The sequence below is a fragment of the Eschrichtius robustus genome, chromosome 3 (assembly GCF_028021215.1).
Source record: "Eschrichtius robustus isolate mEscRob2 chromosome 3, mEscRob2.pri, whole genome shotgun sequence".
Classification (NCBI taxonomy): domain Eukaryota; kingdom Metazoa; phylum Chordata; class Mammalia; order Artiodactyla; family Eschrichtiidae; genus Eschrichtius; species Eschrichtius robustus.
Window position 1 is genome coordinate 90,921,329 of NC_090826.1, and position 288,358 is coordinate 91,209,686.

General features: G+C 33.9%; 2 protein-coding genes and 1 pseudogene across 3 annotated transcripts; 1 reads left to right on the plus strand and 2 right to left on the minus strand.

The window, feature by feature from the left end:
* Positions 1-26,003: 26,003 nt before the first annotated feature.
* Positions 26,004-234,659, minus strand: COL11A1 (collagen type XI alpha 1 chain). 2 transcript variants are annotated; one of them, XM_068540413.1, is made up of 67 exons: positions 234,218-234,659; positions 213,393-213,560; positions 207,890-208,103; positions 204,626-204,788; positions 160,377-160,505; positions 154,598-154,714; positions 153,901-153,990; positions 151,697-151,951; positions 150,904-150,966; positions 149,495-149,536; positions 148,471-148,533; positions 147,746-147,820; positions 144,799-144,882; positions 142,668-142,724; positions 139,256-139,309; positions 136,724-136,777; positions 136,552-136,605; positions 136,317-136,370; positions 135,048-135,101; positions 134,886-134,930; positions 133,653-133,706; positions 133,169-133,213; positions 132,863-132,916; positions 132,357-132,401; positions 127,999-128,052; positions 126,867-126,911; positions 124,722-124,775; positions 124,597-124,641; positions 120,518-120,571; positions 118,780-118,887; positions 115,656-115,709; positions 110,831-110,884; positions 110,653-110,697; positions 110,465-110,518; positions 110,305-110,349; positions 106,730-106,783; positions 100,660-100,713; positions 96,117-96,170; positions 93,321-93,428; positions 92,838-92,927; positions 92,527-92,580; positions 80,208-80,315; positions 76,207-76,314; positions 75,218-75,271; positions 74,056-74,109; positions 73,450-73,557; positions 68,607-68,660; positions 67,073-67,126; positions 65,771-65,824; positions 60,475-60,528; positions 59,765-59,872; positions 59,418-59,471; positions 58,727-58,780; positions 57,645-57,698; positions 46,575-46,628; positions 46,331-46,438; positions 45,803-45,856; positions 39,243-39,296; positions 38,240-38,347; positions 37,694-37,747; positions 37,554-37,589; positions 37,406-37,459; positions 35,643-35,892; positions 32,857-32,969; positions 31,338-31,406; positions 28,954-29,187; positions 26,004-27,703 (listed from the first exon to the last, which is right to left on the minus strand). In XM_068540413.1, exons 1-67 carry the CDS (start codon positions 234,321-234,323, stop codon positions 27,557-27,559), a joined length of 5,418 nt encoding a protein of 1,805 aa, XP_068396514.1. In that variant the 5' UTR covers positions 234,324-234,659; the 3' UTR covers positions 26,004-27,556. The 2 variants fall into 2 exon arrangements, with proteins under 2 accessions (XP_068396514.1, XP_068396515.1); XM_068540414.1 differs by lacking the exon at positions 234,218-234,659 and adding an exon at positions 232,971-233,060.
* LOC137761715 (superoxide dismutase [Mn], mitochondrial pseudogene) lies at positions 226,394-226,993 on the minus strand (annotated as a pseudogene).
* A 26,226-nt stretch (positions 234,660-260,885) lies between the features above and the next one.
* On the plus strand, positions 260,886-261,314 carry LOC137760609 (putative CENPB DNA-binding domain-containing protein 1). Its single transcript, XM_068537555.1, has one exon. It carries the CDS (start codon positions 260,886-260,888, stop codon positions 261,312-261,314), a length of 429 nt encoding a protein of 142 aa, XP_068393656.1.
* The last annotated feature ends 27,044 nt before the right edge of the window (positions 261,315-288,358 follow it).

Genomic DNA, 288,358 nt, shown 5'->3' on the forward strand with positions numbered 1-288,358 from the left:
AGCTCCCAAGCTCCGGACCCTTCTGAACCTCACCCTATGTATTTTTTCATCTGGCTGTTCATCAGTATCCTTTATTATATCTCTTATAATAAGCCAGTGACTGTAAGTGTTTCCTTGAGTTCTGTGAGCCGTTCTAGAATATTATTGAATCCAAGGAGGGGATTGAACATTTAAGTTCTACTCTCTTAGCAAATTTCAGTTATACAGTAGTGTATTGTTGATTTTGGTTTGCTAATATATTGTTGAGGTTTTTTGCATCTATGTTCATCAGAGATATTGGCCTGTAATTTCCTTTTCTTGTCATGTCCTTGTCTGATTTGGTATCAGGGTAAGACCAAATGCTGTTCTTGTAAAATGAATTCGGAAATGTTCCTTTTCTTCTAATTTGTGGAAGAGTTTGAGAAAGATTGGCATTAATTCTTTTCTAAATGTTTAGTAGAATTTACCAGTGAAATCATCTGTTCCTGAACTTTTGTTTGTTGGGAGGCTTTTGATTACTGATTCAATCTCTTTACTAGTAATTGGTCTGTTCAGACTTTCTATTTCTTTATGACTCAGTTCTGGTAGGTTGTATGTGTCTTGGAATTTATCCATTTCTTCTAGTTTGTCCAATTTGAGGCATATAATTTTTCATAGTAGTCTTTTATAATCATTTGTATTTGTGTGGTATCAGTTGTAATGTCTTCTCTTTCACTTCTAATTTTTTTTACCCTTCTCTCCTTTTCTGCTAGTCAGTCTAGCTAAAGTTTTGTCTATTTTGGTTGGCTTTTCAAAAAACCAGCTCTTAGTTTTATTGATCTTTTCTATTGGCTTTCTAGTCTCTATTTCATTTATTTCTACTCTGATTTTGGTTATTTCCTTTCTTCTACTAACTTTGGGCTTAATTTCTTCTTTTTCTATTTCCTTGAAGTGTAAAATTAGGTTGTTTATTTGAGAGCTTTCTATTTTCTTAGGGTCCACGTTTATCACTATAAATTTCCCTTTTGAAACCGCTTTTGCTGCATCTCATAAGTTTTGTCACATTATATTTCCATTTTAATTTGTCTCAAGATATTTTTTGATTTGGACTGAGAACATTCTAGAGATAAAGTGAATTACTTGAAAATGACAAAAATTTAAACTCACAAGGGCAATAATAATTTTATATTTGTTAGAATCCTTTATAATTTGCATTATTTCTTTCATAAAGTGAATCCATATATGTAAATATAGACATCTGCTTGTTAAATAGGAGTGAATTCAGAAAAAGTGGTAGGTGACAAGCTAGTAGAGTTGAAATTTTGGAGTATATTGGGGAGCAGTTGAAATCTCCATGTTATGCAGGAAAAATACTAAAGATCAGGAGTAAGGAGCACATTTTGTTTTGCATTTCCATAAGAGTCACCTTTACATCTTAGACTTCTTCACTTAAAGGGCATTTCCAGTCATGTCTACACCTGGAACCTAAGAGGCACTGGCAAGCTAAAAGTTCCATATATAATTGTTCACATACTTTAGAAACTGAGAAGAGAGGTCAAAGGAAGAAACCCTGCTCTACAATAGTCCAATAGTGGGTATAGTGTTACTCTTCCCAACATTAAAAGGGATATCAAATTATAAACTATCATAAATTGCATACTAACACTAGTTTTCCATACATATGCTTAAATCTTTTAGCTTATGATTTCAAGGAAGAGTCTAACACCTGCATTACTCTTTTTGTAGCTAATTTTAACATAATAATTAGAGTTAATGTGTAACTACACCAGATCTCAGCTGCTTCTGCAGGGTACACTTGTGTACCCTGTAATTATAAATTATACTAAACACACCAAATGAGCACATGAAAAACTTAGTGTGTACTTGATTATACAAATGCCATTTAATGTTTTTTTAAAAAAACTAAGTAATTTCTGTTTCTAAAAAAAATCAGGGAAATAAAAATATCAAATGATATACTTGCAACAAGTGGAATCTCTACTTGTGACTGCTTAATAATTAGTAAAGTGATATACAGTAATTGTTTTCTGTATCCTCTCACATTCTGGATGTCCTCGAAAGCCCTTAACTATATTTATACTATTTTCATTGCATTGTAAATATTGGTTGCCTAATTATCATGTCAATAAACTATGCTGTACTCTGTTAGGTAGGGATCAAATTTAGCTCATAATTGGACACCCCCCGCCCCACTGACTTGTTAAGTGCTGACAGAAATTAAGTATTAAATAAGAGTATTGCACAAATGGGGAATTAAGGAAACAAGAGGAGGTAGTGAATCATGTCTTGAAAGACTAGAAACTCTTCTAGGCAGTGAAGTGGACCAAGGGCATTGGAGACAGAGAAATTTGTCAGAGAAATCAAAAAACTGATTTTTGTTTTTTTTTTCTTTTTTCTTTTTTGGATGTGTTGATCATATGGAACATGTTAAATTGGCTGTATTGGGCATAAGTATGTTGAAGGCATTCCTTATCTTTCTTACTGTTGTTTAATTTGCTTGCTTCTAGCATTTTAATTTTTTTCTCTCTTGTATACTTTATTTCTCTGCTAAAATTACCCATATGATCTTGCATGATGTCCACCTTTTCCATTAGAGACTTTATTATATTAATTACACTGATTTTAACATTCTACTCAGAGATTTCTGACATGTGTGTCAACTCTATTGATTATTTTTGTCTCTTGGAGTTCACTGTTTATTTCTGGCCTTTTTATAAACCATTTAATGTTTTGTTGAAAGAAATCAGACATCCTAAAGAAGACAGTAGTTACTGAGGTAAATAACTTTTTTTTTGGTCTGGAAATTGGCATGCTTTTTCTTCTGCTAGATCTTTACTGTGTGAGTTTGAGGCTATCCAAACAGGAGTGGCCTAGGTTTGGGTTGTTTTCTTGCTATTGTCACCCTCAGGACACCTTGGTCTCTTAATTCCTTTGGTAATAATTTGTGTTTAGTTTGGGGGCTAATATTTTAAATGGCATTATCGTTTCTGCTTCAACCTCAGTTTTAGGGCTTCTTTTTACAATGTGCCCCAGAGATTATTCCTCTCCAGTCTTGTATTATTTTGAACCTCTGTCAGAATTGTTCACCTGTCACTCTTTATTTTTTAGTCTGGTGGTAAAATATAATTACCCCTACTCCAGCTGTAACCCTGGACAAGCATGTATTCTGATCCTGCCCCTAGAGTTTCTTTCAGCGGTCTTTTCTAATGCCCTAAAGGCTATGGTGTTTATTGCTTTTCTACCACAGTAAGTTTTGTAGGGCAGGTAGGGAAGAAATATCATTTAGATATCTCCCATTCAGGGACCTTATGCTCCTCTTGCAGCCATTGCCATTTCCCTCCCCCAACCCTGCACTGTGAAGGAGCTTTCCTCTGAACTTTCACTGATCTTTTTGTGACTATCTTATGAGGTCCATGTTTAAAAACCTACAAGTGGGTGTGAACTCCTCCCGAATACATGCACCACCTGAGGTCTCAAAACTCTCACACCAACACATAATCAGCTGCCAATTTGTTAGCAACTATAGCTGCATTCTTCTTGTCAGTGCCTGGCTCCATCATCCCAGGTGAAGAAGTGCTCATGTCCCCCACTTTCTTTTTTTTCCTCAAGGCTCTAGTCTCTTCTTAGGTTTTGGATTAGTTGGTTGGGCCACACGCTCAGTTCTTTGGTTCAAGAAAAGTCATGAATTTGTAATTTGATGCTTTTTTTGGTTTGTTTTTGAGGGTGACAGTGGCACTCTTTCCATCTCTCTTTATCCCAAGAAGAAACTGAAAGCCCAAAGCCATAATTTTTAAATTGATGTTTGAAAAGTGAATCAGAGTTCACTAAGTGAAATGGAGTATGCCAGAAGAGAATTCCCAGGTAAAGGCAACATCATGGCAGTGTTATGAGGAAGCAAGATATTTTCAAACAAATAAAAATGGAGCAATGGAAACAGTATGGCTGAGCATTGATAATGAATATAAAGGTGAAACTGGGAAAGACTGGAGAGATAGGGCAGATCACATCATGCCTACACCTTGTTTAGTTCTTATCCTATGAGTGATAATAATTCCTTGATGTATTGCAAGCTATTTTCAGAATTTTGTTTTGAAATATTTACCTTGGATACACTCTGGAAAACTAATTTAAAATCATGTGGGTAGACCTATTGGAAACTACTGAAGAAGTCCAGGTAGAACAGGATGAATTCTTGAACTAGGGAAAGAGGAGTGGATGTGGAAAGAAGATTCTTTTTTTGAAGAGTCTGACACAGGTAGAGAGAACAGTGGGAAGTTCCGGGTGTCAATTGCACAGGTTGATGATAGGAGTTTTAGGAGATTAGGCTGGAAATGAGTTAGAATGAGATTATGAAAGACCATGCAGTCCGTTCTAAGAAGCCTGTATTGATTTCTTCTATATGTAATGAGATCATAGTAGATTGCAAGCTGAGCTGTGACAGAATCATATTATATTTGGGAAACTGTGACTTAAATCACTAAATCATAATCTATGTGAATGGGATACTGTTGCATTCTGAAGAGTAAATGCAACGTTGTTAAGCCTATGTTAGTAATAATGTATGTTAATATTGTAAAACTAGATAAGAATTGCGTTTACAAATAAATGAAAGAACTACTAAGACAAAGAAAATTTAGCTTTCTTGCCACCCCCATGTGAACAAAATAGTCTGTCAGGAAAATATATTAGTTGGAATCATAGTCCATATAAAACCTTATTTTAAGGTGATGAAGATGAACAAGTTGATAGATCAAAAGTGGTTATTTTGACAATATATCATTTCCTTTATGGTTCAAATAAAGCATAAATGAAAAATACATTATATTTGATACCATAGCAAATTTATAAATGCTGCTTTACAAGTGAGCATTCATTACATGTCAATTTTCTAGTTTTCAAATGTTAATTTCTTGATAGATTGAACAGTCTAGCCATTTGTTTATTCAAGTTATCAATGAGCATATAATGGGCACAGAACAAGTGCTAGTTATTGTGAATGCAGGGCTTCAAAAAAAATAGATGGCATATATTATGCCCAAAAAAGAAACAAAGACTTTGCATTGCAGCAGAGTTTCAAACTAAAGAGTGCAAAGTAAGGGTGGAAGTACCAATGTGAGGCAGGATGGAGACTGTATAATTAAGTAAGCAAGACTTCTTAAAATAATTTGTAATGCATTTATTTCTGAAATAATATATTAATAATATATAGCTTAGCATAGGTAAACCATATGCACAAATATGCATCTCTCTCTTCTCTTCCTATTTTATCATTCCCATTTGGATTTTTTGGTTTGGGCCATTTCCGCCTTCAGGCTTGTCATTGGAACTATTGATACATCGCCACCAGCCTGCCACTTACTAACAGGCAGCAAACCTTACCTAATCTGCCTTACTTGAAGATGTGAATGACTGGATGGAATACCCCAGTAGGACTGCTTCATGGATCCCAAGTGTACACACCACTGCTTCTGGTCCCATCTGGATATTGTCTCCTTTAGTGCTGCTGAAGCCTTGCTCTTTGGATTTGCTGCGGACTCGTGTTTTTTGTTTGTTTGTTTGTTTTAAGATTTTTTTGATGTGGACCATTTTCTTTTTTTTTTTAACATCTTTATTGGAGTATAATTGCTTTACAATGGTGTGTTAGTTTCTGCTTTATAACAAAGTGAATCAGTTATACATATACATACGTTCCCATATCTCTTCCCTCTTGCATCTCCCTCCCTCCCACCCTGCCTATCCCACCCCTCTAGGTGGTCACAAAGCACAAAGTCCCCATTGAATTTGTTACAATACTGCCTCGGTTTTATGTTTTGTTTTTTTTGGCCCCGGAGGCATGTGGGATCTTATCTCCCTGACCAGGGATCAAACCCGCACCTACACACACACACATTGGAAGGCAAAGCTCCAACCACTGGACCGCCAGGGAAGCCCCTAGACTCATGTTTTGGGCCACAGTGGTTACTCTTGCTATTTTCAAATCCTTCCCCTCTCTATCCTGCTGCCCATCCTTTTCCATTACCCCCTACGATACTGAATTCAACCTACTGTTTTTCAAACTCAAGTGGAAGAATTTTCCTTCTCTAATTATGTCATCTCAGTAGGGACAAAGGCAACTTTTAACTTTTTTTAAGCCATGAATTAATGATAAATCTAAGTAATCGCCTTGGTTATTAGGCCCCATTTTATTCGGCTTTCATATGAACATTTACAAACCACAGTTTAGTCGGTACTTTTAACGTTCCCAGGTGGCTATATACTGTCAAATCAAAGAGCATTTTTGAATTTTGTTCTTCAAGATTTTGAAAACTACTATTCCCCTTTCCTCTTTTTTAAAACTATCCCACCCGTCCTTCAATTGGCTTTAGAGTCTGAAGAACAAGAAGATGCCCTAATCACTTGAAAGTGAAAGAAAGAGAAGCTCTACCTTTCCTACCATCAAAATTGTTCTTCCCTACTAACCAGAGAATCCAGTGTCACAGAGCCCCCAAATACTTAGTAAACTCTTAAATTTTATTTAAACTTCTCCTCTGCCTTCCTCCATTTGAACTGCACTCATTTAATGTATTCCTATTTTCCGCATTACATTCTTTGTTATCCTTAACTAGGACCATTGTTTACTGCTTTGTCACTAGCAATTTTATTGTTAGCTATAATATTCTTGTGTGTGTGTGTGTGTGTGTGTGTGTGTGTGTGTGTATATATATATATATATATAACTTAAGGTTTTCCCAAGCTAATTCCTCCTAGTCTATCAAAAGTATCAGAAAGCAGAAAAAAATAATATTCAGAACCATCAAAAATATCATGTACTATGACTTTAAGTTCACTCAGAATGTTTATATATAAAACAACCTCTATGTGACTTACACTACATATGGCCCTGCTCCTTAAGAACAGACAGGTATATTATAAAAACCCTATCAAATTTAGCACATATATGTTACAATTCTGTAAGCACTTAACTTTCAGATATTCTCCTCATATTTTTAGCAGGTCTTAGAGATTTCTCACTTAGGTTCCTGGACCCAATTCCAAAGTGTGAGGGGAGGGGGACAGAGGGAGGTTCTGCACCCCTCCAACAAGCAATGCTTTGACACCAGCCGGGTGTCTTTTAATTTAACTCAATTTTGACACTATTTACGTGGAAATAGCATCAGATTCCACAGGGTGAGGGCTCAGTCCCACAAGACAGATCCCACCTCCCACCCCCACACACACCCAGGCTATTACCTGTGTTCTGACAGCCCGGCTACAAATTGGAGATTCCAACAACCCGCTTCAACTCAAGATGCCAATAGTAAGTCCAGGTTTTTACCGGTTGTTTCTGACCAAATGGCTGTAAATCAGAGATTCCTACCACTGCCGCCTTGAGTTCAATTAATTTTCCAGAATGGCTCACAGAACTCAGGAAAATCTGTTTACTCACTAGATTACAGGTTTATTAGAAAAGGATGTAGCTCAGGAACAGTCCGATGGAAGAGATGCATATGGCAAGGTACAGGAAAGAGTGCAGAGCTTCCATGCCTTTTCCAGGCCTGCTACTCTTCCAGCACCTGCTTGCCTTCACCAACCTGGAAGCTCTCTGAACCCAGTCCTGGGTTTTTACAGAGACTTTAGTACATAGGCATGGCTGATTAAATCATTGGTCATTGGCAATTTTTCAACCTCCAGCCCCTCTTCCCTCCCTGGAAGTCAGAGGTGGGACTGAAAGTTCCAATCCTCTAATCACCTGGTAGGTTGCACTGGCAAGGTTGGTTCCCCATCCTTAGGTGATTTCCAAAAGTCACCTCATTAACATAAAAAGAGATACCTTTACACTCTCAACACTTAGGAAATTCTAAGTGTTGGGGGAACTGTGAGTCAGGACAAAGATCAAATATTTGGACAAATTTCAAATATATATGAAAAACATATTTTGGTCATGTGAATAACCAAATATATATTTTTCTTGTAAATCAAATTTTCACATTTTCACATAAAACAAACACAGAAAATTCATAAAATTATAGCCAAAGCAGGATTTAGTGTAAATTGTTAAATATTCAAATAAAGTAAAATATGGCGGGCTCCTTCAATTTTGCATTGGTAGTAATGGAATGATCGCCATATAGATAAAAACCTATATTTACTCAAGAGATTAGAGTTATCAGAAAACAACCTAGTTCACTAAAATTGTTTTTCTCCACTCATTTTGCAGCATTTTATATCCTATTATTTTCTCAGTTATGTGATATATCTCCATCATCTTTTCCTAGAACATTGAAATATATATATGATTTCTCAAACAGAAAATATAGCCAATTTCAATTGTAACTCTGCAAAAATACCCTCTGTTAGAAAAAATGGAAGGCAGTATGTCAAGACCTATCATGCGGTATCATGATAAAAATTCTAATGAAAAAATTTGAAAACTTTTAGCACTGGGAAAGAGCTACTTGATAATTATTTTTCAGATTATATTGATGTGTGAATACAGGGTCCTACTCCATTCTCACAAATCTCCACAGTCTATAGAAAAAACATCTCTCACTAATCAATTTTATGCCAAAAAAAGAAAACAATGCTTAAAACAGCCCATTTTAAAATAATACTTTAATTCAATTTTATCTAGACTGATACCATTCTGAATTCTCAGAAATTATGGCTCATCCTAGAAATAGTGATGCACAACTAACAGATACAAACTTAACAGGTTAAAACAACACACATTTATTATCTCACAATTTCAGTGGTTCAAGTCCAGGCACAGCTCAACTGGGTCTTCTGCTCTGGGTCTCACATGCTGCAATCAAGGTGGCAAGTAGACTGCATTATCATCTGGAGACCTGCCTGGAGAAGAATCCACTTCCAAACTCATTCAGTTGTTGGAAGACTCTATTTCTATGTGACTCTATGACTGATGGCCCCGGCTTTTTACTGGCTGCCGGCAGGGGTCCAGCCTCAGGTCCTAGAGGCCACTGCAGTTTACTGCCATGTGGCCCTATTCATAGGCAGTTCACAAATGGCTGTCTGCATCTTAAGCTCAGCAGGAGAATTTCTTGTTCACCAATCTGCTAAGATGGATTTTCATATAACATGATGTAATCATGATAAGACATCACCTTTGCCATATAAAGTAACCTAGTCAAGGGTGTGATATCCCATCACTTTTGCCTGTATTCTACCTTCTACAAGCAAAAGAGAAATCCTGTCCACACTCAAGGGGATGAGATTATACAGGCTAGGCAGCAGGAGGTAGAGCTCATGAAGTCTCCTCAGAATTCCCTCTACCATACTTTTCTAATATTCCATCAATTCCTCTTGGATAGGTCATATCAAGGATGAATTAAAAATATATATTTGCTTATAATTGTACCAGTAGAAAGGTTGTATTCCAACTTAAGTAAACTCTGAAATTTCTAAATACAAATTTTGACCCATTTGATCAGGCTGTATTTTCACAAGCAATGAAGCCCAAAGGCTTTGCCTGCAAAGAAATTGATCTAGCAAGGGTATTTTAGAAGAGTTTTCACTTTTAAAATTTAACTTAGGGCCAGTCTTTCCCCTTGGCCAATTTTTCATGGGCGTACAGTGAAGGCCAAACTTTTGCAATGGCGTCCCCTCTTACATTGGAAATGTTTGTTATTTATCTACTTCACCTTGGTTTGGAAGCCCTAGAGATCTAATCTTTTCCAGTGATTTCTTCTATCTTGGAAGGTAGAACTGCTAGTAGAAGTGCCATTTTGTTTTCCTAATTTCCCTTCCATCCCCTTAGTCTGTCTAACCACAATGAATTTCTCAACTGAGGACTGTAAGCAGGACCCAGGTCATGTGCTAGATATTTTTACTTTAAGGCTTGTACATTCCTTGCTAATGTATGTCTCATCATTTTCTGATATCCAAATTGTGGAATTGGTTGTGGTAATATAAGGGATCTGCCCCCAATTTGTATAACCCCCATAAGATTCACAGTCCCTTTGTCTGTTAATGACAGAGCAAGATGAGGCCTCATTTCTTCCTGTCTTCATAGAGTTCCTCGTGGACTTATCGAACATTTCACTCTAACTATATTAGCTGCTTCACTTTCATTCTCACTGCCAGAATTGCCTGCGCAAAGATGCCTCAGCGATGGATGGCTAAAGTGGTGCTCTTTGTTCTATTCTAATTATTACAATATTTTGACCATAAACTTGGTAAAATGCTGTCTAAAAACTTTGTCAGGCATCAAGCTCCCGTTCTTTAAACAAAATCTTGCAGAAGGACCCTCTGTCCTGATACCCCAGTTTGTGAGCTATTTCCTCTTTCCTAGAGATAAGTATTTTCTGTACGTCTAATGAAAACCCTTACATTAAAGTTTCTTCAGGAAAAGAAAAGTTTCTCCCTCCGATATCAGTGAGCTCTGTAGGAATTTAAAAGTACACAGACATTTTGAATCAGAAAATGAGAAGGAGAGAGAGAGAGAGAGAGGTTGAGAAACAGCTGATATGAGAAGGGGAGTGCTTAGAGCAAACCGAGTTGCCAAAAGATATACTAGTATATTGTATGGTAAATTTATGTAGATATTTATAATACTTAAAGCAATACTACACATGTTTCTGTGGGTCCAGTGTTGGAGGGGATGGATTGTAGAGGGAGTGAATGAACTTTGGAGGAATTAGATGTGTTTCCTATCTTGATTGCGTTGGTGGTTACTTAGGCTTACTTGCTCATCCAACTTCATATTTAAAAACAGTGTATTTTACTGTGTGTATGTTATACTTCCTCAAAGTTGATCACATGAATAATATTATATATAGCATGTAGTTACCTTTATTTATAGATAAATGTATCCTTACAAGTATGGGAAACATATTACCAACTTAGGAAGGGTTAAGAATGGGAGGAGGGGACATGCCCTTTGCAGTTATCCATAGCTTTTTATTTCTCTATTTTATGAAGGGACCACATGTATTTAATCTGAAGTGGGTATATAAGTATCCTATTTTCTATATTATTCTATTTTATAGGACATATTTCAAATTTGGATTTAACTGCTTATTCTGATATAATTGTAAATTCACATGCCATTGTAAGAAACAATACAGTGAAACCCTTTACATCGTTTTCGTCAATAGTAATGTGTGAAAATATACTACAATATCACAACCAGGATATTGACATTAAAACAAACTAGAACCAGAACATTTCCATCACTACAAGGACCCCTCAGGTTGTCCTTTTATAGTCACATCCACTTTCCTCCCATACATACCCACTCCCTCCTTGACTCCTGGCAATGACTAATTTGTTCTCCTTTTCTGTAATTTTGTCATTTCAAGGCCATTATATAAATACAACCATACAGTATGTGACTTTTGGATTAGCTTTTCTTCACTCAGCATAATGTGCTGAAGATTCATCCAGAGTATTGTGTATATCAATAGTTTGTTTTATAGCTAAATAGTATTTCATGGTGTGGATGGATTAAAGTTTGTTTGAACCTTCACCCACTGGAAATCTGGGTTGTTTCCAGTTTTTGCCTATTATGGAAAAAGCTGCTATAAACATTTATTTACAGGTTTTTTGTGAGCATAAGTCTTAATTTCTCTGGTATAAATGCCTAAGGGTGCAATTGCTGGGTTCTATGGTACTCCAATGCTTATTTTTGTTTTTAAGAAACTCTCAAACTGTTTTCCAGAATGTAACATTTTGCATTAACATCAGCAATATATGAATCATCCAGTTTATCTGAATCCTTGACAGCATTTGATGTTGTCACTTTTTTTTGTTTCCGCCATTCTAATAGGTGTGTAGGCCTATCTCATATGGTTTTAATTTGCATTTCACCAACGGCTATTGATGTTTGAACATATATTCAAGTGCATATTTTCAGCTGTATATCCTCTCTGGTGAGTTGTCTCTTCCTTTCTTTTGCCCACTTTCTAATTGGATTGTTCATTTTATCTAATTGGACTGTTTATTTTTGTTGAGATTTCAGAGTACTTTATATATTCTAAATACTAGTCCTTTGTCAAACATACGACTTGAAATTTTTTGTCTCCCACTCAGTGACTTGTCTTTTCATCCCCTAACAATACCTTTCACAGAACAAATGTATGTAATTTTTATGAAGTTAAATAGTTCAATTTTTCCTCTTTTATGGATCGTGCTTCTTTTGGTGTCATGTCTAAGAACTCATTAGCCTTGAGTCTCAAAGATTTCCTCCTACCTTTTTTCCTAAAAGATTTTTATTTTATATTTTAGTCCATGATCCATGGTGAGTTATTTTTGTGTAAGGTGTGACATTCATTTTTTTTGCCTATGAATGTCCAATTGCTTTGTCATTATGTGTTGAAAAGGCTATCTTTCCTCCATTGAATTACTTTTGCACTTTTGTCAAGATTAGTTGGACATATTTGTGTCTATTTCTGGGCTCTCTATTCTTTTCCATTGATCTATTTGTCTATTCTTCTACCTGTACCATAAAGTGTTGATTACTGTAGCTACATAATAAGCCTTACAACCAGGTAGATCAATTCTCCCACTTTATTCTTCTTTTTCAAAATTGTTTTAACTATTCTAGTTGCCTTGATTTTCAGTATGAATTTTAGAATTATCTTGTGCATAACTGCAACATGTCTTGCTTGCATTATTATAGGAATTGAATTAAACCTATATATCAACTTGGAGAAGTTTGGCAACTTCACTGTATTGCTGCTTCAATCCATAAACACGGTATGTCTCTCCATTTGTTTAGATTTTATTTGATTTCTTTCATCAGTGTTGTATAGTTTGGGCTTACAAATCCTGTACGTTTTGTTAGAATTACACACTTAAGTATTTCATTTTTTAAATCATGTTAAGTGGTATTGTATTTTTAATTCCAGTGTCCATGTGTTCCTTGCTAGTATACAGGAATCTGTGTCCTTCAACTTCACTGAACTCATTTATTAGTTCTGATTTTGTAGATTCTTTTGGAATTTCTATATAGACAGTAATCTTATCTGTCAAGAAGGACAGTTGTACTTCTTCCTTTCTAATCCGTGTCTCCCTGTAACCATGTGTGTTCTCCTCTTCTTATAGGACACCAGTCATATTGGATTAAAGTCCACCTTAATCCAGTATGAACTCATCTTAACTTGATTACATCTACAAAGACCCTGTTAACCAAACAAGGGCATATTCCGAGGTTCTGCATTGAACTGGATTTATATGGGATACTATTCAACCCAGTACACCTGTGTTTTCTTTTAGCCTCATGTATACCAGACTTGAAGCTAAAGTTGGAATTCAACAGACATAGACTTAAACCCCCCTGACTGCTCTACCAAAAAAACTATGAAAGGGGAAGTCCAGTAAGTTAGAAAACTTTGTGTTAGTAACTGCTTTTCTCCAACCCAAACCTTGTGGTACCGTATCCATTGATACCAGGAAAATTCAAGTAAGGAACATAATCTTTTACCCTTATTAGGCTATAACAAGGCTCCCCAGTATTCCTACTGGAGTGGTGTCTGAGAAGGCATGTAGGAAGCTGAAGCTTTTGTCTCTACTTGTTGGTAATGAACCCTTCCCTTCACCAACCCCTTGCTTCCTCTATGTTGTCAGTGGAAACCCATGGGAAGCCTAAATTTCCATTTCCAATTGACAATAAAGAGTCACCCATCTCTCTCCACTGAGGTGGTGTCAGAGGCAGCCTAGCTGAAAGTGAAGCCTTTCACCATTGCCCAGCAGTAATGAGACCACTGCTTTGTGGTATCAGTGTTGATTCAGGGGAAGGGACCCTAAACTCTCTGTAACAAACTGTGACCCCCCTAGATGATCTGCTGTCTTTTTTTGACCTTTCAGAGTCTCCTTATATTTGTTTTATATAAAATGTACAGGGTTTTTCAGTTGTACTTAGTGGGAGGAGTAGAAGAAAGTAAATCTACTCCATCTTCCCAGCCGCACAAATCACTCCACATTTTAAGAGGAGTTTTAGATAATTTTGCTGTTTAACTTCCTCAGTAAATTTTAATGAAAGTCATAGAAAAAAGTAAAATAAAAAAAATATATAGACAGACCCTAAGCACAGGTGTTCATGTAGAGCACAGTTCCAATCTAGGTGCGTAGTGTTCAGTGCCAGTCAATGGAGCTTGCTTTCTCAGATTACAGGGAAGTTCAGTTTATATACCAGACTGTTGTCTGTGCTCTTTTCTTCTTAAGCTGTCCAGCCCTCCAGGATGGAGAGAGTAGTCCAAGCAGTTGTATCTGTATTGCTCCAAATTCTTACACAGGAACCCATAAGTGTATCTCTCTGCTTTATTTCAGTCCAGAGTTTCAGATTTCTAAGGTTGCTTTATAAAGAGCAGGGATTTTTTTAAAAAATGTATACTGACTTTATCTGAATCTGAAGGAGTAACAACCACTTAGCAATATCTGAAGTACAGAGACTCAGGCTACCACTTATGCACTAAGTAATATTTTCTCCTTCATATGTTGTTCTTTGTCTCTGGTATAAACTCTTCCCAAAGTCTTTCTTAAACATTTAATGTAGAGCTAACTAAACCAGGGATGGCCAGTCTCAATTTACCAGTCACTTCATTTGCAAGATGTGTTTTTGTGATGGTTAATATCGTGTCTATCTTGATCAGATTACAGGTATGCAGATATATGGTTAAGCATTATTTCTCTGGGTGTGTCTGTGAGGATGTTTCTGGAAGAGATTAGTATTTGAACTGGTGGTAGACTGAGTAAAGCAGATTGTCCACCCCAACATGGGTGGACATCATTTAATCTGTTGAGGTCCTGAGTAGAACACAAAAGCAGAGGAAAAGAAATTCTCTCTTTTTTTTTTTTTTTGCCTGACTTTTGCTTTGCATGAGCTGAAGCATCAATCTTCTCCTGGCCTAGGACTAGGACCTTCACCATCTAAGTTCCTGCTTCTCAAACTTTTGGACTTAGACAAGAACTTACACCATTGGTTCTCCTGGTTATTTCCTATTGGTTCTATTTTTCTAGAGAACCCTGACTACTTCAGTTTTCCTTATGATGCCATTTTCGTGGGGTCAAGCAGGACAGGGTAGCTTTGTACAGGGTAGCTTTAATGGAGACTGTCATGGACGGAATGTTCCCCTGCTCTAAATTCATACGTTGACATCTTAACCCCCAATGTGCATTTGGAGATGGGGCCTTTTGGAGGTAAATAACAAGAGTTGATGTTATGTTAGTGGGGCCCTCGTGATGGGACTAGTGTCCTTATAAGAAGACACACCAGAGAGTTTGCTCTCTTTCTCCACCATGTGAGGACACAGTAAGAAGGTAGCAAGGCAGAAAGAGGTACCTCACAAGAAACCAACCCTGGTGGCATCCTGCCTCCAGAACTGTGAGAAAATAAATTTCAGTTGTTCAAGCCACAAAGTCTATGGTATTTTGTTTTGGCAGCCAGAGCAAACTAATACAGAGACTTTTACTTTGATCAAATCTTTCTGGGTTCTTGGCTACCTTCACTATTCTGATTGAAAGAATGTAAACCATCTCATAATATAGCCTGTTTTATTTCCTTGCTTTGTCTATTACCTCTCATGAAATCTGAATTCATTTCCCTGATATGTGGGTGATCTTCCCAATTACCTCTGAATTTATTAATATAACTCTTTTAGGCCTTTGTTTTTTTTCTAGACAATGAATTCCCTGTCTGATCAATATTTCCTAATCTCCATCCTCCTTTGCCTCCTTAGGACTTAAATGCCTAGAAGGACCAACCCACATGAAAAAAAAAAATGAAGCAAATGAGATAAAAGCAAAACAATGGGGAGTGCTGGGGGGTACAGCAAATTAGAGAACACATACTCCCTCAAAAATGTGCAAAGGGTACATATTCACATTGTGTTAGATCCCCCAAATTTTCAAGAGAAGCCAGAAATTCTAATTTTTAAAGGTTAGCAACTAATTTAAAAGATTCAAAAAGAATGTATGCAAGCCAGTATTATTCAGACCAAAAAACATAGGTATGAGGGCCAGATGTGGCTCTTTGGTCCCCAGTTTAGGATCTCTACTATAATCTCTTTAATGATTTCTCCCAGGAGCGCTAGGAGTTATTATTCAAGCAGTTCTGCAGGTGGCTCTTATTGATATCCCCTAGATGGCTTTGGAGATCAGGCCAATTTAAAGCCTGCGTATGGTAGAATCATGTCTCATGTCTTTTTTCAGCTCTGTCTGGCAAACAGCTCCCCCCGGCTCAAAGAATCATTGCCCAGCTGACTGCTAGCAGCAGAGGAGGACTCCCACAAAGAACAGAACACAGGATAATTGCTGAAATCACTCTGTCCTGGGGATGAGTCTGCCTAAATTGAATAGTTTATGATGCCACAAGCTGGTATATAGCTCTGCAGCCACCTCTGCAGTGGCGGCTGAGACCATCTGTCACGCAGAATCTGCAGACATCAATACTATTGTTATCTTAGGCACTAGGATTTTATTCTCCTCAATACTTTATTTACGTCATTGAACAATATTGAATTTTCTTCTGCCTGACTTGGGCTGTGCGATGGAATCATCAGCAGGTGTTTTAAATCGTTCTCTTGATGATTGCTTGTGTCTATTTCTGGTATCGTTTTATCTCTGAAGTACTGCTTTGGGTTTTCCATTTTGCTGGTCAGACCTGGGTTGCTCTTCACTGCGGAAATTTAAGCGAGTCTCTGAGGCATGTCTTGCTATTTTATTCCTTGTTTCTAATGTGTCAGGCCAGGTTAGGCAGCAGCCTGCGGGGGCTACAGCTTGTTTCACGGAAAGTTTCAGAACTACGCAAGAGAACGGGTTGATGTAGTCAAAGAAAGAAGAAAAGTAAAAAACCTTTTCAACCATCCTCTAAGAGAAAGAGAATAATACCCAGTGTTTTTGTCTTCCAAGATTTTTTTTGGCCCAGATTCATCAAACAATCATTATCTTTCCTTTACTTAACATACTTTGTCTCTTTCACTGTTGTTGAGGAAGAAAATTTCTAAACATGCTTTGGGTCTCATACTAAAGGTCATTCACTCACAGATACCTAACTGGGTTCCTCGTTAAGATTAGAACCCCTGTCATAGATTACTTCAGCTTCCTATATTTTACCTGATGTAAAATTACTTACTTATTATTATTGTTATTATCAATTATTCACTTTTTTAATATATCTACCTTTAAAGTCTCAAAGGTGAGGAGGCTATGTCTGTCTTTTTTTTTTTTTTTTTTTTTTGGTCTGGCTTCTTTTTTTTTTTTTTTTTTTAAAACATCTTTATTGGAGTATAATTGCTTTACAATGGTGTGTTAGTTTCTGCTTTATAACAAAGTAAATCAGTTATACATATACATATGTTCCCATATCTCTTCCCTCTTCCCTCTTGCATCTCCCTCCCTCCCACCCTCCCCAGGCTATGTCTGTCTTATTCACCATTGGATCCCCAGGAGAACAAATAAGTAATGTATGTCTCAGCTGAGCTGATTACACTTTTATACACCACTCTTCAAATTTGATTTGTAATTTCATACAGTTCATTAACATTTAGCCCCTGTTTGCCAACCACTGCTTTATAGCTGCACAGAGCAAAACAGCCCATTTTACTCCCTATGTGCAGTACTTGTTGGTCATCTTTTCTGTTTCCATCCACATATGTTTCTTCCTCTCATATCTAAAATATAAGGTAGAGAATTTAATTATTCTACTGGTCAATAGTTTAATATTGGTAAACACTAAAAGCTTGTTTTATATATTATGAATGTATTATCCAGAAGTTTTAAGTTTCTAGCAATTCAGCCAAAATTTCTCTCGTCTAAGAACATAGGATTATTAATTTATACTCATGAGTCTTTCATCTATTCAATTAATCAAACAAAAAAAATATTTATTTAATACTTAATATTAGTTTGCTAAGGCTATTCTAACAGAGTTCTACAAACTGAGTGGTTGAAATAACAGAAACTTCTTATCTCACAATTCTGGAGGAGAGAAGTCCAAAGTCGAGGTAGTGGTTCCTTTTGATAGCTCTGAGGAAAAGATCTGTTCCAGGCCTCTCTCCTTGGCTTGTAGATGGCTGTCTTTTCCCTATGTCTCCTCACATTGTCTTCCTTCTATATTTGCTTGTCTCTGTGTTCAAATTTCTCTTTTTTATAAGGACATCAGTATATTAGATTAAGGTCCACCTTAACAGCTTCATATTAACTTGATTACCTCTGTAACGATATTATCTCCAAATAAGATCATATTGTGATGGACTGGGGTTAGGAGTCCAACATATGAATTTTTAGAGGACACATTTTAAGCCATAACATACATATTATATCATTAGAATGATATAATATGTATGTTATTGATATAATGATATAATATATATATTGATATAATATGTATGATATAATATATATGTTATATACATATTATGTCATTAGAACGAATGTTTAGACTCTAGGGAATTCATATTTTACACTCTCGTTGGGTAGACCAAACTAACACTCATTGAAGAGAAGTATATGATACAAAGAGCTATACATCCAAGAGCTGAAATTGTGTAGAACATATGTTTATACTAGAGGAGATCAGAAATTAAAAATAAAAATAGCTGTGTGCACTGGAGTAATCAGGAAGCATCTGAGACTCTAATAAAAATAAAAGCTTAGTAAAAATAAAGCTGGATTTTAATAGAGTTTAGTTAAGTATAAAAGATGGAAAAAGGCATATAATGTAGGAGATATGGGTGAGAGCATAGAGGTATGAATGATTAAAAACGTAAGACATATTCATGTCAGAGTGAGTAGATGATCTGGCTCAGGTAGAGGAAGTATGTTGAGGAAAAATAGGAAAGGAGGTTAAATTAGATAAAAAATGAAGGTTAGGCTAGATGGAAGCCATTTTGGGATTTGAAATCTTGGGAGCAGAGTTTACATTTTATGAGAATATGAAATAGGTAGTTCTTGAAAGTTTTTGAGCAGGAGATTGACAGTGAGTGTGGTAGAATGCAGAAATCTTCACAATTTTTACTTCTCCCCACATCCATATACTTTGTAATGTGACCGTGCAGCCCCCTCCCCCCATTAGGTGTGGAGACTATTTTCTTTTTCACTGGACTCTGGTAGTCCAGTGACTTACTTTGGCCAATAGGATGTGGCCTAATTAACACCACAGCAGTTTTGACCCTGGCCTAAAATTAATGGTTATGTATACTTTCTCTCCCTCTGTCTCTCTCTGCCTCTCTGTCTCTATCTATGTCTCTCTCTCTCTTGCGTTTTATCACCATTTGAAGAAGCCCGGTATAACTTGCAAGAGGATGAGGAACCACGTGAAAGAAATCCACCACAGGCAGGGTCATTCTTGATGACTAGTCCCCAGCAGGCTATTCATTTCCCCATCAGACACATGAGTGAGCCCAAGCAAGATCAGCCTAGTCAGATGCAGGCTAGAAAGGCCTCCCATCTACGCACAGAATCATGAGCAATTACAAAAACTTAATATTTAAAACATTAAGTTTTGCAGTTGTTCATTAGGCAGTATTATTGTAATAGAAAACTCAAATGGTGACATTTGAGTAATTAAAGAAGGATGAATCAGGCAGCAAATATAGTATGGATTGGAGTGTTTGTGTGCATAGGTAAGAAGTAGAGGTGGACAATTACAGTAAAGAGTAATAGTTAAGAAACTGACCTAAGAAGGAGCTCCAACTAGGACACTAGTAATTGAGGTACATAGTAAGGCAGTCATGACAAGCATTTTGAGAAGACTGACAAAGCTTGTGAATTAAAAAAAAAAAAAAATGGTAGGAAAGAATTAAGGAATTTTATTTTTCTTTTTGCCAAGTATTATAAACTTTTGCTATTTCCTTTAGAGATATTTCTAAAGTGATTTTTTAATGGCTCAAATGAGAACTTTCCTTAAGCCGTTTCTCTCATCAGTTTGTCAAAATATACCTAGTGGTTTGGGGGTTCCAAGGATAAAAATTAAACCACATTCGACAAAATATGTGGCCACAGTAAAATATTTTACAAAAATAAAGTCTTTGCTTGGGATGATTGGTTTAAAATATACACACCAAAGGTACTCCACTGTCAGGGGAAGCAGGTGGATTTTTGTTACCGTAAAAGCTAAGAGGTTACATAAGAAAACTTTGGTCTTTCAGTTAATAGAATTTCCACACGCTCCAGTTCCAGATTATGTCAAGGATAAAGCAAGATTAAACCATTTTCTGTCCAGCTGCTTGGCTTTCTGCCAAAATCATAGTGCTTCCTCATATCTGTCTTCTAACCTAAGCTAAATCCTTCCTACAACTGTTTTAAAGTATGTGCTATCCTAAGAGGGAAAGATCTTATAAAACAAGCATAGGAAGCACAGCCACATACATAACAACAATGAAAACATGTATTGTTTTTTTTTCTTTAATGGTCAAGGGTAACAAGAAGTAGAGATAAAATTTTGAATATTTGGATAGTTTAATGTTCATGAACATACGTGTCAAGGATAAAAGGGCAATCTTTTATAAAACGTTATTTTAAAACATATCTCATCAGGTAATTAGGTAATTTTACATTATTTAGGTCTATGTTAATATATATAATGTAACTTTCTTTCACCAAATCTTAGAAAAATTATGTCTTGTTCATAAAAACTCCTCTCAGGCAAAGCATCCATTAAAACAGAGAACAAACAAGTGGTTGCCAGAGGGTAGAGGGTGAGGTGACAAGTGAAATAGGTGAGGGAGATTAGGAGGTACAAACTCCCAGTTGCAAAATAAATGTCATGGGGATAAAACGTATAGCATGGGGAATATAGTCAATAATTTGTAACGTCTTTGAATGGTGACAGATGATAACTAAAAAATGTATCAAGGTGATCCTTTTTTACTGTATAGAAATGTTGAATCACTATGTTGTGCACCAGGAGCTATCATAGTGTTGCAGGTCAATTAAACTTAAAAAACAAACAAACAAAGAAACTCATAGAACAGGAGATCAGATTTGTGAAGTGGTAATGGGGAGAAGGGGAATTGGATGAAGGTGGTCAAAAGGTATAGACTTCTACTTATAAGATGAATAACTGCTAGGGATGTAATGTACAATACAGTAAATATCATTAACACTGCACTAGCTTATATATGAAAGTTGTAGGAGAGTAAATCCTAAGAGTTCTTATTGCAAGGACAAATATCTTTTTCTTTTCCTTTCATTTCGTATCTATATGAGATGATGGATATTCACTAAACTGATTGTGGTCATCATCTCATGATGTATGTAAGTCAAATCATCATGCTGTACATCTTAAACTTATGCAGTACTGTATGTCAATTGTATTTCAATAAAACTGGAAGAAAAAATAAAAATAAAACAAAAATCATTAAATTTAGGTAAAAATTAACGAGTGAAGAGGAACAGATAAAGTAGAAATGATGTCATCTTTGCCTCCCTTTGGTTCTTTAGTTCTTGTGACTCTCCAAAGATCTGCATCTATACATCAGCTTTTATTTTGTTCAACAGATGTGTTGTTTAAAGATGACAATGTGGAGACATCAGGAGTCCTAATGAGTCAGATGATAATGCATATAACTTTCACACAGATCTGCATCACTGTGAAGGATTCTTGCTGAGAAACCTTACATAACTAATAGCTGATACCAGTATACAAAACTAACCTATCACTGGGTCTGCCTTTGTATGCTTTATTTGAATTAAGTTACTAGAATTAGCTTGAAGATCTTCTGTTTTTGACTTGTGGTGTTTATTTTATGATCCACCATTTCTTTTTTGTTACAGATGAGAACTTTATATGGAAATGACTAATTGCCATGACTTTTGCTGATGAAAGGACTGATATATTTGTAAAGCTTGTTCCCAATAATATGTGATGATTAACACACACACACACACACACAGATCATATTTTTTCATATTAGTAATATAGAATTATTTCCAAGACCTCCCATCTATTTACTTATTATTTATGTTCCAATTTTTACTTATGAAAGTTTCAGTATCAACAGACAAAGCTATAATAATTAAGTTTTAGCAGTTAATTTTTCTTTCTATAAATGTATGTCTTCTGTGATTGATAATGTACATGAACTTTTATTTATATAGGAGATAGGCACTTGCTTATAATGTTGTAAGCATGTATTGTTTAAGCAATCACAAATTATTTTCATATGTAATCTTTACAATAATATATGAGATACAATGGGAGCCACAAAGCCAATTGATACGGTTGTGCCAGATGTCATTTTTTTTTTACTGAGACCTGTTGGCTTTTCAGATTTTTAGTAGATTCAAGGTTTCTTTTCTACTATTTTATGATATATGTTCTTAAAGGCTAGGCAACTATAACTTATTTGTGGATATATCCAGTGAAAGCCTCTGGAATATTTTAAATATTGTTAAGATATAGTCATTTCTTCTTTCAAATTGTTTTATACGTGTCCCTTCCTCTTAAATCATGGAGGTGTAATTACTGTAATCGAAATCTGTATTATCACTCACTTAAATTTCCACAACAGTTTCATGATACTTGGTCCCCATTATCTGACTCATCTTACAGATCCATCCAGCATAGAATGCCTACTAGGTCCGTTCTGTAAAAACTGCCAAAAATAGTCATTCTAAACACAACTTTCATTGTGACTGTCTTACTCAAGAACCAACATTCATTTAAAATTATTTACTGCATGATATCCATGCTCTTTAGCATGATTTTCAAGCTATTACAACCCAACCCTAAACACAGGCCTTGGCCTCACACCAGGCCACGCCCTCTCATGACTGGGGCTTTATCAGACTCCTCCTCTTCTTCAGGTACCACACCCACCTGTACCACTGGAATTCTTTCCTGGGTTTCCTCCTTAAAGTGGTCTTCCTTCTCACCTCCATACACACCCGTCCAAACTCTACAGATATTTGAAGAAGACGTGCCATCTTCTTCACGAAACACACTCACAAACCAGTATTAATTGCTCTTTCAGTTCTCCAAACATCTGTATAGTCAGAACCTTGATAATAAATTGTTTTTATTTTATTTTTTTAATAGATTTTATTTATTTATTTATTAAAATTAATTGATTTATTTATTTTTGGCTGCATTGGGCCTTTGTTGCTGCACGCGGGCTTTCTCTAGTTGCAGCAAGAGGGAGCTACTCGTCACTGCGGTGCACAGGCTTCTCATTGCGGTGGCTTCTCTTGTTGCGGAGCACGGGCTCTAGGCGTGCGGGCTTCAGTAATTGTGGCATGCAGGCTCCAGAGCCCAGGCTCAGCAGTTGTGGTGCACGGACTTCGTTGCTCTGCGGCATGTGGGATCTTCCAGGACCAGGGCTTGAACCTGTGTCCCCTGCACTGGCAGGCGGATTCTTAACTACTGTGCCACCTGGGAAGTCCAAACTGTTCATGTAGGTGTGATGGTTTTATCTCTTCTATTAATCTGTGATTAAGGATATAGCAAAGACACTTTCTGACCTAATTATTTTGCAAAGTTGAGTTTTTAATAGTGATAGTGCTAAATCATATCCTCGGTCATTGATTAACTGATAAGTGAGCATCAAATTTTCTGGCATTGATGTTCTGTGATTCAGTGATTCAAAACCACTTGCCTCCATCTTTAGAAAATATTAACTTCAAAATTCTGCAGCTGCACCCCTTCCGCTCTTTCACTGCAGGGGGCCCGGGGTTCAATCCCTGGTCGGGGAACTAAGATTCCCCCAAACTGCGCAGCACGGCGAAAAGAAAAAAAGAAAAAAAAGAAAAGAAATGAGGATACTGCAGGGGTTGCCTATGTACTGATAACTGAACTTGGAATGTTTTAGCAGGATATATTCTGAAAGATTTTAAATTGTGAATAGTTCTGCAGTCTCTGGATCTCTGGGCTGCAGCTGCATTGAGGAATCATTAGTTGTATGACCACTACAGAGATATGAGACCAGCAAAATATAAAATTTGAGAGACCCTAAAACCAGCTAAACTCATCCTTCTCGAGAGCAAAATACAACCTGGGGACTTGAGAAGCTCTGTCTGATGAATTCTGGATTCTTGGATATGGTATATGCTACTGCTTTTTTTTTGTACCCTTTGTGAATCTCTGCAAGGCTTGTATTTTATGTGAGTCTGTTTGCTGATTTGGACATCTGTGATGCAATTTGTACAGTGTTTTACTTTTTGAAAATTAAATCTTTATAAAAGTCTTGTGGGGTAGGTAGCACATATCATTAGCCACGTTTTATAAAGGAACTTATGCTAAGGTGATGATAGTAGAGGTAGGAAATGTAGAGCAGTAGCAACTATTTATTTAGCTCTTAGTATATATCAGTGTGCTAGGCCCTTAATTAACTCATTTATTTTGCAGTTATCCAGCATGCAGAGGACTATGTATTTGAAACTAATAAAGCTTAAGCTTCATAATCCTCTTTCACAGGCACCATCTAAGACCTTAGAGAGCTCCTAGAAATATGTTCATGTGGTCATATGATTGGTAAAATTTGCCAAAGATTCTTTAACCATGATCAGCTAAGAACATAGCCTTTCCACTCTAACTTCTCCTTGGCATTCTTTCTTGTATTGGGTGGTGTGGAAGGAACCTGTAAGGAGGAAATTTAATTAGGGATTCTTTTATTTGGGGGTTGTGGAATACGCTTACATGCTGGAATATAATTATGTGGCTTTCAGTTATTATTTACTTATAATTAATGCCAGTATTCCCAGTATAGAAATGGCTTTCTGGAATAACCCTATCACCCACTGTGTTATGATAATGAAACAGAATTTATACCGTAGTACGCATGTGTCTTATGGTGCCCAGAATCTGAAATCTAGTGATAGTGGAGGAGAAACAAGGTAAAAAATGTACAGAATCAGAGGCTATTCTGTGGAAAAGTCTCACAGATTTAGAGTGTGAAGTATAGTATGAAGGAAATATAATAGAGCTTTTCCTGAATTTAAAATAATCTAAAATTAAAAAATACTCACCAATAACAGAATGTGACACTGAAACATCTCTAAGCTATTGATAATAAAAAATTTTAACCTAACATGTTAGAGAAACTTATTATTCCTATAAGAAATTTAAATTATAAAATTCTCATTTGAAGAGGCACTCAGAGATTGTAGCCAAAAAATATAAATAAATAAGTAAACAAAGAAACACATGGATAAAGGTGTTACAGACATACTTCAGAGAATTAATTAATAAAAATATTTTCCTGGATGTTCTGATATTTTTGGTATAGGTCCATTTTTTAATTTAATGATTTGTTATAATATCTTTACTTCTTCTAAATAGTAACTTTTGTATTTTTTATGTGTAATTTTGTATTATTTTTTTAAACAGAATTGTACAAAACTTTACGTGTATCAGGCCCAGGACTTACCCATGCCTGCAAGGTCAATAATATTATCCATAATTTACACATGAATAACTTATACATGCTGGGCCAAGACTAGAATGTTGTATAATATGCTTTTTCCTTTCCACTTAGCTTCCTTTTGTCCAGATTAAATCAATTGTAAGAGAGAGAAAAAAATTTGATACTATGCAGAAGATCATATCCATACAGGAAAGGCATAGAAAAGGATAGGTGATTTAGTTATTTATGCATTAATTCTACTGAGTGCCAAATTTGAAGCCATTTTTTTAAATGGACAAATGCAGCTTCCCCAATGCAGGTCTATATGCAAAATGTTCTCTCATTGTTATGCATTCGTTAAAGTAAATACTCTGTTGTATGGGACTCCTCTTGATAGACAATATTATTTTATGTATGATTTAGAGACTATATTTCAAATAAAAGTTCTGGAAATTCTTTTAATGCTGAAATTATGAACATATGTTTGAGACTTTGTAAAACATTTAATTATGAAAAACATTCCTTTGAAATTTTAAATATACCCTATCTTTATTTTGTTAATAGAGTATTAACATGTGGTGTTTTTATTTTAGAAATGTGGAGAATTTAAACAACTAATCTCTGAAGGATAATATTCTTTTCCAAAAGTGTAAAACTATTCTAACCTGGATGGTCAAGAAACAAAACTGAAAGCCTTTTCTGCAATAGAGAGTAATTTAAAACCTGTTTAAGAAAGAGAATGACCAATCCAGGTAGACAAGACTTGAGTTTATTTATACGATTCATATCTCCCTTCTTGAAAGGACATTTACAAACTTGATTTCAAAAATAAAAGAACTTCTGAATGACAAATGTTCACGTTTTAATTTCAATATTACAGGTATGTTCTTTTGTGATAAATTATCAGTTGAAAACGTTCCAGTGAAATCTGCTATCAATTAACACTTCATATAAGAAATAATAAAACATTTATTTTCAAGTCTTACATATATTACTTAAAATAGATACAAAGTTCAGAGTGTAATTTTTAAATTTTACTGCTATTTCAAGCTACCTGAAAGAAAATGCCTTAGTGGAAAAAAATGTTTTGATTGTTTTTACTAAGCATGACTTTTAAAACAAGCACTGTTAGTCCACCCATATGTTATTTAGCGATTAGGTAGGTCAAATAATGTATGATATTATCTTGAAAGAAAAGAAATAATAGTTGTTGGGCAGGTGCAGGTAAAATAATATTTGGAGACTATTATAATATGCAACTTAGAATCAAATTCAAGAAATTGATTAAAAATATAACATTGAACAAATTCATAAATAATTGTTTAGTTTCCATCTTTTAATATTAACCTCAGTGGTTGAAGCACACTGAAAACAATAAGATAAGGTAGTAAAAAAAACTGTACATCTGATTGACTGCTTGATGGAGGCATCAATTTGTTAAAACAGCTTCTCATACATATTTTCCTGTCCAAAAATATAAACTTGCTTATTTTCCTCGTATACAAGTATCCTGTGAAATCCTGGATTCTGAAAAGAAAAAGATTGAGGTATAGCGTTGAATAAAGCATTAAAATGCATGATGTTTTTGGCTGAAATTCAGCAAAATTACGATCAGTAGAGAAGCGTTGATCGGAGTGTGCTTCCAAAAGTCTTCCAGGTTTTGCCCTCTGAGAAATTTGTTGGCGACATCAAATAATTGAACTCTTCAACATCAATATATACAAAGGCATTTTATTATTCATCAAAGGAAGGGAATTAGAGTCATCAGAAATTGCAACTTTATTTTTTCTTGATACATGTATTTATTGCCATCATAGTTCTGCAGTTGTCATAAAATTAGAGTCAGATGGAATTCAGAGACACATGCAAGTTTTGGAAATGGACACATAGATAACAGTATAGAACTGTACATAAAATAATTACAATTTATTAAACACACTGTTTTAGCACATCCTTGATGGATGGGAATGAGCACCATGTCTTTTATGAATATATATTTTTCTCTCTTTTTTTTCTACAGCACCAAATAAATCCAAATAGGAAAAGAAGAGATGAAAATTGGGAATCAAGAATAAGGCCTGTTTCCATCTTAGCCACACTGTCTTATATTTTTATGATTTTCAAAGCTTTTGTCATGTGATTCTGCTCCCACAAGAGCACCGATATTTCCTAATTGGTACATATATATGTAGCAAGTTATTTTCTACACCATTCTTATTCAAAACTTGCATGTGGCATAAAATGCGTTGGTGGCACCAAGGTATATTTTCTGTTGATTTCATATGTTCTTTGTCCTAATCTTAGCCAAGAAAACAAACAGGACCAACTTCAAATCCAAACTTCTGATTCTGATCACCAAAGTCATTGATCATTACATCAACGATAGGTACTTGGTCAATTTTCGGTGTATTGATTTCAATCACAGTCTTTTCATAGCCTTTTCTGGACTGTAAAGTTAAGCAGAAATAAAAAGTTATACAATCATTTTATATTTTTAAGATACGTTATTTTTTCTTAAGCTTCTGAGTGGACGTAAGAAGGTAAGAAAGAAGAGAGTGGAGAACAAATTTGCCATTATCTTTGTAGTAATTAACTCTTCTTGTTATCACTGATGTCATATGTAGTTTTAAATTTCGAAAGTTGACCATATTTAATACTTAGCCATAATTACTCAAGATAATGCTCTAATATACTGCACAGTTGGAGAGAATCTTACTGAACTGAAAAATACATTTTAACATGAAAACTGATATTGGTACCGGGTCATACCCTTACATAAATAATATATCCTTACCATTATTATAATAATTCTTATATGTATATATACACACACATAAATATATATGTATATACACACACACATAGACAAATTTGCTAAGAAAAATTTGAACGCAGTATAGGAATTATAATGCAAGAAGTCTAAAGTTGAAGCATTTCTATTGCTATGTATTAATTTTATGAATAATTATCAATACATTATATTGGGAAATCCTAAACCCTTTCTCCTTTTACATGCATCATGGTCTCTTCTTTGATCTATGTGTAACCTAGTCACTTTGTTTATTTGTAATTGTGACTTCTCTTCACTCATCAGCTAAGACAACAAGCTTTTTAGGATGCTCTATTGGTCATTTGCTCTTACGAAATTACCATATGTGTGAGAAAGACAGTTCCAGAGGATAAAAATAACAAAATGATAATAACTGTCTAAATTCTTGTAACATAGTACCAATAAGCATGCCCCTATAAGCAAAATACAGGGGTAAGAATTATCCATGGTATAAACAGTATAATGATGATTCCTTTATCTGTCATTTTAGAGTGATGAATTAAGGAGGCAAATGAAATAAGGCTCTTGATTTTTTTCTTTTTTCATTTCAGGAGTATCTAGCTGTAATAGTATTCAAATATCAGGAATAATTCCATACAAATAACATATGATCCAAGACTACCTTCTGTTATGACTTTAAAAATGTGTCTATACGTATGTTTCAGAGTTTCTGTGTCTCTGTGTGTGTTTGTGTGTGAATATTAGTGGTCTCTAATATACTGTACTTTAATATGTCAGTGTTAAGCATCAAACCTTAATAACAATTGACATCCACTTCATGAGAGAAATCTGACTTAGGGCCAAAGTGGAATGGTTACACACTGCTTCTCACCTCTGTGAAAGAAGGCAAGCAGAGATTATACTCACCGCACAGCCATCATATAAGGCTTTGATGTAAGGGTTGTTGTCATAGGACATCTCCTCATCATTCGATCCCAGGAACCGAAGTGCTTTGTCATAGCTTCCTGATGACACATCGTACCAGGCTGCTGACTGATGACAGCTGTAGGTGAAATTTTGCCGAGCAGAAGCAGTCAGCAGTTTCAGGAATGTCATTTGCACCATATTAATGGAATTGCCTTCCACATCTAAATATGAAAGCTGGGAATAAGAGAATAAAGAGACACATAAAGACTCTTTTCCTCTTTTCTGTTATAAAAGAATAAAATCACTGTCAACAGTGAACTGTGATCCCAGAAGCATGTGGATGCATCAACAGACCCATTTTCACTTAATGAAAGAAAGTATGCATTGAGAGTCAGAAGACCCAGATAGAGGACTTTATGAAATCAGGATGTATTCCCACCTTAGGTACTGTCAGCAATACTTATTTTGGAAAAAAAAATCACTTTACTTCTATATATACTTCATTTTCCTAATCAGTCAGTAAGTATTACAAAAAATGCCTTTGTTTCCAAGAAATCTTTCATTATATTTGTGTATCTTTTTAAATAATAGAGTGGTAATATAGTAAAAATGAAAACTGAGGAATCTCAGTGCAATGCGAAGGTTAACTATTTTTATGTTGTTTGATTTCACCTATTTTCCTAATGTATCTGCTTGACAAATTTTTCAACATGTTCCTGAATTTTTCATTTTGGCGGCACAGTCTTCAAAGAGGTTTTTGGTCTTCTAATTTTCAGCACAGACCTGCTTGTTTGTCTGTTCGTAGATGATGTACTTAAATTCATCATCGTATCACCAGCACCAAGCATATTGCCCAAGACACACAAGTGAATATTTGTTGTCAGGAAATACTAATTTTGTATTTAGAGCAGGAAAACAGTCTTAACTGCAAATTATTAAGAACTCATTTGTCAAGCTCATAATTTGTTTTATTGGATATAAATAAAGTATCCGGGATCAGCTGAAACATAAACCTATATTTTAAAAAAAATTAAGAAATTCACCCAGATTATAGATTCACTCAATATAAAGGCAGTTATCTGTGACTTTTCTCCTTTTTGTTGATTTTACTTAATTCTTACTGATAAACAGTTCAGATGATAAGGATCCTTGAGAGGTTGGAGAAAAAAAAAAAACAACTGGGAAATCCACTCTAAGGAAAACAAAACAAAACAGCAAAAAATAAAACCACACACAGAGTTCTATCTGTGCATGTATCTTTATCTCATACAAAGATATAAATGTAACATGGATATTTAATATGTGACTGGAAGACTGAACTAGACAGTTATGTCAAGTGGAGAACTTCACTAATATGTGTATGTTCTTACAGGATAATAACTGTGTAAATAGTCATCAATGGAAAATAATACCTTTTTTAAAGAACGTTAAACTATTGAATAATTATCTGAATAACTGAAAAACGTTCGTTTAAATACATTATAATTAACATTTTAAACACAAATATATTTTTAAACAGCTTTTAAATGCAAATTTAGTTTTGGCATCCAATCTTAAAATCTCTATAAAATGATTGATCACGAACTGGTAATTGTATGGAAATATTTAAGTAAACTTGTGCTACAATACATAAAAGGTCAGGTCAGTCAGTTAACTTTATTTCCAGATGTAACTATTGGAAAAAACATTTAACATTCCAAAAGTTCTTACTGAAATTGCAAACAAAGAAAAAATTAGTTTTCAAGTATAGCAGAAATGAAATAGGGTCCGAGATACTAAATAGACATTACATTTTCTCTATCTGATATTTCTAACATAATCCATTTTTATGGTCTCTATCTCAGGTACTTAGGGAAATGCATACTTTATTTGATCTCAATATTTTAGTAAATTTAATATATTTCCATTTATTTTGATACAAAAATTTTAGACTTCTCTCTAAAATACCAAAGTGGTCTAAGAGGGAGGTGGGAGGAATTGGGAGATTGGGAATGACATATATACACTACTGATACTATGTATACAATAGATAACTATGAGAACCTACTGTATAGCACAGGGAACTCTACTCAATGCTCTGTGGTGACCTAAATGGGAAGGAAATCCAAAAAAGAGGGGATATATGTACACGTATAGCTGATCCACTTTGCTGTGCAGTAGAAACTGACACAACATTGTAAAGCAGCTATACTCCAATAAAAATTAAAAAAAACAAGAAAAACACAAAGTGGTCTAAGATTTAGATAGAGCAAACTAGGGAATACATGGAATCCTTCTTTGTATAACTTAGACTTTCACAGTAAGGGTCTAGAGATTATATAATTTGAACTTGTATTATGTACGAGGTTCAAAATAAACCACTTCATGCTGAGGTAATAACATACCAGTTTTCCTCTCTTAAATTCACTAAACCAGCTTCTTGGTTTCTCCTTTGGCCATGATGAAATTCTTACCTGTTGCAAAGGAACAGGAAAATTAGAAAGTAGGTTAAAATTATGAACAGTATTGTTTATGTATATATCAGTAATTTTCAGTAAGACTAGGATGCTAAAGAGTTTTTAAAATGGTCTACCTTGGATTATACAAAATGAGATAAAGAGCAAAATTTGAGATAGAGCTTGTGAATTCCAATTTAGTGAAGACTGAGTCATTTTTTTTTCCTGTTTTCTTTAATTGCTCAAGAAGAAGGGGGTGGGAAATAACTTGGTAAAGGCATACTAAGGGTTGGTTGTAGGGGACATGGGTGGAACTCTTAGGTAACCCCTTGCAAAGGAAACCCTCACAATGCCAGCTGGCATCTTCCATCAAGGCAGATACCGTGAGTATTTCATAGCCAAGGGAGGCATCCTGAAGCATCCAGCTAGTAACTCAGGGCGGGATGCCATGGAAAAGTCACTGGCAGGAGGCAAGCCCATTATTCCCTGCTGGGGAAAATGTTTAGAATCTTTTATAGATCTGAATTTATTGTTTTGCTTTACAAAGATCAGCAAAAATAAAGATATATAAGCTTCACTATGTATATAGGCCTCACTATAGGGAATTTGAGTAATCCTGTAAGGGGAGGCATTTCCATTTTCCCACATTTCTTTGTGGGCTAGAGGAGCTTTATTCTACTTCCCCAAATGCAAAGTGTGGTTGGGAAACAGAAGTTGCTTTGTCTCCTGCCCCTACTACCCATCCTTCACTTACAAACTAAATGTCTCTCCTAAAGAGATCAGTCACGCTTAAAGCTACTTGTTTCGTCTTAAGGAGTTTCCGTGCCTCTGCATGCCTACTCCACTTCCTAAGAAGAATGTGATTTACTAAAACAATACAAATAAAGTCAAAATTTCCCACCTATAAAATGTTTGGAGAATGTAATTATGCTAGTGAAAAATCTTTCCTTACATTAATAATTTGCCTGTAGCTTTAAAGATAGAACTCACCTGTATTAATACTGCTGGGTGAAGATCAAGGAACGTGTTTGAAGACACTAAACATTTAAAACGTACAAAGTGCAGAGAATACTCTTATTTTATGTGAAAGAATCATTCTTTATAAAATTGTGTATTTTGAGCATAATATACAGCTGTGAGTTCTACCACGTGGTAATTGGAAAGAATACTACACATGCACTAAAATCTGAGAATCAGCTGTGCTGTGTCATGGAAAGCCATAGAATTTTAGAGAGCAAACAGGTGCATAAAGAATACATCTGGGTAAAAAATAAGAAAAGAAGTATTTGTCAACTCTGTGTGTCACTTTGGTGTCTTATTCATATTTATGCAAATGAAATGCTCTAATTACCCTGTAAGAAAAGCAGATAAATGAAAATATGACAGTATAATTTTCCTGTTTAGTTCAATATTGCAAAAACATGGCAGGAACGGTCAACAGTCACCACCAAAACAGATTGGTACTTACGCCCTCTGACTTTCTGTCTGGATAAATGCAAGTCTCACCACCAGACGTGAAATTACAGTAAACTTTGAAGGAATCTCCTGAGCAACCTTGGTTAGGATCAATCCAATATTCACCTGGAAGTAGGAAAAAATACGTCATACACAAATACATTTATACCAAAAACTGAATATATTATATACCAAATTTTATTAGAGAAATAAAGAAAAATGAATATTCATTCATCTTTTTCCACATGAATCACTTTTATGTTTTTGGTCATATTGAGGTACATGTTTGAATACTTAAAGAGCAACGCTTTGTCTTTGCCAAATGCTCCCATATGCTCTGCCTGGAACATCCTTTTTTTTAAATCTTAGCATGCCTATTACTTTTAGGTTTCGGCTTTAATGCCACCTCCTCAAATATTAACATTCTCTTATCCATGTGTAATAAATTGCAAGTACATTGGGATGAGATATACCTGACTCTAAATACCATATGTATTATTTACTACTTAGGTAATCTGAGTATAATAATCAATATATTTTTCCTTGATTTATTTATCTGTAATGATGGAGGTGAGAGTATCCACTTAGCCTCAAGTATCATACTTTTGCATTACTTTACAGGAAAAACTTCATGCAGTAAGTGTACTCCCCCTTTGAATGGGCTCCTAAGAAGAAAGTCTATTTTATATATTTAAATGCAGTTTGCTATTAATTCTATCATCTAAATGGTACAGAACAAATTTTATCATGACGATTAATTTGGTGTTAGGTGAGTAAAGATGGTAAGTAGTGGGGTTGATAAAAAGTTATCCCTTAAGTAATAGACAATGGGGCTTTTATTAAGCAAGAATTATTGGGAGACAGACTTGATATACATGTGATGATTACTTTGCTTTCTTCCTACCATTTTTCATGCTGCTACTTCATTTCAAATATTAATTTGAATTATGTCAATCCACTGATTGTGAACTATGAACAACTTAAAAGCTCCAACTGCTTAGCTTAGTACTGGAACTCCTGAAAATCCAATGCCAGTTTGCTTTTTGAAATAAATTCTTTAACAAAAAAATTTACACTTTTTCTGATCACGCCACTAATAAATTCACATCTGGAACAAATTGAAATTCACAGGAAAAATTTATAAAAGAAAATAAAAATCATCAAAGATTTTACCAACTGGAATAGCCACTCTTAATCTTTGATATTTCTTAGGGTTTTAAAGAATATATAATTTTGAATTATATGGTAAGCATTATTTTTATCTTGCCTTATTCAGTCAACATTGTTACTAAATATTCTTACAAATAACATATACTTAATTACTCATATACCTTTATGGCTTCATGCCATTTCAGCTTGCAAAAGATTTCATAGGAACCCTCTAATTTTGGATAGCAGAGGAAATCTGTATCTGTCATAATTTGCTATTATAAATACTTATGGTTTACCTATCTCCATCATTACACAATAGTAGCCCGAGGGCATTATTCTTTCTATTTATCTGTGAATCTCTGCATGAATAACAGTGCCTGGCACCAATAAGTTAATAAATAAATATTTCATTGTAATTAATTAAAATTTAAGTAATTAAAGAATTAATAAAGCTAGTTAATGTATGGAAATCATAGGGAACTATAGTCCATAGTGAGCTTTCCATCCCCAAAATTTACAAAATTTTTTTCTTGACTGCTCAGGTTCTAATTAATCACACGTTGTTTTATGTTGTCAGTACACGCTGTCATCTTTTACATTTGATTTTCAGTCGCATATGTATGATTATATTAGCTAGATCAGAAGTTTGGGTCATTCTCCTTATAAATCACTGAATTAACATGAAACTAAATGTATCTTTTTCAAATAAATATATTATAAATTTGAATACATTTGATAGCAGTTTGTAAAGCACCCTTATAATTACCTGTGTTTTCCTTTTAACAGGCTGTGCTTGATTAAGATAGGAGATTTTAAGACATTCTTTGTCATAAAAAATGTCTCTTCCTGAATTGCGTGAAACTTTTCTATCTATACTGAGTTATTTAGATCTCAGTTACAACATTCATTATATGATCGATAGTGGGAAATAATGTAGTCCCACAAGTAAACAGAGTGGCAAAGTATTTCCACATAAAGTGGGAGACTTAAAATCAGATATAGATCTGCCCCTTGTTAGTTTAGTATTGTGTGAGTTAGTCACTTAACTTAGGATACTTGGAACTGTTTCCTTCTCAGAATGGTATGTAAAAGTTTTGTCAAATAATAGGTATAAAAAATTATCCTGATTATTATTACAAATAAATTGTTCACAGTTGTTCTGGTTATTCATGGATCAGTGAAATAAATTTTTGCCTCAAACTATCCTCATTTGTAAATATTCTGTTCATCAAATCATTGCTAAACTGATAGGTCACATATGATTCAGTTATGCTATTTAATCAGTAATGAAAAGTAAGTTAGGATATAGGATATAAATATAGTAACATGCACATATGTGTACACACATCAAACCCATTCTGTGATGGTTATTACAAGGCAAATTACATTCGTGTTATCTATAATCATCCAAAATGAACTTGTCATAATTTAATGAAACCTTGCTTAACAAGACAAAGATTTTCCAGAGCAGACCTTGTTTTACAGTGTAAATGACTTTTTCTGTCTACAAGATTGGAATTAATAATCGTTCACTTTCGTTTTATTTAGAGACTATATTAAACATTTAACTAGAATTAATGAGCTGACAATGCACCTTGGTAACTTAGAGGCTCAGTACATTTGCTTGGTCGTGTATTATTAACATACCATCTGGGAAGTCAGGATGGCTGAGTTGCAGATCTTTGCAAGTTCGGGCTGGGTTGGTCTGTGTACCCACTGGAAACTTCATATGCTCAATGTCTTGTTTCAAGGAATTGAGGGAACCAAATATTTCCTCCATTCCATCAGTGTAATCCAGAATATTATCACCTGCATCTGATTGCATGCTTTCTGTATGCCTTCTTATTTTTTTGGGTGACAAGATTGGTAAAGGCTGTATGACTTCACCCGGTGGACCCTGTAAAAGAGATGGATGTGCATGTAACTGTTTCCTAAGGTAAAATATTCTGCAGATATTTGTTATTACTGTTTATGTTATTGTTATAAGAACTTATAGTTTGTTTAACTTTTCACTGTTTTCCCTATTTTCAATGTTTTCTCTAATTGCTAAAATACATGTATTATGTACATATATCTCTCTATATATAAACTTTGTGAATTCTTTTAAAAAGAATCTAGTGGAGATATTGAGGTAGGCACAAAATTCAGATGATTTCTGGACCTTTTTATATACATGTAACATAGCACAGATTTGTGTGTACATATGTTATATCCATTACTTTCTTATTTATTAATTAGTCCTCATTTACATGTCCTATCTCTGCAACTAGATTTTAATCTCTGAGGCTTAAAACAACAATTTAAAGTTCATGTGCTATATAATGAGTTGTCTATTGTGCTTGAAAATAATTCATATCAAGTTTAAAAATACACATTAGCTGGTTCCAAACATCTATAACTTTATAAATAAACAAAATTAAAAGAAGTGCAATCAGACTTGAATTTACATATGTGTAAGAGTATAACTACACCAAATAGTTAATCCGTATTGTTATGGATTGAACTGTGCCCCCACAAAAATTCATACATGGAAGTCCTAAGCCGCAGTAACTCAGAGGAAGACCTTATTTAGAAATGAGGTGGCTGTAGATATAATTAATACAGTGAAATGAGGGCATAAGGGTGGGTCCTCCTCCAATACGACCGGTATCCTTCTAAAATAAAAGAATCTGGGCACAGAGATACACATAGACAGAAGACCATGTGAGGAGACACAAGGAGAAGAGAGCCATCTACAAGCCAAGGAGAGAGGTCTAAAACAGATGTTTACCCCACACCCCTCAGAAGAGACCAATGCAGCTGACACTTTGATCTAAGACTTCTGGCTTCTAGAACTATTAGATAATACATTTCTATTATTTGAGCCATGTAGTTTGTGGTACTTTGTTATTGCCATCCTAGCAAACTAATACACATATAACTTGGAAACAAGTTCAAGAAGGAAGCCTCAAATTTTTTCACATGGATCTAACAGGCTTGTGTGAAGCCTGGAAAATGTCAGTGCTAAAAAGTGGTAGCTATTATCATTGCTTTTATTATTATCATTATATGCAGTAGGAAAAAAATGTCAAGCATCTGAACTTTTGTTTTTATTCCTAGTCAGGTATTAATGTATCTTTGTGGCATACAACCAGTTGCTTTCATGAAAATGTGACATGATTTTCTTGAAAAACTAATAAAAGCAAGATTATTATAATAGTTAAGGTATCTTTACATTCAAAGAGCAAAGCCAATTAAAAGACAAGTGTTGGCATGTAGACCTGAGTACTTAATTAAAGTAGTTGCTATTTCCTAGAAAATCAGCACTTTGACAGAATATGCTTTTTCATCCTTCTTATAAATTCAGAGAAATCAGTGGCAGTCTCAGGGTGCTTACTGTCAGAATATCACGCTTTTTACCATGCACTTACCGGAGGCCCAGGAGGCCCTGGAAGACCACTGTCACCCTTCTGGCCAGCAGGTCCCTGTTAGAAAGAATAAGGAACAACATAAATAGAGAACAAGGCATTTGAGTAGGTGTCACTGAAAAATTTAGATGCCAAAGAGAAAGGTACTTACAGTAGAGCCTTTGGTACCCTTTGGACCTTGAGGACCCTGGAAAATGCAAAGGCAAAAGTACACATAAAAATCTGAAGCATGTGCATCTCTTTGGTATTTTTATAAGTTTACTTTATAAAATTCTTTTGTTTTGTACTTACTGGTAAGCCTGGAGGACCAGGTGGACCTATGGGACCAGCAGGGCCTGGAATACCCTACAGAGAGAATCATCCAAATTAAAGAGTTTTTCTCAGCGATTCCATTTTCATATGTTGCATAACAACACACATTGCAAAACTTAGACAATGCAAAAGTACATAAGAATGGCCTAAAATTTTCCATTGTGAACCTGAGAAATAACTTTTGCAAGATGAGCTGTATTTTTGTCCATTTTGCTGCAATGTCTCCCTCTCTACACATATGTCTTTACATTCCTGCAGCCTTCAGAATAATGATTTGTATGTGTTGGGGATTCAATAAATGTTTGTGTAATTAAATATTGAACTATAATTTTTATGGTTTCTAACTTAAGTCATATTTTTATTTATTTACTCTAAGGTTAAATAAATTTCTTTTTGAAAACACCATTGACTTAAGGAGATTAAGATGCTCTAAATCACTTCCTAGGTCATGTTTAAAGGAATGTCTGCAGGTGTGTGAGTGTATGATTGGAAAGGAGTAGGAAAATAATTTATATCTTTACTCACTCCATCCCCTTTTGCTCCTGTAGAGCCTTGAGTTCCAGGGAGTCCTCTGTCACCCTTTTCACCTTGTTCTCCTGGAGGACCAATCAGGCCAATTAAACCAGGATGTCCCTTTGACAGGTAAAGAAATTTTAACAATATATAAATTACAAACATATATTAAATTATAGTCATAAAATAATTGCATATTAAATTTATGAAACATAAGAGTAAAAAATTAGATAAAAACTTTAACCCTTTCTGAATGAAATATAGGATTAAGAACCTCTTTCCCCTCACCTAACAGGATCATTTAGTGATTACATTAAGTGAGACCTTTATTAAGGGTTGGGGATATTATTGAGAAAATTTTTTCTAAAAATATCCCCTTCAGTGTTACATTTACTTAAAGGGAATTCCTTCAACTAAAAGACTAATAATGACTACATATAATATTGGTGAAACAAACAACTGAAAATTCATTATTTTAAAAAGCATCTTATTTTATATAAAATGATTTCTATCCTTCACAAATTTTGCAGCATCTAAGAAATATTTAGAGATTTAAAAGTAGTTTTAAAAATATTAATGCCATTCCAAAAATGTCTTATTTTCTTTAATTATTTGATGCAACAGAGCATACATATCTTTCAAATCACCATCTGAAAGATAGTCGAGTTTAAATTTTTTATTTTCATGTTTAAAAACATAAAAAGTGACCATTTTGTTATTCTATCTATTTATTTTCTGAATAGTTATTTTAGTGTAACCATATGCTTTCTCCATATGGTTCCTACAAAGGAACATTGAGAATTTTAACACTGAATTCTGGTACATTTTTCCCTATTACTTTGTATATTTTCTCTTTTCTGAATTCATCTTGGAAGCTAAGGACTGATAACTTTTTCCTTGGTTAGGATGACAAAGGTATTCCTTGAAATTTCCTTTTGAGTGATATTAGTCTGCAACATTATTGTCTCTGCTATTAAAAAATCAACATTGTAATAACACATTCTTTTACTCTCACCTTCTCACCCTTGGAGCCAGGGTCACCTTTGAGACCAGGTAAGCCAGGAGGTCCCTAAATAATAAACATACATAGAGTAGTTACAAATTAGAGAATCATATTACTATCCACTGGGCAAGTTGGTTTTGATAATATGATAGTGTTCAAAATAACTAATAATGACCACTGTTTATTTTTCAGGATTCTAAATAATTTTATGTGTCTATAACTCCACAGTTTGACAGTTAACCATAATAATAGAACATAATATTGATAAGTTTGATTAAATAAATATGAAGTTAGAAATAGGGTATGATTTATATGGTTTTTCAGTTGAAAGAAAAGATGCATTTTTAATTACACTATTTTAGAAGAAGAAGTTTCCAAGTTATACATTAATTTAATCGAATATTTCTCTGTTAAACTCACATTCAACGGTTACAATATTTCCAGTAAAATTTAAACAAAAAACCTCAATAAACTTTTGACAGTCAACTGACCATTGTTAATCGTTTTTCCTAAATAAACTCCCAAGATACTATTTTTAGCTGTAATTTCCGAATTGAATCTCTTAATTAAATGATTTGTAAATGTAATGATAAGATAATTTACTTTTCTCATATTATCGGACCTGTATTTTAATTATTTAACCCTTTTTATAATCCAAGGATAAGGCCTTTATCCATTTAGGCTGAATTATATTTTAATGAAAATTATGGCAAGATTTTAGCAACTAACTCTTAGTCTTGGTCCCTACTCATGAAAATATTCATAATGATGACTTTTAAACAGACTTTTAAATATAAAAACTAGTGTACTCCAAATTGAAGGCAACACAAAATAAGATCCTTATTCTGAAATTACAACAAGTTGCTATGCAGGCAACAGATTCTGTCAGAAAAAATGTAACTGACAGTTGGTTTGTAAGTATGTGACTGATGAAACCAGGGCCCAGATAACACCACCACATGAGTCACTACTGCTTACAACAAGTACCGCATCAAGAAACAAAGACAAAATATGAGTTTTCTCTATGAGTTTGAATTACATAGACTGAATTGAACTATTTGAATTATAATTTTAATAATGATTTTAACATGGCACTTAGTAATCAAATTGTTTTAATTTTTACCAAGCTATATAATTGGTCTTTACTATAGTATGTTCCGCAAGGCTACCACAATTAATTTTTTCCCCTCTACCTAGACACTTTTGAGTCTTCAGTGTGAAAGAGCACATTGAGTCTCAGTCCATCATTTTTGTGAATTTAATATATTAAAAGCCATGGATCTAATCCAAGAAGCATGATGCAATTTAAAAAGTATGGGTTCAGAATACAATAGACTTGGGGTAGAAGCCAGCTTCTCTTTCAGCAATTTAAATTAGCTAACCAAAGAGAACTTCAGTTCTCTCATCTGTAAACCAAGGATTATAATTCCTGTCTCAAGGGGCTACTGTGAGATTGCGTAGATGAGTGCTTTCCATTCCTTAGTTTCTCAAGTCTACTCCTCAAACTGAAGTCCTTAATTATCAGAGGAAGGTAAGAATAATGTTAGTATAAGTTAGTCCTGTGTATCAATAGTATTTTGGACTGTTATCAGAAATATTTATATTTGTTTTAATTCATGAATGAATTTGAAATTCTATAAGTATTGATATAAAAGTGAACAATTTCCCTACATCATTCTATTGACAATAGATAAATTATTTTTGTAGAAATTACGTGCAATTTAAATGTAAATGTGCCTAATAATATTCTAGTAAGAAGAAAATGATTAATCCTCAGATGTAACTTTATATCAATTCAGTTTAGATTCTCTTTTGTATAAATATAAACAATCATGTCACTTTGTTAAATTTCTTGTAGACAAAAAGGAGACTACAAAGAAATTACCAAATTTACTTTCAGGAATATTCTAAGGCTAGGTTTTAACACTGGACTTTCATCTCATTTGCTAACACTATATCAGAGTGGATGATCTCAAAGTGTGACCCTCAGACCAGCAGACTTAGCATCATTTGTGAACATATTGGCAAAGCAAATTCACAGGCATCATCCAGACTAACTGAATCTGAAATTCTAGAGTTAGAGACCAGAAATCTGTTTCACAGGTTTGTTACTCATTAAGGTCTGAGAAACATGGCTCTGTGGCATTAAGTCCCAAATCTGTTAAATCAATATGAAAATCAGAACAGCATAAAGGATGTCATTTATTTTAAAATAAAAACATTACCTATTTAGTATTACTAGTTTAATAATTTTAAAATTAAGTAAGTATATTTTGCATCTACTTTTTTCTCATCTCATCAGAAAGGTTTGGTGAATTATTGGTTAGGAAAATAATGTTGCCTGATAGCACAATTTTAAAGGAATAATATAAATGAGTAATAGAAATAATAAAATCATTCCTTGAGGTCATGTGACCATCAGGATAGATGCCAAACGTTCTATATGTTAGAACAAGGGGGCATAAAAAAGCATGAAAAAATTGTTCTAATAAATATGTAATTGCATGAAAGAATCATATACCTGTATCAGTAGCAGAAACCATTTAAAAATATTGGTTAAAATTGACATATGTCAGTTAAAAGTAAATACATTCTTTAGATTGAAAACACAAAACTATTAAAAAGGCCAGATTTTTTTTCTTTCTTTACTTCTTATTTTACATACAAACTCTTTCTGGTATGCGATACACTTTACAGAAATTTTGCTGTTAAGTGGGAGAACTAATAGGAATGTCGTTTGCTGGGCATCAATATTCCAAACACTGCTTCATTCAGCGTCTCAGGTCTACCACTCATTAGCTGGGTAATCTTAGGTCTGTTCCTTTTTATCTCAGAGCTTTATTTATAAAAGTGTTCTAATAATAACTGTGTCAGAGAATCGTGATAATGAAAGAAAAACCAGGCTTACAAAAGTACTGCATATAGTGAAGTGTAATGTAAATGATTGTTATTTGTTTCTGATATGCCACAGATAGTTATCAATCAGCTTTCTCATCACATTCTAATAGTAAAAGCTAAAATGGCAAAAAGGAAGAAATACTGCAGATTGTTATTGCTCCGGGGTAATGGGAAACATACTAGACATTTTTTGTGTTTGTAATGCATTTAAAATCATTTCTATACATATTATTCAGGAAGGAGTTAAAGGAAAATAGTGTTAATTCCTCTAAGCTAATAATCTTATGAAATTGTGAACTATATCTAAGGAGGCATTAGCCAAGTGAAATCAGTTTATTATCATTTTCATCAGTTAGAAATAGAAATTGGTAAAGCTATGATGTTGATAGCAGTTATAAATAACCCTCTGAACCTGGACCATATCAAAAATATCAACTCTGCATATAAAAATATTATTTCAGGTATACATATTTTCTATTTCCTCTTAGGATATTGTAAACTGAAAAACCCTAGGGAAATACATAATTCATAAGTAATAAAGTGAAAAGGAAAACAGGGATGATACAATCTCAAGTGTCTAGAATACACAATCAAATATGTTCCCCTGCTGTATTATGCTGTACAGAATATTTGCTTTGAAATGCGTCTCAAAATTCTAATGTGTTGAAGTTTAAAGGAAATGCAGATCCTACTGTTTATTTAGAATGTAGTATTGTAAAATAACATTTAATTTGGTGAAAGACAAATGCTTTCTAGTTTAAACCTGCTTAATCATTATGGAATGCTACACATCTCAAACCTGTTTACAGATAAGTTAAATGTAGCATTTAAAAAATCGAAATATAATTCAGTAACCCATCCTCCCATTTATTCGCACACTTATGGTTTAACAAATAATGTTATCAGATATTTTACTTATCAGTATGTGAAAAGAATTAATGTATGATAATAGTAAGGTAAACTTGTCTGAAGATAAATACTGAACAATTTTTCAGCTACATTGGAACAAATAGGTTCTTAAAATGAAAGATTATGAAACAAAACAAAATGAAAGCTTAAAACTAAAATAGATGCTATTTGTGCCTTCAAAAAATAAAACAAAAATTAATTTAAAATGATTAAATCATGCTTATTTTGACTATGCAGCAGAGGAGAGAATGTAGCAACCATTACTGTTCTCTTTAAAACACTCAATTTTATTCCCATCTGCTTTTTGCTATTTCCTAAGAAAAAAACACCCCAGCAGTTCAACTTTAAAAATCCTCAAATAAAATTCTTTATACAATCTCATCATTGTCCTTAGCTTTCTTTTAGATTTCATACATACTGTTTTATTCTCAGTTCCATATGATGATTCTGAATATTTATCTGTATATAAAATTCATGCATATGTAGAAGTTTAATTTTTGCCATGAGAAATATTGAAGTAAAAAGTAAATATTGTACCATATCTAAACTCTAGTAGAGCTGATCATATAGAGTGGTCAGACACCAAATATCATCTTAAGAGTTTTAACCGGTGTTTGTTTCACTCTAGCCCAAAGAATTTCTAATCCAAAGGTTAATATAAAGTTGTTAAACCGTTACTTATATAGAAAATGGTCTAAGTTGTTTTTTTGTTTGTTTGTTTTGTTTTTTAGAAATAGCTCATCTAATTAACATAAGAACCCCGTGGGGTAAAAGATATTAATATCCCCATTTAATTCATTTTAACTTCATAATATCCCATAAGATCTATGCTATTCAAATTCTCATTTTACAGATGAGAAACCTAAGGCTTAAAAAAAATTGAATAACTTACTTAAAACTTATTCAGCAAGCAGGTGGTAGTGCTCATTTTTGAAACCAGGGCTCTTGGGTTGAGAGGTGATGACCTTAACCAGTAATCATGATATGCTACTTCTCACCCTAATACAAAATTGCCTACTAAAATAAGTACCAGTATTTCTTAGCTGAGCTGAAAAGTTCATTAAATTGCCATAAAATGCATCCTGAAGATGATTTCTCCACCAATCCTTATCTCCTGTAGACCAAGTAGCATTTTCATTAAAATTAGACAGCACAATCAAACTATTCGATGGTATGGAAAAGCTACAATAGATTTGCATTCTAAGTACTCTCTGATAAAACAAGCAGCCAGAGACAGAAATGGCACCCATGTTGCTCAATTCTGATGCTTTTCTTTTCACTGCGGAAAAGGATGTGAGTTGTTTATTTAGCTCCTTGCTCTGTAAACCCACGTTTACCTAAGATTCAGAAATATAAACATTTGCAAGCCAGAATCAGGTGGTATGTCTGATGGTTTTATTTTTAATATTAGCTGAAGGAAGTCTCCAGCTTGATGCTTTTTATTTCATCTGGAGAAAGGTCAGAATACTTATTGGAAAAATCTGAAATAACAAGAAAAAAAAATCTTTGGCAAATTTTAGGGTGATATTAAGGTGAAGTATTTTTTTTTTTCCTAGGCTATGACTTTGTGCAGTTAGGAATTTAACATATCTAAGAAGAATATTCCCTAAATAGTGATGCAGACATGGAACCGATGATCCTACTTTTGTCAAGTCCCTGTTCTAATGTCAATGGGGTAATGTGCAGATTTGATAATCTCCTCAAAATTTGATAACTTTTAACCATTTATTAAACTAAGTGATCTTTAACTTTTCAGTGCAAGTTAAAAAAATAATCTCTGTAACACTTATGAAATATCTGGAATGTTAGAGGAAATTTTTGTGACATTTTTCCTAACAGAAATGGCCAAGTTCTCCTGAATAATTAAGATTGCAAATCCTAGTTTCGATGGCTTCTGAGCACATACATACCTCTGAGGTAGTTGATATACTCATGAAAAGAGGCAGTTTTGTAAAATTTAAATTTCTGTATGGACAAATCTGACTATTTAAACTGATATATATTACACTTGAATAGTGCTATATGTATTGCTTCCTGTTTTAATTAATCCCTTTACATATTACTATTTGGAAAAAGAAGTTCAAATATCTCCACCATGAAATAGAATCTGTTACCTAGTAAGCAATAATTTTAAAGGCAAGCCTTGGATTCTCACTTTCTGCCCAAATTTTGTAGCAAGAATAGCCTTGGCTCCTATAATAAACTCTATCTATGAACCATATGCTGGTCAACTAAATGCTTTATTGCATTGCTCAAGTGTGTTGTTTGCATACACAGTTTATGAGAGTAACCAGGCTTTGGTGTTGTAACAATTATACCTCTCTTCACTCATGGGGGTAAATGCTTTATCTTTCAGCCCATATGACTCATGAAGAGAACAATTTATTTGGTGAAAGAATCACTGTATGCCTGTGCCAATGTTATTCTTTTAAATGAAGTGCCAGGAAACAAAGTGTAATTGCATGCATTTGGGGGAACTGTCCACATTTGGAAAAGAACTGTCTGGGCCATTAGTGGCATTTTATTCAGAATGGAAATTTTTTTTCATCCATTGGACATAAGAAAGGAAAGATCTTCTGATCAAGGGCATATTTTCCAAATAACTTATCAGTTAGGATTACTTTTCTCTTTTTAGGTCTGAGTAATACATTTCCTTGAATACTGTACAGAATATAAACCAATTTATATGACAAAATTTCAGGAATTCTAGCTTATAAATAATTTCATTTCTGGAATTCTAAACAACAGAAAAAGGTGCTACTCACCATAGGACCAGGTGGCCCATCTTGGCCTGCAGCTCCAGGGAGACCTTGTTCTCCCTGTGGAAGAAGAAACATGATTGATTTTTTTAATTAACAAAAGCAGACATATTTTTTTCTTTATTTTAATTTTGGTAATACGAAAAAGAAAGAAAGCAAACATCACCTATGAATTCCAGCACGTGGAAGACATCTACAAATATCATAAGCAATTTTTGAGTCTTTTTACTTTCTGTGTATGTGTCTACATGCACATACATACACACGCACAGATGGATGGATGCGTGTATAAAAATTATACGCCTTTGAGATCTCAGGGTTTAGTTTTCTATTCTACCTTTAGAAGTTAGAATTTCACCATGAACTTATTAAATAAATGACATACTTAAATATTCTAAGGGTCTCTGACTTTATTACATAATATTTACTGCACACAATTTATAAAATAATGCTGACATAAATATTTTCATTCATAATTTTTCTTAGAAATAAGACATTATTTTCAAAATGACATCTTTCAGCACAGATGCTCACCACAGGGCCAGGGATGCCCCGAAGACCCTCTGGACCAGGCTTTCCGGCAGGTCCCTGAGGACCAACTGGGCCAGTTTTTCCTGGAGGACCTTCAGCTCCTGCTTCTCCCTGTTAGAAAATAAAATATGTGAATGCATTAATAATGAAAAAAGACATTTTATTATTTTATTAAAAGTACTGAAATAGATGTTGTCCAGCGTACACGTGAGTTTTTCAAACATAATACCTGTAATGTATATTTTACCTTAGCACCTTTTTCACCTTGTCTTCCCTCTGCACCTGCAGCTCCAGGAGGACCCTATAAACATAAAATTGCATTTAAAATATATATACCATATAAAAGTAATGCAACTGAAGACTTATTTACAAATACCCCAGTTTAATTTGCTAAAGAGTCTAATAAATTGTGACTTTCTATAGCAATTTAGTTTAAAACACTGAGAAAACTCAAAACCCTTTTTATTTACAAATTTTAGTTAGAATTTTTTTTTTTAAAGATTTATTTACTGATTGATTAATTGATTGATTGATTGCTATGTTGGGTCTTCGTTTCTGTGCTAGGGCTTTCTCTAGTTGCGGCAAGCGGGGGCCACTCTTCATCGCGATGCGCGGGCCTCTCACTATCGTGGCCTCTCTTGTTGCGGAGCACAGGCTCCAGACGCGCAGGCTCAGTAGTTGCGGCTCACGGGCCTAGCCGCTCCGCAGCATGTGGGATCTTCCCAGACCAGGGCTCGAACCCGCGTCCCCTGCATTAGCAGGCAGATTCTCAACCACTGCGCCACCAGGGAAGCCCAAGTTAGAATATTAAAAACAAATGAAGGACAGATTGAGTAGAATACAGATAATCACATCATATCAATGTAAGGAACCAAAGATAAAAATTTTAAAGAAATGCTGATGACTTAGTCACCCTTAGTGTGTTAAATACTCAGATATCATTTATTTTGTTGTATAATTAGGAAGTAATTGAAGGTTTCAGATTTCACTTCCATCTTATATGTGTTTTTAAGATTGGCTCCTTACTTAACCTTAGAGGATCCATACATTGTACATTTTCATAAGATCATGTTCAAACTGGAAAAGTACAAAATTTAAAATCTTGTTGGTCAACAGATATTATATTTTCATTCTCTGGAACTATGTAATTCACATAATTAAGTGGCATAAAAAATAGTATGACTTTTTAAAACCTAGTATTAGAGAAAAAGCAGGAAAAAAATCTTCATACTCCATATGTCATTCAAAAACTTAAGAAGATATTCTGGTATTTGCATAACTTTTGTATATCTGCATGGATTGTTATGGAAAAATGCTAATTATTATATGTAAATTATATATAATTTATATATATTTAAAGCTTTTCATAATACTGCTTCTTGTGTATATATATATATATATATTTTTTTTTTTCCCCTATCTTTGTGAGGTATCTGTCTCCCTATTTCTCTTTAGTTTTAGCTAAATAAATAATGATTAATTTAGCTAAATAAATAATTTAGCTAAATAATTAATGATTAATTTAGCTAAATAATAATGATTAATTTAGCTAAATAAATAATTAATGATTAATAAATAATTAATCAATTATTAGTATTTTTGAACTTCAGTTCTTTCATCCATAAAATGTTATTAATACGATTTCTCTTGCTATAGAATTGTTGTTAAATTTAAATGATGTAACATATGAAAAAATATTTTGTGAACTTCCAGTAGAGCAGTATCAAATACAGGAATGGAATCTGAAGCTTAAGAGCCTAAAGCCAGGATTCAGACTTCCTGGATTCAAATCCTGGCTCTGCCATCAACAAGCTTTGTGATCTTTGGCAAGTTACACACCCTGTGAGTGATTCAGTTTACTTCTCTGCAAAATGTGGATTATAACAGTAGCTATCTCCCAGCATCATCATGAGAATTCAATGAGTTGGTAAATGTAAATGGTGTATAAAAGTACCTGAGACATAAAGAACACTACAAATATTAGTTATTTTATTATTATTACTAAAATTATTAGATATTGTTATTCTATATAAATTATATTATTTTACTAATACTTTTCACCATGTTGGCAACCTAAGAGTCAGGTCAAACAAAACTGACTTTCAAAATACATTTAGAGACACCATGTCAACAACTTACTTTTTTCCATACATCCTGTTTATAACACCTGAAAAATATGAACTCCATGTATGAAACTACTTGTTTTAACTAGAAAATTGAAAGTCAGCTAAACGATCCTGTAATATATAGTCAGGTCTTGAAATCAAATTTCCTTCTTACATTCTCTTAGCCATTTGTGAAATATAAAACTTGACATTTCTAATCTTTGTAATAAACATGTGGAAAGGAATCAGTTACATTACATAACATATAATATTCAAGGTATCAAAGAAAACAACTATTTTTCAAGCTAGAAATATGTTATAATTCCCACGGTGTCTAAATTTTGTTCCTACTCATTATACTAGGTCATTGGTATTTTCACTTATGGCGTCTCAAATCAACACAAGCAGGGCACTTGGTTTGATAGTCCAATACAATAAGAGTGCTTTTGGCCTCTTACTGTGGTGGGCTACACAATATATATACTCATAATAAATTCATTCTAAGACATAAAAAATTTATAATTGTATTATAAAATATTTATTTCATTCCACTACTTAATTGATTGTTATTATTACTTAACAAACATTAAGATTCAATCTGAATCTTAACTGTGCTGAAAATTTCTACACAAGTTCAGACATAAGGATAGAAAGTTTAAAAAAGAAACTTAATGATCTCTAGGAAATTGTATTTCATTTTTCCCCAGACTCTCTTGTTTTCCGTTTGTTTACTTCAATTTTTGTTATGAATTGTGCTCAAAATCATCAACTGAGATTGAGGTTGGAATTTGGGGAGAGTAGCAGAAACAGTGTTAATTGGTGAAAATAAGGTGAGGCAGGATGACTTTCTCTCTTTCAGATGCTATATTAATATTCTAATGGTGGATACACGTTAGTCTTTCATATGGTCTTTTAAATCCACATTTAAAATGGGTATCAGGCACTTCATCAAACTCAGAGTTCTGTGAACTCATTTATCTCTGAGAGAGTCAATGAATATATCATTAGTAATTATCTTCTCAATATCATCACTATAACTTCATATATTATTAGGCATTCATTGCGCCTCGACCCAAAGATAAGAAGTGCATACATAAATCCTGTAAGCAGTCTCTTGAGGCAGCAACAATTTGTTAACAATAATACAGGCATTAAAACTTAAGTGTATTTTTGAATTTCATACTATTTATGCAAGAGGATTTCTGTAGAGAAGCATAAGCTTCAAATATTTCTTAGTGTTAAAGAGTTGAGTCATTTTGGTGTGCAGATGGTAACTATACTTATTGTGGTGATTATTTTGTAATGTATAAAAAATACATTTTTGGTGTGATGGTTAAAGTATTCCTATTCAAATTGGGTAAAACAGCCATAATGACTATAATTTGGGGAATAGAAATTATGAGATTCAACTGAATAATGGGCTTTTCTTTATTCTATGAAGATTTTTCCGTAAACTAATGACATAAAGGTATGGGGTATTAACTTCAAGATTGCAATTACACATATGAACTTTATAATATAGAAGATTTATAAATATCTAGCTTTAGGAAAAGCAAGTCATCAACTGTCTAAAATGTAACAAAAGTATTGCTTTTACTGCAAGGTAGAAAAGAAAATCTGAGTTTGAAAAGCCTAGAGAATTAAACACAAGTAAACTACAACATGGCCACAAAATTGTGATTCAATAAAACATTTCTTCATCCCAAAAGGATTTCTTTCCTCTTTGAATGAATGCCTGATGTTTATCATTGGAAATCCACATTAAATGGTTTTACTCTGTTCTTTATCTCATTTTTCCCATTTTCATTTATTCCTTATATTTTTTCCAGATGGCACAGATTTTTTTAAGAAAAACTAGGATGAAAACAGATAACACACTTTTTTTAAAGAGAATAGGAAGTTCCCTTTAAAAAAAACTAAACAATGCCTATGGACAAATTCTTGTTTTAGTCATTTCTTTCTCATGTATCTGCATAAGCAGAGAGGCAAGGACTTAATATAGTGAATTACTTCCTGTATTATCACGAAGTAATGAGTGTTCTGATTGGAAAATGCCTTGTAAAACATGAAAATAAAATAAGCTTTGGTTAATTTTCCACCAGTAATCACCGTTACATGAGATTTTCCTTGCTATGAGAAATATACTTTATATAAAATACACAGTATAATCCTCTCTCCACTATTCACATTTTATAATATTATTCTACAATTTGCCCATTCTTCCATACATGTTGCAAATAGTTGTCTTCCTTATATGTCAGAAATGTGCTGTGCTTGGAGAATAAAAAAACCAAAAACAAAAAAGTGAAACCCTAAGGAGTTCACAAAGTTTAGTTATGAAGACAGACGACAAAATTAACAAATACAGTACATTGTAAAACACACAAAGATGAAGTAGGTGTACAAAATAGGTACACTGATCTAGTTAGGCAGTAGGTAAAGCTTTCCTAAGAACCTAATATCTGATCTTAATCTTAGTGTGGGTAGATATGAGAGGGATGTTTCCTTCTAATCTGACCATCCACATTCATGCATAAAGGCATAGGGATGGAAAGAATACATATATGGTATATATGGGCATATATAGTAGGTTAAAGCTTCCTTTGTATTTCGATTAATTAATAATATCAGTTATTGTTTTAATTTTTTATTGTAAATTTTCTTTTGGCAAATGAGATAGGACTCCTTAAAATTCCATTTAATATATGCATTTTCAGGTTAGGTTTAAATATTTTTAGTCATCTCTAGATTTTTTTTCAGTAAAAGGGCTTTGAACTAGTTCTTGGTTTCAAACCACTATGATAACCTGAGTATTAAAATTCCATGGCTTACTGATATAAACTGTACAATCTTCTAGTGCCTCAAGGAAATATACATTTATTCTCAAGTATTAAAATGCATGACAGAATGTACATGTACTACAAATGTCAACTTAATTTCCCTACTTGTTCAATAACTGTTAGAATGTTGTTTCTCAGTATCACTGCCACTCGCAACATTCTGACCAATATTCTATTGGGATGGTTTATTATCATTTATATGTAAGAGTCACTCAAGGAAAAAAGTGATAATACTTTTCAATACATTTCTATTCATTGCTACTTCTGCTACGAGATGCTATAGAAAAATTGTTATTGGTCCTTTTCTGTTGTTCCAATGTAGCAAAACAAAGGATAAGAGAAATGTTAATTTCCACAAAATACATACAAAGCTTACTTAAAATTATGCTTTCTAGATGAACTAAAGGGAAATAAATGGTAAGGCAATTCTGTATTCAGTTAAGTCGTAAGTGTGTAGATCAGATATTATAATTATTGTATAGGAATGTTTTTTGCTGTTTCCACAAGGGTGATATTAAATTGATTCCTGCATCAAAGACATTGCTGCCTGTTGGCTGAATGCAAAGGTTGGTGAAGACAGAATTCTCCTCATCAGCTACAATTCACAAAATTCACTCTGCACCATATCCCTTTAGGCTCAGGAGCTTTGTGTTCCCCCAGTGCATAAACAAAGTGACCTCACCGACATACAATACAGTTCCCAAGTACTTCCTTCGAACTCATTTTAATCACATTATTATCTCTCAAACTAGTTCTAAATCCCTGTTGCCTGGCAAATCCATTTTATTAAAATTATATGCAGTCATCATGAATTTAATGCTCTGTTTTTTTGGCAATAGTTCTCATAGGAAATTCCTTTACAGTTTACGCTACATGATTTTACATCACCTTACACCAAATAAATAAATAATACAAATTGGTATCCATCTCAACAGAATCACAGTATTCTATACTTCAAAAATGCAATTAATTATGAAGTTACTATGAATTTATTGCTAATAAACTTTCATCTCAATTTATATAACTCAGAAATTAGAAGAAAATGTCTTTATCTTCTCTGTATATTTTATTTAATATGTTTGTTTTGTTTGTAAATGATGGCATAATTCAAAACCTCTATTTAACTCCTTAAGAAGAGCATCCACTCTTTGAACTCTTGATAAATCCAGATAATAGATGTAGTGGTTTAAATATACATTTTTATTAATTTAGTCTTCACTCCAGCATGGAATATTAGTTATTTTGCCTACTCTATAAATGAGAAAACTGAGACTCAAAGAAATTAACTTATTCTAAGTTGTATTTATAAGTAGCAAAGCAAGAATTTGAAACCAGGTCTATTTGATTCTAATGCAACAGCATTCGGGACTAGTTTGTGCTGATAGTTAGCTATGAAGAGTGTCAGTTTACAGGCTGAGAAAGACCTAAGTAAATAATTTGTATTTCTATTTTTTCACCTAAGCCATCTTTTTTTTTTTTTTTTTTTTTTTTTTAGGTTAAGGTAGAGCTCTTGACTAGTTTGGTTGTTTGTAATTCAAAAGAATGCAAGCATTAATTGCTACTGTTAACTCAGAGCAAATTATAGCTTTAGTAATAAGATTGTTGACACTAATCTTTACACCATTAAAATATATTTTACTCTTCTAAAGAAAAAAGATTATTGTGTAAAACAGAGAAAGCCAATTAAACCTGCCAATCTAGCCAATCCTAATACAGAACACAATTTAACACATTACGTTAAATATCGTTCAGGTTAGATTTAATGATGCCACATTTTAAAAGAAGAAAACTTGCATAATACTGCTCAGTTGGGCTGACCTAAGGTTGATTCTTCTGCTAAATCAAAATAGATGTAAATAGCTTTGTAAGCAATGCATAGTCATCACAATTCTCATATCATTAAAAATTCATAGATACAAAGTCTTCTAATTTTGTTTACAAAATGACTAGAGTGGAATAAAAATAGCTTATTATATTCATAAAAGTTGTTTTTTAAAATGGGAGGCTAGAACATCTCTAAAATTTTTGAAGAGATTATTTTTAAATAATCTCATCAAAAATCAGAAAGGCAGCACTCCACTATAGAATTTGCTAATAATGAAAAGGATGGTCCAGGGAATGAATCAGTTAATTACTTTAATATCTAAGAGTCTCAGCATACAAACGTATAACTTCCTACATGTCACTTGCAACTACTGTAACCCTCTTTCTCCCAGAGAAATAACTACCATTCTGAATTTAATGAATCATTGCCTTCATTTATTTAATCACTTTTACCACTTATGTTTGAATGCTAAACAACATGTTTTTATTTTTTTGCATATTATATAAATGAAATTATATATCTTCTCCAGGTCAACACTACATATATTTTCTTCTTAACATCAGGTGTTTGAGATTCATCTTTGTTGATTCACACATCTGCAATACAATATTTTCATTGCCATACAAAATTTCAGTTTATGCCTATCTCAGTACACTTATTTTTTCTACATGTGTATCTTGGTAAAGATGTATAAGATATCATCCAGAGCATGTACCTAGGAATGGAATTACAAGATAGTAGGGAAAGTTCATTGTTAAATTCTGCTAGGTAATAATGAACAATTCCTAAAGCAGTTGTACCAGTTAGCTCACAATAGCTGTTTATGATAATCCCCATTATTTTCTTTTTGAAAAACATCGTTTCCAACATTTGGTTTGTCAGACTTAAATTTTCATCAATTTATAGATGTAAGTGGTATCTCTACGTCATTTTTAACACACGTTTCCCTAACTTCTACACATCTTTTTACGTGTTTGTGGAACATTTGTGTAAAATACCTTTCCATGCCTTTTGCTAATTTTTGTCTACTGTTTGATGCTTTTCTTCTTACTTTGTCAGATACACTTAGATACTCTGGAAAATTTTTCGTTGCAAGCTTTCTGTATGTTAAAAGTATTTTATCCTGATTCGATCTTTTCTTTTCAGTATTTTTAGATAATCAGAAACTTTTCACTGTAATTTATTTTATACACCAACTTTTCCATTCTGATCATACCTATGTGACCAGAATTTATAACCAGAGGTCACAAATTTATTCTCCACTAATCTTTGCTAAAATATTCCAAAGTTTCCTTTTCATATTTAAGATTGTAATTCAACTAGAATTATTTTTTGTGAATGGAGAAATGTAAAGTCCAACTTTATTTTTTTCATATAGATATTCAACTGCCCCAGCAAAATATATTCAGTAATCTATCTTTTATCCATTGATCTGCAGTGTCTAATTTGACACAAATGAAGTTACTGTATATTTTTAAGCCTTTTCTAGGCTCTCTCTTCACTGAGACCATTTGTCTATATATCTATAGAGAAGTTCAATTATAAATTTACTAACACATTATCTTAATTTCTTATTTTATATCCATCTCATTGATGCATATAAACATATTTTGATTTTTTCAAGATATTTTATTCCTTTTAATCAAGAGAGTTTATCAAGAGAGTCTGTCTGGTTAGAAATACTGACAGGAAAGAGTAATGTGATTTTTCTACTCTCTAATTTTCTATTTAAATTTAAAGAATAAATTTACCAATTAAACTTGCAATTTACTAATACCATATAATCTTAAATTTGATTGAAAAAAATCATTGGTTATTATTTATGTTCTTAAAGCAACAAACTACTAAAATTTGTTGATCGTATACTTATGTTCTTGTTAATATACTATTAATATGTTATATATTATACAGTGTACTAGATAGTATATTATAATTATTTCTAATCTATGAAAAATATAACCTTATTCTATTGTAAAGAGAAAAGAATTAAAAATCAGGGATTAACATTTTTACATTATACCACATTTGAGCAGCAAGTGCAGAAGTCCAATTAAGGTGTGAATGGATAGAAATGCAAATACACGGACTTTCTGCTACCCAACACTGTCTCATTGTTACAGAACAGAATATAATCTAAATATCTATATATCTGTGCTGACGGTCCTATGACATTTTTTCAATTCTAGAATCGAGTGGAGGTCTTTCTAGAAGCTTGTTTCAGTTATTCATTAGAAGTATAATTGTTGATAATTACACATTCTAAAGTATTCAGCACAAATATTTTAGAAACTCTCTGCTATTATAAAGATGAAAAGTGTGTTACATTATATTAGCAAGGTTTAAAAATTAGTAAATGTGGATGGAAATATTTTGAAAGTTCGTAATAGTGTCAACAGGGTCAACATTAACTATTGTGCTGAAATACTTTCATATATAGCTTAATAGATTTAAGATTTTTTTAATAGTTTTGTTATACATTTGTATGTAAATTTGGAGTCACATATTAATCTAAAGGAGGTATCTGATATACTGGTTCACACCTAAGTGCCCCCCCTTTTCTTGCATGTTTCTATTCATACTCCCTAGTAAATTGTTTATATTTATTTACTTTTTTTTAAATTTCAAAATCATTCAGTTTTCAAAATGAGTAAGCCACATGATCCACCACTGTCTCGCTAAAGAAATTAATTCATTCCCTAACTCTGTCACATATTAAAAGAATACATCCCAAATAGCAAATGGTACTTAGTTGAACTTATCAAAGATTGTAAGTGAACAATCTGTTTTGACATATTTTAAAATAAAACTGAACTATATAGCACTTGCTGAGAATTTGCTTTGGATAATGGAATGAGCTGAGAAGCTGCCAGTAGATGTTAATAAAATATTCAAAATATATTTTTATATAGTTCCTCCTTTTCCAGTAGTTACAATTTGAAAGAAGGTTTAATTCCCTCTGCATCAAAAGCATAATAACTTATACCTATATAAGATGATAATTTTGTGCTTATAATAACTATTCAATAACTATTTCATAACTAAAAACTAACACTCTAACATTATTATGTGAATACATATTATTTTTGTTTTATATGAGTTATCTTATAAATCCTAGGTATAGTAGGCCCTCCCTGAGAAGCAATATAAGTAATTTGCCTAAGGAAATACAGGTAATAAATGGTAGAGCTGGGTTAAAAGTCAGGTAGTATGACTTCACTGACTTATTAACCACTGCATTAAATAGCCTTCCATCATTTGACTGGGAGAAAGACAAAAATGATTTCATGTTTTCTCAGGAAAGATTTCCACCAATTTTCAAAGACATTTTATATAAGTATTCTTCTGAAAGGTCTGAAATAATAGAACAGATATTCATCCATTTGGAAAGTTTTAAGAACATTCAGACTGTAGGCAAAATTTGTAATTTGTAATTACTTTCTAAGTAATACTTTCTAAGAATAACAGCCCAATGGTTGTTTTGGGATATGTTTCTTTTTCTATAAAGATTATGCTTTTGGGCTGCTGACAAAAAGAAAACAAACAAACAAAATAATAATATTAATAATAATAATGAGAAAGAGGAAGAGGAGGAGAAAAGTAAAAAAGGCACTTGGGTCAGTGAGAAGAAAATTGTACTCAGAGAAAATATTTACTATAAACTAAATTCATTTCCAGCAAAGAGAAGTGTTTGCTTGTAAATGTTGACTCAATTTATGTCCTGAGAGACAGAATTAAAACCTGTCACACTCTGTGTATAGGAAGATGTGTAGTGTGAAAATTCTCCTAAGATAAAGCTACCATTAGAAAACCAGAGTGGCCCCAATTGCTCTGTGTCTTTGGATTACTGAAGGGGAAATGAGCCTAAGAAATATATTTCAATGTTGACCAAATATTTTGTTCATGGATAGGTTGGAAAATAGACTAAAGGAGGTTCAGGAGAACACTGTGTATTAATAGAAGTGCTGCAAGAGGCAGGTCAACAGGATTGTTTTATTATAAAAACAGTATAATAGTGGGAAAAAGGCAGTAAAGCAAATCTCCTAGGGTCCACTGTAGCCAATATTTTGAACAAGACCTTTATATTTTACTATAGCTTTTTCTTAAAATCCTATCAGAGTAGTTTGACAGTGTAAAGCAATCTAACATTATATGCTGATTCCTGAGCTCATTCTACTGATACTGCATTCAGGTTTCTATAACATTTTCAACAAGCACTGGAGTTTGGACAATTCATCTCCTTGTAGGATACCATGAGCTGAAATTCAGGGTATCAGCAGAGTCTTTTATAAGAGCCTATGGCATTTGTACAGCGGAGACCTAAGCACAGAGAAGTGGGAAACTATTTTTCGTTGTGACAGATTAAACCTGTCAATTAAATTGTGTTCTACTTTAATAAGTATTTTGACAAATTTAAGAAATCACTCTCTAGGACATACGTTTTTCAGCACCATTATAATGCGCTGCCTACAGCTTACAAATATGATATAAATTTATACACACAATGGATAATGAGTAGATGTTTCAAATAAAGAATTTAAAAAACTTACTCTCTTTCCAGGAGGACCTGGTGGGCCAGCCTCACCAGATGGGCCAGGAGGACCCTAAAAAATGTGAAAAATACCTTTTAAGCAATTGGGTATTATTTTATGGCTCCCAGCACTGTTCAAAATCTGGACTGAAGCCAACCTGTTTCTTCATTTCTCCACATCTATCTTTCCTGGAAAATCTTAGCCCTATTTCAGATACCTAAACTTCTTCCAGATATCTATAATTCGAGCTGGTAAATTCATATGGAAAACTTCTTCACAGCTGGAAAAAAGTGAGTCGAATACCTTCTATTTAAAACTGTTTTTTTAAAGTGCTAGTTTATATCTGACAAGCATCCAATAGATGTACTAATTAATAGAATTATATGGTTAATAATTCTACGCATGTCACATACATCTGTGAACCATAAATCTATTACCTCTAATTTCATCTTGTGCAACACTAGCATTTTATTCCAAGGAGTACGCAACATGCTGGGATATGACCCACAAGTCTTATCTACACAGAATAAGTCTATATCTCTTTGACTGCAAGTATCCAGTGGGTATGGCTCTAGAGACAAAGTTATGTTAAGAGTGCAGTTTGTCTTTGACTCCTACTTAAGTCAGTGCCCTCCTTTACTTCCTCCCTAAATAAACTTATGTGGTCAAAGCCCCCTACTGCATTTCCCAAACTAAAAATAAAAAAGAGTCCAAAAATGCTGAGTTCATTCCGGTTAGTAATTGAAGTAATTCATGCTAATAATAGGCTGATAACCTAGTTTTCTTCATTTAATTCTTACTTGTGTTTTTAAAATGACTTTCCACTTAACACAGTTGGAGAGATAGTTCAATGTAATATAATATGACAAAATCACTAGTATGATATGACTACAGTTTTTATTATGAAGGCTTTGATGATATTTCTTAAATCACATCAAGTAAGAAATGTTCCATGTAACACTGACTTTAAACTGGAATTCAAATATACCTGAATATGTACACACATAGCTATGCTTTTGGAAGTGTAATTATTTCTGATTATTTCTTTAAAATATCTTGAGACTATGCAAAGATTGAATAAAAATAGTGTGCTTACTTACCGGTTGTCCAGGATCTCCATCTTCACCCTTGTCACCACCAACACCATCCTGACCCTATAATGCGCAATAGAAAATGAACCCAGATATTTCTCACTATTAATTAACTTTTATCAGAAAAAAATGATATGATGTACCATCTTAGTCCTTAAGAAAAATTATTACCAGATAAACAAAAGTATTATTGTATTCTTTCAGTTGGTTTTTTTAAGGATTATGGTATCTCTCTTTCCATAAAATGTATGAAATTGCTATGATATCAAATTTAAAATATAGTATGCTCTTAACATAAGGAAAGGGGAGGATGTAATTAGTATAGAAAGACAGTGCATCCTTTAACCATGAACAAATATGGTGCAGTTTGAGACAGAATTTGCATTTTAGAATGGACTGAGGTAAAAGCAAAAATCTTGTAACTTTGAAATGATAGTAATGCGGCTACTCAGATAATTAGTATGTACAACTCAACAAAGTCTGGAAAACTAACCCAATGAAGAGATAATAATAATCATGCAGCACAAGTCTGATAGTCTCCAAATATATGAATTTTTATTCTGGTAGTTGTGATTACAGTTTACATCTTCCTTTTATTCCTATTTTTGGGGATCCACTGAAGTAATTAAGACTTTTCTTTAATTATTATCTGGGAACAATCCCCAGCAAAATAATTCCTTTGTTTTTCTATGATACTTACTGCAGGGCCAGGTTCCCCGGGGGGACCAGGATCTCCAGGAAAACCAACAGGACCCTAAAATAATGTTTTTAAAGGAAAGGAAATCAATGAAAAATGTTTATAACGTCATGATATTCTGAAATTTAAGAGGTAAAAGTCATGGTAAAACCACATGAGAATATCTCTCTTCTCCTGCTAGAAAATTTTTTAAAAATGAAATGAACTGAGAATGCTTATGAATACATCAAACGATGAAAAGTCAGCTTCACCAGCTATGGGCCAAAGTCTCATGATTTCTAGTCTTTCTATGAAAAGCTTCAAGTGGCTTTGACATAGATGCCACTTTAAAGAGGGCCAAGGTCACTTACCGGGTTACCCTTAGGGCCATCGTCACCTGATGGTCCTTTAGCACCAGGAGGTCCAGCAGCACCCGGTGGACCAGCTTCTCCTTTCTCTCCTCTTTCTCCTTTGGGACCCTACACAACGTAAGAAAAAGAATGATTATCTTACAAGCTTTAAATCAGTTTCTTAACCTTAGCATACGAGGTCAGACAATACTCTGCTGTGGGAGCTTGTCTCATGCGTTGCAAGATGTTTAACAGCATTCAGGTCTCTTTTACTTGGATGCCAGCAGCTACCATTCCTCCAAGTGTGATAACCAAAAATGTCTCCAGACATTGCCAAATGTTTCCTGAGAGTGAAATTCACTCTCAGTTTAAACCAATCTAAATTAGAATAATATAATGCTAATACAGTTCATAAATGTTTACTCGATGTAGCAGGGTTTGCTGGTTTCTTTTGTGGACAGTCCACCAAAGATATATGCAATAAACAGCTTATAGTTCTAATGTTCTAACTTATGCTAATGTAATTTTTTTTTCAGTTTCTTTGTGAATCAAAATATGCAGAGGATAGGCAAAATTATTGAACAAAAAGGCTCTGCATTGGTGATGATTCTTAACGGGTTGGAAAGTGAAAGGAACTGAATCACAGCTAGGAGTTAAGTTACATGTTTAAAATACTCTGAAAGAAATATCTGATCCATAACACACTACATTGAAAATAAGCCAGCACTTACGCCTGTGCCTGCTTCCCCAGGAGGCCCTGGGTTCCCTGCTTCTCCAGGCTCACCCTATAAAGAAGAGATCAAAAGAGTATCATAGCACAGAAACAATGTTTCACATTTGTAAAACTTCCTTCAGTGATGACCATGACACTTTAAACTAGCCCTTAACTCATTATATTATTTAAAAGGCAGCGGACAACTTAGGCAGCGGACAACTTTGATAAAAAGAATAAACTTTTCCTATTACTGACCTTAATACTTTTATTTCTCAAGTGGGGAGATAGAACTGGATAAGCTGGATGCTACAATTCTCATCAGTTAGTTAGTACCCAGAGCATTAACCCAAGTTACCACCAAACCACACAAAACAGACATTTGCATGTTTCCTAAAAATCGTGTATTTGTGTTGCATCAATATTCATATTATAATTAAGTTTATGGATTAAACAATTTAAAATGTTTTGTACTAAAATATGACTTTACTTTAATAATCAAATAATTTCATAGTATTTTGATAATCCTATAAAATTTAGTTAGTAGAGGTCTAAAGAGGTCTAAAGTAGAGCTATAAATAAATACAAAAACACTATTTATAAGATACACATAGATACTTAGATACTAATTAAAACTGCTCCGTTTGAGGATATATATTGGTAGTCTTTATGATCTCCATGTATAAATGTGGATGGCTATTTTATGGCTCAGTGCAATAATAAATAAACCTCCTAGCCTAGTAGGCTTCCCTTATGAAAGTCTGTTACTAACTCTTCGCACTTAGAAATGCATACAAACATAATATTCGGTTCAAGTAATCATCCAAGTGAAGTAATACGATACATTCATGTACCATGTTTCTATACAAAATCAGTAGTACTAGAAACTCTGAAGTGAAAATTGTTCTAAATTTTTTAAAAATGTGAGGCCTGAATTTTCTTTAATTTTTAGCTCAGCTATTTCCAATATTCATGGCACAGACCCACTGCTCATAAATTTGTTTGAAGTGTATTATATTAAATATAAACATAATTCTAGGAGAGAGACTATCTTGTGTACATAATTTCTTATTATTTGGGAATATGCACATATTTTAACTTCTTGAATTATCTGCATAATGAGGGAAGGTATCAAGTACTTTCTAAGCATTCATTAGTATTATTATGTGTAAATTATTTTCTCTCTCAAGTAAGTAGCAAATATTTCCAATTATCTTGAATAAACTTTACAAGTAAAGTATTGCATTTTCATTATTTTCAAAGCAATGAATCATTCATCTATCCCAGTATGATGGAAAAATATGCAAGTGGTATTTTTATGAGTCATTATTCACATCTTTGAAAAAAACTTAAGCAGTTTGCCATTCAAATCAACTGTAAAATGTCCATATTAAATTCTTTATATATGGAATATATATAGTATACTGCATAACCTCAGTTAGATGTGAAATTTAAAATAGCCAAACTCACACAAGCAGAGAGTAGAATGGTGGTCACCAGGGGTTGGAGAGTGGGGGCCATGGGGAAATGTTGGTTAAAGTGTACAAAATTTCAGATACTCAAGATGAATAAGTTCTGGAGATCTAATATATAGCAATATGACTATAATTAACAATATTGTATTGTGTGCTTGAAATTTGCTAACAGGGTAGATCTTAAGTTTTCTCATCACACAACCAAAAAATGGTAACTCTGTGAGTTGATGAATATGTTAATTAGCTTGAGTGTGGGCATTATTTCACAATGTGACATGTATCAAAATATCAATTATATGCCTTAAAAGTACACAATTTTTATTTGTCAACTATACCTCAATAAAGCTAGGGAAAAAGGAAGTACAGGAAATCTATGGACTCTTGTACAAAATGTTTTCCTATGTACCACATTAACTCATAGTGCTATCATAAGAGTTAGAACTAGAAGGGAAATAACTGCATATTTTGTGTTTTTTATTAATCTGTGTATTTTGTTGTTCCCCTTTAATCCCTGTCCACTATAAAGTTAAACTAGATTCTGAAATGATACCATTTGTTTATTTTTTTTTTTATGAGGGAAATAATAGGTGGTGAAGAGACAGGATTAAATAATTGTCAAAAAATAGTACAGATTAACCTATTTGCAAAGCAGTAATAGAGACACAGACATGGAGAACAAATGTATGGACACCAAGGGGGGAAGGGGGGGTGGTGGGATAAATTGGGAGATTGGGATTGACATATATAAACTACTATGTATAAAACAAATAACTAATGAGAACCTACTGTATAGCACGGGGGGAAAAAAAGAAGGTACAATCTATTTGTAGGATATATATTAAATTAATCTTAAAAATGCATTCCAATATACAGTAGGTGCAGACAAATGCTGTCTGACTCCACTTATACGAGGTACCTAGAATAGTCAAATTCATAGAATCAGAAAGTACATTGGTAGATGCCAAGGGTCAGGGGGTAAGGGGAGTAGGGCGGGAGAATGGGGAGTCAGTGTTTAAAGGGGACAGAGTTTCAGTTTAGGAAGGTGAAAAATTCGGGAGATGGATGATGGTGAGAGCTGCACAACAATGTGAACGCACTTAGTGCCACTGAACTGTACAGTTAAATATGGTTAAAATAGTATGTTTTATATTATGTGACTTTTACCACAATAAAAAACATTAAAAAAAATTTAAAGAAAAATTTTTACTACAAAGTCTCTTCATTTTGAGAGCAATGCATTAATATTAATTTCTCTAATATATATATGAAAATTACCTTTTTTGAGTATTAGAGATAAGTGTGCACAATATAAATAGCAACTACTTAAGATGAAATTAATATTAAATCTATAAAGGTCTCATTTAAAATCTTTGGAAAGGGGATGGGACAAAATCACAAGGAAAGAAATAAAACACTGTAACAAGACTACATTATACAAATTAAATATCTCTAGTATCAATGAGGCTATACCATGTTTATTCTAAGTAATAATAATTGATTTAAATACAATAATATAAATTCTATGAAGAGTATTGGCATATAAAGGAGGTGCTAGTTTATACATTTATTATTACTTATCATGTAACTATTTTATCCCAGTCTATAGTGCACTTGTTAAGATTAAAGCCCCCTTCAGAAGGGACAGCAAATTACTCCGTATGCCTAAAGTCATAACAGATGTACTCATTCTTAAGGTAATATCCTGATCTGTCTCCTTGTTTTGAAGAAAACACTAAAGTACAAAATCTATCAATAGCAAATATATATTACATGGAAAACAAGTTAAACTTATTTAAGCAAAGTGCAGCATGACTAAAGTATCTTAGTTTCTCTTTTCTTTTTTTCATTGAATTAGTGACTGGGAATAAATTTTCCAAAATAGAAACGGGGAAGAATTCAAACCAAATCAGAGTTGATGTCAAAAATCTGTAATCCGCATCAAAGTATATTACCCTAGATTCTGAAGAAAACAATAAAATTAGGGTTTCATTTCTATCCTGCTGTCACATAGAAACTTTTTTAAACAGAGAAAAAATAAAACTCTGTTTTTTTAGTATAACAAATTTAGATTCAGGTATGTTTTAACTGTAAGAAGTCGAACGCCATCCTGATTGACTGAATCATTCTGTGAAGATTCAAAATTGGCCAAGTATTACCAGATAGGCTTTAAACAAATGGAAACAGTATGGAAAAGAAGTTCCCCAAAACTCCAAACATCTGGCATCCATGTTTATCTTCAAGGGTAGCACAGAGGATAAAACCATAAAAGAAGCAACTAAAGCACTTAAAACTTTTCCCACTGCACACAAAAGCTGTAGGAAACAAGTATAATAAGCTGAAAAGACTATTAAATGGTTTTAGAATTTGCTATATCGGCAAAAAACTAAAATTAGAGGCTAGTTCTCACAACTATCTGGTCAGTATTAGAGCTGAAAGAGGATGACACAAAGGGAAGAAAGAGGAAAGGTGTGGGCCATCTTCATCAGTCTACTACTATGATACCATTAGACACCAGTCCTGTCTTCTGCTATTCTTTCTATGACAACTGAATTCAACAAAAAAGTTCTTTCAATTACACTCTCAACTTATCTGCATTTTTCAACACAAAACTTTAAATTTAAGAACATAAACCAAGAGTTGGTCAATCAAAAAAACTAGACCGTTTATGCAGTAAGAATTAGATAATAACTTTCAAATATTTCTAATTTAGTAATTGAGAAACTATATAATAGTTGATCATATAAAATTAATTATAATCAAAATACTAGAATGTGGGTATTGAGAAGAAATAAACACCAAAATATTAGGTTCTCAACCTATTACATTTCTTTTTCTGAGGGCCAAATACTTTGATTAAGATAAATGAATGAGTATAAGATATGATATGTCAAAATTTTTGAGACTAAACAACAGAATCATTTTTATGATTAGGATAAGTCTATACTTTTGATACTTATTAACAAAACTGAAGCAAACTCAGGAAATTTCTAAGTTTTTTTTCACTGCATAATATTTTATCGTATGACATTTAATTTTCATCCCTCAAAACTGGTAAATTATTTTTTAAATAAAGCAAATAACAATGTTAATTTTCTTGAAAATTCTTTTAAGAAATGAGAATGAATGCATAAATAACAAATCAGAGGATCATTTTGACACTTTCATAAAAAGGAAGAGCAGATATTTTTAAATAAAATCATGTTCATGAAAAAAAGAAGCTATTCTGAGCCCAGATATTATGGCACATGCCAACTATTTTGAAAAGTGCCAAAGACAGGTCATAGTATTAGTAATGAAAATATAACTCCAAATATGACAAACTGAATGATTAATTCTTTTGTAATATGAAGGATTCTTTTTTTGCTTTTAAGTCAGTTACATCTTTTTTCGCTTTTAAGTCAGTTACCAATCTCTTCTATTTTCAATAATGAATGGTTACTAGAAACACAGTCTAGTGAAACTTACGTGAGTTAGAGTGGATCCTGATTTAGTCCCTTTCTAATAACAAAACCTTAATGGAATTACTGAAATTCTCTACGATTCAGCTCACTCAGCCTAAAAATGTGGGTAATAATAATAATGCCATCATCATGGAGTGGCTGTGTTGATTAAAGTAAATAATCCACTGCTCAGCACAATACCTGTCAATCAAAAATGTGATATCTCTAAATCACTTTTTCTTTAATTATTTAACTGTTAGAGTAGATGAGCTGTAGTTCATATAACTATGTGTAAAATACTTAGAAAGACAGAACTATTAAAAGCACGTCTAATACTAGCTAATATTGTCAAATTCCTCAATTCTCGGTGTTTCAAACTGTCTATCACTGCATTCCTTACCTTTTCTCCAACACCACCAACTGAACCAATGGATCCTGGGGGTCCTTGTGGTCCCTGTAGTATAGGAAAAGAATTACAGTTATCCTTGCTCTTATAATAAAATACATAATCATAAATATATGTCCAGTTGTTCTCAAAGGGAGAGAAATATTATGCAAGAATATTCCAAGTCATTTGGAAGATGAGACAAAATGATGAATTTGACTGAGCTGTCAAATTTACTGGATAGCAAATAATTTAATTATACTAAATTGATTTTCAAATTCACCAGAATTTTGAAGATAAGGTAGGAGACTTTCCAACTCTAGTCATGTCAGTTGATACTTGGAACATAATTTCAATCTCTCTGCCTATTGAAGAGATCAGATTTAGAGGATGATTTTGTAGATTTTTTTTAGTGGATCAAAATATGACTCTGGTTACGAATTATGTAATCCATGCAAAAAACAATATAAATCATCTCTTAACCTTTAAATTACATAGGGAGAATTAAAACCTAAAAGCATTTCTAGTACATCTGTGTCTAATCTATTTTACCCAGTTCTGGTCTGCCAAAATTAAAAGCAGGAATAATAGAAGAGCAGTAAAGACAAGAATAAATGACTTGTTCTTTGTGAAAAGGGAAAGTCAAATGGAAACAGAACATCAAAGCCTATAAATTTGTTAATGGTAACAGTAAGATAAATACGGCATTACATTCCTGTAATATTGGAACAGTCAGTCAGCAATTAAGCTTGGGGGAGGAAAGCTTTATACAGTTGAGAGGAAACATTTTTTACATGGTAAGAGGTGCACATATTATCATGCACATATTACTCTGACATATTTTATAGAAAGAAAATACAAAATACAAAACTTTTAGATAGTAGATGCATAAATAAAGGCTGTTTGGAGTACAGACCTAGGCTAGTACAATCAAGCCAATTACAGCCATCTCCTCAAGCAATTGTAAAAGATAAAGGTTAAATTGGAAACAACTCAGCAACGTTGTACAGTTATTATGTGCAAGACAGTGTGCTGAACTGAACAATGCAGTTCTTAGAGCTAGTATTTCTCACTCACCAATAAATATTAATATATATTGACTGTAAATTTTGTACCTATATTATATTTGTGAGGCTTAGCTCCCTACAAAACCTTTCTTTTCCTGTAAAATAAAATGGAGTGAGTAAATGATCCTTGAGCTCTTGTTCACTTAAACATTTAACAGGAGTGTAATTGTCTCCATTATATCTTGACACTACCTGCTATTAAATAATATCTATATAACTTCAAAATAATTAACATATTTCACAGTCTTACATCAGCTCCATTGGGACCTTGAGGACCTCTGGGGCCTGGAGGACCAGGTGGACCCTGTAAGAGATGAATATTAAGGTCTATGAAGACTAAACTCAAATGCATTTCTGATATTTCATTTTGTGATTAAGAAAACTAAAAGAAGTTTCAGCCTGCAAAATCATAGTCAGTGAAGCATATCAGGGTTATAAGTCATTTGTGATGGATACAACATCGTGTTAGCAAATGATTATTTACACGTAGCTATGGGGAAATTAGAACTGCAGGAAGAACAATTTAATTAAAAATTAGAAAAGTCTGTTGTTACTATCTGGTACAATGAAGTCATACAGCTAGAAATATTTTAGGCTAGAATATGTTAGAATGCTAGAGTATAAAAGGAACATAAACTTTGAAGAGGAAATGGTGCTTGAGTAGATTTAGAATTCATTAATCCCATATTTTTATTTGTATATTTTTGTTTTGTTTTTTATGTCAGCTCTCATGTTACATATGCTAGAATTGGAATAAGATTAACTATTTAGTTGTCTTCCTCAAACAAAGGGTCTCTCTCTTGGTTGTGCTTTAAGATTACCTTGGGGCACTTTTTATAAAATACTGGTAGCCAGAACCCCTTACTTCAAGAATGTATCAATGATTCAGGGAACCATAGCAAGCATATTTAGAGAGGAGTGTGCTATGTAAGTGATGCTGTTTGAGGTATTAATTAGTTATTTGAATCAGCAATATTTATGTTCTCAGTTTTTAAGTTTATTGTAATAAGAATAATTTCTTATTTGAAGAAAATGAAATCTAACATGCAAATATAAAAATATCAAAATATGTATTCTGAAGGAAGCAAAAATTGGGGGCAATGTTTATTGAAGGGAAAGAGCAATTAGGAAATGTATTCATTACATTTCATTATAGATTTCAATGACCTTGGCTAATTGTTTCCTTACCCAAGGTAGTGCTCAATCAACAAATATATGTATTTCAAGTTCTTAGTTGAATTATTAGACTTAAACTTAGAGGAGAAAGCCAGAATCAATAAATGCAAATTTTTATGGTATAGCATTCTGATTAAGACAGAATTCCTTATTAAATTAAGAATTTGTTTCAAAGTACAATTAATTTTTAATACTGTGTTAACATTTGCTAATTATCTAAATCCTGTGTAACTATTATCTATTATTTACCTGTTTCACATCAAAGTCCAGAGCTAAAGACTAATAAATAACTGAAGCGTGGCAGTTTATATACACTTCAACAATAAATACACATTGAAATAAAAAATATATAACAATACATCAACCAAAGAATACCATATATGTATAAAACACTACTCCAAAGTGAGAAAGAGAAAAAGAGAATTAGTCAAGACTGGGGGGGGAGACTTCAATAGCGGCAGATGCTAGTTTGGGTGAGAATCAGGGAGGCATCAATCTGAAAAGTCATAGTCTTTAGGGCTACTTTGTTCATACTAATAAACCTTAAGAAAGATGTTAGTAATGTGGAAATTCACAGCATACATCAATTCTAAAACATAAAAACTTACCATGGGACCAACATCCCCATTTTCACCTTTTTCACCAGGTGGGCCTGGCAGACCCTAAGAAAATATAGTAGAAAACAATAAAAGTCATTCATGTATTTTAAAAACATATATTTGGCTAATTTCTAATATAGAATTAAAAATTAAATATAAGTTAAATAAGAACATGGAAATTGAGTCAAACTATCATTTGTCAAAATACTTATAATGCAAATATTGACTGCATATGATGGAATCTTATATCTACATTCACTAATAAAATTTATGCTTTGCATAATATACTGTTTGATTTCAGTTACAAGAACTAAGCACATTATTTGGTCTGGGAATTTATGAATACTAAATCATTTTCTCCATCTTTTATGAGTAGTATATGGAACTACCATTGTAAAAATTTTTTGGAAAAATCTTGTCCCAAATTATTTTAAAACACCTTATCCAGAAAGGATTTTATAGCTAGGTATAGTCAAAACTCTTTCAAAAATAAATATTCCATCCAATATATATCCAGGGTTACAAATATCTTCTGAACTTTTTTTTTTTTTTAATTAATAGACTTTACTTTTTTTTTTTTTTAAAGTATTTGTTTATTTATTTATTTATAGCTGTGTTGGGTCTTCGTTTCTGTGCGAGGGCTTTCTCTAATTGTGGCCAGCGGGGGCCACTCTTCATCGCGGTGCGCGGGCCTCTCACTATCGCGGCCTCTCTTGCTGCAGAGCACAGGCTCCAGACGCTCAGGCTCAGTAGTTGTGGCTCACGGGCCTAGTTGCTCTGTGGCCTGTGGGATCTTCCCAGACCAGGGCTCGAACCCGTGTCCCCTGCATTGGCAGGCAGATTCTCAACCACTGCGCCACCAGGGAAGCCCTCTTCTGAACTTTTGATCTGTTAATTCCACTTCTGAATTTTAAAAACTCATAGGCCATGAGATCTGATATATTACACTTCCTTTATTCTCTCAATCCATTTCCTTTACATTCATTTGCAGTGTAAGTGCTTTAGGAGAGGTTTTGTGGTACTGAATAAACTCAGAGCAGCTGCACACAAATTTCACCTGGCCCCGTCTTTATGGAAAAATTATTTTACTTCCTCTTGCTCTTCCTGACTAGTTCCCCCATGCAGAGCTGTTTATATTTCCTCTTTCATATCACAATGATACTTTGTACATATTCAAATGTACACTTAAAAACACAATTATACCAGTTGTTTACATACTTATCCTCACTGGGCAGTGCTATTTCAGGTGTCAATTATTTATCTCTAACAATAAGCCGAGGACCAGGGAAAAACTGAGATTTTAATAAAATGTTGAATTTGTGATGAATGAATGAATTCTAAGAAAATAAATCAACAGGAAATGCTACATGCAATAAGATGTTTCTTGTAACACTAGCTATGATAGCTAAAATTCTCAATTATTCCAGATGTTAAATCATAAGAAAACATAGTTAGATAAATTTGGTTATATAAACTAATGGAATATTATAAGACTATAATTATGATACTAATATTCTAAATATGAATAATGTTTATGATAAGTATTAAATACAAATATAAATGAATGTATACTATAAATTTAACTGTGAAATATGTATTAAAATAGGTATGATGACTATTGGACAGAAATAGTAAAAGTGGTAATAGGTTTTAATATGGTAGAATTATGGATTGTTTTAATTTTTAAAATGTTTTTGGGGTTACCATTACGTATATAAATCATACATTTTATACATATTTAAACGTTTTTACAATAGTGTGTCAGATATAATCTATTTAAGAAATAAAAAATACACACTACATAAGCTCTACATTTCTACTGATATTTTAGTAAAGTCATTGATTTGGTCCTACAAACAGTGGCTACAAAGTATTTGACTAAAACCCACAGTAATAAATATATTTTACTTATTACCTAGTAAACATACACATGTAAAATAGCTGAAACACGGGTTTCAAAAAGTAATACTTACCTTGAATGGATAGATGATGATCTTTGATATTTTTATTCTATTTTACCTTATCCTGTTATATTTCATTTTTTAATGCTGGTAATAACCCACTAAATTGTTTTTGTGACCTACTAATTCCATATGACTCTCAGTTTGGAGAGAGGGTACTTTACCGAGTATATTTGTAAACTTTTTTTAATGTTCCATATATTCATTTTTATGAGGAAATCTTAATTACTGATTTATAATGAACAACATATACCAGAATGTCATTTATTTTTTCTCATGTATCAGTCAGATGTCTAGGAAAATAGCCTATCATATGTACTTCCCAAATAGTTATCGTCATCTGATGCTAGCTTCTAGAATTACTAGAGAAGTTCCTAGTAAGTTTCCTGGGAGGAAAGAGCCAGGTAGTGTTTCTGATTTTAGCCTGCTTAAAAATTATTTGAAAGAGATCCCTAAAATTTTAGTTTCCAAGATCCACAACCTAAGAGATTCTAATTCATTGATGGAACACATGAACTCAAATTCTTAACAGACAAGTAGATTTTTAACACAGATGAAATAAACATTTCAGTTTGTCCATTTCCTTAAGTAGTAAGCATTACAGCTTAAACATAATTAAGTTCTTATAAACACTGTATAAGTTAACAATCACATTTCTTATCTTCTGTACAGGTTTCCACCACTTTTAGTACAGAGTGCATCTGATTTAGTACAGAGTGCATCCCCAAATTGAATGATATATAAATATTCGCTCATAGTTGTCTTTTATTTCTATAACAAGCCCAGTCTACATTTCCATCTTTTATTTGCGCATATGATTATTCCTAATATTAGTTCAATAGAAACTTTCCAATAGAAAAATATTTAAATATTTATTTTTTTATGAAGTTTGATTATAGTTCGAGTTAAGACAGAATGTTCTTATTATTAAAATTAATAGAAACATAATGAGTCAAATTCTCTTGTTGCAGGAACTAAACGTGCAAAATTGCACTCCAGTGTTAATCAGTTTTCACATGTCCTACCTCTTTCCTAGGGAGTAATTTATGCATGGAGAGACTCTTGTAAGGTCTGTCAATTTAAAATCATTTACTACATAAGTGATGAAATAAAAAAATGAATTCAGGCCAAGAACTCTCATTCTATATGTCTCCTTCATATGCAGACAAATAGTAAACATAGAAATGAAAAATCAAGTCATTTAAACAGAATATTAGATTATTATTATTTTTGTCTATTATAATTGCTAATATCTATTCTGCCATGAAGACTCAATTAAAGGATGCAGATGTGATTGTGAACATGTTAATTACATTAGCATCTTTTCAGATTCCTGATTTAAAGAGGTAGCTGTGGGAAAAATATAATCAATTTTTCAGGGAACTGATTTACTGAGTCATCCTCATCAAAGAGGACATTTCTCACTCTGTGGAAATGAAGACTTTTTTAATATAATATCTTGTAAATATAAGCTACAAGGCATCTTTTTTAATCATGATAACTAAATTTCTAAATTACAACCTTATAGAATTCAGAATAATCAGTTAACTGAAAAAGCAGAAAATGAGTGGTAATATATCCATTGGCAATCTAATTTTTAATACCTTGTTGTTTTCAAATATGTGTACTTCTCATACATACTGATATATACTACTCAGGACTGCTTATTTATTATTGTCTAACAAGTATAAAAGGGCTAAACACAAATATGAAATGAAGTTTTTACATTTTCCAAGTTGAAAAATAATTATTTTGGCATTAAAAAAAGTAGAAAATTGTAACATCCTGTTCACTGGTAGACATCCATTGAGTGTTATAACAATAATTGTTATGATAATATAAGTATATTTTTACAGTATAATTTGTATATATACAATAAGCTAGTTAATATTAAAAACCAATATTCTATGACTTTACTTATGAAAATAGAGATAAAAATTAAATTTATACAAATTCAACTTTTACTTACTTTTCCACAACTTCGCAAAATTTTGAGTACAATGAGCTAGATGATTTAATTTAATCATTTCTAAAATTGCTAATGTGGCATAACTAATATTCACATGGCACCCAAATAGCATTTAAAACAAAATTTTATAATCTTTTAGAGGATCACTAGGTAGGTATTGAATAAGCAAGTGGGAGAAGAAAGCCAGACGTTTCCAAAGTTTGTAGGAAGCAGTTAACATCACATGGAAGAGTGGAAAAACAACTCAGAACAGATGTCTACTATGCAATGTTTTGCCTAAGAACCCAGTTGTAAGCCATATTTGAATGAAAATTTTTTAGCCTACAATGTTTTACAATTTAATATTTCCTCCCCTGAAAGTGTTTCATAAAATACAAATTATAATTCTAAATTTAAGAAGTTATTTTAAATGACCAATTTACTGTTAATTTGTTTATTTTACCTATTATTGTTTAACATTTCTTGTTGGCAGTTTCTGTTAATAGTTGCGATGGACAGTTTGCTATTTCTCAAAAGGCTTTTAGTTTTTGCTAGCCATCTGGAGTACTAATTTTCTTGCTATGAGATGTGTGAAAGAACGCTTCTAACATCTTGCTTCTAACTGTCACACTTAAAGAAGGTTGTCATTCATTTTCCAAATACAATGAGGATGAAGAAAAGGGGTGTTATACCTATAGTGGGGCTAAATAAACTCCAGAAACAGAAACCAGGGCAGATGCAGCTTCAGAAAAATTAATAATAATTGATTAAAAGCAGTTAAAGTTCAGATACACATTTAAGTAAAACAGTCATTATACTTAAACTTTGTACCCTAGTACCCAGATAGAAAGAAGGAAAGCTGTTTTGTTTTACAACTTCCAGAAAACCTGGTGTGAAAATTAAGTGGGAATGACAAGGGTGTGCAACTCAGAGAACATCTTACCTGAAGACCTATGGGACCCGGAGGTCCTGGGAAACCTCTGGCACCTTCATCACCTTTTTGTCCAAACATCCCCTGCTGACCTCTGGGACCTGGCTCACCATCACCTCCCTAGAAAAGACCGATAAAAATGATCACAGACTGGAAGAATCAGGATTCTGCTACAAGTCATCATAAAAATATAGCCATTTCTAATTTAATCAGTCTATTTATAAGTAACCAAGTAAAAAGTAAGTTACATTTCCATTATCTGCTGCAAATATACCATTGTTTGTTTTGCTTACATTATTTGATTCTGGAATATGACTGATTTTGATTTTCTCACGTATATCAAGTGAAGTAAAAGCTATTTACAAAGGGAAAATCATGTTCAGAATTGTCTACGAAGTAAGTACTTCTCAACTGGTTATTATCTATCTTCAAATGAAGTCACAGTGTTTTTTGTTTATAAAGATCAGCTTGGTTAGCTACATTAGATAATTTAAACTTGATTTAATGTTAAGCATACAAACTTATTACCACATGAAATCGACTGGTTATGTGACAGTTCATAAATCTGATCAGAGAACGGTAAGGATTTAGATTTGCTGAACAAAGAGGAATACTTACAGCAATTCCAGGGGCACCAACTGGACCCTGAAGACCTGGGGGACCAGGAGGACCCTGCGGTGAGATAAAAATCTGTAATTTTGAAACTGAAGCCAGAGGAGCCTGAGCTATGATGTGCAGAACATTTGGTTGATCAAAATCTATTAAGCATCTCTACATTTCTTGGGGAAAAAAAATAAAAGGTTTTTGCATTCAGTGCAGTCAACCATTATTTATTTTACTCCTTGAGACTCAGACTTGCCTACTTGCAATCAATTTTAAATTGGCAGTTATTGAAAGCATTCTCAACTATAATGTTGTGGATATTTAAAAATGGATTTCTATGCTAATATAAATCATGTTGAAGTTTCACACTTGAAAATTTTCAAAATACCAGATTTCTTTAATGAGATATGTATGTGTCAGAAAGAGCACATGAAAAAAGCATCCATATGCTATCTTCTAAATGAAAAATAGGATGTGGGGAATTCTATATGACAGAAAGTAGTGATATATGAAACCTCAGAATTTTCTTTATATGTAAACACATGCAAACTCAGTATTATATATTAAGTATACTGGAACTCCTTATTTTGAGCAGTAGATTTCAATAGCTTTATGAGTCTTACATACATAAATATTACTTCTTAACTGTCCTTTTTTTCAACATAAATAACTGATCAGGCACTATAAAAGATCCAGACACTAAAGAGTCATTGGATTGGATTGTTCTTTTTCTTAAAACTGCCACACAGTGGGAAGAGTGCTTAAAGCATAGGTTCTGGAGGTGTGGTTCAGGGACCACTGGGGTACCTGAGGCCCTGTCAGGTTTCCACTAGGTCAAAAATCCTTTTCATAACAACTTTAAGATATTATTTGTCTTCAAACCATATGGTATTTGAACTAACGATGCAAAAACAATGGAGGGTAAAATTGCTGATGCTTTAGTCTCATTCTGTGGCTCTTAGGGTTGGAATTATTGCATTTCTTAACACATAATTTGAAAAGAGGTTTTATTAAAATTGACTGAATCTCAAACTGAATAGTTCCCACAGAGGTAATATAGTAGTGATATTATAATCTTCGGAGAGGTAAGGGAATAGTAATATGAAAAAATGTCCATGGTTAACACCAAAAGGAGTTAAATGAATAATGCCCCCTCAATAGGAAGTAGGAAACTTACATTTTCTCCTTTGTCACCCTTGCTGCCTTTTTGTCCTGGTTCACCGATTTCACCCTGTATTTGAAGGATTTGAGTTAAAGTTTATCTCTAATATGCCATACCTGCCATTGCATTGTCATTACTATCATTGTATGATTAAATTTTACTTTAACGTAATTATGTGCTAACATTTAATGTCACAGTTTAAATTGGAAAAGCCTGCTTCTCACTTTCTAGTATTGACTACTATTGATTTCTAATATTGATTAGTATATAGACAAACAAAAGTCAACTGAACTTTGAGGAATACTGCAGCTGGATTTTTAATTCACAAAATCAATTTTGTCTGAAATATTACGAGTATAAACTAATAATGAAAATACATTAATTTATATAGAAATATAATTACACATTAATCAAAAATCGGTTATTTTTTCTCCTAGTTTTCCAACTGCTAAAATGTTGCACATTATCAGAGCACTGGTTAACAAATTTTGTTATATAATTTCGTAATAATATTAGAAAATATATTCAGTTCAAACACAACAACACAGCTACACATTCAAAATCAAGAGCTTAGAATCTTTACTTACACGTTAGTAAAAAATAGGGAAGTATAGGATTATCAAATATGTATGCAGCTCATTCTTAAATTTTAAGTCTGCAATATCCAAGACACCACAGCTAAATGTATGCAAGTAATTAATTAAATTAACTTCACGTTTATTTCAGAAACATATATATTTAAAAATAGATAAGCAACTTTGGCATCTGTTATTTTTTCTCACTCCCATTGTTCTTGTCTTGTTTATATCCTACATACTATTTCATGGGATAACGATAATTCCCAACCTCTAAAATAAAACTTTTGAGCACAAGGAAGCTGTATTGAAACTTTGGAAAAGATATCTTTAGATTTGACATCTAATCTTAAAAGAGATTATATCCAGGATTCTTAAGAAAAAATTTATTTTTCACAGGATGCACTAATATGAATAAAGAGCACTCACCTTGTCTCCATCTTCTCCAGGGGAGCCAGCAGGCCCAGCAGGCCCTGGGAGACCCACAGGGCCTTGTACTCCATCTCTGCCTGCAGGGCCTTGGGGACCTTTTTCTCCCTGCATTGAAAATCCAGCAGGTCATTACTTTGCTGTAAGAAACCTATAAATTAGCTATTGTTACAATTTTTAAGTACAGCTACAACAGTCATACTCTGGCTTCCATATTTGACAAGGAAATTGCTTTGATTTTCCCCCAAAATATATTTTCCCAATATATTGCTATTTCCTAGTAGCAAATGATAACACAAAAGATCTCTACATTCTTTCGTGACTAAGAATACTAACACTGTTAACAATTTATGAATCTCAAGTTATGGGTCACAAAAACAATTAAGACTCAACTTGGAATTTTTCTTTCAATCACACATTTTCAAATCAAGCATTATATATTGATAAATCAGATGCTCGATGTTTGTGAAAACTCACTGACCCTTTACTCTTTTTCTGTGCTGCTACTGAAATAGCTGGGCAGTGCCTATCAGGCCTCAAAAACCATAAAATGCATTTGCTCGTATACCCAACTTTATAATATGCTTTCTGTGTAGACTTTTTCTATTTTTTAACAATGTTTCATGAATTTTTCTAGATTTTGATATTTTGCTTCAGTGCTGCTTTTACTGATTCAAAATGACAAGGCTGTTAGCTTTTAAAAATTTTTTGTTTACTTTTTGACAATGACATTATTTTCCTCTTTTAAAATTTAACTATACTGCGTAGTTTAAAAAGTATAGGCTTGATAATAAAGATGGCAAAAAATCCTTTCAGAGCTTAAATAAATGATTTCCTAAAAGTCAAGACTTCATCAGTTCTGCACAAAGTTATTCCTGATTGCAGTTGGTGGTTCTATCTTTTCTCTCATTACACAAGCTGGGAATCCATGTCATCAGTTCCTGCATTTACATTATCCTGCTCCCCACCCCTCTGTCCCTCACCACCTCGTGTCCCTTTACGATGACTAAGTTTTATCTGTTGAATATATTTACTTCTCTTTATCTCCACCATTAACATCTTACCCCAAAATACTAGTAGACTTCCTCTCAACTATTGAAATATTTCCTTCTTATCTCACATCTATTCTTACTTCCAAACTATCCCCTGTGCTGCAATCAGAGAGACAATCATCTTACCAACATTCTCTGTAGTCAACTTACTTGTTTACCATTCCTAAGGTAAAGACCAAGCTGCTAGTGTGGTCTACCATTACCGGGCTCCTACTACCTATGGACCAGCATCTAGCCTCCCTTGCCCTTGCGCTCTATATTTCAACCCCTCTAGATCTTTTTTAGTCAAACTTGATGCCATACCCTTCCTGTCCCTTGGCCTGAGCACATGTTGTTCACTTAGCCTGGAATGCCCCTAGGAGGACCCTCCACTTAGTTAATTTCTCCTCATCTTTTACGTTCCATCATCAATGTCCTACCCAAGGAAAGGCTCTGATTCCAGCTTAGGTCCCTCTGTTATAAGCTGACATACACCAGTACATTTCCTTATATCATTAGCCAGAGTTTGTAATTATGCAGGTACTTAGTGATTCTTTGCTTATGATCTAATGCCCCATCAGACAATAAATTGTGTGAGGGCAGAAGCTGTCTGATTTTGTTTTCCATTGTACCTCGCTGGCCTGTGGCCCAGAGTAGCCATTTAAGGCTAGTTAGTTAATTGCTTAATGACAACAAACATAACAAAATGTCTATAAAACAAAGTTAACAAGTTTATTACTTTATTGGGTTCCATACGATCTTATTGTATTTTTCAAAACTATGCCATAATTATCATTTAACACATACCTCTGATGTCACACTGGAGACCTTTTATTTCCTTCAAATTAAATATTGCAATGTCTCAAACCTATCTCCACTCATAAAATGTGCTGTGCTATTCACAGTGTCACTATTTTGAACATATGAGCTGATTCAGATATTTCTCCTTAATTTGGATTTCCTTGAGAGACTGAACTCCAAAAATCAATCCTTTTATATGAGAGTATCTGTAAATAAGACAGATTAATTCTTCTGTGCCTTCATTACAGTACACATAATCTCTAGCCAGGAATCACCTGCTGTTTATTTCTTCTGATCCTGGTCTGTGTGGAATCTATACCACTATATCAGATTTATATTTGGGTTTAGGAAGAGGTAAAAGACTTTGCTTAACATCTTAGCCAACGTCTCCATCAGTTTTTACTAAACCTCTGCATGGAGGACTATGGGTATTTTCACCCAACACTTCCATAACCATTTGATGCTACCATCCCTAGATAGATAACTTCTTCAAAAGTACCACCTAATAATGTGTCCAGCACTTAGTTGCTCTCAATAACTATTTGTTGAATAAAAGAACAGTGGAACGAACACCTTGGAGTTTTTGTTGGTGGTGGGAATAACAGAGAGAACAGGTGGGCAGAACATTCTCCTTTCCCTCCCTCTTCATAATACCACCAATCACCAACAAAACTCGGGCCAAATCTTATCTCTGAAAATCTTATCTCTGTCAATAATTTCTCCTCTATATCATCAAAGTAATTTATTATCATTTTCAATACTTTTCCATATTCTTGTCTTTGTTTCAATATTTTACTTTTTCTTCATAAAGTCAAGGTATTTAAAACCCAGCCTTCAACTTATTATCTTCAGAGGATTCTTGGCTTCTCTAATAAGTATATTCTCAATTGGTATACAAAGCAATGCATATCTGTTTTCTCTGTATACATTCTTCATTGTGTTGTGCCAATATACGGGTGCCCTGGATTTTTGAATGAACTTGTATGAAAGGGCCCTCCCAGTGCACAGTACACTATAAAAGTTTTATGGACAAATCTTTAGTGTCTGAGATTGGTTGGAAATTATAGAAATTGTAAGAAGGAGCCAAAGAACAATTTTTTATAGTTGTCTTTTAACATCTCAGAAAATAATGTCTAAATTTTCAACAAATTTACTAAGCTGGAAATATATTGCTTTAAAAACTTCTCAGCAATTAAAAATGCTTTCTTTTTTTTCACCAAAAAATTCTAACCACAGGTGATATGGTCCTATTCTAATATTCTAAATGTGTCTAAAAGGTAGTAGATTACAGAAAAACAGTCACTTTAATTTGGAAATACTTAAGATCACAAACAGTAATGTCAATGGACAATGACAGCAACTTGCTAAATCTGACTCAACTTGCTAAAACTAAGGCCTTAGTGATTAAAAGGTATTTTGAAGATTATAGGCTTAAACTGGATAATATATGTCAAAACTTACATACACACAAAAGTATTGAACTTGTATTTTTTGCATACAATGGTCAGCAATTTTTATATAGATTTACTGAACAAGTTTGTGTTTTAACCTTGGAGGATGAGAGAATGCTTTAGTTGTTTTAGAAAATTAATATAATTAAGTCAAAAACAGGAACAAAATTAGGGGAGAAATCTTGATGATGAAACTTAAACCTAATGAACAGAATATATCCATAATTATTAAATAAATATAAGATAAAATAATTGACCAGATGTCTTCCACCTCTTTCACTGTAGATCAAAACTCAGATCACATGAGAAGTGCAGCCTCTTTCTATGCGTTTCACTTACAGACCATGAAAGTGATTGGAAATTAAGTTGTACTACAAGAGGAGTGAAAAGTGAACCCTTTTCTAATATAAAGCAGCAAAGTATGGTTTTAATCAAAAGTCCAATTTTATCTTTTAAAAGGAACAAAATCAGAAGCCTTTCACATTAATAATATCCAACTCCCTCACAGATATTAGGGTTTCATAAAATGTGGAAATATGTCATCTCATTTAATGAATTTGAAATTTTCTGTATTACAAATACAAAAAGAAGTGTGTTTATATGCCAGGCACATATGCAGAAAGAATGCAGTGGACTATGAAGAGCTAATATCCTTGAATACAAAGTAATAACTTGGGCAGGATGACAGTATAATATATTCCTCCGTGAAATGACTTACAGGAGCACCTTTCTCTCCAGCTGGACCAGGAGGACCCTGCGGTCCTGGTCGCCCTGGCAAACCAATTGGGCCAGCTGTTCCTGCTGAGCCACGTTCTCCTGGTGAGCCCTAGCACAGGGGAGAAAAGGTATTTTGTTATTAATGATGGAAAAAGTTACACTTAAGAATCACTTATTTAGCTGTGAAATCTTACAGTTTACATAACATAAAAGTCACTTTTAGACAATTTTAAGATCTCAGACGGGAACAGTACTCACAATTTAAAAGATTAAATTCTAGCCCCAATATTAAGCACAGATACTAAAGTTAAGACATCCTGATAAGAAGAAAAATATTTCAAAATTATATATCTTTAATATTTTACAGATGTTTTCTTTTTTCATTGAAGTGTTCACAATTGTTCACAATGCTTTATAAGACATAAACCCAACAGTACCTTCCTATACAATTTTCTCCCTGTATTATTCTGGATTGGCAGGATACACTGTCTAGACTAGCATTTTTCAAAGTCATTTCTGGATTTTACCTCAAACTTGCCGAATCACAATTTCAAAGTCCTAAAAATGAGTTCAGAAATTGTCATTGCCTTGAGGTTCAAATATAATTTTTTACATAATAAAGTTCAATAATCACTATCCCAGAGCTTGGACTTTTTCCTGAAAATAAGTCCTTAAATTTATCTTAGAATCCTGTAGGGACCATTGGGTTTTATTATGAACACTAACCAGATAATTCACATTTGACTAGGTATGTCCAATTGAGTTTCAAAATAGAGGCTATATATTTTCAATTAGTTTGCTTTAAAAATACCTAATATGTAAAATTTTAAAAAGTGTAGATACTGCCTTCATATTAATTACCTCTATCAACAATTTAAGAAAACATTATTTAAAGCAAGAATAAAAGAAATGCAAATGTAGATTTCTAAGTCATGTAAAGGTCAAAGATAACCTATTTACCATTTCCAATTTTATTTATTGAAAGATAACAAGAATATTGTCTTTGCATTAGATTCCTAGATGGGTGGCTAAGTTATAATTTATCATTTTCTTTCAGGATTGAACTAATGTGAAATATTAGAAAATATGATTATTAGCATCTTTCCTAAATAATAACATCATCATTTAAAACTCAAAGAAATGATTTATAAAAGCTGGAAAATACAGTACTGTCACATTTATTTTCTAATATTACCCTCCCTATGTAATTAGAAGTCATTTTATTATACAAATATGAATTATTGACTTTGTTCTAATTTCTATTTTTATTAGCTAGAGAACTAACTACATATGAACATAAGAACGATGATAATGACAACAATTTGTATTGATGTAGTGCTTTACAATTTAAAAATCAATTTCACATTCATTTTGTCATTTTATTCTCACAAAGATTCCGTTGCGTTTTTGGTGCAGCTGTAGCATGACAGTCTTAAAGATGAGGAACCTGTGGCTCAAAGAAGTTAACTATCTTTCCCATAATCAGGGAACTAGTCAAGAGCAACCCTGACCTTGGACTCCTCCCTGTGTTTTCTCCACAAAGCCAACCATTGCTTCTCTCTAATGAAGACATCAATGACTCCCAGGGGCTACTGAGTTGGAATTTCTTTAAATGTAGTACCTATTCAATTTTATTGAACTATTCCTTGATTACAAAGGATTACAAGAATATTTACTATGTAATTTCTTGACATTATATTTCTGGCTAAATTCACAAGCTACATAGAGTACTTTTTTATTTTGTGAGGTGTCTGAATATTAATTAAAATGAATGCATAGGCTATAGATTTGAGATTATTGTGAACAACTTAAGAGTAACATTAGAAAAGTGATTTTGTTTCTCATTTTCTTTGTTTTAGGACTAATTGAACCACGGTTATGGTTGTTTTAATTATAGGGTATCTTAAACTTAGGAGATAGGAGATGGAAATAATCTGAAGAAACTTTACCAAAAATATGGTTAAAGAAATGACGACACTTGAACTTGATATAAACATAAAGTGGTGTTTTTGAGCTATAATGAGTATATATTTTAAAAACAAACTCAGGAATTGTTCAGATGGATAATAATTAATTAAGAGTTTTGTGAAAAATAAATTTTTACCAATCATAATTCAAATACTAAAGAAGAAGAGATTACAAAGGAAAAACTTCAGTTAGTATTTTTTAAATAATAAACATCTGTCCTCTGTCAAAATGTTATTTTTAATTTAATAATATTAAAATATTTTATGCAAAAGAGTCAACCACAAGTGGTGTGACTGTTAACCAGATGGCAGACTTTGGATAATGATTCCAGAGGCCAATGCAGAAATTAAAAATGAGAATAGAGCCCTCTGAGTGCATTCAAGAAATGCAGCCCTAAAAGTTGAAGGAATGCAAAGATTTGTCTCTACTTATCAGAGACAGCAAAGAAACAAAGGAAGCCTGGAGGCTGAGGAGGAGGGCAGGGGAGGGACGAAGATGGACAATGTGAGAGAGAAAGAGAGAGAGAGAACGGAGGAGGAAGACAAGGATTAAAAGGAGGAGAAGAAGGAGAGCAAAGACCCTGAAATTGAGAGGAATGCAAAGAATTCTGAATTACAGAAAAGAGAGAAAGAAAAAGTTCAGTAGTGAAAGCACTCTTTTTTGTTATAAGTATAAACAGAAAACAATATACAGTGTGACTAGGGTGATTCTGTTTTATTCAGGTAAACTCTATCATCCCTAAAGATAAACCTCTACTTATCTGAAAATCTGATTTCTTGAGGATCAGTGTGCATACAAGGGTGGATGTATTACATTTTCATTTTAACATTTTACTTGTAAAATCTCACAAAGCATTACTACCCATTAGTGTTATCAAATCTAAACTAAGCGTCCAATTTAAGTGTTGAAATATTTTATTTGTAATTGATGATACAAAAAGAGATGCAATTTTGATATGTCAGGCCATGAAACCTTTCTCTTTGAACCTGTTTTAAAGTTAAACCCCAACTTTTCAAAGACTACCTGAGGAAGATATCACTTTAGACTGTGTTGAGCTTGACAGCTGTGAGACCAGAATGATAAAAGAGGATATTCACTAGAAAGCAGATGTGTATATTAAGAACATTTATTATTTTCCAACTATTGAGACTACTAAACAACTATTGTGCTAAGTACTTTACAAATGCAATATAATTTAATTCCTGTACGACTTATTTACTTTTCCGGTAAAGGCGGCCATAAGGCCCAGTGTCTAGCTCATGTGCCCTGATTCATACAAAGTTTCTTCCTGCAATACAGAGTACCTCATAAACGGTGAAGAAAAAATTCCCTGATTGTTTGTACCACTATAATTCACACATATTATGCTAAATTTTAATAAGTAGAAGAAATAGAAGCCATTTAAGACCACTTCTACCAGAACAAGCTCATATTGGTTGAACACTTTCTAAAATGAGAAAACTTAAAAGAATTAATGGCAATGCTTATCTCCTTTGTCCAAACAGTCGTTCTCTGACATTCAAACAGTCTAAATATTTTTGATAGCAGCATGTTCTGCAGTGATTTTATTTTATACATCTATAAATGAAAAGTGAAAATCTCTGATGATACCTACTGATTAAGCACATGCTGTTATCAACATGCAGATCTTATTTAAATATTCCCAGGTCAACTTTCAAGAGTAAGCCTTATGAATCCTTTAATCCCAATTGAATCACTGAAGAAATTCCATTAAAAATGAAAATTTAAACCCGATATTAAAAAGAGAACCCATTTACACATTTAACAAAAATATAGTGAGACTCTACTCTCTTGCGACCTTGACTGGGAATACAAAATGTATTATGGCAGGTGTCAGCCCTTAAGAAGCTCACACTGCAAATGCATTTTTTCCATAAAGGCTAGGCAGTTATAGTTATAGAATTTATTGCATTGTCCTATAACTGGCTATAGTGAAGAACAGAGGGCTTTATATTTGTCAGATAAGTGAACAATTACATCTAAGATGAACATGTTTGGGTTTAAACATAGGTTAAATGGATAATAATAGGCTCACAAAGGTAAAATTTTTGCTTGCTTTTTAAATTGATCTTCAGCCCTCCGAGTACTTACTGGCACATAGCAAGCCCTACGTAAATGTGTCAACTGTATGTGTGATCTTTTCCTTCTCAGCACTGAAACCACTAGCTTTCCCATCTTGAACACACTGATTAACTTCTGTTTGGCTCTATTTTCTCTCCAACAATATAGGGACAGAAATAATTTGCCCTCTGTTTTTTTCTGATATTAATGTGTTGATACATCTAAAGTCTGTCCTAAAGTATGAATGCAACAGATGTTGGAGTACTGTACATGAACAGCTACGTACTTTAAAAGTAGATATGCAATGTCAAATGATTGCAGAAGTGAAAATTTATAGGAGAGAAAATTAAGATCTAGAATGTGTATGGTATATCTAAGGCCATACTGTTAAGAGTAGAGCTTTTCCCACAAAACAGTATTTTTAATCCTAATTTAAACTGTTTACATACTCATCTCTATAGCAATGATAAATATTTTACCATCAAAAGTGCTTAACTGGAAAGAACTCAGAGAAAAAGAGGCTAAAACCTATAAAAATATTTCCCCAATTTGTGATTTAAATAGCAATGGACACATGGTAAATTAAAAGTTTTCTAAAGGTATGTATGGAATTACAGGAATTATAACAACCATAATATCATGAAGTATTCTGTTATTTTAATACTAAACAGCAACCACTATAGGTCACTTATTTTCAACTGAAGGTTGGACATTTACTTATTTTTAAAAGAGAGGAATTTACATTTTTATAATTAGTGACCTCTCTTTAAGTTTATGTTAGCTTTATCCTCTTCTGCAGCCCTTTTCCCTAAACCTTGCAATGGTAATAAAACACAAGTCAATAGCATCAGTTTATTTCCTTGAAGCAATGAGAATAGTGGTTATTTCTCTAACTCTTCACACACAGGAGAACTCCAGATAAATATTTTCTGTTATGTTCACTGGGTGTTTCATATTCTGAGAAGCATTTGTAAAGTAAAGGAAAGGGGTAAACAGAGAAATCATCTCATCAGCTTTCAATTAGAAGGCAGACCACTAGAGAGAGGAAAAGAAACATAAACACAAGTTCTTATGAACAGAGCTATACAAGTAGAAAGCAAAAAAAGAAAAAAGTCTGCCCCTCTCTTTGTAAAGCCAAGTTGACCTTCGTGCCGAAACTAGTTTGAGGTAATTCTCACTCTGCAGATTACATGTATTTGAGATCAGGTAAGCTGAAAATTCAGATAAAATATCAAGCATGACCAGAGTTTAAAACATAAATTCTGAATGAGTAAGTTAAAATCCTACAATATCTCAGTCTTTGGTCACTGATCCCACCACCATCTCTCTACATGATTCATCCTGATTGGATGTCATAATAGCCCCCTGAGGTCTAACCGGATTCCAATAGAGAAAGTGTGCTTTAACTTTAAAAAGAATAGCATATGACCCAGTTAGTAAGTGTAATCCTTCTAAAAACTTGTCCAGTTCCTTGTTTGAGAAATAAGTAAAAAGCCAGTGAAAAGAAGGTTCTCTGGAATGGGAAGTGGAAAAAAAATTAGAAGAAATAGGAATTATGATAAGAAGGGCATATAAAATCCTAAAGGAGAGACAACAACAGGAAGAATAATAGCACATAAAGAGGAAAAGAGAGAATCATCAGGGGACAATCATGATATAGGAGTCATAGGAAAGGAATAAAGACTGATACGTTGCACAGCTGTGAAATCTTGGACTTTTACCTTTTAGCAGCTATGTGTCTGCCCACTCCCCATATACGTTCTCCATATTAACTCCCACTCCTGGGGAGGGGGAAGAAATGTGGTTGTAGGGATAGAGGGCCTTTACCAGCACACTATTTTATTTTTTTAAATCTCCTCATTTTTAGAGAAATAACTGTTGGCAATGAGGGGATTTTTAAAAATTATTATTATTATTATTTTATCTTTTGGCCACACCGCGCGGCATGTGGGATCTTAGTGCCCCGACCAGGGATCGAATCCATGCCCCCTGCATTGGCAGCGCAGAGTCTTAACCACTGGACTGCCAGGGAAGTCCCCGAGGGGACTTTTTTTTTTTTTATCAGAAAAAGCATACGAGGGAGAGATTACTTAGGGAATACATTTTCCTTGATTTTGTTTTATGAAAATATAGGTGGTAAATGCAATCTGAGAACTCGTTTGCATAATATATTTGTATATACTGTGTGTTAACATAAATATAAAATGTTTACTCAGTTTGTGTTCAACATATGAGAAAAACGCTGCACTGCCTTCCTCTCTTGCTGTTCAGCCCCTTGCTTCTTCCTGCCTTGCATGCGTGCATCAAGACACCCACTTAGCAAGTAAACCCCCTGAGATGAGAAAACATGCCCTGCTTTGATGGGCATCTATTACCAGCTTTTGTGTACATCATCACGCATACAGAGAGCGCTTGGTTTCTGCCAGATTTTAGAAGCCCAAAGTCACAGGATCCTGTTGGGATAACTTTGTTTGTCTTCAGCAGGAGCACTAAAAACTGTTTCTCAATATACATTCACTCCGAGTAGCTCGACCTTCAGAGAACTATGACATTGAGATACCAATGCTTTGCTAAGAGGACTTAAACATTGATGAACACTTCAAGACTAAGTCTAGCCCATAAAAAACTTGCTTTTCATAGATCAAATTGATTTTTACTTATATCTTTAACTCCAACATAATTCCTTTAGGGAAAAAACATTGTTTTCACTTCGACTTCTTTGTTCTATCTTTTAATATATTACTCATTATTTACTATGTTATTTTATCTATTCCACATCCATCATGCTCAGTAAACCATAAGCTCTATGCAGGAAATGTCCATTTAATGAATCTATAGAACTCCAGCTTAACAGATTGTCTGGCGTATTCAGATATTTATTTAATTATAGTTTTCCATAAGAAAAGACTTACAGCAGCTTACAGGGAAGACATAAATACAAGATAATATAAATAAGAAATGTTAGGTAAGAAATATAAATAAGCAAGTAACTTTTTTATTGGCAAAAAATAGGACTAACAATATTAGTAATCTAAAAATGCATACTAGAGACCAAGGCTTTTCCCAAATGCAGGTCATGATCCATTGATGGTTTATGAAGTCAATGCAATGGGTCTTGTACAGCATTTTTAAAAAGTAACTCTAATAAAATAAAGCAGATAATATTAAAGTACATTATATGTACTTTTTGTATAGATTTGAACGCAAAAAGTTACAAAAACAGTCATAAAGCAAGGAGTTATCTTCTCTACTGTGTCCCAAATTTGACTCCATTATTTCCGTAAGCCAAAATAAAAAGAAAAATTTAATTTTCATAACAGTTAAAAGAAAAAAGAAACCCAGCTGACTGCTCAAGAAACTACAAACATTTCTAATGCTATTATTAGTAAGAGATTTCTTCTGAGGATACTCATAATAGGAGCCTTGCATACAAATCTCCTATATCCTCAAATAGATACTTTTGGTTGATACAACTCTGCACATTATAGTTTTTCTAAATACAAGCCAATGGCATCATAGCTAGACTTATCAGAGTTCAATAAACCCACTTCTGTAGGCTGTCATAACAACGTGATACAAACAGTCTGGCCTATGTTTCCAACTGAATAGATTATGAATAAAAAGAATAGATGTTAAATATATTTATAAATGAATACATGCACACAGGTATAGATGGATGACTATTAAATATATTTTGCTTTGCATGGGCCAGAATATATTGAAAGGGTATAGTGTTTGACGTGCGTAACTGTGACATGTACACACTTTACAAATCTCACTGTGAGCAAGAACTGTTGATAAAAACCCTGCTTTTAGTTTTAGTTCATTGACGTCCTATGCAATGAGGGAATTTATTATTTCTCTCATATTCCAGAAAGACAGCACAACTACTCTCCTTAAGAATTGTATTCTAAGGAAAAAAGTTAAGGATTCAATAGTATACTGGAAAATATTTATGGTCATTAAGGATTCAACTTGTACATCCGTTTAAGCAGTTTAATCTTTGATTCATTCAAGTTAAGAATGATTATAAAGAGCACATATAGGAATATTAAAGCCTAGTTAGCTGTAATATTAGCTCCTCTAACTCTTTTCCTTTTGACAAATTTTTCACCAAAATAGAGAAGGATGAAGAGGACTTGGACAACTGCAACTGAGAGAGACAGAGAGAGAGGGAGAGAGAAAGAATGTTAGGCCAATGTTTACGGAGTAAGAGATACACATATCTGGAAATGGGTCTATGTAATGTGCTGTGGCGTTTCGCTTTCAAAGGACTATGAACTTGGGCAAGTTGTTTACCTTCTCTAAGTCTCAGATCCCTTGCCTTTAAAAATGGAAAGATAATATCTACTGGGCCAGGTTGCAGGAATCAAATAAGATAACAATTATAAAGTTCTTAGCATGAGTTGAAAGAATAAATACTCAATAATTTCCTTTCCCTTTTCTACTTCCTTTACCATCCACATCTCTCTTTACATTTTTTCCTTAGAGAACTCATCACTTTAATATTTTTTCCTGAGTATGCATAAGTGCTGAATCTCTATCCCTCTCTGTTCCTGTAAATTTTAGTCCTGCACTTATCAATACTTGGTCAATATCCCTAAGGTAAAGTTAATATGAGATTGATACAAACTCAGGAGTTCTACAGGATACTCTTACACCTTTATCCCTATGCATTACAATTTCATTATCTCTTATCAACTGACCAGATATTTTCCTCTGATATTTCGATGTCACGTCTTTGATCAACATTGCAAAATAGAACATGTTATCTTTCTTGCCAAAGAAGTCAGCACTCCTTATTCTTTGTTTTTACTATCAATTGCAAGATAATCCCCCTAAGTCTTTAACCTCAAAAAATGAGAATTAACGTGAACAAATTTTCTGAATAAATTAAAGTTTACATCTAGAAAATCAACAACTTTTGTTTTAATCTTGGTAATTTGGAATTAAAAAGTTTCAAAATCAAGTTTCACATGCATGTAATTGCTTTAACTGGAGTAAACTGAGGCTTGTTTAGCACTTGTTATGGAGTAGGAGTCATCATCATGAACCTCTTTATTATATTTTACAGCAATTACAGTAATAGCATAAAGAACTAATAAATGTGGATGATGTCTTTCCTTTTAGTGGTTCCTTTTCCAACAACTTTGAGGAAGAATTTTAATTGGTTGATGCCTACTGAATTGGGTATGTTAATTTATTGTAAGAATAGATTCTAATTCCAAATAAATAAACTCACGGTCAGCATCTGTGGAGCATTTCTATTAGCAAAGTATAAAAGCCTTTTAAAATCTTTTGTGACTACTAAGAGGCTTTGAGCTTTCGTGTGAGAGTGTTTTGTGTTTGTCGTTGTTCCTGACCAGGTAAAACTGACCAGGCATCACTAAATTGTCATTCCCCCAAGGATACAAGCTTGAAGTCATCATTCAGTTTTCATCTTTCCTCACTGCCCATATCCAATCTTAGTAATAAATCCTACTACCCTGCCTTCCTAGTGTTTGCTCCATCTGCACTGGCCTTTGACTTCCCACTGCACTATCATTGGCTCACTCATATTATGACATTGATCACTGAACTTTTATGCTCAGTGAGTCTCTCCCATCTCTGCTATATATTACACACTAATGATAACTTTTTCCCTAAAACTTTATTAAATTTGTTTGTTCCAAAAACTTTAATTTTTTTTTACTCCATTTACGCCAAAAACTTCAAATCTGCAAATTACTTCAACTTGGCATTTTAGAGCTTCAATAATCATATGGCATATTATATTTTTTTCCTGCTTTAGCATTATATTATGTAAATACATAGCAGAGTACCTGGATCCTAGCAAGAATTCATCACACTTTAGTCCCTCTCTCAAGGTGCCACACTTTGGTAAGACCAGATGTTCCCTAAACACCTTATCTCTTTCCTAGTATCATTCTCTAGATCTTAATGATTTTGTAATCCTCTATACTCTTTGAAGCCAAGTTCAAGGGCCACCTCCTGCATGACCCTTTTACTGATTTCTCTTCTCTTCCCCTGCCCTTGAATAATTAATATTTGTTGTTTGTATATCATTAGGCATTTAATCACTGACTGTCTTATAGTGCTATTTCGTCTTTGGCGTGTTTCTTTTCAAAATTGTTTCCCTTATTTTAAGTCTTTTAAAGGTATATCTTCTGTGGAGCTTAATTGTATACAGGGAAGTAAGTAGTAATTGCCAAATAAACGGTTCTTGATGCTAAATGAATAAATATTAGATCTTTCTGATCATATTTACTACGTTCTTTCACATGTAACCGGAAAATTGTTGACTAATATTCTATTAAAGTATATCTCTATCTCCTGGGCATATTATTCACCCTACAAATATATTGATTTCAACTGTCCAAAGACCTCAGATAACATTGTTTGCTTGGGTCCTGAAAAATAACTTTAAACAATTTAAATATTGTGCTCATGATTCAGGTTTCACAGATGCAATAACCATTGATCTTAAAAAATGCATCCATATTCCAAAATAAAATTCACTTTAGAACCTGAAGTTCTGGATAAATAGATTGTATTGCACTGAAAATTTTGAAGATTCTATCTATGCTCAAATAAGCACTTCTGTCTTATTCAACTATTTTTCCTACTCGTGGTACCACCACTAACTTATCTGGATATCTTAAAATGTTCTATATAATTTTATGAATATCAAATATAGTTATTGAAAAGTCTTATTTTTCTTTTTAAAAAATCCTTATCAGATATCCATACCCACCATAATCATTGTAATGACATTTGTAAGATCTACAGATTAAATATAATGTTAATCAATCTGCCAAAGGTTATATTGCTATGTTCTCAGTATTATTTATGCTATATACACTTTACTCCAATATCAGGATGTATGATAAATTTAAATAAGTAGATATGGAATGATTATATTGACAGCACTGTGCTGTGAATGTAACCAAAGTAACATAAGGAACTCACAGTCTAATAAAAGAGACAACCAAATATATTCCAATGCAATTTCTAAAATGCAAATCATAACAAAGAGCACAGAGAGTGGAGAATTTCATTAATATATGAAATGGAAGCAAATTGTCCAAAGATGACCTTATAGAGATTTTTTAACATTTAAGCTTGATCTCTATGGATGAGTAGGATTTTTTTCAAATAGAGAAAGGAAAAATGGGGTTTCCTGGAAGAAGAAGAAAAGTATAAAGTATATTCTCTGCAAAGTATAAAGATTGTGGTAGTATGATAAACAAGAAATTCAGTGCATTAAATTGGGTAGAATTAGAATGTAGGCCTTAAGAAAAATAAAATAGACTATAGTGATTGGGATCAAATTTTTAAGAAACTTATAAGGAGTTTGGTTTCCAAAGACAGCATGGAACCATGAGATATGTATAAGCAGAGGAATGGAAGAGTTAAGGTTGTGTATTAAGCTATAATTCTACAATCAGTGGGCAAAACTAACAGAAGACGGTAAGAAAGAGAGTCAAGGAGATAAGACACTATTAAGCAAAGAGAGAAAGGAAAAAGTCTGAACAAATGTGGTGGTAGTGGAAATGAAGAAAAGGGGACAAATTAAAGAAATATTTTGGAGGTGGAACTAGTATGACTTCAATATGTTATATAAAGAAGTTGAGATGCAAGTTAAGGCAACTTTCAGCTTTTTAGATTGGTGAAATAAAATGGAGAATGAGAAGAAACTGCTAAAATTGGTAGTTTGGCTCTTATTGGTAACCTCATACAGTACAGCTAAGAATGAAGGTAAATTAATGGAAAAAAATGAAGGCTGTATTCTAATGCTTTCTGGGGGGTTATATGTATCACAAGAAAATAAAAATCTGATATTTACTCATTCACCGATTATTTCATAAGGTTACATTGACTAAATAAAGCAATCTAGATAATATACAAAATGGATATATGCCTTTCACACTTAAAGGGATTTTTTTAATGAGCATTGATAAAATTCAAGTCTCATCAAGTACTCAGAATCAGACAAATTATGATTTACTTCCTCAGGTATTGTAAGAAGCAAGATAGCTCCTTTTACCTCCTGACAGCAGTGGTAAAATAAATATTTTCAATCATCTAAACTCTTTTGTTTCTGCACTCATTAGAGCATGCAACTGGTAGAAACCAGGCATTGACTGATTTGATTGACATGAGTTTATTTTCTCTTCCACACACTGTGGGATCACAGCATGAGAGTAATGAAAGAAGAGCTGTAATTTGCAAACATGGATAGCATGGCTATTTATTATAATCACACTTACAACTGGACCTGGTGGGCCCTGGGGACCTTCTCCTCCTTTCAGTCCAGGTGCACCCTGGGAAAAGTGAAAAGCAAAGAAAATGAATTGATGTGAATTGAATATAAACAGGAGGAGATGTATGACTGATAAAATGAGAATATTAGGAAGTGTTTCCAGACACTAATGTATATTGCTATACGTATTATGACAACCAATGCATATGCTTACATATTTCCCTTTAATTACTCAAGAATCTTTATTTAGTTGAGACCTAAAACAATGCTTCTAATACGCAATTTTATTCACATACTTTATTAATATGTTAATTATACCTGAGCTCCAGAAAGTCCTCTTTCACCTGGGAAACCACGTAGTCCTGCTGGTCCGTCTTTCCCTGAGACACCTTGAGGACCTGGGTCACCCTAAAGAATATAATATACATCCATCATAGAGAGTAAACTCTACATGTTTCCAGAAACAAAATTGTAATTACCTCTAAACTACTGTGAGTAGAGCCTGAATACCATTTAATGATGAGAGTATTGAGTGGAATGTCCTATACATTAAAATGAACTACTATCCACAGTTGAGTGTATATAAATGGATGGTTTTATGGTCAATAGAACTAACTGTTCTTATATATTGCTCAGTCATGCCTTGAGATACAATAAACTGAATATTTTACTGACATATCTTTCTGACATTCATTTAAATACTACACCAACATTTAGAGAATCTATGGACAAGTAATGAGAAGCTACAGTAAAAAGTAAATGGATATTTTCAGCCAAGAAAATTCCTTGAGCATGGTGTACCTTGGCACCTTCTTTTCCTGCAGCACCGGGAAGACCTTGCTCCCCAGGAGGGCCAGGAGGACCAGGATGTCCACGTTCACCTATGGGACCAGTCTCACCAGTTGGTCCCTAAATTGGATAAACAATCTTCATTAGATTGCTCTTTTATTTTTGGCAAAGATAACACAAACCCAAAACAAATATCACTCCGTTTCACAAAGGTATATCATTTTCAATTATTTTCATGATGTCCTACAAAACTGCATATAAAGCACTGAAAGTAAACTACCTGGTAGAAGTCTGAAAGATTATGTGTAATCTTTATTAAAATCTGAGTGTATAAGGGAAATATATAGAGAAATTCAAAGAGCTGTTTTCTTTATTTAATACCAGATTGTTTCAGAGTGAGGCCAAGTATTGTTAAAAACTGTTTTTTCACTATAATTTCATACCCTCCCCTCTTTTTATATTAGGTGTCAAATGAGTTTAGGAGTAAAAGAGGCACTGGTACCACATTGGTAACTACTCAATGAATCACTGCTTGATAATAAGCTCATGTCCCCTGGAACCCAAACAACCAAAGTAGTTCTCCTTGGAGTTTCCATGATTGCAGACCTTCCAATTGTTAATCTACGTTCATTTGACAAAGTCTAGACAATGTGGCAGGGGGACCCTGAAGATCATGAGTTTGGGTTGGCAGTTCCTTTCTGCCAAAGACTATAACAAATAGCCCACTGCCTTAAACTGCTGCAAATGCCAAAGTGAAAAATGTCAGGTCACTTATGTGTCCCTTGAGTGGTGCTGGTTTGTGGTGCTATGTCAAGTGTAAATAGAGAATGGTGACCAGATGCTCTCTATCACCACTTAGAAAAAAGCAAAATGAAGGATTTAAGTTAAAGATATATAAAGGGAAAGTTTCCAAATGCTAAGATTGTTAAACAGTGGAATGTGTTACTGAAGTTGCTTATGGAATATCATTCTCTGTTACTTTTCTAAAAATGCAACAGATTCTTACTTTTTTGGTCTTGGATAAAAAAAAACATCTATCCCGAATTTGAGTGTACATTTCTAAGTTTAAATTCCTTTAACTATGTATTGCTGAAGGTCCCCAACTTATCATTAATGCATAAACATTTCTCCCCAAAGGAATTTTTCCTTAAACATCTGATCAGAATTTCAATAGTAAGGAATGTAGAACTGATCCTAATTTAATGGCTATCACCACTGAGACAAAAATGAGTGGTGATTCACATGACCTCACAAAAAAAAGAGTATCAAGCATTGCAATCAATATTGCTCCTATTAAATCACTTCCTTTGTCCTAACATGAAAATATGGTTACATTTGAAATAGGCTATAGAATTTTCTTTCTTAAAAGGACCAATAAAGAAAAATAATCCAATGAAGATGCATATTCAATAACACACCTGTTATTTTTATGCCTTAAAGTAGGGAGACAAAAAAGAACACGGGGCTCAGAAACCAGATGTCTGCATTAGGCAGAGATGAATTTTCAAAATCGTGAGAACCTGAAATGTTCAGTTAAGCCCCAATATGTTTACATTCTAGTTGGGGCCTTAATTCTATTTCTGTTCATAGATGAATAACATAATAGGAATCATTCTTTCAGTTAGATTTTTCCACAGAAAATTGTTGTGAAGTTGTTTGGAATAAAGAAGAAAACAATTATTTAGAGGGTTTTTAAAAAATTAAAACTGATAAGCAGTCAAAAGGAAGGCTCAGCACACACACAGAGGTCTGCAAAAAGAGCATCATGCACACTGTTTTCTTCTTTATAAAGTAGCAAACAGAAATTCCCTTGGCTTCAAAGTGATCTCTGAAATAAAAGGGATCAACCAATCCAAGAATTCTTCGTTTTTGCTTCTATCACACGTATTCCTAGAAAGAAGACGCAGTTTTTGTTTCTCTGTGTGTGTGTGATGTGTGTTTGAGTTACAAAGTATTAAGAACTAATTGTAGGCTGAGAAAAGACTACTTAAAGCAATTAAATAATTAAAACACTCAATCAACTGCTCTTTTGCTATAATTTGTTATTAGCAGGGGTAAAATTCCAGCTGAGTAAACTAGATGTGTCTTGTCCATTCAATACGCTACACCAGAATAAAAACATTGTTTTCTATCCCCGTGAATTATTTTCTATAAGTAGTTAATACTATAATTCAGGATACTGCATCCATTTTTGAGATTCTTTCTGCCACCTCCCTTGAAAAAGCTACTTGTCTTTGCCATTATTTCTATATACTCAAAGATTACACACTAATATTTTATCACTGATGGAAATCATTGTTATGAAGACAAAAATTTTAAGAAACATGTAATATAATGCAAATATTAACATTTTAGAAGAATTGTGTTAGAAGCTTTATATTTCTAATATATTATACCTCTAAATCTAATTTTTACTCAGAAAACTAAAGTCATTTTATAATTTGAAATCCCTGAAAAAGATGATGGCCAATCTATTTAAAAATTATGTGGTGTTTTTAGCAGATGATGCCAGGACCAGGCTTTCATGTCACCTTCATTGTGAACTTTCTGACTTATTGTCATTTATTTTATTTTTTTCTTTTATTCATTCAGGCAATTGAAAAATCGCTTTAGCTAACTGATGGTTTGCTGAAGTTCATTTGATGTAGGCAAATTATATATTTAAATGCCATCCAAAGTATAAAAATACATAAATTTCAATTAAAAACTTTTCACAATAAAATGAGCAAATTTTACACAACTTAGCAAAGGTGAAAATATAAACAAGAAAATAAATCTTGTTAGGAAAATAAAGTAAATGGAACGTACCTGTGGTCCAACAACACCCCCTGGCCCAGGAGGGCCGGTCTTGCCTTGAAACCCCTAAGGTAAAAAAAAAAAAAATCTATAAAAGCTATCCAGGACACGAAGCATAAATTAAAATTCTCTGAGATAGTTGAATAATTCACATTAAAAGAAAGTCATCTTTTGGCTAAAAATACTTATTTTTAAATGCCTATGAATTATTACATTCCAGTTCTTTTTATATTTAAAATTTAACATCTTTACTATTGTACACTGTAGTCCTATGATTACTTTCAATAAGCTTAAAAAAGAAAACAAGAAAATGGAATGAAGCTGGAGCAAAAATGTGTTCTTAGCCCTCTTTCACTGTGTCAGACAACATAGAAATTTTAATCGAGAAACGTTTATGGATGAAATAAATGAGGATTTAGACATTCTTTGAAACAGTCCACTGGTTCTTTATACAGAGATAAATCTACAGTCTGTGATATTAATACATTTCTTTTTCCTGCATTCCAACAATCTCATAAAATTAAAAAGATATAAAAATAAATTTATAAAAAGAAAGCTTTACATGCTTTGTCATTATTTCAACATTTTATCAGTGTTCCTTCTTAAAACCCAAAAGAATATACTTACAAATGTACCTTGCATATAATGCAGTCATTAGAATAAAATCCAGTAGGTGTGAGCACATGCACTCACTAAACAAAGCCTTTGGGCTTATATTCTGGTATCTATATTTCTCTAGACTCCTGGGTTATTCATTCTGCATGACTGTATTATGATTAGCAAATTTCCTTCTCATGTGAGTTAATTGACACTTAACAGTTGGATAAAGATTCAAAACACTGACAGAAAAACCTGCCAAAGAACTGAATTAAAGCAAATAGTATTTGCAAAAGTTTTATTCATTATAACATCTGATTGGAAATAAGAAAGTTAGAAAGCAAAGAGCAGAAACTAGCCCCACACTTGTATCATGAACTTCCAGATAATTGTGATTACATTTTTTATAAAAACAAAACTTAAAAGCAGGAAAAAGGAAAATAATCTGTATTTGTAATTATTTTAATTGATGCCATGGGGAAAGAAAACAAATTTCTCCTATTTTTAAAATACATTAATTCTTTTTTTTTTTTTTTGGACTTGAGGACATGGGGTGAGAGGGGGAAGCTGGGGCGAAGTGAGAGTAGCATCGACATGTGGGAAGCAGCAGCATAGCACAGGGAGATCAGCTCAGTGCTTTGTGATGACCTAGAGGGGTGGGATAGGGAGGGTGGGAGGGAGGCTCAAGAGGGAGGAGATATGGGGACATATGTACGCATATGGGTGATTCACTTTGGTGTACAACAGAAATTAACACAGTATTGTGAAGCAATTATACTCCAATAAAGATCTATTAAAAAAATACATTAATTCTTAAGACCATCAGGTTTCCACTTGAGTTATCAACAGCAACAGCAAAGTGAATCAATTCAAGGGAAATATATTATAGCATTTACTTAGCTTGACTGCTTAATTTTAACTTTTCAGGAACTCAGTAGTGTGGAAATTTGTACCCACATATGTAATCATATATATACATAATATTTTGTTTTTCTTTTTCACTGAGAGCTAACAGCTCTTAGTGCTGTTACTCTTATCATTTGTTTACAGCATTTAGTCCCACATGCTAGCTACTCCTTAGATGATCTCAATAACTTCCATGATCACAATTGTTATCAATGTCTTCTTATGCTTTTTCCTCAGCTTAACATTCTCAAAATTGTTCACACTAAGTGAATCCTCTCCTTTGATTTTCCACCTCTGTTCTCTCCCTTTATTAACAAAGTGACTTCAGATCCCAGACTTTCCTCAGGTCCTCAAGCTCAGTCATTTAATCCTACCATGTCATCTCAGAAACTCGCAAATCCAGCTTCCTCTCTCTTGTCGAGTAGACCTGTCTTATTTGAACTATACTTGCCACTTTCCTTGACCACTACAGTTTTTCAAGTCAGGTTCACTCACCTGTCCACTTGTTATCACGCCACAAAAGCAAATCTATTCAACTCATTGCTAAGCATATGTCATGAAATATCCATTACCAAGTCTACACAATCTCAACTTTCCCTAAACAGCCATGCACCACATGTTTGTATAATCTGTTCCCTCTGTCTGGATCGCCTTTGGCCCAATTTCTAATCACAGAGTTTGACATAAAGATGTAAGTGCAATCAGGACTTTAAAAAATTAGTCTTATAAAGTTTTTTCCTTAGTAACTGTGAGAGCAAGAATAGCACATGAAATTGATCACAGTAATAATTAATTATGAAAATTAACTGATTAAAAATAAATGCTTAACTGAGGAAATTCTGTGAAAAATTTGCCACCCAGACTTGTACTCATATGTTCTAAAAGGGTGCTAGTACCTCTGAGTGAGAAACAGATTTGGAAGGAGCTGGAAAACAGCATTGACCATACGCCTGCTCATTCAAAACATTCAGAGTTTCGCAAGTATCTAATAAATCTGACACTGAGGATCTTACAAATGAACTATGTACAAGAAAACTTTTATAGATCAGAATGGAGTGTGATTATTCTAATACTGTCATGTAATAAGACTTTCCTTGTCATTTAATTTTAGGATAATAAGTTAAATTATGTTTTTCAAAATCCCAAAAAACAGAAGTTAATTTGATACATGAGTAATAAAAATGGAATTCCTATTCTGATCACCTCTACAGTCAAAGCATGATTTGGCACTGTGTTTCTGAGACAAACGTGCGTTGTTTCAGTATAATAAAGACTATCTCTAATTATTCCTAGTGGTCTTAAAAAGCTTTAAATTGTAAGATGTCAGAATGAACCTTCAATTCAAGGATTTCTGAATGGGGACAAATCTCAAATATAATAAAATACTTTCTTCTTTAAAAAAAGGAAACATATATATCAAAATATAGATGCCCTAGATTCTGACTCTTGGACAAGACAATCTTTTGAATCACAGTCAACACAGAACAAGGTGAGAAAGAAAGGTTCCTGGTGATAGGGTGACTCACTATTGTTCTTAAAGTGGATTTGAAATCAGGAATACAATTTTCCAGACATAATTCTAGTTGTTGTTTACAAGAAACTACTAGATGAGAATATCCGTCCTAGAAACATTAGTTAATGTGCTAGTTTTCCACTTTAACTTTAAATGTTATATATAATAATGGTTACTTTGGATAGAAGCAGAAGCTCTTGATTAAATTAAAGTCAAAAGGGATTTTATAATGATAATTCTCTAGGTACCCCTTCCTCAAAAGACATTTTGGAAATATTTGAGAGGTATTCCCAAGAAGCTATACCATGACTTAGTTAAAAATGATTGACTGAAATATTTGAATGAGAATGCATTTGCAAATTTGAATGTGGATTATCCTTTAGAGAGTTTATTTCTTGCTCATCATGGAGATGTCTTTCTCAAGAGGAAACCCAAACAATTTTACTCTTTGGTCTCACTAAAATCATTCTTGATTTTGCTTTTGTAATCCAAGACTTTGAAGCTTACAATCTGACTAAAACTAAGAAGTCATTACACTAAGAATTGTCACTTGGTGAGCAGAACAGGAATTGGCTGTTGCTGCCAGATTGTTTATCCTATGTAGAAAATCATCATGTTTTCAGATCTGTTATCCGGTATTTCTATTGAACCCCAAATATGTGTTCATGCTGGCAGAATACCCTAAGGTAATTTTGAGCCACACAGTCAAAGGTAGTCTGTGCTGTGGTTTCCTTAAGAAATCTGGATAAAATTAATCAATGTTAGGAACCAAGAATTGATTCCAAGGAAACATGCTAATCCATGGTGATTTCTTATTAGACTACCATCCCACTGCAAGAGCCAGATACAAAGTTTTGTTAACAGTGGCAGAATAAATAAACAAAACCGCCAGGATTCTTAAACCATAGTTGAGCTGCCAGTTTCCCCGCTGTCCATCTCTGTTATACACATAAGTTGTTCAGAGAATGTATTTAATGTTATGTTCCCCATAATTTAAGTTACATTTTTTTTCCATTTCCATTTTCCTACTTGAGAGGAGAGAATGCATTTGACATAGTTCTAGACCAATTACAGCCTTACAGTTCCAACAGCAGGAAATATTTCATCCCTTAATTCTGGATAGAAGAATATATTATCTGCACAGTTTATTGTAATGTGTCTCTTTTAGAGAGTGGAAGGGTGAAAGGGTAGCGTGGAATATAACTGTAACAAAGACTTATGTGAAAGGGTCAAGGCTGACAACCTTGTGGAGGTATCCAAAAGACAACGAGTTCTTTTCCATCAACTTATCCCTAAAGTGCTATTATTGAAAATAAGGAAAATCAAGTAACAACCACGTCCTCAAGTATATTTATTTAAATGTTTAGATACAAACAGGTCTATTTATGTATTTCAAATATATTTTTAAAAGATTAAATGGAATTAATTTCACCATTGCCCTTAACCTGGTAATTGACTTGTTAATAATAAAGTGTCTTTCTGTGAAATGATGAAGTGCTTGAGATAGAAAATTTGAATCAGAAGACTGGGGTCACTTACAGTCTCTCCACGTTGCCCAGGGTGTCCTGGCAGGCCATCCTTTCCAGGTGGTCCCTGAAATCACAAATATTAAACATTGAACATCATAAATATTTCTTGAATTATTTACAGTCTAAATACATGTTAGGCAATTTTCTTATATCTTCATTAGATATCTTATTTTGATGTTCTATTGACTTCATATATGGTAGAATGTGTATATATCTTTTTTAGCATATCTATAGCTATAAATGAGACCAGGAGAAAATTGTGCAACTGTAATCTGAATATTTTACGTTTAAATTTCATTAACATCTTTCTTCTCAAAAAGCATATTCATATTGGTTTGTATTTTTATTTTTGTAAAAATGTTAGTTCCTCAGTACTTGACAAATGAATATTTTTCCCTCTTTTTGGTGATGTGTTTCTAATACAATTTCTTGGGCACTGAGAGTTGGATACCAGAGATAGATAGTGTCCTCTAGTGGTGGTCTGAGTTTCTAACTGACAAGAATGTGAAAGAAATACAAACTTATAAACAATGGCATTTTACTTCCCAGTTGCTTCAAGTAAAGGAAACAAGGTGCAATGCTCAATTTTAGAAGTCATCCGGACAAATTTTTCCCAGTAGGTTTTCTTAAATACCCTCTTGGCAGCATAATGTTTATTAAACACTAGAGAGCACATCTACTATGTTATCACTTTCAGTAAAGGATGCTGTCTTTGTCATGACTGAAAAAATAAATGAAGCCATTAACTAAGTACTTAAAGTAAACAACTCTGTGAGGTTCTTATGTTTTAGATACTTAGTAGAAATAGATTGCTTCTGTAGACTGCATTATGGATTATTCATCCTACTCAGAAACCATTAAGCACCAAGTTCAATTTTCAAAACATGTATAATAAGTATAGGCAGAGATATTCTCAGGTGAGAATGGATAAACGAAGAGAAATGATCATTGTAATAACATTTTTAATGATAACAGGTATACCTCTCACAGTATGTTAATTATTTGAATAAACCTACTTATTTATTTAAAAATGCATTATTTATGTAAATCTATTTTCAAATATCAATTCTTTGTAAATTGAGTTTGAAAAAAAGTATTTCAAAAGAAGATCATTTTCACAGATAGCTTTTTTCCCACTGGAATAAGACTTTTTCTAGCTTGGTTATAACATTTCAGTGGAAAGCCTTCCCGACAGTGACTAGTACCAGCTCTGCTTCCTGATTGCATCTTTATTGACACACTGGTTAAATTATCAGCTCTAATTAAAGCCTGTTATGATATTTCACAAGATCATAGCTTGCTCAGTGATCTGTTCATATTTTTCCAGGACCATCTCAGTGATTCTATTCCCATTCACCCAAAGGACCAAAACTGGAATGTTTTTAACCAAGTCCCCAAAATGTTCTTGGATATCATCTACCCATCCCTTCTTTCAAAAACATATATTACATATCTATGTATTAGGCATTAGGTGTATCGTTCTCGGTTTAGAGGTGAGACACATAAATAAGTAGTTGATTGCTAGTGGACCTCATCTAGGTTCAGTATTTCAAAATAGTAAATAAAAACAAATCCTGTGCTCTATCACTATTTTGATACATATGGGAATAAATATGCCCTTAATTGAGGGCAGTAGTGAAAGTTTTAACTAAAATTATAGAGGGCAACAGCTAAAGGATAATAAACATGAGTCAGGTGCTTTTTTTCCACCACGCTAAAGTGCATCTCAAATGATGAGTTTTGCAATCAGTATAAGTCATTTACATGTTTTTTAGCAAATCTGTAAATATAAAAGTTAAATATCTCGTTATATTTGCTGATGTGAAAAGTATAGATTACACTTTTATTGTAAAATATTATAACTCTTTAAAACAGTGATCTTACATCTAAAAAATGTCACGTGGGATGAATGCAACATGACTTTTAATGGCTTTCCTACATATCCTGTGGGAGCAGTGTAAATAGACTATATAAAGAATTCATATCATCATCACTTTTCTTAAGTATTTATTCCTAATATTAAGTGATTAATCCTAAGTAATTTTAATGGCTTCACACTACTATCCAATAAAATAAACATGTTAATTACCAAATAATTTCATGGCATTAATTTAAATATAATAATTTTATTGATCAAAATAGACTGCCCCTTTAATATTGTTGGTGAAGAGTAGTGACAACAAATTCATCTAAATGGGTGGGGGGGTGCATATACAGCAAAGCAATCCGTGAAGCGACACTTATAAATAAATGTTAAGATGTTTTTCACTTCACACTGGCACTGAGTTTTGACTTTTCTCTAAATAGAATGTATCTTATAGTAGTCATGTTATAAATCCTAATCACCTAATTTTTTTAATCGGGATAACTATATGCTGACACTGGCATGAGTTTAACAGACTCTAAACATGAACATTCCAAGTGCTTAATCCATACTTCACATGTGTCTGTGTGAATATATATATATTTTTTTCATTTATTTTTTATGTATATATCTAACATATATATGTGTATGTATATATATATATATATATTTCCTGATTACAATGAAAATGAATCAATTAATTTGAAGGAAGAGGAGCTTGGTTCTATCCCTCTACCTGAATCCCTCCTTCTAAATATCAAAGAAATGAAGACAGTTCTTTTCTATATGTTATAAAACTACATAGCAGAGAAATGATAGGTACTCTTATTTCACGCACTAATGTTTCATTTGTCAGAGAAATAGAGTATAAAACTCATTTTGTTTAGCAGTGAAAGCAATGTTCCTTAACAGTGTCATGTCTTTCCAAGCCAACTACATGTTTCTCAAGTGTAGGCATTTATTATACTTCTAATACTCCTTAGAGACAAAATGAATGCATGATCAATGGCTCAAAACTTGTTGAAAGATACATGAGAGAATGGACTGAAAAAGTTTGAGGAAAAAATGGCTTTCTTGACAATAAAATTATATTACATGAGGGAAACTTCTTAACAATTTGTACAAATATAAACGGTATGATAATGTTGAAGCTACACATATCACTGGATTTTATGTTGCTAAACAATGATCTATGCACATGGCTTCAAAATACTTACGAAAGAATCTTATGTGCAAAATCATTTTTGCAACAATATTTTTACTTCTCTGTATGTGCAACTTTGCATGACAATATTACATTTGGAACAAAACTGAAATAGTGAGTAAACAATATTATATACAGACAGTATCTATATTATCCTTTGTTTAATACTAGCTATTTGTATTAATCCTTTCATAACACAATAATATAGATAACAACTTTTCTTGATATGTTTGCTGTAATAGAGCAAGACTGTTAGTGATAAAAATAATATTTTAAACACAGTGTCTAAAATTATTTTAAAAAGTAAGAGAGTTTCAGCATTTAAGTCAGTATTTCACAATAAATAATTCATTTTTCGAATATGTGAGCTAAAATCACGTTTGAAAGTAATCAGAGAAAGAGGGGGTTATTCAAACTCAATATAAAAATATTGGAGAACAAGAGTTCCCTGGTGGCACAGTGGTTAAGAATCTGCCTGCCAGTGCAGGGGACACGGGTTCCATCCTGGTCCGGGAAGATCCCACATGCCGTGGAGCAACTAAGCCCGTGTGCCACAACTACTGAGCCTGCACTCTAGTGCCCGTGAGCCACAACTACTGAAGCCCTCGCGCCTAGAGCCCATGCTCTGCAGCAAGAGAAGCCACCGCAATGAGAAGCCCGCGCACCGCAATGAAGAGTAGCCCCCGCTCGCCACGACTAGAGAAAGCCTGCATGCAGCAACGAAGACCCAACGCAGCAAAAAAATTAATTAATTTTTTTTAAATTGGAGAATATATTTATTTACTTATAAATGATTTTCAACATGTTTAAAAATATCATTTGTAACATTTATTTAAATTTCTAACATCTTAATTTATAATTTTCTGAATCGTTCATTTATGCAAGATTGCTACTGGACTATATTTGACTAACTATAATTATTTAAATTATATATAATTATTAGAAATGAGAACATTGGGATGTACAATGTTTGAAATATTGGCATATATAAAAATCCTCACATAACTTCCTCTCACAAGGTGCATGTTGTTGTGGTTTTGCCAAAAAGATTCAGTTTAACAGATGTAGAAAACAAACTTATGGTTACCAGGGGAGAAGGAGGGGGGAGGATTAAACTGGAAGAGTGGCATTGACATATCCACACTACTATACATAAAATAGATAACTAATAAGCACTTACTATATAGCACAGGGAACTCTACTCAATACTCTGTAATGGTTTATACGGGAAAAGAATCTAAAAAAGATTGGATATATGTATATGTATAACTGATTCACTTTGCTGTACACCTGAAACTAACACAACATTGTAAATCAACTATTCTCCAATAAAAATTTAAAAAAAGATTCAGTTCAAAAATCAGTTTAAAATATTCAGCCAAAAATCTATATCAATGTGCCGTTAAGTGAAAATAACCAGGATGTGAGTAAAACTGTCACTAGGAATTAGTTATTGGTATTATTACATTGAGAAAACATTTGGTTCTCAAATCACTGACTGAAAATTTTAACTATACTTAGTTTCCTACAGCATAGATAATATTCAAACTATGTTGGTCTATTCTCAGCCAAAACATTTTTGAACTTTGCTATTCAAAGTACGGCCCATTGACCACTGGCATTGGCATCATCTAGACATTTGCCAGTAATGTCAAGTCTCAAGACCCATCCCAGACCTACTGATTTAAAATCTACATTTTTAACAAAATACCAACATGATTTACATGCACATTAAAGTTTGAATAGCATGGTCTACTCTGGACTAGAACAGTGGTTCACAAACATTAGCATGCATCAGAACTATCTAGAGAGTTCGTTAAGACACAGACAGGGCCCCTCTCCTAGAGTTCTGATTAGGTGAGTGAGGTGGAGACAAGACGTTGCATTTCTAACGAATTGCAAGTGCTGCTGATCTTCTGGTCCAGGGACCACACTGTGAGAACAATTTCCTTAGACAGGTGGGTGCTATGGTTTGAAAGTCTGTGTCCCCTTGAAATTCAGATGTTGAAATCCTAACCCTCAAAGGTGATGTTATTAGTAGATGGAACTTTTGGGCAGTGCTTATGTCACCTTCATGGAACCTTCATGAATGGAACTAGTGACTTATAAAAGAGATTCCAGAGAGTAGACAGTGAAAAGTCTGCTACCCGAAAGAGGGTCTTCACCTCACCATTCTGGGATGCTGATCTTGGACTTCCAGGCTTCAGAACTCTAACAAATAGATTCTACTGTTTATACACTACACAATCTGTGTTTTTTTGTTATAGCAGTCGGTACGGACTAAGACAGTAAGTTGATTCTAACTCATAAATAAACTGAATAGGTTGCCAAAAAAAAAAAAAAAGAGAGAGAGAAAAAAGCAGCTGAGCACTGAGCATGTTCTATATTCCCACGAATATTTGTGCGAAAGTAAAAGATTTCAATTAACCTTGTGAAAATATTTGATGAAGATATTCTACAGACTGTGGTTCTAAACAACTTTTATAAAAAGGAAATGATTCAGGAAGGGTTATCATTACATTTTCTAAGAAAAATACATTATAGAGGCAAAAATAGTAAATATAAATAAATAGATCTTAATGTGATATAAGTAATGTCAGAATGTTGGAGAATATTTAGGAAGTGACATTTTGAAGAAGGATATATTGGATAATGGAAGCTAAAAAAGAAATTGATATACCAAATATTTAAGATTCAGTAATGATTTTTAAGGCTGTCAATAATATTCATTGCAGTAGAAGAGTAGTTGAGAGAATAATATTCATGTTGTTCTAGTTTTGATATACTTTGAAGGAATATTTAATAAGATATATTTAAATTAGATTCAGAAACATTTGATAAACTTCATAAGCTGAAAATACATACTCTTTGGCATTATTAAGCACAATTTTGTTTTTATAGGAATTTTTATCCATATTTGTATCCAGATATTATTTAATATAAAAGCTATGACTTTCAAAATTTGAAAACATTGTCAAATGAAGAAAGAGAAAGAAAAACCATGACACTTACAGGAGGGCCTTTTGGTCCAGGGAATCCAACTGGACCTTGAGGTCCTTGAGGACCCTGAAGAGAAAAAGCAGTGGGGAAATTTAAGAACATACCTTATAAGGCACATCTTTACAGGTTGCAGTTTATTTCTACAGATAAAGAACAATATAAAATACAGCTTCTTTACCATAATGGCAGAACAATTGCATTACAACAAGCGAGTCTAGGGTAGTTTAAAAGCAAAATGGATGATCTTCCATACTATTCAGTACTCAAAACTGCACATCACATCAATGGTCTTAGCTGGAGAACACTGTAAATATTTAGAATTCATATTAAAAGTGAATAGAACATGGATATATCAGGAACCCTGTAGATAATCTACTTTCAACACTGGCTACAAACATCCATAAATGGAGGATATTTCAAGTCCATAGCCCCCAAAAAGAAAAATTATTTTTAAAATTGATTCTATAAATGTTCCGACTCTACAGTCATACAAAATTAAAAGAAAAAAAAAGTGACTATCTCAAAAAGACCATAGAGGATACCTTTAACTAATCTCTATATTTAAAATGTATTTATTTTTGAGGATGTCACTATCTCATTTTACTCATGTATAAACTTCTTTTGTAGATAAGACGAAAAGAACATTATTATATAATTATTCTCATTAATATTAAATCCAAATATACATTAATAATATTGCTCTTGACTTAATTCAGCTCTTGGCTTAATTAACTATATTATTCAACACTTAGATTCACATATCTTTAAAAGGCATAAAGTAGACCCTATTACAAGGACTACATTGGTCGCAGCAAAAGGATGGTGAAAGATAATCCTTTATATGACCAGAACATGATAATTATATTCCTAAAAGGAATATATATAAAATGGAACATAATATAAATAAAATTTCTTAAGTAATAAAATTATGTTAGAATTTATTTATACTTAAATAAAAAATAAAGTTTACTAAAGTTGATCTTTAATATAATTTACTCTCTTCAATTTATCAATTTAGCCTTCCCACAGGAAATTTCATTACCATTCTCAAGCCAATGATAGTTCAGAAATCAGCACAAATTATTGCTGTTACCAACATCTTATCTTAAAATCAAAAAGAAACTTCAAAGTTAGATATGTCATTAAAAAAATAGATATCTCATGTAATTACCAAAAACACTGGGAAAATATTTGGAACTTAGAAATTTTGGTACTCTCATTAAAATATAAAACTATCATTCTTAAATATCTATCATAAGGGCAAGAAAATTATAAACCAAAAACCATTTTAAATTCAAAATTTAAAATATAGTATTCCGTTAGGTTATATAGTAAGCTCTACTATCCTAATTTCATAAATTGTCATTTCTTTACTTTTAATTTTTTGCTCCTTTTCAAAATAAAACTTTATTTTGAATTTAAATTTCTTAAAGAAAAATTTCAAAAATCACTTCTCCAGAGAAAATAAAGAAGAAAAAGTGGGTCTTTCTACATACAATTACACAAAAACATGTTGAAACATTCTCTTTGTATTAATCAAGATAGTTTCCAGGTGAGGTAGAAATTACGTAAAGACTCAGTGTGTAAAGATAGTGTTGGAACCCAATTAGTGTTGCCAGATAAAATACCAAATGTTTAATAAAATTTAAATTTTAGATAAATAATGAATAATTGTAATATGTCCCAAATATTGCAAGGGACATACTTATGCCACAAATTATTCATTGTTTACTTAAAATTCAGTTTATTTGGGTGTCTTAGTTGTTTTGTTTTTATTTTGTTTTGTTTTGTTTTTGCTAAATCTTATCATCTTAGACCCAAGTAAAAGCTGTATTAACTAAGTCTTTAATAGCAGGCATCCATGCTCTGCAAATCATGAGTATGAGGGATCATATTTAACTTGTAGAATATCCTAATGGGTGTTTATATATATAATATATATTATTTTTACGTATAATACTATATATATACATACACACACATAAATATATTTTTAAAGAAGGTCATTGAAATGGGCAAAAATGGGTATTTTTCATTTCTAATCCAATTGTGCTGCAAAATTCTCTCCTTGAACCTCCCAAGTCATATAGTTTGAAGAAAACATTTTTGTGATATTACTTTCATTGTTCTTCAACTGTGTGCCTAAGACATAACAAATAGTTCATGATACTTAAAATTCTTTGCAGAAAATGAGGATATATTAGGTAGAAAATGTCTGATCAACTACACAGAACACAAGAAATATATTCTGTATACTTAAAACATGTATAAATGTTTCTTGGGAATGGTTTCAAGCTTACTTAAAAAATTTTTTTGAAATCAACCTTACTTTGATCCTCAGAATATACTTTTCTTATTCTGAAAGTGTCTTTACAATTACAAGCGATCATGTTCTTGGGTTACACTGTTGTGTTCCAAAATAAAATCATAAAGATTTATAGTTGATCATGAAATTTTGGAATGTATAAACAAAATACGTAAAGAGAATAGTTTGCGCTTTAAAGGCAAAACTCTTAGTTATGCTACAATTTGTTAAATGGTTCTACTCCATTTAATGATTTAGCCATTTTAATTAATTTAGCTGTATATTCTTATTAAAATGACTTTGACATAAAATATTTCAAATGTATTGTTTTATTTATGAAGTCAAAATGTACAGGATGAACTTAATTTAGGAATAGCTCATCAAGAGTGAGAAACATTTAATAGAAAGTTAATTAAATTTGAACCAAAGATTTGAAAAAACTGGAATTAAATGTTTATTCTTGAGTCCAATCTAGTGACTTTTCTTCACAAATAGAAAGTTTATTTTTAAAAAAAATACTTATTCTCAGCTTTAAGTTATACGTCAGAGGGTATTTCTGTTTTACTTTTTGTGAAACATCTATTATAAATTTCAATAATATAAGAATGTATAATATTAAAATTATAGAATATTAAGTCATGATCTAATTTCTTTGTCAGTAATACAGAATATTTAAAATTCTTTCAAGAGGATAGCTTTTTAAAAATCTGGCTACAAAAAATGCTATATTTTGCCAAAAAAAAAAACAAAACCAAATAAAGGGCATGCTTACTTATGTATATTTAGCTTTATTTTATATCAATTGAAAATCAAATTACTAAATATTTTTCCTATTTACTGGAATAGATGTTTTATTTTGACTTGAATGTATATTGATTGTGACTTAATGGTTACTGGTAGCTTGCATTTTACCAGCATAATGCTGCTGCCAGCTCCAGGAACAAAGTGAATATCAGTATGGAAAGCAAGAGGAGTGGAGAAGAAGGCATAGGTGTTACATGTGTATTTAAAAGAAAACAATTCTTTTTGTTTAAAAGTTGATATCATAGGCCAATTAGACATATAATTTCTCTCATTTCTATAACAAAATTAGTAGCACATAATTGATTAAGCTTTTTTTAGGAAAGTAAATAAGAATAGGAATTTTTAAACTCTGACTAGATTTTGTGGATGACTGTGTACATGTATTTGCAGACACATGTAACTGTAACTTTTCCCAGAAATTTAAACATTTGCAACATATTAATATTTACTTTATATGCTATGACTGTATTGTACTTACTCTTTCACCAGGAGGGCCAGGAGGACCATCACCGCCTGAAGTGCCCTGGCAACAACAACACAAAAACCGGAAAAAATCAGTTTTGATTCCTTCTGTTAACATCCATCCTCTGGAAGAGGAACTTACAGGAAAGCCCAAATGGAACAAGTGCTGATGATACCTTTGGACCAGGTTTCCCAGTGGGACCTCTCGCACCTCTTGAACCTCGAGGACCCTGCACATAAGAGCAAAGATGAAATTGATCTAGTTCCAAGCAGATCTAAAGGCACGGGATCAGTTTTTATTTTTGAAGAAAATAGGAGAGTTAAATGAAAAATGAAAATCATTATTTTAAATCAAGGTACTTACCGTTGGACCACGCTGACCCCGAGGGCCTGGTTTGCCAGCTACACCCTGCCAAAGACAGTTCAAACAGTTTCAATACGCAGTATATCACAGTAAATTGTGAGTCTGGTGCTGAGAGATAGGTACTCATGTAAGAACATTTACATTAGATAGTCCAGAACAATATACTTGTATATCATACCCGGGCACCTTTCTCTCCATTGGCACCTGGAAACCCAGGAAATCCAGTGGAACCCTACAAAAATAAAAATAATAAACAATGAGTACAGTAACTAACATTTTTAGCCACAAGCTGAAAGTCTTTTGGAACACAATGATTCTCGCAAGCTGGTAGCATTCAAATCAAAAATATAATTTAAGATACCATACAACCTCCATTCATGTACTTAAAAATGAACTTACAGTGACACCTGAAATCCTGGAAGCATTGAAAACATGAATTGATAAAACATTTTAGTTTTTAACTTTAAGGAAATTAATTAATCAAATATATCATTTCTCATATTAGTAAACAGCAATTAAAGGGCATTTCATATAAAATAAATTTTTGACTTATAATTCTACATACTTGCTTCAACTCTGAAAAAAATTTTATTTTTCACAAGCATGAATAATCAAATATTAAAATAGGAAATTTATAAAATATTTTTCCTGAATTAACATTATTGTATTCTTATACTTATCACTTTCTAGTTGAGTATTTTACACCTTTAGAACTGGGTCAAATCATAAAGACTAAAAATCTTCTTCCATCTTTTCTGTTTGATGTTTGAATGTGGTTAGATCTAACTGAGAGTCTAAGTCAGACAGTTCAGCATTAAAATCTGTTTGTGGGATTCCAAAGACATAAATTCAAGACTTATGTTTGTCATGCATTCACCTAAGTAATTGGGTACATTACTATAGTATAATTATGAGTACAGTTTTTTCTTCTACAAAATGAGAGCAATCATCTGCATCTTACAGGTACTTTGAAACTTATAGGAAATCAGAATAAAGGAAAGTAAGGTATAAAAATGATAACAATAGCTAACAATAAATAATGATTAAAGATGTAATAAGCACTGTAAAAGCATTATGTAATTTAATCCACAAACAGCTACATTTTACAAATGGAATATGATTCCCCTCTTTTACCTTGTACATATATCCAGATTTTCATCTGCTGAGAGATTCCTTTGAACATGACTGTGATTGGTTTGCCTCATCATTGTATCATGAAATAGAGCAGATTAGGGTTCAATCCTTGCTCCTCAACTTACCAATAACTATGAGACCCTGGGAGGGGTGGGCTGGGGGGCTTCCAAACACTATTTTCCTATTCAGACCAGTGCATGGATTAAATGCAATAATGTGTAAAATGTCTAGCAAAGAGTAGTAGACATGAAGATTTTACACACTTCCCCATGCACTGAGGAAGATGTAACAAAGCCTTCTTTGACTTGAATACATCTTTGTGTTTTGTTTTGTTTGCTTGTTTGTTTTTGATTTACAATGTTGTATTAGTTTCAGGTATAAAGTGAATCAGTTACACATATGTATATCTGTATTCTTTATTCAGATTCTTTTCATTACAGGTTTTTACAAGATATTGAATATAGTTCCCTGTGCTATACAGTAGGTCCTTGTTTATCTATTTTACATGTAGTAGTGTGTATCTCTTAATCCCAAACTCCTGATTTATCCCTCCCTCTCCGTTTCACCTTTGGTAACCATAAGTTTGTTTTCTATGCCTGTGAGTCTATTTCAGTTTACACTCATTTGGATTGAACTAACCTAACGTAATCTTTCTCCAAGTGGTAAATGCCTCCTCTGTATCAGAATAATCTGGGGTGACTGCTAAAAGCGTGGACTGTCAAATCCCACTGCAGACATACTGAGACAGACTCTCTGGCATTGCATTCCTGGACCCTGCAATTTCCCCAGGTGATACATACAGAATGGATGTTATAATTTATATTTCCTCCACAAGTAAGGAAAATTGTATATGAAGCCTTATGGGATTTGATGGACAAAACTTAGGATGAGCTGCTAAACTTCTTTTTAGGACTTGTTTAGCAATATATTCTAATTCATGCTTACAGAGACCACTATGTGATCAACCTGAGGACAATTGTTAGGACATGTAATACACAATGGGGGAAAATGTCTGCAAATGATATTTTTTGAAGGGTTTTCAAAGCCTTCTCTCTTTCTCTAGAGAGAATCAGATAGTTATACCTGGTAGAATATTACTATGTGACTACTCTAGGAATTTGACAAGTGAGTATAATCCAATATGAAAGTAATTCACTTCTATCAAATTCAATTTGAGGACAAATATTCATCTGTCCTGAGTAGAACACAAACACATTTATAGAGACTCCATTCAAATAAATTGCTCTTATGCATCAATTTCATGTTTAATAAATTTATTTTCTTACATGGCTTCTGCTCATAGAAATTTATGGGAAATAGACAAAAATGTCCAATCCACCAACTAAACAGTTTGTAATATATGGGCATATTCTTCTTCTTTTCTCACATAAAAATTATCACCAAAATATACAGTTTCCATGAAAAGACATTATCTGCTTTTAAATGGAAAAAATAAACAGCCAACAAAAGGCCAAAAAGTCAAAGGTTAATAGTGAAACTGGCTCTTTCGGTGAACTGAAAATTTCAAAATTATTTTAAATTCTGTTTTAAATATAAATGAATCCTACCTTAAAATAGATTTTACTTTTTGAAATAGCTATCATTTTATAGTGCATATGGCAGTGCATCTTTTAAATACTCAGTATGGTTTATATTACTAGTAAGATATTGGATAAATTATATTGCCTAATTATAGTCCTTAAATTGCTTGAAAGGGATTAGCAGCTGAATTTCATTTTTAGTACAATAAAGACTTAAATCTATCCAAAATTCATTGGCTTCCACATAGGAAAAAATATGAAGCTATCTTTGATCTTTGATGTATCCATCATTTTTTGTTTTAGAACTGAGAAACATAAATGTTTTTGACCATAGAAAAAAGTTATGAAGAAAAGTAATAGAAAAAAATAAAGACCAAAATTTCAGACATTTAGGTTAAAGGGTAAAAATAAAATGTTTGATTCCTCTAGGAAGAAATATTTCTCTCTAGTCATTCTGGTCCATTTTGTAAATAAAAATAAGTCAATGAATACTGAATAGAGGATTGACTTAGGAAAAACAGAAAAAGATAAAAATGTCAAATAAACACTTAATAGAAAATTGTACTCATTCATGTAACATGTAAAAAACGTTTTCCATTTTTAAATCTAAACACCACCGCATTGCAACTCAATTTAGTAATTAGATAAAAAATTTACCAAATAATCTAAGAATAGTTTAAAGTTGTGGGTTAAGTAAATATCTTCTTTTACTCAAAGCACTTGTTAAAATGCTTGACATTTGAAAGGCAGGTAACTAGGTGACAGGACAATGTATTAGACACAGTATTTAAAAGGTAAAAATTATTAATCAGTGTTCTAAATGTAGCCAGAAACATATAAATGATGCTTGCATTATTTTAAAATCATAGATTAAATGAATCTTATTTCAGAAAGGCTCAATTACCTCCTAGCATACAAGGAAATATATATTCTAGAAATTCAGTGAAATATTATAGGACAAAACCACATAGCAAGCCTAAAATACTGTTGCCACATGATGATGAGTCACAAGTGCATGCAGTTCACATTAGTCAGGAGGGAGGATATTTTTGTCTCTCATTGTTTATCTGTGAAACTTATTAATAAATATATATTTGGGGTTTATTATACCCAACCAGGATGTATTCTTATATACTAAACCTGTCTAGCCTGAATGGATCAAACAGGGATAGATAGATGACAAAGATATAGGTAGATAAATAATAGATAAATAGATAGATAATCTCATGTGCATATAATTACCTTAATATAAAAAACCAAAATTTACATATTAAATCATTTAACCGTTTAATGTAACTAGTCAATACATCAAATGCAGCCTTAGCAAAGTTTTATAATTAGCTCGAGGAAAATTACTACACCAAGGTAAACATGTATTTTTAAAACATCTTCTTTTTGCTTAAAATATGTATATTTCAAATAGTCAAAAATAGAATTTGAGTGCATTGAGTGCATGGGTTGAATGGTGCCCCTGCAAAAGATATATCTAATATCCAAATGTTCTAGAATCTGCAACTATTACTTTATTTGGAAAAAGGGGTCTTTGTAGATGTGATTAAGTTAAGGATCTTGAAATGAGAATATCCTGAATTATCCAAGTGGTCTTTAAATCCAATGACAAGTGTCTTTATAAGAAGAGAAGATACAGACACAGAAAAAAATCTGTGTGGAGAAGGGGTCAGAGATTGCACACAAGCCAAAAAGTGCCTGGGGCCACCAGAAGATGGAAGAGGCAAGGACAGATTCTCCCACAGGGCTTTTGGAGGGAGCATGGGCCTGCTGACACCTTGATTTTAGACTTCTGGACTCCAGAACTGTAACAAAGTCAATTTCCATTGTTTTAAGTCACCAAGTTTGTGGTGATTTGTTACAGTAGCCCTAGGAAACAAGTTCTGTGGAAATGAGGGAAAATAAAGAGGATGAAAGAAGAGTTATTCTTTCTTTAAAAAAAATATAAGTGGTAATTCAAACCTTCAGGGTACCAGAAAGGAAATCAAAAGCTATTATCCATCACCTGTCATCTACTTAAAACTTCTATATATATTAATATACTGCCCTGGAATAGTCCTTATTCCACTTACAAGGAAGTGGCTGACTGTGCCTTCCTTTCATGAGTCAGTCTCCAAAATACTCCAATCCAAACTCACCTAGGATCTTTGAACTCTCTGCACCCCAGGTGCCCACACCGCCTCTGACTTTCCCTTATAAGATTATATTTTAAGGATTCATCATCTCTGTATTACAAACTGAAAGGTAACCATAGATGATTAATTTTAAGTGTATCTACAAAATGCTGATAAACTGTAAAAATCAAGCTAAATATTTTACCTTTGGACCTTGTCTTCCTGGATATCCCGGTAATCCTGGAACACCAAGTTTCCCCTAAAGTTAAAATAATAATAATAATAATAATCAATTCTAAGATGAATTAAGTTTAAATGATGCTTTTAGTCATTTTTCTAGAAGTTAGAACCACATATTTGCACATTTGAAAGGAAGATTTGCAAGTTTTTGCCATTCTTTACTTTCATTATATTTCTTAATTTGAATAGGGAAAAAAATGTTCCTAATGTTATAATGTTCACTAACTTAACCTCTGTTGTCTAAGTGGCAGTGCCTTCTTTAGTGACATCGAACACTGAGTAAAAAGAATTCTAGGACTGTTTGTGAACTGAAGAATATGCTAAGAAATCACCTAAGTTTTATGAACATTAAATACTATTTAAAATTAATGGATGTAGATAGAGCTGCATGTAGATCTTATCATTCCAACTAAAGGTAATCTATTTGATAAAATTATTTCATTTCTCACTGTAAATATAAAGCAAGCAATCATAAGTTAACTTTTTTTTGCTGAATAAGGAAAGTTTAAATAACTATACTAAGAAATTTGAACCTGATTTTTGAGCAAAGTTTCTTCTTTTATTCAAATGTCTGAGTAAATTGGGTTAATAAATATCAAATGGTGAGAGATACAGCTAAATAATGATTTTTGTGGAGTGTTAATTCCTACAGGTGGGAACTTGCATATGCAGCTATTTTCTTCCAGTGCAATGAGATTACCTCTCAATCTGAAAGTGCTGAAACAAATTATAAATTACAGTGAAGCCCAAAGATGTATAACAAATACTAAGAGGTTTAAAATGCTAAACTAACGAAATTGGCCCCCTGAACAAAGCATTAATTTAAAAACATGAGTAGAGAGAAAATAAAATTAAAATAAATGAATTGAGGGCTTCCCTGGTGGCACAGTGGTTGAGAATCTGCCTGCCAATGCAGGGGACACGGGTTCGAGCCCTGGTCTGGGAAGATCCCACATGCCACGGAGCAACTGGGCCCGTGAGCCACAACTACTGAGCCTGCGCGTCTGGAGCCTGTGCTCCGCAACAAGAGAGGCCGCGATGGTGAGAGGCCCGCGCACCGCGATGAAGAGTGGTCCCCACTTGCCGCAACTGGAGAGAGCCCTCGCACAGAAACGAAGACTCAACACAGTCATAAATAAATAAATAAATAAATAAAAGAACGTGAATTTCTTAAAAATAAATAAATAAATAAATAAATAAATAAATGAATTGAATAGAATATGTTTGTGGAATTTTACTGTGACATTTTCCTTAAGATCTTAGGAAAGCACATTTCATATATAAAATATTATTTATCAAAGTCTTAAACATTAACAGACACATAGTATCATTATTTCCCATGTGCATTTTAAGTGAAATAAGAATAAAAACAAACAAGTTCAAATTACTATATATAAAACATTAATAGATGAGCAGGATTTTATGAAAAAATAAATATTTTACTGGATGAAGCAAGGCAAGAAATTAGGAATATACTTTATGACCTTGTTATTATAGGTTGAACTAAACAGTTGTCTGATTCATGATCAACACTGCATAGGTAAACAGACATTCAAACAAGCCTTAAGAAGCATACTTATAATGATGTCCCCTTGGATAGAGTAAGTTACCACAGCTTGTTTTATGCTACTGATTTCAAGGTTAATGAAATGCTCTAATTATTATCAGAAAACTTTTGTAGTCTATGTTAATTACTACATTAGAATGTAAATTCATTCATTTTAGAGTCATTTAAAAATAAATCCAGACAGAAAATTTCTTTGTATTTTCAGTGTGGTGATAAGCAACTTCAATAAAAGGGAAAATACTAATGAAAGGTGAAAGATGAAGCACTGCGGGGTAAAGTCTTGATGCCTCAGAATAGTTTGTGGGACCGTTTACACAAAATACAGTGGAGTTGAGAAAAGAGGAAGGTCCTGGAATATCCGTAACTATTGGCAAGTGAACACTTTAAGTAGAAGGGTCATAGGCCTTGTAAGCGCTTGTTCCCCCAACCCTATCTTTTCCCTCTGTTGCCTAAACACGATGACATTATTCATCAGTTTACAAACCACAACTGAGAGTATGAAACTGTAGAAGAACTACTATATCAGATGACTCATAATGACATGAGGAAATGATTTTTTATTTGTCTAGTCACAATTCTTATATAATCCTTATATATTTTCCTTCTGGGACAGGAGGGTAAGGGGCAGAGACGACAATTTTCTTACATAGCATGGAATTTCCATATTTATAGAATAATGGCATGCTCAATATAAAAACTGGACAATAGTCATATTTACAAAAAAAAGGAAATCATTTGATTTATATCACCTAGAGATAATTATTATTTATATTTTCCTTCAGTGTACATAATCGGAAAGCACTTGTCATAGATATTTCTAGTTTTGTCTTAATTTAACTTCAGGTTCATTATAAGACGTTTACAATATCACTAAATATTCTACGAAGGTATAATTTCAATGTTGCCTAATGTTCTATCTAAATGTAAGTATAATGATTGCAAATATTTTTTGACATAATGCATATAGCCCAGTGGCTCTTAAAGCAATGAATATTAATATTATCTGGGGATATTTTAAAACATAGTGATGCTTGAGCTAACCCCAGATTAAAATTAAAACCTTTTCAAGTTTGGCCTGAACATCAGTATGTTTTAAAACATTTATCCTGTAAAAATATATGTTTATGTGGAAAGAGTGAAAAAAGGACATATTGGTTTGAGGGCCAAAGATGATTCAAGTTGTTTGAAAATAATAAGTAGACCATCTTTGATTGGTTCTTTCAGCCTTCATTAATCACGCTCAAATTCTGCACTTTTAATATAGAAGAGCATTAAGAGTGGTTGATTCTACATGGCCAATGGAAGCAGAAGGGACTAGAAAATAAGGAAGAGTGAAAGAGGATAAATGTGCCCGTCTCATGATTATACTTCTAAGTAGTAATATGGATATGAAACTGAAATTCAAAAAATTGAAATTCAATAAAACCTTCTAGATTTACATCACAGATGATTAAAAACACCCTAAAATGACAGTGAAACATCATCTACAAGAGGACCTGTGAATTTAAAGTTGCTCCCTAACCTTCTCTCCTGCTTGACCAGAAGGACCGGGGTCTCCGGTCGGACCTGCTCGACCTTTGGGGCCTTCAGGGCCATCTTCTCCTCTTGGACCTACTTGACCAACTTCTCCCTGAAACACAGAGTAACAACGTTCTTGTAATTTAAAATATCTTGGAGACTGAATGGCAGAAGTTATAGCCTATCAAAAAGTTATATTCTTCAACTCTTGGTTTGTTTACTCACATATTACATATGACAAAGAGGCTTGAAAGTATTTGATTTCATCAATCTTTCAATTAATAAATAAACTACTCAATGCAGTCTGAAAATTGAAAAACTACAGAAGCCCTATGCTACCATGTATCACATTAAATTAATTTTAATACATTGTGTTGCAGAAAGAGAGAGAGAGGAAAAATAAATAAGAATCAAAATTAGATACTGTTGGTTGGCTGAATATGCTACACCAAAATATGCCACTTTGGCATAAGGATTATTTTGAAATGAAGGCAATTGAAAAGAAGCAGATACAAAAAAAGTTCTCTACCCACCCCATACTTGCTTAAAAGCAGGGCACAAATTTGCAAAGGTGCCTTTCCTCCCCTCTCCACTAGAACGGACAAAAATTAATCACTAGTGACAACTAGACCCTTACCAGTCCACAGCCAGAAGCAGGTACCAGTGGAATCTATCTATGCAACAAACTTTACAACTAGCCTTTATTATACCATTAGTTTCCCATATATCTGCCTTCCCACAATTTACAGTACTAGAAACTCGTCCTTTTCCTGCTCAAAATTTATTGTTCCTTTGCTAAAATGCTATACAAGCCCCAGTTCTAACCATTCTTTTTAGTTACTCACTCATCACTGAGTGTTCCCATGTATAATCATGATACATATGCTAGCAAACTTCTGTTTACTTTTCTCTTGTTCATCTGTCTTGCATCAGTCTAATTTTACAGGGCACCAGCCTGAGAACCTATCAGGGTAATAGGGAAAATAATTGTTCCTCCCCGATGACAGCAACTTTAGAAATCACCGTTTGGAACACAAGAAAAATGTCTCTATTTTAAACTTGGCTTTCGCATTTAAGGTATTAGGAACTGGAATGTGTAAGTTATTGCCCCTATCCTGGACACAGGCTTTCTGTGCATTTTAGGAAAATCAATATTCTATAGTATCCTTTTTTGCTTAAATTTATTAGATACTATTATTATGCTAGTTATAATATAAATCTTCCCAATAAAATTTAATTTACTTTAGGTGACACAATTTTGTTTTCAAGATACTCATTAACAGAAAAACAGTGTACTATTTCTACATTCAAAAATTCAAGACAACTATATAGTGAACACTCATAAAAGTTGCAGATACAGTTTCCAGGCAGCATAGCTCACTATATGTGAACAAAATTTAAAACAAATCTATTGAATTAATTATATAAAACAATTTGATCATCATTTTAGAAAATATCTGTAAATAATAATACTATATATATAATATACTATATATTATGTATATATATTTTATATATATAAAACTATTGATGTTCTGGGACATATAGAGATTTAACATAACATCTAAAAAACAACTGATACTATATTATCTCTACAAAAATTAAAACACCTAATCTTCATATAAAAATGGAAGTGAAAAATATCACGGGTAGTACATTTTTATTTATCCTGTGTTTGCAATATTTAATTATAAGAATAAACACACAAATGTATGTACTAGTGCAAATGTCTTTTTACTTACTCTGTCACCTTTAAGACCCATGTCCCCTTTGAATCCTGGAAAACCATCTTCACCCTAAAAAGTATAAGGAATAAAACAAGTGTTTAATCAATTGTTTCTATGGATCTAAAATACGGCTATACAAATTATGAGTACTGATAATTAGGAAAAATTGTTCTGAGAAACATGTACCTTAGTTGTGAAACCTCCTCTTCCCTATTTTAGCCCTTTATCCCCAGTATCCTCCAATTTTCCCATAATTAATGCCTCTAAGTTACCAGAAAAGTTTTCACAAATGTGTCCATTGAATCTTCTCTATCTTATGGGGGGGGGGGGAATAACCATTTTATTATAACAACATGTATCCTATGTTATTTGAACAAAGAAAAAGTAAAATTTTAATTAATTATATTAACTTTGGATTACAAGAACTCTGGACAACCAAATAAAATGCCTTTAATTTACTGATATATAACTAAGAATTTTATATCATTCATTTTGTCTCCTGTGCTTTAGATAAATGTCTTCTGACTCAACTTGTTCTCTAATTACAATCTCTCTTCAGGTGAAGAATAATCAAATTAATATTATCCTTAACGTGTAAATAGAGATTGCTTATCATCACATCATATGCACAAACCAATGATGCTGAAAACTGGGCATCCTTTCGCAAAGAGAGGAGAAATTTTGACTATGAAAATATTTCCTGTCATTTTTACTATATGCAGACTTTTAAGAAATAAGCTTCATCAATAACCTTCCTGTCTCTTAATTTCAAGAAAAAAATTTAAATTCCTAAGGAATAATCACTCATGTATTCAATAGCATTAATTGAGCAATAACTCTGTTCAGAGTATTGTGGAGTAGTTTGAAGTTTTTGTTTTACCAATAATTTGTATTAATTTTGGTACAGATGGAATAGAATGGGTGTTTAGAGAAGAAAGACATGAGGATGATGATAATGATGATGATGTGTTGTGCTGGTGCTGGTTCTGGTGAGGCAAGAAGTGAATTTGGAGATTTGAGGGGGCAGGTGGTACCTTAATTAGTAGTTGGAGAATAATCATTCATGTACTCAATAGCATTAATTGACTTGCAGAGTTTGAGAAAAAGACATGTCAGGCCAAGTCTGAGAATAGAGCTGAGAAGATTAGTTCCTACAGTTCCACATCCTGCTGCCAAATGACCTCTACAAAACATAAAACTGATCACATCTGTTTTTGCTTTAAAATACTTCAATGGTTCCAAAGTGCTAATGATGAATATAAGCTGCCATCCCCCCTCTCCTTCCTACCATGATCTAGGCTTTGCTCACCTCTATAGTCTTATCTTTGGTCTTAAATCCCCTCTCTACTTCCATCCAACACCCTGGGACTGATTTTAGAAAAACTGAATTACCTGTATTTCCATTTGTAATTCTTGCATTGGTTAACTACTTACACATACACACACATCTGCAAATCCTTTACCTTCTCTGTCTACCTGGTGATACTTTCCTCTTCTTTTAGGATTTAGTTCATGATTCTGCTACGAAGTTTTCCATGACCTCAATCTTTCCCCCTTAAAATTAACCTCTTTGTCCTGTGTGCCCCACTGAACATTTAGCATTATAAGATAACATCCTGCACTTAATAGATCATAGGTCTCTTTCTTTCTACTAAATGGTCAAAACCAAGAATCATGCCTAATTGACCTCTGAATCTCTAGTGCCTAGTACATTTTGACCCTCAAAAATCATGATATTTAATAAACATTTATTAAATGTCCATTTGGAATCATCCTTGCCTCAGTGCTAGTTTGGTAAGGTATGCTAAGGTCCAGAAAATATCAGGTTATGATGGATATATGAGACTTAGACTTGGAAAAGGAATCCAATCTGATATCCTATCTAAACATAAGAATTCTGACAGGTCTAAAAGTTTTGACACAAGCATAATGTTTTCAACTTTCTGGCCACAAAGTAGGCTTGTGGAATTAGGATTCTCTCTGCACTGAACGCAATTGGGCAATAGCAGAGGCTTAAAAGCTGAAAATGACCACTTAACTTCCTATTGACTGGTGTCTTCATTACTTTCTCCCTAGAGAGAAAGGTAATTACACAGTTGCCAAGTTTAGTTTAAAAAAATACTGCACTCTATGTCTAAAATCAGTAACAGTTTTTAGGATATTTTTTCTGGGAGAGATTTGTTTTTTAAGAGAGCATATAGTGCACTAGATGATATTTCTGTCCAAACTTTGTTTTCAATACATTTGCAATTTAAAAATAAATTAGATGACTCAAGTTATTAAGAATATCCTTACAATAAGTGACATTTTTTAAACAAATAACACTTTCAAGCTACTAAGCTTTCCAGTCCTTAAATTATCAAGTCTGAATTAACATTTTAAAAAAGTAGACAGATTTTTAGAAAACATGTAAAAGAGGAATTCACCTGTGCCACTTGGTTAACTGGATTATGTTTCTTAAGTTCTAAGGAACAAATCTGAGTCTAAACAATGGAGAATTTTATTCTAGTTAGGGTACTAACTTGGTATTTCACCTTTGGTTAATTAATATTGTTATTCATAAAAGAAAATAATTTCAACTTCCTTCTTCATCTCTTACGAGATAAATGGTCAATTATAATATATACTCAGAAAAACAAAATAACCAATAATCTCAAATTGTTTTCCTACATATAAGCAATATACATTTATTTTTTTCCTGAGTAGGTTTTTCCTCACATATATCTCATCATCTATAATTTTATTTTCCTTTGTCATTTGCTACTACCCCTTTTTCCAAAAAGTTCATAACTTTCCCACCCCAATTAAATGCCTTTCCTTTAAACACTGCCTTCCCTAAAAATCCTTCGTGGGCACTAATTCCAGAGAAACAATTTGAATTGATATTTAAATGTATTACCAATAAAAACTGAGATTCCAAATTCCAAACTGAGACAATATATTTTTTTGCATGGGCAACTTGCAAGTAATTACAAGTTCAACACTGTCCAAACTACCACTGTGCTAGCTCAGTAAGACACGATACCCTGAAGTTCATCTGTGATGACCAAGATGAATTGGGATTCAAATCAAAGTAGCTGAGTTAATTTAAAATGCATGACATTTTTTCACGCAGTAGAATTGTCAATATAGTTGCATACCTTGACAATGCCTCAGTATGTAACCTATTTATTCTTTTCAGAAAAATAAAATATAATGTATATAATAAGTCCATCCCTTCTTGTTATCTATTCCTTACTGATATCAAATCTATTCAAGGTGTTTTTGATAATATTATGACTGTGGGAATAAACAGTTATCCTTGAAATCAAAATGAGTATTGCATATATTTCTCACCAAATCTACCAACATTTTATACTTAACCTTGTTTTATAAAATGAAGTATAGTAAGAATTAATGCAATACTGATTCTGAGTAATGTTATTCCATTTCAACACAATCATCGAAGGATTTGGGAGCTCTACATTTAATGTTAAACATTTACATGAAAAAAATCTCAATTTTGTTTTCTTCATCAAATTAAACTATAAGCACTCTTTAAAAGAGTGCACATTCTTTCAGCCACCTTTACTTGGATTTAATCTTAATTTCCTTCTTATTAAAGCTTTTGCTGTGCATGCAGTATCACATATGAAGACTTCCTCTTCCCCCAGTTGATTCATGTTACTTCTAACTTTCATATTTTGCACTTCATTTCAATTTATAAAATTTGGGGATTATAGTAGAGAAAAAAATGGAATAAACATTCCTCTGTTATGCATATAACTGGATCCAATCCAAGCATAAAAACCCATCATTAGGCCAACCTTATAATTTAGAAAAGTTATACACATGTAAGAAAAAAAGGGATGCAGGATTGATTCTATTTATGACATACTTTGTTTTTTGTTTTTTTTTTAATAATTTAGTCCTCACCCGAGGATATAAGACTTCTAAAGTATCCGGGATATAGAGTACAAAATTAGACTTGCATTGTTTGGTACATAAGTAATCACTCAATATATTTGAGAAATGGAATATCTGTTCAATAAATTTAAATTTTTTATACAATAGGTATATAGCAATTAAAATCACCTAAATAAATTATGTTTTACCTTTTCACCTTTAGAGCCCTTGAGACCTCTGACACCATCTGCTCCCTATGGAATAAATTAGAAGGATTAAATAACTACAATATTTTACATTGAAATTAAATAATGTAGGAAAAAATAATATTTACCTTTACTCCTCGAGGACCAGGGTAGCCAATGGGACCCTGTGGACCTGGAGGACCCTGAAAAAGATCCATTGCAATTTAAATACATTATGCACTGAAAGTGCCCCTCACTCACAACATACTATAATTTTACCAAATAATCTATAAGAACATGGTATTTTTCTACTTCTGGTAAAGATTTATTTGGTACTTTATCGTTTGTGTCTAAAGTCAGATATCATGACAAATCATGTGATGAGCTCTACCTACTCCAAACTTATATATTCATGCAAAAAGTAAGATAAATATTATGAATATGTGAAATAATATAAGTAATTATATAATTAATAACTGCTTTTCTAAGCCTGAAAAAATCTGATGCCCTCAATGTCTACAATAAAAAATTATAGATTAGCCAAAAGGATAAATAACTTCTAACCAAAAACTAGCATTAAATTTATTGCATACCAAATCAAAACTACAATGAGGTATCACTTCACATCAGTCAGAATGGCTATCATCAAAAAATCTACAAACAATAAATGCTGGAGAGGGTGTGGAGAAAAGGGAACCCTCTTGCACTGTTGGTGGGAATGTAAATTGATACAGCCACTATGGAGAACAGTATGGAGGTTTCTTAAAATACTAAAAATAGAACTACCATATGACCCTGCACTCCCACTACTGGGCATACACTCTGAGAAAACCATAATTCAAAAAGAGTCATGCACCACAATGTTCATTGCAGCTCTATTTACAATAGCCAGGACATGGAAGCAACCTAAGTGTCCATTGACAGATGAATGGATAAAGAAGATGTGGCAAATATATACAATGGAATATTACTCAGCCATAAAAAGAAATGAAATTGAGTTATTTGTAGTGAGGTGGATGGACCTAGAGACTGTCATACAGAGTGAAGTAAGTCAGAAAGAGAAAAATAAATACCATATGCTAACACATATATATGGAATCTAAAAAAAAAAAAAAAAAAAAAAAATGGTTCTGAAGAACCTAGGGGTCGGACAGGAATAAAGACACATACGTAGAGAATGGACTTGAGGACATGGGGAGGGGGAAGGGTAAGCTGGGATGAAGTGACAGAGTGGTATGGACATATATACACTACCAAATGTAAAATAGATTGCTAGTGGGAAGCAGCTGCATAGCACAGGGAGATCAGCTCCGTGCTTTGTGACCACCTAGAGGGGTGGGATAGGGAGGAGGGGAGGGAGACGCAAGAGGGAGGAGATATGGGGATATATGTATATGTATAGCTGATTCACTTTGTTATACAGCAGAAACTAACACACCATTGTAAAGCAATTACACTCCAATAAAGATGTTTAAAAAAATTTATTGCATTCACATCATCAAGAATATGATCAAAATTATATATTTTCCATGGCTGGCTTCATTTCACTAGTCTACCTAAAGGAAATAATGTATAATATACAATAGTATATAATATACAATACTAATGTTGATTATTTTAATACGAATCCAAAATTAGCAACTCTAGATAAAAATGATCTTACCCTGCTACTGTAATCCAAAATAGTATTAACATTGAAAGCTTTTATTTTGATATTTTATTTAGATATTTTGATAATCATTGTTCTTACAATTTAGTCTCCTCTTATGTAAAGGTTATCAGAAAGTAATAAGTATATATAAAATTCAAGTGACATAAACACTTTAATGATATTCAGTAGTTCTTGTCCAATTTCATTATTATTACTTATGGTCATTTATTCCACATATATAACATAGGCAGAATGTGGATTTATTTCTGATCATGAGAATATTTTTTAAAAAACAGAGAATGCTAGTCTAATTGATCAAATTGCCAATGCAAAATTAAATGTTATCTAAGACACATCTTTTTTATACCCTAAATAAAAAAAAACTATAGAAACATGATTTATATCTAAATGTTAGCAAAAATTCTTTTGAAAGTAAAGACATATTACAGGTAGAGAATAACTATTTTCTGGTACTTAGTTTCCAATATTCATATCCCTAAATTATCATCGAAGAACATGATGTATATATATATAGATATATACACACACATACACATATATATATATTGTAGAAATGATCAAAGTAAGGCATTTTCTCTAGAGGATAAGGTGACAATATTTAAATGGATACTTTGTAACATACCAGAGAACCCTTTTCTCCAGACTGGCCTTCTTTTCCAGGATGACCCTACATTTATCAAAAATATGGACTGGTGAGATGCAATATTAATAGTAACTTATACTATGAAATTGTTCCCTTTTTTCCCATCTGTTTGAGGTTTTACTCTTTATGTTTCAAAATATATTGCACATTTTGCATCAGTGTATATGGCTTTAAATAACACTGGAAACTGTGGCATTTGGAAAGAAACATAATAAGTTTATATTGCATAGGTATAAGTTTCATCAACTACATAATATACTTGAGCGAGAGCTTGGGAAAAGCACATAAAACATATATATTATTCATCAACAATTCAACCCCAGTCTCATTTAGAGTCTTACATAAAGGTGTTTCAATCTAACTTCTATTTTACATATTGATCAAATAATCATACACACATCTTTAAAAAGCAACTAAAACATGTGGATGGGATATTTTAAAATATAGCAACATCATAAACACTAATGGTATTTGTAATCAAGTTATCGAGAGTCACTAAATATTGCATAAAAACATACAGCTCCACAACAACTATACTCAATGAAAACAAGTAGTTGCAGAATGAAAATTTTGTACCCTAGCTCTGAGTAAGTAGTTTGAAGAGAAAAAAATAACAACTGTGGAGATTACATAATTACATTATTTATTACTATGTGATAAGATATAATAAACATTGCTATATTTCTAGAAAAGTAGGGAATCCCTGAAGGCAGAGGAATTTTCATGTAAGATGTCTGAGGAAACTTACAAAAGGTGAGGAATTTCACCTGGACTCTCAAGAAACATGTTCTTTGAAAAGGAAGAGAGAATGGAAAAGTGTTTTCTATGAAAAGAAAAGGACATAACAAAAGGTATAGCAATAGAAAATGTAAAGCATGGTAGGAAAATATGAGATTCTGGCCTAGAGTGGTCCAAAGCCCACTGGGAGCTCCTTAAAGAGTTTGCAATATGGAAGTGACATGATGAAATAGCATTTTAGAGAGATCAATGTTTAATTACTGGCTCGATTGCTTTTATTACTGAATTCTTACAATCACTTCTAAAGCACATGTAAAATCTATTTTTGAAAATAACATATAGAAATTTTAATGACCAGGTAACTATTACTTACAGGAGGCCCATCAGCACCAGGAAGTCCTCCGAGCCCTGGTTTTCCTTGTGGTCCCTAATCAAATAGAGAAAAAGAATATTTTCATTTAAAAATTGAAAATAATGAAAAGTCTGACTTTGTACATAGGAATATACAGCCAATAAAATTCTTAACTTGAGTCACTGGCTTTCATCTATAAGCAACAAACATCTGAATACTTTTTAACATATTATGTAGAAGAAATGGTATATAAAGATAGATGAAAACCAAATTTAACATCTGTCAAAGACATGCTAGTTTTCATCCTGCTTAGTAGTCCTAAATGTGTCTTTTTTAATTAACAAGTTAGTTTTTCATACCACAACAAACTGGAACTTATAGAATAAAAAGGAAAACAATATAGGTCAATATACAATCAATATACATTGATTTATACCATTGAAAAAGCAAATATTGGCTATTTCCATCAATGATGTTAATAAGTGCCAATTCACAGGGAACTATATTCAATACCTTGTGATAAACCATAATGGAAAAGAATATGAAAAAGAATGAACTAAATCACTTTGCTGTACAGTAGAAATTAATACAACATTGTAAATCAACTGTTCTTCAGTAACTATTTATTCAACAGATTAATCTGTGTTTAATCACAGGGGATTTAAAATCTCATTTAATTTGATCATTGGTAAGGTTGAAACATGCTAAGAATGACTATTACAAGAAGTAGACCCTTCATCAGGAGAAAAATTGGCTTTCTGCTTAGAATAATTAACTTTATCAAGTCTTCAGAGCCTAAGCCATTATTGCTTACTGGTCAAGTCATTAGCCAGAATTTAGAAACAATTAAAAGGGCAACGATATATCAGCAAGCCTAGATGCTGGATGTAGGAGGATTTTTCCATTCTTAGAAAGTATTTAGAAAAAGCATTGTATTCATATACATGGATAGTACAGAGTTTAACTAGAAAGCCTCACTTAAATCACTTAAGAAGAAAGTCTTACTTAAATCACTACGGAACAACACACAAAAATAAAGATAACATTTAAATTGAACAATCTGGACTTTATAACTGAATTTAATTGCATCTCATTTACAGGATTTAAAAGACTCAATTCCCTTCACCACTCTGCAAAGTCATATACAGTTAAGTAATCTAACATTATGAAACAACTGTTATAAAACTTGTTTTTTTTATGGCAGTATTTTGCCTTTCACTCAAATTATTTTTTCGCTCTCAGGAAATGGTCTTATTTCTTCAGAACAAAATGTAGATTACAAAGGCAAAACTATTCCAGTAATTATTATTATCAGCAGATGTGATATTTCTGATTACAAAGGCAAAACTATTCCAGTAATTATTATTATCAGCAGATGTGATATTTCTAAGACAATGACCTTGTGTACAATACTACATGGATTTTATGTTGTTGCTATATATTTAAGGGTAGATGAGAAATACTAAAACCCTTGTACTATAGGATGATTTTTTTAATCAAGTTAAAATCAGTCCATCTTTTTTAAAATGGAAGCTCCATGACAGTACAATATTTTGTCTGCTTTCTTAACTGCTTGGTGTCTCCCTACAGGAATGGGAACAAAGTTAAGTGAATGAATGCCATATTTTAGATGTTAATAAAATAGTTAAAATTCATTGTGTCTCTATGCACTATGTTAAGCAATATAAAATATATATATATTATATATATTTATATGTATAGTATCCATTTTAAGTCTCAAGAAATTCCATGAAATATCAGCATCAAAGAGCTTGAGTAATTAACTAATGTTAATACATCACAGAGTTGAAATACAAATGAATCCAGATCTGTAGCCATATCGTCAAAGTCCTTGCCTTTAACTAATATATATTTTGTGTCTTGCTATTTCTTCTTTAGCTCATATAGTTATACAATACCATTTGTTTTCTGTAAAGCCATTAACATATAAGTGATGTAAATTCTGAAACCATAAATTAAATCATAGGACTTCACAGTATATTTAAGTTATCAATGTGTCAGGAAAGCAATATAGTTGTCATCCATTTTAGTTAATTAACTTGAACTTTATAAAATCTTTTATCACAAATATAATAACAGCATAGGCTATGATAACTTAGGACAAAAATATAAAAGTTATTGGGAATTAAAAATATATGACATTACTTAAATTATATTTAATTGTGAGATTATAGCATGATCCAACTGAAAACATTATTCACCAAGTTTTGAAAGACAAGGCTCTTGAGCCAGAATAAACAGAACACAGTATATCATAAAGAAAATAAAAGTAATATAGATCCAAAATAAACTATATACCATAAATGCAATATAAATAAAATGCATTTTCTTCATGTTCTTGAGTTTCTTTGTCCTTTTGATGGAAAGAGGCTGTCTTTGGACTCAAGAGCTGGATATGTTCAAAGTAGAGAAAGAAGCAGCTTGTGCTTAAAGACAGCTCTCTTCCTACCACAAGAAGTGCAGTGAATCAGATTCTATATTTTACTTGTGGCTCAACAAAGGGAATTCAGATATACCAGCTTTCCTTAAAAGCAAATTCTTCCTAGGAATCCAGTTCAGAGATGATAAAATTATTGTAGAAAATTCAATAGGCACATGCCTCAAGTGCAATTTATGGTTATGATGAGCTAATCTGAAATATGTTTAGAATGGTCCAGATTAAAATCTCCGATCTAAAGCAAAGATTTTAAATCACCTTTGGTACCTAACATCTTAAATAAATAAACCATTTTCTAATAGCACTCTAATACTGTAAACATATGGAAAATATGCACAGAGAAAAAGTACTTTAAAGATCATTTAAGTTTGATATGCTAATTCTTAACATTAATAATGAGTAACTTGGTAAGAATGTTACCAAAGGATTTGAATATATATTTTACCAAAGAATATATAGAAAAGGTCAATAAGCACATAAAAATATGCTCAGCATCACTAGTGATTAGGGAAATGCCAGTTAAAACCACAATAAGATACTATTTCACACCAACAAAAATGACCATAATCAAAAAGAGAAGCAATATAAGTATTATTGAGAATATAGACAAACTAGAATCCTCATAAATTGTTGATAGGAAGGAAATATGGTATAACCACTTTGAAAAACAATTGGAAACTTCTTAAAATGTTAAATATAAATTTACCATATAACCCAGCAATTCCACTTCTAAGTACCTACCAAAAATAAATGAAAACATGTCTACACAAATTCCTTTTTACAAATACTCATAGCAGCACTATTCATAATAGCTGAAAAGTGTACATAACTCATATGTCCCTCAACTGCTGAATAAGTAAACAAAATGTGGTCTATTCAATCAATGGAATACTATTTGGCAACACAAAGGAGCAAAGTGCTGATATATGCTGCAATATGGATAAACCTCAAAAACATTATGCCAAATGAAGCCAGACACAAATGTCACGTATTATATTCATTCATATGATTAAATTAAAATATTAATTTCATTCCTATATCTTGTTCACATGAGATGTTCAGATAAGGTAAATCTATAAAGATAGAAAGTAGATCAATGGTTGTCTAGGTTTGTGGGTGCAATGGGGAGTGCAAATTGACACACGGTTTCTTTCTGGGGTGATATAAGTATTCTAAAAATGTGATTGTGGCACAACTCTATAAATTTACTAAAAATCATTGACTTGTACACTTAAAATGAGTAAATTTTTAGGGTATGAAATTAACCCCAAGAAAGTTGTTAATTTTTTAAAAATTGCATATTCATAGAAATCAACAAAAATAAGAAAAAAATCATATTAGAAAGAATTAGGTAACACTGTGCTGTAACTATAAGGGACAGGAAATATTACTTAGGGAATCTGTCAGAGGAGATAGGGACAAAAGACATCTCTTTAATTAAAAACTTATTCTTGTTTTGATCCAGACATTGAGTTATTAACAAGAACATCATTTGCCATTTATACATGAGAAATGGTGGCAATAATAACGTCACAATTTTCCCTTAATTAGACCTTGCTAAAAGCCTTTTGTCACAAGCAAACCTAACTACATTTTTTAAATAATGAGAAATAAAAGGAGAACCAAAATAAAGAGAAAACACTCACTCATATCAGTACGTTTCTGAAATTAATAGAGCTGAGAATGTCACATTTGGAAGTTATCCAAATGGAAACTCTGTGAAATTTTATCATTTACAGTTCAGAGACATATGAATGACTGCTGCTCACCCTGTACTTTCATAATTTAATTCCAGATTAATTCTTTATATGCTGAGACATTTAAATATCTTATCAAAAACAGAAGGCAGGCCTTATACCTCCCTAAAGTTGACAACACAAGCTTGTTTACCAGACATTACTAGAACAACAGAATAACTTACTTTTTCACCAGGAGGACCAATTGGACCTTGTGGACCAGGAAGACCCTATTTTAAAAGAATTCATTTCGTATGTCAAGAATCACATCACAAGAATACACTTTTAAAATAGTAAACGATTAGCCCTCTATTTTACATGAAATGATTTATGAGAATCTATATGTATATATCCCCCCACATTCCCCAGAAAGTTTTGCAACACTATGAGGAGTTTTACATAAGCTACTCTTCTGGCGATGGATATGTAACGTGATCCTATTCAGAACCCTCCTGCAGGTGTCCTGGCATTCCATGAACACCGAATGACTCATTTTTCTCTTGGAAGAAAGAGGGCTCTGCAAATTTGCTCAAATTTTTTTAACAAGGAAAAAAAAAAAAAGAATGATCTTCCTACATTCACAATAAAAACTCTTAGCCCTACATAGAAAATTCTGAGGCTGTCAATTTTCTTGTATAAAGATACCATCTTACCCCATTATCTCAAAAAAGCTGTGACAGCTTAGACTTACTTGAGGTCCTGGATTCCCTTGCTGACCTGGCGGTCCAGGCTCCCCCTGGGGACCCTGCCATAGGAAAATATAAAGAGTCTTAAATAAAACTATTTCACATAATAGGTTTTTTTCTTCTCAATTGAAAAACAGTCCCCAAATCATGTTTCCCTATAGAGAATCTGGAAAATCTTGCAAAATATTAATGCTGGCAAAAGCACTTGGCAACACATTGTAAGAAATCTTAATTTTAGATTTAGCAACAAAAGTGGTTTGTTAGTACTTAGATTACAGAAACAAGTTATCTTATGGATATTTTCTACATACCATGTTCCCTTTTGGTCCTGGGGGGCCATCCACACCTGCGATACCCTTCAATGACGAAAAAAATATGCATGAGGGTTTACAAGTTCAGATGCTACAACGGAAAATTTAGAAGACTAACCTAAGAGCATGACACCCAGTAGCCTAGGTTGACTAAAAAATCATTTTAGAACTTAATGGAAATGAGGGAAAAAGCAAGGTCTATACTCTCCTCTCCATGCCCATGGAGACAACCTAACAGCATTTTCCACTGCGTGTTCAGAATTTGACATGAAACAATAAAATAGGTAAACTAAAAGGAAGAGAAAAGAAGCCAGTGGAGTGGGGTATGCTCAGTTAAACTGATAGGCAGCATCATTAGGCCTTAGAATATAACAGAGCAGTAAACCCTTGGCTGTCTACTGAAAGCTTTCACAGCCTCCTGGCTTTAAAAATTCTGGCAACAAGCTTTCCCTAAGAAATCTTGAATGTTTTCAACAACACATACAGGCTGTCCTGTAGGTCCTGGAGTTCCCCTTGGTCCTAGCAAACCTCGTGGACCCTAGGAGGAAAAGAAAAACACATTCTCATAAGAAATGCCTTCAAAACATGCCTCTTCCTTTAAATAAATTTTAATGTAATGTTTAGATTAAAATATCTGTTCATCTTCTTTTAATGGTGTTTAAAATGCCATTTTTAGGTGACACAAATGTCTAGTGTTTATATTGATCCAAAAGCCAAGATGGATAAGAAAGTCTTTAATACAGCCATATCTTTGATTTTATAAATTTATATATGAATCACTTGGGAAATTTTAAAAATAGGAAATATTTTAATGCTTTAAATAAGTCACTTTTGTGTCATTTTTTTCCAATTTGAATAGCAACACTGAATCTTATTAAATCTTGTTATTTAATAAGATAGACTACACAAATAGAAGTGTCCTGATTCTCATTTATTTTACATTTAAGTAAATTCCATCTTGAAAGAATATTCTACTGAGAGAAAGAAACAAACAGCTGGATAACTATATTAGCAAGATTAGAGAAACCATTTGCTTGATTTTTAAAATTATTATGACAATTAATTTCTTTTTCTTCCCCCTCCTCCATTTGTTCCTCCTTCTTTTCCTTCTTTAGAAAAGTGAATACAATGATTTACTGTCATATTCACTTGAGCTACTATGCCTTTTAGTTGACAGGCTCTATAATGTGGCAAACTAGGACTAAAACTAGGAGGCCTGCTTCTAGTCTGGTTCTTTGATTAACTAACTTTGGGTAAACCTTTCCAATTCAGTTTCCTCATTTGTAAAAATCAGTGGAAAAAGGATATAATCTAGTAAATTTTATAGTTATATCTGGTATATACTAAGCACCTCATTTTTGTGTTTCTTCTGATAAGATTAATTTATCCTAAACACATAAATAGATTCTAGAGCTATTGATGATATAAAAACTGAAACAAAACAAAAAAACAGCAACAAAAACTAGGTAAGGTTTTTGCCTGACAAGATGTTATATCCCACAATTTTTTCTCTTGATTTTCTAAGACTTTTTCTTTAACAAAAGAAGAGCTCTGAGTATCATTTTTAAATGTTTTTTCACATAACAATTACCTGGTTAGCTTAAGCAAGACGGCAATAGTCATCTGAGTTTATTATTGACTTTATATATGTTAACACCAATCACTATTCCTTCAAAACGGGGTATTATTTAAAAAGAAAAAAAAGAAAGTTGCTTACAGCTTCACCTGGAAGACCCCTTGGTCCTATTTCTCCATCTTCTCCCTGTCATGGACAAAATGAATGGGAGAGTGACGCAATCAGACAATGTAACATTTCAGCATGATTTTGTTCTATGTTTTAATTTTAAATATTTCTTAAAAGAAATGAAGTTTAATATACCCGCATTCCATCTTCGCCAGGAGGACCAGGAGGACCTTGGGGACCTCGTTCACCCTATTAAATAAATCCAAGTATAAGTAGAACACGAAATAAACTAGAATGTTTGTCTATCCTACAGCTATCCTACCAAATATAACGGAACATTTGCAGAAAAAACTTATGCTCTATTTTCCCTCCTTAAAACACTTCAAAGATAAATCATAATTTTACATTAACTGGCATTATATATTAGTATGCTAGGAAAAATGTTCCCTCAATTTTGAAAACAAAAAGGTTTAAATGAAATTCCCAAATAATTTTCAGACATTTAATTATTACAAACTAATAGAAAAGTTTTCTGCTGAAAACTGTCTTAAACATGGATACATTTTGCTGATTTTTATTTAATTTACATTTTTTCTGCTTCTAAAATAATTCTTATTAAAACAGCACAGTTCTAGAAGACTAAAGAAGTTTTTGGATTTTTTAGAAAAAAATTATATATTTTTCTCAACATGTGATAGGCACACACTAAATATCTTGCTAGACATTCATAGTGCTTTCTTTTCTTTATCTTTCTATTTTTTTTTATATTCTCCAATTTCCTAATGGTTGTCCCATCTTCCTTCTTAACTTTTGGAGAAGAAAAATGTGAAGATCCAAAGCTGATCTTTTTTTGAAAGACCACATCTTTGCTTAATTTCCCACTAAAAATATTGACTGGATTGCCGTTCAACATTGTATTTTGTTTAGCCTTAGTGAATTATAAGCTCTTGCACCGGATTGCAAACTAATATTATCACAAAGAAGTAGCCTGTGGTGTCTCAATCTACTGGAGCCATCTAATTAGTATAATAAAATACAGTGCCCAGTATATTGTTATATTAATGACAAACTGCCTATAGATGTCCTCTTTTGAGTATATTTCCACAGACAAAATGTAAGAAGGAAATTGAGGCAATTATCAAAAAATTAGAGGCAAAAATTAAATCTCCACACTTGTTCTATAAATGTATTTTCCATATACATGTACATAAAGATTCCACCTCAACTTATGTTTGTGTAAAATCAGTATTTTAATGTCTAAAAGAAATTAAAGAACTTATATGAGTATCGCACATATAATTCTACTTATCTTTCTTCAAATATCTAGTAGATGTACTAATTTACATGAGTTCACAAATACTTAAATTAATTTTCTTCTTATATCTTAGTGTATCAATATTTCGTAGTATTCCTGTATTATCCCAATATAAAAAAGTATAAAATGTACAGAATGGTATATCTTACCCTGTGACCCTTGTCACCTGGCAGACCTGGAAGTCCATCAAATCCTCGATCCCCCTGTAAAATCACCATCATCATCATCAACAATCATCATCACATTCCCAGCCTATTTCTGTACTGTAATTTGAGTGTGAAATATTCTTTCATATCAAGAAACTCTATTTTAAAATATAAAAATTTCAGGGGTGAACTGAGATACGAGATCTGAAAATACAAATGTATGAGATGAGCTCCCGACCTTGGCCCCAGGTTCTCCTGGCATTCCTCTTCCTCCATCAGCACCCGGACGACCCTGATAATACCAAGAACATGACTAAGCAAAAGGGATTCCAAATAGCACAGAATAAAAGAAAACAAAATAACTGATGATTTCAGATGCCCTCAAAATGTACAATGAAAATTAACCATACCCTTTTTCCAGATTTTCCTATTGGACCAGGAGGACCTTGGACACCACGAGGGCCCTATACAAAACATCATAATTAATTAATTTTATAGAATTCCTGATCAATAAACTTAATCACATCAAGAGAAATGGCTTTAGAAATGTATATCTTCTTAGCTTTACCTTAATCATTTTAACACAAGAAAATTATTTCTTATGTAAAAGTCTAGATAAAGCAAAAAGACAAGAGAATCGATTTTTCTAAATGGTTTCTTGCCAAAAAAGAGTCATGCTATTTTCTTAAGTTTATATAGACATGCGATTACATTTAAACAAAAGGCATATAAAGTGATATTTTAAGCTAAAAAAAATCCTCAATTGCTAAATATGTTATCAAAACCTTGCAGTTTTACAGTTCACTTGACTGAAAACACTTCCATTTTATTCCTCTTCTCTTTGCCTTCACCTTTCTCTTCATTTTTTGGAGATCCTATTCTAGATATTTATTCTTTTATTGCAGGTATCACATTGGATTATAATTGTCTTTTTTTCATAGTTGAATCTCCCATTAAATTGTTAACCACTGTGATTTTGGACTAAGTCTTTTTCTCCGTTATACTCCCATAATTTAGCACAGTGCCTGGTACATATTTCTTTCAATCATCTACAAAATCCTGGAGGATCACTTGGCAAACCTTAATTCAAATTTTTGACTGGCACCATGCCATGTCAGATTAAAGATTCTCAATATCTTTCTTGAAGCAGTATAATACAATGTTATATCAATATACAATGTCTTATTTGTGAATTAATATATGTGTTTTTTTTAAATAAAATTACACAGCTAATAATAGATCAAATATAGATCCAGTAAAAATAGTATATAGGCCTTTGTATTTAATTAACTATACCCCTTTTTAAGTTTAAACAATATGCATATAATGAGTGAGGTAGAAAATGTAACACATATTTGAAATTACAAATAATTCTTATGATTGCTGTGAAATGTTGATTATAGAAATATGAAATTAAGGTTGCCTAATAATTAGAGGTTAAAAGAATATCGCTTTTAAAAAAATATTGCAGCAAGAAAACTCTATCCTATACCCCATCTGGAAGGCAAGGAGCAATAATAACAGGACAAATCTTGTTAGTTTTTAATGAAAATGATCCTTCATCTGATATTGCATCTCATTGGAGTTAAGGAAAACTGCAAAGACCATGAAAACTACTGCAGAATGTTTTCAGATTCATCTATTTTGTCAAGAGGTGAGTCTGACCCAAAAGTTCATAAACTTTGCAAAAGACATATCAATATTTTTATGCAATTCTCAGTTAAGGTACAAAGGTTTTCCATCTCTTTATGGCAACATTTAACAAGCACGACAAAGAAGGTTGCCACATTCCGTGTCACCCAAATATCTTTCTAAATTTGGGGGGGATTTTTTTCTCATTTCAGAATAAACTGTGGTGCATCCAAACAGGGGAATATTATTCAGCAACAAAAGGGAATAAACTATTGATGCACTCATCAACTGCAACAAATCCCAAAGGCATTATGCTGAGTGAAAGAAATCAATCTCAAAGGTTACATAATGTATGATTTCATTTATGTAGTATTCTTGGAAACATGAAACTGTAGTGATGAAGAAAAGATCAGTGCTTGTCAGGTATTAGGGGTACGAGGAAGTTGTGACTGTAAAGTGGCACCAAGAAATTGCTTGGGGTTACAGAACTGTTCTCTATCCTAACGACTGTGGTGGTGGTGACGAAGAATACATATAGGTGTTCACATTCAAGTTTACATTATAATATTGTTAAAATAAAACTAATTTTAAAAAAAGAAAAAATTTAGTTGGATGGCCACTTGAGAGCTCCTGTAGCCCAATCTGAGTTTATATGTATTGAGTATATCAGAAAGCATTTTTATTAAAAATGAATTTTAAAAATGCATCAAATTTTGCTTTTTCAGTTTTCTAGAATAAGTATAATTCATAATGTGCTTATAGTGAATGTCTCTATCTAGTTATTATCATTCAAGGAAAAATAATACTTTTAATTTGGCACCATGTAAATATAATGTAAGATCTTTTTAAGAATTTCAGGTTAGATGTTCTCAATTTCTCTTAATTTCCTCAGCTCTACAAAGGGCTTAAAATTAGCTTCTTTTAGGTATATTAAATATTCTTTCTGAGAGAACTTACTAGATTTTATTCTCCATGGGAAACATGTTAGGCTTGTGGCAGGGCCACTATAAATACAATTGTAATAGTGCTTCTCTGTTCTGTACGATCTCAAGCCAATTTAACGTTCTGAAGACCTATTACTATCAAGACTTTCCCATTCTAGCTTATTATCTTCTTTTAATATTGTTTAAATTAATAAAGTTATTGGCAGTCAACTGACCATTAGAGATGTTTCAATTAGAGAAGGTGATGTGAGCTTAAAGGTAATGTAAGTAATTTCTTTACTCATAAAACAGATGGCAGACACTTCAATTACCCTAATAGATAAGATAAAGTCAAAAATAAAATAAGTGAAATAGGTTAATTTTTACCTGAGGACCTGGATCACCCCTCTCACCTTTGGCCCCAGAGGAACCAGGCCCCCCCTGTAGAGAAAAGGTGAAGACATAATCATTTAATTTTGTAATTCCCTAACCAGTTTTGCCCTACCATTTTCACTTGAAATAATTAAACATTATTCAAAATACATTTCTTCAAATAGTATGATTTTATTAGTTAATACAACAAAATTTTCAAGTCCTCTGATTGAAATACATCTCTTCTCAGATTTTGACTGTATTCCAGTGTGTGAACTATATTTAAAAGTCTATATTTTACTGATAGCTACACAGAAGCAAATTTCATGAAATCACATTGAAGTGTTCTTTAATGTGTGTGCCATCAGAGCACTTACGATGATACACAGGCATTATTTATCATTACACTGTGGTGGAGTACTAGAGGAAACACATTTTTACAGAATCGGGTACACATTGAATTCATTTATGAAACTTGGCAAATATTAATGCTGTTATACTCAGAAACTTCTCAGACACTGAATTCTATAGCAATAAAATGTCAAGAACAGATGCTATTGTTGTCATTATAATTGTCCTGAAATAATGTCAAAGCATTTTTTCCTAGATTTGTCTATTTTTTCCTTAGGAGAATAAGTCCTTATGATAAACGCCTCTTCCAAATATTTACACAATCCACAAAGTGCAACAAAAGCCTGGCATAGTAACTGGAAAAAAATATAAAACCACTTTATAAAAGTGTTGTGAGTTTTAAAAAATAAATACTAGGCCATCCATCTTCCTAAAAAGCTTTAGAATACTAAAATTGAACATAGTGATAATAGTTACTTCATGCTGAAGAAGTATACTTTGTGTGTTTAAGAAGTTTCTGATTTATTTAAATCAATAGAGATTCAATTAAATACTGCATTGAATCAAAGTGCAAAAAGGTTAAAATTATGCTAAGCCTGAAAATGCTAGGTATCTAGAGCCTCCTGGTGGCTCCAAAGTAAAATAACTATTAATATGACTGCCAAAAAATATGGCAAGTCAAGTAACATGAATATTCCAATCCTGAAAATTACAAGAATGATGACTTTCAAGTGTCTAATTAAGAATTCTTGCAACTAAATCTCTTCAAGAGAGAAACAGGGGTTCTACATTAGATCAGATTATTCATAGAATTGAATGCAATTAAAGGACAGCCAATTTATTTTTAATTACTTTACTGTATTATATCTTCTGTATATAGGCACAACCTACTCAACAGATTATAATTACTTTGCCCAAACACTTATTCTAAAAATCACCATGTAATAATTGACAGTAACAGAATAGGGTAAAGAACATTTTCTATGTTTCCTGCGTATTTTAAAATATAGATCTCTTTTAGTCTATAAAATCAATTGGAAACAAATAATTGAATAAAGGAATATTTCACTGAAAGAATGAACATATTTATGTATTAAAATATTGTTCTTTTTAAAATCTTAATATATAAAATACGTTTAGACTCTAGAATTAAGATTTTTGAAAGTCTGTTATAATTTGATGTTTTGGAGCAAAGAATAATAGAAGAGAAAATGGTGAAAACAAACAATGTGATTTTTTTCTCTCAATACCAACCTTTAATAGTTTAGGAAGCTAAAACTTTCTATAACAAAGACTTAAGTAGTAAAATCAATTAATCTTGGATATTACGTTGAGAATGGTAATGTAATAACATGGCTGTCAATGATTTCTCTTTGCCAACATGCTGTGAATGTCTGACCCTTAAGGACTGGTGAAAACAGGGACAGCTTAATGTAACAAGCTTTCATTGGCTCTGCTCATCGCTGTCCTTACCCTCTACAGATCCGCTAGACTTGTGTTTGTCAGGATGATAAGCAGGAAAATTCCTTTGGATGATAGGATTTTACAGATGCTAGGCTGATATTTTTAATTTAAGCAAAAGGCAGTGTTTCCCAAACACGCTTGACCGTAAGAATCAGCCTGCTGCACTCATTGAAAATATAGTTTGCCAGTTCTGACCCTGAATATGCATCATTAGAGTCTCAAGTTCAAGGCCCCAGGAACTTTCACTTTTGATAAAATATATGGGTAATTCTTCTGCCCCCAAATTTGTAAAACACTAGCATACTGCTGATTTTCCTCAGTCATGTAAATGTGTTATTATTAACAAGCAATTAAATATTAACTCTATTTCTGCCTTTATTAAATGACATGGAATCAATCACCTTCCCTACTATATTTTGAAAGGCAGAACAGTAAAACTACATGATAAATACATAATAATGCATTTAGAAACGTGTATAATTTAAATTCTGTGGAACATATTGCCAGAACACATGTTCCACATGAGCTCATATGATTGAGTGTGAAGCCCTTCAAGATATATAAAATGTTATAAAATTTCAAGACTGAAGAGAACCATAAATTTATGAAAAAGTAGATAACAAACTCTTGAATAAACTGAATGAAGAAAACTATTTTTCCTCCTAATAAGATCAGTAAAACAGATTAAATAATTAGAAAACTATTTAATTGATTCAAATTTGAATAAAACAGTTTTACTGTGTCTACTAAGTAAACCAAAGATAAACTTTTAATGTTCAGAGTAATAATTTCTATAAATACCATTATTTCAATAAAACATTGTGAGCATATAAGATCATATTGAAAGTATACTACAGCTTTTTATATAAAAAAATACTTAAAATAGAAATTATTCCATTAATTTTAAAATCAATGTGAACTCAGGTTGGAATTCTACAATGTTCTTTTCTCTTAAGAAAAAAGTATGATTTAAAAAGAATCTTTGTTTTGTGTGTGTGTGAATTGCTACACTGCTTAGCATTTGGTAAGTTTCAAAATATTTTTAAAAATATATAGAATATTAGCTTGTCGGTAAGCTTGTAAGGAAAATAAAACACTTATTTTCCAAGAGTGTCTAAAAGACAGAATAATTTCTCTAATATCTGAAGCAGTTCATGGAATACTAGAGGCAACTTAAAGTTAAGCCAAGTCTCCTGCTTTCTCCTAAGAATATGGAAAAATTTTCATTGGCCTCAAATATTTTTTTCTTTTTTAATAAATTCTGTTTTACATAAAATTAAATCTCAAGAACTTACTGTACACTTGAACTTCAATAACCCAAACTATTATTCAAATAAATTATAGTTTGAAAAGTTAATAATTGGATATGTGATTCAATTATATTTTTCATTGTATTTATTTGATTTGAGAATTTTCCATTGTAACCTTTTCATTAAAATTTACTGAGGACTGAATTCAGAGAGATTTCTTAAATGGAAACAAAATCCAAGTATAAGTCGGTATATTTACCCTACTTTCACCAGCCAAAGATATGAAAACTGCCTGACCAAAGTTGCACAAGGAACTACTAATACAGGAATTTAAACATATATTATCTTTTTGGGTAACCTACCACAGGACCCGGTCTTCCAGTTAGACCCATTGGGCCAGGTGGACCTCTCAGAGCAATCTAGAAAATAAAATATAGCAAATTCAGGAATGCCTCCCTGGATGAGCATATTAAACCACAATATTCATTTGCACAAGTTACCCTTAAGTAGCAGCTCATCAACAGAGGTATAATAGCTACATAGTAGAAAGAGCACCTGATTACTGAAGAATCACAAGTTTTTAGAATGACAAATTGACCTAATAAGTATCAGACATTTTTGAAGCTGTTGTGACTTATATACAATCTTGTACCATATATATTATGATTTATTCAATGATAAAAGTTAAAATAGATTTTAACATCTAATAAGAAATTTAATATCTGATGATTTTCCTCCTCAAAAGTGCATTCAGAATATTGTGTAGGCTTCTCTTAAATATGTAGGTGCAATTCTCATTGACAATACTTTTAGATGTGAACAATTTGAAGTGCTTTAAGTAAAAGTTTTCTAGCAGTATTTTAGGAAAAACTATGACAATTCAAGCCAGATAGTAAAAAGCAAAATTGATCAGAAAGTGCTTAGATAATATAGTTATTTTAACAATTCTCAAATTTAATGCTTTATAGAAAAATACATTTATTTGGTAGAATCATAGGCATGATAGACTGATTACATGCACTACTGACACTGAATATTAGAAATGTGAAATTAGCAGTTGGAAAGCTGGAACAAGTAGAGTAAAAGGATAAATTTTTGACAGATGTTAAATTAGTATGGTGCACTATTTTTTAATATTAGTGATTCCAAAAGATGAATATTTAGATTACCAAAACAGATATAAAAAATAATATTGTAATAGAAATAATGTAAAATCATATTAGAAAAGTGCATGAGATGAAAACAGTAATATCTCCAAAATTTCACTACTGACTCACCATGAGATTTTTGACAATACACTTCTTAATCCTTGAGATTAAATATCTGAAAAATTGGAATTATAATGCTTGCTACCTATTTCCAAGTAGGTTAAAAAGACTAATAAAATTAGGAATTCAATCACCTAATAAACTATTTAAGCTCAAATAATTACCTAAAATCTGTTCAAAGTAATAAAATTTATAAGTTGTAGGCATCATTAGTAAATCAATTTAAATATTTTTAGATTTGTATTATGCCAAGGTCTAATAAACAAATATTTAAGTTTTTCATTGTCTTTATAAATGATGTAACCAAACAATGGTATCTTTTCAGATTGATAGACTTACACTCTCAGATAATTTATGCACTCATAAACTTATGGTGATAAATAGTTATCACCAAAATGATTTATATCACTTAGGAAGCAGGTACCCGTATCCATGCCAACTCTAAGCCCTTTATTTCCTTTTTCCTTGAAAAGAAAAAAAGACTATACTATGAATAAAAGTATTATATGACTTTCAACACTTTCCTGATCCATTCTTTTGATTTCCTTACTATATTTTAACTGCACTGGAGCTAACTTAAAAAACAAACAATTTTATATTATATAAGTATACAGATAGTGGAAAGCTTTTAGCTGACAAACAAATATGAACTAAATGGATTTGGTTTAAAATATAGATTACAATGATTCGAGCTTAGAATACATATTTGAAGGTTTCTTTCCTCCACAAGAATGCCTAAGAAATTTAATTTTCTGGATTATTTGGGATATCCTGAATAATCTATAAGATTGGGTGGAAAAATTATTTTAAACTTTATCCTCTTACTTTATTCATTAATCATTGACATATGCCTTAACAGGGAAAACTGGATGTGAAAGATAAAGGGTGATACATATAAATCCATCAGTACTCTTTGAAAAAAAATTAGAAAATTTGTGTATTATGGTCTGCATGTTTTTGCCAGAATTATGTATGGCAGTACTGCAAGGATCAGTCATTTAAATTAAATATTAAATTAAAGAAAATATTCCTATTGGAAAAATAGATATTATCTTAGTATCTTCTCCATCTAAATTCAACATACTATTCAGAGGTATTTTGTTCATAATAGTAGCACCCTCCAGATACACACACACACACACACACACACACACACACACTTTCTCTCTCTTGCATAATTTGGCACAGAATCAGGTTATGGAGCTACATGTTGATCCTTTCTTACCCGAGCCTGCTGAAGAATGGCCTGGGCCTGAGCTTCCTGAGCAGAGATGATTGGTCCTTTGGAACCATCGCCACCATAACGAAACTAAGAAAAGATAACATACAGAAGCTCAAAATCAGAATTTCTCAAATAGGTGCCTTAATTACTAGATTAAAAACTACTTACTTAAAATGGTGGGATTTTACAAAAGTCCAAGGTAACTCCATCATGAATCATGATACCTAGATTTTTTAAAAAATTTTCTTTCTGTCCATTATGGGAGTTTTCTAGACCATGATTTACCACTTGTAGAAGAGACTACAGACTCCTTTACAATTTTAAATTCCATAATTTTTGAAAACTCTAGAATAAGCTATCATCCATTTCTTTACCTGCACAAACGCTACCCGTTCTACTCACTCATTTGTAAAAATTCTAAATGCACTAAGTTCGGTAGTGTTATAGATCAACTGCCATTTTGTTGAGCAAAACTTCTGGAATCTCTGTGAACACAGAGGAAATCTTCCTTGAGATAGATTCAGTTTGTTTACCTTTTCTTAAGTAATTATACTAGGAAGCTGATCCTTTCTGTATCCCTCTATAAAATGCTAAAGCTCCTTTTTAATTTTAACTCAAAATGCAGCATGAATAAATTTCTATGTTATTATTACTTGAATCTTTATAACATTTAAACAAATACACCAATTTTTTCCACAAGAACTTGGGCAACTTTATTTTAAAAAATTTTTTAATTGAAGTATAGTTGATTTACAAAGTTGTGTTAGTTTCTGGTGTACAGCAAAGTGATTCAGTTTTATATATATATATATATATATATATATATATATATACTGAATATATGTGTATTATATTCTTTTTCATATTCTTTTATATTATGGTTTATTATAAGATATTGAATATAGTTCTTTGTGCTATACAGAGGGACCTTGTTGTTTATCTATTTTATATTTAGTAGTTTGTATCTGCTAATCCCAAACTCCTAATTTATCCCTCCCCCCTCCCTTCCCCTTTGGTAAGCATAGATTTGTTTTCTAAGTCTGTGAGTCTGTTTCTATTTTGTAAATACGTTCATTTGTATCATATTTTATATTCCACATATAAGTGATATCATATGATATTTGTCTTTCTCTGTCTGACTTACTTCATCCAGTATGATAATCTCTAGTTTCATCCATGTTGCTGCAAATGACATAATTTCATTCTTTTTAATGGCTGAATAGTATCCCATTTTATATATATATATATATATATATATGCCACATCTTCTTTATCCATTCATCTGTCACTGGACCTTTAGGTTGCTTCCATGTCTTGGCTATTGTAAATAGAGCTGCTATGAACATTGGGTGCATGTATCTTTTCAAATTTGAGTATTCTGTGGATACATGCCCAGGAGTGGGACTGCTGGATCATATGTTAACTTTATTTTTAGTTTTTTGAGGAACCTCCATACTGTTTTCCATAGTAGCTGCATCAATTTACATTCCCACTAACAGTGTAGGAGGTTTCCCTTTTCTCCACACCCTCTGCAGCATTTATTATTTGTAGTCTTTTTAATGATGGCCATTCTGACTGGCGTGAGTTGATACCTCATTGTAGATTGGATTTACACTTCTCTAATAATTAGCAATGTTTAGCATCTCTTCTTGTGCCTATTGACCATCTGTATGTCTTCTTTGGAGAAATGTTTATTTAGGTCTTCTGCCCATTTTTTGATTGGTTTTTTTTTTTGTTTTTGTTGTTACTGAGCTGGATGAGATGTTTGTATATTTTGGAAATTAAGTCCTTGATGGTCGCATCTTTTGCAAGTATTTTCTCCCAGTCTGTTGGTTGTCTTTTTGTTTTGTTTATGGTTTCCTTTGCTGTGCAAAAGCTTATAAACTTGATTAGGTCCCATTTGTTTAGTTTTGCTTTTATTTCTAGTACCTTGGAAGACTGACCCAAGAAAACATTGCTATGATTTATGTCAAAGAATGTTTTGCCTATGTTCTCTTCTAGAAGTTTTATGGTGTCATGTCTTATATTTAAGTCTTTAAGCCATTTTGAGTTTATTTTTGTGTATGGTGTGAGGGTGTGTTCTAACTTCATTGATTTACATGGGGCTCTCCAACTTTCCCAACACCCCTTGCTAAAAAGATCGTCTTTTCCCCATTGTATATTCTTGCCTCCTTTGTCAAAGATTAATTGACCATAGGTGTGTGGGTTTATTTCTGGGCTCTCTACTCTGTTCCATTGATCCATATGTCTGTTTTTGTGCCAATACCATGCTGCTTTGATTACCGTGGCTTTGTAATATTGTCTGAATTCTGGGAGGGTTATGCCTCCAGCTTTGTTCTTTTTCCTAAGGATTGCTTTGGCAATTCTGGGTCTTTTATGGTTCCATATACATTTTAGGATTTTTTGTTCTAGTTCTGTGAAAAATGTCAAGGTTAATTTGATAGAGGTTGCATTAAATCTAGATTGCTTTGGGTCGTATGGCCATTTTAACAATATTAATTCTTTTGGGCAACTTTAAAAAGCAATCTTAAGGTAAAACAAATAATTTTTGGACAATGAATAATAACACTATACATATATCGTATTTAAAAAGTATAAGCTCGTGTCTATATGGTGGTAAATAGCATATTAACTTTACGTTAATACATGAAATGCATGTTACTCATATGACTCAGGATAAAGCACATGATTAAAAATATTAGGAAAATCCTCTAAGATTTGTTGTCAAAAAATATAATGAAATAATAAAGCCTTAGTTCTACTGCAGAAATAAATATTTACCAGAATTTTGTTTTAGCAAAATTTATCACAATTTCTGAAGGCTGCTTCATTTCAAGTACCTCTACCTCATACAATGGTTTTTTGATTGATCTATAATATGGCTCCACAATATTTGTCAGCAGTAGGTTGACAAAACATTGGGTCATCTTTATAACTATAAAAAACATACCGGTAACACTAACATGGTACCAGGAGGACCAGGTAAACCATCAGCCCCTGGTAGACCAGGACGTCCTGGGGGACCCTAGGGAAGTAAATAAAATCATCAAAATTAATCAATAAACAAAATAATTAGAAACAGAATGACTTTGAGTACCATAAGTCTACATTATCTACTTTGTGTTTGCCCTCTACTCCTTGGTTAATCTCCTTTTAGTAAGTATACCTAGAGAGGATTGTATTTCATTGCAGTAGTTTTATATAATTTAAATAATGTACAAGTTTATTGGCTACTCAAGGAAGGAGAAAAAAAGGGATTTTACAAGAAGAGTTTCAATAGACTTAACGCAAATGGTCTATTTCACCATGTGACCCAGGATGTGATCTTCAAATTAGGATGCAACCTTATTAATTCATTCTATCAATATTCAACTAGTCATGAGAGTTCCTGGTAAATATGTCTGAACTCAAAAGGAAGAACTTAATCTAATGTATTGGGTTCATATCAAAATGGAAATTGATTAAAAATAAAAAATTTTCTTACTAATTATAACATAGATAAATGCACATTCTTTCACCTCACTTTTAAACTTATAGTTAGAAAAGTTAAACAAAATTTTGCACAACACTGAATTCATATGTTATCCAAGTGAGAATAATATGTTAAACCTGTAGAATATATTTTAATTCTTTTCATTTATGTTGCATTCTTTTGTTATGAGTCCCTTCACTTACCCTCTCGCCAGGGTCACCAGGGGGTCCAGTGGGGCCTTGTAGACCTGGAGGACCCATAAGACCCTACAGAGAAATAAACCGTGATTTGAGTTAGATTCCTGATTTCATTAGTATTCAGGCAAATTCATCCTACCAAAATCAAAGAAGAACTCGTATTCATAAATAAACACTCTTCTCCCAAACAATTGCCCTATTTATCTTCCCATAAAAAGAGAACATATAGGGACCACTTTGTAGCTAGCTCAACTCTTCCTCTACGAGGCTGCTCTCAGGGTAGAGACAGACATTCCAAGGAAGAACAGGAAAGGGAATCCTGCCAATGTACAGTCCCTGAGGTGGAAGTTGGTTCCCAGTTCTTACTGAAGAAATGTTATACTCATTCAATTAGACTGCAAAAATGTGACAGTGAAGTTGAAATGTAGAAATCATTTATATTCTTTATGGGTAAAAGTATTTAAAGGCATCAGTATAATATATTTATTTCACATGACAAGAATTTAATTAATTCCACAAAGGAAAGAAGATTTCTTACAAAGTCAGATCAGTACAACTACCTGACAATAAAGACACCCTGATGAGTAACATTAGCCTTATTAGGAAATGACAATGGAAGCTGATAGTCACTCCACTCAGAAGTACAGATAAGGCAGCTACAGTCCACTTAGAATTCTCAGCTCTATTCTTTGAGATATATCTATACCTTTTAAAAAAAAAAAAAAGAGGGCTATTTTTTACTTTTATAACTTTCAGGCACAAAGTTGAAGATGAGATTAGAAAAGTCAGAGATATTTAAGCAACAAAAATATTTAAAACAAAATTTAATTTCATAGCTCTCAAAAGAATATCATTTGGATAGCCAAATCAGAAAGTGATTCAAGGCCACCGGGTCCTCTGACCAAGTATTTGCCTCTATAATTCAATACTCAAATGAGTCTAAAATGTATAACTTCAACAGTGTAATAGAAATCTTATAGCTGATTATTAAAAAAATCAAGACAAAAATAATCTTAAAACATTTACATACCGCAGGTCCTGCTGGCCCTGGTGGTCCTTCAATAAGCATGCCCTACAGTTAAAAAAGATAGAGTCATTACTAGGGCAGTAACCCCTAACTTCTTATCTAATTGGCTCTTAGAAAGCACCACATCATTGCATTTTAAAAGGTAAATTATCTGTTCCTACATATAAAACAATTGCAAGCATTTTTGCACAGGGAAGGGAGGAAATTAAAAATGATAGAAGACATAATCCCTGTCCTGAGAAAATCTGTGAACTAATTAGCAAGGAAATAAATATTCAGATAAGTAATATTACAAAGAGAATATGCTAAGTGCTCCCCAAAAGGGCAAAGACATTTAACCAAGTTTTCCCTAGCACCCAGAATAATGCTGGGCACACAGCAAGAACCTGATAAATATTTGCTGTGTGAATGAAAGGATGGAAGAAAGTGGCACCTAAGCACTTTAACTCAGGGAAAGCGGAGAAAAGTCCATGTTAAAGAACTGGACATAAATATAAGTTCTTAAAAAGACAAGAGAATAGAATACTATTTCAGGATAAGAACCCAATTCTAGAAAGTTTATGATTCTACTGCTGAAAACTGTCTTGTCATTTAAAAAGTTGGATGTAAATTTTCATAACAAGGACAAATTTATTCAGAAAAAATATTTTTAAAGACTTTGGTGAGCATATGATGTGCTTTCTCAGATTTTGGAGTAATAAACAGACAACAATGTTCTTAGAGATGCATCTTTTTTATCTTTATCTCCTCCATCTTTTATAAAAATTTTATGTCCTTGCAGTTCCTGAAATGATTTTCATTAGCATGAGGCAAATAGTTAAACATACTTCCTTTAGTTCTAATGCAATACTTTTCCCAAATTGCTGATTAGGGAGAACAACAGTAAAATTGACTTCCAGTAAGAATTTGCTTCTTACCAATATCTTGAGTGGTAGTAACATTAATATAAATCTTCAAATCACTTTTGAAGTGATTTGAAGATTTTTTCCAATGGAAGAAAAGGAAACAAATTTTAAAAAGAACGTTTTCATATTATTACATGATGTGATTTGAATATGAAACAAATAAGTACTATGTCAAATAATATATTTCTAATAATGTTAAGTTATAGCAGTTAGAGGAGAAAATCACTGGACTGGAAAATAGAAGAGGTAAAGTCTGGTCATATCTCAACCACCAAACATTTGAACCCTTTGGGTCTTAGGTTTCTTAGTTTTAAAATGAGAGAATTAGACTAAAACATTGTCGGTTAGTTTCAAATTCCAAAATTCTGTATCTCTATATTTTTTTTGGTTTATTGAAATTCTACTTGCCAGAACTGGCCTTACTAACTCATTACTTGTGGCATTATAAACATATGGACATTAGAATTTTCAATGGTACTATTACAATGTATTCATACCAGTACTTACAGGTTCAACTACTGCTGGCTCTCCTTTCTGTCCTTTTTCTCCGTATGCACCATGGCCATTTATCTGTTGAGTGAAAAATTCAAGCAGCCTGTCTTTAAGTAAATAAGGCCATTTAAGTATTTTTAAAAGATCATTTAATCATCTAAGTGCATTTAAAACAATCTATTAAAATGTGTTTTTTAACATAGAAACCTATTAAAGTTTTAAATACTGAAAATATACAAAGGGAAACACAATGAACATTAATGCTAAATCTTGAATGAGATTGAACAATTGTTTCTTAAGGACATATTATAAAAAGATAAAGATATCTGTCGACCTCATTATTATTCCAAGGCACTAAGCAAAAAGTGTCATCAAATTAAATTCAACAAAATAGAGGTGGAGGGAAGAAATGGGTGAAGGGGTTCAAAAGGTTAAATAATAATAATTATAATGATAAAATGATAATTAATATGGTGCATTCCTGAGCATCACCAGAAAAGAAAAATAAATAAAACAGTCTAAAAATTAGAAAATAGTCTTAGTACCCAGAATGACAATGCCAAGAAAACTTGGATGCAACTCTATGAAAGATTATTCTTTCGAATGAAGACTCCAGTAGTGTGGCCTGAGATACAACTGCTGAAGATCCCCATGAGGAAGAATCTATCAAGGTATCCTAGTAGTGATAAATATTCATAATTTATATAAGAACATAACCTACATTTTAAACCTGAAAAGACATCAAGATGAACACGAAAATACTCCAGAAATAAGACATACATGGACACAGAGCAGAATACTGACTTACACTTGTTTCTGTGATATCTGTTTCTGCTGGAACACCTGGACCAAATTCTTCATTAGTGGGGCTTGTTGGTTTATCTTCATATTCTTTATAGTCATAAAAATCATATTCGCCTAAATCTCCATCTACCAGAAGATCAGAGTCCCTGCCGTCTATTCCTTTGTTTTCATATAGCATATCCTCAGAATTTTTCCTCTGGGAATCATAATCCTCTCCAGTTAGATATTCTTCAGTAAATACTTCTTCAACTGGATTTGGCTATTAATTTAAGTTGCAAGGAATTGGAGAACATGAAGTTTACTGTTAGTAAAGCAAGGTAAGCACTTGCAATTACAGTTTGATGGAATGTGACAGGAAGTGGTCTGAATACTACTCAAGCAAGTCTGAAAGCTGGGAAAGACAGCCTTTCAGCATTATTGAAAGAAATATTTTTGTACATTGGTATGTACAAGGAAATATTTCTTTCAAAGAACTTTTGCCAATAAACTGCAAATATTCACATAGATTCAACATGTGTATTTGCTTGTTCCATTGGAAAAAACTTGTTATGCAATTGATATTTACTTTATAGTTCGACTTGAATAATATATATATGTATATATAGAAAATATATAGTTAAAGCTTTTCTTAATTTTCAAATCTCACAGAACCTCATAATGAAATATAATTGCTACCAGAAAAGCCATGTAAGTTTGACTCCCAATCCGAAAAATAAAATATTAATGCCAATATTGAGATTTATCATTGCAATATTTATGCAGAGTATCTAGAATGTAGGGAAGTATTATATCACCAAAGAGTTCTTTACAGCAAATAAAATATAAATTAGAGTCCTCAGAATTTAATACAATAGAATATATCACTGTATAGTCTCATAAAGAGTATGAGACTATTCACTTAAAAGTAAAAATTACATCAAAAATACAATCTCAGAGATACAGAAAAATAAAGCTAGTATAATTTCCTTTTTTCATAAATAATTCCTCATTAATAGCATAAATCTGAATGATATTTATTAGGTAATTAGGGGCCATATGATTTTGACGAGGTTCAAATTAAATAATTTATCTTGCTACTTTTGAATTTCATAAATAACTTGTTTGCTATAGCATAGTGAATCTAGATGATAGAACAATATTGAATAATAAGTAGTGTTACATAAAGTCATGTGAATGAAAAATGTGGCTAAATGATTAATTTAGTGATCGTTAACTAAAATAAAATGTCCAATAACCATAATATTTTAATATTCTTAAACAATGAGTATATACTATCATTAGGGGGTGCATATCATCTGGGATCAGAATATTACTATGTTCATAGATCTGAGCAAAAGTTGAATGAATTTGGGTATATAAATAAACATCTTGAATCAAGATAACCATTTTTGGAAAATGATTATTTTGGACTAGATGAAACATGGAATCAGTTCTTACCCTAAAATGTTATTATTCTAAATTATGTGTTTGCATGTAAAGTCTCACTGAGTTAATTTGCCTCACTGGGACACATGTTATATAAATTTTTAATAACTAAAATGATTCAGGTATTCCTCATACCAGGTGACAGGAATTTAACAGTTAAATTGAATTGTATACTTATTTTTTCATAATCAGAATATATGCATAGTATGAAATTCAGGAAGATTGTTCTATTTGTACCTGTATGTACTTAAACATTTTCATAGAAAGGACTGGGAAATGTTAAGATATAATATTTTAACCATAATTAAGTTTGAAAATGTAAATAGCCATTAAAACCAACTAAGACTATATTTTCTCAAAATATTTGTGTCATAAAAATGCATGATTATTGGTCAGATGGAGTAAATTCTAATTGTATCATTTGATGATACAGTTGTTACTTTAGAGGATTCTCCTCCTTACAGAAGGGTCATGTTGTGAATACCCTTAATCACAACATTTTGAGAAGCTTGCTCAATCCCAGAAGGAATCAAGAAAATGATAGCAGCCAATTCAGTTTGATCAATTTAGCATTTGCATGAAGCAAAGAGTCATGCAAAACCTGAATTGACATTAATTTTAAATGAACTGTTTTTAGTAATAGTGAGCCAATTCTATTGTTTCTCTTACCTCAGTAAAAGAATAAAAATGTCAAACTTTTCAGAGGTTATAGATTCTTCCAGAGTGAAATATATCAAGAAATACTACACATTTTAAAAATTTAATGCAGTCTATGAGCAATACCTCATTTTGTCCAGATACACGCCTAGGAGCTTCTGTCTGGTAACTTTCTGTTCCATAGTTGTATTCTTGAAAATCATCAACAATATTTGCCTAATAGTAAATTCAAAAGAAAAGCAATTAGTAAAAATGTAAGGTAATCCAAAATCTATGGAAATCATGATTTAACTGGGGTATCGTATTAGCCAAATGAGTATTTATCTAGTTGGGTTAGGACAATGACTCATCATCAGAGATCTTCCAGCTTATCTAGGAGAGATCTTGATTGCTTTTTCTTTGCTACCTTTACCCCTAGCTTGGCTTTTGCTGCCGCTTGATAACTTTTCTTCTTCTTGGTTGCAAATTTTTCAGATTTAGGGGGTGTAAACTTTTTGGACTTTTCCTTTGAGTTAGTTGCCACTGTCTTCGTCTTCATTTTGAAATTGAATTTCTTTTTCTGTAAAATGTGGTGAAAGATGGAATGGAAAACATAAATAAAATGAAAAGGGAAATAAAGAGCATGGATGAAAGGAAGGATAAGCAAAGCAAACCGGGCATCATTCCTTCAGGACAGCTACTGTCAAATAAAAATCACAGTTATCAGGTCATAGAAATCAGATGAATAAAAGGTTTATGATAAGTTTGAGGAAAAGTGGACATAAGGAACCACAGGATGACAAACAGCAGGACACCACACACAAAGGCGCTACTTTGTTTTTACCTCGGTTTGCGCTATTGTCTCCTCAGTTACAGTGGGAATCTCTGTTACACTTTCAGCCTCTTTATATTCTGCTTCCCCATACTCATAGTCATATTCCATTATATCCTCAGGTGCATACTACATCGCAAAGGAAAAAATATCAGGCAATTTTGTTAGTTGCAGGCAATACTATTAACAAAATGGTAATCATGTTCTTAACTTTTACCAGTAAGAGTTAAGAGACAAGGAAATACTGTTATTTAAATATTACTTCGTGTTACAAGAAGTAATACTGTCTTATACAGAGTATAATAACATAGTGACAAAGCAGGTTTTCTAAGAGCAGAATAGTGGTTAGGATTGTGAGGAAATTAAAAGTTTAGAATATTAATTCAAACTTTTAATTGTTGAACATTAATTCAAACATAGCAATTACATACTTGGACATAGTTGTTAAATAGTCATGTTAATTTTGATTTGTAAAAATTGCTACATAAGGCTCCTTTATCTTACAACAATTTCAATGGGTACTTTTTTTTTCCATTAAACTACATGTTTAAAAATAAAAGTATGGAGAATAGTCTTCCCAAGTATGAAAGAATTTTCATATCTATTATGATATGGAAAGGGGAGAGGAACGAAAGGGAACAGAGTAACATGAAATGAGTCTATATTTTATTTGGAATACTGGAACCGATGGAAAAATACAGTCTAACGTTTATTCAGAAATAACTAATTTGCTATAGACTTATTTAAGATCAAAATGAGCACAGAATACTTGTGAACCAGTAAAGGATTCAAAATTAGATCTGTTTATAATTAATACATTTCAGTTTTACAAATACTGCATTTTTTCTATTGAAGAAAGAGCATAACACTTAGATACCTTAAACCATGTAAATGTAGCTCAAACTGAAAAATGGAATACTAGATTATTCTGTATTAAAAAAAAATTTAGGAGAAAGAGGTATGTTTCTCAGTAGAGGGATATGCAATACAATCCTTAATATTGAATGATGAGGAAAATAACATGCTTGCTCACCTTCAGAGCCAAACATCTCTATCAAAATTTTAATTTTTAAACACCAACATAGGTGTTGTGAAACATATATTAATTATTGGTTTTAATTAAAATAACTGTAAATCCATTAAGATCATATATAACAAAAGATATTAAGCAGCAAACTCAACAAGCTAAAACTCATATATTTATATATTATTTATAATATATATTTATGTATAGGTATATATATTTATGTATATACATACATATATATTTATTATGTATAATATACATTTATGTATATAGGTATACATATATTTATTATGTATAATACATATTTATGTGTGTATATATACATATATATGTATGTGTATATATATCTATATATATGCATACGTGTGTATATATATATGTGTGTGTGTGTGTATATATATATATATATATATATATATATATGCTAAAAGCAACCTATTTGAAATTCCCTAAGTATTATGTTTGGTAACATTTTAATTATATCCCAACTGGACCTCTCTTGGTATTTTTAAATTGCCCAAAAATCCCTTTTAATGCGCCAGAAAAATAACTCTTCACCACATGTCTTTTAGAGAACTGTGATCACTGTGCCTTCTAATTTTAAAGCTCTATTAGATGTAGCAATGCAAATGAGTGCAAATTTCACAAAGACATATAATGAGACATGTTCAAAACTGACCCCCTGGCAATATGGTATATCTGGCCCTTAATGAAATACCCTCACTAGAGGAAACTTTTCTAGATGGTTCAGCTGAAGGTCACATTGAAATATACAGACATACTTTCAGTGTTTATGATTGTCAAAACTTCAATTTGATTAAATTAATTGAAATTGATTCATAATTTTATCTATCCAGTAATAGTTTATCATTGAATATACAATTGAAAGACTTCAACAAATCTTTATTCTAATTAGAATTTGAGTAGAATTTGTTAAAATAGAAGAATGTATATATAATTTTTTGAACACTTGTGTTTCTTCATGACTCTGCAAGCAAGATATAATGCCAACTATTTCTAGGAAAAGGTAAAGTGAGTATTAATAGCACCATTAAATAAATAAAACAATTAAATACTGAATTTAGATACATATTAAAAGAATTAATGGAAACTGAATATTGTCTAATGAATAATTTTTTCTGTAGTTATAGTCACACGTGTTGGAATAAGAAACAGTGGATTTATATAATTACTAGCTGGCAGCTTGAAGTTAAAACATGAAAAAAGATTAGCCAGGCTAATTTATGCTTTAGAGTTTTAAAATTAAGCAGACTTTTCAGAATCACATGCATCTACAGTGAATTGTAAAAACATAAGACAATATATAAAGGCATGAAGGACTGTAAAAATGGACAATTTAAATGCATCTTAAATGAAGCCTGGTATTCAAAGCAGCCAATTACCTTTATATCTTTATATCATGTTTTTTTTTCCTTATAGGAGGAAACCTTTTCCAACCTCCATAATTCTCTCCTCTATTTAAATTTTTTCCACATGGAGATCAACCAGACTAGCTGTGGTCGTAGAATAATGAAGGCAGTAACATGCTTACCTGCTTAGGCACTAAAGCACATCTTTTTCTTAGAGCCATTCAGGAGTCAGTGAAAAGAATCACTGCTTCTCTTCTCCTTATTTCTTTATCTAAACAACATGCCCCTTCTGGTGGGTATTGATATACTTAGCACTTTGCTGGTCTACACGAAGCTTTACAACCGATTTTTGGAGATGATTCTCCCTTCTTACTATGGAATTTGGGGGTGTCTCAAAGACAGGTAAAGAAGAGAGAACTACTTGTAATCAATCAGATGAATATATGCAAAAAGACGTGCAGTGACGGAAAGATTTCACCTATGATCTGTGAGTTGCCTAGCATAAGTTATAGTATGTGAGGAGAAGGGGTCTTCTTCCTGAAATGTCAAGTCTGTTCTTATTCAGTTTGTTAGAAAAATAGTGGCATAAGTAAATATCTGAACATCTTTGAGAACTAGAATATATGATAAATATTGTGTGCAAAAAATATTAAGGTAAGAAATTTGTTTATAAAATATTGTTTTTCCCTTGCTTCTTCTTCCTTTTCCATCCTTTATATATATATTTAAAAAGAACATCAATTGCCTACTGTATAAAGGGCATTGTAGTCTGTGTAGCACATTAAGAAAGAACCATATGTAGATTTAACATCTAATTTCTTATTAAGATAAAAGAATAATTTAACACGATGGTTTAATACAAGACCATCATAATTTTAATATTAGTTACTTTGCTATATAAATGGTATTGTGGAAGTTCACATAGAATAACAGTTTGATATTATCACCATGTTTAAATCTATCTTCATTTTACATTTCACTCTATGATGATGATGCGATACTGTGGCAAACACATAAAAAATGTAATCTTAACAATGAATTAAAATTTGTTATTTAGAGGATATGAACTATACAAAATCACAAGTTGAAGAAAACACATTTGAGTTAATTTATAAAATAAATTGACATATTTATTAATCCAAATCAGAATAATAAATATGCAATTTTACAAATTTATTAATTGTAAATTAAGCAATATAAAGTACAACATGTATGTTTGATGCTCTATTTTGTACTTTATGTTCTTTATTCACTGGTAACATTGCATTCCTATTTTGTATAGGTAAAACATCTGTAGTACAATTATTAAAATGCATATTTGTAATATAATGATGTATTAATGGCTATAGTTCAAAAGTAATATAAGGATGGCTTACTAATTCTGTTAACCAGGTGTTTTTCATATTAGTATATAATAGTTATCTTATTATTGAAGTATCAATGTAATTTAGTACTGGGGGAAAAAGTGAGAGCTGATTCTTCAAAAAAACTTTTCATTGTGACATATTCAACATAGAAATTGTAAGAAATGCTATTATTGCATCACCCAACCAGATTTTCATGTAGCTTTTATTATAGCAGCATGCTCTTTTCCTCATCAGTTGCCTCTAGCAAAAACAAGTTTGATTTATCAACAGAATGTTAAATTTACGAATCAACAACTAAGGTCAAAAAGGGAAAGTCTACTTTTAAATGAATTTAAGATAAAAATGGTTAAAAATATTATTTTGCTTTAAAATAACTCCACTTACCTGATGCAGCAGCATTAAAACATGGGAATAAAACACCTCAAGGTGATATAATAAGAATGCATACTTTCATTCTTCCAAAAATCAGAGCTATATCTGTTACTAAAAAGAACAAGACTTATCTTTCTTAAAACAAGAGCAAAATAAATCTCATCCATCTTCAGCACACATACTAAATGTTATAAATTTTAATATTGAATCACCACATAATCTCTAAGATATAAAACCACTAAAACCTGATGGATATTTTACCTATCCTCTTGGAATTCACAGACTGTTTTAATAAATCATGAGGTAATAAAAAGAATGAAGCACTTGAGAACTGTGAAAGAAGCAAACACAAATATCCAAGTAATTTCTCTTTTTTCTCTCATATTTGCTTTCCTGTTAGCTTCTTAAGACTTTATCCTGTTTTAAAAAAACATTAATATTAAGTCATGGAAAAGATCAGTGCAACAGAATTCACTATCATACCTTAAAAAGGAAAGTAATGTCAAAAACTATATTTCAAGCACTTAAATGGTAAAATCCAAATTGAATTCACATGCAGAAATAACAGTAAATTAAAATTAAGAGATTAAGATCCTAACCTATTCTAAATAGTAGAACTCAAAAGATGGTATCTAATAGTATTTTAATAGTCAAGAAGAAAGCTATTTGAGTTATGTTCAAACATAAGGACAGTCTTGATGCTTTTAAACTTCCACCCTCACCTTCTGAAATTTAGAACTCTTCACCTTGAGAAAAAAATAAAAATATAGTTTTGCTGCCAACTAAAGACTCAATTCCTTCCAGTATTTGCTTTTTAATTTCCAGAAAATTCACATTAAAGAATTTTACCTAAAAATCTGCATAAAGCATACACTGTACTATATTTTTTTGTTTTTTGGGATATTCAAGTCTGACAAAATTGCTATGGCTAACTTAAATGTACTTATTTTTGGTCTGAGAGAGAATAGAGTCAAATTTCATTATGGTGAATTTTCTTGCAAAAATAGCCTGGAAGAATGGTTTCACACCCGAGTTTCAAATAAAGTGACATAATATTAATCAAAGAATATGAATATTTAGTTACGGCAATCAGTTCATAATGTTTTTCATTTCATTGCTCTCTGTATCAAATCTTATGCAAGAAAAAGAAAACTTACATATCAATGTAGCATAGCCTTACAGAAATGGAAAAAAAAAAAAAATCCCTCTAAATATTCAACACAGCCTGACAACTTTAGGATAGCACTAAAGTCCCTTTCTCATCTGTATGAATTGCCAAAGGCCTGGGGATATGGCAAGTACACCAGAAAATAGTCACCCTTGTCTTGAGGCTGTTTTAATTACTGAAATGCTAAGGACAAAATATATCTTTGAGAAATTATCTTTTTTCTCATCTCCCCCCAAATAAAATATGCTCCTCTACACAGTATATGTGAAGTATCTGTATTTTTAAGAAATTATGTAACAAAATACTTAAGACGGAAACAAACACCAAAAATCTTCTTCAAATCACATATTCTTAGAAATAGTAAAACACTATAAATACAAGGTAAAGTTTAATTAAAAGTGAATAAATGGAGGTGAGCCTCAAAACTGCAAACCTATGTCCTGACCATTGGAATGAGAAAACCTGCCCTTGATCTTACGGTCCTCACCTCATCGATCTGTGGTTCCTGAGCCTGAGCAGCCTTGGGTGCTGAGGAATCACAGTCTGGACTGTAATGCTCACAGTAGTCATACGCTGCTTTGGGGTCACCTATGATCAAGAACTGCTGGATGTCCCCCTGCCAAGAAACAAACATGGTTATGTAGTCAGCATATTTGAATACACATATATCCAGAGCAAGATTTATCCAAGACACAGTGTAGTTCATCTTCAAATATGAGAAGAAATCGCTTACATTTCAATGTTAAAAACAGTCCTATAGGATGGAGAGAGAAATTCACACCTGTTTAACAAATCAGATCTTAATATTAAGCTGTTATTCTGTTATATTGTGGTTCAGAGAATGTAGAGTATATTCATCTGTTTGCTAAAACTTGATTTTACTGCATTCACAGTTTACTCGGTGTGGAATAAGACAAATGAAATGTGAATAATAAGCTGATAAAAAAGTAAATAAGATTTTAAAACTATAAGTATATAAAACTGTAATGTATTTCCAATATTAAATAATGGAAGAGTTCGATTGAATTGTTTTTTAAGCAAGTTTATACAAGAATTTTTAAATGAAAATATAGATCCAACTATTGAGTTCTGTTAGAGGACTCAATATCAAAAGAAATTTCTACTTACAAATATGAATGAGAGATGCAGAGACCAGAAAAATCCAAATTACAAATTAAAAAGCGTGAGTTTGGCATATTTTTGTTAAAAATGGAGCATCTAAGCGTACATCAAACTCACTTATTTAGAAATCTGAATAATTTTAATAAAAAATAAACATTAGAAATAATTAATAGGGTTATCTAAAGAGTTTTAGTTCCAGGAGGTTCTGGAAACTGTGAAAACAGGAGGAAGATCAAATATTTTGCTCTCAAACCCATCTGAATATTTCCACATGGGTCTAATTTGACATGAAACTAGTTTGATATAAATCTATGGGTCATGACCATATTAATTCAGAATTATATTCAGGCCTAGAAGAATGTCTGGATTAATATCCATTTGACTTGGTGATTCAAGTCCCTGTAAGTTTGAGCTCATGAGTCTGATTCACAGAACTCCTGATATCATTTTGAATAATTTAAAAGTTATTTCAGCTTTCTCTACGTCTGATGAACATAAGCTATTTAGAGCCTGATGAAAATTTTAGAAGTCTCTAACACTGAGTTAGAGAGCAGGAAAGAATTCATAGCACTTTTATACCACAATATTCAATTATTCATTTATTCATCAACAAATGTGGATTGAGAAAGTACTATACACAAGACATTGAACATAGTATCACTGGAGATGGAAACATAAATTTGATCTAATCCTTGCCCTTGGAGAGTGCAATATAGTGGTTAAGATTTAAAACTGTAATAAAATGGAGAATAAAATTTATAACTTGAAAAGATATAAGCAGACTCTTGTGAAAAGTGCCAAGAAAAGAGTATAAATTATTTAGTTCTAGCTGGCAATCCTTTATTGAATACTGTGGTTACTATCCTTGGTGTGATAGTTATTTCTATTTGCATTGCTCTTTCTTCTGTCTAAAAAGCACTGTATATTCTTACTCTTAAAATTAGCATTTATGCTAATGGATCAGAAATCTATATTTTCATTCATATCACTATACTGAGATATAATTTACATATAGAATTTATTCCTTTAAAGTGTACAATTCAGTGTTTCTTAGTTCATTCACAGAGTTTTCCATCCTCCACCAATATCTAATTTCAGGAATTGTCGTCACCCCTAAAAGAAACACCATAACCAATGGCAGTCACTCCTTATCTCTTCCTTTCCTAGCCCCTGGTAACCACTGGACATTTCATATAAATGAAATCATACATCATGAGGCCTTTTGTGACTAGCTTCTTTCATTTATCATTTTTTCAAAGTTCACCCATGTTTTAACATGTATCAGTACTGCATTCCTTTTTTGAAATAACAACTTGCTGTATGAACCTACTATTGAATACATTTTATCTAGTCAGCTGTTACTACCTATTTGAGTTGTCTCAACTTAGTAGATATTTTGCTACTTGTTTTTTATATGTCATTCCTTTTTTGTTACTCTCTTATTTTGTGCTATCTTCTTTTGTGCTAAATAGATATTTACTAGTGAACAATTTTAATGATTTTGTTTCTTTTACTATATTTTAGAGAGTTTTCCTTTTAGTGATTACCCTGGGGATTATAATTATCTTAATTTATAACATTTTTCAGATTAATATCAACTTAATATCAGCACTACACAAAAATTTGTTTCTTTTTTTTTCTAATTTTATTTCTTTATACAGCAGGTTCTTATTAGTTACCTATTTTATACATATTAGTGTATACATGTCAATCCCAATCTCCCAATTCATCCCACCACCACCCCACCCTCCCGCCACTTTCCCCCCTTGGTGTCCATACGTTTGTTCTCTACATCTGTGTCTCTATTTCTGCCCTGCAAACTGGTTCATCTGTACCATTTTTCTACGTTCCACATATACGTTAATACATGATATTTGTTTTTCTCTTTCTGATTTACTTTACTCTGTATGACAGTCTCTAGATCCATCCACGTCTCTACAAATGACCCAATTTCATTCTTTTTTATGGCTGAGTAATATTCCATTGTATATATGCACCACATCTTCTTTATCCATTCGTCTGTCGATGGCCATCTAGGTTGCATCCATGTCCTGGCTATTATAAATAGTGCTGCAATGAACATTGGGGTGCATGTGTCTTTTTGAATTATGGTTTTCTCTGGGTATATGCCCAGTAGTGGGATTGCTGGGTCATATGGTAATTCTATTTTCAGTTTTTTAAGGAACCTCCATACTGTTCTCCATAGTGGCTGTATCAATTTACATTCCCACCAACAGTGCAAGAGGGTTCCCTTTTCTCCACACCTTCTCCAGCATTTATTGTTTGTAGATTTTTTGAGGATGGCCATTCTGACCAGTGCGAGGTGATACCTCATTGTAGTTTTGATTTGCATTTCTCTAATGATTAGTGATGTTGAGCATCCTTTCATGTGTTTGTTGGCAATCTGTATATCTTCTTTGGAGAAATATCTATTTAGGTCTTCTGCCCATTTTTGGATCAGCTTGTTTTTTTTTTTTGATATTGAGCTGCATGAGCTGCTTGTATATTTTGAAGATTAATCCATTGTCAGTTGTTTCATTTGCAAGTATTTTCTCCCATTCTGAGGGTTGTCTTTTCGTCTTGTTTGTAGTTTCCTTTGCTGTGCAAAAGATTTTAAGTTCATTAGGTCTCATTTGTTTATTTTTGTTTTTATTCCATTACTCTAGGAGGTGGGTCAAAAAGGATCTTGCAGTGATTTATGTCATAGAGTGTTCTGCCTATGTTTTCCTCTAAGAGTTTTATAGTATCTGACCTTACATTTAGGTCTTTGATCCATTTTGAGTTTATTTTTGTGTATGGTGTTAGGGTGTGTTCTAATTTCATTCTTTTACATGTAGCTGTCCAGTTTTCCCAGCACCACTTACTGAAGAGACTGTCTTTTCTCCATCGTATATCCTTGCCTCCCTTGTCATAGATTAGTTGACCATAGGTGCGTGGGTTTATCTCTGGGCTTTCTATCCTGTTCCATTGATCTATATTTCTGTTTTTGTGCCAGTACCATATTGTCTTGATTACTGTAGCTTTGTAGTATAGTAGGAAGTCCGGGAGTCTGATTCCTCCAGCTCCGTTTTTTCCCCTCGAGAATGCTTTGGCTATTTGGGGTGTTTTGTGTCTCCATACAAATTTTAAGATTTTTTGTTCTAGTTCTGTTAAAAATGCCATTGGTAATTTGATAGGGATTGCATTGAATCTGTAGATTACTTTGGGAATATAGTCATTTTCATAATATTGATTCTTCCAATCCAAGAACATGGTATATCTCTCCATCTGTTTGTATCATCTTTAATTCCTTTCATCAGTGTCTTATAGTTTTCTGCATACAGGTCTTTTGTCTCCCTAGATAGGTTTATTCCTAGGTATTTTATTCTTTATGTTGCAGTGGTAAATGGGAGTGTTTTCTTAATTTCACTTTCAGATTTTTCATCATTAGTGTATAGGAATACAAGAGATTTCTGTGCATTAATTTTGTGTCCTGCAACTTTACCAAATTCATTGATTAGCTCTAGTAGTTTTCTGGTGGCATCTTTAGGATTCTCTATGTATAGTATCATGCCATCTGCAAACAGTGACAGTTTTACTTCTTCTTTTCCAATTTGTATTCCTTTTATTTCTTTTTCTTCTCTGATTGCTGTGGCTAGGACTTCCAAAACTATGTTGAATAATAGTGGTGAGAGTGGACATCCTTGTCTTGTCCCTGATCTTGGAGGAAATGCTTTCAGTTTTTCACCATTGAGAATGATGTTTGCTGTGGGTTTGTCATATACGGCCTGTATTATGTTGAGGTAGGCTCCCTCTATGCCCACTTTCTGGAGAGTTTTTTTCATAAATGGGTGTTGAATTTTGTCAGAAGCTTTTTCTGCATCTATTGAGATGATCATATGGTTTTTATTCTTCAATTTGTTAATATGGTGTATCACATTGATTGATTTGCATATACTGAAGAATCCTTGCATCCCTGGGATAAATCCCACTTGATCATGGTGTATGATCCTTTTAATGTGTTGTTGGATTCTGTTTGCTAGAAAAATGTGTTTCTGTCTAACTCTATTCCCTTTTCCCCTGCTTTGTAATATTATAGTTATACAAATTACATCTTTATACAATATAAGCCATCAACATAGTTTTATAAATTTTGCTTTATGCAATTGTATTTTAAAACAGCTAAGAGAAGGGAAGTGCTATAAATAACAACAACAAAAATTTGTACTCTTTTTATATATACTTATGTTGGTAATTTTACCAGTGTTTTTTTATTTCTCTGTGTGAATTTGAGTTACTGTCCAATGTCCTTTCATTTCAATCTAAAGGACTCCTTTTTATTTCTGGTAAGGCAGCTCTACTTTTGATACATTATTTATTTTTCATAAATCTGGGAATGTCAATTTCTTCTTTGTTTTTTGAAAGATAGTTTTGCAGGATATAGCATTTTTGGTTGACAATCTTTTTCTTCCAGAACTTGGAATGTGTCACCCACTGTTTTCTGGCCTCTATGAAATCTGACAAAAAATTAGCTGTTAATCTTAACGGGAATCCCTTTTATGTTATGAGTCACTTTATTATTGATGCTTTGAAGATTCTTTCTTTGCCTTTTGACTGATTATAATCCTTTGTGTGTGGATTTCTACAAGTTTATCTTGCAGTTTCTTGAGATTCTCATCTATATAGATTAATGTGTTTCATCAAAATTGGGAAGGTTTTGGTAATTATTTTTTGGAATATGCTTTGTACCTCCTTCCTCTCCACTCTTTTTGGGACTCAGTATTATGTCTATGTTGTTATGCTTGATGGTGCTCCACGGGTCTTTGATGCTTTGTAAACTTTTTGCAAGTTTATTCTTTCTTTTCTTCATACTGAGTAATCTCAATTGACTTTCAACTCCTGATCTATTTTGTTCTTTTTTAAGAAATTATACCTTTATTTATCTCTGTTTGATAAGGCTTCATTCTCATACTTTCATGTAGTTGTTAAGCTGCGGTTTCCTTTAGTTGTTTTGTTTTTTTTTTAACATACTCATAACTGCTGAATTAAAGTCTTTGTCTGGTAAGTCCAATGTCTGCACGTCTTCAAGGACAGTTCCTATAGATTTGTTTTTCCTTTGTATGGGACATAATTTCTCTTCTTTTTTTTTTTTTTTTAATTATTTGCTTTATTTATTTTTTAAATTGTATTTATTTATTTATTTATTTATTTATTTATTTATAGCTGTGTTGGGTCTTCGTTTCTATGCGAGGGCTTTCTCTAGTTGCGGCAAGTGGGGGCCACTCTTCATCGCGGTGCGCGGGCCTCTCACTATCGCGGCCTCTCTCGTCGCGGAGCACCGGCTCCAGACGCGCAGGCTCAGTAGTTGTGGCTCACGGGCCTAGTCGCTCCGTGGCATGTGGGATCTTCCCAGACCAGGGCTCGAACCCGTGTCCCCTGCATTGGCAGGCAGATTCTCAACCACTGCGCCACCAGGGAAGCCCGGGACGTAATTTCCTGATTCTTTGCCTGTCTCATAATTTTTTGTTGACAGCTGCACATTTTAAATGTCACCTGTGGAGATTGGATTCCACTGCCCCCTCCCCTCGATGCTTGTTGTTATTTTGTTTGTGGTTGTTTTTGCTGCTTGTCTTGTGACCTTTTGAAGTAATTATATAAGTCAATTTTCTTTGTTTCCTGTGTCCACTGAGGTCTCTGCTCAGTTAGGTTAGTGATGAGCAAAAATGATTGGACAGATAATTCCTTAAAAATCTCTCACTATTTGCCAGGAGACTCTGAGTGTGTATTTGTGTGTGAGCATGCCTATAATATTCCAACAGTTTACAACTCTGCCTTAGATCTCATTTCTTGCTATGCAGATCCTCAAGGTCAGTAATATTTGCGATATTAGAGTCTCTTCAGGTCTTTCCTGGACAGGCACACAGGCCTCTTAGATCTCCAAGAGTATATTGAAGCTCCTCAGTGACCTTTATAGACATCTCATTTCCAAACTTTTTCTTTTTAGTGTCTTTGTCTGATCCTTGTTTGCTCAATATACTAACAGTTAAATGAACGCCGCCAACTACTTGCTAAAAAGATCTGCATCTAGAATGTCTCATTAGTAACAGAAAAATGACTAAAATTAAAATGTCAAAAACACACATCTGCCAATAAAAATTTCATTGACATGATATATTACAATGTTTAGTAATCCTTGAGATAAATTTTGTTGAATTCAGAAATTTCTCTGCAATCAGATTTAGCTACATTTCTTCAGTTATTTAGTCATTTCATTCAATCATTCATTCAAAAAGTGCTTTAAAAGTGCAGGTAACATGTTAATATGTTCAGATAACACCCAAATAAGGAAACACCTACTTTATTTCCCAGTAAAACATGAAATAAAGCAGAATCATGAAATATCCATCCACACAATATATGGCTTATAATGGTCAGACTATTATTAGTGTTTCCAACATCAAAATTATTTATTTTTATATGTTATGAGGCAGTACAATCAAACAAATTAGATTGTTTCTGAGATTTTTTTTGATTCTTTTTTGTAAATAGCTGGAATAGACTCTAATATTTAGCTTATGCCTACTGATTTTAAACATTCTCACAGCAAATGAATATAAATTCTTAAAATTTATTGATAACATTTCTCAAACACTAACTAATGAGTTTAGAACACTGAGTAGCCACAATTGAATTATTGTAAATGAGTAATAGCTAGTAACAGAGAAATTTGAACATTCTTCATTCTGCTGTTAAAAAAAGGCATCATTCAGTACCTCTTGTGTACTGTCATCACTGAGGGTTTCAATCAGAAATTCTGATTCTTGAATCCCAGCCTTGCCGTTAATTACTTGGAATTATGCAAGTCACTTACCCTAATTCATCATTTGTAAGATGAATGCATTTAGAGATCATATCTAAGGTCCTCTTCAGAACTAAAAAGTATAGAGTTCCACACGTAACTTATAGATAATATAATAAACCAAATGAAGCTTTTGCTGAAACACAAAAAATTGCCTATCTATCTTATTACATATAGTATTTTTAATAGTATATTTTTTAGAAGAATACTGGTTTCCTGAGTACTTAACTGTTCTAGTCAAGGCACTTCACTTCATTAAATGGAATCCTGCCAACCTTTCCACAATAAATTCTTTTTTCAGGTGTTTGATATTCAGCCATTAAATATAGTACTACTGGAAAGAAACTGGAAAATTGTGTTAAAAACCTACAGTAGTATTTTCCCTAGAAGTCATTTTATAGTGTTTTATGTTAATCATATGACATGTTATGAGACAGTCTGTAGACAAACAAAAGCATCCTGACGGGTTGAATGAACTATAAATATTTAGATTCAACAGTCATAAAAATCTTTACAGCTGGAAAAGGGTGACGTTACCAAGTAAAATTGGCATCTGCTGCACACAACGTATGAAAAAGACATCCTCCTGCTCTAACGCTCTACAAAGCCAAAATTAAAGTAGAGCTGAAACAATTACCTTGCTATCTACAGCTGTGTCAACTAGGTCTATACTATAGTATTTTTCTATAGGCAGAATGAGTCTAGAGGAGGGAAGCAAAACAAATGCAAGAAAACTGAACAGAAACTATATATAAAGATGAGGTTCTTCTGAATGTCACATGCATTGCAAAAGGATCCAGCCACATTTTTATCAAGACCAATTATATAAGTAATAGCATATCCTCCTCTCAAAACTAAAATATAATGCACATATTCTAACAATTTGTGTTTGTTATTTTTGTTTGTATATGCATATATATAGTAACTCTCTATAAGGCCTAGCTATTTCTGTTTTCTGTGCTATGAATGTAATTGCATTATAATTCAGGAAATACACAAGTTAATACACATTTAGCTTTTTTGCATGTACAAGAAATCACATTTATTGAAAAAGTGTTGTACAAGAAATTGGTATAATGTCTAAGGTCACATGTCAATGTGTCAATGTTAAGTGTCTGAATTTTCAGATTCAATTCCTCATCCTATGAAGTCAACCAATGTTTGGTTGAAGTCAGTTCCTAGCCTGAGCATCCACTGAACTGTACAGCAACAGCAGCTGATTCCTGAGAATGAGCAATGAAAAACCAGGTTTTGATCAGCTGTCATGTTCAATTCCATGTGATTGAATAAGGTAACCTGTGAATGAATTATGTGCTTGAAGCATAAATAAGATCCCAAGAATGGCAGAGGAAATTCAGACATAACCAAAACAGTTAAAGCAGAGGCTGGATCAATATACAACTATAATTGTTCAAATAAACAGTTTGTTTTTAAACAGCTTATTTATAAACAGTGTCTCTAATATCAACCTGGCAACTAGTAACTCTACAATCCTATAAGGCTTTTAATTCCATTATGAATCTTGGAAGATTTAAACTTTTAATATTAAAACTTGGGTGTTAGTTATATTCTAGGAGAATAACTTACTTTTGGTAATATCTGGAAAAGAAGACTCCAAGTATTTATAGACTATGTGTCTCACTGAATTTCAAAGCTTTCTAGAGTTAGAAATTTCATCTCCCCTAAACCTGTTGTAAATCACATGCTGCAATTGCATTCTATAAAATCAGCTAGCCTCCAAATTTCCCAAAGCACATTCTTACCTCCATTAACTTTAACATGCAGATGTCTCAACGGGAATGAATGCTTTTATAAAATGCTTCTTGTTAAAATCTTGACTGTATGTTATAAGCAAATAGGAGTTAGGCTGATGAAAAAGATGGAGAGGGAAATAGTATTAAACAGAAAAACATCTTAAACAGAACTCTGGATGCATGAAACTGACAAAGCTGGAAAAGTACATATAGTGCTGTATAGTTGGAGGGAAGGCCCTATATGGTGATAATGAGCAGTGAGGGTTGAGGGATGAAAGAGATAAAGTAGAAGAAAAAAAAGAACCAAGCAAGGAGCCAGACTGAGAAAAGCTTTGTATGTGAACTGAATTCTAAAAGTTACAGAATGTCATTCAAGGACTTTGAACCATGGAGCAAATTGATCAATGACATATTTTAACAAAATCGCTATGACTACATAGGGAAGGATGATTTGAAAGCAGCTAGTTTGGAAGCATGAGAACCTTGCTTAGGAATCCATAGCAGTTAAGCATTGGGAAATTAAACTAACTCAGCAATAGCAGGAATGGAGTAGAGGATACATAGAGTTTATTAGAGAAAAACGTGTGAGATTTGGGAACTGACTAGGTAATGATGATGGAGTGGGATGGGAACGGCAAGGAGAGAGGGAGGAAGTGCATTAGAGAAGAGTGGAAGGTAGTCCTGTAGTTTCTGGTATGAGCAAGGGTAAGACGGAAAAGCCATTTACTCAGTTGAGAAACAATAAAAAGGAAAAATTGGGGATCAACCTTTTAAGTCTATGAAGTGAAATGATAATTAATGATTGTGTCTAGAAAAAGTTTAGTCTTTTTTTTCTTTTAAGAAACTTGCCTTTATTTACTTTTGAATTGTACTCCTCTACGTGCCAACTGTCAGATTATATCACTGAGGTCAAACCAAGTTATAAGCATCAATAAGAATCAGCAGAAATTTTCCCTTTAGCCGGACAGCCCATACCTCTTTCTGTAGCAATTTATACCCATTTTTTCACTGATAATCAAAGACAAAATGAACTTGTCTAGACTTAGTGTTATGGGATGACCTGTGTCCCCCAAATTCATATGTTTAAGTTCTTAGCCTCAGAATCTGACTATATTTGGAGATGGGACCTATAAAGACAGAATTAAGATTAAATGAAATCTTTATGGTGGGCCCTAATCCAATATGACTGGTCTTTTTATAAGAAGAGGAGATTAGGACACAGACATCACAATGCGAAGGTCATGTGAAGACACAAGGAGAAGATGACTATCTACAAGCCAAGGTGAAAGGCCTCAAAAGAAATCAGCCTTGCTAACATCTTGCTTTCAGACTTCAAGCATCTGGAACTGTGAAAATATTAATTTCTGTTGTTTAAGACACAGTGTGTGGTATTTGGTTATGGCAGCCCTAGAAAACAAATACAGACTGATAAATACTAGTTTGTTTTTATTTATATCTTGCAAGTATTATCTTTATAGCAGAATAAAGAAGAGCACTTCAAAACAAGTATTTTTGTTTGTTTGTAACATGGGTAATCTCTAACTATGTCCAGGGACTGGTATTAAGCAGATGCTGTGGAAATATTGACTGTTTAATTTGGCAAGCAGCTAGAACTCAGGGTAATCACAGGTTATCATACACCCGACAGTATCATCATGTGTAAATATCCCTCAGGCATTAGAGGTAATAGAAAGTAAGAATGATAAATAAATATTTGTCGCCAAGTATAAATAAAGAATTTGAAGGGAACAAGTTTTTAAGTAAACTTACCAGAGTTTTAAAGATCTTTATCAAATTAAATTATGCTAGAGGTCATAGTGAGTTTAAACTATTTATATGATTTTTTTTCAAATGCAATTTCATTACACTAGTAAAAAAGTTAAAACAATTCCTGGTTGTCTCATTAACTCCATATTAATGAAATTATATCCTAATTCTACTTCATGTCAACAATGAAAAGAAAATAGGAATAGAAAAGTGTTTTCTCATTTTTATATATAATATAAAAAATATATATATAATCAGAATAATACATTTTTTGTATTCTATACTTCATTTTATCTATTCATAGTAATATAAATCAAAAGTAAAACAACATACTTGGTTCTTTCTTGATTTAAGAAAACACATGCAAAATTAAATTACAAATCATAAAAAATACTGAGATGATCCTCAGATTTCAAAAAGACTCTTCATTTCAAATGTTCATTAAATAATGAATATTTAAAATATGAATAATCAAAATTTGACCTTCCTCCCAAAATAAAGTCATCTGATACTTTTTACAAACATCTGTTGTTCAAAATAATATAACTGAAGATAACATTTAAAATCTAAAAAGAGGATTTTAAAACAAAATGGAAATCATTTGAGACCTTATCATTAAAAATTAACTTGAGAAAAAAATATTATTTGTATGAAAGAAAATATTATGTATCATTTAATATTTTAAACTTGTATTTTAACACAGACTCAAAGAACAAATTCATATCAGTAATATCAGCATCGATGTCAAATATGACCTTTGCAAGCAGGTATGACTTTCGCTGCCTGTCACACAAAGTTAACTGCAGAATTTGACATTTACTTTACATTTCATAGCCTTAACTTGACAGTAAATTTTGAATTTATTTTAAAGTAATTATCTTTTGAATATGAAAAGAAATGATAGACTCTTCATCATTTCATAAAGAGTTTAACAGTTGAACTGGCACATTTACTTTTTTAACCCAAGCAAATAAACTGTATCATTTTTTTTCACATATCTGTTTAGCATCATCATTTTTATTGCCTATTTTTAAGTCTAGAGAAAATATCAGTGGATGAAAAGAAGTCATTGGTAGTAGCATTTTTACACATTTATTATTCTAGTTCTACATGCAATGATACTGTTCCAGAAGTAATAGGTCCTAGAAATAATATTTTAAAATACTTCCTTATTTCTACTCTGTTGCACTCCTCTACTATAATAAATGATACATTTCTTTAGTGACTTGAAGTTTTATTAAATCAAAATTTGGCCATTTTATGAAATATATAAGCCTAAGAGGATTTTAAAAGTATGCATATACATTATAAAGTAATTGATATACCTTTTACTCTTTTTAATTTTGAAAAAAATGTTTTTTTAGTACCAATGTGAAAACTTCTTTGCTCACTACAGAATGTAGTCAAACTGTATATATGTCTACTGAACAGTGAAAGATGGGGGTCATGATCTCAAATTTGAAAGCCAGAATTCCCTATTGAAATAGGAGTACTTGCAAAGAACTATACTTTTGAAGGAAAAAAAAAAGCAAACCTGTTACACAGCATTCCTAATTTCAGGAGGCACTTCATGCCTTACAATTTTAAGACAAGCTACATTTTTCCCCAAAACAAAATACTTTCTTAAAAAAGAAAACAGCAGAAGTAACACATAATTTTATTAATAGGCACAGATACATTATAAGTCAGATAATAAATGTATTTCTTCTATAACTTTTAGTGGTAACTTACACAGAAATTTGACAGCCAGATAACTTTCAGAATCCTTTCCCCTGGTTGTCTATCAATCAGTCATCTATCCATTTAGTCAACACATATTTATTGAGACAAAGTAACATGCTGACACTATAGATAGGCAAAAGAAAAATAAAGATGGAAATCAGACCCAGATCCTACTCTCAGATAGCATATAACCTGGTAAGGGAGATTAATTATACACAGACATGAAATATAAGAAACATATTTCTTTAGTACTTACTATATTCCAATTATGAAAAAAAAATAAATTGGGGTGGCAGGGGTGGGGGGATGACACAATTTTCATCTGGGAAAATCAAAGGAATAATCTAGAAGGACCTGGCATAAATGAGATAATTAATGAGAAAGTGTCTAGTTTTTCTTTTAAATATAAAGATACTTGGTATTCTTTGTTGGCTCCCAGAATCCTAATCATTGATCTCTCTTACCCTGTACCTAAAGAATATGACCCCATAGCCCACATCATCAGACTGGCTTGCAGGTCGGTTTCCAGTACAGACAATGGAAGTGACCACCAAGAGTTAGGAGTTAGGAAGGTGGGAAGAGAAGGAGGTTGGGTAGTTTCGCCAGACACTTTCCTGTCTGTCACAGCAGTCTGGTACCCTGACCACTAGTGCCACTGTCAGAAAGCACTAGTGCAGGGCTCCAGTTTTCACTGTACTGCTATTTCTGCCCCTTGCCCATTTAACCCTTGGAAAGGTAATACTCCTTGCCAGGTAACTCTGCCTCCTTGTTCAAACCTCTGAAATCACCTGAGTAGAAATTCAGTTTCCTGTTGGAACCCACAGTGAACTCACTCACAGAGAGTATGAGAAGTTAGAGAAAGACCCCACAGTTGAAGGCCCTAAAATAGTAATTGGTATCTTCCTTTTATATATATATTAAGTTTAAGAATTCAAATAATCAGTATGTATCACTTTCCAGGAAAGTACGCTGTATCTACTAGAACACACACAGTTTATGGTTGGGGCTATTCTTTTTTTTTGGCCATGCCGCGCGGTTTGCAGGATCTCAGTTCCCTGACCTGGAACTGAACCCGGGCCATGGCAGTGAAAGCCTGGAATCCTAACCACTAGGCTATCAGGGAACTCCCAGGGGCTCCTCTTCTTAATAAGCCAATCTACATTATTCAGCTAAACTCACTGGAATATAAACTTTATGAGAGTAAGGACCTGTCTGTTTTGTTCTCCCAGGTTTCCACAATTCCTGGAATAGGCTAGCACATAGTGAGTATGTACTAAATGTTTGTTCGGTAAATAAATATCCAGGCAATTAATTTATTCACCATTATAAGACTCAATTTCAACAACTGTAAATTAAGAATACTATTATTTGTCTTGTATTTCCTACAGATTCTTTAAAAATTAATACCTACTTAAGCAATTTTTAAAGTGTAAGTGTACATAAACGTAAGGTATAATTATTATAGTACTTGAAGTCGATTAAAGGAGAACACATGTTTGAGCTTAAACTTCTAGATGTGTTTATAGACTGTAAAATTTAAGAAATGCTGCTGGAGAATACATTTTTATTCGTTCCATAAATAAACTCCAAAAAAGTTGAGTTTCAGAAGACTTAAAGTCATTATTCTGTAAGTAAAGCCCATAAGGAAAAAGTATAATAGAAGAGAAAGAAAAATACATTCAGCTAAACAGTTTCCAGCATGTACCACTGTAAAAGCAATAGCTTAACAGAATTCTACAATGTTTCCAAAAGATATTCCCTGGACACTAAAACTTCTGCTCACATTAGATATTAGGGCTTTGTTGAAAAGTATGGTGGGTCTTGGAAGAGGTTTGTGATTGTATATCCAGGAACAAGACTGACATTAAATCTTAAACATGGCATAAAATGCTCAAAAAAGTAGACATTATCAGAAGATTAATTGAAAAAATATGCTTCTTGCCTACTAAGATTTCTGAATTTGCCAAGGCATTAACTCACATCATAGTTTTTTTTTCAGACATTCTATACTGTTTATGATTCTTTCTCAACTATTTTGTGTGGAAAAGGAAAGCTGCCAAAATGCTTCAAATTTTAGTTTAATTGAAAAATGCATCAGAGATTGCATCTGAACTATAATTCAAAGGAAAAAATGAGAAAAACCACATAATCACAGACAGAACTGCTACCCACACAGTCCTTATATTTCACTGTGTCCCAAAATCAGCTTAAGAAATCAGTTTTAAGAAAATAAGTAGTGATCCTATGTTACTTGAATGTACTACTAATTCAACAACTATTTACCAAGTATTACAAAAAATGCAATTCTTTAAAACTTTAAAGTTGTATAAAACACTACCACAAAAAGGGCACATTTATCTTATACTTTCTAACAAACATTCCTACTGAAAGAGAACTATCAATGTGGCTCTATTCCACAAAAAAAATAATAAAAGAAAACGAGGAAAGAAAAAATGATTAGAAAAAAGGTAACAAATCTTTCTTCCTGCTTCCTTGTTGGCCAAGATGATCTATACTCCTTGAATTAATAAGTGCTAGAAAGCATATTTATTTCATCCATTTAAAAACTATTTTCAGGCAGTGTTGTAGACACTACGGATACAATACAAAGCTTCTGCTCTCTTGGAGCTTACATTCCAGAGAAGGAAAGAGAAAATAAGCAAAATACAGTATCAGGGTAATAGGTGCTGTAAAGAATATAAAGCAGGATAGGAGAGATTGTAGAAAGTAAGATACTATATTACAAACTGTGTTCATGAAAGATTTTGCTGATAAAGGGACGCTGAGACCGAGACAACTGAGGAACTAAGGAAGTAAAAAATTCATAGAAATATCTAAGGAAAAGCCTTCCAGGCAGAAAGACGAGCGGATGCTCAGACCCCAAGTCTGGAGCATGATTGATGTGTTCAAAACGGGATGCCTTGCGGGTCAGAGGGAGCAGGGGGCTAAGGAATCAGTGATGAAGTCAGAGAAAAGGGGCAGAGGGTGTGGATGAATCACCCAGGAGACTACGGAATATTGAAAGAACTCTAGCGTACTCTAAATGATATGAAAAGCCACCAGACGATTATAAACAAGGAAGTGACATTCTTTACTGATTCATTCATTCTTTCAGCCAGGTGCTATTTGACAGGAATATGCCTGCTAGTCTAGGCTTGCTGCTTAGAGAACAGACTAGCAGATGGGCAGACAGACACAGGGAGATCCATTAAAAGCCTCCTGCAATTTTCCAAGAAATAGATAACGCTAATAGTTATAATAATAAATAATACTTAACTGGCACTTATTGTATACCTGCCACTCTTCTAAGAACTTTATATAGTCATATTGTAAACCAAAATGAACTAGGTCATGCCTTAAAAAAATTACTTCCTAAAAAATATAAAATAATTTAAATAATTTATCACATTCTTATTCTACTTCTTTGAGCTAATAATAATTTCACACTACCTATGTTTTTACTATAAAGCTCAGAAGTATATAGAAAGATGTTGAAATAAGATTATTTGGTCCAGGATAATCCTATGGCCTTTTAAAGCTTCATTAAAAGCACATAGTTCATCAATCGTAAAAAAGAGAACTAAAGACTTTTGAATTTAGCTAAAATTCCAAACAGTTCATGTTTTTAAGAAGGAAACATTGACTATTTAATACCTTATGTAAAGCGCAAAGTATTAAGTTCCTCTCTCCCTTAACCCCACATACCCAGTCAGCCCCTAAGACCTGTCAATTCTATCCCACATTAGCATCCTGAAGCAAGACCCTTCTCTCCATTTCTTCTGTCATGGCCTTATCTCTACTGTACGTAACCTTTTATTTGAACTAATGTTTCAACATATCAGTTTTGGTGTTTTCTTCCACCAGGTTCTTCTGATTCTAGACTAACTCCTTCACTGCCACAAAAAGAATTTTTAAAAAACAAATCTCAATGTTTAATTCCTCTACTTAAAGAAACTTCTTATGACCTATGGTTTAAAGTTCAACCCCCTCAGCATGGTATAAAATGCAGTCCACAGACAGGCCCTAACTCATCCTACCAGATCATCTCCCAAATACCCCCAAAGCAAATTGCATTCTCAGATGTGCTGAGCTCATTCCAAACTTTCATCTTTTGCACAGGTGCCCTCATCTTTAAATATCCTTTTATTTTTCATCATTTTGGATACAGTTATTTTCTTCCTTGAACATATCTATATCTTCATTAGGAGCAGAATCATATCTTATTACAACTATTTATTTGTATCACTACATCAATTATTTAAGCACAATGTTTGCCATATAATATTTATTCTTCTTCAACAGAGAATAGTCAGCTACTTAATAAACACCTAACTTTCAAATGACATATGCTATCCTATACCTCTCTCTGCCCCTTCTCGTCCCAGACACATCTAACAAAGCCTTAACCACTTGCAGATACAGCACTCATTCATATATTTACTAATCTTCATTTGCTATAAACACTGTGCAAACTTTGTGTTTGATGCTACTGTTGGAGTACCTAAATTAAGGGGATATAAATCCTGCTCTCAATAAATTTATAGTCTAATGAGAAAGCTATATATTAATAGATAATTATAAAACAACATGGTAACAGACAGTGACAACAAGAATGCATTGCAAGATGGCTTATTTTGGGGGGAAGTTAATAAAATGCCACAAACTAATAATAAACCTTAAACGGGAAAAAAGAAGACAAGTAGTCAGAGATAAAACTTATAAAACGGACAAAACAAAATGTGTGACACTTTATTGTGCACTGCTAGCAGCAGATAACCTAATCATGCACTAATCAAAAAATAGACAACAAACCAAACAAGGCAATGATCCTATTAGAGGACAAGTAATATCTTGTATAAGTGGTACTTTGGATCTTCTATAGAGTTCTGAAATCTGAATCCACCTCAAATGCTATATTGAGTTTCTTGAAACAATTCCAACCATAAATCCTACTAAATATGAAATTACAGTAAATTATCAGTAGAGTCACAAAATAAAAGCTGTTATCTGCATATCACATTACAGTGGTGCAGATGTGATCATAGTCTGAATGACAACAGGATAGCATGTGGCTGTTATACAATAAAGTACAGTGGTGTCTAGAATGGAGAACTGAGGAAAAGTCCTACAGCATCGCTGAAGCTTGGTCATAAATAACGCAGCACATTCTTGTGTGTTGTCCCTCACCACACTTGTCATACCAACTTGGTGTGCAATAATAAGGAACGTAATTACACATCCAGAAGGCAAAAGCAGAAGCTCCTTTCAGACTTGGCTAAGAATAACTCTCAAAAAAGGATTAAACTAATGCTGTATCTTGATCTACTCATGCATGTGATCTGTAGGAAAACTTAAATATCTCCCCAAAACGGAAAAATCATATTTGCCATCACAACTTTGTAAATAATTGATTATTAACACTGAGTCTAAATGAGATCTGACAATTTCTAAATTTGTTACTGTCAGGAAGAAAAAATATGTTCTATAAAACTACTACTACAAGATACTGTCATGTAGATACATTGGACTATTTCTGCATAAAAGCCATAAGATCCTCTTTTAGAAATAACTACACATATGCATCATTGTTCTGTATATTAGAGAAATTCAACATGTCCATGAATCCAGTGAGTCTGTAAAGCAGTGTTGTTGCTGAACCCTAATATTACATGCGTGTGTGGTGTGCCTTGGGATTTTTAACTCTAATTTGCATTGAAGTTGTGTTTGTTACAATCAATGTGTACTTGGACTGTGTTTGAACATCAACTCTATCAAATTTGTACCTCATGTTTGGTATCCACATTTGTTACTTCTCTTAAAATTGTACATTATTTCCTGAAATTTATAAATAAATAATTTTGATGTCTTACTATATTCCATAAAACATGAATCACAAAACTGATTCCAGACAATGTTTCAAAAATTACAAAAAGAACCACAGCTACATTCCCAAATGTACATCTTAACCAAAGATTTACAGGACAAGAACAAAACTGAGTAGCCATGGTAAACTCAAAGCTTTCTTGTTTTTCTGTTTTGCAGACTCTATGTTACTTTGACAGAGCAAGTAATAAAATCCCATTCCAGAATGACATTTTATGTTTTCTTTTAGCTATTGAAGCCTTCTTTAAAATAAACTATAGTGTCTTTTACAAAGCCAAATGTGGCTCCTATGTTAGCCATATCTGTTGTTTTACCCTAGTTTCAGAAATAATCAACAGAAGAAAGCTTTATTTCAAACACGCACTTATAAAACATTCAGTACTGCAAGACACACATATGAATGTTTTATAAATGTTAACTTATTTAATCTTCAAGTAACTCTATGAGTTAACTACCGCAGCTATCCCATCTTACAGATGAGGAAAAAGACATAGAGAGGTTGAGTATCTTACCCATGATCTTCAAGCTGATTAAGTTCCAAATTCAAAAATCAAACCCTGGCTGTCTGACTCGAGTCAATGCTGCTAACTACCATGCATATGGTTAAAAAAGGCAAAAGCTTAATTTAAAAAAGCTTAATAATCATTATCATAACATTTTTTCATTTAACTATTTCTTTACTTATTAGACTGAATGATACCTTTGTCTTCATGTTTCATTTCCCAAGTGAAACAATGGAAATGACTTTATCATCCGTGCTCACTCACTTCTACTTTTTTGCTCCTAAAGTTCATATTTTATGAAAGATCTTAAATATTTATAAAGAAAAAATAATTAAAGAAATAACTAGTGATTATGTTTTTCAGTTTAGAATCTAGATTGAAATCGCATAATGATAATTTTTAAATATAGTGATAGCTTGCTTTTTTCCCTTAATTAAAGAAGATCCAGAGGAGCCAGGGCAAGAAGGTTTTAGAGATAAATTTTGTGATACTAGAATTTTACCAATTTTAGAGATTTTGAAGGTGAGACTACAGCCAAGTACCAGGCATAAGCCTTCACAGCAATATAAATTTTTTCATAATAAGGAATTAACACGTTTAAATGTTTATATTTTGGAAGTTGCAGTACTCCTATAACAGTGTAAACCCATTACAGCCCAATGCTCATGCTGATGATGACTACAAACACTGAACAAAATGAAATGAGCAATTCCCTGAGAACTCTGAAAAGCAGGTAGGTTATGAAGGAGGGTTAGACCTTGAAGAAGTAAACCCGCATATGATGTTATCTGTGTGTGTGTTGGGGGGGGGGTGTTTCCCTTGAGGTTTTGTCCCTACAGTGGAAGCCAGTAGCTGAGCACTGCAACAGTGCTGTGGCTAGAACTTTGACAGAAACCCTGTTTCTGGACAAAGGAACAAGCTAAAAAAATAAAAAATAAAAAATGCATGAAGACATGGAGGGAATCTGAAGTGAATACACGGAAATAGGAAATCACCTAGCTTTGTGTATAAACCACAAAAATATAAAATTATCTCCAGAACTACACACGTGTAATGAACTCAAACCAATTTAGTTAAAACTGAGAGAACAGAACTGAGATTAAAACTATCAATACCAGTCTCACAATAGCTCCTGAACACACACAAACAAAACAAAACTCTGAGAGTTCAAAGCTCCAGTGGAACCAGTCATAAAGGAGACACTCACCTTCTGAGTTTTACCACCAGGAGCTCTACCAGGCTTCACAGTGAATACTGGAGAAAAATCCCCTCATGCTTCCAGAAGGGGAAAAGAAACCATTTTGAAATATACCAGGGCATTCTGTTCTTCTTAACAAGACCTGCCCTCAGGCAGAAACAATTTACCCAGATTCTAACCTGTGGGGGTTTTATTAGAACCTAACCTAACCAGAGAAAGGAAAATACCCCAATCCAGCCCCTTTAGCCTTCCATGTGGGAGAAGAAAAATACATCTTCATCTACGTCCTGTCCCACTGACAGGAGGAAAAACAACTGCAAAACACTGGTGAACTTCACAATGCAGGGGCATAGGCTAACCAAAATACTGGGACCTTATCATAGGACTATAGAATGTTTCCCCTCCCCCTGCATCCTTTACCCAGTATATAATGTCTGTCTTCCAAGAAAGTTACAAGGCATATGAAAAGGCTAAAAACAAAGTTTGAAGAGACAGAAGAAGCATCAGAATCAGAACCAGATATGGCAGGATGTTGGAATCGTCAGACTAGGAATGTTTCTTGAAACTATTATTAATATTCTAAGAATGTTAATAGAAAAAATAGACAACCTAAAAGAATAGATGGATAATGTAAGTGGAGAAATGGAATTTCAAAGATCAAAAAGAAATGCTAGAGATCACAGAAATTAAGAAAGTCTTTGGAGATTGTTTCAAGATGGTGGAGTAGAAGGACGTGCACTCACTCCCTCATGCGAGAGCACCAGAATCACAACTAACTGCTGAACAATCATCGACAGGAAGACACTGGAACTCACCAAAAAAGATACCCCACATCCAAAGACAAAAGAGAAGCCGCAATGAGATGGTAGGAGGGGCGCAATCACAATAAAATCAAATCCCATAACTGCTGGGTGGGTGACTCACAAACTGGAGAACACTTATACCACAGAAGTCCACCCATTGGATTGAAGGTTCTGAACCCCATGTCAGGCTTCCCAACCTGGGGGTCTGGCAATGGGAGGAGGAATTCCTAAAGAATCAAACTTTGAAGGTTAGCAGGATTTGACTGCAGGACTTCAACAGGACTGGGGAAAACAGAGACTCCACTCTTGGGGGCACACACAAAGTAGTGTGTGCATCAGGACCCAGGGGAAGGAGCAGTGACCCCATAGGAGACTGAACCAGATCTACCTGCTAGTGTTGGAGGGTTTCCTGCAGAGGCAGGGGGTGGCTGTGGCTCACCATGTGGACAAGGACACTGGCAGCAGAAGTTCTGGGAAGTACTCCTTGGTGTGAGCCCTCCCAGAGTCCTCCATTAGCCCCACCAAAGAGCTGGGTAGGCTCCAATGCTGGGTCACCTCAGGCCAAACAACCAACAGGGAGGGAACCCAGCCCCACCCATCAGCAGACAATTGGATTAAAGTTCTACTGAGCTCTGCCCACCCCCTCTACCCACCGTCAGTCCCTCCCATCAGGAAGCTTGCACAAGTCTCTTAGACAGCCTCATCCAACAGAGGGCAGACAGCAGAAGCAAGAAGAACTACAATTCTGCAGTCTGTGGAATGAAAACCACATTCACAGAAAGATAGACAAAATGAAAAGGCAGAGGACTACATGCCAGATGAAGAAAAAGATAAAACCCCAGAAAAACAACTAAATGAAGTGGAGATAGTCAACCTTCCAGAAAAAGAATTCAGAATAATGATAGTAAAGATGATCCAGGACCTCGGAAAAAGAATGGAGGCAAAGATCGAGAAGATGCAAGAAATGTTTAACAAACACCTGGAAGAATTAAAGAACAAACAAACAGAGGTGAACAAACAGAGATGAACAATACAATAACTGAAATGAAAAATACACTAGAAGGAATCAGTAGCAGAATAACTGAGGCAGAAGAACGGATAAGTGGCCTGGAAGACAGAATGGTGGAATTCACTGCCATGGAATAGAATAAAGAAAAAAGAATGAAAAGAAATGAAGACAGCCTAAGAGACCTCTGGGACAACATTAAACGCACCAACATTTGCATTATAGGGTCCCAGAACGAGAAGAGAGAAAGGACCCGAGAAAAATATTTGAAGAGAGTATAATCGAAAACTTCCCTAACATGGGAAATGAAATAGCCATCCAAGTTCAGGAAGTGCAGAGAGTCCCAGGCAGGATAAACCCAAGGAAAAAAAGCCGAGACACATAGTAATCAAATTGACAAAAATTAAAGACAAAGAAAAATTACTGAAAGCAACAAGGGAAAAATGACAAATAACATACAAGGGAACTCCCATAAGGTTAACAGCTGATCTCTCAGCAGAAACTCTACAAGCCAGAAGGAAGTGGCAAGATATATTTAAAGTGATGAAAGGGAAGAACCTACAGCCAAGATTACTCTAGCCAGCAAGGATCTCATTCAGATTTGATGGAGAAATCAAAAGCTTTACAGACAAGCAAAAGCTAAGAGAATTCAGCACCACCAAACTAGCTCTACAACAAATGCTAAAGGAACTTCTTTAAGTGGGAAATACAAGACAAGAAAAGAACCTACAAAAACAAACCCATAACAATTAAGAAAATGGTAATAGGAACAAGAATGTCTTTGATGGGTTTATTAGTTGACCAGACATGGCTCAGAAAAAATCTCTGAGATTGAGGATATGACAATAGAAACTTCCAAAACTGAAAAGCAAAAAAGAAAAAGATTTTTAAAAAATCAAACAGAACAGAACAGAATATCCAAGAGCTGTGGGACAACTACAAGTGATATAACGTACACATAATGGGAATTCCAAAAAAAGAAAGAGAGAAAGAAACAGAGCAACATTTGAAGAAACAATGACTGAAAATTTGCTCAAATTAACGTCAGACACCCTTCAAAGATCCAGGAAGAACAGAGAACCAGGAGCTGCATAAATGCCAAAAAAACCTCTGACACCTAGGCACATCATATCCAAACTGCAGAAAATCAATAATAAAAAAATTTTCAAAAAATCAGATGAAAAAACACCTTACCTACAGAGATACAAAGGTATCAATAGTAATTACATCTGACTTCTCTTTAGAAACTATACAAGCAAAAAGAGAGTCAAGTGAAATATTTAAAGTATTGAGAGAAAAAAAAAAAAACAACCTACAATTCTGTACCCTGAAAAATTATCCTTCAAAAGTGAAAGCACAATACTTTCTCAGCCAAACACTGAGGGAATTTGCTGGCAGTAGACTTGTCTCTCAAGCAATTTAAAAAGAAGTTCTTCAGAGAAAAGAAAGATGATATAATTCAGAGAAACCAGATAATGAAAAAAAGAATTGGAGAAAGAATAAAGGTAAAACAGAAATTTTTATTTTTCTTATCCTTAATTGATCTGTTTCAGTTTGTTCAAAATAATATATATATATATAAAACACAAACACACACACAGTTGGCCCTCCACATCCAGAGGTTCCTCATCCATGAATTCAACCAACTGTGGATCAAGAACATTTAGAAAAAAAATTCCAGAAAGTTCCAAAAAGCAAAACTTGAATTTGCTGCATGCCTGCAACTACTTACATAACATTTTCATTGTAATTACAACTATTTACATAACATTGTATTATAAGTAACTTATAGAAGGTTTAAAATGTACAGGAAGACAGCAGGGAGGAATAAGGATTACATTATTATTATAAGGTACTTGTACTACCTGTGAAATAGTATAGTATTATTTGGAAGTGGACTTGGATTAGTTGTAAATGTATATTGCAGATGATAGGGTAACCACTAAAATAAGTAATAAAAGAAGTATAATTGATATGCCAAGAAAATAGTGAAAATGGAATCATAAAAAATGCTCAATTTAAACCAGAAAAGAAGGCAGAAAAGTAATAGAAGACAAATATGAACAAAAATAAAGGGCAGCAAATAGAAAACAGTAGCAAATACAGTAGATGTAAATTCATCTATATCAATAATCATTTTAAACATCAGTGGCCCAAATATACCCACTAAAAGACAGAGACTGTCAGAGTGGATCAAAAAACAAGGCCCAACTATATTTTGTTTACAAGGAACCTACTTTCAATATAAAGACACATATAGATTAAAAGTATAGGGATGGAGACACCATAATTCAAAAAGATACATGCACCCCAATGTTCATTGCAGCACTGTTTACAATAGCCAGGACATGGAAGCAACCTAAATGACCATCAACAGAGAAATGCATAAAGAAGATGTGGTATATATATACAATGGAATATTACTCAGCCATAAAAAGGAATGAAATTGGGTCATTTGCAGAGACGTGGATGGACCTAGAGACTGTCATACAGAGTTAAGTAAGTCAGAAAGAGAAAAACAAATACTGTATATTAATGCATATATTAGGAATCTAGAAAAATGGTATAGATGAACTTATATGCAAAGCAGAAATAGAGACACAATGTAGAGAACAAACATATGGATATCAAGAGGGGAAGGGGGGTGAGATGGATTGGGAAATTGAGATTGACACATATACACTACTATGTATAAAATAGATAACTAATGAGAACAGACTGTATAGCACAGGGAACTCTACTCAATGCTCTGTGGTGACCTAAATGGGAAAGAAAGCCAAGGAAGAGAGGATATATGTATATGTGTGGCTGATTCACTTTGCTGTCCAGCAGAAACTAACACAATACAGTAAAGCAGCTATACTCCAAAAAAAATAAAAGAAAGTATAGGGATGGAAAAGATATACCATATTATCACTAATCAAAAGAAAGTAAGAATAGCTATATTAATTTAGGTGCAGTAGACTTAAGAACAAGAAAAGTTATCAGAGATAGAGATATTACATACTGAGTCAATAGTCCAAGAATAATAGTCCTTAATGTGTATGTGCCTAACAACAGAATATCAAACTATAATACATGAGGCAAAAACTGATATAACTGCAGAAGAAATAGAGTAATCTAATGTCATAGTTGGAAAGTTTAACACCCTTCTACCAGAAATCAACAGATCCAGCTACAGAAAACTAGTAAGGACATAGTTGAACTCAACAGCACTATCAGTCAAGTGGATATAATTGACATGTATACACTTCTTTATCCACAACAGCAGATTACACATTTTTCTCAAGCTCACATGGAACATTCACAAAAACAGACCACAGTCTGGGCCATAAAACACACTTTAATCAATTTAAAAGAATAGAATCATATGATATCAGCCCTTAGAACACAGTGAAATTAAACTAGAAATCAATAGCAGAAAGATGTCTGTAAAGTTTAAAAAAACTTGGAGAATAAACTACAACTTCCAAGTAACACATGGGTCAATGGTGCTATCTCAAAGAAAATTTTAAAATATTTTTGAACTAAATGAAAATAAAAACACAACTTATCAAAATGTGTAGGATGCAGCAAAAGCAGTTCTCACAGAGAAATTTCTAACATCGAATGCAAATACTAGAAAAGAAGAAAAATTGAAAATCAATCATATAAGTTTCCACCTTAGAAAACTAGAAAAGGAAGAGCAAGTTAATTCCAAAATAAGCAGAAGAAAAAAATAATAAAAATTAGAGCTGAAATGAGTGAAATTTAAAACAATAACAAAATATGAACAAGATCTACATGAGGAAAACTACAAAATGCTGATGAAATATCAAAGAAGTACTAAATAATTGAGAAATATTCCATTTTCACAGATAGAAAGACTCAGTATTGCCAAGATGTAAGGCTGTCCCAACTTGATCTATAGAGTCAACTCTCCCAGTTAAAATCCCAGGAAATGGACTTCCCTGGTGGCGCAGTGGTTAAGAATCCACCTGCCAATGCAGGGGACATGAGTTTGAGCCCTGGTCGGGAAGATCCCACATGCCGCGGGGCAACTAAGCCTGTGTGCCACAACTACTGAGCCTGTGCTCTAGAGCCCACGAGCCACAACTACTGAGCCTGCGTGCCACAACTACTGAAGCCTGCACGCTTAGAGCCCGTGCTCCGCAACAAGAGAAGCTACGGCAATGAGAAGCCCACGCACCACAACAAAGAGTAGCCCCCGCTCGCCTCAACCAGAGAAAGCCTGCTCGCAGCAATGAAAACCCAATGCAGCCAAAAAAATAAATTAAAAGAAATCCAAGGAAATTATTTTGTGAATATGGTCAAACTGATTCTAAAATTTATAATAAGAGGCAAAAGGCCCAGAATAGCCAACTCAATATTGAACGAGTAAAACAAAGGTGGAGAACTGACACTACCGGACTTCAAGACTTACTTTAAAGCTACAGTATTCAAGATAATGTGGTATTCGTGAGAGAACAGACAAATAGAGATCAATGGAACAGTATAGAGAGCCCTGAAGTAGACCCATATAAGCACAGTCAACTTATCTTTGACAAAGGAGCAAACAAAGACAATACAATGGAGTAAAGACAGTCATTTCAACAAATGTTACTAGAACAACTGGAAATCCACATGCAAAAAAGTGAATCTAAACACAAACCCTACACCCTTCACAAAAATTAACTCAAAATATATCATTGATCTAAATGTAAAATGCAAAACTATAAAACTCCTAGAAGATAACATATAAGAAAGGTTAAATTGCCTTGGGTATGGCAATGACTTTTTAGCTATCACATCAAAGGCATGATGCATGAAAGAAATAATTGATAAGCTGCACTTCATTAAAATTAAAAACTTTTACTCCATGAAATACAATGTCAAGGGAATGAGAAGACAAGCCAAACTGCGAGAAAGTATCTGCAAAAGACACAACTGATAAAGAACTCTTCTCCAAAATATACAAAGAACATTTAAAATTCAACTATAACCCGCTTAAAAAATGGGCAAAATACATTCACAGACACATCACCAAAGAAGATATACAGATGGCAAGTAAGCATATATGAAAAGGCGTTCAACATGTCATCAAGGAAATGCAAACTAAAATGAGATACTACTATACACCTATCAGAATGGACAACATCCAAATAGTGCCAAAACTGTGAAGCAATAACTTTCATTCATTGTGGTGATAATGCAAGATAGTACAGTCCCTTTGGAAGGTGGTTTGCCAGTTTCTTATACAACGAAACATATTCATACCATATGATCCAGCAATTATGCTCCATGGTATTTACCCTAAGAGGCTGAAAACATATCCACACGAAAACCTGCACGCAGTGGTTTATAGCAGATTTATTCATAGTTACCAAAATTTGGAAGCAATCAGTAGGTCCTTCAGTAGATGAATGGATAAATAAACTGTGATACATTCAAACCGTGGAATATTATTCACTACTAAAAAGAGATCAGCTGTCAAGCCATGAAGGACAGGGAGGGAATGTAAATGCATGTTACTAAGTGAAAGGAGCTGACATGAAAAGACTAAAAACAGTATGATTCCAACTATATGACATCCTGGAAAACCCAAAACTAAGCAGCCAGTAAAAACTTCCCTAAACGGAAGAGCTTAGGGGAGAGGGGGCAATGAATAGGTGGAGCACAGAGAATTTTTAGGGCATGAAACCATTTCCTAAGATACTACTGTATACATGTATTGGTGAATACATGTCATTATACATTTGCCAAAACCCGCAGAATGTACAAAACCCTAATATAAACTATGGATTTTGGCTGATAATGATGTGTTGATATACGTTCATCCACTGCCACAAATGTGCCACTCTGGTAGGGATGTTGCTAGTGGGGGAAGCTGCGTGTGTGTGCGCACAAGCCTATAGAAACTCCCTATACTTTTCACTCAATTTTTCTGTGAACCTAAAACAGCTCTAAAGAAATAAAATATATTAATAAATAATTTTTAAAAGATAATAAACAAATGCCAACTCTGAGATAACCCAGTTGTTAAAACTCTAAAAAAGAAACTTCAAAACAGCTAATTAAAACTATAAAGCACTCAGTCCAACAATTTCACAACACATTTTTTGTTAAAGACATGTGCTACATTCACCAAGATAGACTGACTACAAGCTGTGCCATCAAACGACTGTAAATAAATCTGAATGGAATGAGATCACAGCACGTTTACTGTCAGACAGAAATAGAATTAAATTAGACATCAATAATAATAAGTAATCTAAGAAAAACAGGTATCTAGACATTACCTCTCCATAATTCATGGGTCATAGATGAAATAGAAAAGGAAATTAGGAATTATTTTAACTGAATGACCATAAAAAAATGTATATAACACATTTATGGGATGCAGCTAAACAGTGTTTAAAGAGAAATGTATAGCTTTAAATGTTTATACTGGCAAAAAATGGATCTGAAAATAATGACTTTCTGCTTTGCAAGACCAGAAAAAAGATTTTCCTCTTCCAAATTTAGGATAGAGAGAACAACAATAATGGAAAAGAAAAGAGGTCAGTTAAGAGAGATAATAAAAAGAGCCAAATATAATTTGTTAAAAATATCAACACAATTTTCAAGGGCCTACTTAAACTGATTGATCTAGGAAAAAAAGAGAGAGAATACAGATCATTATTATCCAGAGTGAAAAGTAGTTACCACCAGTAATCTTACAGACATTAAATGTAGACAAGAAAATACTACAGACAACTTTATGCCAACAAATTCAACAACTTACTGACCTAGAAAAATTTCTTTAAATGTAAAATTTATCAAGATTGATGTTTTAAAAATCAGAAAAAATTAATTAACCTATATCTAGGAATGAAATTAAATATGTTTTAAAAGTTTCTAAAAAGGAAACTCTGACACCTGACATTTTCACTGGTGAATTCTATGCAACATTCAAGAAAGAAACAACATCAATCATACAAAAAAATTTTCGGAAAAGAGATGAGATCACTTTCTAAATCATTTTTTGAGGCCAGTATTATCCTAACACCAAAACTTGACAAAGACATTACAAATATAGAGAATCATATACCAATAATATCTCTCATTAATAAAGGCTCAAAATCCTAAAGATTTTTTAGCAAATCAAATCCAACACTATATAAAAAGAAAAGGGAGGGGGGCAAGATGGCGGAAGAGTAAGACGCGGAGTTCACCTTCCTTCCCACAGATACATTAGAAATACATCTACACGTGGAACTGCTCCTACAGAACACCCACTGAACGCTGGCAGAAGACGTCAGACCTCCCAAAAGGCAAGAAACTCCCCACATACCTGGGTAGGGCAAAAGAAAAAAGAAAAAACAGAGACAAAAGAATAGGGACGGGACCTGCACCAGTGGGAGGGAGCTGTGAAGGAGGAAAGGTTTCCACACACTAGGAAGCCCCTTCGTGGGCAGAGACTGCGGGTGGCGGAGGGGGGAAGCTTCGGAGCCACGGAGGAGAGCGCAGCCACAGGGGTGCGGAGGGCAAAGCGGAGAGATTCCCGCACAGAGGCTTGGTGCCGACCAGCACTCACCAGCCGGAGAGGCTTGTCTGCTCACCTGCCGGGGCGGGCGGGGGCTGGGAGCTGAGGCTCGGGCTTCAGTCGGATCTCAGGGAGAGGACTGGGGTTGGCTGCGTGAACACAGCCTGAAGGCGTTAGCGCACCACGGCTGGCCGGGAGGGAGTCTGGGAAAAAGTCTGCAGCTGCCGAAGAGGCAAGAGACTTTTTCTTGCCTCTGTTTCACGGCGCGCAAGGAGAGGGGATTCAGAGCGCCGCCTAAACGAACTCCAGAGGCGGGCGCGAGCCACGGCTATCAGCGTGGACCCCAGAGACGGGCAGGAGACGCTAAGGCTGCTGCTGCCGCCACCAAGAAGCCTGTGTGCGAGCACAGGTCACTCTCCACACCGCCCCTCCTGGGAGCCGGTGCAGCCTGCCATGGCCAGGCTCCCGTGATCCAGGGACAACTTCCCCGGGAGAACGCACGGTGCGCCTCGGACTGGTGCAATGTCACGCGGGCCTCTGCCGCCGCAGGCTCGCCCTGCATCCGTACCCCTCCCTCCCCCCGGCCTGAGTGAGCCAGAGCCCCAGAAGCAGCTGCTCCTTTAACCCGGTTCTGTCTGGGCGGGGAACAGACGCCCTCAGGCGACATACACGCAGAGGCAGGTCCAAATCCAAAGCTGAACCCCGGGAGCTGTGCAAACAAAGAAGAGAAAGGGAAATCTCTCCCAGCAGCCTCAGAAGCAGCGGATTAAAACTCCACAAACAACTTGATGTGCCTGCATCTGTTGAATACCTGAATAGACAATGAATCATCCCAAATTCAGGAGGTGGACTTTGGGAGCAGTATATATTAATTTTTCCCCTTTTCCTTTTTTTTGAGTGTATATGTGTATGCTTCTGGGTGACATTTTGTCTGTATAGCTTTGCTTTCACCATTTGTCCTAGGGTTCGGTCCGTCCTTTTTTTTTTTTTCTTTACTTAAAAATTTTTTTTTTTCTTAATAAATGTTTTCTTAATAATTTTTTCCTTATTTTTTATTTTAAAAAATTTTTTTCTTAATAAGGTTTTCCATATTTTTTATTTTAAAAAAATTAAAAAATTTTTTCTGAATAAATTTTTTTCTTAATAATTTTTCTTATTTTTTATTATAAAAAATTAATAAATTTATTTTTAAAAATTAAAAAAATATTTTTCTTAATATTTTTTCTTAATAATTTTTTCTTATTTTTATTATAATAGCTTTATTTTATTTTATTTTATCCTCTTTCATTCTTTCTTTCTATTTTTTCTCCCTTTTATTCTGAGCCGTGTGGATGAAAGGCTCTTGGTGCTCCAGCCAGGCATCAGGGCTGTGCCTCTGAGGTGGCAGAGCCAAGTTCAGGACACTGGTCCACAAGAGACCTCCCAGCTCCACGTAATACCAAATGGCAAAAATGTCTCAGAGATCTCCATCTCAACAGCAAGACCCAGCTTCACTAAACAACCAGCAAGCTACAGTGCTGGACACCCTATGCCAAACAACTAGCAAGACAGGAACACAGCCCCATCCATTAGCAGAGAGGCTGCCTAAAATCATAATAAGGCCACAGACACCCCAAAACACACCACCAGACGTGGACGTGCCCACCAGAAAGACAAGATCCAGCCTCATCCACCAGAACACAGCCACTAGTCCCCTCCACCAGGAAGCCTACACAACCCACTGAACCAACCTTAGCCACTGGGGACAGATACCAAAAACAACAGGAACTACGAACCTGCAGCCTGTGAAAAGGAGACCCCAAACACAGTAAGATAAGCAAAATGAGAAGACAGAAAAACACACAGCAGATGAAGGAGCAGGGTCAAAACACACCAGACCTAACAAATGAAGAGGAAATAGGTAGTCTACCTGAAAAAGAATTCAGAATAATGATAGTAAAGATGATCCAAAATCTTGGAAATAGAATAGACAAAATGCAAGAAACATTTAACAAGGACGTAGAACTAAACAGGAACCAAGCAATGATGAAAAACACAATAAATGAAATTAAAAATACTCTAGAAGGGATCAATAGCAGAAAAACTGAGGCAGAAGAACGGATAAGTGACCTGGAAGATAAAATGGTGGAAATAACTACTGCAGAGCAGAATAAAGAAAAAAGAATGAAAAGAACTGAGGACAGTCTCAGAGACCTCTTGGACAACATTAAATGCACCAACATTCGAACTATAGGATTCCCAGACGAAGAAGAGAAAAAGAAAGGGACTGAGAAAATATTTGAAGAGATTATAGCTGAAAACTTCCCTAATATGGGAAAGGAAATAGTTAATCAAGTCCTGGAAGCACAGAGAGTCCCATACAGGATAAATCCAAGGAGAAACACACCAAGACACATATTAATCAAACTATCAAAAATTAAATATAAAGAAAACATATTAAAGGCAGCAAGGGAAAAACAACAAATAACACACAAGGGAATCCCCATGAGGTTAACAGCTGATCTTTCAGCAGAAACTCTGCAAGCCAGAAGGGAGTGGCAGGATATACTTAAAGTGATGAAGGAGAAAAACCTGCAACCAAGATTACTCTACCCAGCAAGGATCTCATTCAGATTTGATAGAGAAATTAAAACCTTTACAGACAAGCAAAAGCTGAGAGAGTTCAGCACCACCAAACCAGCTTTACAACAAATGCTAAAGGAACTTCTCTAGGCAAGAAACACAAGAGAAGGAAAACACCTACAATAACAAACCCAAAACTTTTAAGAAAATGGGAATAGGAACATACATATCGATAATTACCTTAAATGTAAATGGATTAAATGCTCCCACCAAAAGACACAGACTGGCTGAATGGATACAAAAACAAGACCCATATATATGCTGTCTACAAGAGACCCACTTCAGACCTAGAGACACATACAGACTGAAAGTGAGGGGATGGAAAAAGATATTCCATGCAAATGGAAATCAAAAGAAAGCTGTAGTAGCAATTCTCATATCAGACAAAATAGACCTTAAAATAAAGACTATTACAAGAGACAAAGAAGGACACTATATAATGATCAAGGGATCGATCCAAGAGGAAGGTATAACAATTGTAAATATTTATGCACCCAACATAGGAGCACCTCAATACATAAGGCAAATACTAACAGCCATAAAAGGGGAAATTGACAGCAACACAATCATAGTAGGGGACTTTAACACCCCACTTTTACCAATGGACAGATCATCCAAAATGAAAATAAATAAGGAAACACAAGCTTTAAATGATACATTAAACAAGATGGACTTAATTGACATTTATAGGACATTCCACCCAAAAACAACAGAATACACATTTTTCTCAAGTGCTCATGGAACATTCTCCAGGATAGATCATATCTTGGGTCACAAATCAAGCCTTGGTAAATTTAAGAAAATTGAAATCGTATCAAGTATCTTTTCTGACCACAACGCTATGAGACTAGATATCAATTACAGGAAAAGATCTGTAAAAAATACAAACACATGGAGGCTACACAATACACTACTTAATAACGAAGTGATCACTGAAGAAATCAAAGGGGAAATCAAAAAATACCTAGAAACAAATGACAATGGAGACACGATGACCCAAAACCTATGGGATGCAGCAAAAGCAGTTCTAAGAGGTAAGTTTATAGCAATACAAGCCTACCTCAAGAAACAGGAAACATCTCGAATAAACAACCTAACCTTGCACCTAAAGCAATTAGAGAAAGAAGAACAAAAAAACCCTAAAGTTAGCAGAAGGAAAGAAATCATAAAGATCAGATCAGAAATAAATGAAAAAGAAATGAAGGAGATAATAGCAAAGATCAATAAAACTAAAAGCTGGTTCTTTGAGAAGATAAACAAAATTGATAAACCATTAGCCAGACTCATCAAGAGAAAAAGGGAGAAGACTCAAATCAATACAATTAGAAATGAAAAAGGAGAAGTAACCAATGACACTGCAGAAATACAAACGATCATGAGAGATTACTACAAGCAACTCTATGCCAATAAAATGGACAACCTGGAAGAAATGGACAGATTCTTAGAAATGCACAACCTGCTGAGACTGATCCAGGAAGAAATAGAAAATATGAACAGACCAATCACAAGCACTGAAATTGAAACTGTGATTAAAAATCTTCCAACAAACAAAAGCCCAGGACCAGATGGCTTCACAGGCGAATTCTATCAAACATTTAGAGAAGAGCTAACACCCATCCTTCTCAAACTCTTCCAAAAAATTGCAGAGGGAGGAACACTCCCAAACTCATTCTACGAGGCCACCATCACCTTGATACCAAAACCAGACAAAGATGTCACAAAGAAAGAAAACTACAGGCCAATATCACTGATGCACATAGATGCAAAAATCCTCAACAAAATACTAGCAAACAGAATCCAACAGCACATTAAAAGGATCATACACAATGATCAAGTGGGGTTTATTCCAGGAATGCAAGGATTCTTCAATATACGCAAATCAATCAACGTGATACATCATATTAACAAATTGAAGGAGAAAAACCACATGATCATCTCAATAGATGCAGAGAAAGCTTTTGACAAAATTCAACACCCATTTATGATAAAAGCCCTGCAGAAAGTAGGCATAGAGGGAACTTTCCTCAACATAATAAAGGCCATATATGACAAACCCACAGCCAACATTGTCCTCAATGGTGAAAAACTGAAACCATTTCCACTAAGATCAGGAACAAGACAAGGTTGCCCACTCTCACCACTATTATTCAACATAGTGTTGGAAGTGTTAGCCACAGCAATCAGAGAAGAAAAAGAAATAAAAGGAATCCAAATCGGAAAAGAAGAAGTAAAGCTGTCACTGTTTGCAGATGACATGATACTATACATAGAGAATCCTAAAGATGCTATGAGAAAACTACTAGAGCTAATCAATGAATATGATAAAGTAGCATGTTACAAAATTAATGCACAGAAATCTCTTGCATTCCTATATACTAATGAGGAAAACTCTGAAAGTGAAATTAAGAAAACACTCCCGTTTACCATTGCAACGAAAAGAATAAAATATCTAGGAATAAACCTACCTAAGGAGACAAAAGACCTGTATGCAGAAAATTAGAAGACACTGTTGAAAGAAATTAAAGATGATACAAATAGATGGAGAGATATACCATGTTCTTGGATTGGAAGAATCAACATTGTGAAAATGACTCTACTACCCAAAGCAATCTACAGATTCAATGCAATCCCTATCAAACTACCACTGGCATTTTTCACAGAACTAGAACAAAAAATTTCACAATTTGTATGGAAACGCAAAAGACCCCAAATAGCCAAAGAAATCTTGAGAACGAAAAATGGAGCTGGGGGAATCAGGCTCCCTGACTTCAGACTATATTACAAAGCTACAGTAATCAAGACAGTTTGGTACTGGCACAAAAACAGAAATATAGATCAATGGAACAGGATAGAAAGCCCAGAGATAAACCCACGCACATATGGTCACCTTATCTTTGATAAAGGAGGCAAGCATATACAGTGGAGAAAAGACAGCCTCTTCAATAAGTGGTGCTGGGAAAATTGGACAGGTACATGTAAAAGTATGAAACTAGAACACTCCCTGACACCATAGACAAAAATAAACTCAAAATGGATTAAAGACCTAAGTGTAAGGCCAGACACTATCAAACTCTTAGAGGAAAACACAGGCAGAACACTCTATGACATAAATCACAGCAAGATCCTTTTTGACCCAGCTCCTAGAGAAATGGAAATAAAAACAGAAATAAACATATGGGACCTAATGAAACTTAAAAGCTTTTGCACAACAATGGAAACCAAAAACAAGACCAAAAGACAACCCTCAGAATGGGAGAAAATATTTGCAAATGAAGCAACTGACAAAGGATTAATCTCCAAGATTTACAAGCAGCTCATGCAGCTCAATAAGAAAAAAACAAACAACCCAATCCAAAAATGGGCAGAAGACCTAAATAGACATTTCTCCAAAGAAGATATACAGATTGCCAGTAAACACATGAAAGGATGCTCAACATCATTAATCATTAGAGAAATGCAAATCAAAACTACAATGAGATATCATCTCACACCGGTCAGAATGGCCATCATCAAAAAATCTAGAAACAATAAATGCTGGAGAGGGTGTGGAGAAAAGGGAACACTCTTGCACTGTTGGTGAGAATGTAAATTGATACAGCCACTATGGCGAACAGTATGGAGGTTCCTTAAAAAACTAAAAATAGAACTACCATATGACCCAGCAATCCCACTACTGGGCATATACCCTGAGAAAACCATAATTCAAAAAGAGTCATGTACCAAAATGTTCATTGTAGCTCTATTTACAATAGCCAGGACATGGAAGCAACCTAAGTGTCCATCATCGGATGAATGGATAAAGAAGATGTGGCACATATATACAATGGAATATTACTCAGCCATAAAAAGAAATGAAAGGGAGGTATTTGTAGTGAGGTGGATGGAGTTAGAGTCTGTCATACAGAGTGAAGTAAGTCAGAAAGAGAAAAACAAATATCATATGCTAACACATATATATGGAATCTAAGGGGGAAAAAAAGGTCCTGAAGAACCTAGTGGCAAGATGGGAATAAAGACACAGACCTACTAGAGAATGGACTTGAGGATATGGGGAGGGGGAGGGGTAAGATGTGACAGGGTGAGAGAGTGGCATGGACATATATACACTACCAAATGTAAAATAGATAGCTAGTGGGAAGTAGCCGCATAGCACAGGGAGATCAGCTTGGTGCTTTGTGACCACCTAGAGGGGTGGGATAGGGAGGGTGGGAGGGAGGGAGACGCAAGAGGGAAGAGATATGGGAACATATGTATATGTATAACTGATTCGCTTTGTTATAAAGCAGAAACTAACACACCATTGTAAAGCAATTATACTCCAATAAAGATGTTTAAAAACAAAACAAACAAACAAACAAACAAACAGAAAATAATATATCATGTCCAAGTGGGGTCTTCCTAAGGAATGAAAAGTTGGTTTTAAACATTTGAAGGTCAATCAATAGAATTCAGTATGCTAACAGAAAAGAAAATTGTCATTTCAATAAAAACATAAACAGCATTTAACAAAATTCAATATACATTCATGATAAAAAACTTTTAGGGAACTAAGACAAGTAGTTAACTTTTTCAAACTGATAAATTTACATTGAACACTTACAACCAACATCATACTTAATAGCTGAAGACTGAATATTTATTTACATGAGAACAGAAAAACAAAAAAATATGAATGCCTGTTTCATCACTTCTATTCAACATTTTGGTGGAGGTCCTATCCATTGTCATAAGAAAAATAAACAAAAGGTATAAAAATAGAAAGTAGTGAAAGGTCCCTGTTTGCAGATTGCATGATTATTTGCATTTTAAAAATACCTGAAATAACTCATTTATTAAAATGAATTTAAGAAGTTTGGAGGATACAATGTTAATATTTTTAAAACCTATTGTGTTTTTATATAATAGCAACAAGATATTGAAAGATAAAATTAAAAATGATTTTATTTACTATAGCTTCAAAAAAATAAAAATAAAAACCACCTAAGAACAAAATGAATAAAAGATGTCCACAATGTCTACACTGAAAACTAGGAAACATTGTGATAGGAATTAAAGAAGACCAAAATTAATGAAAAGTCACACCACGCTCAGAAAACGGAAAACTCATTGTTTGTTAAAATATCGATTCTCTTCATTTTGCTCTATCGCTTAAATGCAATCCCAATTAAAACCTTAATTTTATTTTAGAAACTGACAAGCTATTCCAAAACTTATGCAGAGTGCAGATAACCTAAATTAAATAAAGCAATGTTTACAAAGAATAAAAGTTGGAGCAGCTACCTCACCTGATTTCCAACATCCTATAAAATTACTGTAATCAAGATGATTTGGTATCAGTGAAAAGAGAGACAAATACATCAATGGAATGGGATAGTAGAGAGTTCAGTAAGAGATTTACTCATATGTAGTCAACTGATTTCTAACACAGAAGCCAAGATAATCCAATGAATAAAAGGAAACTTTTTTTTTAATAAAGGATGCTTGATGAACTGGATATCCTTATGTAAAAACAACCAGTGTCGACATTTACCTCATGCCATACACAAATATTAACTCAAAATGAGGCATGACCTATGTGTAAAACATAAAACTTCAACATGTCTGATAGCAGGAGATCTTGTGATTTTGGTGTAGGTAAAGGTTTCTTAGAACACAAAAAGTATAAAATATGAACAACAAAATTGATAAACTGAACTTATCAAAATGAAAAGCATTCACACTTTGAAAGACATCATTAAGAAAATAAAAAGGCAAGCCACATGCTGGAAAAATTATTTGCACATATCTATCAAAGTGCATGCATGGGACTTCCCTGGGAGTGCAGTGGTTAAGAATCTGCCTGCCAATGCAGGGGACACGTGTTCGAGCCCTGGTCCGGGAAGATCTCACATGCCGTGGAGCAACTAAACCTGTGTGCCACAGCTACTTAGCCTGCGCTCTAGAGCCTGCGAGCCACAACTACTGAGCCCATGTGCCACAACTACTGAAGCCCGCGCACCTAGAGCCCGTGTCGCAACAAGAGAAGCCACGGCAATGAGATGCCCGTGCACTGCGACTAGAGAGCAACAAAGACCCAAAGCAGCCAAAAATAAATATATTAATTAATTAATTAAGTTTTTTAAAAAGTGTATGCATGATACATAAAGAACTCTTAAAATGTCATAATCAGAATATAGCAGCCATTTTTTTTAATGGGCAAGACACCTCACAAAAGAAGATGCATCAATGGCCAATAAGAACCTGAAAATATGCTTATCATCATCTGTCATCAGGGAAATGCCAGTTAAAACCACAATGCAACACTAGTACATAACCACTTAGAATGGCTAAAATTTAAAGGACTGACCAGATAAAGGGCTGACAAGGATGCAGAACAAGTGGAACTCTCATTCACTGCTGGAGGGAGTGTAAAAGGATTAATGTCACTTTGGAACACAATTTGACAGTTCAGTTTTGTTTTTTTTTTAATTAAGTTAAACATGCATCTGCCAAATAACTCAAGCATTCCACTTCTAGGTATAAAAATAAATGCCCACACAAAATTTTTACATGATTGTTCACAAGAGCCTTATATGCAGTAGCCAAAATCTGGAAATAATCCAAATGCCTTCTAACAGAATAGGTGGATGAAGAAATTGTGGTTTATTCATACATTGGAATATTGCTCAGAAAAATAAGCAAAATAAAGATACATATGAAGACATGGATAAATCTCAAAAATGGTATGCTGACAGAAAAAAAGCCAAGCTAAAGAGAGTGCATTCAATACAATTCCATTTATAAAAATTCTAGAACAAATAAGCTATAGTGATAAAAAGCAAATTAGTGATTGCCTGGGGTTAGGGTGGAAGAAGAGATGGATCATAAAAATGCAGGACACTTCCTCTGGGTGTGATGGCAATGTTTATTTTCTTGATTATGATGTTGATTTCAGAGTTATATACATATGCCACAACTGATTAAATGGTACACTTTTTATATTTGCAACTTATTGTACTTCAATTATACCTTGATAAATAGAGAAAAAAATCTCAAGGACTATGACCTAAATGCATCTAGACTGGGAAAGGTAGATAAATGGGAAAGCTACCTGCATCTTATCATGCTGTTCTATACAAAAACTACGTCTACTAGCATACAATTTTTTATTTTTTAAGTATGTACCTTGGAAAATATATGCAGTAAAAAGACACATGGACATCACAAGTCAGTCATCAAATTCTTAACAAAATATTTGAGATGGCTATTATTACTTTAAGGTAAGTTTTCAGGCCTTGAAGAACTACTGAAATAGTATAGCTTTTATAAATTATTATTCATTAATTTCTCCAAAGAAAATTGAATGCAAAAATATCTTCTGAGAAGTTTGAAAAAATGAAAAATTTCATCAACAAGCTTTTCCACTCAAATTGCCATCATATTTCTCTTATTGCTTCAAAAGAAAGAAACAATCTGCCCAAAGATAGGTAATTGTTAAAAATATAATAAAAGACTTGGAGTAACCCACTTTGATTCATTACAAAAGACAAATAAGATGGAAATAACAATGCTTTGAAAAATGGAGTTATAATGGCTACAACTTGATATTTAGTAAAAAAATTTCCTCTTCATAAGACTCCAAAAGTAATTTTATTAATAATCAATACAGGCAGTGTGGCTCTTCTTCTAATTTAGCTTTTCTTCACATTTTTGAAGTGTATTATTAAACTAGAGCAAACCAAGGCTGTCGACTGGGGTTGGTTGGATATTTTGTGCCTGCATGAAAATATTCATCCCCTCAGACCATGTTCCACTCACTAAGGTCCATATCCAGGTGCTACCTCTGCCTAGAGAGGGCAAATTTATCTAATTCCCACCAGGTACCTTGTAAACAAGCAGTAGCCCAGAAAGAAGCACTTCGTTTACAAGTCAGACCACTAAGGACTTGTGATATACGGGTCACTGTTGCTCACTCGTATCAAAATGTATAAGAATATTTAAAAAGTCAGAGTTGTAAGATAAAAAAGAAGTTACAATAATGAAGAAAACTACATATTAGTGCATAAGTAAATAAACACATAACATATAACCATATATATAAATAAAATTAATACTAGTATTTTAAGCACTTTATATACATAAATTCAACTTTTTATAAATACCTAAGAGAGAGATTATATTACTATTCCCATTTGAAGACTGAGAAATTAAAACCAGCAAAATTTATTGCACAGAGAAACATAATTAAGCTAGGTACTGGCATTCAAAATCAGATTTTTCTCATTCCAGAAACAATTCTTAGATTCACTCTGCTATGCTGAAATTATATAATCTGAATTATGGGCCTATATATTCATTTTGGCGTTTTCATATAAACTAACTTCATCATACTTTTTAAAATATTTCCAGTTTTGCTTTCATCTGTTTATTGGTGAATTTTTTAAACTCTTCAGATTGCAATTCAAATATGGACATTTTTAGCATTTATTGCCATTAACACTACCATTGCATAAATGTAGGGTCGTATATAGACAAAATTATATGCACTAAACAAATTTGCGTCTAAAGTGGAATGATACTATTTCCAAAGAAGTAATATTTCCAGTGTTCAGATTAATAAATCACTGGTGTTTTTATATCATCTTCATCATTACAACTGTTTATCAAACACTAAAATAATGCAAACATGGTACCATTCCTATCTCCTGCCATTTTTAGTTTGATTTTTAAACATTTAGTTGCAAAGATTCAAAAATCTAGATAGGTACCATAACATAAACCAAAATGAAATGAAAAATATTTGAGTAAATTTTAGGGAAAGATACATTAAAAACATATTCAGATAAGATGAACTGGTTTCACAAAAGGAGTCAGAAAATTTTATTCCAATTTAAAAATCTGTGTGTCTGAATCATTTACTTTCTTCACAGCATTTTATCAAGTGGAGAAGACTACATTGTTTTTAAAATTTTATATAGCCATACAATAATACACTTTAGGAAGTAAGACCTGAATTTATGTATGATGACTGTTCTGATATGTGGATTAGATAAATACAAAATTTCATCCAATTCAAACATTCTTATTCTAAAGCCTTCTCACTATTTTATTAAGTAAAAATAGTTTCCCTATTTAATTGATCAAAGATAGTACAAGATAAACCTAAAAGTGAAGGATCTGCATTTGCTTTTCCAAAACTAACTGCACGTCATATAAAATAAATGTTATATTTAAAGTTCCAGAGGTTTTCATGAAACTCCAAGATGCGAAGCAGCTTAATAAACTTATTTTCGCTACCCACGGTCATACTCACTAAAGGTTTCCTTAATGAGTCTTTTAAAGATTATTTTTCTAGTGGTTTAATAGATTTTTTTGAAATAAACAGCTGAAGTTACTTCAAGATTTAGAATATGGTTTATATATTAGAAAGTTAAGAATTAATCAAAGAGAATAATAATAATCTTTGCTTCCAGTACCTCTGTCTTTGGTTATTTACTAGATGCCTCTTGGCTAGAGGTATTTGGGTTAGCAGTGGTTGAAAACATATAGAATCAACAGATGAATGGATAAAGAAGTTGTGGCACATATATACAATGGAGTATTACTCAGTCATAAAAAGAAATGAAATTGAGTTATTTGTAGTGAGGGGGATGGACCTAGAGTCTGTCATACAGAGTGAAGTAAGTCAGAAAGAGAAAAACAAATACTGTATGCTAACACATATATATGGAATCTAAAAAAAAAAAAAAAAAGTGGTTATGAAGAACCTAGGGGCAGGACAGGAATAAAAATGCAGATGTAGAGAATGGACTTGAGGACACGGGGAGGGGGAAGGGTAAGCTGGGACAAAGTGAGAGAGTGGCATGGACATATATAACCTACCAGGTGTAGAATCGATAGCTGGTGGGGGGCAGCCGCATGGCACAGGGAGATCAGCTCGGTGCTTTGTGACCAGCTCGAGGGGTGGGATGGGGAGAGTGGGAGGGAGGGAGATGTAGGAGGGAAGAGATATGGGGATGTGTGTGTATGTATGGCTGATTCACTTTGTTGTAAGGCAGAAGCTAACACACCATTGTAGGGCAGTTGTGCTCCAGTGAAGATGTTAAAAAAAAAAAAAAAGAAAGAAAGCATATGGAAATATTTTAAGGAAATCATTTTTATGTGTTTTAGTTGTTGATACCATAATCAGCCTCTGAAACGCAGAGGAGTTTATTACGTATTTTTTAATATGCAACGTCAAGTTCAATTATTTATTTTGAAAAAAGAACTTACTGTGATAGTCTGTAACTATACTTGAAAACTCTAAACCGGACCCCAGTGAGCCCGAGTGTAGTATATGGGAAAGAAGGTGGAGTATAATCTGGTTTGGTATGTGTGTTGGAGTGGAGTAAAAAATAAAAATTAAATGATATTCACCTAGAAGTAAGTTCAGGTAAAAATAGAAGTCTCAATGTTACGAAACTGTATGAAAAAAATCTAATCAACATGTACATACATCAAATATTATATTTCAGGGCCAGTAAATTTTGAGGATTAATTAATTAATATTAATTTGTATATTTTCTCTTCTATATTTCCTCTTTATATGTTCTAATCATTTATGACAAAAAAATGCTACTTTTAATTTCTGTTGTTTAACTTCCATGGGCTCTGTGAATACGTACAGCAATAGATTAAACTAATGTATGAAGTGAAACCATCCACTGATATATTTCTTCCATATTACTCATTTATGTTCCAGGAAAATAAAGATTTGGATATTACAAAAGTAAGTTTAGTTTGTGAAACTGATGTTCATGAAGAGTTTAATTTTAAAATAGAAATTTGTAAGCCTAAAATTTAATTTGTTTATAATATTCATTCATCTAATAAATAAATACTGATTTATCATTTGTGTGCAATCAATGCCTGATATCAGAGATCTGAGACTATATTATTATACATTGCCTGAATCAGTTTGTCATTAATTTAGCATGATATGACGTGTTAAAACATTTTGTTTAGAGTCAAAGGCTTAGGTACATACTAATGCAGAAACTCAAAAACAAATAGAATCCCAAATAATCTGAAAATGTCACAAATATTAATTATACTTAAAATTATGCCATAGATTATATAACTAAGTACAGGGACACAATATTCTACTGACCCTCTGAATTTACATTTTGCTTTTTTTGAAAATACATACTGTGTGTGTGTGTGTGTGTACATCTCTATGTGTACATATCTGTGTGTGTATATATATAAATATATATATATACACACATTTCAACAGAATACAGCAAATCTTCCATGTAAAACTTGTCTATTAATCCATAATATATTACACAGCTTTACTTTGTTACACTTTGAAAAATAAATTATTCAGAAACTGTATAAAAACAATCATCACAGTAATGACTAATATCTCAGGAGTGCATCCCTTCATGGGGTCTGGTCTGTTTGTTCTGTTAATGATTGACTAAATGAAAATTAAAGCAAGAGTTACCAGGTCCAGTGATTGAAGAATTAAAAGAAAGAATGTGATTATCGTAACTGGCAAATTATAATTGGAAAGGAGCTTTTTACCATGACCTTCACATTATTAAAATAGTGATTTTTAAAAACTACAGTTCATCTTTTGCAGTGTCTCTATTTTACCTTGGAAACATTCACAAAGAACAGAGAAAGGCAAAATATCAGACTTGTACATTTCACTAAATTAATCTCTGAGAGGAGGAAGTGAAGAAAATGTTCTTTTCTCCAAAGAAAATAATACAAAGTACTAAGAGGAAAGTCATTTGCTCTTCCCAGGAGAATAGCATGCCTGTGTTTAAATCAACCAATCTCTGTTAAAGTTTCCCAGGCGTTACAGTCACCATTGTCTACTCATTCTCTTACTGAACAATAGAAAACATCACTGCTACACCCACGGGGGAAGAAAGTAGGTCACCCTTTAGAGTTTACAACTTTGCTTTATAGCATATATTGATTGTTACTGTCAACTCACTTCATCTGATTTAATAATATTCAGCTTAAAATAAAGTTTGATTTACCTCAAAAACTTCTTCATCCAAAATTCTTGTTCCAAAAACTGTAATTCCACTGGTGTCAACGATTGCTCTCTCACTTCTGTCAAGTGGTTTTGTGGTTTTCATCTTACAATCAACAATCATGGTCACGGTTTTCTTCTCCACGCTGATTGCTACCCGGTGCCACCTTAAAAAGCCAAGTAATTCTTTTCTAAGTTCCAAAGATGTTGCCAGACCATTATTCACGTTAAAATACAATGTATTTTAAATTATACACGTAATCTGAAAGTATACAAAATGTAGGCTCATTTATTAACCAGTTAACAGGTGACTATTTACTATTAAGCCAGAACAGTGCTAGGCACTCAAAAAGACACACAAGCACTGTAGGATGCACAGCAGGATTGGCTGTCTATGCTGATAAGGAAGAGACCATCCTTTGCTTCACTTTGTGTTGTAACAAAAGCTTAATCTCACCATGTCCTGATGACGGTATTTGATAGAGATTAGGGGCGGGATATGGAGTAATTAATAGTTTCTATGTACGTAAATGCTTTCTTCCAAAATGGAATTCCACTTAAAAAAATTCTGCTTGAGAGATCCCCTGAGATAGACTGTAAAAGGGTATGTCTGCTAATTGAATGAACGCTCCATCTGGAACAACTGAACGTTCTAATTGCAAGACACAATGTGCTTCTCTGTCTTTAGGCACATTTATTTCAAGTGCTTTCGTTGTCTTTTTCCACTTCAGTTTCAAGACAGTTATAGATCACTAGTGTGGGCCGGATCCAAGACTGAGACACAATATCTCTCCTTCTTTCCAGGGTTGGCAGGAAGTGGGAACATTGAAAGAAAGCATAGTCAACGCATGTGTGGAGTGGGTCTCAATTCACTCTGAAGCCACTGCTCCAGCTAATTCAGGGCAGTGATGACAGACCTGGGGGGAGACGTGGCCAGCCCTCTGGAAACATAAATACCCTAATCATACTGTAAAATGGTGGGTTTTATTAACAGTATCTGGTGCTAACATAAACAACTAAGTGAAACGCACTTGGATTTTGCAAGCCACTCTTTTTCTTTTTCCAAACGGAAAGTGCTAAATTAATACTCCAGAAGTTTCTAGGACTAGATCCATAAAATAAAGTACCCAGAAAGTTGCAGGAGCCTTTCTAACATGTCTGTTTCATGTGACTTGGCATGGCTACTGATGAGGACCAAGTATATTTCCATGTACGCTTAATCTTTCGTCTTTCCGTAGCACTTTCAACTAGCATAGGCATCTATAGGCTTGGTTTGAATTGAGCAAAAATTTACATTAGGAGGCACTTAATACTGTGAGAGTAAAATTTACACATGTTTCTGCCAAGAAGCCTGTGTCTTAAATTAAATCATCTCTACTCTTGTGGGTACGTGCTTTTCATTAACAGGAAATAAAAATGATTTATTTCAATTGTCGAAAGCTGATTAGGACTCTAAACTTGATATTTTTGTTGAATTAATTTAAGCTCTGATAATAATGTAATAATCATGGTATCACATATAATATTCAAAATATTAAATTAACCCGAAGTTTTGGAGTCATTCTTAATTATTCTCTTTCTCTTATACTACACATTCATATCATCAGAAAATCTGTCAATCCTATATTCACAGTATACGCAGAATTCAAAGGCTCACAACTTTGTCCAAGTACCCATGCCTCTCACCTAGACTCCTGACTGGTCCCTGCTTCCACTCTGATGCAACCAGAGTGACCATTTCAAAAAATAAGTCAGATGAAGTTTCTATCTTGCTATAAACTAATATAATACTCTCAATAAAAACTGAAGTCCTTACTTTGCCTCGCCCTGGCCGTCTCTGATCTCATGTCCCAATTTTTGCTTTCTGATTCCCAGTAACCCAGCCACCGCTGCCTCTTTCTTGTTCCTTTCACATATTCTTCACTCTGCCAGGAATGCTCTCCTCCATATCCCCACGTGCCCACTCTCTCACTTCCAATATGTCTTTGCTCAATGCAACTATGCCAAAGAGGACTGCTCTGTCTAAAAGAGTACACTCTACATTCTTGCCCCTGATGTATTTTCATTCATAGAACTATCATCACTTTTCATATGAATTATTAAGGATAATGATGTAAATTACTCATGAAAGCCGTTTTCCCTGCACAGAGATGAAGGTTTTTCCATGGTCCTGACAATGATAGTCTGAGTGTGAATTTTTTTTTCCACCTGAACAGCTATTTCTTTCTCATGTCTACAACCAAATGTCATATTTCCGATAATCTTTTTTTCAGTAGCCTGAATTCAGCAATAAAATACCGAGTAAATTTAATAAACATTTATTTGTCTTTAGCTGCTCCCTAAGTGATAGGCAATATTCACAACACAGAATTCAGAATTCAGCATGATTTTGAGAAGAGTGAGGTTGTTACTGGAAAGTGCGACTACCTGAGTTCAAACCCTATCTCTGCCACTTTTCAAATATATGTCACTTAAACTCCCAGTGCCTCACTTCCCTTATCCGTAAAATGGGTTTATTAATGTTATTTTCTTCCAAGAGTCATGAAAAATTAAATGAGTTGACTATGTATAAAGTGTTCAGAACAGAACGTAGCACATATCGAGTGCTATATAAAGCTTCCTATGATTGTCAATATTAACATGATTGGTAAAGGAAGTCAAATCATCTCATTCTTCTGCTCAAAAAGTCTACAGTGACTTCCTATTTCACTTAGAATAAAATCCAAAGTGTTTACAACCACCTACAATGTGTTATACCATTTGGCCTCCCACTGATTCTCCATCCTCATCATCCCACACTGTTTCTGCCACACTGGCATCCTTGATGTTGCTTAGACCAAATCAGCCACACCCAGAATCAGAGGTTGTGTATTTGCTTTTCCTCCATCTGGAATAGTATGCTTTTAATTATCAGCATGGCATGCACCCCACCTCCTGCACATGTCACCTTCTTAGTGAGACTATCCTTGACCTCACTCCTTAAAACTGCACTCCCCACCATCATCCCCTATTCTCTTCACTGCTATATTTCTCTCGCTCTCTCACTTATCACCATCTGATAAACTATTTATTAGTAAGTTTTTTTATCGTTCATTATGTGTCTACCCAGACTGTAAACTATGTATGATTAGGTATTTTATTGTTTTGTTCATTTCTATATCACCACTCCCTAGAAAACCTGCATCACACTTTATAAATATCTGTTGAATGATCAAATGAAAGAATTGTTTTCAACACAGCTAAAACATTGGATTATTGTGTTACTTACTTTCCATCTGCGATGTTAACAGTTCTAAAGAGGGGGTAGTCTTCTGGGGCAGGTTTTCCAGTGTGGTCTTCATACAGGAAAACAGGTGATCTCCCAACCTCCACACCGATTTGCTGAATACCATGCTCATTATATATAGATAAAAGGAAAGACTGAATTCCTTTTTTGGGTTTTACTGTAAATAATATTGAAAAATCCTCTGGAAAAGTTCCTCCTGGGAAGAAAATGCCAAAGAGTCAAAAATTCTAAATTTCCAAATTATTCCTTGATCACCTTATTATTTTTGAGCTTACTAAGTGGCCTTAACAAGTAACCAAAGTTCAAACAGTAATAACAATACAAATTTAAAAACCAACGGAGAAGGGATTCTATTAATCTTTGTCTGCAACAATTGTTGAAGCTGTATTCAAACTTTACCACCACTCATTTAAAGCACAAGTATTATGTAAAATTTAATTCATGGTTAGAAAACAAGATCATGCCAGTGCCAAGATCGTGCCAGTTCAATATCAAACACACAATAAGCACTTTTAAAACACTTAAGTAGAAATTCTGGTGTAAGATTTGTATTTTCTGCCCTTATCTAATCTGTGGCCATCTATCCTCTCTTTAAAGTGCCATTGTAAGGACACAACATATGAAGGTACACTTTTAGTCATCTCTTCAAAAGCTAAAGAGTTTCGGAGCAGTTTTTCCTATCACACAATGAAGTTTCACTAATAAAAAGCTTATGTCATTATAAGTCAGAACTTTTAGATACTTGGTTAATTTGATTCTAAATGCAAGAAGGAAGTTGTTTGTTTGTTTGTTTGTTTTCTTTTCCCTCTCATCATCATATCCCAAATATCCAGCATTGGGCCATATCTACACAAGTTCTTAGTAAGCATTTATTAAATAAATATATAAATTAAATGGTTACTCAGGTAGTTAAGCAATGACTATTGTATATTTTTTTATAAAAACACTGCATATAAAATCGTGGGTTCTATTTTTCAAAAACAGTTTTACATATATATCTTATTTAATCCTTTTACTACCCTGGGACAAAAGTAAAGCAGGCATTGTTATTTGAAGGATGAGATTATTTAAATTAAAAAGTTTTCCATATGCAAAACTGGTGTATATGTGCATATGAAATCAATGATATCTGGGCCAACACCAAGAGATTCCATATTCAGTCCATTCATTCCATATTCTATTATGTATAGTAGTATAAAATCATAAAAATATATGAATATGACTGCCTTGGATTCAAATTAAAAAAACTGTAGGAGACTAGCAATTTTACTTCTAAGAATTTACAGAGGTGATAAGGATGCTTATATGTAAAGATATTATGTTAAGTCAATTCATCAGAACACTATTTATAATCATAAAATGTTAAAATCACCTGTAATGGTTGGGACTGGTTAAATAAAATACAAAACATTTATATAGTGGAAATCTATGCAGCCACTTAATGTAGTGGAAAGATGTCTTATGAAATGGAAATTATTTAAAATGTTGTGGAAAGTAAATAAGAATAGGTCACAAAGAAAACAGCCAATTGATGTTAACTATTTGGTTCTAATCTATCTATCTAGAATCTAGATAGATATTTCCAAACTAAAAAGCGTTTATTTAAAATTCTCAATTTTAATTTTTAAAATAACTTACCAATAATACAACTTCACTATATCACAAATATATCATAAAAGCCTTGCTTTCATGGCAAAAAAAAAAAAAAGATATATATATAGAGAGAGAGAGAGAGGGAGAGAGAAAGTTTTGTTTGATTAGATTTGTGTCACAGATATATCCAATTTTATATTCATGAAAATCAATAGAGAAAAATAATCATGTATATAAAATTGAAAGGTAATAAAACACATCAATTAACAAAAACACCTTTTAGCTGCTTACACTACAAATAAAAATCTAGGTAATTCAGCTTATTATTGAGGAAGCTCCACAGCAAATAAGTGTTTTCTTCAAATGAATAGCTCAAAATGTTGAGAATTATAGGACTTCTTTCCCTAAATACCTCAATTTTCAAATATCTCATACATTGAAAAATGATGCTAAAATATTATGAGGTGGAGAAAACAATATCTTTTTCATTTTTGCAAAAATATTATGAAATAAGATCTACATAGAGACATTTAGAAAAAGAGGAATTTCAGAAAATAGTATATTCATATAAGGCTAAATAAGTTGTAACAAATTTTAATTAATCATCCAATTTATATAACACAACTTTTGAAAATTGTCAATTTCAAACTACACTGCGTAAAATCTTTCAATTATGGAAGTATTTCCCAATTTAAAATTAAGCAATAAGGTTTTAATTATAATCTTTACACTATGACCTTTAAAAAAGAAAATTTAGTTGTCTAAAAAATCATGACGATGTCAAAATGTTCACAGTATAACCTAGACACCTACCTTAGATTCCTCCCTATTAGATACTAATCAAAGTTGTTCATAACCAACTAAATTTATCAGAGAGAATTCACTATGAGATAAGTTCAACAGCACAAAGTCAACCACTTAAGATGTGAAATTTTATCTAAAATAGTAGTGATCAGTATATATGATACAGATAAAATGTGGAATTTTGCAACTTAAATAATATGTTTTGAAATCTATAACTACAAACTAACAATAAAGCATCCTCTCTGTTAAATGACTGCTGTTAAAGAAAAAATGTTACTACTACCTTTAATAAGTGTGTATACATAAATCCTATACATGTGATAATACTCATAATTCCCTCTGAGTATATCAGATTCAATAGTGATTTTTTTTTTTTTAGACTGAGCATTGGGATTTTATTTATTTATGGCTGTGTTGGGTCTTCGTTTCTGTGCGAGGGCTTTCTCTAGTTGCGGCGAGCGGGGGTCACTCTTCATCGCGGTGCGCAGGCCTCTCGCCATCGCGGCCTCTCTTGTTGTGGAGCACAGGCTCCAGACGCGCAGGCTCAATAATTGTGGCTCACGGGCCCAGTTGCTCCATGGCATGTGGGATCTTCCCAGAGCAGGGCTCGAAGCCGTGTCCCCTGCATTGGCAGGCAGATTCTCAACCACTGCACCACCAGGGGAGCCCTCAATAGTGATTCTTAAAATGGGCTTTTAACATCAACAGATACTGCATCCATGAATACATTCGATATGAAAAAAGCACAATAACTTTATTATATGATTTTAATTTTTAACTTGTGGTCAATATATTTCCATGCAGAGTATGTCTCCGTTTAAATAAAATCTCTTTCTGATGTAGCTTAGTGGTTGGTAGGGTTTTTAAAGTGAGGAGTGAAGGTCATTTGGCATAGTGAGGAAAGCCCACTTTAGTCTAAAAAAACCCCAAACTGTCTCTCAGCTTCACATCATCCACAGGTTCTGTGATTATATTCAAATACTTCACTTTTCTAACTCTTAATCTATAATTTGGGTTTAAATATTCCCCTTTCCAGGTGGTTATGAACGTAAAGATCAATATACACAGTTTCTTGCATAGCATCCGTCCTACAGCAGGTGTTCTAAAGAGGCCAGATAGAATTTGCAAATTACAGCTTCTATTCAGTTCACAGGCACAGAGCTCTCAGATATTTAAATTCAAGGTCTCAGATTGGGACTTTGGAGGACATATACCTTAATTCTACAGAGTATTATGACAATCTGAAAACCCTTATCCCCACCCCAATATTGAAGTTTCCAATGATACTGCTTACTTTATTCATTGGAAAGAAGCTGCTATTTTGTGTTTTAGTAATGGAAGAAAAAATATTCCAAATAAATTTTCAAAGATAGTTTTTACTATTTTTTATAGAGAATATTATTCACATTTTCACTGTTCAGATTTTTTTAATGGTGAATGTGTCATTGGTAATTTTTATTAAATGCCCTTTAGTATTATTTGACAAGAAGCTCTATCCTCTAGGAAGATAAGCCTATAATCATTTGCACGGGGAAAAAATGAGGTCTTTACCATAGATATCTCTTCCTATCTGAACTACTCATTATTAGAATCACATACCTAAGACACAATGTTTTGAGAAGAGGGAAAAATGTTGATATATTCTGTTAACTGACATGGAAGGAGATCCTAGAGACATAGGTTGTATTCTTTTTCCAAGATAAAACAACAGAAATAATCAAAATAACTACCACACTGGAGGACAGAAAAACTGCCCTGAGATGATAAGCCAAATATAAAATATTATAAACTAAGTTCTTCAGTATTTCTACAGCATTTCCAGTAATCTATTTTTTTCTCTCTTGAAAATTCCCATCCTTTTCCTATTTCTGCATTAGAGTGCAAATAAATAGAAAAGCAGCTTAGTTTTTACTGTTTAAAACTTTCACATTTGGGCTTCCCTGGTGGCGCAGTGGTTGAGAATCCCCCTGCTGATGCAGGGGACACGGGTTCGAGCCCTGGTCTGGGAGGATCCCACGTGCCGCGGAGCAACTAGGCCCGTGAGCCACAACTACTGAGCCTGCGCGTCTGGAGCCTGTGCTCTGCGACAAGAGAGGCCGCGATAGTAAGATGCTCGCGCGCCGCGATGAAGAGTGGCCCCCGCTTGCCACAACTGGAGAGAGCCCTTGCACAGAAACGAAGACCCAACGCAGCCAAATATAAATAAATAAATTAATTAATTAATAAAAACAAACAAACAACTTTCACATTTGATTTGAAAAATATTTCATGGATTTAATAACCATTTTAATTTTAGTTTGTCAGAAAAATTGTGCATTAATAGTCTTTATATTTGCAGTTTACTTTTGTCCACCACAAATTATTGCAAAACAGGAAATATTTTGGAAGAACCAATGATTTATCAAAATAAATGTATTTTCAAAAATATTTTAAAATGTTCTTTCCCAAAAAATATGCTTTCTTGTTTTGTTAATTTTTAGTCCCTTGATTTATAATTTTTCTATTGTTAGAAAACAGTTTTATGTGAAAATAGGGAACTCAAATTCCTTCAGGTGAAGACAGTAGAGGATAATATGAAGAATTTAAATGATAAATTGTTTCTGAAAAGATCCCAAAACACCAAAAAGGGATACTTGATAATACAGACAATATTGGCCTTGGCAACAGACAAACCCTGCATTAAATATTGGCCTCCTGTAATTTGGACAAATCAGAGAGTCTCAGTGAAACTCAATTTCTTCTGTTAAATAGGAACAAGGCCACTCAACTTAGTGCAGTTGTAACAAAAAATAATCAACATGTATCCAATAGCAGGCAAGTACTCATAACAAGTTACCTGCTTAGAAAATGTGACACTCAGAAATTGTCATTTCACTACTCAACTCCCTTTCCCTACATTATCATGATTTCTAGATAATTAGCACTATTAGGTCATTTAGTGTTTTCATGGACAGAAAGAAAATATTCACTGAGTATTTTTCAAACTATTATGAAAAATCCCCCCATAATTGTGCATTATATAGCATAATAAAAGGGGATAATAATAATTAGCAAAGCAGCAGTAGTTGTAGTAATAAAGAGAACATACCTGAAAATAACTGTTTTGTTGGGGCACTGAGTTGTGCTTGCTTTGAAACTCTGTAAGCAGTATCTGAACCTTTTGAATTCTTTCTGTTTGTGCAAAAGCCCATTGTTTTTGATATTCCCTCTGGAGAACTGTGAAAATCTAGAGCTTTTAGTACATCAACTGGAGCAGCTGAAAAATAAGTTAAAAATAGGAAAACGTAATTGAACAAATAATCTAATATAAATATGAGTATTTTTTAAACAGAGGAAATAGTTTATAGTCCTACGTCTCAAATCTATTTATCTTTTGCCATGCTTCTCTAACATTTAGGTGGGGGGCTAAGGAGTGGAGCAGCAAGTAAAATATAAACTGTAACATTCTCAAAGTCAAAATATCTCAAATCAGAAATCAAATTACACAGAAGCAAAGAGATGTTGAAAAAGCCAGCATCTGTATATATTCCATTAATTTCTAACAGATTTACTATTCAACTATTCATAATCTAAACAAAGGTGATTCTGAAGATTCAAATTCACAATAAATGTTATATATAAATATTGTAAAATGTGCAGTTACTAAGCCATATTGTATACCCAAAGATAAGTTAAAAGATGTTTAAAAGAATAGGTAACAAATATAATGCTCTAGTTTTGAGTGCTTTCCTATGTTAGTTATTTACAAAGTATATGTATATATCTGTGTATTTGTGTGTGCCTTTGTAAATGTGCATGCATGTATGTGTCTATGCATAATTTCTTGTTCTTAATCCTCTACATTTGCCAGAGTAACTTCATGTACACTGCTTCATGCCTTATGATTTAGATTTAAAGTCCCTGGAGATAAGTAATTTTTTTTCCCCTTTTATGTAGCCCTAGGGTGTCTAACACAGGGCTAGAAGCATAAATTGGCAGAAGCATAAATTTCCCATTCCAATCCGTTCCAGCTACCTCCTGCTACCATGAAGCGGTCAACATAAAATAAGTTTGGAACCTTAAACTTTCCCTTTGCAAGTGTAATCCTTTTGGATAAACTTGATGTTTCACACAGCTTTATTGGAATATAACTCACATACCATGCAATTCACCCATTTCAAGTATGCAATTTATTAGTTCTGGTATATTACACTTCTTAAACTATTCATTTTCTAATTGTGGTAAAATATACACAACATAAATTTTGCCATTTTAACCATTTTAAAGTATACAATTTAGTAGCATAATTACATTCACAATGCTATGTAACCATTACCAAAATCTATTTCCAAAACTTTTTTCATTACCCCAAATAGAAACTGTTTAACCATTAGGTGATAACTCCCTACTCCCCTCCTCTGCCCTGGCTCTGATGACTGATAATCTACTCTCCATCTCTATGAAGTTTCCTATTCTAGAAATTTCATATAAGTGGAATCAGATAATATCTGTCAAAGTGCTAAACACAGACGTACCATATGCCCAAGCAATGCCACTCCTAGGTATATACTTAAGCAAATGGAAAGTCGGGGCTTAAAACAGGCACCTGTATGAGAATGTTCATTGCAACATTATTCACAATAGCCAAAAGGTGAAAACAACCAAAGTTTCGATCAGTATGTGAACAGATTAACAAAATGTGATAATATACATACAATAGAATATGATTCAACCAAAAAAGGAATGAAGTTCTGATACATGCTACCACATGGAACCTTTGAAACGTTATGCTACATGAAATAAACCAGACATAAAAGGACAAACGATTTTTTAGACCCTCGAATTCCCTGGTCCACAACTAAATATCTGCATAATTCACTAAGCAAGTCAAAACATGAATGATGTGGTGTAAGTATTGTTATAAAAACAGACTTAGGACTCCATATTACTCAATACACTTATACTCTATTGAATTTTTATTTTATTCAAAAATAAAAATATTCAGAGAAGGCCATGTGTTAGCTAATGCATCACTGAGCATGTCTGAAACATAGTCCTGACTGCAAGTATTTAGATTCTAATTAAGGAGGCCCCAATAATTACATAGGAGGCAGTATCTATAGTTTTATACAGATACACACAGTACTCTTTTGTTTAGAAGGAAAAGAGATCACTTCTGGCTGAAAGTGAGACCAATATTATTGATTTGAAAAGTTTCAGTTCTTAGTTAAAAAAAAATAGAATTGCCACCAAATTTCAAAATATGTTGGGTTTTATAAGTACACTATTTCTGGGAGGACTTAGAATGAAAAAGGGACTGAGTGTAAAATCAGGAACTACCATCAGCTAAGTTTATCACACTCCACAAAATAGACAGTGACCTGCAATAGAGTGGTGTTCTTTGAAAATTACAATGTCAATTAATACTTTTGTTATAATAAGTAGAGTTAGTTATAGAATGTATGAATGGATGATCGAATGAGTACGTGAGAAACGTGCATCTGGTCACTTCCTCAGTTAATTAAATTTTAGGCATATTAACTTCTATATGTACAAACATATGTGAATGAAGCTTTATATAATTTGCCTTTTACCTTATAACAAACGTACTTTAATAATAACGACTGTCTACCTATTTCATCAACCTTCTGAATGAAAATCAACATATTATCCAGTAGACTACACATCATTCCAAATAATTAAAAAGAAAAAAAAAACCTTTTTTTATGGAAATCAGACATATTGAAGGGATCATTAACCCTATCAAATATGATCCCATTTAATTCAGCCTTGGAATATTTAAAAGAATAATAACAACTTTCAAGAACATTTTTTGCAGGACTCCTGCTTTCAATGGCCAATTTTTTTAGGCCAATAGGATACCTGACTATTTTTACATTCTTTTTTTCTCTTATCATAAAGCTAAGAAAATAATAACTATATTAACTGCCAGGCCCAGAGAGCCTAACATGTGACAGTCCTTGGGCTAAGTTCTTCCTAGCATTAACCGTCAAAAACTTTGCAGGCCGTGTGTTCTTATCCCCATTGTGCAGATGAAGGAATTGAGAACCAGAAAGCAAACTATGGATACTCCTAAAGTCTGTGCAAAGTCAAATCTAGGTTCATTCCACTTCATCACCTTCATTGCTATAGCCCATAAATAAAAACACTGTGAAAAGTAACTTAAAACATAAATATAATATATAAGATTATCTTGAGCCAGTTCATTGATTCCTGATGTTTATATTTGCTTTAAATTAAACTAAATTCACACTTCAGGGATAAATTACTCTGAAGGAGACTGTTTCTAAAAGCACAGCATCTTATCTGCTTATTTTATCTTATCTTCTTGCTCTGAAGCCATTAGCAAAAGTACATCTGAATAGGGTAAAGACTCCAGGATCCACAAGAACACAGCTATGAAGGCTGTAATCCTTCTGTAAAGAAAAGGTTGCAGCCCCATGGTCACAGCCCCAACTCCATATCAGTAAATAATACATAAAATGGACCACACCTTTCCTTCTCTCCAAACTATCTTTTAACAGGATGACCTTTTCCAGGAGCACAGGTTTTGTCACATTTGTTAGTTCCTACTTTGAAAGCAATGTGATAAAAACACACTCCCTCTACAGGATTCAAAATAAGCGCTCTATTTTTAAAGACTAAACAAAGTTCTATGTAGAGACATATGATACGAAATAAAAATTCACTCTACAGAAAACAATCAAGAAATAGGGATATATAATAAAGATTGCAAATAGTTTTTTTTCTAAAAAGTCATATAAAGTTACAAAACTGTAAAACTCAGTTAACCAAGTCTTAAAGATTTTTCCTTTCAAGTAAACTAAGTAATAAATTAAGTCACTTTGAAATCTGCCTCTTATTTGATATCATAATTATAGCATTTAACAAATTTTCATAACATGGGTTCGATGGTTTTATACACACACACACACACACACACACACACACACACACACACGGGGGGAACTATTCTTCATATTTTATTAACTGAACTTCAACAGTTTAAAGATTAAAAGCAGTAATTTATTATAGCTTAACTCGATATATCTAAAAAACTAATTTTGATATTCAAAGCAATTCCTAAATGTCCCTAATATTTTAATTGTTTCTATGTCGCCAATCCTTATGGCACAGATTATGATTCTCATTTCAGAAGTATCCAGTCAGCACAATATTTGTTCAATAATATTTTTCCTGCCTTTTATTGCATATTTTTTTGTTTATTAAATGGGAAAATAGGATAGCAGACTCAGTGCATTACGACAATAGCCATTTAATTGGTTTCAATGCCTTTTCTCATCAATCTGCATACCACAGCTTGAATGAGCTTCCAAAGCTCCACGCCTCAAGTCATTTTGCTTAAATTCCTTCCGAGAACCCAACTAACTTCCAGATGGTACGCACATACCTTGCATATAAAATCTTAATGATCTGGACACACTCACATATTCTTCCAGTTCCATGCTACTGCATCTCCATCCTTGTATCTCATTACCCCTTAATTCTTTCCTCACTCAGTGCTCTAGCCATACTGGACTCAGACTTCACAGACTACCCACCATGTTCCTCCTCCTGTCTCTGAGCTTTCATAAATCCTGTTCTGAGGAATAAGTACAAGAAATAATGTGCAATCTCTTCCTGAAAGCATTCCCTATCTCCCAAAGCTGGGTTAGAAATACTCACCTCTGTGATAGTGCTTTTCACACTTGGTTTTTAATTATTTGCCTACACTTGACTTTTTTCCAAAACTAGAAGAGAACAGGTATACACACACACACACACGCACACACAGACTATATAAAATATCATTTAAACGTGAAACACAATCATGTGAAACATATAAAAGCAACTTCCTCTGAAGTCCATGGGGCTCTCTGGTCTTGAAATGAAAATTTGTGAGGGCCTAATATGTCTTTCCTATTGTGTTCTGTTGATCTCTTAAACACCTCCATTCATTCATTGATTAGTCTATCCCAGGTCTTTAATCCTTTCTCCTTCATGCCTCCAGCGTCTACTTAAATTATTGTTGTAAGGTCACCCAATGCTTTGACTGTTTAGTCTCTAATTAATTCCTCCTTTAAACTTCTTCACGTACTCCCATGACCAGTAAGTAGGATAAAGCAGCGATGCACAGTGTTGGAAAGCCAGACTGGTTTGAATCCCACCTCTGGCACTTAGCATCTGTGTGATTTGGGCACGCTACTTTACTGTTTTGTGCCTCAGTTTCCACATCTGTATAACGAGAATAATAAAAAATATCTACCTATTAGAGTTTTTGTGAGAACTAAGTTGGTATTTGTAACAATGCCTTAGAACAGTGGCTGGGAAAACTATGCTTATGGTTTAAGACCTCCTGCTGTCTATTTTTGTATGGTACACGAAATAAGAATGTTTCTACATTTTTGCACGGTTGAAAAAAAATTAAAAGAAGCATAATATTTTATGACACACGAAAATTACATGAAATTTAAATTTCAGTCTCCACAAATAAGGTTTTTATTGTAAATACAGCTACAGCCATTCATTTATATATTGTCCATAGCTGCTTTTGCACTACAACGACAGAGCTCTGTAGCTGACAGAGACCATGTGGCCCACAAAGGCTAAAATATCTACCATGTGGTTCTTTTAAGCTGAGTCTTGAATGATAGATTCATCAATGAAGAGGAAGGTGATAGGAATATCAAATATGACAGCACAGATACAAGACAGTACAGAGTTCAAGAAAATGGAACTAGTCATGTCCTGACAAGACATCAATACGGAATAAATTTAGATGTTCAAAGTCTCCCTGGGGGCATCATGGCTGCTGAGGACTTCTTGAGAAAAATCACATCTCCGCCATGAACACTCACAGCCACAAACTCCAAGTGAGACATCTACACTAACTCCTATGTGCTCCCTCAACCCCAAATTTTATGGTTCAGCTGAAATAAACTTCTTTCAGTTTCTAAAATTTACTGTATTCCCTTTGTTGGAGATTTTTTTCAATCCTTCATCAATTGACTAAGGATAGTTGACTGTTTTTTTCAACCCTAACTGTCAGTAGAATCTCCTGGCAAGCTTTTAAAACATATAGATGTCTGGGTTGGCATGGGGCCCAGGCATTCACATGTTTTAAACATTTCCCAGATGAGCCTAATGGGTAGCTGGGGTTGAAACCTGGTGAACTCAGACCTAATCAATCTTTTGATATCAACCTAGCCATGACTTTCTTCAGGAAATCATTTCTTATCCCTCCCAGGCTGGGTTATGTGACCCTTTCATATGATCCCAAGTGCCCCATATACCCCCTTGGTTAACTCCATGCTCTATTTTGTTTGTTTGCTTAATTATCTCATTTTCACTCTAGGTTGTGTGCTCTCAGCCACGGTGTATGTCTAAATTATGGTCTTGATTTCCCTGTTACATACTTATGCCACTAATTTCTTTCTCTCTCTCTCTTTTTGCTAAGCTTGTAATTTATTGGTTAATGCCTGCCTCCCCTGATAGATTGTAAACCCTCTGACAGCAAACATCAGCACTATTGACGTTCACTGCAGTATTCATAAATAACATAGCGGCTGACACACAATAAAAAATCAAGAGAAATATGTTTAATGAATGAATGAATAAGTGAGTAAATGGGCAGCCACATACTGCCTCAGAGTTGAAGCTTCTTTCTTATTAGTCTCAGAAAAAAAAGGGTTGAAAGTGACCTTTACAAACAGCACCCTGAAGACCTTGACAAGTCTGGTTGTTTCCATTTGATTCAGGTATGGCAAGAACACAGGTCTGAAGTGACCTTCCTAAAGTATGCTAGATGCTTTCCCCACTACTAGGGAGTCACTTATCCTCACCTTGTACCTCACATCACAGGTCATACATGAAGCATATCATTATAGACAGAAATAAAAACAAAATAAAGCACAGAGTTATAAATCATCTTCCACCCAGTTACGAAATGCTTTGCTGCTCTAGATAAGTATAAAATAACCAGGAGTGCTACTGTGTTTATGTAGTAGTGGGATGCAGGACTGGCAAAAGAAAAAATGAGAGAGAAGTGACTGTTATAATTTAACTACTACCAACACCCTGCTATATTTCAAAATCATAAGAGCCCTTAATAAAGAATCTAAAATGTAGGATATGACAAGTGTATAAAAAACAATTAACAACTCAGTTTCTGCAGTTGGAACAGCACAACTTCTAACCCAAGTTTGGTATTTATTACTTGTATAACTTTGGGTAAGCTACTTACTCCTCTAAGAGTTAGTTTCTTCAACTTAACCAAATTTTGAGAATTAAATGAGATAAGGCATTTTAATCTCTGAGGATAGTGTCTAAGCACTCAATAAAAATATTACCTGAAAGCACTATTTCATCAAAATTTTAACCTTTCTGAACATCTCTAACAGTCCCAGTGAGTGCCACCAGTGTTTTCCCAGAGCTATAATTCACTAGATTCCTGTTATCCATTTCCTCTGACTACCTTGGGAAATCTCTTTACAGTCGAGTAGAAGACTGAACAGTTTTCTATCTCTAAAGGTCCATTAGCTATCATCCATGAAGATTATGCAATGCTTAGCAATCTCTCCGGCATGATTTTATGTTATTCTAGGGACATACAACCCCAGGAGGCTTCCTGGAACTTCGACAGCTTAAGCTATCATGTTCACTGTTCCATTACCACCCTGTAGCACAACTTGACATTAATACACTGATATCATTGCAATTTTTTCCTTTTCAATAATTTTTTCTCTGCATCTCATAGACATTGATATAACTATAGATTAACCCTGACATGTTATTTATTAAAAGGTTTTTTTAAAAACTAATATTTTATTGTCTTTCCTCTGATACTATTCCTTCATTTATTTCAAACCCACATATGCCACATACAAATCTTGTATTATAAACTAACATGAAGTATTAGAAAATAAAACATATCGACCTCAATTCTCCCATATTTAAAAAGGTGTGAAAGCTCATCTTTAAATGCCTATATGGCACAAATAATGTCGATATAAATCACCTAAGTGTCCTAAGTCTCTACACAACTATTTTTGGCTTAAATTACCAAACTTTTTTGTCTGTATTTTGCGATCTAACCATTGTAGTCAAAACAAGTGCAAAATGGGAGAAATGAACTGCTTGACTACATCAGTAAATTGTAAGTATATAAGATTATAGATGTATAGTTTACATTAAATATTCCTGGGTATGGGAAGGTTTTAGACTACATTTTCCCCAAGGGGTTCTATAATAAACTTAAATGTTTTGCCATTTTAAACCTATGTTTAGAGTATATATTTCCCTACAGAAAAAAAAAAGAATAAAATAAATATAAGCATCTCAAGGCTCAGGTTTTTGAGAAGCAGTCTCTTATGCTTCTTGGAAAAAATGAGTATTTGATATTCAAACAAAGAAAAACATCAAATTGAGAAAGCCATGGATGAAGATGATATAAAACAGGAGCCTAGAGTTTTAGGAATTTTACAGTTAATTTTACCAATCCAAATACCTACAAACCTATTGGTACTACCATTTCAGAAAATAAAAACCAATGATCAAATGTAAATGTACTTCCTTAGAGCTCCGTGAAAATACCAGTTGTTGTTTTTTTTTAAATCAGTTACACAGTGAAATTCAAAATTGGAAAGATCAGGGAAAAAAATACATAGTAAAATACTCTGAAGTGTAACTAATGGAAAAACATGACTCCCATCAAAATCAATTGTATTCACGTCCAAATGTTCATGATTTATTCTAATTCTGACCTATCTAGTGGTTAAAAGAAATCCATAAAACACAGAATCCCAGATTTAATGTTGATTAGGAATAATAAATGAATTTGCTTTGAATAGCAACATGTGTTTACATTTTCTTGATAATATCTAATCTGTAATTGCTGTCTAGGTCTTCAGTTGGGAACATCTCCCCTCTACTTTCTAAGTAACTACAAGTCTTGCCTCATTGTTCTGTTAAACCAGTAAAATAAAGTGCAAACTCCCATTACCATTTCTAGACAACTATAACCTCTTAAGACAACTGGATCAATGTGTATGGTGTCTATCAAATAAGTAAAGTGCTTTACTGTCTTATTGACTATATCTAAATAGGTAAAATGAAATGAAAAGCCATGGGAATTATTTGGGTAAATATGGCTTAGAAGCTGCCCAAACAATTTAAGGCAATATTTGTACTCCAAAATTATCTAATTCTACATTTTATATTAAGCCTTAAAATAAAATCTCAACACTTAATTTAAATGTCATTACTTTTTATAAATGACAAATATTTGAGTAGTACCAAGGAGAAAAATAAATCAGTGAATGAGTATAGGGAGGGTTAAGGAGATATGGATTTTAATATAAAATAAGAAAGACACGAAAAGCCTCAATAAGAAGATGATGCTTGGGTAAATTCTAGAAAGGCATAAGCTGTTCCTCTATCCTGATATTTTTACAGAATGGCATTGTAAGCAGTTCTTTGTACAGTAAGTACAAAGAACCTGAGATAGGAGTTGACCCAAGACATTGGTGGAAATGCAAGGAGACAAATATATCTCCTGCAAAGGAAATAAAAGGGGTATAAGAGATGAGGTCAGAGAAGTAAGAGTGAGGGCATGTTGAAGGCAGCTTGTATAGGTCCTGTGGGATCTTCAACAAGCTTGGATTTTGTTCCAAATGAGATGGAAAACCATTGGCAGTTAAGGGGAGAGGAACATCAACCAACTAATTTTTCAGAAGACTGTGGTTGTTGTGTTGAGAACAGACTCTAGGGGCACTGGAGTGGAATCAGAGAGCAGAGAAACAACTGCAGTCTTCTAGAGGTAAAATTTTGTTGATATTGTTTTCTTGGACTGAGAGATGAAGAACTTTGTGAGATTATGGATATATTCTGGAGACAGAGCAGATCAGAGTGGAGTATGAGAGAAAACGAGCCAAAGATGACTCCAAGTTTTTTAGCTCAAACATCATGACTGATTGTGTTGCCATTAACTGAGACGGGGAAGACTGAGAGGAATGGATTTCCGGAGGAGAGTTCTGCAATTCAGTTATGGGCATGCTAATTTTGAGATGACTTAATAATGCCATTGGAAGTAGCTGAATAAGCAGCTGAGTGAGTCTATGAGTCTGAAGTTCAGGGGCAAGGTTTGGGATAAAAATAAAACTTTGGGAGTTGACAGCCTATCAATATTATTTTAAACTATAACTAACTCAATTAATGATATGTTTTTTAAACGCCATTTGATATAACTTTCCCTGAAAGAAATCATTATGACTTAAAAATGCTTATAATAAATATTTTATTCTCTCATATAATCAAAATAGAGACCTTGGTCCAACATATTAATCTTCAGAAACAAAAATCACTATTTACACTTTATGTTCTAAAACATGCTATAATTTGTTTAATAACAAAAAAAATCACATTTTAAGGTTTAAAAATGTTAGGCAACTTTGTCTCATAATAGACTTTATAAATGTGTACATGTTTGCTTAACATACTCCTTTATAAAATAAAAAGATTATTCATTCATATATTTTTCAACTTTATAATGGCCATAACTCCGTATCAAGTGTGACTTAACTGTACTAATTATCATTGAGAACCCCAGGTGACTTTACAGTGGGTTGGCTATTCCAGAAAAAGCTGCGTGGCTCTCTACTTCCCTGGTTATTTGTCAGAGGATCCAATAGTTGCAACCAATTGGAACCACTTAGTAAGTATAGATATCAAAGTATGCACTGACCATGCCACCTTAGCAGCCTCCCTGTACTTTTAAATTAGTCACATGAATCTATTCTATCCAGAAAACTATACCCATATGGTCTTGTGTTATGTGGCCCCTGCCCACATCCCCAACTCCAGCACTCTCCTAGTAACACACATACTCCATGAGAATGGAGGCTGGCAAACCATCTTTGTAGTCCTGGCATCTAACATAGTGACTGCACATAGAAGAGAGTCATTTAATTTTCTCAGTTATTAAACAACCTCAATCCTGAACTTTCTCATATCATCAAAAGCATATATGAACTGAAAGTCGAAAGCAGAAACAGTATCACAACTTTGAGAACGGCGAGGGAAGAACAAACATCAGTTGAGAGTGTGATATTTGAAAAGTATGGCATTTCTGATTTATAAGTGGTCACAGCTATTAAAATACATTTATTATAAAACTAAAATTATATTTTCATTACAACGACTTGACTTTAATGTGGAGAAGAGCAATATTTATTGGCATTTAGTTTATCACATGCTATGGAGAGGAGGATTTTTTTAAAAAACATTATCAATGTCATAATCAGTTGATCTACTTAAATCAGTTTTTTGCAGAGCCACTTCTGTCTGGCAATTAGGTATGTATCAAATAATTTCCACATAGCAGATAACCTTTCACTTGACTTCCAGTACCCTGTTAAACAAGCTAGGCACATCCTCATCTTTGTATACATTTATTTCCTATTACAGAAGGTTCATGAACCCTTGGTTGTGCATCAAAATTATATGTAGAGCCTTATGAAGCAGCTGTGCTTGGATTCTGCACAAAATCTACTCAATTAATATCTATAGGGATGTAACTGAAAATGATTGTGATATCAAGCCAGGACTGAGTATCCCCGTCTTCTTGACTTTAGTGAAAATGTCTTGCTTATGAGTTCGTTAATTCATTCTATGAATATTTACTGGCCATCTATTATGCTCTAGGTATGGTGCTAGACCTAGATGCCAGAAATCCTTACATAGATGAAAAAGGTGCAGTCCCTGCTTTCATTTTAGCATCGAAAATATTCTATGATGAGTATTCAAGTTGGAGTTAGTACAGTGTGCTTTTGGATGTTATACAAGGTCAATTATCCTAGTCTTCATGGTTAAGAAGAGCTATTCCTAGAGGAGATAATATCTAAATTCTGTGTAAAAAAGCAATGCTAAGCAGACTGAGAGAGTGTTCAGGGTGAAGATCATAGCTTGCTTGGAGGCAAAACAGAGTGCTATTTTCAGGAAATCACAATAGTATCAGCAAAAATCTGTTCAATATACTTCTGTAGACACTGGCAATAACTGATCTACATAATCCTATATCCCATCTCAGATCATCAGTTAGGTTATTGAAGAGCAATTCATTACAGCTGCAATCAACACCTTTACCTCTTTCAACAAAAATTTTCCAAATGTTTACTATGTGATAAGTTCTGATCTATGTGCTTAAGACACACTAAATAAAGCAGATAAAGACATCCATCCTAATGATTTTAGTGGAACTAAAACATACAATGGATAGGAATAGAATATTAAAAACATATAATTTTCATCAAAAACAATTCTACACCTACTGACTATTAACCTTATTAAGCACTTGAAATTTTACATACTCCTTGCTTAAAGATGGTACTTCCTAATATAATAATTACATGTGTAATATGCAAACTGCTCTCTAAAAGAACTAGTTTAGTAAAATAATCATAAAGTAATAAATATAGATAGGCTACTCTTCCTAATAGTCATTAAGCAAAATCAGACAATCCTTAATAGGATGCAAAACTGAAATAAAGGTTTCAAAAATGAATATATGAGAGGAAATTTCCCAATTATTACTTTTACTTATTACAAATTGAAATCATGTAGACAAATGAAATGATGATTTATGTTGCTGTCAAAGCAAAAACACAACTTCATATGGTATTTTTCTCGATCAGATTCCTATGTTAAAGCAAACTACAGTTTTAGAGGTAATATGGTCAATCAAGAGCTTCAAATATTTAAAGATATCTTTGGAGAGAATGTGCAAAACTATTTTCCAGATGAAGAAAGCCAGAAAGAAGTCGCAACTCATTCACTTTCAGAGAATGAGTAAAAAACAGGGGGGATGCGAGATCTAATTACTGCTAACAACATGACATGAGGAGGTCACTTCACACCACTCCAAGTTAACTAGATTTTAACCTTGTTCCAGTCTGCTGAGCAAAGTCAGAAGATAATTAGTAATCTAAATAGTGACTATATCATATCCTGTGCATTCTGGCATGTTGGTAGACACCAGGGGAAGAAATAAAACTAAATCACAGTCATTACCCTCCAGCAACTCCTAGAGAAAGGCTAACATATAAATGAGAAATTTTTAAAATAATTATAATGTGTGTGTGCATGTTTGTTTGTTTGTTTGCAAACCATGTATCTTTCAGTTACATTCTCCCAGTTGATTACATTCCAAACAGCTTTTAGATAATCAGATCTGACACTTTTACACTGAAGGTAGTAAGCATACTACCATACCAATCTCCCAAAGTGGAAAAGACCTGTTGTTCCTTGTAATGGATCCTGATTAGAACAGGCAGCAATTTGTAAGTGTCCTTGTAATTTAATGAAACCAGGCCAACCCCAATCTGAACCTTGAATGCCAAGAGATACAGCTGTCAACTTCTCCTTCAATCAGTCAAAGGAAATAAAGTAACATTTACTAGCTTCCATCCACTCCCCTTTGGGTTCTCCACCATCATTAGGGCTTAAGTTTGTCCCTAAAATGGGAAGGGTGACAGATCCTCCAACACTGAACTTTAGTGCAGGCTGAAGAGCTACCTGAATTATAACATCATCTTTAATGAGAGTCTCTTTATATTTTTCCTTGGTGGCATTCAAGTTATTCACACAATTTACATGATATTCACTGTGGTGCAGCTGCATGATTTGTGCATTAATGTTAGGCCCCAGGGCACCATAATCATAAGCAAAGTCACGAAGGCTGTGTAAAAGCATTAAGAATACACAGTAAACATGGGCAAGTGATCAAAAGCAAGGTCTCTGGAGCATGATTGCCTGGGTTCAGATCCCAGGTCTATCACATAGTAGTTGTATGGTCTTAAGCAAGATAATTAACTTCTCTGTTTTTCAATTTCCTTATGGGTAAAATGGAGATTTTAGTATTAGCTTACTTCCAGGACAATTGTCAGAATGAAATGATATTTTATACAAAAAAGTGCTTACAACAGGACCTGGTACATAATGGGTATGCATTCAGCATGAGAGCTTGTTATTATATCTGCCTGGAGTACGAAGCTTGAGCTAAATCTTGAAGTATGAGAAGGCATCTGCGAGATGGATGAGAAGGAAACATACATTCCAGGTAAAAAGAATAGTGTGTTCAAAGATAGGGGAGAATATGGGCAAGAGGTTCAACATGCCTGAAGTGCAGGGTGAATGGGAGTGGGGTGGCAGCAGGTGGGAAAAGGCTGATCCTGAGCCTGGATGTACAGAAGGGCCACATCCTGAAGGGCACTCTACACCACGCTAGGCCATTTGGACAATAATTTTTGTCTTCAAAACCAGTGAAGTATTTTGAAGATTCATCAGCATTCAAAGAGTGACAGCAAGTAGTAGGTTGTCCTCCACAGTTAGTCTAAAAAGAGAATTAAGGGCAAACACCACTCTAATATTTATGGCTCTTTCTCAGCAGAGCTATCCAAGAGCACAAAGTAGGAAAGAGCGCTAGAGCTTCTCATTAGTTTTGTCAGGAATTGCAGCTACTGCTCTTTCTGGCAGGCATCCTTTCGGGAAGTTGTTTGTGAAAATCTGAGTGAGGAAGGAAAACCAACCACCTCATACCATCTAAGGTTCGCTCGTTTAAGCCCGGATGTGAGTTTACCAGTCAGACAGAGGAAGGAAGCTTCCACTGACACCCTATGCGCTCAAGTTCTATGAATAGGGACCTTCATTTGCCTGTACAGTGCAGGGTCATTCAAGAGCAATTAAATTTGGTTAAAATAAGAAAGAAATGCTTTTTAAGGAAAAAAAGAAGGTTTGAGGGAATTGCAAAAGTTGATTGTGCTAAAGCACTTTTACACAGGTTTGTTTTAGTTCTCAATTGTCAAGTCGTATTTAAGCTGGTCTCTTACTCTGAAATATGATAACCTTTCTTTTCTCTGAGTTCTTTCTCCTAAATTAATAGCACTGTCTCTAATTCCATGCACAGCAAGCAAGGAGTTTATTTTACCAGATAACAGTAGGTCTGGTGATCAGCCAATGTCTAAAGAACCACTAGCCAAGTCAGTAGTAAGCCAAAGACTGCAACTGATAGATACTACTCACTAAATCACTTTAAAATTGACTTTCATCTTCTCTACCAGATAGTATTATTCATGTTGAGTTCTGACACTACTGAAAGTAGAAAAAAAAAAAAACAAAACCCAAGATTATCTATAAAAATAAAATCATATTAGGGTTTTGAAAGGAGAAATAAATATATTAGATGCATTAGAATATAGAAGGCAGTTAAATGAAAAACAAAACCCCTTAGTTTCTGAATTAAATTGCAAAAGAAATGAGTAGAAAAAGTCCAAATTTAGGAAATTTGTTATAGTATACTTTTAGTATACCTGAAAACTGAATTTAAAATGGACTCTTCAGTGAGACAACTTAGGGAGCGCTGCAACTCTTTATAGCACCTGTGCATACCTCTCTTTCTTCTTTGCTAAGGAACAAAACTTCAACAGACAAAAGAAAGTTTGGTTTCCTCTCACCACACCCAGCTCAGGTCACATTTCCCCACTATTAAATGAAGGAAGTGGAGTAGTAAAAGCAGAAATGCAAATCAGCCCTCAGCTCCCACTCTGCAATTGCCCTGAATTCCTAATGATCACAGACCAACTGCACTTAATTATTTCTCCAAAGGTAAATGGGAAAGAAAAGTGTATTTAGGATACAATATGATTCTGGCTTTCAAATACTTAAATATCATCACTAAAAATTATATAAAATGATAGGATTGGCTCAATATTTATAAAACCCTATATTTATATAAATTGTTAGAGTTAGCCATGAGTATAAATATTAAGTTCCATAGTTTCTTCTTCAGGACCCTAAGGACATATACTGCATTTCCCAAAAGAGAGGAAAACACTTCATTTGCTTGAAATACTAGCTCTACCGTAGTGGTTGCCAGCACAACGTATCGTGGTAGCCCATTAAGAGGGAGTACTTCCCTACAAATTAACTGTCCATTTACTCCTGAAGTAAAAGGTATTTATGTGATTTCAGACACTTTGACAATCTAAAAGAAAAACTTGAGTTAGAATTTGCACTACTAAGTGTTCTCTTATTTTTTGTCAAAGTTGACCACTTGTTTGGAAAAAATTATCTATTAAACAAATAACCCATATCAAGTAAAAATCAATTTATTATCTGACTTATTAATAAAAGCCAGACAATTATATATAATATATATCACCCAATCAATCTAAAATTAACATGAAAAGCATAGAAATTTGACACTACTTGCCTTATTTGAAATAAATATATAATTTTCTTAGCTTCTTGAAAATTCGAAGCTGTACTGGGTCCTCCATTAGTAACTTTAGAGAGGATAAAAAACTATGTTCTTAATCCAGCAAGATATGTATACAAAAAATATTTTACAAACTGTTGTGCTTTCTACTTTGATACAGATAATCTTATAGAATCACATAATTAGGTATATTAACAATACAAATTACCTCTCTCTAAACTTGGGACTTTGAGGAATTTTTAAATGCTTTCTATAATTTCCTGTTTTTCTTTAAATCAGTCATTTTCACTTAATCTATCTTCTCACTAATTTAAACTCCAGCATGTACATTTAAGCAATATTTGGTCATTCCATATTCTATAAATACATATACATTAAGTAATAATTGTTTATTCCGTTGTCTCAGACTACTGTTATTTAAAGATATTTTTATCACTCTTGCAAATCTTCACCTTACTCATTAGAAAAACCTTGACTATTATAAGAATATTTTTTTTGAGAAAGAGGACTCAGCTAATAAATTTCCTGTGCCTTAGTTTCCTCGTTAATAAAGTGAGAAGGTAGTATAAAGATGCAAATTTTATAAGAATTTCTATCTCAAGCATTCTCTTTAAAAAATCTAAACACCTTTTCTTCCTTCGAAAAATTTCAGCTTTTTATTACACACTCTCACCCAACCTTGATTCAAGTCCATTCATTATCATTACATAGGTAGTGCTTCTATAAATTAACCAGAGTGAAGAGAAATTTGTCTCAGAAAAGAAGCAAAATTTTAGAAAAGAAAGGCGACTACTTAGGTTTTTTGTAAGAAATCCTATCCACAAATCTGAAAAGAGGCTCATATTTGCCTTGCTATATTTTAGTGATAACTTGAATAATGTGCTCCTTCAATTTTAGTCACAAATTGAGGCAAACACAGAAGCTAAAAATTAATTAAATAAATCATAAGCAATCATCTTATCTAGGTATATACATTTGTTTTGCAACTTCATAACTTTATTTAAAACTCTGAGAGTACCTCTTAGAGAGTGATTTTTATAATATTAATATTATATTATTAATTATAATATTAATTAGTATTAATTATAAAGTGAATTGTCACATTAAGATATTGATAAACTTAATTTCAAAACTAATAGACAATTTTGTGAAAGTGTCTATAATTAACTGAATATATATGTGCCACCTAAACTAAGGTTATCTGTATAAAAGATTCAGGAAGATGCTTCTCATAAGATACCTATTTTTCTTTATTGTTTATTACAGACTTTGTCCATTTTGATTTAAAAAACAAATAGAAAGGCAATATTAATAATCATAGAAGACATTGCATTTGTCATCAGAAGCATATCTGATCTTTTAACTGATTTCTGATTGAGTAACCACAGGGACAAACTTGATCTCTTTGCAAAGTTGGATTAGCACATACTCTGGAAGCCAGCACCATTTCACCTGCTGATCCCAGGCACTCAAAACACTCCAGCAGGGCTCCCTACAAATTGCTGACAAGCTTTGAAAGTTCTTCATAAAATTAATCAACTTTTTGCAAGGCACAGTACTGGGTCAACCACCAAAGGTTGAATACCATCTTAATTAGTGGAAAATGATTCAATTAGACATTTTTTTTCCTTCGTACTCAATTTAGCCTAACTCCTTGAAAAACCGCTTAAAACCATCTATCTTAAAACTGTCTATCTTAACACAGTCACAGGCTATAGTCACTATAAATTCCAGGTAAATCTCAGGTTCTACCTATAATAAGTAATGAATTAATTGAAAATTAAATTCATAAATTCATGAGATAAAACATTTATATTAACCATAAGCAAATATGTGAATCATGAAATTGAAGTTAATGCAAATAAATATATTATAAAAAATAATGCTTATTCTTTTATGCTAAATCATAATAAATACTAAAATTTTAAATAAGTAAGTTAAAGATTACCAAGTTACAGAGTTTGGATTTGCAAAGTAAAATAATATAACTGTGTTTGTTCATAAATTTTCTTTTAATTCATTCACTCCAAGAACTTTTCTCTGTAAGATTAGATGCTTCAGGATCCTAACTACACATTTTTAGAGTACAATTTTTTATGACTCAGAACTTTTTAAGGCTTTAGTGTTTTTAATCCAACAAATACAAATTTTAGATGAAAATAGGCTGTTTTAAATTATCTTTTGGTTTAGCAACCAAATCACACCAGTGCGCCTCAGTGAAATCAATAAATTATAGTATAATGCAAGTACATAATACCTTATTTAGGAACTTATTCATTGTTACATCAATTGCAAATCTGAAGGCTAGTATGAGAGCTAGACATTGAGTTTATTTTCCCCTTGTGAGACGATTCAGGCTAGTGTTTCCTTTTAAAGCACTAATGTATAATATACTATTTCCTTTTTGAAGTTCATTAAGGGCCAAAGAATGACTACAAGAGTAGGTTTAAAATGTGTAGCTTCCCACTAAGCAATAAGCACCTAGTAACTTGGTGAAACAAATACCAAATCTTACAATATGAAGATCCAAATAACCATATAACTTTCAAGACATTTCATCAAAAATGACAAACAGAAACAACATATTATCCTTAAAGTTTGCTATTTCTCACATTAGATGGCTTTATAATAATAGAGAAGGTTCTTTTTCCACCATTTATTTGATGTGGTACTGAGATGTTTGTTTAAAAGGGTTTTAGGTATGCAGCTACATTTAAATGAAAAAATTATGCATCACAAGTGTAGAAATTTGATCTTTCTGATCTCCTTAGAGCTTTAAGGAAATCCCAGTGTGAAAATGAAACATCTTCAGTGAAATAACCCCTGAATGCCTATGATAACGTCTCTTGAGTTTATAGTGCATCTGTCTTCATTGAAGAAAGTCTTAGTTTCCACATTAAAAAAAAAAAAAAAAAAAAAAAAGCTGCCACTATGATACTTTTTCCTATGTTTGAACAAAAGAAATAGCAGAAAAAGCTCAGAAAGAAACAGCATATCTGTTCTTCCTTAATCGAGTGTCCTTTTTCAGCATCACTGTATATACTTAGAAGGATTTTAAGAGGCCTGATTTACTAACACAGTTGCTTGAATTCCAAATAATAAATAAAACCAGCAGAGGGCAGACCTGCTGACAGAACTGACCAATCCAGCTGGTGACCAGGTACCAAAGGTAAAATACAAATTTTTGATGGATTCCACTTTCAAGACTCTACTATTTATCTTTTAATATGTAGAAATGAATGAATCCACGTAATTAGCATAACTTACTTCAAAATTCAAATATAGTCCTAATGAGGCTCTGACTGTATTCTCCAGGAAAAGTCACAGAGGAATAATCCACCACTGCCCGCTACTCAGGAAGGTGAACATCACAAAGTGTGGGGAAGAAATACAGACCTGGTTTCGCAGAGTTCGGCCTCCGGGAGCGCTAACTCCCATTAGGGAGAACTCAGATCTTGACACCCACAGGGTCAGACTCAGGTTTCCGCTAAAGCCTGCGCATTTGGGGTTGACAGTTTCTTTCTCCCTCAGCCAATCACCGCCACCCTCCTTCTTAACCCCCCACTTCTCTGCGCACTCCTGACAAAGCTTGCTTTTTTACTCTAAGCTGTTTGGGCTCCCTTAACTCCAAAGGAGTCCTCCCGCCAGCCGTGTCTACAGCACCTAACGGACCGCTCCAGCCAGATGCCTTTGCGGGAAAGGGCGGGGGAAGGGGAGGGAGGAGGCGGTGGGGGGCGGGGGGGGAGGAGTGAAGTCGCTCTCCCTCCTTGGGTACTGACAGGGCTGCAGTCTCCCGAGCAGGTCTGGTCATTGAATATTTGGTGGTGCCACGTAGGAACTTTTCCTTACCTCTCTCCTCCCATCCCACCCCACGCCCCCTCCCCTTCCCTCCAATCCCTATTCCTCCACCCCCACCCCATTTGCTTGGCGAGTTTCATCATTCTCCAAGAGAACTGCACGTCCAACCTGCAAGAAGAAGTTGGGGGTGGGAGGGGTCACAGGAGGAGGAGGGGGCTGAATTCCCGGGAAAAATGTTCTTCCCATCTTTATCCATTTCTTATAATCTCGCACTTTTTCCTCTTAACATCTCCTCAAAATGCCACACACACACACACACACACACACACAGTGCCCTCAGTCTTCAAGATTCAGGCCCCCTGCTTTCTCTCATATCCCTAAAACAGCTTGAGAACTTCATCAAGGTTCATTTTATACACTTTCCCTATATTTTCTCCTCAGCTCACCTTTAAAAAAGCATTTCCATTAGTTAGAATCTGAAGAAACCAGAAGATGTGTTCAAAGGGCAGTCTAAGGACTGTTCCTCAAACAAAAGCTTTGTACAACTGCCCTTGTGTTCAAGGTAATACTTTTCCTCTTTTCAAAGCCCCTGGAAAGTAGTGAAGGGCATTTCAGCAGGCTCTGTGCCTGACAGATCTTTTTTTCCTGCTACCTCTTCTCCCATTACTGTCCCGCCTACATCCATCTCTCTCTCCAGTCTTCACTTCCAACCTGATGGCAGCTACAATCTGGATTTAAGAGAATTGTTTCTTTTGGGGGGGGGGTGTTGGAAGAAGGAAGGGGGGGAGGGGCACAGAATGAGAAAGACAGCAATCTCCCACCTCCCCAAAACCATTTTTTCTTACCTCCTCTGACCTCTCTAGCCTGGAAGAGGAAAGTCAGTGCGAGAGTTGTTATGGTGAAATCCCAGAGCCACCGTTTCGTTTTCCACCTAGAGGACCACCGCTCCATCTCCGAGCCCCGCACTCACAACTGTGAACTCAACCCACGAAAACGCGACTGCAGACCAACTAACTCCCTTCCAAGGTATCGTCGGGGGTGTTTGCTACACAGCCATTGGAGAGGGAGAGGGGGAAAAAGTCAAAGGGCTTTTTCTTTAAATTTGATGGTTTGCTTCCTTCCTGTCTCTCGCCCCCTCCTCTCCCTCTCGGTCGGCCCCGCTGGTCGGGACCCTCCGATCCGTCCTCTGCGGGGCCCTGCCTTCAGACTGAAGGCAGATGAGGGGCTTCAACCAAAAATCTGTGAGGACTGCGTGCCCCTAAAGGCTTCATGCCGTCTGTGGGCCGGACGAGAGGCTCTGGGCAGCCCCCTCCTCCGCCCACTCCCCTCCCGCGCCCCCCTTACCCCGGGCGAAACTGACAAGCCCGCTGAAGGTCAGACCCAATCACACGCCTCGCGGGCAGCCCCGAGCCCGCCCCCCTCTCCTTTGCCCAAGAATCAGGTCTCCCTGCAAGCCCAGCCCACCAACCACCCCCCTCCCCATCTCCCCACTCCTCTCCTCCCTCTTCTCCTACCCAAATCCCCGAGAAGAAATGGGAGGGAGTTACGGGGGACGCGTGCTTGGCTCCAGCACTTTGGGAATGAAAGGAATTGCAGGAGAGCCCCGGAGTCCACAGAGTTTTCAAGGAGCTTCTGTATTCAATAAAAACAGCTACTTGTCTACTTGCACCCGTCTGTTAGCCTCTCGTTCGTCGGCGGGGGAGGGGAGGAGCCCAGCGTCTGATCCGCCACACCGCTGGAGTTCTGGGCTGCCAGCCGTAACCTTATCCTTGTGCAAAAATCTGCTTCTTATAGCAGACGTGGAACCAGTGGACTCATTGCTTTGCCTGCTCCGAAAAGAATTTTTAATATTTTTTTTAAACCGAGAATTAAAAGAAAGGGATGAAGGTGAGATGGAGGGACCCAAGAGGTCAAAACCCATGATCTTATAGGGAAGCTTTCCTTCGAGGTCTGAAACTGACAGGTTTCTCTCCTGAATGTTTAAATTCTACGCTAGCTTCATTCAGAGGCTTGTCTCTTAAAGAGCTGAACTGCACACTGAGGCGGGCGGAGAAAGAAATGTATGGGAGCTGACATTAAGGGGGTGAGTAATTGAATTTTCCAGCTGATTCCGTCCTGAACCCGGATGAGGGGGCAGAGGGGGAGGAGAAAAGACAGGGAAAGCAACTCACAGAGATCTCCAAGCGTCTAGGCCCACAGCTTCTCATAAAGGGCCTCAGGAGCTGAAAATATGGTCACTCCACAGTGAAAATAATAAGAAGGGGGCAGGTTTCTAAATTCCTTCTACTTACCGCTCCTCAAAGTAATCCGCTTAAACCTGGAGTATCGATTCTCTGATCATTTTTTCCACGTTTAAATTATTACTTCTTATTGGCTCCTTTTTGTTCCTTAATATTTCTTAAGATGTCTCTCAAAAATTTTCTGGAACAGAGCCAAACAAGGTGCCAGCATACATTAGGCATTCAATAGAGATGTGTTGAGTGAATGAATACATTTTCCTGTTGGTAAAGACTGTAAGCTTTGGCCAGGACCTATGCTGAGTATTTAAGATATTTCAAGGCTTAAGGATCCTCAACTAAGTTTATGAGGCGCATATGTCCACCAATTTTTAGAAATCTAATTTTCTTTTAGTTACCAAAATATACCTCATGACCCGTGAGATTAATCAGATTTTCTAGCTATGTGGTTTAAGAGTTGGAAGGAAGGTGTTCAGAGACTATACTGAGGCCCAAGATGGAACTGTATAAGGACATGTATAAGAGGCATGTAAAATGAGGAAAGCAACTAAAAAATACTTTCAACAAGACTGTCACTCTCTGTGACAAAGCACCATTCCCACATCAAGAAATCTACCTCTTAGATAATACGTAAAAAAATACTTTGTATTAATAATGTTGCTGGCGGAATGTTTGAGATGCCTTATATCAGCTGCAGAGAAATATCACCAACTAGTTTTTCTGATTATAACCTCAAATTGTTAATATAATTTAATAAAATAATTAAATATCATACTGTGTTTGAATGTGAAATGTATAATTAAAAATTAAGAACCTTAAGGTAAAAATATACCTAAATTTATCACCTTCATTATCCTTCATCTTCTCAAAGTGAAATATGTGTATGAATTTTCAGTTAACACATTTTTCTGAAATCTGAATTTTTTTGTCCAATTCTTGGTATATTTTTAAACTTATTTTCTAGGTCTTCTCTTTAATGTAAAACAGTGAAATGAATACAAAGTTTAGAAACACATTATTTATGAAGCTGCCAGAATCCTAAATCAACTCAAGAGCTAGAGAGAGTTACAGTGCTTGCAGTAACATGTAGAAATGGTGTTCCGAACTGTTTCTCAATAACTCTCCTGATTATAGAGAATTCCATGGCCTGATACCGTTCTAGGAGGTGAGAAATGTTGCAGTCAGTCTAGCAAGCCCCACCTTCTGGTCACATCTCAGGCCTTCTCAGTGCGGTGAATGGGTCCTTTCAGGCAAAGTGGCTTGGGTGAATAGAGTTATTACTACCTTATGCTCTCTGTATTCTGTGGTCTGAATTCTTCTGGCCACTGCCCAGAGAGGCATAACCTGGGTCTGAATTAATGCTCTGGAAAGAAATATAGTGGATTCATAGTAAGGAATAGTTAATTACGCCTAACCCCTCTAGCCTATAGCTAGCTGCCAGGTTAAGAACCTCCTAGGAACTTGCCCATGGATTTGCAGGAGGTGGAGTCAACAGGAGGAAGTATAATGCTAAATAGTATAGTGCGTAGAGGGAAGCTAGAAGAGACCCACCTCACTACCTTCAACTTCACAGGGGATGACTTCCAGGGATGTTGTTTCCTAGGCCATCTTTCAGCTAGTCTTTGCTAACTGTTATATAGAGCTTCAAAAATGTAATAGAATGTGACAATTTTCTTGACATATGTCTTTTATTTGGAGCACAATTAGCTGTAGGACAGTTCCTATCTTGTTATATTTATTCAGCTTTGTAGAATTTGCTTTCATCGCAAGTCTTTCAAAAACAAGATGAAAACAGTTTAGAGAAAAAATAGTCACACCCTTTGTAGCAGTATTTTAGATTGACCACTTGTTCATATTGGCTTGGCTGGGAAACTTAGAGTGTAATTTGATAATTGATTAGAGGTCATATTAGGGGAACTTAAATGTTCTAGACAATCTTCAGAGTTCACAGAGCTTTATTAAACATTGTGTAATGCTCATAACTCTCCCTTAATATTGTCAAAAATCCCTAGGAATGAGGGGATGCAGATTCAGAAGCAATGTTTTAAATATTGAGACCTCAATAACCAAACTGGAACTAAAGAAACCTTGTCCATAGCTGGATGTCCCTAATGCAAACAGTAATAGAGTACTTGAGGTAGAGGGAACTCTACACTAAGACTTAAATTGCTACAGGTAGAATTAGATGAAAGAAGTAGATTTTTGAAAAGATGCGTCATCTTTGAAATGATTTGGTATTCACAACAGAGAGAGAGGGAGAAAGAGAGAGAGAGAGAAGATATATATATGAACATTTTCTCCAAATACTGTGCAATAACTAAAACAATCAAATTTGACTTATTGAATGAGAAATTATTATGGGGGTGGGAAACTCTTGCACATATCAGAAATACTTAAAATGTTTAAAAGAAAATTGCTGTTGAATGTAATCCCTCTCTTACTGTGCCTAATAGTTTGTCTTTCTTGCCCTTTTCTGAACTTTAGGTCAATTATTTTAAGAAAGAAATGACTAAGCAGTTTGACATTTATTTTACAGCTTTTTTTTTTTTTTTCTAATACATGAGTGGCTAAAAATTATTTTCTGTTTTAAAGTGGAGTTAGTCCCTCTTACCTCACAGATGGACCATTGTATTATAGAAAGTGGGGAGGTGGGGAAGGGATAGAGAAGTTTATTTTCATAGTCAGTCTAGCTCACAATTACCCCACAGTGATGATTAGGTATTTATCTGCACCTTTACTGTGAAATAACATACAGAACTTGAGAGGAATCTAAATTTAGCACAATTTTTATGATAAAACAATCTTCAGATGAAAAGTTTGGTCTGTCAGGGTGTTGAAGGAGTCAACTCAGAGATGACAGACCCATGCTGTTTAAAAGAACTTAAAGTAAAATCAAATCTAAATGAACCCCAAACAAGCAAGACCTATTGCCTTATACATTCATGTACAATTCTCTTAAAAATATCTTTTAGTTAGCTATACTCACAGGAAGCTATCATAGTTCTTTTTCATAATTATCCAAAGATAGAAGAGAGGAACAGAGAACAGAATGACTCAGGGCAAAACCTTAAATATTTTTTGGACCTTTGTCAAGATATTTTTACTCTCTGTTATCTTTTTTCTTCCTAATTGAATGGATTTGGCATTTACGAAGCTCCTGTGTGTCAGCAAATATTAAACAAGACTTTCTACAAAGTGTTATAGGAAAACATCAACATCTCTATCAATAGAAGTAGAAGATGGGATTTTTTTTTAACATCTTTATTGTAGTATAATTGCTTTACAATGGTGTGTTAGTTTCTGCTTTATAACAAAGTGAATCAGTTATACATATACGTATATCCCCATAGCTCTTCCCTCTTGCCTTTCCCTCCCTCACACCCTCCCTATCCCACCCCTCTAGGTGGTCACAAAGCACAGAGCTGATATCCCTCTGCTATGTGGCTGCTTCTCACTAGCTATCTATTTTACATTTGGTAGTGTATATACGTCCATGCCACTCTCTCACTTTGTCCCAGCTTACCCTACCCCCTCCCTGTATCCTCAAGTCCATTCTCTAGTAGGTCTGGGTCTTTATTCCCATCTTGCACCTATGTTCTTCATGAACTTTTTTTTTCTTCCTTAGATTCCATATATATGTGTTAGCATACGATATTTGTTTTTCTCTTTCTGACCTACTTCACTCTGTATGACAGACTCTAGGTCCATCCACCTCACTACAAATAACTCAATTTCGTTTCTTTTTATGGCTGAGTAATATTCCATTGTATATATGTGCCACCTCTTCTTTATCCATTCATCTGTCGATGGACACTTACACATTGCTTCCATGTCCTGGCTATTGTAAATAGAGCTGCAATGAACATTTTGGTACATGACTCTTTGAATTATGGTTTTCTCAGGGTGTATGCCCAGTAGTGGGATTGCTAGGTCGTATGGTAGTTCTATTTTTAGTTTTTTAAGGAACCTCCATACTGTTCTCCATAGTGGCTGTATCAATTTACATTCCCACCAACAGTGCAAGAGGGTTCCCTTTTCTCCACACCCTCTCCAGCATTTATTGTTTGTAGAGATTTTGATGATGATTCTGACTGGTGTGAGGTGATACCTCATTGTAGTTTTGATTTGCATTTCTCTAATGATTAGTGATGTTGAGCATCCTTTCATGTGTTTGTTGGCAATCTGTATATCTTCTTTGGAGAAATGTCTATTTAGGTCTTCTGCCCATTTTTGGATTGGGTTGTTTGTTTTTATGATACTGAGCTGCATGAGCTGCTTGTAAATTTTGGAGATTAATCCTTTGTCAGTTGCTTCATTTGCAAATATTTTCTCCCATTCTGAGGGTTGTCCTTTCATCTTGTTTATGTTTTCCTTTGCTGTGTAAAAGGTTTTAAGCTTCATTAGGTCCCATTTGTTTATTTTTGATTTTCTTTCCATTTCTCTAGGAGGTGGGTCAAAAGGATCTTGCTGTGATTTATGTCATAGAGTGTTATGCCTATGTTTTCCTCTAAGAGTTTTATAGTGTCCAATCTTACATTTAGGTCTTTAATCCATTTTGAGTTTATTTTTGTGTATGGTGTTAGGGAGTGTTCTAATTTCATTCGTTTACATGTAGCTGTCCAGTTTTCCCAGCACCACTTATTGAAGAGGCTGTCTTTTCTCCATTGTATATTCTTGCCTCCTTTATCAAAGATAAGGTGACCATATGTGTATGGGTTTATCCCTGGGCTTTCTATCCTGGTCCATTGATATATTTTTCTGTTTTTGTGCCAGTACCATACTGTCTTGATTACTGTAGCTTGGTGGTATAGTCTGAAGTTCAGGAGGCTGATTCCTCCAGCTCCATTTTTCTTTTTCAAAATTGCTTTGGCTATTCAGGATCTTTTGTGTTTCCATACAAATTGTGAAATTTTTTTGTTCTAGTTCTGTGAAAAATGCCAGTGGTAGTTTGATAGGGATTGCATTGAATCTGTAGATTGCTTTGGGTAGTAGAGTCATTTTCACAATATTGATTCTTCCAATCCAAGAACATGGTACATCTCTCCATCTATTTGTATCAACTTTAATTTCTTTCATCAGTGTCTTATAATTTTCTGCATACAGGTCTTTTGTCTCCTTAGGTAAGTTTATTCCTAGATATTTTATTCTTTTTGTTGCAATGGTAAATGGGAGTGTTTTCTTAATTTCACTTTCAGATTTTTCATCATTAGTGTATAGGAATGCAAAAGATTTCTGCGCTTTAATTTTGTAACATGCTACTTTACCAAATTCATTGATTAGCTCTAGTAGTTTTCTGGTAGCATCTTTAGGATTCTGTATGTATAGTATCATGTCATCTGCAAATAGTGACAGCTTTACTTCTTCTTTTCTGATTTAGATTCTTTTTATTTCTTTTTCTCCTCTGATTGCTGTGGCTAACACTTCGAAAACTATGTTGAATAATAGTGGTGAGAGTGGGCAACCTTGCCTTGTTCCTGATATTAGTGGAAATTGTTTCAGTTTTCCACCATTGAGGACGATGTTGGCTGTGGGTTTGTCATATATGGCCTTTATTATGTTGAGGTATGTTCCCTCTATGCCTACTTTCTGGAGGGTTTTTATAGTAAATGGATGTTGCATTTTGTGGAAAGCTTTTTCTGCATCTATTGATATGATCATATGGTTTTTCTCCTTCAATTTGTTAATATGGTGTATCACCTTGATTGATTTCTGTATATTGAAGAATCTTTGCATTCCTGGGATAAAACCCACGTGATCAGGGTGTATGATCCTTTTAATGTGCTGTTGGATTCTGTTTGCCGGTATTTTGTTGAGGATTTATGCATCTATGTTCATTAGTGATATTGGCCTGTAGTTTTCTTTCTTTGGGACATCTTTGTCTGGTTTTGGTATAATGGTGATGGTGGCCTCATTGACTGAGTTTGTGAGTGTTCCTCCCTCTGCTATATTTTGGAAGAGTTTGAGAAGGATAGGTGTTAGCTCTTCTCCAAATGTTTGATAGAATTCGCCTGTGAAACCATCTGGTCCTGGGCTTTTGTTTGTTGGAATATTTTTAATCACAGTGTCAATTTCAGTGCTTGTGATTGGTCTGTTCATATTCTCTATTTCCTCCTGGTTCAGTCTCAGAAGGTTGTGCATTTCTAAGAATTTGTCCATTTCTTCCAGGTTGTCCATTTTATTGGCATATAGTTGCTTATAGTAATCTCTCATGATCCTTTGTATTTCTGCAGTGTCAGTTTTTACTTCTCCTTTTTCATTTCTAATTCTATTGATTTGAGTCTTCTCCCTTTTTTTCTTGATGAGTCTGGCTAATGGTTTATCAATTTTGTTTATCTTTTCAAAGAACCAGCTTTTAGTTTTATTGATCTTTGCTATAGTTTCCTTCATTTCTTTTTCATTTATTTCTGATCTGATCTTTATGATTTATTTCCTTCTGCTAACTTTGGAGGTTTTTTGTTCTTCTTTCTCTAATTGCTTTAGGTGTAAGGTTAGGTTGTTTATTTGAGATGTTTCTTGTTTCCTAAGGTAGGATTGTATTGCTATAAACTTCCCTCTTAAAACTGCTTTTGCTGAATCCCATAGGTTTTGGGTCATCGTGTTTTCATTGTAATTTGTTTCTAGGTACTTTTTGATTTCCTCTTTGATTTCTTCAGTGATCTCTTGGTTATTAAGTAGTGTGTTGTTTAGCCTCCATGTGTTTGTATTTCTTACCGTTTTTTTCCTGTAATTGATATCTAGTCTCATAGTGTTGTGGTCAGAAAAGGTACTTGATACGATTTCAATTTTCTTAAATTTACCAAGGCTTGATTTGTGACCCAAGATATGATCTATCCTGGAGAATGTTCCATGAGCACTTGAGAAGAAAGAGTATTCTGTTGTTTTTGGATGGAATGTCCTATAAATATCAATTAAGTCCATCTTATTTAATGTAGCATTTAAAGCTTGTGTTTCCTTATTTATTTTCATTTTGGATGATCTGTCCATTGGTGAAAGTGGGGTGTTAAAGTCCCCCACTATGATTGTATTACTGTCAATTTTCCCTTTTATGGCTATTAGTGTTTGTCTTATGTATTGAGGTGCTCCTATGTTGGGTGAATAAATATTTACAATTGTTATATCTTCTTCTTGGTGTGATCCCTTGATCATTATGTAGTATCCTTCTTTGTCTCTTGTAATAGTCTTTGTTTTAAAGTCTATTTTGTCTGATAAGAGAATTGCTACTCCAGCTTTCTTTTGATTTCCATTTGCATGGAATATCTTTTTCCATCCCCTCACTTTCAGTCTGTATGTGTCCCTAGGTCTGAAGTGGGTCTCCTGTAGACAGCATATACACGGGTCTTATTTTTGTATCCATTCAGCCAGTCTATGTCTTTTGGTTGGAGCATTTAATCCATTTACATTTAAGGTAGTTATCGATATGTATGTTCCTATTACCATTTTCTTAATTGTTTTGGGTTTGTTATTGTAGGTCTTTTCCTTCTCTTGTGTTTCCTGCCTAGAGAAGTTCCTTTAGCATTTGTTGTAAAGCTGGTTTGGTGGTGCTGAATTCTCTTAGCTTTTGCTTGTCTGTAAAGGTTTTCATTTCTCCGTCAAATCTGAATGAGATCCTTGCTGGGTAGAGTAAACCTGGTTGTAGATTTTTCCCCTACATCACTTTAAATATGTCCTGCCACTCCCTTCTGGCTTGGAGAGTTTCTGCTGAAAGATCAGCTGTTAACTTTAAGGGGATTCCCTTGTATGTTATTTGTTGTTTTTCCCTTGCTGCTTTTAATATTTTTTCTTTGTATTTAATTTTTGATAGTTTGATTAATATGTGTCTTGCCATGTTTCTCCTTGGATTTATCCTGTATGGGACTCTCTGTGCTTCCTGGACTTGATTAACTATTTCCTTTCCCATATTAGGGAAGTTTTCAGCTATAATCTCTTCAAATATTTTCTCAGTCCCTTTCTTTTTCTCTTCTTCTTTTGGGAATCCTATAGTTCGAATGTTGGTGCATTTAATGTTGTCCAAGAGGTCTCTGAGACTGTCCTCAATTCTTTTCATTTTTTTTTTCTTTATTCTGCTCTGCAGTAGTTATTTCCACTATTTTATCTTCCAGGTCACTTATCCATTCTTCTACTTCAGTTATTCTGCTATTGATCCCTTCTAGAGAATTTTTAATTTCATTTATTGTGTCGTTCATCACTGTTTGTTTGCTCTTTAGTTTTCTAGGTCCTTGTTAAACGTTTCTTGTATTTTCTCCATTCTATTTCAAAGATTTTGGATCATCTTTGCTATCATTATTCTGAATAGTTTTTCAGGTAGACTGCCTATTTCCTCTTCATTTGTTAGGTCTGCTGTGTTTTGACCCTGCTCCTTCATCTGCTGTGTGTTTCTCTGTCTTCTCATTTTGCTTAACTTACTGTGTTTGGGGTCTCCTTTTTGCAGGCTGCAGGTTCGTAGTTCCTGTTGTTTTTGGTGTCGGCCCCCAGTGGTTAAGATTGGTTCAGTGGGTTGTGTAGGCTTCCTGATGGAGGGGACTATGCCTGTGTTTTAGTGGATGAGACTGGATCTTGTCTTTCTGGTGGGCAGGTCCACGTCTGGTGGTGTGTTTTGGGGTGTCTGTGGCCTTATTATGATTTTAGGCAGCCTCTCTGTTAATGGGTGGGGTTGTGCTCCTGTCTTGCTGGTTGTTTGGAATAGGGTTTCCAGCACTGGAGCTTGCTGGTCTTTGAGTGGAACTGGGTCTTGGCGTTGAGATGGAGATCTCTGGGAGATTTTTGCTGTTTGATATTACGTGGAGCTGGGAGGTCTCTTGTGGACCAGTGTCCTGAACTTGGCTCTGCCACCTCAGAGGCACAGCCCTGGTGCCTGGCTGGAGCACCAAGAGCCTGTCATCCACACGGCTCAGAATAAAAGTGAGAAAAAAGAAGAAAGAAAGAAAGAAGAAGATAAAATTAAATTAAATTAAATATAAAAGTTATTAAAATAAAAAATAATTATTGAAAAGAAATTTTTGTCATAAGAAAAAGAAAGAAACAAGAGAGCAACCAAACCAAAAACCAAATCTACCAATGATAACAAGCACTAAAAACTATACTAGAAAAAAAACAAACAAACAAAAAAACGGACAGACAGAATCCTAGGACAAATGGTAAAAGCAAAGCTATACAGACAAAATCACACACAGAAGCATACACATACACATTCACAAAAAAAGAAAAGGGAAATATATATATATATATATCGTTGCTCCCAAAGTCCACTTCCTCAGTTTGGGATGATTTGTTGTCTATTCAGGTTTTCCACAGATGCAGGGTACATCAAGTTGATTGTGGAGATTTAATCCGCTGCTCCTGAGGCTGCTGCGAGAAATTTCCCTTTCTCTTCTTTGTTCGCACAGCTCCTTGGGTTCAGCTTTGGATTTGGCCCCGCCTCTGCATGTAGGTCACCTGAGGGCATCTGTTCCTTGCTCAGACAGGATGGGGTTAAAGGACCAGCTGATTTGGGGGCTCTGGCTCACTCAGGCCGGGGGGAGGGAGGGGTACGGAGTTTGGGGCGAGTCTGCGGCAGCAGAGGCCAGCGTGTCATTGCACCAGTCTGAGGTGCGCCATGTGTTCTCCCGGGCAAGTTGTTCCTGGATCACGGGAGCCTGGCAGTGGTGGGCTGCACAGGGTCCCAGGTGGGGATGTGTGGATAGTGACCTGTGCTTGCACACAGGCTTCTTGGTGGCGGCAGCAGCAGCCTTAGCGTCTCATGCCCGTCTCTGGGGTCCGCGCTGATAGCCGCGGCTCACGCCCGTCTCTGGAGCTCCTTTAGGCAGAGCTCTTAATCCCCTCTCCTCGCGCACCAGGAAACAAAGAGGCAAGAAAAAGTCTCTTGCCTCTTCGGCAGCTCCAGACTTTTTCCCGGACTCCCTCCCGGCCAGCTGTGGCGCGCTAGCCCCCTTCAGGCTGTGTTCACGCCGCCAACCCCAGTCCTCTCCCTGGGATCCGACCGAAGCCCGAGCCTCAGCTCCCAGCCCTGCCCGCCCCAGCGGGTGAGCAGACAAGCCTCTCGGGCTGGTGGGTGCTGGTTGGCACCAATCCTCTGTGCGGGAATCTCTCCACTTTGCCCTCCGCACCCCTGTTGCTGCGCTCTCCTCCGTGGCTCTGAAGCTTCCCCCCTCCGCCACCTGCAGTCTCTGCCCGCGAAGGGCCTTCCTAGTGTGTGGAAACCTTTCCTCCTTCACAGCTCCCTCCCACTGGTGCAGGTCCCGTCCCTAGTCTTTTGTCTCTGTTATTTCTTTTTTCTTTTGCCCTACCCAGGTATGTGGGGAGTTTCTGGCCTTTTGGGAGGTCTGAGGTCTTCTGCCAACGTTCAGTAGGTTTTCTGTAGGAGTTGTTCCACATGTAGATGTATTTATGATGTATTTGTGCAGAGGAAGCTGATCTCCACGTCTTACTCTTCTGCCATCTTGAAGCTCATGAAGATGGGATTTTAAACATTTTAGTGAACTACATACCATGGCCAAAGGAAGTTACCACACCAATAACATATGCCAATGATATTTCACTGTATATGGCTTCCCAAATATCATTTGAGTAGTAATTGTCTTGATTCACATTGGCTGTTCCTAATAAAATAAGGTTTCTGGGGATAAGGATTTTACATTCTTTATAGGGATTATTTACTCTTAAAAATCTACTCATAACAATTTCATGAATTTTTAAATTTAATTTTGGTAGTAAAACGAGAATATGCAAATAGTTTTCCTTTGACACTTATATTTCCTAATATAAATAATAAAAATGATCAAATATATCAGTGCACTTTCCAAAATAAGTGAATCCTCTTTTTCACCTCAATCATGTCTTCATAGATTCACCCATCCCAATGACATTTGTCAGTATTTTTGACTTAAAATGAATATTATTTCCAGAAAACCATTTTTAATCTGTTTTGTGCCTCTACCATTTGTACCAATTCACTTAATTCTGAAATCAAATGCATATGCTTCAGAAATCTGAAGACTCACACAAAACAGATTTCTGAATTATAAAAAAATATTTCTGTTATTTTTATATGACAGTCATACATTCTCTTGATGCCAAAACGAATGCCAAATATAAGATTTAAGGTTGGTGAGTATGGTTAAATGTTGAAATAGATCTGATTTTTAAAACATCTGTTATGAATAACTCCAACTTAATTTGTTTTGCAGATTCTCAGTGTTTAATATCCCTCCCAATACTATATGTTCTGCCAGTACTGGTATGGTCAAATTATTGCACATTCAAATGCTGGACAAAGAATAGATCTTATTTCAAAAGTTTCCCCAATCTACTCTATAAGGCTGGAAAATCACATATGGATTCAAATTGTTGCAAAAGAAGCAATATTTACCATGAAGGTATAGTTTTGAAAGCAAAATACCTTTGTCGCTAAAATACAAACTTTTTAATTTAAAATACGTAATGGTTTTGTTGTTGTTGTTAGTCTTCATAATATCTTCATGAGGTAGGAATGTGGCAATTTCAATAGTTTCATTTTTAGGATGAGATTAGGGACACTCAAAGTTCAAACTAGGGATACAGAAACAGAATATGTGAAAAACATTTTTATTTTCACATTTCTGCTCTCATTATCAATTCTTTCCTCATAAATAACACATTTTTAGAGCATATTTTTGTATCTTATAATGAGCATATTGTTTCCTTATAGATTAATTATTAAAATGAATGAGATCCCCAGTAATACAAATCTTAAAATAAGGAAAGGTAATGTCAGTGACCATAGCCTTATTAATCTATAAATAAAAAGAGTTACACCTTTGAATACATTTAAAAAGCCTCTTTTTAAAGATAAATGAAGATGAGTTATTTTTATTCCAATACCGACCCTTAAGTTTCACTCTCTTCTGGGATTACTAAACTATTTTATAACTTTATATGCATCTGCAAACAGAAAACACTACTGAAGTGAACCTCAAGTCATTTCACACTTCCGAAGAAGAAGACATTCAATATGTTAAAGAGAAGAAATATAATCATAACTACATCAATATTTTGTAAATGCATGGAACATCTTGAAAGTTGTCAAATACTATACAAGAACTGATAATTCAAGCTTTAAACTTTGAAGTAGAATATATATCAAGCCTTAGATAAGTATTTTCTTCTAGCGTCTAAATTCCTTGAGGGCAGAAACCCTCATTCTATACTGTATCTTCAATATCTTACTTCTCCCTTCTTATTGAGCTTTGAATGCTTTTGTTGACACTTACATTAATTGTGCACTTTAATTCTTCTTTAAAACACAAAAGAGTCTGTTTATGTAATTGTGTCCATTATTTTAAAGCACTGGAACTTTAGACATGAGTCACTATATTCCTGAGACCCAAGCTGAGATTGGTCCCCTTGGAAGCTACTGACAGTACCATGGAGCTCTGACCAACCTGGAAGGAAGATTAAACACAGCACTACCTATGAAACTAGGTTTTGAGGTCTGGACAATCAAGACAAAGTTTGACATACTCCATGAGGCACAGTTTATTGGAATATTTAACTAAAACAGGGTTCAAAACTTCAGAAGGATCAGTTCTGCTGATAGAGGTCCCACCAAGTTCAGATCTTCTTCTCATCTCCACGATCTCATGTTAATAAGAATCCTGCATGGTTTGTGTCTAAGCTCCCATGAACATTGATATTGACAACTAACCAGCACTTCTTCCTGTAGTCTCTAATGTCTTCTCTTGTTGATTCTACCCAGTGATTCTGAAGCAGGGTAACTGAGTAAATTTTGATGAATGGGTAAGAATGGAAGATGAAGATGTCAAGGAATTCATATAAGGATTTCAAATCATTGGGTTACAAATACATTTTTTATTTTATATGTAAACACATTCATATCATACAGCAAATATATAACAGCAAAAGTAGTGCCATGAGTTATCCTCAAAAATATGTCATAAATATGGAGAGTGATTCCATAATATTTGAATGGGGCATTGGCCTAAATCCTATAACCTTGCTCATATTAAAGAAAGAAAAATCTATTAATGAGTTAATTAATTGCCTAGGAAATCAGGCACCCTACTTTGGAAGTAAATGTTATTTCTTACAGAAAGTGATTTTTTAAAATCTACTTTCTTTAGTACTGTCTTAAATAGATCTTTATTTGAGATTATAACAAATAAAACATAATAATATAATAATCAGAAATGTTTTAAATACACACATAAATGCATAACACACACATATATACACGCACCACTTGCTAGCTCAGATGAATAACTTAATGAAATGTAAACGTCATCCAGATATTTGGTGATGAATAGTATAGTATTCTGACAAATGTATAGTGGCTTATTTAGTCTCATGACAGAACAGAAAATATACTCATTGCTATTTATTAAAAACCTGGGTCTGTCTTTGCTTCACCCTAGTTTCTAGAAATATGCCTGGGGGAAATTCACAGGGAATGCCTATCCAACCTTATATTCTCATAACTTATGGACATCTTTGAGACATTTTCAAATCTATTACTAAGACATTTTCCTAAATTTGGATTGCCAGAAAAGTTTATGCCTCAGAATCTCAGGGGCTAGGATAGGGATAAAAGTTTGAGTATTTTTGCAAGAAAAGCAATCAGCATGGGAGAAAATTATTTATCCTAAGGGAGAAAGCCAGGGCAATAGTAGGAGAAAGAGATGTGGAGAGCACATGGAAACAGAGGGAAAAAAAGAGACTCTTAACAGACTTTATAAATGAGAAGTGTTGAAGAAAGAGAGTTGTCTCAGAAAATGTTTTAAGAAGTGCTGCTCTATGATACATTTTCTTACATATTCTATTTAGATGGGACATCTCATCTTATCTATCATCTTCTCTTGCCCTTGGACTAGGATTTACCTGTTGGCTTCCCTGACTATCAGACCTTTGGATTACAACTGAATTATACCATTTGGATCCCCATCTTGCATAAGGTAGATCATGGGACTTCTCAGCCTCTATAACCACATGAGCCAGTTCCTCATAATAAATCACCTTATATATATAGGTTTTATTGGTTCTATTTCTCTGGGGAAACCTGACTAATACACCATTTTTTTAAAAAGTACTTTTGATTTCATTTTAAAATGTAGTACTCAACTGCTTTGGAAGCTCTTTCAGAAATATTTAATAGTATTCCTTTCTCCATACTCTCCAAAATATTTGCTTTTAAAAAGACTGCTAAATATAAACAATATTTGTTAAATGATATAAAAAATGAATTAAAGAGCACATGTAGAGAAACCAATACTTATACAAGAAGCATTAGAGTCATTAAATTATTATTCCTCCATATATAATTAAACCATAACGACATTAGAATCCAGAAAAAAATTTACTACATTGGCAAATTTGGTACAAACTGATCTTCTATTCTCTAAACAACATTTTAGGAATTATACCCAGCTGTATTTTATATATATATATGTGTGTGTATATATACACACACACATATATATATATATATATATATATATATAACCTAAAGTATGTCTTTCCATCACTAACAAAAGAAATAAAAAAGATGTAACAATAAGCCAAGCTTAGGAACAAGTTTACAAATATAAGAGGCAAGGATTTGTAGGTAATTTCAAGTAAGACAGCAATAATCTGCTTTAGTTTTATTGATAAGGAATTAAGATAATTTCAAAAGAAAAATGTTGTTTTAGTCTGTTTTGGCTGTTATAACTAAAACACCATACACTGGGTGGCTTATAAACAATAGAAATTTATTTCTCACAGCTCAGGAGGCTGGGAAGTCTAAGATCAAAGTACCAGCAGATTCAATACCTGGCGAGAACCTACTTTCTGGTTCATAGATGGTGAATGTCTTTTAACTGTAAACTTACATGGCAGAAGAGGCAATGTAGCTCTTTGAGACCTCTTTTATAAGGGCACTAATTGCATTCATGAAGGCTCCACCCTCATAACATAATCACCTCACAATGGCCCCACCTCCAAATACCATCACATTGGGGATGAGATTTTAATATATGAATTCTGGTGGGAATAAAACATTTTGTCTGCAGCAAATGTCATGCATTGTACTTATCAGATAGCAATGTAAATTAGTCATCTCTTGGTTCTTATGCAAAATATCCTGTAAGATATGTATTAAGCAAATCAATTGAAATCTGTATTTGCTGCTTTTAAATGGTGACCCTCACTAATGATAAGCTTAAGTTATTTCAGTTATCAAGAAATGGTAAATTAACTCCTTTATAACTGGAAGACAAATCTTGAGTTTTGTCAGGGATGTTTAACTTCATATGAATTATGTAATTATCAAAAGTTCAACAGATCTTATGTTTAGACACTACTTTTGACATTTTAAATTTAATAATCAAAGACGAAAATTCATAGAAGGATCAGAGGTTGTCAGCAAAAATGACAGAGTAAGCAGATCCAAGCAATTGTCTTTCTACACAAATACTGAAAAACCAAGCAAAAGTGGTCAGAATCAACTCTGTTAAAACTCTAGAAAAAAACTTACTAATTTAAAAAAAAACCCACCAAATTAAAATAAAATGCAATGTAAACAGCACACTTATCATCTGAAACCATGGAGGCCAGATGAGAATGGTATTAAATTTTTTAAAGTGCTGAAAGATAAAACTTTCAACCAAGAATTCTATATCCAACAGCAAAATTATTTTTCAAAGATGAAGGAGAAATTAAGACCATTTCCAAATAAACAAACATTGAGAGAGTTTGTTGCTAATAGACCTGTTTTTTTTGTTGTTGTTGTTGTTTTATTTTTTATTTTATTTATGAAATATTAAAGGGAATCCATCAAACTCAAATAAGAAAACACTAGACAGTAACTCAGAGCCATATGAAGAAATAAAGAATTTTGATAGTGGTAACTACATAGGAAAATATAAAATCCAACATGGCTTTAGTTTTGGTTTGCAACCACTCTTTTTGTTTTTTTACATAATTTAAAATAAAAGGCATAAAATAATTATAAATCTATGTTTGTTATGGACTGAATTTTGTTCCCCCCGAATTTATATGTACAAGCTTTAACCTCCAATGTGACTGTATTTGGAGGTAGGGTCTTTAAAACAGTAATTAAGGTTAAATAAGGTTATAAGAATGGGGTCCTAACCCAATGGGAATGGTGTCCTTATAAGAAGAAGAGATAATTGTCCTGCACTCACGCAGAGAAAGTCCACGTGAGGATACAGTGAGAAGGCAGCCATCTGTAAAGCAAAAAGAGTCGCTTCAGAAAAGCAAACCTGCTGCTACCTTGATCTTAGACTTCCAGTTTCTACAGTTGTTAGCAAATAAATTTCTATTGTTTAAACCAGCTGATCTGGGGTACTTTTTTATGATGGCCTTAGCAAACTTATGCAATGTTAATGGGTGCACAGTGTATAAAGATGCAATTCGTGACAACAACAACATAAAGGAGTGTGGAACAAAGCTGTATAGGAACAGAATTTTGTATGCTATTGAAGCTAACTTGGTATCATTTCAAACTACATTGTTGTAAACTCTTTATCAGTAATTAAATGTAAATGATTAAACTCTCCTACCAAAACACAGAAATTGACAGAATGAATTTTTTTAAAAAGATTCAACAATATGCTGTCTAAAAAGACTCACTTTATTTTTTTTTATATATTGTGATTTTTTTAACTTTTTGTATTGGCATTTTTAAAACTTTTTATTTTGAGATAACTATAGATTCAAAGGAAGTCACAAAGAAATACACACGCAGGTCCTGTGCACCCTTCGCCCAGCCTTCCCATATGTTAACACCTTACAAAACTATTGTTCTATAGTGAAATACCAAAATCAGGAAACTCATAATACAAACCATAGAGCTTATTCAGATTTCACCAGTTATACATTCGTGTGTATATATGTTGCTCTATGCAATTTTATCACACGTGCAGCTTCAGGTAACCACCACCACAGTCAAGATACAGAAGTGTCCCATCACCATAAGACTCCCTTGTGTTACCCCTCCTTAGCCACATTCACGCCCAGTCCCCCCACATGAACACCCCCAACTTCTGGCAACCACTCCATTTCTATAATTATTATTTCACAAGTGTTTTATAAATGGAATAATATTGTATGTATCCTTTTGGAATTGGTTTTTTTTAAAAATTCAGCATAATTTCCTTGAGGTTTATCCAAGTTGTATATGTCAGTAGTTCATTCCTTTTCATTGCTGAGTATCATTCTGTGGTATAGATGTTACCACAGTTTGTTTAACCATTCACCCATTGAAGGACATTTATGTAGTTTCCAGTTTGTGGCTATTAATAAATCTTCAGGGCTTCCCTGGTGACGCAGTGGTTGAGAATCTGCCTGCTAATGCAGGGGACACGGGTTCGAGCCCTAGTCTGGGAAGATCCCACATGCCACGGAGCAACTAGGCCCGTGAGCCACAACTACTGAGCCTGCGCGTCTGGAGCCTGTGCTCTGCAACAAGAGAGGCCACGATAGTGAGAGGCCCGCGCACCGCGATGAAGAGTGGCCCCCGCTTGCCACAACTAGAGAAAGCCCTTGCGCAGAAACAAAGACCCAACACAGCCAAAAATAAATAATAAAATAAATAAATAAATAAATTTAAAAATCCGTTGACCCTTTAAAAAAAAATCTTCAATGAACATTCCCATCTAAGTTTCTTTTTTTTTTTTTAATAGATCTTTATTGGAGTATAATTGCTTTACAATACTCTTAGTTTCTGTTGTACACTAAAGTGAATCAGCCATATGCATACATATGTCCCCATATCCCCTCCCTCTTGAGCCTCCCTCCCATCCTCCCTATCTCACCCCTCTAGGTCAATGCAAAGCACCAAGTTGATCTCCCTGTGCTATGCTGCTGCTTTCCACTAGCTGACTATTTTACATTCGGTAGTGTACATATGTCAATACTACTCTCACTTCGCCCCAGCTTCCGCCTCCCACCCCATGTCCTCAAGTCCATTCTCTATGTCTACCTCTTTATTCCTGCCCTGCAACTAGGTTCATCAGTACCATTTTTTTTTTCTTTTTTAGATTCCATATATATGTGTTAACATATGGTATTTGTTTTTCTCTTTCTAACTTCACTCTGTATGACAGTCTCTAGGTCCATCCACCTCACTACAAATAACTCAATTTCATTTCTTTTTATGGCTGAGTAACATTCCATTGTATATATGTGCCACATCTTCTTTATCCATTCATCTGTCGATGGACACTTAGGTTGCTTCCATGTCCTGGCTATTGTAAATAGAGCTGCAATGAACATTGTGGTACATGACTCTTTTTGAATTATGGTTTTCTCAGGGTATATGTCCAGTAGTGGGATTGCTGGGTTATATGGTAGTTCTATTTTTAGCTTTTTAAGGAATCTCCATACTGTTTTCCATAATGGTTGTATCAATTTACATTCGCACCAACAGTGCAGGAAGGTTCCTTTTTCACCACACCCTTTCCAGCATTTATTGTTTGTAGATTTTTTTTTCTTTTTTTCTTTTTGATGATGGCCATTGTGACTGGTGTGAGGTGATACCTCACTGTAGTTTTGATTTGCATTTCTCTAATAATTAGTGATGCTGAGCATCTTTTCATGTGCCTCTTGGCCATCTGTATGTCTTCCTTGGTGAAATGTCTATTTAGGTCTTCTGCCCAGTTTTTAATTGGATTGTTTGTGTTTTTGACATTCAGCTCAATGAGCTGTTTCAAACTATACCACCATATTTTGGAGATTAATCCTTTGTCTGTTGTTTTGTTTACAAATATTTTCTCCCATTCTGAGGGTTGTCTTTTTGTCTTGTTTATGGTTTCCTTTGCCATGCAAAAGCTTTTAAATTTAATTAAGTCCCATTTGTTTATTTTTGTTTTTATTTCTGTTACTCTAGGAGGTGGGTAAAAAAGATCTTGCTGTGGTTTATGTCAAAGTGTGTTTTTCCTATGTTGTCCTCAAAGAGTTTTATAGTGTCTGGTCTTACATTTAGGTCTTTAATCCAGTTGGAGTTTATTTTCCATATGGTGTTAGGTAGTGTTCTAATTTCATTCTTTTACATGTAGCTGTCCAGTTTTCCAAGCACCACTTATTGAAGATGCTGTCTTTTCTCCATTGTATATTCTTGCCTCCTTTGTCATAAATTAGGTGACCATATGTGCATGAGTTTATCTCTGGGCATTCTATCCGGTACCATTGATCTATATTTCTGTTTTTGTGCCAGTACCATACTGTCTTGATTACTGTAGCTTTGTGGTATAGTTTGAAGTCAGGGAGCCTGATTCCTCCAACTCTGTTTTACTTTCTCAAGATTGCTTTGGCTATTCAGGGTCTTTTGTGTTTCCACACGAATTGCAAAATTTTTTGTTCTAATTCTGTGAAGAATGCCATTGGTAGTTTGATAGGGATTTCATTGAATCTGCAGATTGCTTTGTGTAGTATAGTCATTTTCACAATATTGTTTCTTGTTACCACAAAAACATCTGGTGACAAAGTATTTAATACAGTAGTGAACACAATTACAATTATACATCTTTTTGTTATTTCTCACCCTCCCAAAACATCTTCAAAATTTACTGAACTTTTTTCTTGATAAGAGCAGCTATCACTATTGTTCATACTAGTAAATAATTTAATCAATTTTTCACACTGAAATATCACTTCAAAGTAAAGATGACATTTTAGCAATGACTAAGAAAGAAATTGCGTTAGAGTGGAAAATTATGCTATGGAGAGTGTTTTGAAAACATACATATGGAAATGTTACTGTCATTATGTGATCAATGCCAAAAACCACCTGTCTTACCTACAAGACTTTCATATCTGCACTCATTGGAAATGAAAAAATACCTTTCAAATAAAGATTTTCAGTGAATTTAAAGCCATTTAAAAAAAATATTGACACAGAACACTTCCTGAAATTTGCATGAATATTACTGAGTTGAAGAAAAACATTTACCTAAGTCATGGATAGGATTGAACGGCGAATATCAGTATTTATTACTAAGAGTAGACTCTTTCCACTTACAGCAACTGACATGAAGTATCAAGATAAATTAAATGTAGAACCATATTTTTTATAACAACTAGTAAAGTCAAAAATTTTGAAATTATGAATATATTTCTATCATATGTCTCTCACTGACAATATTGTTAATATTTTTATATTTTAGAGAGACCAAATACCAATACAATAGGAAGGAGGTGACATCAGCAAGGTGGCAGAATAAGAAGACCTAGCCCTCATTCCTCCTCAGAAACATTGATATAACAATCATATTTGGACCAAAAAACCTTCAGGTGAAATCCAGAATAGAGTTATGAAGTTGCAGCAATCTCAGAAGAACATAAGGCTGAATTAACCCCTCCCCCAAACCAGTTAGCTCAGTGCCAAAAAGATTGTTTTGGCCTATGACTTCCCCCTCAGGGAGAAAGGAGGGTGAAGTGAGAGCCTGGCTGCGTGACCTCCTGGCCTTGTGGTGTGCTCCTCTGAAGGGTTGATTTCTATCTATCTCATCTCATACTAAGCACTGAAAGATTAACACAGCCTAGATGCCTGAAACAGCTAGGAACAAAGGAAAGGGGTAGATTTACCCATACAGCAAACACTGCTCTGTGTGATTAGGAAAAGCTGCAGAATTGAGGCTCTTCCTTTTAGAGGAAGGGAGAAAGCAAAGTGAGCATTGTCCCAGGCTTTCATTGTGTTCCTTGAGGGGTCAGTTTTGATTTCACCTCATAGCAAGTGCTTAAGGACTGGCATAGCCTGGGCACTTGGGACAGCTAGCAACAAAGGAAAGGAAACAGGTGTTCTCCTACAACTGGCACTGCTCTCTGAGACTGGGAAAAGGTGCTATTTTTTTCAAATGAGCAAGCACCAGTGCAACTCTATGAGGAACATGAAGAATCAAGAAAATATGCCACAATCAAAAGAAAAAAATATATATCTCCAGTGACTGACCTCGCCCAAAATCTCCAATAACTGACTCCAAATAAATGGAGATTTATGAATTACATTATAAACAATTCAAATTAGTCACCTAACAGTAGCCCAGTGAGTTATAAGAGAACACTGATAGACAATTAAATGAAATCAGGAAAATGATACATGAACAAAATGAGAATACCAACAAAGAGATGTAAATTATTATAAAGAACCAAACAGAAATATTAGAGCCAAAAAATTCAATAATTGAACTGAAAAATTTACTTCAGGAGTTCAATAACAGACTGGAACAAGCAGAAGAATGAATCAGCAAGCATGAAGACAGGTCATTTGAAATTACCTAGTCAGAGGAGGAAAAAGAAAAAATATAATAAAAAAAATTTTAACAAAGCCTAAAGGGTTTATGGGATTAATCAAGAGAACTAATATACACATTATAGGACTCCTAGAAGGAAAAGAGAGAAAGAGAAAGGGAAAGTCTATTTAAAGAAATAATAGATGGACACTTTTCAAATCTGGGAAGGGAAATAAACATCCAGATTCATGAAGCTCAAATAGACTAAATTTAAAGAGGTGTCCTTGAAAACACATTAAGTCAAATTGTCAAAAACCAAAGAGAAGGAATTTTTTTAAGCAGCAAGAGAAGAGTGACATTGTATACAAGAGAGCCCAAGCTTGTATACAAGACATTGTATACAAGACATTGTATACAAGAGAGCCCAAGCTTATCAGCAGATTTCTCAGCACGAATTTTGCAGGCCAGGAGAAAATGGAATGATATATTCAAAGTGCTGAAAGAAAAACTGCCAACCAAAGTTACTATACCCAAAAAAGCTGTTCTTCAGAAATGCAAAATAGATAAAGACTTTCCCAGAAGAACAAAAGCTGAGGTAATTCATTACCACTAGACCTGCCTAACATGAAATACTAGGGAGTTCTCCAAGTTGAAACAAATAACATTACTTATTAACATGAAAACATATGAAAGAATAAACTCACTGGTAAAGTGTATAATTAATTCATAATGCTCTAATATTTTAATGGTGTCACTTAAATCACTTTTAACCCTAGTATAAAAGTTAAAAGAAAAATGATTAAGAATAACTATAGGGACTTCCCTGGTGGTCCAGTGACTAAGACTCTATGCTTCCAATGCAGGGGGTCTGGGTTCAAACCCTGGTCAAGGAACTAGATCTCACATGCTGCAACTAAGAGTTCACATGCTGCAACTAAGAGTTCACATGCCGCAACTAAAGATCCCGCATGCCGCAACTAAGACCAAATGCAGCCAAATAAATAAATAAATATTTTTTAAAAAAGAAAAACTATAACAACAAGAACTAGTTAATGGATGCACAATATAAAAATATGCAAATAGTGACATCAATAACATAAAGTGTGTTTGGGGAATAAAAATTTGGAGTTTTGTATGTGAGTAAAATTAAGTTGCTATTGATTTTAAAAAAGACTGTTCTAAATATAAGATGATTTATGTAACTCCCATGTGTAATATTGTGATTTATAACAAAAAAAAACATATATTTGGTCTTCATCCCCATTTCTGGCACAGGGCTCCTAAATATCTTGGAATTTCCTAAGGGATGAGCACCATAAAGGTGTCTTTTGCTATGTTGATGAGGCGACTTTTGGAACTCACTTAAGGATGGGGCTGGTTGCCAGTGGAGACAATCAAGTGATTTAAGGGTTGGAACTTTTAGTCCCACCCCTAACCTGTAGAGATGGGGAGAGGCTGAAGGTTGAGTTCAATCACCAATGGCCAATGATTTAATCAACCATGTCTATGTAATGAAGCTCCATAAAAACCCAAAAGGACAAGGTGTTCAGAGCTTCCAGGTTGGTGAACATGTGGAGAACCTGGGAAAGTGGTACATCCAGATAGGGCATGAAAGCTTCACACTCTTTCCCCATACCTTGTGCACCTCCTCCATTGCAGTTCCTGAGTATTGTCATTTTATAATAAGCCAGTGATCCAGTAAACAATATGTTTCTGTAAGTTCTGTGAGCCTCTCTAGCAAATTAATTAAACCCAAGGAGGGAGGTCACTGGAACCCTCAATCTATAGCCTGATATCAGAAGCATAGGTGATAACCTGGAGTTATGACTAGCATCTCAACTGGCATAAGGGAGGGGGCAGTCTTGTAGGACTCAGCTCTTAACCTGTGGAATTTGATGCAATCTCTGGGTAAATAGTGCCAAAATTAAGTTGAATTTTAGAACCTTTAGCTGGTGTCAGAGCATTGCGACACACACAGACACACTGGAGTTGAGTCTAGAACCTCTTTACATGGTAATCACAAAGAAAAAACTTACAGTAAATACACAAAAGATTGAGAGAAAAAATCAAAGCATATCACTACAAAAACATTACCAAATCACAAATGAAGACAGTAAGGAGTGGAAGAAAGGAACAAAAGAACTACAAAACAGATATAAAGCAATAAACAAAATGTCAATAGTTAGTCCTTAGCTATCAATAATTACTTTAAATATAAATGAATTAGATGCCCTAATCAAAAGACATAAAGTAGTAGCATGGATAAAAAACAAGATTCAACCAAATGCTGTATACAAAAGACTCACTTTAGATTTAAGGACACACATAGGCTAAAGGTAAGGTATGGAAAAAGATATTCCATGCAAATGGTAATCTAAAGAGAACAGGAGTTGAGCTTCCCTGGTGGTACAGTGGTTGAGAATCTGCCTGCTAATGCAGGGGATACGGGTTCAAGCCCTGGTCTGGGAAGATCCCACATGCCGCGGAGCAACTCGGCCTGTGAACCACAACTACTGAGCCTCCGTGTCTGGAGCCTGTGCTCTGCAACAAGAGAGGCCACGATAGTGAGAGGCCCGTGCACTGCGATGAAGAGTGGCCCCCGCTTGCCACAACTAGAGAAAGCCCTCGCACAGAAACGAACACCCAACATAGCCAAAAATAAATAAATAAATAAATAAATTAATTAATTAAAAAAAAAAAAAGAGAACAGGGGTGGCTGTACTTATATCAAACAAAGTAGATTTTAAGTCAAAAACTGTCACAAGAAACAAAGAAGATCATTATATAATGATAACAGAGTCAATTCATTGGGAAAATATAACAATTATAAGTATATATGCACCCAATATCAGAGCAACTAAATATATAAAGCAAATGTTAAAGGAACTGAAGGAAGAAATAAACAGTAATATAATAATAGTATTATTATTGTATTATTTTCAATGCATTATTATTAATGTATTATTGTATTGTAATAGAATTATATATATTATTGAACAAGACTTCAATATTTCACACTCAACAATGTATAGATCATACAGAAAAAAAATCAACAAGGAAATTGCAGACTTCAGCAACATGATAGATCAAATGAACCTAACACATATGCAGATCATTCCACCCAACAAGAGCATAATACACATTTTCCTCAAGTGCACACAGAACATTTTCCAGGAAAGATCACATGTTAGTTCACAAAATAAGTCTTAAAAAGTTTAAGAAGATGGAAATCATATCAAGTATTTTTTCCAACCACAATGGCATGAAACTAGAAATCAGTAACAGAAGGAAAATTGGAAAAATCACAAATATGTGGAAATTAACACATTCCTGAAAAATCAATGGGTCAAAGAAAATATCAAAAAGGAAACTAAAAATATTTTGAGACAAATTAAGATGAAAACACAACAGCAGCAAAAGTAACTGAGAGAAGTTTATAATGCTAAATGCTTACATTAAGAAAGAAAAAAGATCTTAAGTAAACAATTTAACTTTACACTTCAATGAACTAGAAAAAGAACAAATTAAGCCCAAAGTTAGTAAAAGGAAAGAAATAATAAAGATTAGAGCAGAAATAAATGAAATACAGACTAGAAAGACATTAGAAAAAATAAATGAAACTAAGAAAAAACTCAAATAAGTAAAATTATAAATAAAAGAGGAGAAATTACAAATGATGCCACAAATATATATGGAATAATAAAAGAACACTGTGAATAATTATATGCCAACAAACTGGATAACCTAGAAGGAATTGATAAATTCCTAGAAACATACAACCTACTATGACTGAATCTTGACATAGGAAATATGAACAGATCAATAAAAAGTAAGGAGATTGAATCAGTACAGTAAGTCCCCTACATATGAACCTTCAAGTTGCAAACTTTCAATGATGCGAACATGTGTTCACATGTCCAATCACATTAAGTTATTTCACGTGTCTGGCATACATTGTCACGTGCCTGCATTCTCTACAAGTGGTTGTGCTTTTGTGTACTTTACTGTACAGTACTGTATAGAGAACAGTAGTACAGTGTCTTTGTTTTAAGCCCAGGATGTCCAGAAGCAAGCATAAAAGCAATGGTGATGTCGCTGGTACTGCTAAGAAGCACCAAGCGATAACAATGGAAACAAAAGTGAAAATAACTGAGAAAGTGGAGCGAGGCGAAAAGATGGTAGACGTCACTCATTCTTATAACGTGAATCGTTCAACCATTGGCACGATTCTAAAGAACAAGCACAAGATCATGGAACATTTGAAATCTGCTGTGCCAATGATGTCGACAATAATATTGAAGAAGCGTGGAAAAGTGATGGAGGAGATGGAGAAACTTCTCAGTGTGTGGAGGCAGGATCAGTATCATCGTCAAGTCCTGCTCAGCTTAATGTTGATTCAAGAGAAAGTTAAAAGCCTTTATGAAGACTTGAAGAAGAAACTCGGTGAAGAATCAGAGGGCGCATCTTTTAATGCCAGTCATGGCTAATTTCATCGGTTCAAGGCTAGAGCCAACCTGCACAACATAAAAGTAAGTGACGAGGCAGTGAGTGCGGATGCATAGCTGCCCAGGATCTTCCTGAAATGCTTTGAGAAATTACAGTAACTGAAAACTGAAGCGATTCACAATGCAGGAAATGGCAAGGAGATTTTCTTTATTTGAGAAGGCACTGTTAGTTTTTGAGGCACAGGACCCAAACGTACAATGGTATATGAAGGTTACAGCAGCCGTTCAGAATGCAATCCAGTGCTACCGTGTCATCTATCACGAGAAAAAAGAGCTACTCCCCAGACATCACTTGATCATTTTTTCAAAAGGGTTGATAGAACTGAATCCAGCAAGGAACCAGAACCTGTGCCATCAATGTCAGACGTGAGTGAAATTGCAGCTTGTCCTCCGTCTCCTATTGCTGAGGATCCTTCAGCTCTACCATCTCCCACCTCCCCTCCCTCCTCCAGTCAGTAACTCTTCTTGCCTGTTCACTTGATGCCAGCCCCTTTATGCCACAAAACTAAGTAAAAAGCCAGGCTGAACACCACACCCCCGAGGTCTCTTTTTTTTTTTTAATAGATACTGGTAGGTTTAGATAACTAAATATTTGGGCTGCTTTTTTTTTTTTTTCTCTTCCTGCACTTTAAATTCCCATTCTTATATTTTAAATTTATCAATAGAGAACTAGGCTCCCACCCTCGACCCCAAATAGAAGCAAACCCCAGGCTTACACACTCTTCCTGTGACCTCCCTAAGGGCACAAGGTGTGGCATGTAATATCCAGAACTTGTAAGTAATAAACATTTTTTTCCTCAAATTTCCAATAACCAAATAAATGGTTATTGCTGAGAGTGTTTGCAATCATACTAAGAACCACAAGGGCCTACAGAATAGGAGGAAATATTTTCAAACTGTATATCTGACAAGGAATTAATTCCCAACACATATATGGAACTCTTCCTACAACTCAATGGCAAAAAAACAAATATCCTGATCTAAAATTTGACAAAGGACTTGAATGGACATTTCTTCAAAGAAGATATACAATGGCCATCAGGTATAGAAATGGTGCTCAACATCACTAATCATTAGAGAAGTGCAAATCAAAACCACAATGAGATGTCACCTCACGCTTGTTAGGATGGCTATTATCAGAAAAGAAAAAAAAATGATAAGAAGTGTTGGCAAGGATGTGGAGAAATTTAAACTCTTGTACACTATTGGTGAAAATGTAAAATTGTTCAGCCACTATGGAAAATAGTATGGAGGTTCCTCAAAAGATTAAAAATAGAACTATCATATGATCTAGCAATTTCTCTTCTTAGAATATATCCAAAGGACTTCAAATTAGAATTTCAAAGAGATGCCTCTTATGTTCATTGCTGCATTACTCACAATAGCCAAGATGTAAAAACAACACAGAAGTCCATTGACAGACGAATAGATAAAGAAAATGTGATATATACATACAATGGAATATAATTCAGCATTAACAAAAGAAAGATATCCTACTATTTGGACAACATGGGTGGACCTAAAAGACATTATGGTAAGTGAAATAAATCAGTCATAGAAGGAAAAATACTGCATGATTCCACTTATGTGAGGTATCTGAAATGATCAAACTTATAGCAGCAGAGAATAGAATGGTGATTGACAGGAACTGGGGAAACAGGGCAAAGGGGAGTTGTTGTTCAATGGGTATAACATTACAACTATATGAGATAAGTTCCAGAGATCTCCTGGATAACATAGTGCCTTTAGTTACCATCATGGTTTTGTGCATCTAACTTGTTGAGAGGGTAGATCTCATGTGGCGTTCTAGCCACACACACACACACACACACCAAAACAAAAGGATGCAAGAACTATTTTGGAGGTTATGGTTATATTAAACATGTGCAATTTTTTTAATATTAAGTATACCTCCAATAAAGCTGAAAAAAATATAAGAAGGAAATTTATCATTAAGAAATAATAATAAATAAGATTTACTCTACATTTAGTCTATTTCAATCTATTTTTTCCAAATTTAATTTTTACATATTTTAATATATTTAATACGGAATACATAAGTATATACTAAGACTTATATATGCATAATGTTTATACACATGTATATACACTAGTATGGCTCAGCAAAATTCAATTTCTAAGCAGTCACTCGGCTGAGTGCACTCCCCACAACTTGGAGAACGAGTGTGTCTCAGTCCTAAAGGGTTTACCTATATGATGCACTATAGCATCTTCTACAACCCATCTCTTGAGCAGCTTAAATGTATTTTCTTTATATAAGTAAGTTCTAGAAAGAGCTCCTCCAGGACTTTTAACATTTTAAGTATGTTTTATTAGGGAAAACTACTGTGCTGCACCTTGTCTCAGGTTGGAATTCATTTTCTTCTTTCTTGATTACCCATTTTGCTGAACTAGGTGGCTTACCTGGTGTCATAATCCAGACACTCATCCCTGTGGGTTCTGATCCCCTTAGCATCATGCCCTTCTTAGGCCATGGTTGATATGCTTGTCTATTCGTAACGGAGATAGACCAAAGGGGTGCCAAGAGACAGCCTAGTGGATCGCCTGATGTCAAATATATTCTTCCTTCTCCACTGCATAGCAACAGCCCTACCTTCTCTTAATAAGCAGAATCAATTTATCCCTGACAAAATGGTAACCCTTTTCTTACCTTCTGGTCTCTTAGGAGGAGGAGACAGAAGTGACATGGCAGGAGCTGTAGTTTAGTTTATGGGACTTTTGCTGTGAACCTTGTTGGAAGCAGTGCCTCTCTGGAAACTAGGGTATCTAATCCTAACCCTCAGGGTTATCAGGCCAGGAAGCACAAATTCCCAGGTAGGTTCCTGTATGGTAAGTGGTAATTGGAGTGGTAATGGTAAGTGGAACCATTTCTACTTTTGCCCTTAGTTTCCATTCCATACCCAAGTATTCTACCTACAAGTGACACAGAATTATATACTAGTTGTTGACTTAGTGTATATAATGTGTTTTTTTGTTTTTTTAATGAAAGTGTCTTTATTTATTTATTTATTTATTTATTTATTTATTTATGGCTGTGTTGGGTCTTCGTTTCTGTGCGAGGGCTTTCTCTAGTTGTGGCAAGCGGGGGTCACTCTTCATCGCAGTGCACGGGCCTCTCATTATCGCGGCCTCTCTTATTGCGGAGCACGAGCTCCAGACGCGCAGGCTCAGTAGTTGTGGCTCACGGGCCTAGTTGCTCCGCGGCATGTGGGATCTTCCCAGACCAGGGCTCGAACCCGTGTCCCTGCATTGGCAGGCAGATTCTCAACCACTGCACCACCAGGGAAGCCCTATAATGTGTTTTTAAAGATGGTGCTCAATCCATGCAGAGTAGCATCTCCAAGTTGGTTCCTCAGTTGTTACCTTCAAAAGACTATACTCCATCACTCTCTCAAGCCAGCGACCTCTGAGTAATGCAACATAATAGAACTAGTGGATTCCATTACTACGCATTCATTGCTGTACTTCCTTTGCTGCTATAAAATGAATTCCTTTTACATTTCTGTTGTAATGTTACATATACTTTGTTGGCAGATCAAACGCTCCATAATCTAGCTGAGGCCATGTAGGCAGGAAAGACAAACTCATATCTATGTATATGACTTAACACAGTCAAGATGAATCACTGCCACTCCCACAGTGGAAGGGGTACAGTATTATCAACTTATCACCAAGTGGCTGGTTGGTTTCCTTGAAAGAACATTTTATATCGGAGGCTCAGCATTGACCATGCTTTTGATTGGATATCATCAGTGACAGTAATTTTATCTGTATTTGTGGTATAAGAGCTATTATAGTAGGAAAAGCTAAGTCAAAGACTCCAAAACTAACACTCTCCCAGTCAAGATTGTAAAACAAAAACACTACATCACAGCAGTGGGGGTGAAGTGGTGGCAGCTATTTGAGCCACCCTTAAAGACATAAAGGATGTAATCAGATCCTGGAGGAGAATACAAATTCACCCACTCTCGCAGCTCCTGTTTAAGATGTGACATTTTTATGACAGCAGATTAACATGGTCTCAGATACATGGTATGCAGTCATTGATCTGGTGAATCCATTCTTTCCATCCCTATCAGGAAAGAGGATTAGAAACATTTCAAATTCATTTGGGACAGAAAGTAGTATATATTAATAGCTCCAGGGATATGTTAACTCTCCTGCCTTCTGTCATAATATAGCCAGAGGATCTTGTACCATCTGACCATTCTGCTGAATATCACACTGGTCCCCTATATTGATGACATCATGTTGAACGAAATGAGCACAATGTGCTACAGAAGATAGGAGATAAAACATACGAAGATTCAGGACCTGCCCTTTCAGTGAAGATTTTAGGGATCCAGTTGTCTGTTTCATGTCTAGACATGTCCTCCAAAGTAAAAAATATATATATTGCATCTTACATCTTCAACCACTAAAAAGGAAGGATAACATTTGGTAGACCTCTTAAAGTTTTAGAGGTAGCATATTTCACACTTATGAATGCTGTTCTGGTCTATTTACTGGGTGATACAAAAGACTGCTAGTTTTGGATAGGGCTTAGAGTAGGAACATTATCTTCGGTAAATCTAGGCTGCAGAGCAAGCAGCACAAGTACCCAGAAGTCCTTGTGGTTTTAGAATATCAGTGAAAGGAACACCAAATTAATTAGACAAATGACTTGCCCAGTTGGCAAAGGCCAACATCTATGATTGGCTACCCCAGTGTTGGCACAAGGAACACAATAACAGAAGCGCTACAATAACAGAAATGGAGGCCATGCATAGGTCTAATAGTATGGGCTCCCACTAACATGGGCCAGCTGAAGATGACACGGAACCGGTGCCTGAGGACGACAAGGCAGCTGCTGCAGAAGATCTGGATGAAGCCAACTGGCCACCGCCAGAGTGAGCAGCAGGGCTTCAGGGAATGGCCAAGAACTGGACAGTCCTGGAGGCTGATGACCCAAACACTGAAACCTAACCCTCCCCTTACTCCATACAATAAATCAAAAAGAAAAAAATACAGATAAAATTACCAACACTGACAATATCCAGTCAAAAGCATGGTCAATGCTGAACTTCCAATATAAAATTATCTTTCAAGGAAACTAACCAGCCATTTGGTGACAAGTTGATTACATTGTACCCCTTCCACTATGGGAGCTCCTGACTGTACAAGGTCTTGCAGTCACTTCAACAGGGTATCATCTCTTTCCTCTTTTAGCAGGGCCAGCACTTCCTGACTTGGTCAAAAGAGTTATGTTGTGGTGCAAAGCAGTGTGCGTGTTTTCTTGAAAGAGGAGATCTCTGCATCATCTTCAAGAGAAGAGGTATGCTAGAGTAGAACATAACAGACTGAGAAAATTCTATACACCCAAAGGTTCAGAGGAACCTGAGGATTCAAGATTTTCTGAAACATTGAGTCAGAGGTACTAATCCTATGTCACAAGACCTCACATTTCTCCAGTCAGGGCTCTGGTTGGTATACCAGACTCTCCCAGGTTGAATATTCAACCTCCTCTAGAACTCAGTTATAATTATGTGCTGGACCTGATGCTCAGTTTTTTCTGCAATACCCTTGCAAAAAATGAAAGAACTTTATTGACTACCAAAGTGGCCTTCTGGCTTTTGTACATAGAATTTATTCGGTGACTAATCATCTCATACTTCAAATTTCCTTTTATTTCTCTCACATAACAATTACCTTCATTAGCAGCCATCCAATTTCATAATTCTTATTTCCCTTGAACTTCCGATGTGTCTGAGATATTGCATCTGCTAGTGTATTTGCTTCCATCAGTATCCCATCCCAGTTTATCACAAATGAAAGTTTTAACAATTGCACATTTACATGACACCAGGGGTTAATCATGCTTTATCTTCCACCAGTAATGGGGTCTTCCTGCCAAATGACCAATTGATGATTCAACTCCAATATCCCATTATAGTTCCTGCTTCCTTGAACCACTTCTGACATTGGGCCTCTTAGGTAGGGTTTCCAGGAAACATTTAAATAGAGATTTGCTTGTACAATGTTCATTGAAGGCTGCCTTCAAGATAAAAACCTATAGAAGAGTGAAGAAAGCAAGACGGGCTAACAGAGTTGTTAAACTGCAATCCAGGGAGCTTTGGAGCTGGCTGGACCTTAAGAATTGCTTGGAATTGGGAGAGTGTGTTATTTACACTTCGGCTGCATCATTGGATACAGGTTGTCACTGGGAAGAAGCTCTTTTCTGGGTGTTAGACTGGCAGAAATCTTGCAAAGGGCATGTGATTTTTTCATAGGGGATCCAATAAGGCCTCATTCTGGATCCTTAGGGTCTTGGAAATCCCAAATTATATAGAAGTTGTATGTATCTTCCTTTTGGTGTTTTTGATTTCTCAGGTGTAACAGAAGAGGAAATGTATCATTAGTATTATCATTATTATTATATCCTTATTATTATCATTATTTTAGAAATTTCAAAGGCAAAATATCAAAATCAGTCTCCAATGATATCAGCATTCCTTGTAACATGTTGGCATTTATTTGTTCAACTCCCATGAAAACATTAGCCTATTATAGTTTCCCTAAATGTACATATCATAACTCTTTTTAGAGAATCATAAAAACCATTTACTGATAACTCAGACACAAATGCAGATTTGAGGTATTCAAAAATATTTCATACTGAGAAATGTTACCAGTTTTTAAATGTTCTTTTCTCTGCTGCTTTTTTCTACGTATAAGAAAATGAAATCCTCAATGATTGTCAAGGTGGTAGGCAGAGAAACTGAGTGGGAAACTTCATAATGGAACCCAGATTTCCCACTTCCTGCCTACATGTTCCAATAACTGGATTTCCTTGGTTTCCACTATATCTTTATAAGCATTAAATTCATTTAAAAAATACAAATTACCCCAAGATTTTAAGATAAACACATTCAGTCATTCTGACAATATTTGAAATTAAAGTTATTGGTTGTTAGTTCTGCAAGTCTACTCTTTTATATTGTTTAAACAGAATGATTTTAAATGCATGTAATGAAGAAAATTAAATGACTCCCATTTATTTTTGGATTGTTAATGAGAATAAATTTTATATAAAATATGATTATTATCCTCATTTCTTTTTGGCTAGATGTTCTGTTCATCTCTATTCATTTTTACTGAAGTTTCAGGTATTATCAAAAGCTTGTCAACATTCATTGAATATTTACTGTATTTCTAGCACTGTTTTATGTACTTGACACAGAACAACTCATTTTCCTAATTCTTCTATAAGGTAGATACTACAGTATCCCCATTTTTCAGGTGAAGAACAGGACAGAGAAATTAAAGGACTTGCTTGAGTCGTGCACCTTGAACTAGGAATATTGTTATTTCATCTGTGCAAAGCGCTGACTGATTCTCATCTTGGAGTCTCTGCTCAAATGTCACTTCCTCAAAAAGACATTTCCTGGCCATGCTGTCTATTTTGGGTTCTACAATATATTGATACTTCACAGAAATTATCATAATCAGGAGTTATTGTCCACTTGTGTTTACTAGTCTGTTTTTGATATTTTCAATGAGATTGCAAGCTTCATGAAGGGAGAAACTTTCCCCGTCTGCTGCTGTGTCATGAATGTCCATCACTGAGTAGGGAGCTCATTAAATATTTCACGAACGCATGAATAAATACTCCATTGTAATAGCATGTGAAGTAAGTCTCCATCATACTTCCTCAAGTAAAACAACTTTTCTCTTCTTCCAGATAAATTTCAGGATCATACTGTTCAAGTTTGATTGAAATTGTAGTATTCAATAAATCTTAAATTAATTTAGCATGTATAGATTTCTTTTGCAAAATTCATTTTTTTAATCTAAATAATAATATAGTACGTCTTTAACTCAAGCCTTATTTTTCCTGCCTTTCGGATGTTGTTTTGTTTTCTTCATAGAGCCTTCTCCTATTTATCAACATGTCCACCCCTTGGGGTTTATTATTGTCATGATCCAATAGTAAGGGTTGTACTAGTAGTAGCCTCTTGGTGGTGGTGTTAAGAGAAGTAGGAGTAGGAACAGAACAGGAACAAGAGTCCTAAGAGTTTGAATTAGTGTAGCAGAGGTAGGAATTGTTGCCATGTGAATGGGATTTTCTCTCAATTCCATACAGAACTTTTGTCAATACAGAACTGCTTTATGAATTCTAATGCTTTTTCATCTAATATCTTAGGTTTTCTGAGGATATGAAATCCACAGCTTATTCATATCTGGAGCATAGTAAAACCACCAGCAAGTTTAGACAAATAATAGTGATAACAAATGTAGACAGGTTTGCGATGCAGGCAGGAAAGACAACATGAGATACATCTTGGGAAAAAAAAATGCACAGAATTTGTGTACCTCTCATGCAAAAATAAGCCTAGATTTTCCAATTAGAAACAAAACTTAGACAACAAAAAAGCAAGTGGAATATAATAATGAAGTAAATGAAGATAAATTTTAAAAACACAAGGAAAATAATACCTTTCTCTTAGGGTTTTATATACTAAATAAATATGTTATAATTAGATTGTCAGTTACTGTATTTTCTCACAGATTTGAGGATGTTTCTGGTGTGCAGAATAATATTTGATCCCAAGTTTATTCCCTGGAGCAGAGACAACTTTTGCAATTGTCAGAGTGATTTCCTAGAGTTGCAATTGTGATATGCAGATATTGCAAACCTGGAGAAAGTTTCACACTATAGAGAAAACAGACAGATTTTTGGTACAATCAATCCACAAATATTAAAAAACCACTTTAGGTATTTATAAGGAATATATAGGGAGAGTTGAGAGAACTTTGAATAGCTAGAGACAGGGTTTCTGGAAAATATTTAGTAAGATCATTCAAATTGTATGCTTAAATGCACACTGAAGTTAGGGAGAATGAAAATTTTATTTAAATGCATAATATCAGTGTAACTCATAGTATGTTGTAAAGATAATAAAAATAAAAAAGAATGAATCTGAAAAAGAGCTGAAAGTGTGCATAAGCAAGGTCTTTGACATTTAGTTTATAATTTTGTATTTATAAGCTCCATTTTTCAGAATATTATATTTCATTATTTCACACCTACTTCATCTGTATATAGTTCCATAATGAACTTCTGCTTAATTTTAAAAAAAGTAATATTTAATCTTTAAAAAAACTTCTCATGCAGAAAGGATATATTTAGCTTACAGTTTCAGGGTAAAAATGTTATTTCTGCCTTGCAAATCGGTTCATCTGTACCATGTTTCTAGATTCCACATATAGTAGAGAGCAAACATATGGACACTAAGGGGGGAAAGTGTGTGTGTGGGGGGGAGGGATGAAATGGGAGATTGGGATTGACATATATACACTAATATGTATAAAATAGATAACTAATAAGAACCTGCTGTATTAAAAAAAAAGAGTGATTAACTGTACATAAAATAATTCGCCTTTGGTAAAGCAAAAAAAAAATGTTATTATACCTACCTATATATTAGAAATACATCAACAAAATCAACTCTCTTCTCTTTCTCTTAGACACACACACACAGAAATAGCAAGCATATAGGTTTCTCATCCTGAAAAGTATAGATTTAGAAGACGTGGTTGGGGGTTTCCCTGGTGGCGCAGTGATTAAGACTCTGCCTGCCAATGCAAGGGACATGGGTTCAAGCCCTGGCCCAGGAAGATCCCACATGCTGCGGAGCAACTAAGCCCGTGAGCCACAACTACTGAGCCTGAGATCTAGAGCCCGCTAAGCCACAACCACTGAAGCCTGCGCGCCTAGAGTCCGTGCTCTGCAACAAGAGAAGCCACGACAATGAGAAGCCCGAGAACCGCAACGAAGAGTACACCCGCTCACCGCAACTGGACAAAGTCCGCGCACAGCGACGAAGACCCAACACAGCCAAAAATTTAAAACTAAATAAATAAATAAATTTATAAAAATAAATAAAGACCAGGTTGTTTCACAGCAGATTAATATTTAGAGATTACACAGGTGATTGTTTTCTAAAAGACAAATTCTACATTTTGGATAGTTTCAGCAAAAGTGATTGTGTTTTTTTAAATCTGTCCACAGAATGTCCTTAGGTGTGATAATACTAAATATTGTAGCATATGGAAAAAAGACAATTTGTGCTGCATTTCCTGGAAATGAAAATGACCTTTCCACTGGAATAGCAAGGTACTGTCATTCCAAATTTTTTACAAGCTTCTTCAGAAACTTTATAATAGAACAGAATCCATGGTACTCAGGAGACCTTTCTGCTGAACTGTACTCCAATATCTACATATGTTTTCCATGCATTCATATTAGCATTCAAATGTATAGCTCAGAATATATCTAAAATAATTTACTTAATATGTGTATGTAATCTGTATATCTATATCTATGTTCACGTCACCCCACTAGAATAAATGCTCCCTAATTGCAAGAACTCACAGAAGTCAAACAATATAAAATTACTAAGTGCTATGCACCATGGAAGTGATCATTAACTCTCCGTAGATGCAATAATAATTCTTCAGAATTATAAAGCTAACTTAAGATTTTCAGATGACTGTTACTTAAGAAGCAGCTGTGATTAGCTTGTCACTTTGAAAATGGTGTAGGAGGAACACCCTCTGTGTAACTCAGCTATAATATTTCAGGTGAACTATTTTCCCTAGAAAGGGAACTGGAGGATTCCAAAGAAACAAGAGCAAAATTTGGTCAGGATAATGTAACACGATGAACAAACTTGAATTTAGCAAAATACGTCTTTTCAAAAGATAGGAATCTGAATAAAGGTTTTGTTTTATTCTACCACTTACTCAAACAAATGAAAATATTTTAAATGCCGATTTAAAATGAAAACGTTTATCATCTCCATAAACTCCAATAATGTGCTCCAATAACCTGAGGATCTTAGGTTTTTTTCACTAACAACCACTAATGTTCAATTTCTTTGGAAACAACAATTATTTTTCTCCTTGTGACGAAACTCATGCCACAAAATAACTCACTTTTCTCTTTTGTAGGACATTCAAGAGTCCTTATTACTTTATAGTCAAGGAAAATAATTTGACTGCTCATGATCTTTCTTTTACACTTTGCACTGCGTTAGATTTTACCCAATTTTGATAGTATTTTTATTTAGTTGAACCGCATCTATCCTAAAACTCAAAATAACAAGTTTACTGATTACAAAAGCAATACTTATTTATCATAGAAAAAACACACAATAAAATAAAAATCACCTATAATTCCACACTCTATATACTATTAACTTTTTAGTGTATTCCTTAGAATTCTGTTTCTACTCATGTGTATACTTCAAGCTATAACTTATTTTTAGATAAATTTTGAAACATGTTGTACATACTGTTCTAACTTATTTTTTAACTTATCAAAATAATGTTTTCTCAAGACATGGCATATTTTTCTTCAATAACATTTTAATTACTGCATATTATTCCATTATTCCAGTGTGTCAAGATTTATTTAACCCATATTTTATTGAGTAATGATTATTTCTTTTTTCAATTTTATAAAATATCATCAAAATGCACTTTTAAAACTGTAAGTCGTAGGTCAAAGGGCAAGAGCATTTAATAATCTTTTGTTATATTATTACCAAAATGTCCTCCAGATGTGAATAAAAGGGAAACTACCACCAATTGCGTTAAGAGAGAGCCCAGTTCATTATATAGCAAAAGTGGCTATGGCCTATGGCCAGGCTTCTGTTAAGATTCTCTACCATATCGGTGGCAAAAAAAAGTAACTCATTATTGTTTTCATTTAAAAATCTTCGGTTAGAAGTAAATTTGATAAACACTGGCGTTGACATATTTATCATCTATATTTTGAATCTGGAAATTGTTCCCACTTGTATCTATCGCCAAGTTTCTCTGAGACATTGGATCTTTCTCTTCATTTGTAAGCAGTTTTTATAAATTAAAATTTATGAAACTTTATAACGGTAACTTTATACTTGTAACAGGCACTGTTCCAGGAGCTTGAGATACATCAGTGAGCAAAAAAAGCAAAATTTTCTAGTCCTTGGGGAATTTCCATTTTAGTTTATAACATAGTGGAATATTTGTTAGTGTTTAACTCTTAATAATGTTGATAGCTTATACAGTAGCATTCTAATTTTCTACCTACAGGTAATAATATAAGCAAATATATATATATATATATATTAACAGATCATCCTGAACACAATTCATCAGGATTCATAAACCAGGTGAATATTCTATAAACACAGACAAGAAAGTAATTGGTTAAATGATAAGTTTTCAGTGTGTATGTGAAAAAAATATTAACAGAAACCCACTTCTAATCTAATCTACTCAGTAAATGTAAATTTCTAAAGGATTAAGTGGTCTATAGAACCATTTTATCAATGTTGGTGATCAATTGTTCTTCATTTTCACCAACTATAAGATAAAACAAGAGATTTTAATTTAGAGGAAATTTTACATAAGAGTTTTGAAGCATTAGAATACATCAAAAATTATGAAAGTTTTGCTAGGGATCATCAAGCACTAGTTTAACAAATATATCTCTGAAAATATTTGGACGTAGTATGGAAAGAATGCAAATTAATGGACCACAATCTCTTTCAATGTACTTAAGTTATAATTCTAGTTACTTTTAACATTTACTTTCTTTCAATTTTTGCCATTATCTCAAATAGTAGTTGCTGACTATTATAAACTCTCCATAACTTTCTACCCCCCATTAAACTAACTATATTTATGATCTAATAAGGAAAGTTCTGGTTGATAAGTTTACAGGTTTGTTGATAAAATTACATATCCTTTCTTAAGGAAAAAAAACCAATAAAGATCAAGTTTAGCTTTGAAAGGCAAGGCCCCCTGGACATAATTTAGATCAAAGAAGATTAGACATAGAGTTAATTGGATCTCCTTAATAAATCCACAGAAATGAGGTAGGAGGTCTTCCACAGATGTCTGTTGGGTACAGAACTAGGGCTGGGATTGACATCTGAAAGAGGAAACTGTGGAGGCCTCAGCAACATGATGGCAGGCAGAGACTGGTTCCAGAACTTTAAAACAACAAGGATATCTATTACTCACCTTTCATTTGCAAAACCCAGTATTCCTTAGGAAATTGCTGATCATAACAAACAAGCAGATAGTATCAAGTGTGGAAAAATAAGCTAGATGGGGTGAAAGTCACAGGACTGAGAATACAAGAAACTTCAGAAAAGAGCTTAAGACTGGACTGACTAGATTAAGGAAGTGTCCCACCCACACTCCGCCTCTATCCATTCCAAAGAGACTGGAGAGTCGTTTTACCTTTCCATTGTACTTGCAAGGAAAATTGTAGTACTTGTCTGTGTTTTTGAATATTTAAATATAAGGTCATTACTGGAAGACTTGAGAACTTTGGGTTATGAAATCATCTTGATTATGTTAAGCTTCAAACATAATAAAACAAGATCACTATGTACCTCCAAATTTCTATAATCTAAAAAAACAAAAAAAAACCTATTTCATAACAACTTTTATTAACTACTTTGTGACAGAACATACTAGTTGCAACTTAAATGAGGAGCTAACAATGTGAGTGCATGTGAAAGAATACTGACTCTGGATAAACTGTATCAAACACCCTTTAAAAATACTACCAGTGATTTGAAAACACATAGACAATTATATATTAAATAAATAATAAATTTTAGGGAAAAAGCTTAAAATTTTATTAGAAAATTAATAGTTGGAATGATTAAATCTCATCTAATCCTTCAGGGACAAAGCAGAATGAAACTATGTTTATAAGACGTTCAAAGAACTCATTCAAAGTCAAGTCTCTCCCTGTAGATTCAGGCTAAGAGAGGTACAGTTTCTTGAATAACATGAGCAAATCTGAGGAATTTTAATCATATTTTCCAGAAAAGTACTACTCATTTACATGAGTATATTTTTAAAGATTTACTATATTCTAATGGTGTAACTTGAGGTCATCTTTTTCCTTTAGGTCAGAATACATCTCCAGGTTAATAACTGATGTCAGTACTTCCTAACTACATTTAAGGAAAATCTTAAGTTAACCTGTGTACTGTGACATCATGGATTTCTCCCATCCCTTTTGCTAATATTTGTTTGAGAAATGGAAAACAAGCTGTAAACTGTGCTGGAGACTGGTAGGAGAGACATGATATGTACTCATGCATGTACAATTCATTTATAGCTGGATCCACCAATATCATCATGATCTCTTAATGGGATTAAGGAATAAAGGTGCTCTCTCTCTCATATTTGCTTTGGCAAGTTTGATTTATAGACATGAGGAAAATATGATTTAACTAAAAGTAACTGTATTTCTTTAAAGTTTTTGTTCTCATACAGTCACTAAGAAATTACAATTTAATTAAGAGGAATTTATTTTTCTTGTGTGTGTGTGTATGTGTGTATCTGAAATAATTTTATACTTGCTTTGCTAGATTCTATGAAAGGGAAGAATTTTTCCCATTCTAGAAAGTTCACTAACATGGTTTAAAGAGATTTAGACTCTAAACCAACTTCACAAATGTAGGTTGTTACATAATCGAATTCAGGTAACACCATTAACTTATCTATACTCAGTTCCTCATTTATAAATATAAGTTCATTGGATTTTTAAAATCTTCAATATTCTTTTTAAATCTGATGTTCTGTGAAACAATATGCAATGAAGAGCATTTTAAAATATCAGTCTCTTTCAACACCAAAATTAATTTCATTGGTATGTGGATTTTCTTGTTGAAATTTTATGTTCTGTGAAAATGTGTATTCTTTTATGTTTTCAGTAGCAACCAGAGCAGTGATGGTCAAATGCTACATTCTTTAAAATGTTTATTTAAAAAAATTATAGGTACTTTAAGAAAATGTGTTGTTTATTTATGCATTCAACAAATTTTGCTTGTGGGTTTACCATACACATAGAGTTACATCCTAGAGATAAAAAGAGTGGAAAAACAAGTGTTTGCCATTAACAAGTTCACAGTTTCTTGATATCCTGCTTGGCAAATTAATTTTATTATTTTCAGAAAATGCTTGTCAAAAATGGTCATTGAAGAAATATTATAAAATTATACATTTCAATGGAAAAAGTATTTAATCTGAAATTTTAATCTATCCTTATGAATGGGCAAGACCTAAAATTAACAATGTAGAAGTTGTTACCAAAAACTATAGAACCTAAGCAGGTAAAGGCATATGGAAAATTCCACCCAGGATGAAGTGAGTCTAGAAATCCAGTTCTATTGTTTCAAAGATCAGTTATTATGGGACAACCTAAATATGGGGGAAAAATTTTGATGGTGAAACAAAACTGACTCCTTTCTTTGTGACTAATACTCTATTTCTGGAAAATATGCATTTCAAAGCACCATGAAGAACTGAAATTATGAAAGAGGAATTCAAAGGTTTGAAAGCTCAGCTGGTCTGAGGTGAGGAAAAGAATGTGGGGTTTGAAACACCAACGTAAATTACTCTAGGTATGAACTCTGGGAAATCAAGGGCCATACCCTAGAATGACCCTTTTTAAGTTCAGGACTTGCTGAATATTACTATTTATGATTGTTAAATTTACATTTTATACCCTTTATTTTTCAATCAAAAGTCTTTTTGTTCTATACTAAGTCCTTCTGGGATGAAAATATTTAGTTTGAAATGACTTCATTATTTTCCAAAAAGTGAATTCATTACAGTTTCCTATTAACAAAACTCTTGATCCTATTTAGTACTAGCATAAACATATTTACAGACACATGATACACATTTTAATAATAAAAGCAGCCATATGTAATGAAGAGCATTTTAAACTAGAACAATCTTTTTGAACACCAAAATGATTTTTTTTAGTATGGTGGTATTTTGTTAAAATTCTAAAATATGTACTTAATCACTTGTTTTCCACCTAAGTATTCAAAATGTGATAAATATATGACCACAGAGAATTTTATTTTGAATGCTTAGCCTTGAGTCAGACAAATATTTTCAATTAGTGTTCCAGGAGTCAAATCTCCTGTCTAATTTAAGTCAGCGTTATTAAAACTATCATCTCTTGTCAGAAAAAAATTAAAGTTAGCACATCTGCAAGGCAATGCAGCTTGCCAAGTTCCACTGTCTGAAGGCAGACCGCCCAAACAAACAAAAAGTAAATAAATAAAATAATTAATGTCACTTTTAGCCATTTGTGCTGAAGCACAGTATTACTCTTTGCTTGAATGGTGCTAGTGGAAGGAGTTCAAAAACAGGAAATGAAAGGGGAAAAAAGAGGCTCTTTCATGAATTACTAAACCTCTAGACACCAAACTGCCTTTACCTTTGAATTCTCTGCTTGTAAAAATTCTAATTTACCTTTACTCTGGAAAAATTTAAAAAATATATAAATTAATAGTCAGATATAACTTAAAATATGTCAGTTTCATCTTTTTGATAATCTTGCCTTGTCAAAGTTTGCCTGACCAGAGAATCTAAAGAAAATAGCTCCTTATTAACAGTCCCTCTCTAAAAAATGCCATTTCTCAAAGAGATGAAAAATAGTCTAATTTCATGTACAGATAAAAAATTTTTACACTTATTTTTTAAGAGCTCCAGGACAGAAAAAAAATAGAGCTGGTAGTAGAAAACTACATTTTGGGTTTCTAATTTCCATGAAATTTCTTAAATTATTCTTTTTAATTTCAAGGTCCTTAACTGGAAGAAAAAAAATGCATTTTTAGTGCATGACCTGTTTTTAATTTTTTCCACCCTACTTCAGTTGACTGCAAGCATGCAAAGGAACCAAAAAACTATTTCACACTAAGTGTACTGAAGGAAGGGAATGGTGCTAGTGGTTAGAGAGTGGGACTTGTAGCTCAATTTTTTGAGTTCTGTTTCTGGCTTAATCCCTGGCAAGTCCTCTGGTTTTGTGATAGTTGCTTATATGGTCATATAGGGGTTTGCTTATTTATCAAAGAACTGGGTGTTGTGAGTGCTCTGCCCTACTAAGAAGTAATGTTAAATAGAGACTTGCATTCAATTCCCTACACAATGTGAACTAAGCTTGTATTTTAAACTTTTCACCTGACCCCACCTCTTGTGACATAATCCTTAAAATGTTTTATTTCAGGTTTGTCCTCATAATGTTCTCTCATACCTACCATGCCTAATATCCACCAGATATTAAAATTGTGCCCATCCTCCATATTCAGCCTGTATCTCATTGTTTCCTAATTACTAAAGTTCATTTGGTTGTGAGCAATAGGAATCTCCTCTGGTTAGGTTAAGCCACAAAGGAAATTATTTGAAAGTGTTCATTATTATCTTCTGAAGCCAAGGAGAAATTGATCAACCAAGCATTAGGGGACATGGGAATTAGAGTAGATTCCGGTACTTAGCAAAAAAAAATTCATGAGTTCTTCCACTGAGATACTGTCACTAGTATGGTTCTGCTTCCATGATTCCACGTGTTCTTTCCTCTCAATTCTGTATTCCAAATGCCCAGAAAAAGACTGTGATTGGGGGCTTCCCTGGTGGCACAGTGGTTGAGAATCTGCCTGCCAATGCAGGGGACACGGGTTCAAGCCCTGGTCTGGGAAGATCCCACATGCCGCGGAGCAACTAGGCCCGTGAGCCACAGCTACTGAGCCTGCGCGTCTGGAGCCTGTGCTCCGCAACAAGAGAGGCCGCGATAGTGAGGCCCGCGCACCGCGATGAAGAGTGGCCCCCGCTTGCCACAACTGGAGAAAGCCCTTGCACAGAAACAAAGACCCAACACAGTCAAAAATAAATAAATAAAATACAATAAAATAAATAAATAAAAGTTCTTTGCTCAACAACAACAAAAAAATAACGAATGTTACTACAGTATGTTCATTATTAAAAAAAAAAAAAGACTGTGATTGGCACGGTAGTATGGAAAACCCCATTTCTAAATCGGTCCTTTGTGACCTGGGCTCAAGATTATTTTATTTAGCAGAAAGACTTTCACAGTGGCCATGTATGTATGAGAGCAAAGACAATTCCCAGAAGTGATTCTTGGCCAGATAAAACTGTAGGTCTCCAGTATATTCACCATTCATCCATTATTCAACATATCTATTGACTTCTTATCATGGACGAGATACTGTGAGATAGGCTTAGAACACAAATGTAAATATAATGGCTTCTCTGCCTTCAAAGAATGTCTGGTCTATGTGGGAGGAAGACAAATAACAATACATTGTACAACTATTACAAGATAGGTGTGAAAAGAAATTAAATGTAGTGAAAAAGTATAAAGAGGGGAACAATTAATTCCTCCTGAAAAGAGCATGGAAGTTACATCAGATAGAATTGCCTCAGATTACAAGTAACAGAAAACCAAACTACAACCCCTTAAAGAAAGGTAGGGTTTTGTTTGTTTGTTTGTTTTGTTTTTAATCACATAGTAAGAATTCTGAGGGTATATGGCTATTGACATTAGGTCAACAGTTCAGTGAATGAGGTCAAGATCTTTCCCTCATGTCCACAATTAAGCACTGGAACTCAGCAAGTTCTGCTCTATCAAGAAAAAAAAGCTTTCCCCAAACACCCCAAGCTGACACATGTTTACTTCTCATGGTCAACAGATCAACCGTAAGTATAAAGATGGCTTTAAAAAAGTAAGCATTTGTCTTTCCTGAGACTTTAGAGACCTTGCCACTGATACCCCCATACACTAAGGGACCATAAAGACTGTTTCTTATAAAGTGTTGCAGGCAGTTTGACTGTCTGCACTTCCTATTCCTGTATTCCCTCATTTTCCAGTCAGTACTCAAGGTCACCTGTGAACATAAAACACGTCCTTGCATGACCTCCAAGAGCTCCTCCCCTTCCCCGTCTTCACACTGTGCTCTCATGAACCCTATTGCCATGATAAAGGAGCCCTCCTTCATTCTCAAGCTCTTCACAGAATATATATTTCTCTTTGCCTGACTGAAATTGAGTCTCAGACCTTTCCACACACTTTAGGGCCAGGAGGTAAGGTTCGTTTTCTCTTTGTTTCTCAACCACTGCTTGGAAATTATTATTTCTCCATCCTTGTATAAAAACTCAGGCACATTTGAGGTATTTGACATTTTAGCTATTTGGTCTTCTGCCCTTTCTTGTTGTTTTGCTGTTATGTACCCCGATTATCAAAGAGTTTGCCATTACTTTAGGATTTTCTTCTGCACTTTAACCTCTGCCATTGTCCTGGAAGGGTTATAAAATCCAAGCGGATAACCAATCTAACACATTGCTCTTCCCCCAGGTGGGTGGCCAGTTAGGCCCTGCTAAAACCCCAACAGGTTAGGCTCTGGTAAAACAGTTTCTCCTGGGGGCAGACCTTATTAAGAAAAACATGTGTGTTTCAGCATGGCTCCTTTTCCCCTCCCTCTCCCAGAAACACGAGTAGATTTCTTTCTGACATTCACCGTGAGAACCTGGTAGAACGCCTGGAGCTAAAAATCACAAAGTGTGGGTTTTACGACTGGATCCCCCTGGAGTTTTTGACTCTCAGAATTTTCCACACTGAGCCTCCAGCAATTCATCAATTATAGTTTAGGTTTTCCTATCCTGGTATTGGTTCCTGCTGGGGTTTCTACACGTTGGTTTCTGCTCAAGTTGTGATTCTCTGTGTCCGCCTGTCTCTCCAATTTGGGACTTAGAAGTTTGCCCTGTGATCTCGCTTCTCTGGTGAATGTAAGAAGAGTTATTGACTTTTAGGTTTTTCAAACTTCTTACTTGTTGTTAGGATGGACTTCCAAGCCCCTTACATATGGAAACTAGAAGTCTGTAACTTTAATTTTTGGTGGTCTTTCTCATGCTAGAAATCTATCTCCACAGCCCAAGTTCTAGTATTTTTTTGAAGTGTTCTCTTTTTATTTTTTTCTTACACTGAGTAGTTGGAAGTTCTGGGTATAATTTTTCAAAAGTTAAAAAGGGCCTAAAGTGTTTATATTTAACAAAATACTCCTAGGTATTCTTTCAAATGTTCTCTAAATTTCATTCAAATATCTACTAAGGGCTAGGACTTAGGCACTGGTGATATAGTTAAAAAGAAAACTGACAAAAGCCCCTTCCTATCTGGAGTTTTCTTTCTAGAAGAGGAAACAGAAATTAACAAGGTAAATAAGATGTGTATTATATTAAATAATGAAACAACTATAGAGGAAAAATAAATCTGGAAAGACAGTTATGAAATGGGGTATGTTTATGAAATTTCAGATGGCATGGTAAGGGAAAGCCTCATTGAGAAAGTATATTTAAAACAAGGAGGAAGTGAGGGAGCATGCAAATAATGTGAGGCCAATATGTGCAAAGTCCCTGAGGCGAGAATGTGTATCACAGTTTAGAGAAACAGCAAGGAAATCAACCATGTGGCTGGTGTGGAGAGAACCATGAGATCTTGAGGGCTATAACAAGTACTTTGATTTTTAATCTGGACAAGATGGAATGCCATTGAGAATTTTGATCAGGGCAGTGACATCATTATGTTTTAACAAAATCACTCTGGCTACTTTGTTGGGAATAGAATGCCAGGAGGGTAGGGACAGAAATAGGGAAAACTATGTGGAGGCTATAGTAAAAATCTAGGTGAAAGATTATGGAAGCTTGGACTATATTGATAGCAATGAAATGGGAGAAGTGGACAAATTGCAGAAACGTTTTGAAGACAGGTTTCTTAAGACCAAAGATTCTAAAATTCTTATAATAAGATGCTAGGGGGCATTACTTTAATACATTAATGTAATTAATTTTAGTATGATTTGAAATAGTTTATTTGAAACCCCATTTTATATAGATACTAAAACAATAATATACTTTTTTTTGATAATTGTAATGCTTAAGTTTAACAGATTCACTGATTTTTTACATTAGGTTTGAGGAATAAACACCAATTTATTTTTTAAACAAATGAGCTCCCAGTCTTCACGTGGAGACAATACTTACAGAAAATTTTCATGTGTTTCTGTGTTTTTACAAAACAGGAAAAGAAAAGCACACTAAATCTTCAGTTGTATTAATTCATGTTGTTTTCCTCCAAATTTTCACTATCAATAAATGTATAACCTAAGTTAGTATTCTAAATAATTTTCCCACTTATTAAGTTTCTTGTGTATGTTAGTAATTGCTGGAGTAAAGTTAAAATAGGGAATGTGAATAATCTGACAATCATCTTAATTTTCTCATTGGCACAATGCCAACAAAAGCATTTAGAATTTTGCAATTTTTAGGCTTAGCAAATGATATTGGTAGATTTAAAAGTGGTGGAACTTTCTGTAATTTTTTTAAATTAACATATAACATATGTACAATACAAACCAAAATAATACAGCTCCAAAAATTTTTACAAAATGAACTAATCCATGAAACCAGAACTCAGATAATAAATTGTAACATTAGGAAAACTGATTGTTCCCTTGTGAGAATGCCGTCTGGTGACCCTTCTGATAATTACCCTCCCAAGAGACTAAATCACTTTTCAACTGTTTTGAATTTTATAGAAATGGCATCATACAGTATATATTAATTTGTATATACTTCTTTCACTCAACAATGTATTTGTGAGATTCACCATTGTTATTGCATATAATTGTAGTTTGTTTATTCTCATTGTTGTGTGTGTGTATATATATATATATATACACACACACACACACACACACAATACACACATGTATATATATATAATATTGAGTATTTTCTATGTACCTGTTCTGTGCTGGGCAGTAACCCAGAGAAATAGCCACAGGTGAAAATGCCCACTTATACTGATGAACAAACTACAGGGAAACCAAATTATTACCTTTTCCACTCTGGCTTCCTTTCAAAAAGAGTTCCATATTGAGGTATTTTTCATAATTCCTTCATTAGTAAAAGATAGATAGGGCAAAACTTCAGGACTTTCCTTTTCTGATAAGAGTGAAAACCAGTCATCCCAAGAGCCTTTTAGGAAATCCAGAGTGCTTAACCCAGCAACAAGACAACTCATTTTCTTCTGGAGAATCACCTGGCATCAATCAATTAAATAGGCATCCTTTAGTAGAAGGCAGCCTGCCTAAGGGCAAAATATTCTTAAGTAAGAAAGATTGTCATCATTCCTGGCAAACTTTGTTTGGAACATGCATTTGGGATGACCCCACACATCTCACAAATTATGAAATCTAATGGCCTTTTAAAGCAGATCAGTTATTTTAAGAAGCATTATGGTGATTTTATAGAAAATAAAATCCTTGAAAAGAAATATTGGCTTCTAACATATTTGGATTCAGGGTCAGCAGTGGAAGACTTTGTTAGGAGGTAGCTGGAATTGTTTTGAGCCAACCTCAAGATGACTTTAACATTGATCCAGAGACATTTACAAAATCAGCCTACTTAATCGTGGAAAAAGAAAAACTAATGAGGGTAACTCATCTGAATCCTTCATAAACTGAAAAACACATTTGCTGTTACTGATACCTCTGGCCTAGCCATGTTTGCAAGGTGGCAATAGAGAATAATAAAAGAGGTAATGCTAGGTTCATTCTCAAGATCCCCAATATTCTAAAAAGGAACAAGAGACAGAATAAACATAACTGCAACTCAAGTCATGAAATGCTGCTTTGATAGAATTAAAATAAAACTCTACTTTTTAGTACCAACTTGTTTTCAAAATCTCTTGTAGAATGTCCTATTAGGGCATAACAGGACCCTAAATTTGGGAAGAATTGGCCTCAAAACAGTATTGAATTTTGTAATTCATGAACCTGAAATATCTTTATATTTATTTAGATTTCCTTTGATGTTTTTCATGACAGTTTTGTAGTTTTCAGTATACAGTTTATTTTGTTAGAAAAGTACTTTTGCGGGGAAGGAGGAGATGCTATAGTAAGTGGTATTGCTTATTTTAATTTCAAAGTAAAATTTTTTATTGCTGGTATATCGAAAACAATTGCCTTTTGTATATTAAGCTTGTATCCTGCAATCTTGAATGCCTTTTCGCTACTAATTCCAGAATTATATTTGTGGATATTCTACAAAAGCAATTATCTCATCTGCATATATACAGAAATTTTCTTTCTTTCTTTACAAGCTGCATATTTTTTTCTTTGTCTTCTTTTATTTCTCATTTTCTTATTTTTTTTGTCTTTTATTTCTTTGTCACACCAGCTAGAATGACCAATATGATGTTGAATAGTATTCGTAAGATCAGATATGTTACTTTGTGCTTGATCTTAGGGGAAAAAGTGTTTAGTCCTAACCAATAAGTATCACGTTAGCTGTAGGTTTTTCAAATATACATTTTATTAGGGAAAGGAAGCTTCCTTCAATTCCTAGGTTTTTGAGAGTTTTGTTTTTTATAAATGTGTGTTGAATATTATTAACTACTAGTTATTATTAACTTTGTTAGTATAATAAATTATACTGATTGATGTGGAAATATTGGATCAGCCTTTCATTCTTGAAATGACCCTATTGGTCATGAGTTATTATCCTTTTTATTTATTGCTGCATTAAATTGATAATATTTTGTTCAGGATATTTTCCCCCATGTTCCTGAGGGATATTGGTCTGTAGTTTTCTTTCATTCTTATGTCTTTATCTGGTTTTGGTATTATGGTAATATTAACATAAAATTAGTCAGGAAGTGTCCCATAGCTTCTATTTTCTGGAAGATATTGTGGGAAATTAGTATTATTTTTCTTTTAAATATTTGGTTGAATTTGCCAGTAAAACCATCTGAGCCTAGTGATTTTCTTTTTCTTTTCTTTTTTTTTTTTAAAGATTTTATATTATTGACTCAATTTTTAAAATAGACATAAGGCTGTTCAGCGTATCTATTTCTCCTTAAGTGAATATTTAGTCTTATAAAAAATTAGTCTATTTTGTCTAAGTTATCAAATTTGTGGGCATTGAATTTTTTAAAGTATTCTGCTATCATCTTTTAATATCATGGGATCAGTAAGGATGACCCATTTTAATTTTTGATATTAGTAATTTATGTATTTATCTCCTGGTTAGTCTAGCTATAAATTTATCAATTTCATTAATTTTTTCAAAAAATTGACTTTTGGAGAGACCTTCAAGACGGCGGAGGAGTAATACGTGGAGATCACCTTCCTCCCCACAAATACATCAGAAATACATCTACACGTGGAACAACACCTACAGAACACCTGCTGAACACTGGCAGAAGACCTCAGACTTCCCAAAAGGCAAGAAATTCCCCACGTACCTGGATAGGGCAAAAAAACCCAAGAAAAAACAGACAAAAGAATAGGGATGGGACCTGTACCTCTGGGAGGGAGCTGTGAAGGAGGAAAAGTTTCCACACACTAGGAAGCCCCTTCACTGGCAGAGACGGGGGTTGGTGGGAGGGAAGCTTTGGAGCCACGGAGGAGAGCGCAGCAACAGGGGTGCAGAGGGCAAAACAGAGAGATTCCTGCACAGAGGATTGGTGCCTACCAGCACTCACCAGTCTGAAAGGCTTGTCTGCTCACCCGCCAGTGCGGGTGGAGGCTGGGACCTGAGGATCTGGCTATGGAGGTCAGATCCCAGGGAGAGGACTGGGGTTGGCTGCGTGAACACAGCCTGAAGGGGGCTAGTGTGCCACAGCTGGCCAGGAGGGAGTCCAGGAAAAAGTCTGGACATGCAGAAGAATCAAGAGACCATTGTTTCAGGGTTCGCGAGTAGAGAGGATTCAAAGCACTGCCTAAACGACCTCCAGAGAAGGGCACGAGCCGTGGCTATCAGTGAGGACACCAGAGACAGGCATGAAATGCTAAGGCTGCTGCTGCAGACACCAAGAAGCCTGTGTGCAAGCACAGGTCACTATCCACAACTCCCCTCCTGAGAGGCTGTGCAGCCCGCCACTGCCAGGGTCCCATGATCCAGGGACACCTTCCCCAGGAGAGCACACGATGTGCCTCATGCTGTTGCAATGTCATGCTAGCCTCTGCTGCCGCAGGCTCGCCCGACATTCCGTACCCCTCCCTCCCCCCAGCCTCTGTGAGCCAGAGCCCCCGAATCAGCTGCTCCTTTAACCCCGTCCTGTCTGAGCAAAGAACAGATGCCCTCAGGTGACCTACACGCAGGTGGGACCAGATCCAAAGCCAAACCCCAGGAGCTGTGTGAACAAAGAAGAGAAAGGGAAATCTCTCCCAGCAGCCTCAGGAGCAGCAGATTAAATCTCCACAATCAACTTGATGTACCCTGCATCTCTGGAATACCTGAATAGACAACGAATCATCCCAAAATTGAAGCGGTGGATTTTGGGAGCAACTGTAGACTTGGGGTTTGCTTTCTGCATCTAATTTGTTTTTGTCTTATGTTTATCTTAGTTTAGTATTTAGAGTTATTTTACCACTGGTAGATTTGTTTATTGACTTGGTTGCTCTCTTCCTTTTTTTTTATACATAGATATATATATATTTTTCTTTTTTCTCTTTTTGTGAGTGTGTATGTGTATGCTTCTTTGTGTATTTTGTCTGTATAGCTTTGCTTTTACCATTTGTCCTGGGGGTCTGTGTGTCCATTTTTTTTTTTTTTTTCTATAGTTTTTAACGCTTGTTATCATTGGTGGATTTGTTTTTGGGTTTGGCTGCTCTCTTCTTTCTTTCTTTCCTTCTTTCTTTTTTTAAATTAATTTTTAATTTGTTTACTTTTAATCATTTTTTAAATTTTTTATTTTAATAACTTTTATTTTATTGTTTCTTTCTTTAAAATTTATTTATTTATTTATTTATTTATTTTTGGCTGTGTTGGGTCTTCGTTTCTGTGCGAGGGTTTTCTCTAGTTGCAGCAAGCGGGGGGCCGCTCTTCATAGTGGTGCACGGGCCTCTCACTATCGTGGCCTCTCTTGTTGCGGAACACAGGCTTCAGACGCACAGGCTCAGTAGTTGTGGCTCACGGGCCTAGTTGCTCCGCGGCAGGTGGGATCTTCCCAGACCAGGGCTCGAACCCATGTCCCCTGCATTAGCAGGCAGATTCTCAACCACTGTGCCACCAGGGAAGCCCGTCTTTTTCTTTCTTTCTTCCTTTCTTCCTTTCTTCCTTTCTTCCTTCCTTTCTTTCTTTCTTTCTTTCTTCCTTTCTTCCTTTCTTCCTTTCTTCCTTTCTTTCTTTCTTTCTTTCTTGCTTGCTTGCTTGCTTCTTTCCTTCTTCCTTTCTTCCTTTCTTCCTTTCTTTCTTTCTTGCTTGCTTGCTTGCTTCTTCCTTTCTTCCTTTCTTCCTTTCTTCCTTCCTTTCTTTCTTCCTTTCTTTCTTTCTTTCTTTCTTTCTTTCTTTCTTTCTTTCTTTCTTTCTTTCTTTCTTTCTTTCTTTCTTGCTTCTTCCTTTCTTCCTTTCTTCCTTTCTTCCTTCCTTTCTTTCTTTCTTTCTTTCTTTCTTTCTTTCTTTCTTTCTTTCTTTCTTTCTTTCTTTCTTTCTTTCTTTCTTTCTTTCTTTCTTTCTTTCTTCTCCCTTTTCTTCTGAGCCATGTGGTTGACCGGGTCTTGGTGCTCCGGCTGCGTGTCAGGCCTGTGCCTCTGAGGTGGGAGGGCTGAGTTCAGGACATTGGTCCACCAGAGACCTCCTGGCTCCACGTAATATCAAACAGCAAAAGCTCTCCCAGAGATCTCCATCTCAACGCTAAGACCCAGCTCCGCTCAATGAACACCAAGCTCCAGTGCTGGATACCCTATGCCAAACAAGTAGCAAGACAGGAATACAAGCCTACCCATTAGCAGAGAGGCTGCCTAAAATCATAATAAGGTCACAGACACCCCAAAACACACCTCTGGACGCAGTCCTGCCCACCAGAAAGACAAGATCCAGCCTCATCCACCAGAACACGGGCACCAGTCCCCTCCACCAGGAGGCCTACACAACCAACTGAAGCAACCTTACCCACTGGGGGCAGACACCAAAAACAACGGGAATTATGGACCAGCAGCCTGTGAAAAGGAGACCCCAAACACAGTAAGTTTAGCAAAAGGAGAAGCCAGAAAAAAACGGAGCAGATGAAGGAGCAAGGTAAAAAACCATCAGACCAAACAAATGAAGAGGAAATAGGCAGTCTACCTGAAAAAGAA

Bases quoted from the DNA above. Each gene is read 5' to 3' on its own strand.
- COL11A1 (XM_068540413.1), bottom strand. From the start codon at position 234,323: ATGGAGCGGTGGTCCTCTAGGTGGAAAACGAAACGGTGGCTCTGGGAT. The intron at 144,883-147,745 runs GTATGTTTTTTA...ATCTTTTCTTAG, and splicing joins GTACCATGTTAGTGTTACCG to TTTCGTTATGGTGGCGATGG. The intron at 68,661-73,449 runs GTAAGATGTTCT...ATATTTTCTTAG, and splicing joins CGGGTCCCATAGGTCTTCAG to GGTCTGCCAGGCCCACCTGG.
- LOC137760609 (XM_068537555.1), top strand. From the start codon at position 260,886: ATGTCCAGAAGCAAGCATAAAAGCAATGGTGATGTCGCTGGTACTGCT.